The sequence below is a fragment of the Leptodactylus fuscus genome, chromosome 1 (assembly GCF_031893055.1).
Source record: "Leptodactylus fuscus isolate aLepFus1 chromosome 1, aLepFus1.hap2, whole genome shotgun sequence".
NCBI lineage: Eukaryota > Metazoa > Chordata > Amphibia > Anura > Leptodactylidae > Leptodactylus > Leptodactylus fuscus.
This window is the reverse complement of record NC_134265.1, coordinates 37,610,200-37,898,557: the sequence shown is the minus strand read 5'-3', so window position 1 is coordinate 37,898,557 and position 288,358 is coordinate 37,610,200. Positions and strand designations below refer to the sequence as shown.

Genomic DNA, 288,358 nt, shown 5'->3' with positions numbered 1-288,358 from the left:
CACAGGGTGCACAGGAGAGCAGAGATGAGCAGAAGAGCAGAGGGTGCAGAGGAGCGTATAGGGAGAGCAGGAGATCAGAAGGTGAGTAGGAGAGTAGAGGGTGCACAGGAGAGTTTAGGGTGAGCAGGAGAGCACAGGAGAGCAGAGAGTGAGCAGGAGAGCACAGGGTGCACAGAAAAATATAAGTGAGCAGGAGAGCACAGGGTGCACAGAAAAATATAAGTGAGCAGGAGAGCACAGGGTGCACAGGATAGTATAGGTGAGCAGGAGAGCACAGGGTGCACAGGAGAGTGTAAGGTGAGCTGGAGAGCAGAGGGTGCACAGTAGAGTGTAAGGTGAGCTGGAGAGCAGAGGGTGCACAGTAGAGTGTATGGTGAGCAGGAGAGCACAGGGTGCACAGTAGAGTGTAAGGTGAGCTGGAGAGCAGAGGGTGCACAGGAGAGCACAGGAGAGTGAAGTGTGAGCAGGAGAGCAGAGGGTGCACAATAGAGCAATGAGTGATCAGCAGAGCAGAGAGTGATTAAGTGGACAGTAAGTGAACAGGAGAGCAGAGAGTGCGCAGAGGAGCAGAGTCCAGTGGAGAGCAAAGAATAATTATGAGAATGAGCCCTACGAGCTGAGATAGATGAGGTTATCCAGGAATGCTGATATAAAAGACAGTGAAGGAAGGAAATAGAGGAAGGAAAGCAGGAGAGAGAACTAAGCAAGAGCAGGAGAGCCGAGTACACAGGAAAGTGGAAAGTGATCTGTAGAGAAGAGAGTATTAAGGAAAGAGAGTGCTCAGACAGAAAAGAGTAACCTCTGAGAAGAGACTGCTCCAGACACTGCACAGAGTCAGCACCTCCTGATCCCTGTTGAATATATTTGATTTCCATTAACACCTTGAACCTGTCCCATTGCTGTAGATGTGATCTCTGATTCCTGGTGGTCCTTGTCCCTCTAATACCTTGTTCTCAGTTGGATGTCTATTAGTTCAGACCATATAATGGCGGCCTGCCCTGTGTATATCTATTTTAAGAAAACTTCAGTGTTTTGCTCTTTTTTCTGCCCTCCGAGATCGTAACAATCTGTATTTAAGCACCAGGCCGCATCTTCAGTAGATGACACTGACATGCTCTCCCGGATATAAATAGACACTTTTTTGTGAGTCTAGGGAAGCGAACCCAAACATGTGACTGGGGCTAAATGTATCTCTGTGATAAAGCCAGCTTAGAGACAATTAGAATTTCTGCCCGCTTGGAGATCCAGATGGCTTAGCAGGGGGTGTCAGGAAGGGCTTAATCACATATGACAACCCCTGTGCTGCAGGGGAGCAACATGAGATGTTCTGCACAGGAATGCGGACCAATAGACTGCTCAAGAATAGGGTGCAAAGCTCTGCATGAGAGTGGTATACAATACTCTGCCAGTAGATGTCCTGCAGAGTATGCTGCAAAAAACATGGTGCAATGTACTGCAGTGACATACAATGCATTGTCTTCCAAAAATATGGGTGCAATATTCTGCAAGGGGATGGGATTCTATGGGACACCGGGCACTCTATAGTGTGCCGACTGTGTCCATTCATTCCTATGGGTGCGTGCTATTTGAAACGGCCGTTTCGAATAGTACTTGCTCATCTTTATTAGTAATGTAATGAATTCAAAAGGTGACTTAAATTGTATTTTCAAGCTAAAAATATTGATGATCTATCCTATAAGTAAATCATTCATATCAGATCAGTGGAGGTCCCACACACAGAACCCCCAGGAATCAGCTGTTCTTAGTATCTGATACACAGAGAATGGAGCAGGAAGCAGACAGCTCCGTCCTCTGCGTAGTGGTCAGATTGGGTACTGCAGATCAGCTTCCATTCACTTTAATGAGCCTTAAACTGCAGTGACTCAGTTCAGCCACTACACAGAGAATGGAGCTGTCTCCTTCCTGCTCTATTCTCTGCGTATCGGGGTGCGGGTGTCGGATCCTCACCGATCTGACTAACGAACAATGACCTATTTTTAGCCTTGAAAATCCCTTTAAGTATGTATGTAGTATAAGTCTACATTCGATACAAAGTACCATATAGCGTTCACATGATGTATAAGAGGTTTCTAACACAATGGGTGCCTCACCTGCCGTATTTACAATGGTTTTCTTAAGGCGCTCTATGTACTGACCAAAATAAAAGGAACAACATCCCCCACCATGAGTAAACAGTATAAACCTCTCCTCTTCTTATCTGATGTACGTGCTGTTTTTATGTGACATAATACATCAGGCTCAGATAATAGCTGCAGAGAGTAAAGTGGATGGATCAGGTGCAGCGCTCTGTGTGCGGGGCGGACGGGGTCACAATGGAGGCTCTGATCATCTCAATACAGAAATACCCCTGGTGCTCATCTCAGGCAGGATTCACACATGGAGAGGTTCTGCTGTTTTTTCAGACCAAAGTCAGGAGGGGATCCAAAAATTAGAAAGGAAAGCCTGACGCTTACTTTCTTTTATATCCAACACTGGGTTTGGTTTAGAAACTGCCAACAAAGTGACTGTGTGAAAAACATCCAAGTGGTCGTGACAAGAGTCCTGCAGATGTCAGAAGTGGGTTCAAAAGAATAGGGAATAGATTAGTCAGGCGATTACTGGCATGTGATTTCATGTATTTATTCCCCATAATTTTCTATGTGTATATATTGTATGTTTTTATGTGTATATTACAGTTTTTTATATGTTAGGAAATTTATCTGATGCTGTGACACAATATTTTCCGATCAGGGATAAATAAAGTTTTTGATTTATCCATCTACTGTATCTATATACTATATCTACCTATCTACAGTCTATCTATCTATCTATCTATCTATCTATCTATCTATCTATCTATCTATCTATCCTCTATCTATCTATCTATCTATCTATCTATCTATCTATCTATCTGTCTCCTATCTATCTATCTGTCTCCTATCTATCTATCTATCTATCTATCTATCTATCTATCTATCTATCTCCTATCTATCTATCTATCTGTCTCCTATCTATCTATCTATCTATCTATCTATCTATCTATCTATCTATCATTTATACTTCGTCCTCCTGCTGGATCCATGTTTGACTTTGGCTCAATGTTATAAAACAGGAGGAGCTGAGCAGACTGATATGGTGCTAAGTTAAGCCTTATCCCTCGTTCACATCAGCATTTGGATTCCGCATGAGGATCCCCCCCCCCAATGGAATACCAAACGCAAGTGCAAGCACTGGGGCAGTATAAGCACATGGACCCCATAGACTATAATGGGATCCTTGTGCTTGCCGCCAGATCTCCGCTGGGAGTTCACAATCTACTTTCCTGTCCGCATGATTTGTGCGGGAAGCGTGTGGCAAGCACACGGGCCCCATTATAGTCTATGGGGTCCATGTGCTTCTACTGCACATGGACCCCATATACTATCCCCATGCTGACTCCCCCGGACGGAATCCAAACGCTGATGTGAACAAGGGCTTATTCACATGACTGTGTTCACTTCTCAGCCATGATAAATGGACAAACTAGGCAGTTTTTACAGCCATTGTTCATCTCTTTCTCTTTTCACCCAACCCTGTACTCCATGTTTAACATCAAGCCATTTTAATGTCCGTTAAAGGGGATTTCTAGCCACAAATCGCATTTTGTTACTGATGACCACAAGATCGCCCATCAAAAACAGATGAGCGGACACAGAACCGATGCAAAACAGATGTAGAACAATCATTAAAAAGTAGCGATTTCTCCATTTTTTATGGCCAAGAAATGGACACGCTTGTGTGAATATAGCCTTATTATTTTTAAAACAGCTGTGTAATGGATGTTAAAAAAAAAGTTGGTCACTTGACTGTTTGTCACTGTCATTTCAATAAGCCCTTAGGGTCCATGCACATGGCCGAGTGTGCATCTGAGTTGGGGGCCGAGTTTATCACAAAATGCAGTAGCTTCTGGATCAATTCTATTCCGATAATACAGATGCAGCAGGTCCTATCATACTCCATGTTATCGGAACAGATTGGATTGGGAAGCCCCATAGCCATGAATTCATCATGGTAAGCAGTCCGACAGCATTCTCTGATAAACTTGGCCCCCAACTCAGATAAACTTGGTTGTGTGAACGGACCCTTAAACTGAAGATTTGCCAACCCTACTAATATTATAAATGTGATAATTTGTATGTTGGATGTTTGTGTGTTTCTTACTCAATCACGCAAAAATGTCTGAAAGGATTTGTATGAAATCTGGCACATAGATAGTTTGTAACCTTGATTAACACATAGGCTACTGTTATGAATTTATGTTCATATACTATAATACACTGTTCTTGCCAGCAGGCGAATCAGCTAATTGGAGGTTGCTGATAAAGCTAGGTCTGTTATGTCTCTATGTAAACACACAGACAATACAGAGTCCATTTTGTACAAGCATCTGCATATTATCTAATCTGCTCCAGTGCTGAGACACTGACATGAGAAAACACCTTTAATCCAAATTGGAAGTTTCCCAATTTTAAACAAGCCAGGAAAAAGAAAATCTAATTTGTCGCAAAATTCTAAAAGCTACGAAGGAAGCCAGAAGTCACAGAGTTCTCCTCAAGAAGAACTGAGGAGGATTGAACAAGCTAGGCGTCAAGCGACTCTTAGAGCAGCTGAAACGGCCGAGCAGGTGGATCATCGACGCCAACAACACGCTCATTTTATGTCCCAGTGAGCTGTTGAGATGCCTGAACAATCACAGGCACGGCGTAAGGAACAAGTCAAGCAGCAGGACAGCTTGAGAGCTGACGAAACGCTGGAGCAGGTAAACCATCGACGCCAGCAATTTCCTGAATATAGGCAGATCATCTACGCCAACAACACGTAGACGAAATTGCGGCAGAAGCTAGTAAATCTATATATAAATTTGCTCGGCTCCTCCTGCTCTATAACATGCTGCTAGTAGATCGCACTGCATTTTCAGGACAGGACTGGGCCCTTTAAGTTATTCCATCATCTGCATGGAATCTACCTCTCTTATAGCAAATATTGTCGTTGTCTCTGAGGCTTTTTTTCCTTTACTACCAGAAGTTGTAAACGAATCAGTGAGCACTTGCACTGATACGGTATAACAATCCATGTGCTATGGGAGCAGGACCAAGCAGTGGTGTAACTAGGAAAGACCGGGCCTCATGGCAAACTTCTGACTGGGGCCCCCCTGGCCGTCATACAGTTTAACAGCCCCTCTATGACCTCCCACACCATATAAAACCCTGTTTACTGGCTCTCACATTTTATATTGTATGGGGACCACTAAGTTGACGTTATACTGTGTAAGGGCCATTATATTGTATGGGGCCACTTAGTGAAGTAGGAGCTAAATAGGCATCATCATTGTGTGTTATAGGCGTGTTAGGGGACAAGAGTACATGGTAGAAATGGGTAGGAGTCAAAGGGGACATGGGTGGAGTTAGGGACATGGTTTACCACTTTTGAAACTTTTTCACTGGGCCCACCAATATGTTCAATAGGCCATGGTGCAGATATTAACTTAACTTTACCCCTTTAAGAAGTATATAGATATACCAGGATAATACATGGAGAAGGGAAGGGGGTTCCATCATGAACATAGGAAAGGATTCTTTACTAGAGATGAGCGAGTAGTACTCGATCGCGTAGGTATTTGATTGAATACTACGGTATTCGAAATACTCGTACTCGATCGAGTACCACTCGCTATTCGAATGTAAAAGTTTGATGCAGAACCAGCATTGATTGGCCGAATGCTATACAGTCGGCCAATCAACACTGGTTCTTCTCCTACCTTTAGAAGTCTTCTCCGTGCACCTTCCCTGCGGCGTCTTCCGGTACTTCATTCACTCTTTGTAGTGCGGGCATGCCCAGTTGGCTCTGCCCAGGCCCGATGCCTGGCAGAGTGAATTCAGAGCCGGAAGATGCCATGGGGACGCTGCAAGGAGAAGACTTCTCGGAGGATCCAGCCCTCCAGACCCTCACTCGTGGACTTGGTAAGTATAATTTGATCGAACGTTGCCTACCCCTGAAACGAGTATTTCCCCCCCCCCATAGACTATAATAGGGTTCGATATTTGATTCGAGTAGTTGAATATTGAGGGGCTACTCGAAACGAATATCGACCCTCGGACATTTTACTGTTTGCTCATCTCTATTCTTTACACTAAGAGGAGTTAAACTCTAATATCCAAGCAGAAGACATAGTAATGACATGTACAATTACCAAAATTAGAAAAAAGACATTTATCATGACTTATGATATTAGAATAACCATAGAGCTGAGTTATGGGAAATTATCTGACTATCATGTCAGGTCAGGAAGGATTTTTCCCCTCTAAGGACCATATTAGGTGAAATTGGCCAGGAAGCAGCTCGTCCTGAAAAACCCTGATACATATGTTAATAGGACTCCATGAATATTGATAGATATCCCATAGTATCCTATTCATATATGTAAATAGGCTACTTAGGATGAGGGCGGACATGTTTTTTGATCTCTACATTATACAATCAAATTCTGCTTACACTTCAGAGATAAAAGGTTGTGATGGCTCCTATAGTCCGTATGGTAATGATAACTGGGTACGATAACTATGGTGTCATAATGGTCATAGGATGTGTAGAGGGGTCTGGAGTGGATGGAAGGGGGCTGGCTGCTGATTGTGACTATACATTGTACCTGGATTACTCTATTGTTACAGTGTCAGCCCCCAGATTATTGATGTTAAAGTCATAATTATTCTAAAAATTAGGGACAGCGATGGGGTCTGCTTTGTGCCCACATCTTAGACAAGCCTCATATTACTTTGTAGTAGACACAGAATATAAACCAGGGTCAGTAATGTATTGCTTTGTAAAGGGTTAACATCCCCTGACCCAAAGCAAAGCTGATGTGTTCACAATGGGTGTGGGAGATCCGCTGAGCAATTGTCCAATAACTCATGTAAGGCCTGTTTGGACACGGATGTAGAAGTGTCGGTCAGCCATGTTTCATGTAGCAGTGCTGAATTAGTGGTGTTGCGTATAGTGACAAGCTGGACAACTGTGGAGTGCATTTGAGGCTTCCCCTTATACCATCTATACGTCTTTCGGAAGCCTGATCGGTTAAAGGGTTTTGCTTCTATGGCATTCCACATGCAATATAAAGGACATCATTCTCATTTTTCTGGTCAGTCCAGCAATCCAGCGATAACAATTTTTTTTTAGCATTAAAGTTTATTGAAATTTTTCAAGGAACTTATACATAACAAAAAGGGAAAAAAGGGGAGGGGGGGAGGGGAGCAAAGAAAGAAGGGGTGATAACAATTTTTTATAGTTTTGCTGTCTGACCACTTTTGCACAATATTAATGCGTTTTTTTTTTTTTTTAGATTTGTTGCAATCTGAGAGCTGATGGGTGACATAAGACTTTTGGATCATTTTTTATTCAGTTTTTTTGGGGACGGCAGGATGACCAAGAAATAGCAATAATGGTGTAATTTAATTTAATTGTTTTATGGAGTTTATCTATACACAATTGTATAGTCATTATAGATGTGTCACTACCAATTGTATGTGTTTTTTTTTTTTTTAATTTTTGTCCCACTTTACTATGTGATTGCTTGATCTTATCTATAATACAGGGTGGACCATTTATATGGATACACCTAAATAAAATGGGAATGGTTGGTGATATCAACTTCCTGTTTTTTGGCACATTAGCCTATGGGAGGGGGAAAACTTTTCAAGATGAGTGGTGACCATGGCGGCCATTTTGAACTCAGCCATCTTGTATCCAACTTTAGTTTTTTCACTGGGAAGAGGGTCGTGTGATATATCAAACTTACTGAGAATTTCACAAGAAAAACAATGATGTGCTTGGTTTTAATGTATCTTTATTCTTTCATGAGTTATTAACAATTTTCTCTTTGTTTACAGCCATTGACATGTTGCAGAGGTTAACACATAACCATCGTTATTCACTGCAGCATCTAAGGGGGTTAAATGGTCGCGATCAGAGTTAACCACGATCCTGGCCATTGCAGCAGTAGGTCATCTGTTACAAAAACGCAGGAAAATCCTCTGCTTAGTTTGACATCGATTAGAGTTTGCAATGGTAGCGCTATGCGTTGCAAGTCTCTGTGGCCCAGCTTGTCCTTTATTTTTTCTTTTTTTTACCCAAATCGGTACATTGACATTTATGATAGTTGTGGTGCTGACGGGGTTAAGAGTTGTTACAAAAATAATCCGATTTTAATGGCGCTCTGCAGCTGGAGGGGCACTCTGCACATAAGAGCTGGCTCAGGAGGCCACACGAAAGAATACTTCACTTAAAAGCCTTAGTCTGACCTACGTCAGTGACTCTCAGATATAAAGGTCTCCTTTACTATGGCAACCAATGGAGCGCGTAGCACACATCTCTTTCTGTCCTGCTCCTTGGGATTACAACTCATACCTGCCTCCATTACCAGAAGAAAATTCATTGATGGACAGCAAAAAAATAAGTGAAAACTTTTGCCTAATAATGGGGCCGGCTGGACAATGAATGACGTCTCAAGTCGTAACTTTTGTTGGCACCCCATTATTACTACTGCCAAACAATGTACATATTACCATGCCATACAGTGCCGAACCTTTCCCCCCATCCTGACAAATACAATGGCAAAGCCCTCAGGTTCCTGCGCACATGAAGCTACAAGTGGGCAGGAAAATATAAAAAAAAGTTAGGAAAGTTAGGAAATAAAAAATGGTTTTATTGTGCTGCATTATAAATACAAGCATTCCTGTAAGTCTTTTTTATACACCAGGGCAAAAAATAAAACAAAAAAAAGACAAGGAATAAATTGCAGGTTTGTTTTCATCACCAGCCCCCACCCCCAATAAAATGAGCAACACTTAATCCAGTTGGAACTTGCACCTAGAAAGAGCGCCATTGAAAATATGTATCCTATCAGCAAAAAACAAGCCCTCGTCAATGGAAAAATAAAAGTTATGGCTTTTGGAATGCAACAATATCACACAATGCATTAAAAAGTAGAGTAAAGTAAAGAGTAGAATAGAGTAAAGTAAAAATTTATCGAAAATTAAAGGGATCCTACCATTAAAATCACATTTTTTTCTAGTTCACACGTAGGAATATCCTTAAGAAAGGTTACTCTTCTCCTACCTTTAGATGTCTTCTCCGCACCACCGTTCAGTAGAAATCCCAGTTTTGGTTGGTATTCTAATGAGTTCTCTCGCAGCACTAGGGGCATCTCCAAAGCTGCAAGAGAAATCTCTAGCACCGCCTTCATCTTCTTCAGGAACGGCCTCTCTGCTTGTCATCTTCTGGAGCTGGGTTCAAACTTCTAGGCCTCAGGCCGAGCCGACTGCGCATGCTCGCGGCCACAAGAAAAATGGCCGCTTACACAGTAAGTAAGCGGCCATTTTCTTGTGACCTGTGGGCATGCGCAGTCGGCTCGGCCCAGAAGTTTGAACCCAGCTCTGGAAGATGACAAGCAGAGAGGCCTAATGGGCCTAACCGGGAGGGAGTCTTGCGCTGCAGACGCCGCCGCTGAGTCAGTCATGGAATCTGCGGCAAGATAGGGCAGTTCACTTCTTTGTTCCGCTACTAGCTAGCGGAAAAAAGAAGTAAGTGGCTCTCATTGAAGTCAATGGGAGCCGTTTTTGGCAGCGGCTTTTGAGGCAGATTCCATGTCAAAATCTGCTGCCAAAATACTCTGTGTGAACAGACCCTAATCCTTAGAGTGTCCTACATACAGCAGCCAGCCTGGTCTTAAAATGTTCTATAGGAAAGTCAGAGACACAGATATAATAGATTCTGATAACCTATGCACTCATCAGTATCAGATCTTTCGCCCTAAAATAATATAATAAATACCAATAATGAGGAGCTGGGCTCACCTGCAGCTCTCCGTGGCGGTATGCTATAATGACAGATACAGTGTATAAGCGCCTCCTTCACAATGAGGATAAGCTGGCTGATTCTGAACGTGTAAACATTCCGAATCAGGACCAGGCCATTTTTGGTTTTGCATTTTCGTTTTTCCCTCCTCACGTTTTAAGAGCCATAACTTTTTAACTTTTCAGTTCAGTTCGCTAAGGACATTGCTTTCTATGGGAGCCGGCATATGTGCACTCCCCATAGAAATAAATGGAAAAAAGCAGCCCATGCATTTCTATGGGGAGCGCTCCTATAGAAAGCAATGGGATCTGTTTTAAACGCCGCTGATTCGGAACATTTACACGTTCAGAATCAGCCAGCGTATCCTCCGTGTGAAGGGGCCCTAAACCTGTCTTCCTACACTATACTACATAAGTATGCCATGTAACCTGGGACTTATTATCCTCTTCTATTCCAAGACTATGCACACTATTACAGCAAAATTACTTTATAGGGATCGCAAAGGTGGGCATTTTTATTCTGTGTTGAGCCCATCCATACTGTGTTGGTGCATTGTTACTGTCCATTGCTCATAGAATTCAATATTAAAAATTAGAGATGAGCGAGTACTATTCGAAACGGCCGTTTCGAATAGCACGCACCCATAAGAATGAATGGAAGCGTCCATTCGTTCTTATGGGTGCATGCTAATCGAAACAGGAGTTTCGAATAGTACTCGCTCATCTTATTAAAAAATAATGGACGCCTGACGCCCATCATGAATCCGTTTTCTTTAACAGAATGCACACTCTTGGCATTATCTTGATGAGCTTCAAGAGGTAGTCACCTGAAATGGTTTTCACTTCACAGGTGTGCCCTGTCAGGTTTAATAAGTGGGATTTCTTGCCTTATAAATAGGGTTGGGACCATTAGTTGTGTTGTGCAGAAGTCCGGTGGATACACAGCTGATAGTCCTACTGAATAGACTGTTAGAATTTGTATTATGGCAAGAAAAAAGCAGCTTAGTAAAGAAAAACGAGGGGCCATCATTACTTTAAGAAATGAAGGTCAGTCAGTCCGAAAAATTGGGAGAACTTTGAAAGTGTCCCCAAGTGCAGTTGCAAAAACCATCAAGCGCTACAAAGAAACTGTCTGACATGAGGACCGCCCCAGGGAAGGAAGACCAAGAGTCACCTCTGCTGCGGAGGATAAGTTCATCCGAGTCACCAGCCTCAGAAATCGCAGGTTAGCATCAGCTCAGATTAGAGACCAGGTCAATGCCACACAGAGTTCTAGCAGCAGACACATCTCTACAACAACTGCTAAGAGGAGACTTTGTGCAGCCGCAGGCCTTCATGGTAAAATAGCTGCTAGAAAACCACTGCTAAGGACAGGCAACAAGCAGAAGAGATTTGTTTGGGCTAAAGAACACAAGGAATAGACATTAGACCAGTGGAAATTTTTTTTTTTTTTTAATGTAGATTGTGAGCCCCATATGGGATCACAATGTACATTTTTTTTTTCTCATTTAAGTATGTCTTTGTAGAATGGGAGGAAATCCACGCAAACATGGGGAGAACATACAAACTCCTTGCAGATGTTGCTCCTGGTGGGATTTGAACTCAGGACTCAAGCGCTGCAAGGCTGAAGTGCTAACCACTGAGCCACCGTGTTGCCCCTAGACTAGTGGAAATCTGTGCCTTGCTCTGATGAGTCTAAATTTGATTTTTGATTCCAACCACCGTGTCTTTATGTGACGCAGAAAAAGTGAACGGATGGGCTCTACCTGCCTGGTTCCCACCGTGAAGCATGGAGGAGGAGGTGTGATGGTGTGGGGGTGCCAAGCTGGTGACACTGTTGGGGATTTATACTGAACCAGCATGGCTACCACAGCATCTTGCAGCGGCATGCTATTCCATCCGGTTTGCGTTTACTTGGACCATCATTTATTTTTCAACAGGACAATGACTCCAAACACCTCCAGGCTGTGTAAGGGCTATCTGACCAAGAAGGAGAGTGATGGGGTGCTACGCCAGATGACCTGGCCTCCACAGTCACCAGACCTGAACCCAATCCAGATGGTTCGAGGTGAGCTGGACCGCAGAGTGAAGGCAAAAGGGCCAACAAGTGCTAAGCATCTCTGGGAACTCCTTCAAGACTGTTGGAAGACCATTTCAGGTGACTACCTCTTGAAGCTCATCAAGAGAATGCCAAGAGTGTGCAAAGCAGTAATCAAAGCAAAAGGTGGCTACTGTGAAGAACCAAGAATATAAGACAGATTTTCAGTTGTTTCACACTTGTTTGTTAAGTATATAATTCCACGTGTTACTTCTGAGTTTTGATGCCTTCAGTGTGAATCTACAATTGTCATAGTCATGAAAATACAGAAAAATCTTTGAATGAGAAGGTGTGTCCAAACTTCTATAGATTGGTGTAGCACTACCAAAACCTCCTAGAATTCAGTTCACTAGAGCATGCCCTAGGGCAGGGAACGTACGGCTCTCCAGCTGTTGCAAAATTACAATTCCCAGTATGCATACTTGCTCTGCTGTTCTTGGAACTCCCATGGAAGTGAATGGAGCATGGTGGAAGTTGTAGTTTCACAGCAGCTGGAGAGCCGAAGGTTCCCTACCCCTGTTTTAGGGCCTATAAAGACACTGAGCAAGCAGGCAGTCCTGGGATAGCACAGCTCTGAAGCTTGCAGAATTGTGAATGCAGCTTTGAAGTATAATACAGCCAGTAACTTTGGATCATTACATGAGGTATACGCATTATACGAAGAGACTCACCTTTTTGGGTAGACTTAGTTATATAACTGGTAGAGATACAGTTAGGGCTGACTATCGCCTGCTTCATTGTACAGTGATAGAACATATTCGGCCACACAGGTTTTCTTATTATTTGGAAATGTCACAATTTCTTTTTTTTTTTTTTATCATTTGACAATTTCCAATGGCAGGGGCTCATTGTCGTAGAGTGTTCTCCTTCGCTAGCACCTGGTGTCCTGGTTCGCATCAGTTGAACATCCTTTTATTTGGCAGTTTCCGTAGCACAGCGAACGCTTAATTCTCTCCGTCCCGGAGAGCAGAGAATTGAAGTGACAGCTTCTGCTGCTTGGGTAATTAATGTGGACAGGAATCTGCGCAGGAACGTGATGCCTCAGAGAATGGAGATATTAATATAGCAGCCGGTATTAATAGGACTTGCCTGAGACTTGATGCCAGATGTTTTCGACTTGTAGGAACATCTGGAGACAAGGGGCATGGCCGCCCAGTCGCAGTGTTAAGTGTAGCATGTGCGATGTAATAAGGGACCGATATTACATACAGTGTACAGTCTTGGGGTGCATTAACAGCAAAATAACATACATAAAATGGGTGACACCTTTACTTTCCGAGTTTTGGTATTTCTGCTCAGTTCACTTCGCTTGAATGGGACTGAGCTGCAACCAGGCCATGTGAGCAATGAATATAACATCAATGGGCTGTGAAGTGGAAGCGGTGCTCACCCACTGGCACTTCAAACAGCTAATCTGTGGCGGTCACAGGTTTCGGATGCCCGAGATCTGATAATGATGACTTACCCGTTATGCTTTCTAGATACTGGTTCTTTCCCCACAGCTATGCATGTGGTGCTGGGTCAGATAATTCTAGCGGCCAGGTCCATGATAGTGAGGCAGTGGAAGTTTACACCCTGTATGACAATAAATGAGCTGATCCATCATGTGGACTTGGCTTTCACCCTGGAGCGGATGTTGGCCACCAAAAACCATACTTTCTCCAGTTTCTGCTCCAGATGGGCCCTCTGGTCCGCTTTTATGGAAGATAGGAGAAATCCCTGGGCCAAGACTCCCATCTCCACCTCTAGTGCAATTCCATAACGGGTCACGCGCATCGGATCGTTATTGCTAATATTATTGTTGGTACTCCAATTGTTATGGCTGTTTGCACTTCTATTTGTATACTGACCTCCTTATCATTGCCATTCCCATTTGAATTGCACCATTCTGCTCTGAACATGCGGGGTTTCTTTTTTTTTTTGCTCTTAGATACTTATTCACTTTATTATGCCAAATTAGTTTTTACTTCTAACAATGTTTGTTTTGCTCCCTGCCCTATTCTTCCACCGCCTTCCCTGTCCCTCTCTCCCCCCCCCCCCCCTTACCTTGCCCCAGGCCCTGTTCGGAACGTTATTGGCTGCCACTTGAGAACTGATAGGACTACTGTTCATGCTTTTGTAACCATTGTGTATGTTCCTGAGTGTCTATATTGGATAAGAGGTTGTTTGGATTTTTGTACTTCACGCATAGTACTGTACGGCCCGATTTGGCCACAGGTTTTTGTCTTTCCTCCCTTTGGCCAGTTGTTGTTTTGCTTTTATTGTATTTTGAAAAATTTTTCTTCAATAAAAATCTAATTTTAAAATAAAATGATGACTTATCCTAAGGAGAAGTTGATCTATTAAGGACACTTGTTGCCTACCCACAAGATAGGGAATGAGGGTCAGATCTCTGAGAGCCTCCTTGTGAATGGACGGACCTCTGATGGACCAGAACAACGGAGGCGCAGCACTAGTGTGAACAAAGCCTAAGATAAATAATAGGTGGCATAAACTTAAAGGAATCTTATCATTTGATACTATTTTATTCTGACTAACACGTAGGAATACCCTTAAGCAATGGCTATTCTTCTCCTACCTTTAGATGTCTTCTCTGCGCTGCAGTTCGGTAGAAACACGGGTTTTTTTCGGTATGCAAATGAGTTCTCTTGCAGCACTGGAGGCGGTCCTCACCGCTCAAACATCACTGGGGGTGTCCCCAATGCTGCAAGAGAAATCTTCAGCGACGCCTCCATCTTCTTCTCGAACGCCCTCTCCCTTCTATCCTGGGTTTCAATCTTCTAGGCCTCGGGCAGACCCGACTGCACATGCCCGGGCCACAAGAAAATGGCCGCTTACTCAGTAAGCTATGTAAGCGGTCACAAGAAAATGGCCATTTTCTAGTGGCCGCTGGCATGCCATGGCTGAAGGAGTGCCTCACCCCTGGGCCATAGAAAAAAATGGTGTAGGGTATGGTTAATGCAGAAATCAAGTCCAGAATCTACCATTTGATACAGAAGATAATGTATTCTTATAACAAGTGAATTAGCTGCAGAAAGTTTGGAAAATGTCTATTGGTAGGAACAGAGACCAAGCCCCAAATCTGCTTTACACTCACCTGCATTATGAATACATTTGTGGAAAGTCTGGTAAATATCATTATGCTAGGTTCACACTAGCGTCGCCTCTCCGATGTTTTGGCCCGTCAGAGGACCAAAACAATTTATAAGCAAACCGCTAAAATAGCGGTAACACACAGACCCCATTGACTATAATGGGGCCGTTGGGTGTCCATCGTTTTAAAACTGAAACCTCCGTCAAACACTTTTTCCTCCGCCAATTTTCAGGTGGACTCTGTGACTCTGGTGCAGATGTGAACTTAAAAAATAGAGACCAAGCCCAGAGTGCACCAGCTCTCAATGCACGAGACTTGGTTGTAAATACATCTATCTATGGAAAGTCCCGTAAATGCCACATCCATTGCTGAGAACAGAGACCGAGCCTGGATTCAACCGAGTCTTTTGATGCAACACGACTCACTTGTTTTCTGAATACATCCGAGGCTCAGTTTACATGGTGCTTTACGCATTAAGAACTGTAGGCTCTTTTAATTGTAGTCGTGATAAGTAGCAGATCTTATAGCTGGGTTCACACAGTGTGTATGCGTTTTCATGCATTTCTTTTCTGAAAAAAAAAAAAAATTGCACAAATTTTTAAAAACTGTGTGGTTTTCAATTAAAAAAAAACAAACAAACATTTTTTTTAAGCAAATGCACACCATGTGACCACAGCCTTACAATGCATCCAGTTCTTAATTCAAAAAAAGAAAAAATCTGCAGAAAGTCCAGTAAATCCATTGGAAAGAACCGAGGCCAGAATCTGCCTTTTGGTGCAGTGGATCACTCTCCTGTTCTATGAAATTATCTGTTTTTGTTTTTTTTTGTAGATTGTGAACCCTACACATTGGGTTTACAATGTACATTTTTCCCTATCAGTAAGTCTTTGGAGTATGGGATGGAAATCCATGCAAACACGGGGAGAACATACAAACTCTGCACATGGTTTTTTGCCCTTGGCTGGATTCGAGCCGAGGACTCCAGCGCTGCAAGCCACCGTGTGGCCCCGCCAAATTATCTGTTTTTGGATGGTCTGGCAAATATCATATCTGGGAGCAGAGGCCAAGTCCAAAACCTGTCTATTTTTGCGGAAGAGGTCATGCGTTCTTAACATGGTGGTCACTATGTCATTATGGCTACATTGACATAGAACGGTTTTGCTGAAAAATAAAAAAAAAACACAACAAAAGAAGCACCCAACATAATATTCAACGTATGCGCTTTTTTGTAACGTAAGGTCTTTTTTTTGGAAAAATCGCACCATGTGAACGCAGGGTTGTCAGTACTAAAATTGTCACCTCCAGCTGGACTCCATAACACAATGAGAAGCGGCTGTGGAATAGTAATCTGCAGAAACAAGATATAAAATGTATAATAATAACTAAACATTACACAGCACAGTATCACACACATATACAGGTGGAGCAGATTATAATCTTTGTAACTATTTATGTAAAGCTTTGGGAGAAAAGATTCTGAATAACTTTTTCATAATTTTCATCAATGCTTATTCTGGGGACAGAGGTCTAGGGGGTGGCCCATGCCAAAGACTGATAGCTATCTCTATATGCATCTCCTGCTCTATAATGTGCTGTATACAGATCAGACTGTAGATTGATGCCATATGTGCATCCAAATGGGCATGCTTAGCCTTCAGGTAGCTGATAGGCTAAGTTCACACGTGGAGCATATAGGCGGATTTTGGCATTGAGAGTGATGTGGGAAGCCGCATCACTCTCCGGTCCAAACCCGCCTGCCACGACTGTAGCCTGGTGGTCTAAGTAGACCTGCATTGAGGGGGCGGATTATGACGTGGATTAAGCGCCATAATCTGCCGCCTTAGTGCCCGTGTGAGCGAGCCCTTACGCTGTAGTATCTGTCCTCTCTCCTGTGTGGTGTAGTATATAGAGGATGTGTCCTGTGTGGGGTAGTATATAGAGGATGTGTCCTGTGTGGGGTAGTATATAGAGGATGTGCCCTGTGTGGGGTAATATATAGAGGATGTGTCCTGTGTGGGGTAATATATAGAGGATGTGTCCTGTGTGGGGTAGTATATAGAGGATGTGTCCTGTGTGGGGTAGTATATAGAGGATGTGTCCTGTGTGGGGTAGTATATAGAGGATGTGTCCTGTGTGGGGTAGTATATAGAGGATGTGTCCTGTGTGGGGTAGTATATAGAGGATGTGTCCTGTGTGGGGTAGTATATAGAGGATGTGTCCTGTGTGGGGTAGTATATAGAGGATGTGTCCTGTGTGGGGTAGTATATAGAGTATCTGTCCTGTGTGGGGTAGTATATAGAGGATCTGTCCTGTGTGGGGTAGTATATAGAGTATCTGTCCTGTGTGGGGTAATATATAGAGGATGTGTCCTGTGTGGGGTAGTATATAGAGGATGTGTCCTGTGTGGGGTAGTATATAGAGGATGTGTCCTGTGTGGGGTAGTATATAGAGGACGTGTCCTGTGTGGGGTAGTATATAGAGGACCTGTCCTGTGTGGTGTAGTATATAGAAGATGTGTCCTGTGTGGTGTAGTATATAGAGGATGTGTCCTGTGTGGGGTAGTATATAGAGGATCTGTCCTGTGTGGGGTAGTATATAGAGGATCTGTCCTGTGTGGTGTAGTATATAGAGGATCTGTCCTGTGTGGTGTAGTATATTGAGGATCTGTCCTGTGTGGTGTAGTATATAGAGGACCTGTCCTGTGTGGGGTAGTATATAGAGGACCTGTCCTGTGTGGGGTAGTATATAGAGGATCTCTCCTGTGTGGTGTAGTATATAGAGGATCTGTCCTCTCTCCTGTGTGGTGCAGTATATAGAGGATCTGTCCTGTGTGGGGTAGTATATAGAGGACCTGTCCTGTGTGGGGTAGTATATAGAGGACCTGTCCTGTGTGGTGTAGTATATAGAGGATCTCTCCTGTGTGGTGTAGTATATAGAGGATCTCTCCTGTGTGGTGTAGTATATAGAGGACCTGTCCTGTGTGGGGTAGTATATAGAGGACCTGTCCTGTGTGGTGTACTATATAGAGGATCTGTCCTGTGTGGGGTAGTATATAGAGTATCTGTCCTGTGTGGTGCAGTATATAGAGTATCTGTCCTGTGTGGTGCAGTATATAGAGGATCTGTTCTGTGTGGTGCAGTATATAGAGGATCTGTCCTGTGTGGTGTAGTATATAGAGGACCTGTCCTGTGTGGTGTAGTATATAGAGGATCTGTCCTGTGTGGTATAGTATATAGAGGACCTGTCCTGTGTGGTGTAGTATATAGAGGATCTCTCCTGTGTGGTGTAGTATATAGAGGATCTGTCCTGTGTGGCGTAGTATATAGAGGACCTGTCCTGTGTGGTGTAGTATATAGAGGATCTGTCCTGTGTGGTGTAGTATATAGAGGATCTGTCCTGTGTGATATAGTATATAGAGGATCTGTCCTGTGTGGTGTAGTATATAGAGGAACCCTCTATAAGCCAAAGCAGAGAGCATAGGCTTAGATACATTTAGGCTATGTTCACACAGAGGAAAAGGTTACGGAAACCTTTTCCGCCGTGTGAACATGCTGCAGCGCTCGCGGAGACTGAACGCTGATGCAGCAACGCCTTTCCGCCGCGGCAAGATAGGGCATTTCACTTCTTTTTTCCAGAAAAAAAGAAGCGAGTGGCTCCCATTGAAGTCAATGGGGGCCGTTTTTGGCAGAGGATTTTGAGGCAGATTCCGCTCATATCTAGTTCAGGGTTTTTGACAACATGGTTCCTGATGCTTTATTTTTAGTTTTGATATTTCAGGTGAGTTCTCAGATTTTTTTTGCAGGAGGATTTTGAAAATGGAGTCAGTAGCAGTTTTCTCCCCCCCCCCCCCTTCTAGATGATCTTTTTGATCTTTTCAGCAAGAGAATAAAAAAGTGATGACCTATTTTCAGGCGGATGTGCCTTGAAAAACCTATCGAAATCAATGTAAGGTGAAAAAAACGGGGTAAAAACCGCGGCCATGTAATAGAACATTTAAAAAAAAAAAGTTTTACTTATTCCTGAAGCTGATTTTTTTCAGCCTGCAAAAAACTCCATGTAAACATACCCTTACTAGATACAGTAGTAGCTCAGCAGCAGATCACACAGTTAGCTTAGATACACTAGTCAACAGAGAGCTGTATCTAAGGCCAGTGTAATGATACACCTGTTAAGTAGATATTATCACATCTAAGAGGCTTAGATACACACCGGCTCAGGAAAAAGTCTGACATGTAATAGGCTCAGGGTGGGCTCACACCAGCGCCGGATTTCCGTTATGTTGGTCTCCGCCCGTGAGCGTCTTCTGCTCTCCGCGGCAAAATATTTTTTTCTTTTAAGCGGACACAAAGTCCTGCATGTCCAACTGAATATAAATGAATGGGTCTGAAAACTGCCTGCCGGTTTCCATCTCCTGTCCAGTTTCTCGGGCAGGAAACGGAAACCTGCAAAACGGAGATCGGGCACTGGTGTGAACCCGCCCTTACTCTAGGTTCACACCTGCACTTCGGTTTACATTCTTCAGGTCTGCTTGGAAACAGAAACGCAATCTGCTTAAAAAGCATTAACCCATGGAAACCCATGGACACCATAATGCGGTATGCCGTGTTTCTGCCCAAAAAATGCGGAGAGAAAAGTCCAGGACTTTTCTCACTGCATTTTTAGGGCGGATTCAGGGACGGATTACTTGAATGCAAACTACGCACTGGTGTGAATTCAGCCTGACCCCTCGTTCACATCTGCATTGGTATTCCGTCCAGGGGAGTCTGCATGGGGACCCTCCGAATGGAATACCAAACGCAATTGCAAGCGCTGTGCAGTGAAAGCACACAGACCCCATAGACTATAATGGGGTCCGTGTGCTTGCTGCCAGATCTCCGCAGAGAACATGCGGACAGGAAAGTAGTTCACAATCTACTTTCCTGTCCGCATGTTCTCTGCGGAGATCTGGCAGCAAGCACACGGACCCCATTATAGTCTATGGGGTCTGTGTGCTTTCACTGCACAGCGCTTGCAATTGCGTTTGGTATTCCATTCGGAGGGTCCCCATGCAGACTCCCCTGGACAGAATACCAATGCAGATGTGAACCAACCTTTAGATACACACCAGTACAGGAGACCGTATCACATGTAAGAGGCTTAGATACACAACAGTACAGGAGACAGTATCACATGTAATAGGCTGAGATACACACCAGCACAGGAGACAGTATCACATGTAATAGGCTTAGATACGCAACAGCTCAGGAGACAGTATCAAACGTAAAAGGCTTAGATACACACCAGCTCAGGAGACGGTATCACATGTAATAGGCTTAGATACACACGAGCTCAGGAGACGGTATCACACGTAATAGGCTTAGATACACACGAGCTCAGGAGACAGTATCGCACATAATAGGTTTAGATACACACCAGCTCAGGAGCCAGTATCACACATAATAGGCTTAGATACACACCAGCTCAGGAGACAGTATAACACATAATAGGCTTAGATACACACCAGCTCAGGAGCCAGTATCACACATAATAGGCTTAGATACACACCAGCTCAGGAGACAGTATCACACATAATAGGCTTAGATACACACCAGCTCAGGAGACAGTATAACACATAATAGGCTTAGATACACACCAGCTCAGGAGCCAGTATCACACATAATAGGCTTAGATACACACCAGCTCAGGAGACAGTATCACACATAATAGGCTTAGATACACACCAGCTCAGGAGACAGTATAACACATAATAGGCTTAGATACACACCAGCTCAGGAGCCAGTATCACACATAATAGGCTTAGATACACACCAGCTCAGGAGACAGTATCACACATAATAGGCTTAGATACACACCAGCTCAGGAGACAGTATCACACATAATAGGCTTAGATACACACCAGCTCAGGAGACAGTATCACACATAATAGGCTTAGATACACAGCTGTCGCATAGAGTATCACATATAACACTCTTACACCACGTCATTAGGCAGTATTATATTTGATAGACACAAACCGACACAGGAGATTATATCACATATAAGAGTCTTAGATACTCCAGCTCAGGGGACACTATCACACACGGTAAACTTACTCAGCGTACACAAAGTAGTTCCTCAGGTGTACGTATCACTCCCCATATAGCGCTGTCCTATAGACAGGTGTGCTCCGCCCCGCGCACGGACACAACAGTGAACCTCCCCACTATACCACCTCACAACATTACTGTCCGAGAGCCCCGCCCACCTGCCGCATAACCACGCCTCTCTAGTCCGATTGGCTGACATACCAGCTCCACGTCAATCATCTTTGTCACCTGTGCGGTGTCATTCTACTGCCTTTACTCCCCTGTGTGGCTGTGGGATGGGTCAGGCCTTCCCCTGGGGCTGCCGTAGGTGAGCTGAACCATGCAGGGAGGAGAGGGGTGTGTGCTGTGGGTATTGGAATAGGAGGAGCCGGGAGTCAGGATCTTTCTCTTCACACTGACTGTTGTGTCCGCCTGGAGAGCACCTGCTGTCAGCGATTGTCCGCCGAGTGACAGCGGCCAGGACCGGCGCGGAGAGGAAGGTGAGCGGCGACTCCCGGACACCGGGCTCCGTTCTTTTAGAACTTCGCTAGACTTGTCTCCGGTGCTGGCGGCGGCTCCGGCTCTTCTTCTCCCCGCACTTTTACTGCTGCTGCTGCTTTACTCTCTGTCCCTTCATTATCTGCCTCCATCCTAGCTGGTACCAGGAGGTTATATAGAGGAGGAGGACATGAGAGTGGAGTATATAGGGGAGAAGAGAACATTATATAGAGGAGGAGGAGAAGAGAACATTATATAGAGGAGGAGGACATGAGAGTGGATTATATAGGGGAGAAGAGAACATTATATAGAGGAGGGGGAGAAGAGAACATTATATAGAGGAGGGGGAGAAGAGAACATTATATAGAGGAGGAGGACATGAGAGTGGATTATATAGGGGAGAAGAGAACATTATATAGAGGAGGGGGAGAAGAGAACATTATATAGAGGAGGAGGACATGAGAGTGGATTATATAGGGGAGAAGAGAACATTATATAGAGGAGGAGGACATGAGAGTGGATTATATAGGGGAGAAGAGAACATTATATAGAGGAGGGGGACATGAAAGTGGATTATATAGGGGAGAAGAGAACATTATATAGAGGAGGGGGACATGAAAGTGGAGTATATAGGGGAGAAGAGAACATTATATAGAGGAGGGGGACATGAAAGTGGAGTATATAGGGGAGAAGAGAACATTATATAGAGGAGGGGGACATGAAAGTGGAGTATATAGGGGAGAAGAGAACCTTATATAGAGGAGGGGCATGAGAGTGGATTATATATGGGAGAAGAGAACCTTATATAGAGGAGGGGGACATGAGAGTGGATTATATAGGGGAGAAGAGAACCTTATATAGAGGAGGGGGACATGAAAGTGGATTATATATGGGAGAAGAGAACCTTATATAGAGGAGGGGGACATGAAAGTGGAGTATATAGGGGAGAAGAGAACATTATATAGAGGAGGGGGGACATGAGAGTGGATTATATATGAGAGAAGAGAACATTATATAGAGGGGGGGCATGAGAGTGGAGTATATAGGGGAGAAGAGAACATTATATAGAGGGGGGGCATGAGAGTGGAGTATATAGGGGAGAAGAGAACATTATATAGAGAGGGGACATGAGAGTGGATTATATAGGGGATAACAACATTATATAGAGGAGGAGGACATGAGAGTGGAGTATATAGGGGAGAAGAGAACATTATATAGAGGAGGGGGACATGAGAGTGGAGTATATAGGGGAGAAGAGAACATTATATAGAGGAGGGGGACATGAGAGTAGATTATATAGGGGAGAAGAGAACATTATATAGAGGAGGGGGACATGAAAGTGGAGTATATAGAGGAGAGGGACATGAGAGTGGAGTATATAGGGGAGAAGAGAACATTATATAGAGGAGGGGGACATGAGAGTAGATTATATAGGGGAGAAGAGAACATTATATAGAGGAGGGGGACATGAGAGTAGATTATATAGGGGAGAAGAGAACATTATATAGAGGAGGGGGACATGAAAGTGGATTATATAGGGGAGAAGAGAACATTATATAGAGGAGGGGGAGAAGAGAACATTATATAGAGGAGGAGGACATGAGAGTGGATTATATAGGGGAGAAGAGAACATTATATAGAGGAGGGGGACATGAAAGTGGATTATATAGGGGAGAAGAGAACATTATATAGAGGAGGGGCATGAGAGTGGATTATATATGGGAGAAGAGAACCTTATATAGAGGAGGGGGACATGAAAGTGGAGTATATAGGGGAGAAGAGAACATTATATAGAGGAGGGGGACATGAAAGTGGAGTATATAGGGGAGAAGAGAACCTTATATAGAGGAGGGGCATGAGAGTGGATTATATATGGGAGAAGAGAACCTTATATAGAGGAGGGGGACATGAGAGTGGATTATATAGGGGAGAAGAGAACCTTATATAGAGGAGGGGGACATGAGAGTGGAGTATATAGGGGAGAAGAGAACATTATATAGAGGACGGGGACATGAGAGTAGATTATATAGGGGAGAAGAGAACATTATATAGAGGAGGGGGACATGAGAGTAGATTATATAGGGGAGAAGAGAACATTATATAGAGGAGGGGGACATGAGAGTGGAGTATATAGAGGAGGGGGACATGAGAGTGGAGTATATAGGGGAGAAGAGAACATTATATAGAGGAGGGGGACATGAGAGTAGATTATATAGGGGAGAAGAGAACATTATATAGAGGAGGGGGACATGAGAGTAGATTATATAGGGGAGAAGAGAACATTATATAGAGGAGGGGGACATGAGAGTGGAGTATATAGAGGAGGGGGACGTGAGAGTGGAGTATATAGGGGAGAAGAGAACATTATACAGAGGGGAGGGGACATGAGAGTGGATTATATAGGGGAGAAGAGAACATTATATAGAGGAGGGGGACATGAGAGTGGATTATATAGGGGATAACAACATTATATAGAGGAGGGGACATGAGAGTAGATTATATAGGGGATAACAACATTATATAGAGGAGGGGGACATGAGAGTGGAGTATATAGGGGAGAAGAGAACATTATATAGAGGACGGGGACATGAGAGTAGATTATATAGGGGAGAAGAGAACATTATATAGAGGAGGGGGACATGAGAGTAGATTATATAGGGGAGAAGAGAACATTATATAGAGGAGGGGGACATGAGAGTGGAGTATATAGAGGAGGGGGACATGAGAGTGGAGTATATAGGGGAGAAGAGAACATTATATAGAGGAGGGGGACATGAGAGTAGATTATATAGGGGAGAAGAGAACATTATATAGAGGAGGGGGACATGAGAGTGGAGTATATAGAGGAGGGGGACGTGAGAGTGGAGTATATAGGGGAGAAGAGAACATTATACAGAGGGGAGGGGACATGAGAGTGGATTATATAGGGGAGAAGAGAACATTATATAGAGGAGGGGGACATGAGAGTGGATTATATAGGGGAGAAGAGAACATTATATAACGGAGGGGAGTATAACTGTAGATTATATAGAGGAGGTGATGTATAACAGCAGATTATATAGGGGAGGGGGATATAACTGTAGATTATATACAGGATAGGGATATAACAGATTATCTAGGGAATAATAGTATATTATATAGAGGAGGGGGATATAACTGTAGATTTCATAGGGGAGGAAGAATATAAAAACAGTACTATATAATCTACAGTTATATCCCCCTCCTCTATATAAACTGCTGTTTTATTCTCTCTCCTCTATATAATCTGCTGTTATATCCCCCTCCCCTATATAATCTGCTGTTATATCCCCCTCCTCTATATAATCTGCTGTTCTATTCTCTCTCCTCTATATAATCTGCTGTTCTATTCCCCCTCCTCTATATAATCTGCTGTTATATCTCCCCTGTGCTCTGTATATACTCTTATTACTCCTCTTTCCCGTATATATCGCCTTCACCCATTCCTGTGTCCTTTCCTTGCCTGGTCTGCCGTCTCGCACTTCTGTGCCCAGGTGGCATCAGTAATACCCGGCTATTAATACCAATTAATCCTCCTGCAGGATCACCCTGCTCACCTCATGTTCCTTGGAGTGATCCCCACTGACAGAGGCCATGTCTCTCCTGTGTGTACGAGGTGAGTGCTTATGTCTTTCTTGCCCCCTTCACCCCACGGTTAGCCAGATGCCCCTGGTGGTAGTTTTATGGCCCTTGTAGTTTCCAGTCTGATGATGGATTGGCGGCTCTCGGGGCTTGTCGCAGAGATTTGCCGGCTCATTGTTGGCCACATGTCATTATTGTTAGCCTGTAGAGTTAGTGGTTTTCTGGGCACGCTGGCATCTTTACTCTGCAAATCCCAGGATTACAGAGTTTGCAGTGAGTTCCTCTGTGTGCCGCTTAGCCGGGACAGTTCTGATATTGCCCGGACGTCTTCCCCCGTGGTCGCCCTCTTTTATCTTGCTATCTGTATTTGCTCACATTATTTTGTATGATCTCTGCTTGCTGTCGGTGAATAGCGGCGGTCTTGTTTATAGGATGAAGGGGAGCGTTCACTTCTGCGTCCTTGTCTCTGTTCTGTGATCCCTGTAATGATGGACAACAAAGGATCCCGTGGGACCACGCTGGCCATATTGGGGTCCATCGGGTGTCCGTTACTTTGTCTTGACTTAGCCAGATGAAAAATTTAGGTTTTCAGAACTTTTTTTTTTTTCTTCTTAAGATGAAAGTGACGCTTGCAGGATTTTATCATCAGATATTTTAGATGGGCTCTGTGCCATCTGATTGACTGTCTGGGTTAGCAATATATCCCCTTCTAAGCTTTCCCTACACAGTGAACCTCCCGATATCGGGCAGGACCCAGGTCCCAATTCTCAGAAGGTAGCCTGGAGCACCGCGTATTCCTCTATGATAATAGAAGTCCCAGTATGTTTTCAGTATGGAACAGTAGTCCTATGACAAGGCCAGGACTCCTAGCATCATGCTTGACTATAAGCAGGGGCGTAACTTGAGGGGTTGCAGAGGGTGCAGTCATATCGGGGCCCAGGAGCCTTAGAGGGTCCATTAGCACTGGCATCAGTATTGAGATTGCAGCTTCCATCTGGCCAAGGAGACCCATAGATTACCCCTAACCACACTAAGGTGGATTAAACTCCTTAGCCCTCGTAACCATCACTATCAAGTATTCACTAAAGGAATCAGGTAGGGGGCCCGGACAAAAGACTGCATCGGGGCCCACAAGACTTTAGTTATGCCACTGACTATGAGGCTGGGAGTCCTGTGTCATGTGAGCCGTGGTCAGGCTTCGATAAGGGGCCAGTACCCAGACCGTGCTTGTCGGCCTGATCGTGGTCATGGGAATCTAGCCTAAGGTTATGTTCACACTATCATTATTACAGTCCGTTCTCATCCATCATAAGACGAGAGTCACGAACACAGATGTAGCCCCCTCTGTCTGCATCTGTTTCCATTGACTATAATGTATAAAAAAACTTTACAGATACTTTTGTTCGTCAGAAAGAAAAACTTTTTGCTTCCATCAGAAAAGTAAATAAAAACCAGGATGGCTTCTATCATGTTTTTATATGGGGTTGAATGCAGATGGACACCAGATAGAAGGGGGCACCGACTGCACCTCACGTTTAAGGTCCATTGCTCTTATCGTGTGATGGATGAGACCAACGGACATTAAATAGCAGTAATGTGAACCTAACTGATACATTGTTGCAGACTAGAGGAACTTGTTACACAGTGCCATATAGACTGGATACACATAAAACAAACCCTCAGCTCCTAGAAGTATTAGGCTAGGGTGACACCGCGAATTTGGCTGCACAAATTAGAGCTTGCACTGCCTGGCTGCGAAGGCGTGGGTTTCCGTTTGGGGAGTCCACTAACGAAAACCTAATCTGCATAAAAAAGCGGTGATCTAAAGAAACCCGCAGACCCCATAGACTATAATGGGACCTGTGTAATGTCCACAGGAGAAATGCAGAGAGGAAGGTGCAGCTTGCAGGACTCGTCGCCGCATCGTTCATGCAGAAAGGGGAACGGTATGGCCCGAATGCAGATGTGAACCCGGCCTAAATCGCAACTAATGTCATCGCATTGCAACATGCACATTTATGTGACTGTGACCCCCACCCAAATCACATGTCCCTGAGATGGTGGACAAGACTTAGATAGCTGGAGGGAATGGTAACAAGGGAATGTTCACGTGGCAGAATTTGGTGACAATTTTTCGGCGGATTCTGCTTCAGAATCGGTGCTGTATTCCCACCCTGATTCCGTCTCCCATTGTTTTCAATAGGAAACAGAAATCAAAGCAGGAAACAGCACAGTGTATGGAGCTAGAAGTGAATGGTGGCCGTATTGCAACCCAGCTACTACACAGTGTACAGAGCTGTCTGATCTAGCTCCTTACCCTATGCTCCAGACAGCTGATCAGTGGGTTGCCGGCTGTCTGAACCCCATTGATCTCATATTGATCTATCAGTTCACACTCCTGGACAACCCATTAAATCTGTTTGGGTTTTTAGTATCTGGACGGATACAAGAACATTCATTGACTGCAAGCAAGATCTTGGAAATGATGATAAAATAAAAGGTTTCTCCAAGGAGTTTGTGCACACTCTCTTCCTCCGGGGTCCTTAGATGCCGTACATAGGGGTTTCGGGCTGATTCTGACCATGGGTGACATGATCGGAATAAGCAACCAGACCCCCAGTCACTCCACCTCCCTCTTCTCCCGTATTCTCAGGTATTTGGAGAACCCTTAAGTTGTAAAGAAACCCTTTAAAAAGTTGCGTTATGAGATAGTTTAACACATTGGTCCCCGGCTGTTGCGAAACCACATGCTGAGAGTTGTAGTTTTCCATAGCTAGAGAGTTCCAGGTATAATAAAGAGACAACAGTGCACCAGAATTAACAAAATCCCCCCCCCGGCCAGTGCTGTGGTCCCCAATGTTTATAATACAAGCCGCTGACTGGGGTGCATGTATGTTAATGCTGTCCCGAAATACATGTGCATGTGTTATTTACGTGTGTCCATGTATATAGATTTTCAGATCATATCCGTAGTCCCGGTGATGCCAGACTATTGGAATTTTCCCATTTAGCGTCCCTCGCCTGGATCTTCTATAGGACGCCGTATATTCGCAGCACAGGGCGCTGTGACAAGCGGGATGTTGCTTTTCCAGGTGGCTGACGTTGCTTTTGTTGTGATGTAGCATTGTCTGTCTGCTCAGATTTCCTGGCTGATATTATTCATGGCCTGCAGAGAGGAGGTCAATTCCAGCCGTCTGGTACATAGAGCCGAGTGATGGCGTAGGTCATGACCGCTCCTACCCAGAACCCCCAGAAGCGTCTTAATCCTGATCTGTAGTAATGAAAGTGCAGAAATGATGGCAATGATCCTGTTCTCCATACTCACAGATGTAGCGGAAGCTGAGATCTAGACCTCTGTTTGCAGCGTCCCTTTATGGTAGCGGTCTGATTTCTCTGCAGTAAGGAGGATAGGTTATAATGATGATACAGCTACTGGGTTATATCCAATACTATATATGTATGAGCAAGAGAAAGGGGTTTAGCTATCTGTAAAATATACTGTATATACTACACACCCACACTTACATACATGAACCTACCGTATATACTCGAGTATAAGCCGACCCGAATATAAGCCGAGGCCCCTTATTTTACCACTAAAAACTGGGAAAACTTATTGACTCGAGTATAAGTCGATGGGGGGGGGGGAGGAAATGCAGCAGCTACTGGAAAATTTCAAAAATTAAAATGGTCGGAGTTTTTGGGTGCAGTAGTTGTTGGGAAAGGGGAAGGGGGTGTTTTGGTTGTCTGTCTGCCCCTTCCCTGAGCTTGAGGACTGGGTTTGTTTTCCCCCCCACTTGGAATTCAGTCTGGCTGAATATAGGGTATCTGCAGTGCTCCTATTAACCCCTTCCCGACGGAACAGGAGCACTGCAGATCCCCTATATTCAGTAGATCGGGCACTGTCAGACACAGGGATACCTAATGTGTATGTGTTTCACAGTGCTGTGCTGAAAAATTCGGCTTATACTCGAGTATATACAGTAGTTACACACACATACCCTGATCATCCATAACATTAAAAGGGATCTCCAGGAAATACACTTGCGGGTTTTTAGATGTTGCAGCCAGGGTTCTGAGCTGGTTCCGACACTGAATACTGCATACTGGGAACACCCCACACGACCTGTCACTTTGAAGATGCTCTCGTTCAGTTTCTCATGCTTGCCCATTTTTATCTTCCAATTTCCCTATCAATTTTAGGCTAGGGCTACATGGTGACTTTGGCCCCTACCTCTGTCGTGTGACCAAAGATCGCCTTGGTACTTCTTCACCAGTGTATGTGAATGGAGTCACATTGCGGTGTGATGGTGCAACTTGTAGTCTCCCAAAAAAGCAGCGCTTGACCTTTTGCAACTACAGGTTACAGCACCCTTGGAAGTCATTGACGGAGCCGACGCAGGTCGACATGATGCTCTTTGGTCGCCCAATGGAAGTAATTGTGTAATCGTAGTTGTAAGAGCTGACTCTCTACCTATACCGCTGGTGACTGTGTATGAACCCTGCAAACAGCAATACAGATCTCAGCTTTTTTTTTTTTTTTTTTTGTACATTTTGTCTGTTCAGACCCCAGAGTATAATAAGTGGAGGCCCAGGGAAGGTGAGCAAACATAAAAACTCACCTCTCCTGGGCTCTGACATGACTCCCTGCTGTCTTCTGACTGATGTCATGGACCACTGAGGCCTGTGATTGAGTCTCAGTGATCACATGGCATTGTGACACATAGATGCAAGGGTGACTATGCTGTGCAAGCCATGTGACCGCTGAGGTCCAATCACAGGCCTCAGTGGTCCCTGACCGATGTCAGTAAGAAGACTGCAGGGAGTTGCTCCAGAGCCCAGTAGAGGTGAGTAACACTGGTTTGTCACCTCCCTGGGCCTCTGATCATTATACTCTGGGGTTTGTAGAGACCCCAGATTATAACACCAGTTCTGGTTCAGCCCTGTTTGGTCTGAACAAAATCACCCAACACACATTCATACTGTCAAAGGGGTGTGGCTTAAATAATCGCCATTAATTGCAATCAAGTTAAAATTCCCAAATAATCACAATTTTGATTTGGGTCCTAATCGCCCAGCCCTAACAAGGCATATATTTCTCTTTCTCTACTCCCTTGCTGATGCCTCCCCTTAAAGGAGTCCAGTGGGAGGTCTTGTAGTGAATAGGACCGCCCGCTTGACTCTTGAGCCCAGAAAAAATGACAGATTATACTGAATAGTTTCCAATAAAACTATATATCCATCTGCTCGCTCCTCCTGCCCTATAATATGGGGTCTACAGATAGGGCTGACTGCAAGATTAGATGACCGGCTCCCTTTAAATCAAAGAGGATCAGTGTAAAATGCATGTATGTGAATAGGGTTTATACCACTGGTGATTTGTCTGCGGCCGTCGTGTCCTGTGTGTTGACAACAGCGCAGGCAATGTGCGATCTGTCATCTGCACAGGAGAGGATTCCAACACCCATCATCTGCATCTTCCTATTTCTGGCGCTGGATATAGCGCTTCTGTAATGACGGTTTTCCCACATGACTTGTAATGTAAACTGTTAAGGTTTATTATGCAGTGGCGCCTCCACGTGATGGCGAGCTGTCATGTATCACCTGCCTGTCACTGGGAGGAAAGGGAAGACGGGATATAATAATCCGATATCTAGTGATTGGACATTGACGGATTCTCAGTCGCATCACCGGTCGGTTTACTAATCGTAAAAGTTAGGCCATGTAAACTTAGTGAGGCACACGAAATGCGGTGGCTGTGGTGCTGCCATTTCTGCCGGAATCTCAAGGTGTTATAACCCATGGTGGATCGCCAGTATCTGTACTGTGGGGCCCAACACCCATCCCAGCACCAATCCACTAAATTGCCTTGGGTGTGTGATAGTAGCAGAACTGCATTTCTTTGGTACTACCGCTATACAGAGGATGGAGCTGACTGCACACGCTCCCTGTTTACTGCTGTAACTTCCAGCAGCCAAATTGGCAGACCTTTATGGGGTCCGGGTATTAGACACAGCAGGGGTATGGGAGTTGGTAAGGTATCTGATCCACTGTGCTGGTTCGGGTTACCTGCTATATGTATATCACATGTTGTTGTAGCCATAAGGGTACATGTAACATGTAAAGCTTGCAGCAGATCATGCTGCGGATTTGTTGCACATTTCATCGTATACATTGAAATTCTGTAGCATACTTATGTACCAACTACATATATTGTATTGTATGACTGAATCCAAACATGGCAGAATTTTGCCTCAAACACCTGACAAATCTGTGGCAATTCCACATCAAAATGCTGCAAGCGTGAGGCAACACGGTGGCTCAGTGGTTAGCATTGCAGTCTTGCAGCACTGGAGTCCTGGGTTCGAATCCTGCCAGGAACAACATCTGTAAGGAGTTCGTATGTTCTCCCGGTGTTTGTGTGGATTTCCTCCCATACTCCAAAGACCTACTGATAGGGGGATAAAAACAAAATAATGTAGATTGTGATCCCCATATGGGGCTCACAATCTAAAGAGAAAAAAATGCTGCAAGCGTTAAAGAGGTTGTTCGTTTTTTCGTTTTGAGAAGCTTCTGCCGATGCTCTGGTTTCTACCATCACAGTCCAGTCCTGATGTTCCCAGGGTCTTGTTCCGGCAAACGTTCTCGCCCCATGTGACTGCTGAGGCCAATCATCTACCTCAGGAAAGGACAAGGAACGTCACAGGTGACACATATTGCGTACACCGAGGACTTCCGCCAAAAGAAGCAACGGAGTATCGCTGGACCGAATGGGTGGGAGACACCGGAGCACCAAGGACTGATGAGAATGGGTTTTTTTTTGGTGGTGGTGGTGGTGGTGGGGGTCATGTTCCCAAGCCTCCTCACCATCAAAAACGGTTTATTCTGAACAACCTCTTTAACACTTGCAGTATCTTCTTTATTTTCACCTTCTTCGGCCTCCTTGCCAGAAACTGTTTTTCTGGACAACCCTTTTAAGGGAGCCTTCACACGGAGTAAACACACGTCTAATTTTGCAAAATACACGTGTACAAATAAGACTCCCATTGACTTCAATGACATTTTACAGGCGTATTTTTACACGTGTAAAAAATATCATTGAAGTCAATGGGAGTCTTATTTTTACATGTGTATTTTGCAAAAATACACGTGTGTTTACTCCGTGTGAAGGCTCCCTTAGTGTGGATTTTGCAGCAAGTATGTTACAGATACACCCCTGTACACTGAGGAGGTGCAGTTTCTGTGAAAATTTGCAATATGCCGAATATAACTGACATGTATGTTATGTCACTTTTTCTGCTACATGAGCTTTGTGTTGCCTAGAATATGCATTGCAATTATGCCAAGTGTGAACAGAGCCTTAGGAGGCATTGACACAGAGGAAGTTGGCGCTGATTCTGGCGCGATAACTTGTGTCAGAATCTGTGCGGAAATAAAGCCTCCCATTGACTTCAATGGGTTCTGTTTTCCACACGGAACCCATTGGGAATTCAATGGGGGAAAAAAAAGCCTCTCATTGATTTCAATGGGTTTCGCGCTGAAAACGTAACACATTGATGTCAATGGGAGGCTTTATTTCCGCGCTGATTCTAACGCGAGTTATCGAGCCAGAATCAGCACCAACTTCCACCTTGTGAATGCCACTATAGAGTTGCAGCTGTGACAGGAATACAATACGATTATCAGGAATGTGTAAAAAGAGAACTTGCGCTTTTACTAGTTATATGCCATGACAGCGAATTGTTGCCTCACACAGCACATGGTATTTGCCGAATACCTTGCTCCCATAGGAATGCGTGTAAGCGGCTGAACACCAAGGGGTTAAACGCAGTGAATATTTGACGGCCGCTTACACGCATTCCTATGGGAGCGAGGTCTTTGACGAATACTATTTGCTCAACTCTAGCTGCTACCAATTTGATGGCAATATAGTGGCGGATGCTGCGCTATTCTTGTCATCAAAACAGACGGAACCACTTCAGAGATTTACTAATATTCAGTTATTGAGCATATTAGACTAGCAGGTGTATACACTGTGTGTGTAAAGGGAGATGGTTGCAAAATGCTCAAATGGGAGAAACACAAAACCGAAAAAATCCCTTTAATATGCCGTTGTATCCCAGCCTGGGGTCCTGTTGCTGTGTGTGGTCACCCAACATGTCCGTTCTTCGTAGTTTGGATGTCTTTCTGCTTTCCTGGGCAATGTTGCTGTGTGGGTATTTGGAAGTCTCATTTTGAGGATATGTTCACACACTGCAGATCAGGCTGCTTTCACACTTGTGTTGTTTGATCTTCTATTCCGTCGTCGTAGCAGAAGAATTGATGAAACCATAAAGATGGATCTGTTTTATGATAGACAACAGATTCTAAGGGACCCTTTGACTGAAATGAAGTCCATGTACCCATTGTTTCTTCCATCAGTATGTGAATTATGGGGGTCCGACACACAGACCCCACACAGATCAACTCTTCTAGCAGGTGCTGGAAGCTGCTAGTGGACAGGGAGTGCAAGCATCGGCGCTGTCATTCCCTGGTTATACAGTACACAGGGCGCTAAATCCGTCCGGGTTTCCATTCCCCAGCAGCTTCCAATACCCAGAAGCTAATGGAGCTGCGGATCCGTGTGGAGTCCTGGTGTCCGAACCAGACAGATCTCATAATGATGACCTATCTTGTGGACAGGTCATTGGTAGGAAAAATCAGTTTAGGGCCGGAAAACGCCATTAAAAAACTGCAGCAGAAATTAATCAATGCAAAGAAATCTGCAGAAGCAATATCTACAACAAAATTCTCAACACAAAGGCCGTTTGGGATACTTCTACTTTCCTGTCTCTTATGGTAGAATCTGCAGCAGATTCCTCCCAGATCTAGCATGATCTAGCCCCAGATGCCACGGCTGATACAGTCGTGGATTTGGCGTCTCGAGACTCTCTGCTCACGGCCGAGGACAGTGGGGGAAAATGAGGAATTCCTCTTCTTTTTCCTCCGTGTAAATGTACCCTAAGGTTTCACCGCAGAAAATCTGCAGCATTTCGGTCCTGTGGGATCATACTTTTGGGGTCCATGCACATGACCGAGTGTGCATATGAGTTGGGAGCAGAGTTTGTCAGGGATTTCAGTCGGATGACACTTGGAGTGACATCCAAGTGCATTCACCTCTATGAGATGTCCAGATCCATTCCGTTCTGTTAACACAGAGCAGAATACAACCTGCTCTATGATCATCTGTGTTAGTGAGTATCACGTATTGGGTTGTATGTGTAATACAGGACAGGTCAGATCCTCCAGACTGAGACACTCTCTTTACAACCACTATCCAGGCTGTCAAAGAATTGGGGATCCCAGACAGAAATCCATATTGGGAATTCCTAAATAGAGGATTTTTACTAAAGTAGACATCCCCTTTTAAGAATGGCTGAGTGTCTTGGAGTTTCAGATAAGAACGCTAGGCCAGTGCACCAACATTCATAGAGCTTCATCATGATTTTGGCCTCGGGTATGGACCAGCGTTGTGCTGGCCTCCTCCTGCGGGTCCCGCGCGCCGGCCTCCTCCTGCGGGTCCCGCGCGCCAGCCTCCTCCTGCGGGTCCCGCGCGCCGGCCTCCTCCTGCGGGTCCTGCTCTGGCCTCCTCTGCGGTCGTAGGTCATGGGATTTGCTAAAAATGGACAATTCCATTACTGTAGCAGTGGCAAAAATTTAGGTTCCCATTTCCCCTGTAGAGCAAGTATAGAATTCAAAGAGATGCCGCTAACATTTCAGCCTTTTGTCTATTTCTTATAGGTAGAGTTCCCCTGTAAAAGTGATTTATTACCCTTTTTTACATTTTCTGCAAAAATGCATATAATCGATCACGGTCTGTCGTGAGTGGGGGCTGGCTGTAGGTATATACAGTATACAGTCTATTGCTTTGTTAGCTGAGGTTTCAGAGGGATGTTACATGTAGGTGTATATAGGTTTTAGTAGTGTCTCTGCTCCTTTAAGAGGTCGGTATTGACTCCTTCTGGAACACTGGTTTCCAACGACGGGGAAATACTAAAAAAAAAATCTTCTGTTTTATAGGTCAAAGTAGCGACAGATCCCAGTGCCTGCGTTTTATGTTCTGTGTATTAGATCTGTGTGCATCGTCCACCTGCATAGATAAAAGGGTCACATCAATAGGATCGGGGGGCCGCACGTTCATCCACCCCACCCGCTGCTGCATTCTGTCTTCCTCTTATGTCTCTGACAATATAAAGCTATGGATCTTAAGAGTTCTGGCTCTGCTCCCTGGAAGGTCTTAGTCACCAGTTTTCTATATTCCTTCCGCTAAGCTAAGGCGTTAACCCTTTGTGTCCCAGCCGGGGTTGAAAACGTAGTAAGTTGTCGAACTTTCCATTACCGTTTCACTATTTACTGGAATGAAAATGGATCCTGGTTCTTACCTTTACACAGCTGCTGAGCTTGTTACAGTGTGTCAGTGTAGACAATCCAAAGTTTGCAGTTCTGATAATTCGTTACAATTAGTGTTGAGCGAATAGTTGATGCGAATACCTCACTCCCATAGGAATTCGTGTTAGCGACCGGCAAAGATTCACAGTGCTTAACCCCTTGGTGTTCGGCCGCTTACACACATTCCTATGGGAGCGGAGGTATTCGGCGAATAGTTTCGAATACTATTCACTCAACACTAGTTACAATGTTTTAGCGCAGGTCGTATGTGTCGGCCTCAAGTCCAGATTGTTCAGCTGACCGGGGCAGTTGTTGCAAATCTTTAGGTCCTATTCACATCTTTGTGAGGTTCGGCCGAAAGACCCATACTGGTCACATACTGATGGCCTATCTGGTGAATAGGTCGTCCGTATAAAAATTGCCATTGTTAAGTGAAGGTTGTAAAAGTAGACTTTCGCTTCAGTGCGCATGCGCCGGACCTCTGTGCATGTGCAGTGAAGCAAAGGTTTCTTTCCCCACGATTCCACTGAACACCCGTGCTAGAAGAGTAGAACAGCCGTCTGGATATAGGTTTGCTTTTTGGCCAGGTTTTTAGTGTTTCATCAAACACCGCATGCGCATAGACATACAATTTCAAGTATCAAGGCAATGCAATGCTTTGGGTAAGAACCCTTCATCAGGCATCAGTTATAGAGCCATATGGAAACCAACCACTGGGGGAGCGATGTAGGGGGCTGTCTGTTCCTGTAACGCTGCTGTTTGGTGAGGTTCGCCCAATACGTAATCATGCTGTAAATGGGACGTGACATAAATAATCGCCATTGATTGTAAAATGCCCAATTCCTCGGGATTTCGATTCATGCTAGGTTCACGTTAGCCAGGTGCGTAAGTCCCGGAGTAACCACAGCAGCGGCTGCCACAGGACCCGGGACATTAGGGGCCCAGCAAAAGCTGCTACCACTGTGTGGGTTTTAAAAAAAAAAAAAAGGCTGAACTTGCCCTATTTACTTACTGATCCTGGCAGGCCCCCCCCCCCCCCCTCCCCCGAGTATAATGACCGGAGAGGTAAGACACATAAAAAACACTGTTACTTACCTCTCCGGGCTCCAAGCAGGCTTTGCGCCTACTTTTGTGACGTCCCTGACATAACATGACCGGGTCCTGTGTCCCAGGTCATGTGACGTCCCAGATGTCATCGAAGATGGCCGACACCACTGAGGACAGCAGCGGAGCCGGGGATAGGTAAGTAACAGTGTTTTCTATGTTTGTGACCTCCCTGGGTCTCTGATTATTATACTCTGGGGTCCAAAAATTGTTCATGGGTGTCCACAGTGGGGTGTAATACTGTGTGTAGGGGCCACTATGGGGCGTAATACTGTGTGCAGGGGCCACTATGGGGCATAATACTGTTTGCAGGGGCCACTATGGGGCATAATACTGTGTGTAGGGGCCACTATGGGGGATAATACTGTGTGCAGGGGCCACTATGGGGGATAATACTGTGTGCAGGGGCCACTATGGGGGATAATACTGTGTGCAGGGGCCACTATGGGGGATAATACTGTGTGCAGGGGCCACTATGGGGGATAATACTGTGTGCAGGGGCCACTATGGGGGATAATACTGTGTGCAGGGGCCACTATGGGGGATAATACTGTGTGCTGGGGCCACTATGGGGCATAATACTGTGTGCAGGGGCCACTATGGGGCATAATACTGTGTGCAGGGGCCACTATGGGGCATAATACTGTGTGCTGGGGCCACTATGGGGCATAATACTGTGTGCAGGGGCCACTATGGGGGATAATACTGTGTGCTGGGGCCACTATGGGGCATAATACTGTGTGCAGGGGCCACTATGGGGCATAATACTGTGTGCAGGGGTCACTATGGGGGATAATACTGTGTGAAGGAGCCACTATGGGGCATAATACTGTGTGCAGGGGCCACTATGGGGCATAATACTGTGTGCAGGGGCCACTATGGGGGATAATACTGTGTGCAGGGGCCACTATGGGGGATAATACTGTGTGCTGGGGCCACTATGGGGCATAATACTGTGTGCAGGGGCCACTATGGGGCATAATACTGTGTGCAGGGGTCACTATGGGGGATAATACTGTGTGAAGGAGCCACTATGGGGCATAATAGTGCGTGCAGGAATGCGGGGGGGTGGAGGTGGGGCTCGGTCGGGGTCTTCGGTGTCAGTCTGTGTGGGGGTGTATGTCAAAACTACGCCACGGGGCCTCGCCATTCCTAGTTACGCCACTGATGCTAGCGTTTGGGCTTTCGTTCTTCAGGTCTCCAAATGGAAACCCAATCCGCTTAGAAAGCTGTTACCCGCGGACCCCATAGACTATAATGGGGTCTGTGGGGTTTCCACCTGAGAAATGCGGAGAGAAACGTCTTGCTTACAGCATAATGGGTGATGGAATTCCAGAACGGAGACCGAGTGCTAGTGTGAACCTAGCCTTAGGCTACATTAGGGCTGGGTGATTATGACCTATGTATCAGGACACAAGGAACTTTAACTATATGTTCCCCATGTAATGTTTACGTGTTGCTTTAAGGGATTTTCCCATCACCGTCACCTGCCGTGACAGTAAGCTCATCGCCGCAGGTCCAGCTCCCGGCAAGTTGCTGATCTTGCTGGGGGAAGCCGTCCCTGGCCAGACGTTTCCCTTGCAGCCGACTCCTCGGGCTAAATGTAGTATTACATGGCAGCCATTCAGAAGAGGCTTATGGAGCGGCTTTGCGTTCAGGAGGTGTCGTTCCCCCCCAGTGACGTATGCACCATGTCACAGGTCAATAATATAAGAGAACTGGCCAAGATTTTTATTTGTTCCTTTGCAGATGACTTAGCTATAGTTACCATTCCCTCCACGAGACATGGCGGCGTCCTGCACGGAGAGGGAGGGTTATAGTTATTTGCTGCTTCTTATATAAGTTTCTTTTTTCCCTACTATCTATTAATCCACAACAATTGTTTTCTGAAGAGTAAAATCAGTTTTTATGGGGTTTTTTTTTTCCTTTCCATTTAAAGACTGTTAATCCTCTTATCCTGTGGATCCGGCCGCTGAGCTGTGTCTGCTCCCTGTTCAAGGCCTCAGTGCAGGGTGGCGGCTGCAGCTGTCACCTGGGGATCTGCCCTTGCCGTCCGCCATTGCCCTAGGCAGTGGGGACCCTGTTCACCCGTACTTGTAGTGACCGCTCTTCTATCTTGTTTTTCTCACATAGTGATTGTGATTCGTCTTTGCAAACCTGTATAGGCCTAACGCTTTTCAAAGCTGAGAGTTTGTTGCAGTGCTCGGACGAGCTTTGTGGCCTCTTCACTCGATATGAAGCACAGTGGGCGAGTGGGTACAGGGATGGATGGATGGATGGATGGATAGATGGATGGATGGATAGATAGATCATAAGATCAGAATGGAGCGTCAAAGTTTTCCGCTTGGCCATGTGCACGAGGCCTGAAACTCCTATTGAAGTCAGTAGGAGTAGGAAATTTTGCTTGTCCTGCTGCAATATCCACCATGAGATCTTACTGTTCTGTTTTCAGCTACTATGTCTGTTGACTTCTTCAAACTCAGGTCTCCTAAACCGGTATCCATCCTTGCACATACCTGTCGCACAATATGGCGGCTGCCGTGTATTTCACTCTTCTCCCGAGATCTATGTCGTGCCCTTTATACCCGCAGCCTCCTGCGGCGCCGCTTCTATAGCCTTTTCTATTACAATTTTCAGTATTGTGCAATCATTAGTCTCATTCAGTCGATGTTACGCGTTCTCGCCTCGGCGGTTTTATTAACCGTACATCCTGCGCTGTGATGTATTGTTAGGAATAAATCCCCACTGAGAGGTTTTCAATTCCTGAATGTCTTTTATCTGGAGAGGAGAAGAAAAACAATACTCAATCCATATGTCACAGTAGGCGGCGAGATGTGCCGGGACGGTAACGTCTTCACAGCGCTCTCCTCCACTCTTGTCCTGCTCAGGATTTACTTACTGCCTTGTGTTGGCCGCTCGCTGAGGAGTCCTCTGCGGGGAAGGGAAATTCCATTAAGACGACAATAGGGCCGCGCATAACACTCCCCAGATTAATATTGTCTGGTTATTATACGGTTCAGGTCACATGGTGTACGATAATCCACCATTCTTGTGCAGGCCTCTCTAGGGATGGAGGAGGTGGACTGTAGGTTTGTCGCCTGGGTCCTGTCTGTGTATTGCAACATCACTGGCCCGTGTGTACGTGCAGTACACTTTGTATATACTTGCATGCTGTGTATGATACATTAGACTAAAATTTGTGGCTCGAGGCCAGTTTTGCGCTTGTTTGGTTTTTGCGTCCTCTGGTGATATTCGATGACCTGCACATGCGACGACTCAAGGCAATGGCGTAACTATAGGGGTTGCAGTGGTCGCCGTTGAGACCTATTCCTTAATCCAGGGGTCCCATAGGTTTCCATGCCACATCAGGTTTCGGGGGATGGCGCATAAGGTCTTGACACTTGACACAGGTAACGGACACCATGCGGCCTATCTGGTATGGTATACGGAGCAGAAAATCCAAGATTCCTCCCCCCCCTTCCCCAGCACATGACTGTGGTGTTTTCCACGATAACCTCTAGTGAGAAACCGCTTTTCATAGATGGATAGTTCTGGTCAATATATGGATTATTAAATAGTTTCTTATTAAAGATATCTGTGTCCTTCTCCACTGTTCCAGGCAGTTACAGTAATTTCTCTATACCAGTCTACAGAGAGGAGAGGGGATAGAAAAGACAATAATAATGGCTGCTGTTACACTCTGCTATCCTTTGCTGTTTTATACTGCTAGGTTGTAGATAAGAGGCCAGAAGTGCACAGAATTAGGCAATAACTCCATTCAGGCCAGGTTCACACCTGCACTTGTCAGTTCGGGGATTTTGTTACCCATCCTGCTTAAAAAAATGTGTAGAGAAAAGTCTTGCAAGCAGGACTTTTCTCTCCTCACTTTTGGGCAGAAACCTGGTGGATCCCATTCAAGTCTATGAGGTACATGGGTAACTTTTTTAAGCCGATTAGGTTTCCATTTCTGGATATCCCAAGCGGACCTGAGGAATGGAAAACCGAACGCAGGTGTGAACCTAGCATAACCATTCGACAGGAGAATGCTACTCCATCTCTTCCTTCTCCATAAAGCCCAATGCATGAATACAGAGCTGTATATAACGTAGACAAGCATTGAGATAGAAGATAAGGAGCAGGAGAACATCTGCGTTCATCGGTCCTTATTGCAGGTTTCCGTTTCCTGCATAAAACAGATGCAGGAGACGGAAGCCTGCAGGAGACTTTCTCACCCATTCATTTGAATGGGTGAGAAAGCTGTCCGGCCGTGCGCGGCAGTGAGCGTTTTGCGCTCTCCGCCGCGAAACCGGGTTTTATAATCCGGACACAGAGTCGGACATGCACTACTCTGTGTCCGGATAAAAAAAAATCTGGTTTCGCGGCGGAGAGCCTAAAACGCTCACCGCCACTCACGGCCGGACCCATAGTACGGAGACATGAACGCAGGTGTGAACCCAGCGTTAAAGGAAACCGATCTCCTTAATAAGATATATTACAAAGTTTCTTATGGTCACCTGTACTATTGATTTATATAAAGTGGTTTATAACTAGCGGTACGCTTTAATGTTGGTTTGTACTAAACCCATTTGGCAGCTTTTTTTGTTGTGGCGGATGGCTCCTGTAGCTGCGGTCACGACCCCCCTAACTCACACAGTGCTCTATGGCCATAGTTAGAGTGTTGTATAGGTCAGTGCTTGGCTATGTGACACCGGGTGTGCCTGTAGGAGTTGTCACCCAGCTTTCCTCCCACCCAAAATGACCTATAATTCTACATTTTTAAGCAATTACATTCTCCGGCATCTTCTCTCCTATTGTTGTCCCTTTGTGTCAGTCTTTATTGTAATTTTTGGCATTCAGTTCGTGAACCAGGAAGTTACAGTGCTGTACTGAAGAGGCTTACCGAATATTTGTAACCCCTTCACATCAAGTGGCCCTTTTGCTGCCGGGCGGTCAGGACTTGGATTTAGGCTGTTTTTTAACTCAATAAAACCTGAAGAATTATGTAGAATTTCACAGCTTGTAAAAATGATCCAACCAGGTATTCGGAGAATGCAGATTGTAAATATCTTCATTGAAGAGCATCTCCACTCCACAGATCACACCCGGAGCTGCAGCATTGTTACTGGCGACAATCACTGCTTAATCTCCCTCTATTAGAGAATTGTCTTGTCTGTTTTGTTCATGGTTTCGGTGTCTTTTACTATTCTGTCTGGGTGCCCAGTTCATCCTAAGGTTCTTGAATAGAATGCTGGATCTACAGTAAAGACTGACACGTGGATACAGGCCAAGCGGTAGATGAGTATAGGTCATGGGAAAGAATGAATCTTAACAACGGAGATATACTGTATATTGCAACGGCAATTGTTACCTAAGAGCCTCAATGACTCAAAAAAGAGGGAATAACATATTAAGGGGCGACCTTGGGTTTTGTATATGGGTGTAACTAGTAGTAGTAGGTATAACAGGTTCTACCAAGAGGTAGACTGCAGTCAGTGGGCAATACAAGTGACATGGAAAATCGGATGTGGCCAGATTGGATTAACCTTGTACTGTACTATGACATCACTGTGTGTATTATCTCTGTACTGTGACATCACTGTGTGTATTATCCTGTACTGTGACATCACTGTGTGTATTATCCTGTACTGTGACATCACTGTGTGTATTATCCCTGTACTGTGACATCACTGTGTGTATTATCCCTGTACTGTGACATCACTGTGTGTATTATCTCTGTACTGTGACATCACTGTGTATATTATCCCTGTACTGTGACATCACTGTGTGTATTATCCTTTACTTTGACATCACTGTGTGTATTATCCCTATACTGTGGCATCACTGTGTATATTATCTCTGTACTGTGACATCACTGTGTGTATTATCCTGTACTGTGACATCACTGTGTATATTATCCCTGTACTGTGACATCACTGTGTATATTATCTCTGTACTGTGACATCACTGTGTGTATTATCCTGTACTGTGACATCACTGTGTATATTATCCCTGTACTGTGACATCACTGTGTGTATTATCTCTGTACTGTGACATCACTGTGTGTATTATCTCTGTACTGTGACATCACTGTGTGTATTATCCCTGTACTGTGACATCACTGTGTGTATTATCTCTGTACTGTGACATCACTGTGTGTATTATCTCTGTACTGTGACATCACTGTGTGTATTATCTCTGTACTGTGACATCACTGTGTGTATTATCCCTCTACTGTGACATCACTGTGTGTATTATCTCTGTACTGTGACATCACTGTGTGTATTATCCCTGTACTGTGACATCACTGTGTATATTATCCCTGTACTGTGACATCACTGTGTATATTATCCCTGTACTGTGACATCACTATGTGTATTATCTCTGTGTGTATTATCCCTGTACTGTGACATCACTGTGTATATTATCCCTGTACTGTGACATCACTGTGTGTATTATTCTGTACTGTGACATCACTGTGTGTATTATCCTGTACTTTGACATCACTGTGTGTATTATCTCTGTACTGTGACATCACTGTGTGTATTATCCCTGTACTGTGACATCACTGTGTGTATTATCCCTTTACTGTGACATCACTGTGTGTATTATCCCTGTGTATTGAGATTACAGGTGGAGCGGGGCCCCATCCTGTCCTTTGCTCTGGGGCCGTATGGTGAGTAGACTCTGGTCTTACTGTGTAATATTAGATTGGTTCTATAAAATAGTCATTAAGGATTGGAGTCTTGGTGCCACATCGTGACGCCATTAATTCCCTTATTTAATATGGAAAGTCCTAATCTGCAGATACAGCTGGGAGTATTTTATTCTTGAGGCCTGGATTAATCTGCGCAACTTGGATTAGTTATTAGCAAAATTAGGATAACATTTGCATAAAACCTTGTCGGCTCTGGATGCCTTTCTGCGTCTACACTACTTTTATTAAAGTTGCTAGAGCGACAGTGTCGTGGTCTTGTGTTTCGTGGCCTGTGGCCCAGGGCTGCATCTGCCATGAAGTGATGATGCCTCAGGCAGTGCCTTATGGCATGAACTGGAAGGGGGTGGTAGGCATTCTTGGTGGTGGCATCAGAGGCCGGCCTGGACAGGGGTGTGGGTAGGTGAGTAAGTTATCCAGTAGGTAGTAGCCCAACATATCACTATTTGGGGGCTATATACTGGTTGTTGGCCAAAAAAAGTGGGCCTTATATTGGTTGGAGGCCAAAAAAAGGGGTCATAAAATGGGGCTATATTATGAGTTGTGACATCCCTGTGTGTATTATCCCTGTACCGAGACATCCCTGTGTGTATTATCCCTGTACCGAGACATCCCTGTGTGTATTATCTCTGTACTGTGACATCACTGTGTGTATTATCTCTGTACTGTGACATCACTGTGTGTATTATCCCTGTACTGTGACATCACTGTGTGTGACATCACTGTGTGTATTATCCCTGTACTGTGACATCACTGTGTATTATCTCTGTACTGTGACATCACTGTGTGTATTATCTCTGTACTGTGACATCACTGTGTGTATTATCCCTGTACTGTGACATCACTGTGTGTGACATCACTGTGTGTATTATCCCTGTACTGTGACATCACTGTGTGTATTATCTCTGTACTGTGACATCACTGTGTGTATTATCTCTGTACTGTGACATCACTGTGTGTATTATCTCTGTACTGTGACATCACTGTGTGTATTATCTCTGTACTGTGACATCACTGTGTGTATTATCTCTGTACTGTGACATCACTGTGTGTATTATCTCTGTACTGTGACATCACTGTGTGTATTATCTCTGTACTGTGACATCACTGTGTGTATATACAACCACGTCACCATAGTTGACGGAAAGCCAACCCTGCTGGATTTTTGCGTTTCTCTTTAGATGCGACTGGCACTGCAGATGCAATATCAACGTGGAACAATAAGTCGCCATCTAGCCCCGTTTCAAGACAGGGCCTTGATAACCCCACTCCGTGAAGTAGTTGCCGGTCGTAATGCGGCTTATTGTTGTACATGTGCGGTTGTCGGCCGAGGAGCCACGCTCTGGCATGTGATGAGCTCATCTGCTATTTCCACCGTATGGAAAGTCTGACGTAAGGCGCTGAATGTGGCGACTGTTTATATCTCAGAAGCCTCATGGGGGCCACTAGGAACCCTCTCAGGTGCAGTGCAGAGTAATTCCCAAAACGTACACAGACTATCTACATCATTACTGAATTTTCTGCTGACAAGACTTGTGTCCAGGCTGAGCTATGGTGGGGATTTGTATACACCGAGGCATTAAAACTGGGGGAAGGTGAAGTATATATATTAGTCAGCAAGTGAACATCCTGCTGATATGATGGGAGTAGGAAATACGGGCAAGCATGAGGCCCAAATTGTGATGACTACATGATTGGGTCAGAGCAACTCCAAAATGGCAGGTTGCATGTGGTGTTCCTAGTATCCTATGGTACTTACTAAAAGTGGCCCAGAAAAGGATGCCTGCTAAACTGGAGATGGGGTCTTGGATGACCAAAGACTCGTTTTGGAAAGGGGCATCAAAGGCACGCTTGTCTGATGCTTTCCCACCGAAGTGGAGACCCCAGGAGGGCCAGGGTTGAGGTGAAACAAAATAAGAAGCGTTACTTGCCAACCCCTGACCCTCCGTTGGGTGGTTGGGTCCCCTCTTCCATCACCGGTACCCAACATATGACCATTGAGATCAGGCAATGCTGTGGTGGTTACCTGAGCCGCTTCACTTCTATCCCAGGCAGGCACTGGCTGAGCCGAAAGTATAAAGGCTCACGAAACCGCTCTCTGTTCTCAATGGTGACATGTAATGGTGACGTATTAGCAGTGACGTCACCAAGAGGTCAGTGACTGACTACAGTGGCCACTTGAGCCAAGTCTTCCAGGTTATTGACACCTATAGAGGACTCCTGGAGTCCATGCGGCAATGGGTCAAAGCTGTTTTGGTGGTACAAGGGTGCGTCCTATTGTCGAAGGCCGGCCGACCTATCCTCTACCATTTATTGCCTTAGGTTTGCTTGGTTCCTAGACTTTATTGTAGGCTCTCGGCTTTTAGCCAGTCATTGGCTGGTAATATCATGAACTGTTATTGGGTGAAGAATTACTTTTTGGGGTCAGTCATGTGGCTGGCACAGGCATGAAGCCATATTATGTGGTGTATGTAACAGTTGACCATTTTTCATCGTCTTGAGCAGGTCCGCATTATCTGCTCAACGATCAAGTTTTTTTTTTTTTCCATCTCCATTGACCTCTGTGGAGGAACATCGGTATTATACGGCATTGATTGGGAGCCATAATCTGGTTGTGTGCATTAGTCTGCCTTGGTAATAGGTTTCCTTTAAAGTAACAGTACCCCTAGTACGAAGTGATACCAGCTACAAATACAAGGTAATCTTGCACAAAGGGTTTGTTGAATAGCAAGACTTTCTGCATGTTCCTGATAACTCAGGGGTTAAAGGGAATCTCCAACTGTCCAAATTACTTGTAAGCCACTTATACACTGCTGTAGGGCACCATGCATGTACGTAGGCCGGATTTCCTAATCTGATCAGATTTAGAAGACAGGACTCCTTGCATCACAGTGATCTATGGGGCCCTTATCCTATACTATATATACCGTGTTTCCCTGAAAATAAGTCAGTGTCTTATATTAAATTTTGGTCCTAAAGATATGCTATGTCTTATTTTATTTTTGTGTTCTGCTGCCATCACTGCACTACGCTGAGATGTGCTTGCTGCACAAAGAATGTATGAAGAAAAACCTTGCAGCTGGCTGAATGCTGTGTGCGGTGCTCCGTGTGCACAGGTATGCCGGCTTCTGCCGCTGCGGTGATACCGTACGTTGTATCCACTGTTCCTTCTGCTGTGGGATGAGCTGGGAGAGTGGACGCCCCCACCACATACCATGCTTAGTGTATGTACAGCGGGCATCTCCCAGCTCATCCTATAGCAGCAGGACAAGTGGATACAACATATCGCAGCAGCGGCAGAAGCCAGCATATCTGTGTACACAGAACATCGCACAGTGTTCAGCCGGCTGCAATGTTTTTCTTCATACAATCTATGTGCAGAAACATTATTATTGAAGGATGTCTTACTTTCGGGGGTGCCTTAGGTAATTCAACAAAACCTCTGCTATGTTTTACTTTTGGGGTATGACCTATTTTCTGGGAAACAGGGTAGTACAGGACCATGCAGCTGAGCAGAGGCAGGAACCCCATATACCTATATGATACCAGGAGTCCCGCCTCCTGAATTGGTTCAGATTGGAAATTTGTCGGTCCTACAGACTGGATTTTCCAGTCCGGATTGCCCCTTGGACATGGGGCCTTAGTGGTGTATTTACTTTATCATTTTGTGTCAATGTGTAATCTTGCTGACGAGAAAATCCACTTTTAGGACAAGTTCACACATTGCGGAATATGCAACATTTTTGGCGGTTGCATAAACGCAGCGAAAAAAATGCAGCGTCTTACAGTCCCAGCAACGGAAATGAGATTTCATCTGCACACTCACGATGTGCGGCCCTAGCCTGAATCCATAGCTGTTTGGTGCCCCTTGGCCTGGGTGCGTAGGCCAGAACACCCGTTTTCACCTGTGGTTGCTGCCCATTGGAACCTGTCAGTCATTTTGTTAGGGTGGCACCGAGTGATGACTACAGGCGAAAAGCACTGCTCCGGCAGACGTAGCCACTTCCCGGGTGCACCAAACGTCTCATTTGCATATCGAATACATTTTGATTTTATTGGCAGCGAGATGGTATTTTGGCACAAAAAGGTTTGTCCATGAATTGGTCCTACAGCATAATATAAGGGGTTTAGAAGAGATTTTGGTGGTGGTTGTCTCCCCTTATCTTCAGGATAGGGAATAATTTGCAGTTTCAAGACGGGACCCCACCAGAGAACAGGAGAGATTAGTCACCTATTTTGAGTGGAGCAGAGGTCGGGCAGTTCATGGACGCCCCAGGAAGCAAAGTACAAAGTACTCCCATTGCAGTGAACAAAAATGTGGGCGTGCTGCCTCCCCATCCTTAGTGGTCGTACTGCCTCCCCATCCTTAGTGGTCGTACTCCCATTGGTCTACATGTTCTCCCTTATTCTATTGAAGAGTGATAACTTGACAAGATGGGAAACAACTGCACCCATTGACCACCATATCACCCTGCGACTTTGGTCATACCCCAGTGTAGCCCTAGCCGTAATCTGGCGCACACCGAAGCTGGAGTTTATTGGAGTACCTGGAGGAAACGCATGCAAACACGTGGAGAACATACAAACTCCATGCAGATGTTGTCATTGGCTGGATTAGACTCCAGTGCTGCAAGGCATCAGTACTAACGGATAGGGCAGAAAGGGGGGGAGAGGCTCCTGCTGCAGACATTTAGACTCAGGACATTTAGGAGATGGAGCGGAGACATGGCTGATCCCTTGGGGGAATAAAGAGAAAGTTCCTTTATAGGAAGGAAGGTCTCAAGGTTTTTTTTATATGTTCATTGAGACAAATTTGGTAAAGAAGGAAGTTCTTTGATACGTTACGTTTTGTGCATTTTCCAGGTTTATTGTACAGGGGATCAACAGGGATCTAGTGACCTGAATGAGTGTAGCAGGGTGGGGCTGGGGATCTGGGCCTCCTGCCAATGTGAATAGTGTCTATTGTAGATTATTGGGGATTATTGCAAAGCTTTGAGATTTTCAGATTGCTGATGGGTGTGCCTGGAGTTACATACAGTATATACATAGAAATGCAAGTATCCTTCTTCCTTCTCCTCCACCCGTTCCTGTGATGTGACCGCAGGATAACCTATAAATGTGACCTAGTATTTGGGTGTCCCCCTCCCACATCTGCCAGGGGCACCGGCAGGGAGTCCCGTTATCCCCCTGACAGCTGGCTCATGCAGGGCTTGTTGCTCAGCTTTTCCGCAGAGATGAGAGGGCTTTCCTGGCGATATGCAAATCGGTGCCCGAAATAGCAGCAGATTAGGTGAATATTTCAGCACAGCCATTAGGGTCGGTTGCCTCCGCAGCCCATGTCCTGCTCCTCCACCGCCTGCACTGATGTGATAGGTGATAATGATGTGATGTCCTTTTATATCCCAGCAGCCGAGGCTGGATGACAGTCCATCATGGAGCGCGCTATCCCGGTTATTGCTGGTCTCTGCCATTACTGTACTTCTAGGTTGTGTCACCCAGCTCTGCAATAGATCCTGAATAACGTGTGTGTATGTGTGTGTGTGTGTGTGTGTGTGTGTGTGTGTGTGTGTGTAATATATATGTGTGTATATATATATATATATATATATATATATATATATATATATATATATATATATAAAATCGACATCTAGGAGCCACCTAGACAATTTAGGAGCCAAACCAAATCTTTAGTTGCCAATAATAGGGTCCCGTTTATCTTTCTCTCCCCCCCCCTTCACCAATGTAATGCTCTCCTCAGTGGCACCATATTATATATGTTGCTCTTCCCAATGCCCTTGCACAGACTACAAAGTCTCGGTGCCATTTGCAACTTTGTAGTCAAATTGGCAACTATTTCCCATTTTGGTAGCCATCTGGAGCTGTGTGTATATAATATATATATAACTGTGTGTGTATGTATATATAATATTACTGTGCTCCGCATCTGTATAGGTCAGTCTTCACTGTCATCCTAGAATTCCATTGACTCGGGATAGGCCAGGTAGTGCTAGAGTCAGACTGAATTTATATATACACTGGTGTGATCTCAGACGACAGACAAGGTGTTAAAATGGCCCTTTTGACATTTTGTTTTTTCTTTGCACGAAGATGTAGTATACGGGGAAGTCTGGTGCATTTAGTGGTGTGGAGATGGATCCATGATATCAGATAACCCCTGTGATGATCAGTAATGGGGCTATATCTGGGGCTGAGATCTACTGGGATCCTGAAGAGATCTCTAACTAGGTTCACTAATCTAATGTGAAAACTTCCTAGCCGCGGGAGTGAGATGACTGACTTGTCTGTCCAAGGAAAACTTCTTTTTGACGTGCGTGACCTTCTGCTGTGCCTTCCTAGCTGTGTCGTTGTGGCGCCCTCCCACTGTGCCCTTTCCACTGTCAAGAGGCACCCAGCACGCTTTAGCAAATTTTTTGTGTTAAAGAGAACTCTTCATCACCGCCACTCCTTTGCCTCCTTCAGGAGACAACGCACTACTGATTCTGGCACAGTTTTTTTTTTTTTTTTTTTTTCTAGCCCCCACCATTCCTGAGCAACCAGTGCTATTAGATTCCGCATCTGATATGCTAATTATACTGTCAGGTGGGCGGTCCTTGGTTGGAGAAGACACTGGGAATGCCCACCTGACAATAGAGAGGTGAAATTAACTACGATTGCTCGTGAATGTGGGGCAGGGATTTGACCACTCGCTGCCCCACCATTGTATTCAACTCTGTGTCATGGGAAAAGCGGGAAATGCTCCTAAAGGAGAGCACCTACATTCAGAATCCGGAAGGGCTTATGGGGCACTCTACCACCCTACCACTCTCACCCTACAGCTCTGACTATGCCCACTGACAAAAGCCACCATGCCTTTGTGCTACCCAACAAGAGGCGCCATGCTATAGTAGCCCCTTAGCAGGTTCCTCTTGTCTGACGAGCGGTATCCTACGTCTGTATCTGTCCGCAGATCCTGATAAAAACCACTGTGTCTCACCCCATTAATATGCGGTGTCCTTCCACTGTGCTCACCCCCCAACAAGGGGCGGTCAGGGCACGAAACCTGCCCCACAGATTTATGGCGGTAGCAGACCACTTTTTTAATAGGGTCAGGTGTGATCCGGGCGGTCGTCTTCATCTACGTGTTACTTGTTTATAGGGTCTGGTGTGCCGTGTACCTCTACGCGTCACTTTTTTATTCGAAAATTAACTAAATTTCTCTTCATTATTTTATTTTCCTTTTCCATTGCTTCCTAACCATCTTGGGCGCGGAGCGCGTGAGCGCAGATCCTGCTCTTAAGTGAAATGTGTTTTTCCAAGGCTGCCGCCCCACTCGTCCATTTATCCTCAATGATTGTCTTATAGATAAAGCTTTTTGCTTCCCGGGCAACAAATTGGACTGATAGACGGCGGTGAAAGTCTCCAGCAACAATGGCGCACATAATAAACCGCGACGTCAGAAGTGGCCCGGAGGAGGGGAGTGAAAAGCCTCGTAGTTAAACGTTTCTCTAATTAATTAAAATGCTTCTTGGCATCGGGGTGAAGGCGGCGGCGCCCGCTGTGAATGGCGCACGGCCTCCTAATGTTTACACTCAAACCTTCAGGCAGGTGCTGGATTTTGTTGCTTGTTGCTGTGGTGATGCCGTAAATATAGACACAGTCGATTCACGGTTACGTTAATGCCAAAAATCTTGGCACGGTGGAAATGTTATGTTTGGAAACTGAGGGATTGCCCATGACTGGCACCGTGTCTATGCCAACTTTCATGTCATGGGTATTATTTTATTTCTTTCGGTGTAATCCCCAAACTTTCTACAGATGCTAAATGGAAAATGAATATGCATGATTATGCAAATTGACCTGCCTGTGGGTGGTGGTGTCAGTCTAAACTGCAGGTCTGGCATTCTGTTTATGAACCAGGAGTGCTGGATTGTATGACACGGCATGTTGGGTCAATAGATTGGCATTATAAAGGGATCCTATCATTGGGTACCTTTTTTTTCTTCTCCCCAACACATAGGAATAGCTTTAAGAAAGGTTATTCTTCTCCTACCTTTAGATGTCTTCTCTGCTCTGCTGTTCGTTAGAAATCCCGGTTTTTTTTTTTTCGGTATGCAAATGAGTTCTCTCGCAGCACTGGGGGAGGGCCCCAGCACTCAAACAGCACTGGGGCGTCCCCAATGCTGCAAGAGAACTTTCCAGCGACGCCTCCATCTTCTTCTGTAACGCCCTCTCCCTGTGTCTTCCTCTGTCCTGGGTTTCAATCTTCTAGGCCTTGGGCAGAGCCGACTGCGCATGCCTGGGCGATTAAGAAAATGGTCGCTTACACCAGCTTACTGTGTAAGCGGCCACAAGCGACCATTTTCTTGTGGCCCGGGCATGCGCAAGGTCTAGAAGATTGAAACCCAGGACAGAGGAAGACACAGGGATAGGGCGTTCCAGAAGAAGATGGAGGCATCGCTGGAGAGTTCTCTTGCAGCATTGGGGACGCCCCCAGTGCTGTTTGAGTGCTGGGGCCCGCCCCCAGTGCTGCAAGAGAACTCATTTGCATACCGAAGAAAACTTGGATTTCTATCGAACAGCGGCGCAGAGAAGACATCTAAAGGTAGGAGAAGAATAGACTTTCTTAAAGCTATTTCTATGTGTTGGGGAGAAAAAAAAGGTATCCAATGATAGGATCCCTTGAAATCTAGAATTTAGAGATGTTTGCTGCCATCTTCCTTAATTTCATTGACAGTGATATGTAGGATGCCCACCACCTGCCATTGCACTGCTTGTGAGTGACAAGGCCATCTCTGCAAGAGCACGGAAATCCGGAGGCTTCTCCCCGCAGGGTGCAGCCACCGTTGCAGGAGATGCGAAGCGATATTTATAAAAGAGACTTTCAGGTTTGCTTTGTAGCTTAAAGGGCAACTAACCTTTTAAAGGGAGTCTGTCACCAGATCCCAGCATATCCGCCCAGCCCTGCAGATGGATAGGTTAGGGTCACCTGAATCTTAATATTTTTCCCATGTGAAAGGGGGACTCCATTGACAACACATCAGTGTTTTGTCAATATGCAAATGGACTGTTTGGTGCATTGAGGGCGTCGTCATTAAGAGGTCGCCTCACCATGAGAGCTCAAATTCATTATACACTTCATCTAAAATACACAATGTTTACCATTTACGGCCACTGCAAAGTGAGTGGGATCCTAGCAAATCCTATTCTGTTGTCCACCAATGCACGTCCACCTAATGAACTGAATGCTGGTGGTCACACATGCTCAGTTACTCCCCCTACAGCCAAGTCTCTGCATAGTGATCCTCTGTTCACTGCAGGGCAGAGACTGTACAGTATAGATGAGATTTTAGATAACATGGAATTACATAATCGGCTTCCAGAAGGGGAAGAAAACTGATTTTGTCCAGAGTCTTGGCCTCTTCCTAAGGTGTCAATAAAATTAATTTATCTCTAATACACTAAAATGGCTGAAATCAGGGCGCAGTAGATTGTATTTACTTGTACATGTCCCTTTAACACTGGCGGTATATTGCACTTCTTTGTATAGGCCTCATACGAGGAGCCCTTATTTCTGAGAAGTTTCTGTACATCCTTGGAAGACGCTCTGTTTACCTTGAGAATGGCTGTTTCCTCCTTGTCAGGTTTGACAATTGTTATAAGCCATTGAGGAAACGGCAGACAATGTTCTATTGTGCTTAGTCCTGACCTCCTCCTCTGTATATAGTGTGTGTATACACATGTCCAGGTGTGTGCAATATCCTTCTGTCTCTGCAGGTGGACGCTTCTCTCTTTCACTGTTGACCCGGAGTCATACAAGGAATAAAGCCCCTGTCAGTCACGGGCTGCAGCAACCCGGCCGCCCATGACAGCCAGTGTCACCTGTCATCCTAAGGAAGGAGCAGATAATGGAGACTTGTCGTAAGGCTGCAGCTCCAAAAAATGTCCATTATACTGTGTCTGCTCCCTATAGCACTGACTAGGGTTAGGGAACCCCTGTATAATAATTAGGATCATGGTATCCGTAAAAGCGGACTTTTCGCCATCGCTAGTTCTTTGCAACCTCTAATCTGTCACTGAGTCTGGCACTGTTGGAATTTTTTCTCTAGCTCGCACCATTCCTGAGCAATTGGTGTAGGTAGTTTTGGTGCCTGATAGTCTAACTATGCTCCCTAATGTCAAGTGGGTGTTGTCTGGCACAACAAGACAATGGCCATGATTCCACCTCTTGTTGGAGTCACGCCCCCTTGCCTGCTCCTGCCTGACACCACCCACTTGACATTAGAGAGTCTAGTTAGCCTATCTGGCACCAAAACTATTGTCTCTGATTGCTTGCGATGGCGCTGGCTAGAGAAAAAATTGCAACTGCACCGGAATCCGTAGAGAGGTGCCAGTTACAGGAGGCAAACAATAGGAATTGGTGAAGGGTGCCGGTTTTGGGGAAAAGGAGCCCTGCCCTCAGTTAGGGCATAGCTTTTTTACAAGGGAGTTGGGGGGAGGAAGAAATGGGAAGGGGTCTAATTCCCTGCACTCTTGCTTGCTGATTGAAGGGGGTGCTGTGCCCCCTTTATTGTTTGCAAAGCCCATCACCATACTTTTTGTAGTGACTGCCTGGTATCGCAGGCTATTGCAGCGCACTCCTATTTGACTCGAGCGGTAATACCAGGCATAGCCACTACTAAAGGTAGGGTGCTGTAGAGCCTTGTAAACAATGAGCTCTATGGCGTCTTCAATGAGCTGCCATGACTTGGACCCCCCACAAATCTGATAATGGGAATAGGACCAGCACTTGGTCTCATTTTCTGCATCCGTCCCTGTGGGTGCCTTCACCTGTAAGCTCGGGTGATGAATGTGTACTAACATGGCTCCTCTGCGTTCTGCTCGTCATTTGCTTTTAATTGGCAAGTGATTGGAGGTGTTACTTTGCCATCCCCCCACTCATTACCCCTGCTGCTTAGTCACACATTGGTCTCCTGTTCTGTGCCTGTCACATCCCGGGTGGATCCAGGCGCCATTCTCATCTGTCGCTGTCACCTTAAGAGTCTGTGACGTTGGCTTCTTGCCTGTCTTAGCTGGGTTGCCTTGTAGAACCTGCTGTGGAATTGTTGACATATTTTACGTTGCGCTGGCGTCATGCATTGATCTCAGTCTTGGAACGGTTGGATATTTACTGTACTACGCTTAGGTTTATTATGTGACAGCTGGGGCCATAGGCATGAAACGCGCTATAGCCGCCAGCCAGGAAATGGCTTTTTCCAGTCTTAGACTTAACTGTTAGGTCTCAGTTCATCATGGGGTTAAAAAGGGAAAACCGCACAATAAATAAAAACTTAAAAAGTCCTTAAAAAGCTACAGGCTCGTTATTTTAAGGGGTGGATAGCAGGATTTGAGATGGAGATGTTTTCCTGGACTATGATAGTGACTGCTGTGACCTCTTTACTACTTACCAAGCACAACGCCGTACATTTTATAGTGGCTGTGCAGGATATTGCAGATCATCTCCATTTATCCGAATGAGACTGAGCTGCAACATGGCTATGTGACCAATAGATGTGATGTCACTACTCAAAAAGAGAAGGAGCGGTTCGGTGTCCTAGTCCGGAAGACCCCTTTAAATCTGTAGACTACCGGTGACTGAGACATTAACCCCTTGCAGATGCAGATTCTAAAGCTACATTCACACAAGCATGTGAAAAATGGACAAACTGCTGTTTTGCATCCACCAGAGGTGTCCTTGTAAACGGGCAAAAACTGGACGTCGGCCCCATTCACATTCATTGCCGTGTGATGCAAAAACGCCATCACATAGCCCTCATGTGAATATAAGCCAAGCCTGCATTCACATAACCGAATTTCATCTGTGATACTTTGGGCTTGTTTGAGTCTTATTTACCAGCCTGAATGGTACGTCCGAAGCCAGACTCCTAGTGTTATAGTTATCTATGCTGCTAGGAGTCCCTGCACCCCAGTGACATACTGTCCTCTAGTCATTACAGTATGGGGTTGTATATAGCGGTGAGGGAGGGACTGCTAGCCTAGGTTACTATAATGCTAGGAGTGCATGTCCTGATATAGCGTTCATGTCGGTAAATATGGCTAACACGTGAACTGATTTTTGCGGCTGAAAGTAGGCCGAGCCTTTTCACTCCTCTAAACCATCAGAATGTAACTGGGCCATAACATGTAAGATCACCCTAAAAGATGCTGACACTATAGGACACACTAATACAACCTATTGCTCCCTGCTACAATACTAATACATTATATTTATATAACCCCAACATATTCCGCAGCACTTTACAAATTGTAGGGTTCAAGAACCCACAAAATGAGAAATAAAGTAATAGCCATTTCACACAATGGGACTGAGGCCCTATACACAAGAGCTTACAATCTATGAGGTATAGGGAATGACACACGGGGTAGCAGGGATTCTAACTATGGAAGGGTTTAGGTTAGGAATTGTGATAGGCCTGTCTGATAAGATGTGTCTTTAGTTTGCGCTTGAGGCTGTACAAATTGGGAGTTAATCTGATTGTCCGGGGTAGAGCATTCCAGAGAAGTGGTGCAGCTCGGGAGAAGTCTTGTATACGAGCGTGCGAGGTTCTGATAATAGAGGATGTAAGTGTTAGGTCATTGAGTGAGCGGAGAGCACGGGTTGGGCGGTAGACAGAGATGAGGGAAGAAATGTAGGGAGGTGCGGCATTATGGAGAGCCTTGTGGGTGCGGGGGATAACTTTATACTTCTATCATACGACATTAGCCGCTCTACTATTAGAAGATGTCAATTTTAGAGGTACTGGCCCTTTAATAATGGCTTCCCTGAGGGTCGGATAAGTACAGAGAGCTACTGTCTGTATCTTGGTCTTTCCCTGTCCATGAGCGACGTCTTTGTATGATTTTGTGGGGTGCTGTTATTGTCTCTCTTACTCTGCCCCCCCCCCCCCTCCTCCTCCTTCTCTGCGTCATTGCTTCATGGACGCCGTTCATTGTAAATATTATCCTCGGTATAATCTGTTTGTCTTCCGTCTGATGTATCTGGAGCCGTCTTCCTCTTTCAGTAGTGTTAATCCGATGTTTTTGATGTCGTCACGTGTTCATCCAGAATCTTTCCGGTGTCGACTTCTCTATCTATGAAAGAAAAATATAACCAAAACCTGATGTATCTCTCATAAGTCAGTGGGATCTAATAGGAACCGTTATAGGATCTGTTATAGAATGGGATCAGAAATTAACATTAGGGACCTGTTGCAGATTTTGGCACGAATCCAATAAATCTTCCGTATCCAATGCAAGTGAATGAGGATTTTTATAACCCTGTTCACATGCAGTTAAAGAGAAATCTGCTTGGATCAAACATGCTTGTAGTTCTTGCAAATTTTGCATCCATTAGATGTGTCGCTTTATATCTTCTATATATTTTGTGCTAACTTAATTTTATTTTATTTTTTTTGCAGTTAAAAAGGCCAAACTGCAGGGTCCGCCAGGTAAGCCATGTCTTATATCTGCACGTTATATACCATGTTTGAATGATCACCACCACAAAAAGAGGTGAAAAATGACACTTTTATCTACAATTTCCCATCTGGTAGCCCAGAAACCAGTGAAGTTAAGTTTTCTCCTCCAATAAGTGGTGTCAGGTATTATTTGTAACCGTAGTGGTCCAGGTGCTGAAGGCTTCGTTCACACGAGGCACGGGACCGCATATTTTGGTCCTGATTTTGGGCGGGAAACAGGGTCAGAATAGGACCAAAATGCGCCTGCCACGACTGTTGCGGTTTCCGACAGTCACAGCTTCCCGCTTTGGAATGGGCTCAAATGAATGGGCCTAGTCTGGAGGTTGCGGCCGCGAGGCAGACGTCGGGGCTGTGGAATCCGCCTGAAGAAAGGGCAGCTCGCTTATTTTTACCGTGAGCCGGAACATACCGCTCACGGAAAAAAGGAAGCTAGCGGTCTACATAGTCCTCTATTGTGAGGGGGCGGATTCTGATGTGGATTTGGCGTCAGAATCCGCACCCTCTTGCCCCATGTGATCAAGCCCATAAATTTCTTTCCGCTTGTAGAGAAGTTTTGGTCCTTTATGAACTACCTGAGATGTCTCCATGGGGCTTATTCACATGACAGGACAACAAGGTGCTGCAGTCCTGGAGGTCTCTAATAAAGTGGCCCTTTGTGTGGCCGGTGGCTCTCATAAGAGGCTGTGATGGGACATCCCCTTTAAGATTTTAGTCTAAGTTGAAATGGACTTTTCCTCAACAATGAGGTAATCCACTGCGGATATCTGCAATGCTTATACTTTGCTGGATTGAAGTGTAAGCCTCTGTTCAGACTACGAATATGCAAAAACAGCCATGAAATGGGGACCTTTAGCATATGTGGGGTGCCCTTTATCTCAGGTCCCTCTGAAATTGTAATCTATTTAGGGATCCAAATAGTTAAAAACAGGACATGGAACAGCGAAAACGGTCATGTAAAAATCCCCATCCATATGTATTGATTTTACTGTAGCCGTTTGAAGAAAAACAACAAAGTAAAATAAGTGTGTAAAAAAATAAAAATAAAAAAAATAAAAAAATTAGACTGTGTGTGTATGTATATGTGTGTATGTGTATATATATATATATATATATATATATATATATATATATATATAATATATAATCTTATATAGTCAGGGTCTGGGGTTACTAGGTGGGGTGGCATAGACACACAAGTCCAGTTTCTTTAGTCCAAAACAAAGGTAATGTTTATTTTCACTGAAAAAGGTAGTGCAGCAACAAAAGGAAACAATACAAAAATAAATACCTGCCCGGCTAGGCTCTAACTAAACATAGAATAGGTTACCTAGAATAACAGCAATCCAAAGCCAGTAGAATCATTCAGGACACAGCTCCAAAAATATGACCTCTCTGTCAGCTCTCCAGCCAAGCTCTGTCAAAGTGTTGCTGCTGGAACTGACTTCTTAAGCCTCCCTTGATGAGCAGACTCTCTGCAGCTGAGTCGCTGCCGGAACATCCCCAAAGTGTGGACTGGAGGGGGGTGGTATGACAGGTCCCAATACCAACCTACCTGCCATTCCTAAAAATCCAGCCCAGTAACCAGAACGCTGAAATAACCCTCAGCAGACTTTTCCCTCCACCAGTTTCAGTGTAGAACTGGTGGAAAAATGGCGGACCCCATTATAGTCTATTTCCACAAATGACCACTTTTTAAGCAAGTGGCGTCTCCATTTTTTGGGTTCCCATTCGGACTCGAATGATGGCGACCCAAACGCTAGTGTGAACCTCATATAACTCTGCTACATCTATGCAAGTAATATGTATGGCCTAATGTTGTTCATAGCCTTGTGATGGCTGGAGTAGTACAGGTTGGCTCTACTACATCTATACATGTACAGTCCTATGAAAAAGTTTGGGCACCCCTATTAATCTTAATCATTTTTAGTTCTAAATATTTTGGTGTTTGCAGCAGCCATTTCAGTTTGATATATCTAATAACTGATGGACACAGTAATATTTCAGGATTGAAATGAGGTTTATTGTACTAATAGAAAATGTGCAATATGCATTAAACCAAAATTTGACCGGTGCAAAAGTATGGGCACCTCAACAGAAAAGTGACATTAATATTTAGTACATCCTCCTTTTGCAAAGATAACAGCCTCTAGTCGCTTCCTGTAGCTTTTAATCAGTTCCTGGATGAAGGTATTTTGGACAAACAATTCAAGTTCAGTTAAGTTAGATGGTCGCCGAGCATGGACAGCCTGCTTCAAATCATCCCACAGATGTTCAATGATATTCAGGTCTGGGGACTGGGATGGCCATTCCAGAACATTGTAATTGTTCCTCTGCATGAATGCCTGAGTCGATTTGGAGCAGTGTTTTGGATCATTGTCTTGCTGAAATCTCCATCCCCGGCGTAACTTCAACTTCGTCACTGATTCTTGAACATTATTCTCAAGAATCTGCTGATACTGAGTGGAATCCATGCGACCCTCAACTTTAACAAGATTCCCGGTGCCGGCATTGGCCACACAGCCCCAAAGCATGATGGAACCTCCACCAAATTTTACAGTGGGTAGCAAGTGTTTTTCTTGGAATGCTGTTTCTTTTTGGACGCCATGCGTAACGCCTTTTTTTATAACCAAACAACTCAATCTTTGTTTCCAAAATGAAGTTGGCTTCTCCAAATGTGCTTTTTCATACCTCAGGCAACTCTATTTGTGGCGTACGTGCAGAAACGGCTTCTTTCTCATCACTCTCCCATACAGCTTCTCCTTGTGCAAAGTGCGCTGTATTGCTGACTGATGCACAGTGACACCATCTGCAGCAAGATGATACTGCAGCTCTTTGGAGGTGTTTGTGGATTGTCCTTGACTCTTCTCACCATTCTTCTTCTCTGCCTTTCTGATATTTTTCTTGGCCTGCCACTTCTGGGCTTAACAAGAACTGTCCCTGTGGTCTTCCATTTCCTTACTATGTTCCTCACAGTGGAAACTGACAGGTTAAATCTCTGAGACAACTTTTTGTATCCTTCCCCTGAACAACTATATTGAACAATCTTTGTTTTCAGATCATTTGAGAGCGGGCTGTCCATGTTCGGCGACCATCTAACTTAACTGAACTTGAATTGTTTTGTAGAAAGAAATGGTCCAAAATACCTTCATCCAGGATCCAGGAACTGATTAAAAGCTACAGGAAGCGACTAGAGGCTGTTATCTTTGCAAAAGGAGGATGTACTAAATATTAATGTCACTTTTCTGTTGAGGTGCCCATACTTTTGCACCTGTCAAATTTTGGTTTAATGCATATTGCACATTTTCTGTTAGTACAATAAACCTCATTTCAATCCTGAAATATTACTGTGTCCATCAGTTATTAGATATATCAAACTGAAATGGCTGTTGCAAACACCAAAATATTTAGAACTAAAAATGATTAAGATTAATAGGGGTGCCCAAACTTTTTCATAGGACTGTATAATATGGCACAGTATACCACATCAGTTGTATGTCACCACCCCACCCTCCATATTCATGTACAACTGCAAAAACTGAAGTCCCAGTGAGCCCGGCCTGTCACCTGGTCACTACAATTCTGCATTGCTCTTCTCTTTTTGTGTTTGGCTCCTATGTGACTACTGATCTCTTTATATGGAGGTAAGGTGAGATCCCTGAGAGCGCTCCCTGATGCTGTGACCTCGCTGCTGATACATTTCATATACAATAGTCCTATCTCTTTGTTGACACTCCCCCTAGTGGTAGAACATAGCTATACTATATATGGTGCTATAGAGTAATAAATAAGACGACCTCCCGTTATATGCAGATCTGTAGTAGGTCTTAAATAACCCCTTAAAGTGCACTAAACATTACAATCACATCCGGCGACCTCTAGTGGTGACCCCACAAAGTGTAGTGTGTAAGGCTTGGATTTTATAGGATTTGTTCTGTCTGGAGCTTCCTTCATCCTCCTGATAGTGCAGCAATGTTTTTTTGTTCTCTATTCTATTTTGTTTAGCATGTAGATGACGGATATCTGGCTATACGGTCACTGCGGACTGGTGGTCAGGTCTGTAGGGACTCTTGGCTGCCATGTCCAAGGAATTCACAGGATAACACCCTGCTTACTGATGCTCTCCAGAGATCTGTGTCCTCGCTAGTACCATAATCCTCAGCCTTATCCTGCCCCCTCACATGTAACCCTTTCATTGACCATAATTCCACCTCCTTATACCATTGCTCCTCTATCCTGCTACAAATGCATTACATTGTGTCTATTCTACTATCCCTCCCTGAAGCCAAGGTCAGGGATATGGGGTATCACAAATAACTTCCCATGGTATTCCCTAAAAAATAAGTTTCCTGAGTATATCTCTTTTTTCTGTTTGACGCCATATGTGTCAGTCTTCACTGTAGTTCTTGCATTCTGTTCAAGAGCCAGAAAGGTCAGGATGAACAGCTTATAGGTTCTCTCCCAGGGAGGATGAAATTAACATTATCTGTGATATGTGGGGTCTCCTGGAATAAATCTTGTCCTATTCCTACAGTCTTAGATGACATGCATGCTCCTCAGTGCAGTATGATCACATCGCAGAGTAGATCCGATTCATTTCTTATTTTTAAAGGGGTAAACTAGTTATTTTATGGACTACCTGCCATCTGAATGCCCAGCATATACCGTGTCATTGCCCCTGAAGTGGCCGTTACATCTGGTGGCTTCTCCCCTGGTATATAGCCTAGGGAGTTGGTGGCTCTTATATGAAAGAGAGTATACAGTGCCTTCCAGACCATAACAATGCTATGTAAGAGAATAGAGAGACACCAAGCACACTTATAGTGTAGATGGTCTATTATAAATATATAGATGAATTATCTGGTGTTTATGAAAAGAACTCAGGACCTGGTGGCCTCTCACCTGATCGGGTTGTGACTCCGTTCACAACTCCGTTTTAAGCAATATTAGGCTTTGTCAGAGTGGGAGTGGCAGCACGTCTCTATAACACTGGTCAAAAACCAGGAGGATGCACCAATGGAAGAACAAAAGGACGGCGCTCTCAGGTCCAAAGGAATTTATTCAAAAAGAAGATTGCACAACGCAAAAACAGTTGCCGCGTTTCGGGTCGGAACCCTTTATCAAGTGCGTAACTAGTTAAAAACGATAAATATAGTATATGTATAAAAAACATGAATATACAAAGACATAATTTAAAAAACAGATTAGCTTGTCAAAGAAAAAAACAGACCACGACGTTATTAGGCAAGAAAATCATTTACCTATAAACCCAGAACCTATAAACAAATCCAAGGTATATTATATGAATTCTGAATTAAATGCTATGTAAGGGCCTTTAATAGGAGCAGAAACCTACATTTGTGACCACAAACCAATGAAGCAATGCGGAGGTAATCACCTATTTATGGATATGCTTGCAAGTGCTCTGGGGGCGGGGCCTGATTTATCAGATTTGCCTATAGACAGCTGTAAGTGCTATGGCTGTCCTCTGGAATCCGTGCCCAATGTCTTTGCTTTTACCATGAGTTACATTTTCTGCCCCGGTCTGCTTCCTGGCGATCTATAGACAAACCTGGCTCCACCTCCAGTGCACTTCCTGGCTGATTTGCATATCCATAAAAAGATTATATCTGCATTGCCTCTTCAGTTTGTGCCCAGAACGGTGTTTTCTACTCCTATTACTCCCTGCACAACACCATTATTGGTTTTGGGAAACGTATCAGACCTGAGAAATTCTCTTTAAGAAGCTGTCTGTAATACAACATCCCCTTTAAGATTTTAGCTTTAGTTGAAATTGCATTTTCTCCAGCGAGGAGTTAATCTGTTGCTGCCATCTGCAGTGATATGGCGCAGGAAATGAAGTCTTAGGCGGGCCAGACATATTAGATACCTGCGGGCTGAATGCTCATTTGGCCATTTCTTCCAACCTCCCCATGGACATGCAAGCTCAGCTTTGCCAAACCAAGCGCACAGTTGATATATGCATACACCAATATTAATAAGCATGTGGTTTACTGCCTTGAATCGCTTTATGGCAGCTGCTTCGACCTAGGAGAAGACACTGGACAAGGGTCCCAGGAGCAAAAAATTAAATTGGGTTGGTATTTGGCCACTATTTTAGGACATGGGCTCGAAGACATGGGGATTCCTGCTCACATTCCTGGAACAAGGGCAAAACTGAGCAAGGACACCCCAATACAAGATCCTTAGCAGCTGCCTCTATGACCTGTGCACCCCAAATAAAGGAAGCCCTCTGCTGGGTCATGTGAAGGCCAGCCTTGCTCCATGTGAGACGCGGCTCCCAGATGTCACCTCCGCTCCTCGGTAATCACTTTCCACACTGACAAGCTGTTTCTGGGCCATAAATCTGCCTTATTCTTGGCATTCGTTCTGACAGGGTATTTAATTATACATGCAGAAGGGTGAAGTGTGAAATGCAGAGCGTAGCGGTGAAATACCTCGCAGCGTTCATTCACAGGTAGGGGATTGTGGAGGCAATCAAAGGCTCCGCCCACTGCGAACAGAGAAAACGGTACGATGGGGTGCAATACAAATCCTTTCCTCTATCCCAAGCTTGAAGGGGTTAATAGGGGCAGAAGGGACCTGGGCATCTGGTTCTGCAACCTTGGGTGGGGAACCAAACCAAATCCAACATTTTTTTTATTTATAATGAAGGTTTGTCCAGGCCGGATACCCCTGGTCGCGAGGAGTCTTAGTTTTTAGGTCATGAAGTGACAGGTTAAAGGGGTTGTCATATTATATTTACAGATCATAAAACATTAAAGGGATTCCATCACCTCCCCAGGCATATCCACCTGCCCCAACCGTTACAGTGGTAAACAGCATACCCTTGTTATGTTTGTCTCTTCTGTAGATTTGGAGAAAAACAGCTTTGAAGTCTTATATAAATGAGGCATTGGGTGCACTGGGGGCGGGACTTCAGCTCCCAGGAGTAATACTCTTGATGCTCAGACCCTGAATATCTTGTGCCTGTGCCAGTCTTTTCTACGTCATCGCCCATCCTACTTAATCAGTAGGAGCAGTGCTCTCAAGGCTGAAGCCCCGCCCCCAGTGCACCCACTGACTTATTTGCATAAAATTTCAAAGTTGTTTTTCTCCAAATCTATAAAAGAAGCATACAGAACAGAGGTATGATGTGTATCACTGTGATGGGGCGGGGGTGTCTGTTGAATATGCTTGGAGATGGGGGGGAGACTCTCTATAAAGAAGTATCATAGCCAAAAACTTTGGATAGATCATCAGTGCTCGATCGGTGGCGACCCTCACCCGTTGCCAGAATGGAGGGCCCCTGTTTCATGTTACCCTCTCCAGCTGAAGATGGACGGTTTCTGCCAGTGCCATACACTTAACATGGCATGGTGGAGCGCAGGCTTGGCTACCAGTCATGTGGCTAGGGGGAACAAGGGAGCAGGATCCTGATGATCAATGCATGTAGCTGGAATACCTCTTTAACAATGGGGGGCATTTACTATTCCCTCTGGATAACTGTTCTCATTTACATGCTGTTATAAAAAAGACAACTACCCCCCATTCCCCATTACAGTGATCATTTATTGCATTTACTTAGATGGCACCACCTAGTGTTCAGAGTGCATGTCCACCAAATAAACTGAGTGGTAGCGGACACACTTGCTCAGGCACACTAGCTTTAGTTGGGTCTCTTCACAGTGATCCTCTGTTCACTACAGGACAGACAATAAAAATAGCTAGCAGAGACTGTACGGTAGATGGCAGTATAACTGAGAAGGGAGCATAGTATCAGCTGACAGAAGGGGAAGGAGACTGATTCTAGGTAGAACACCAAGGGAAACTTAATTACATGGAATTTAAAAAAAGTAAAAATTTGGAATGATTCTTGTGATAACCCCTTTACTTACTCTAATCCTTCTTTTCCCCATAGATAAATTCAATACTTATGTGACGTTAAAAGTGCAAAATGTGAAGAGCACGACGGTGACGGTGAGAGGAGACCAGCCCTGCTGGGAGCAAGACTTCATGTTGTAAGTGTCGCTGTCAAGGTGGTGGTGACCGTTAAATAATCCATCATTGTGATTTGCTGTAAACTGCCGGATGTTCTTGGGCTCTGCAACGTATGATAACGCTATCACTATCCATAGGTGCACTATCATGGTTCTCTATTGGTTGTCAGTGTCTAATAATAATAATGAATTTTATTTCTATAGCGCCAACATAGTCTGTAGTGCTGTACAATTTGTAGGGTTCAAATACAGACAGATACATAACAAAGAACGTCATTTCACACAATGGGACTGAGGGCCCTGCTCGCAAGAGCTTACAGTCTATGAGGTAGAGAGGATGACACAAGAGGTAGCAGGGGCGGCATTGCTTATACAAAGGTCAGACCCTTTTGTAATAGAGATTACTGACATGATTTTGTAGCTTTGATGGGTCCTTTGCTTAGGACATATAGGACATCTTTAGGTCCATGAAGATAAGCCAATGACTGGCGATCTTGTTGAGGTTGCAGAAGGAAGCTGTGGTAATTTCTGAAGGGAAATGAAATGTACATTGCGATTGCTGAATTACCCTCCTGAGCTGCACTCTTAAAGGGGTATTCCCATAACTCTTGTTCTGCAACCTGCAGGCTGTTGGGCTCTCTTCACTTCCTGGATTTCTCGGCACATTGGTGGGTAGGGTTTCACTTGCTCTGCTATCTGCTATGTTTGTAGTCAGTAATGAGGGATTGGTTGTAAATGCATTACCACAGTGTTACCAAAGCTGATGTGGAAACTGATGTAGCAGAGCTGGATTTGAGTCAGCTTGCATTACATACAGAGGTACCGGACTCCTTATCTCAGCCCTGATCAGCCAAATTCAATTAAACCGGCTGATAAGTGGAAAAGCTGAAGATTGACAGCACAGTAATCCCGGAGCTCTCTCCTCCCCCTTCCCCTATCTGAGGAGCTCTGTTGCTTGTCCGCTTCCCCCCCTGAGAGCAGTCAGCTACATCACTTGGGAAATGAGCATATAAGCCCCGTGCCCATAGAAATGCAGTGTCAACAATGAAGTAAATAAATTAAGATAGCGGCCAAACAAAGCAGTTTTGATGAAGCAATGTATTTAGGAAAAGTCTTAAATCCACATAAACTAGCAGTATAGACAGGATCCTTGTGATGGGACAACCCCTTTAATTCTGCATTTATTTAGGTAATCTCCCATACTCCACTGCAGTGCATTGACCTGAAGCACTATTGTGTATATTTGATGTCCCTGTTCTGTAGCAGGGCCTTGATGTGACCTCTTACAACATGAGGTAACCACTAGGAGAATTGTGACCGTTGTTAAGGGAATGCTTGGCAGACAAAATGAAGAACTCCATATTGGCCCTTGAGGCCCCCAAGCAAACACAGTCTGTAAAATCTGCTCCATATATTCCGGTGACGGGGAGTGCGTTGCGTTCTAGTGCTGTTTAGAGTCTCTGCCTCCTCGCGGCTCTGCTGTCCATACTGTATATGATACAGGGCGGTGAAACTGTGGGCAGGAGCTCTCAGCATTATACATAGCTATGCTGCAATGAGTCCTGGTCGACCGGAAAGTCAGGCCAATGTATAGACTGGATTTTTCAGCCTGGATTCTTCTGTGTGCACAGGGCCTAAAATCACTCCTTGTAATGTATCCAGTAAAGTGGCTTTTCAGACTGTGCAGTGTCCTGGCCATTGTTGGGGTCTTCTCTATTGGTAATAGAGAGGACCCCACATATTAAAACTGTGTCTAATGGAAGAGAGAAGAGTGTTCCAGAGGATAGGGGCAGCTTTGGAGAAGACCTTTATGGAAGAAGGTTATAGGAGCATCTAGGCTAGTGATGGCGAACCTTACAGAGACCGAGTGCCCAAACTACAACCCAAAACCCACTAATTTATCGCAAAGTGCCAACACAGTAATTTAACCTTTAATAATGTGCTGATCCACAATTACAGACCTGCAAAATATGGTCATACGAAAGGGGCTTTATAGAGCTTTCTGCTCCACTGTGGCCCCCACACAATACAATTTGCTCCACGGAGGCCCCCACACAGTATAATCTGCTCCACTGTGACCCTCACACAGTACAATCAGCTCCACAGTGGCCCCCACACAATACAATTTGCTCCACGGAGGCCCCCACACAGTATAATCTGCCCCACTGTGACCCTCACACAGTCCAATCAGCTCCACAGTGGCCCCCACACAATACAATTTGCTCCACAGAGGCCCCCACACAGTATAATCTGCTCCACTGTGACCCTCACACAGTACAATCAGCTCCACAGTGGCCCCCACACAATACAATTTGCTCCACGGAGGCCCCCACACAGTATAATCTGCTCCACTGTGACCCTCACACAGTACAATCAGCTCCACAGTGGCCCCCACACAATACAATTTGCTCCACGGAGGCCCCCACACAGTATAATCTGCTCCACTGTGACCCTCACACAGTACAATCAGCTCCACAGTGGCCCCCACACAATACAATTTGCTCCACAGTGGCCCCCACACAGTACAGTTTGCTCCACGGTTGCCCCCACACAGTATAATCTGCTCCACAGATGGGTGCCCACAGACAGGGCTCTGAGTGCCATCTCTGGCACCAGTGGCATAGGTTCGCCATCACGGATCTAGGCCATGGCATGTCCGCTTTTGTATATCACGCAAAGTAACTCTTGTGCCCATGTCATCAGCTTGCATGCTCTTGCTGTATAACTTGAGTCACTGACTAAGCATACTTGTCATATTTCCCGTGATGTCACCCAGGATCACACCAACATTATAAATATTGGCAGCCGCCCTGAGTGACCTCATGGGTAAATATGGACATATCACCTTATCTGCAGCATTGAATGATATGAAGGGACTTCTCCTGGCCCTCCCAGTTATATGGATGAAGTGATAGTGGGGCCTCCATTCATGTTTTTTTTTTTTTTTTTTTTAAACTTAGCCAAAAGAAACACTTTAGATAATCCTATCCTATAAATCAGAAATCGCGAGTCGACACTTTGAGCACGTCAGTTGCTGAGCCACAATCTGGAGGGCTGTCCAACAAATCCAGCAACCCGGTCTCTACACCCCCTAGCCATCCTGTTGGCCATATCTATTCATGACAGTTTTAGGCATGAAATTCTTGAAAATTGCAGATGTTAAATCGACACCATCCCAGTGTTTGACAGTACCATATGCGCCAAATTTATTAAGCGGCATGTGCCAATGAACAAACCGGGCACACATCACTCCCGCTATCTCATATAGTTTAGTAAATGTCAGCGTCATATTCTATAAGTGATTTTCTGCCATCTAGTGGTCATCTCATTGAACTACATTGTATGCGTAATTTTTTTTTTTTTTTAACTTTTAAACCAGTCTTTATAAAATCAAAAAGTTACGTGATTCAATACTGTCCATCAAGGGATATTGTACTTAAAGGGTATTCCAGGATTTTTATATTGATGGCCTATTGTATGTGTGCATTGTATGCCAGGCACAGCGCCATACATAACGGAGTGGTTGTGCCTGGTACTGCAGCTCAATCTCATTTACTTGAATGGGACCTGCAGACGTATCACATAGAGACTGATGTCAAATCTGTTAGTTAAGTAGAGATCGCCATGTTTGCCTTTGCTGACTGGTGGGGGTGCCTGGACTCTCCCCGACATGATATAAACTTCCTGGAATACCCCTTTAAAGACAGAACAAGCTAAACCTAGGTAATATCTGCCTCCTCTTGTGATCCACACCCGATTCCCCTGTCTACCTTTGTCATGTACTGCCTGACAGTTTAGTTAACCACTTACCATAATCCCTTCCCAACAGAGTAATCCAATAATCTGACAGGGATCCATGTCAAGTATACGGAGCCAGATATATGTAGCAGCTCCAGATATAGTATTCTGTAAGCAAAGAACAGCCGTCACATTAAGGGTTTGTTTTTATCTCATCCTCAGAGCTGTAATCTTACTTTTGTATCGAGTAGATAATGACTTTGCCACCTCTCGCTGGATGAGTGTATCCTCTGTGATACTATACCCTAAACTCTGGATTTACATTGCCCTCTATGTGCCTGTCCGTAACCCCCTTCCCCATTTCAGTGTTCAGTTTTCCATGTAGAATTGATCTACGTGAAAAGCTGTATATGTATTTTATCACTTGTCTCGTATGGATCCTGAATTACAATTTGTACTATACTCCAGAGCTGCATTCAAAATGTCAGAGCTGACATCTCCCAGGATTCCCTAATAGATCTATGCCTGCAGAAGACTTGCCCTGGGGTTATAGTAAGATTGTGGAAAGTTTTCTTTCCACTCTAGGTGTTGTCTGGCTACAAGAGTCCATTGAGCTTCATACAACATGATTCTGGAGCTGCTAGAATTTGTTCTCTAGCCCCCACCATTCCTGAGCAGCTAGTGCTGTTAGTTTCAGCACCTAGCATGCTAATTCGGATGTCTACTACCAGGTGGGTGGTTCTTGGCAGTGGCGGATCCAGGGTTTGCGGGGCCCTGGGCAATTGACTTTGGCGGGGCCCTACTTACTGGGGGTCTCGCACTTCTAACCTGTACTTCCCAACTGTTGAAGACTAGAAAGAGGGAACAAAACGTGCGGCGCGCGCCACAGCAAATTAGGCCCCGCCCACTTTTATTTTCCCCCGCCCACAATTTTCATGTGATTCCACACAGTATAATCCTCCTACAGTCACCCGTAAATTATATCTCCCCCCCATTTTCATATACACCCTTCATCTACCCCTAGTTTCATGTCCCCCCCTCTATCTCTGTCCCCAGTTTCATGCCATTCTCCCCTTTATCTGCCCACAGTTTCATTTCCCCCCCGTCTCTGCCTCAGTGTCATGCCGTTCTCCCCCCTTCATCTGCCCCAGTGTCATGCCGTTCTCCCCCCTTCATCTGCCCCAATGTCATGCCATTCCCCCCTTCATCTGCCCTAGTGTCATGCCGTTCTCCCCCTCCATCTGCCCCAGTGTCATGCTGTTCTCCCCCCCTTCATCTGCCCCAGTGTCATGCCGTTCTCCCCCCTCCATCTACCCCAGTGTCATGCCGTTCTCCCCCCTCCATCTGCCCCAGTGTCATGCCGTTCTCCCCCCTCCATCTGCCCCAGTGTCATGCTGTTCTTACCCCCTTCATCTGCCCCAGTGCCATGCCATTCTCCCCCCTTCATCTGCCCTAGTGTCATGCTGTTCTTCCCCCCTTCATCTGCCCCAGTGTCATACCATTCTCCCCCCTCCATCTGCCCCAGTGTCATGCTGTTCTCTCCCCCTCTTCATCTGCCCCAGTGTCATGCCGTTCTCCCCCTTCATCTGCCCCAATGTCATGCCGTTCTCCCCCTTCATCTGCCCCAGTGTCATGCCGTTCTCCCCCTTCATCTGCCCCAGTGTCATGCTGTTCTCTCCCCCTCTTCATCTGCCCCAGTGTCATGCCGTTCTCCCCCTCCATCTGCTCCAGTGTCATGCCGTTCTCCCCCTTCATCTGCCCCAGTGTCATGCCGTTCTCACGTTCTCTCTCTCTCTCTCTCTCTCTCTCTCTCTCTCTCTCTCTCTCACACTCACTCACTCACTCACTCACTCACTCACTCACTCACTCACTCACTCACTCACTCACTCACACACACACACACACACACACACACACACACACACACACACACACACTCACCATTCCTCGTTCCCTCGCAGCTCTCTCCCTCATACACATATTGTAGCCGCGATGTGATGACGTCATCACATCGCGGCTACAAATGCCGGAGCTCAGCGTTAAAGCAGGAGCTGAGCTGTGACAGCTCCGGCTTTAAACGCCTATGTATTCAGCGCATCGGCGTCCTACCGCCGATGAGCTGAAATACATAGGCGTTTAAAGCAGGAGCTGTGAGCTCAGCTCCTGCTTTAACGCTGAGCTCAGTTGGAGTCGGGACATGCCGACCGGGACCGTTTTGTTAGGTCCCGGCCGTGCCGCGGAGCCCCGCTAAGCGCGGGGCCCTGGGCGGTTGCCCGGCTCGCCCGGCCCTGGATCCGCCCCTGGTTCTTGGCCAGAGCAGATGGTCTGAGCAGATCACCTAGAGAACCTAATTATAGGTCCTGAAACGAACAGCAACGAATACTCAGAATTGGTGGGGGCTACATAAAAAAAAAAATCTTTACAAAGAACCAAAATTTGCGAAGATTGTGAAAGTTCCCCGTTAAAGTGTCATTCAGACTTTTGCGGTAGTTTTATGGTTAAAATTGAAAAATCCACCCCCAAAAAAGCCGTCCTATAAAAGTGTCAAGTAATGTAGGATTTCAAGTGAGACATGGGAGTATGAGAAGACTGAAAGACAGGCTACCATGTAATGAATGAATGGGTGGACTACAATACCCAGAGATCTGATAAAAAGTATTAAAGGTTATTTAGTTTAGATAAAATATTGTAGTGGGGCGACCTAATAGCTATAAATATATCAATGTCTTCATAACCAGACTGCAACTATAACAAAGGGATATCTAGAATAAAAAAGGTTTGTACACAGATCTCAGAGGACCTTACACCAGCTTCACCAATTTCAGTTCTTAGCATCTGTTAATAGGCGTCCCCTGCACTGATTCCACCACAGTTGGCGGTTTTTTCTCTAGACCCGCCTGTTCCTGAGCAATCAGTGCTATTAGTTTTGGAGCTGGGATATACTGTTTTGGCTCTGTACCGTCAGGTGGGAGGTGTCAGGCATGAGGGTGTGACTCTATGCTCGATTCAGCAGTGGACAGTGTTAGAGCAGCAGTTATTGATCAGGAATGGAAAGGGCTAGAGAAAAAATTCCAACTGTGCTGGAAATGATGGGAAAATCTGGATATGGTGGAGGTGATGAAAGGTTCTCTTTAAACGGAATCTGTACCTAGAACAGTCTAAAGCCTTGTTCACATCTGCGTTCGGTATTCCGTCCGGGGGAGTCCGCATGAGGACCTCCCTGAACAGAATACCGAACGCAACTGCAAGCGGTGAAAAGCAGTGAAAGCACACAGACCCCATAGACTATAATGGGGTCCATGTGCTTGCCGCCAGGTCTCCGCAAGGATCATGCACATAAAATTAGTTCACAGTCTACTTTCCTGTCAGCATGATTCATGCGGGCAGTGTGCGTCAAGCGCACGGACCCCATTATAGTCTATGAGGTCTGTGTGCTTTTACAGCACAGCGCTTGCAGTTGTGTTCAGTATTCTGTTCGTGGGGTTTCCAGGACGGAATTCCGAACGCAGATGTGAACGAAGGGTATACGTATAGTCAGGTAATCGTAGATGTTCACGTGAATAAAACGCTTTTTTTCTGCTTCCATTAATGAGATATTAACTTTTTCCTGGTATGATAATGAGCTTCTTGGAACGCTGGTGACGCCATCATTGCACCAAACGGCTCATTAGCATATCAGGAAAAAGCTAATCTCTCCACAACGGAGGCACCGATCAGGAAGCAAAAAAAAGTGTTTTATTCACATGAACTCTGACTATCTGGGGAAGGAATTCCCCCCCAAAGTCTCTCCTGTAAGAGTAGTGAGGTTATGGAGCGCAGCGCCAGGAGAAAGCTGTCCTGGGCACTGGTTATCTTGTGTGATAGATTCCTGGAGATGGTTCTTTGATCCAGGGATTTATTCTGGAGGCTAGATTTGGAATTAGTGAAGGAATTTTATTCCCCCCTCCCCCCACACCCAAGATCACAACAATTGGCTTCTACCTTGTTGAGGTTTTTATCTTCTTCTGGGTCGGGTTTTATTACTTACTGCTCTTTACTTCCCATCCTCAAAAATGAACCATTTTTTTTACTACTAAATGTGTAATGGAAATCTGTAGAAATGTGGGACTCTTTACTCTGGCCATCTGTGCCCGGAAAAGTCATGACTTTGCTCGAGCTGAGCCACCTCCCGTCCTCTGCACTGTGTAGATTTAGCCATACAATGACTGGTAACCGGCCTTAATAAAAAATATTTATTTACCATGGCAACACGGTAGCTCAGTGGTTAGCACTGCAGCTTGCAGCGCTGGAGTCCTGGGTTCGAATCCCGCCAGGAACAACATCTGCAAGGAGCTTGTATGTTCTCCCTGTGTTTGCGTCGATTTCCTCCCATTCTACAAAGACATACTGACAGCGGAAAAAATGTACATTGTGATCCTATATGGGGCTCACAATCTACATATTACCACCAGGATGTATGGTCAATGTACAATAGTGGAGATAGATGAAGTGATCTCCAAGGTGGGTCGTTCACGTCACTTTTCTATACACATGCATGCTTGGCTCAGTTTTCTGAATGCGCATGGTGGAGAAAACCGCCAGATGTTTTTCTTAAGAACAAAAGGATCAGGTGTGTTGAAATCCTATATGGCCAATTTCATCATTTATCACTAGGGGGGGGAGTCATGCCCCATATATGTTACATGGGCAGCCAGTCCTGTCATAATGTTTGGTTGTGGCTGAGCTGCATCTAATGTACCAGCTATATGTAGATTATACCACAAACCTGCATCATGTGAATACGTACAGTGGATCCCTCCTCCGCCACTATATATACTACTGGATATAGTGGTGTTCAAGTGTCAGGGACCTGAAGCTGCGCCCTGAGTTTGGTGACCAGGTTATAGCTATTATCATGTTAATCTATGTAGCGACCCAACTGATTGAGTATAAGGGTAAGTTCACACAGTGACATTTTTTTGCAGCAGAATCTGCCGCAAAATCTCCTCTCCCATTCATTTCATTAGGAGGAAGGCTCTCCTTTTTTTCCACTAACTGAAAAATGTCCTATCATTCAATCACTTTTTTTTTTTTCTAACACGTCGGAATAGCCTTAAGAAAAGCTATTCGTCTCCTGCCTTTCGTTGTCTTCTCCGCGCCACCATTCATCTAAAATCCCAGTTTTTCTCAGTATGTAAATGAGTTCTTTCGCAGCCAATACTATGTAAGCGGCCATTTTTCTTGTGGCCGCGAGCATGCGCTGTTACAAGCCCCCACCGGAAGAAGACGCGGTGAAGACCTCGCTGCAGAAGAAGAGGAGGCGGCGCTGGAGAGAGTTCTCTCGCAGCATTGGGGCCGCCCCCAGTGCTGTCTGTGTGCTGGGGCCCGTCCCCAGTGCTGCGAAAGAACTCATTTACATACCGTGATTTTAGGCGAACGGCGGCGCGGAGAAGACAATGAAAGGTAGGAGACGAATAGCCTTTCTAAAGGCTATTCCAATGTGTTAGTTAGAAAAAAAATTGATTGAGTGATAGGATCCCTTTAAAAAGAAATAATTCTGGACAACCCCTCTACCTGTGCTATGAGGGATGACTTTACTATAGTCACAATCATGTGACCCTGACCGGAACCCCCAGGTCCATTATCTAAAATCTGCCGGATGAATCAAAATAATTTTAATTCCCCAGACACCCCCTTTAATGTGGATGATTGATGGTGTTCTGCTTTACGTATGAGTCTGATCTCTGGACATCTGATGTCATGTTGTGCTGTCAGTATTGACGATGATGTGGCAGGGTGTGCTGGGTCACTGATGGATGACAAGTCTTCTCCGGAGAAGGTCCCGGAGGTCCGTTACCTGTTTATTCTCTGTCGCCATCAGTCATTGTCCTAGTTTGATGTGTTTATATGATTCAGATTGTTAGACCGGATCTGCGGCGGGATTGTGATGGGATACTAATAACCTAATAAAGGGGTTTCTGATATTAGAATATTGATGCCCTGACATCTGGGCCATTTTTACACATTTGTGGGTTCCATTTAAAGGTTTCCTAAATGCCCATCCCCATATAATTCAATGTCTCTTCAAGTGGCCAACACAATATAGTGTCACCTCAAGTAGCCCCACATGATACCCAATCATTGACCATTCCATGAACATATTACATACAAATAAAAAATGTATACTCCTCTACCCCCGATTCCTCGATGTTGTCTTGGCTTGGCCCTTATTGCGCCTCCCTGCCGCAGCATTATCAACTGAAGCCTGAAACGCAGCGAATGGAGTTGGTTTTCGAAGGACGTAGACAGAGAAATCACTACCGGTCACCTGAAAAAGTGAGACGGTACCTGAAATTTGGGAATGTCCTACTCAATCCAGGTTGGTTGAGGACACAATGCACATGCACCATTTGCCCTATGATTAAAACGCCACTTCCTGGGACCCTCACTGATCAGCTGTCTAAAGAGACCACTGAGTGCTGTGGCCTATTTACTACTTACCAAGCATGGCGCCATTCTTTGTATAGTGGCTGCACTTGGTATTGCAGCTCTATTCACTGGAATTGCACCGAGCTGCAAACATGGGTACAATGAATGTGATGTGACTGACCTGTGGCATTCATCCAATCCACTTCGAGTAGCTGATCGGTGGGGATCCATAGTTTTGGATTTCCAATATTCTGATATTGGTGACTTATCCATTTTAAAACAGCCTTGTGCTAAATAATGAAATACTAGATTAAATTGATGTAAATTGTTAATCCAGATTACTATGCGGCTATGACTTTAACAAGTTCCAGCATTAATAACCCAACATACATTATAGAGGCCGGTGTAGGAAGCAGCAGGTGTCTTAAGCAGCTTCCTCCTAGATGACGGGGGCGCCGTTTACCTCTGCAGTGATCAGGACATGAAAGAGCAGAGTAATCCGGAGGAAGCGCTAATACATTGTGAGCGGCAGCAGATTAGGATAATGTGACTGCGCCCTGGAAATACCCCCGACTGTAGCCAGGATATAACTCCGATCAGAACTTTGTGTCCCTTTTTGACTTTCGTGCATTTTTTTTTTAAACCTCCTTATCTGACTTGTCCGCTAGTGTTTCATTGCTTGCACTTCTTGTTTTTAAAGGAATTGTCTATTGTTCTTTGTTTTTCTAAGGAATCAGCAGTATAAATTATTTCTCATAAACTTGATAACTGCTAGCCTTCATTTCTTTAGTACAGAGCCCTATTCCTTAGTTCTCCAACAAAAAGATTTGTAACTGTGTGCAATTGCCTGTTGTTACCACGAGAGGGCATATGGTTGTTTATGATTTCTGTTCAACTTAATAGGAATGGCAGATGCATTGCCCCCAAGTAGTGGAGGAAATAACTGAACGGAGAAACGTTTCTCTCCTTTGGAAAGTAGGGAACCTAAAATAAGCGGAATACCTCTTAATTTTGGATAGGGTTACCTTACAGGGGTTGTGCGAGATTGGAAAACATGGCTGATTTCTTCTCAGGGAAGGGACTGAGCAACAGCATGGCTGTGTGACTAATGGCCGTGATGTCTTTTCCTGAGAAAAAGAAAGCAGCCATGTTGTCCAATCCCGCACAGCCCCTTTAATGGGGGTTGGATTTTCAGGAGGGCACATGGTATGGTGGCTTAGTGGTTAGCCCTGTTGTCTTGCAGTGCCGGGGTCCTCTGCATGGAGTTTGTATGTTTTGTGAGTTTCCTCCGGGTACTCCGCTTTCCTCTGACACTCCAAATATATGGGGATAGTAATTCAGAATTGCCATTGTGAACCGCAGTTAGAAACTGATATGACAGGGAAGCTGGTGTGAGGTATACCCGAAATCTGTAGCATTTCCTAAAATTTTGTTGTATGTGACTATTTCATTTTTTTTTAAATGTTTTGTGTGTATATTAAATAATATAACATAATATATATATATATATATATATATATATATATATATATATAATATTATGTGTGTGTAATAATTATAATATATAAATACATATATTTGTATATGGTTTCTTGCCAAAGGGTGGCATAGATTAAGACTGGTGTACAGAACACCAGTCTTGACTTTCCCACCCACCAACCTATCTAAATAAAGACATTATTATTATTATTATTTATTATTTATTTTTTATTTTTTGCTTATTAGAAGTAATTTCTTTTTCCGTAATATTGCAATGTTTTAGCATTTAAAGAGTGTAAAAGAAATCATTTCTGCATTTTTTGTGTAGGATTCTTAGTCCTTTCTAAAATCGCTGCAATGCCGCCTGAATGCACTAGGGGGCAGTAGAGGCACACTATTGTATTACCGTAATTCTCAGTCTGTGGTTCAGCCATTTACTTGGGCAACACTTCTGAAGCCTGTGATGTAGCGCCTCCTGCAGGCCAGAACTACTAACATATTTAACATTCTTCCTTCAGTCTTCTGTGGATGTTCTGTCAGTCTCGGTTATACAAGCCATAAGCCGGCCATGAAGTGGATTGTGCCAAGTGGCCGAGAACTACATAGAATAATTTGCATGCACTCTTACTGCATATTGGTCTCATTGGTTGTCTCTTATCCATATCATTCATTTTACTTTGGCAGGTATCCTGGCATTTCTAGGCCCCTGTAAGTCACTAAAGCCTTGTTTATCTTGCAGTGAGATCAGTCGGCTGGATCTGGGGCTCATTGTGGAAATGTGGAATAAAGGCCTCATCTGGGATACCATGGTGGGGACCCTTTGGATTCCACTGCAGACAATCCGACAGTCAGATGAGGTGAGGACTGAACATAAAAGACCGTGGGCCATAATTTGGATCAGTGAATAGAGACGTCTAGTCACTGACAGCAAGCAGAGATCTTTGAAATGGTGAGAAATTTCAATATTAGAAAGTTTCACCTTTCTTCCTTTGGGTTTCCTCGGAATGTGATCTGCTGACACCCGCTGAAGGTGACGCATCTTAGAAATCTTAACCATTTTGCAGCGGTCTGGTGACGTGATCGCTTCGTTGTAAAAACCATTAAACCCACCAACCATTGTTTGCCAAAAACCATAAAACATTCCAAACTGTTTGCCATTGTGTGCCGTCACTGATCACGGAGTAGATTAACGAACAAAAATGGTGTAGAGTCAATTGGATCTCGGCATCCAAAATTCATCTGGCACAGTAAAGGTTTAAGGGAATTTGTTAATAGGAAATTACTTTTTTTTTTTTTTTTGTTAAAGAAATGTAAGAATTTTTCTTTTTAGAACTTCTTTAAAATTGGTCATGTCACTATTAATATTTATTAAATAATAACTATTAATAATTATTAAAAAAATACAAAACCTACAAAATTCAGCATTTTTTTCCTCTAGCCACTAAGCCTAATTATAGACTGATATTTGTTAATTCTGTAAGGGTTTCCTTTGCAGCAGTCACCTCATTTTCATCACAATATTACAATAGAAGTTAACACTTGTATAGATAACACCACTGACCCATCCTTCACTCGGAGTGACATCAGAGTGCTTTCCATGATGTGTTCGTATCATATGACTGTATTCCGCTGCAAATTCGGCCCCACATTAGACGCACACATGAGACCTACGGCAATGACGTCACAGTAAAGCGTAGCACTAAATGCTGTTAACAACAAAGAAGTTCAGGCAAAATGGCCGCCACTGTCCATAAAATTTGCCTTTACAGAAAAAAACTTTCATTTTCTTCTGTCTTGGTTGTCGAAGATATTTCTATAAACTCACATGAAAGTCGAATATAAAGCCGGACCTGTGCCCTTGGATACACAGCACCTATCATGTTGTTTCCATCAGGAGGGTCCTGGCGAGTGGGCAGCACTGGAGGCCGAGGTCTTGATGAAGGACGACGAGATCTGCGGCACCCGCAACCCAACTCTACATAAGATCTTACTGGACACCAGGTTCGAGCTGCCTTTTGGTAAGTCTTTGGTATTGGCATGCCATTCATTTTGTCTTAGATACAGGGTCAAGCAATCCAAACACGATAAAGGAAGGCTATAGGGCTAAATACTGACTGTCCATGACTGACTCTTCAAGTCATTCTGCTCCAGTCACATCCAGAGCTGCATTCACAACTCTTCCAAAGCACCTTTCAAATTGGACCTTTGTGTTAAAGCCAGGGCTCACCTAGTCCGACACTGGGTTTGCTTCACTGCACTAAAACACACTGCCATCAAAGCTCTGAATGCAGCTCTGGAGGTGACTAGAGTATAAGAAGTCACTAGATTATACTGAAAGCTACGTTTCTGCATGTATATTGTATCGGACTTTATTACTGGGGAGCAGTTTGTAGGGTTGGAGGTCATGACTGAATTGGGTTGTTCCTATTCTGGAGGAGGCCTTGACGTTGATCATACTGAAGATGTATACAGGAAGACAGGGATCAGCAGGGGTCCTGCCTGTGATTCTGCTGATATTGTCAGAGATCATTTAGCAACTCTTCAGTTCCTGATTGAGGAAGGAAAATTGACAATTATTTTGGGAGGTGAGATTACGGTGATGACATAAGTACCCTGACAACAGAGGTGCTGCATAATGGATGATCCTAGAATAATCTCCAATACACCTGGGCAAAGTAGAAGTATGTTTCAATATAGTATTTTTGTCTTGTTAGGAGTTGAGCTGCAGCGCCAGGTACAACCTGTGAACAGTTGTGGCGCTGTTTCTGGAAGAAAGTCTTGTTTTTAGAGACCTGGACAACCTTTTTAAAGGGGTTGTGTTAATAGATACATATCCTCTAACACAAGGAATAAGTGTCCAATAATAAGGAGGGAGGGTCCAGCGATCAGGAGAGCAGAAGTAAACTTTTCTGTGGGATTGGGTCCGAATGACTAGGCCTCAGTTCCCACACATCTTAGTAATCCTTGTATGCCATGACCTTGTCATTGTTTGTCTTTCCCTTGACCACATGTGGTAGATACTGATTACTGCATACCAGGAATACACCAAAGGAACTGCCATTTTGGAAAGGCCCCTTTAAGCTTCAAAATTTGCCCCTTGATATAGTCCCTCAAATCCTCACACTTGCCCCTTTGTCCAGCTTCCATAACATCAACTGCAAGAATAGACTGTAGACATGCTGCTATATATACATATATATATATATATATATATATATATATATATATATCTTGCTCTTGAAAGGCGCCATAAACTGTTATCCCCTCATTTGTCAGTGGTTTTAATATTCTGGCAGTATGGTGTACATAAGATGTCACTATCTGCACTTTCCCTGTGGACTGTGACAATGTACAGGCCCGTCCTTTGTGCCGGTTTTAGTGGCATTTGTTTGAGTCCTCTCTATGAAATCCTAGAAAATCCCTATAAGAAGGCGGAGGCGCACTTTCCAGTGACTGCACATAGAAGAGTAGGATTGTGTTGGATGTCGGTACGTGATGCTCGCCAGTCGTACATAGACACAGAGCCAGGAGCAGAGCGAGAAAACCAGTGCTGAGGGTTGTGTAACGGGAATCATATGAGCGCACAATGTCTATACACCTCAGTACATCTGTAGGGTCTCTCGTTCCAGTTACCTCACATAGTTATTTATTTCTGGAAGAGAAGGCCCAGCGCCTGTCCAGTACTGCGGTGGTATACTGACCATAGTGCCGGCACTAACTCACCTTATGTTTCCCATGTACTATATATGATAGGTGCAGTATTATAGTTGTTATATCCTTGTACTTGGGGTAATATTATTATAGTAGTTATATTCTTGTACATAGGAGTAGTATTATAGTAGTTATATTCTTGCACATAGGAGGCAGTATTATAGTAGTTATATTCTTGTACATAGGAGTAGTATTATAGTAGTTATATTCTTGCACATAGGAGGCAGTATTATAGTAGTTATATTTTTGTACATGGGGGCAGTATTATAGTAGTTATATTCTTGTACACAGAAGTATTATAATAGTTATATTCTTGTACATAGGAGCAGTATTATAGTAGTTATATTCTTGTACATAGGAGACAGTATTATATTAGTTATATTCTTGTACATGGGGGCAGTATTATAGTAGTTATATTCTTGTACACAGAAGTATTATAATAGTTATATTCTTGTACATAGGAGCAGTATTATAGTAGTTATATTCTTGTACATAGGAGCAGTATTATAGTAGTTATATTCTTGTACATAGGAGGTAGTATTATAGTAGTTATATTCTTGTACATAGGAGGCAGTATTATAGTAGTTATATTCCTGTACATAGAAGCAGTATTATAGTAGTTATATTCTTGTACATAGGAGCAGTATTATAGTAGTTATATTCTCGTACATAGGAGCAGTATTATAGTAGTTATTTTCTTGTACATAGTGGGCAGTATTATAGTAGTTATATTCTTGTACATAGGAGGCAGTATTATAGTAGTTATATTCTTGTACATAGGAGCAGTATTATAGTAGTTATATTCTTGTACATAGTGGGCAGTATTATAGTAGTTATATTCTTGTACATAGGAGCAGTATTATAGTAGTTATATTCTTGTACATAGGAGCAGTATTATAGTAGTTATATTCTTGTACATAGGAGCATTATTATAGTAGTTATATTCTTGTACATAGGAGGCAGTATTATAGTAGTTATATTCTTGTACAAAGGAGTAGTATTATAGTAGTTATATTCTTGTACATGGGGGCAGTATTATAGTAGTTATATTCTTGTACATAGGGGCAGTATTATAGTAGTTATATTCTTGTATATAGGAGCAGTATTATAGTAGTTATATTCTTGTATATAGGAGCAGTATTATAGTAGTTATATTTTTGTACATAGGAGTAGTATTATAGTAGTTATATTCTTGTACATAGGAGCAGTATTATAGTAGTTATAGTCTTGTACATTGGAGCAGTATTATAGTAGTTATATTCTTGTACATAGGAGGCAGTATTATAGTAGTTATATTCTTGTACATAGGAGCAGCATTATCGTAGTTATATTCTTGTATATAGGGGGCAGTATTATAGTAGCTATTTTCTTGTACATAGGAGCAGTATTATAGTAGTTATATTCTTGTACATAGGAGGCAGTATTATAGTAGTTATATTCTCGTACATAGGAATAGTATTATAGTAGTTATATTCTTGTACATAGGAGCAGTATTATAGTAGTTATATTCTTGTACATAGGAGTAGTATTATAGTAGTTATATTCTTCTACATAGGAGTAGTATTATAGTAGTTATATTCTTGTACATAGGGGGCAGTATTATAGTAGTTATATTCTTGTACATAGGAGCAGTATTATAGTAGTTATATTCTTCTACATAGGAACAGTATTATAGTAGTTATATTCTTGTACATAGGAGCAGTATTTATAGTAGTTATATTATTGTACATAGGAGCAGTATTATAGTAGTTATAGTCTTGTACATAGGAGTAGTATTATAGTAGTTATATTCTTGTACATAGGAGGCAATATTACAGTAGTTATATTCTTCTACATAGGAACAGTATTATAGTAGTTATATTCTTCTACATAGGGGAGAGCAATATTATAGTAGTTATATTTTGTACATGGGGCCACTATTATAGCAGTGGTGTAGTCATAGTTTTCAGTTCAGTTTTCCTGATCAGTTGCAGAATGAGCTTGATTAGAGCTTAACACTGTAGGGGGCACTACTGAGCACCAAATAAAGCACCTATGTCTAAGGGTATGAAGTTTTGGCACCATCCTGAAGCATGACAGCAGTGCGGGTTTGACAACCTGGTTATTTACTCTTTCTGTACAGTTTAATAATTTGCAGACAGCTAATATTTTTTGTATATTAGAAATCTGTACGTGATCCTATTGATACGTGATCTATATCTACAGCCCAGAATCCTGATATGAAGCCATTTGAAGCATTTGCTGATATTACAGACATTTACATTTCTATTTCCCCAGGAACCTGAAAAGTGTTATTTTTGCAGAGTGTCCAACCCGGTATTTACAATATAGAGAGAAATTAGGAATTGCTTTGTTCATTGTATATAATTATTAGGTCCGCAATTGCTTTGTAAGTATACAGTATACTACCAGTGGGGTCCATGTGGGTTGGCCTCGACTCCTACTGCACAACCTTGACGCCGGAGACCACAATGTCTCTTCGATCTTTAACTTATGGCTTAAGACTCCTTTATTCTACTGTTGCACTGGTCCATCTTCTCACTCTTTCTCCTACAGGTGGCACTGTTCAGCCTGATTGTTTATCCTATATATAGTGGTATGTTGAGAGTGTGCCGCTTGTTTTGCTGTGATGTGATTTTTATACTCCTTGGATTTGTAGTTGCTTTTTTCAATACAACTTTGTAATGTTGGTGAGATTGGGAGTCCTGGGTTCGAATCCTGCCAAGGACAACATCTGCAAGGAGTTTGTATGTTCTCCCTGTGTTTGCGAGGATTTTCTCCCACACTCCAAAGACATACTGATAGGGAATGTAGAATGTGAGCCCTATATGGGACAGTGACTGTCATTGTCTGTAAAGCGCTGCTGAATATGTTGGCACAATATAAGTAAGGCTATGTTCACATCTGCATCAAAGTCTCCTTTGCAGATTCTGCAGAGAATGCCGGCAGAGGAAAAATGCCTGCACGGATGACTTTTTCCTCCACTGGATTCAGTTTAAAAAAGACAGACACCCTATGAACTCCTTGAAGTCAATGGAGTATACCGCTCTCCATGTGTTGCCGCTCTTTTACCTGTCTGCATCTACCTTGTTCGTTTTCCCCAGTGGATGAGATCAACGGGAATTATTATTATTTATTTATATAGCACCATTAATTCCATGGTGCTTTACATTTGGGGGAATGCAACGCTAGTGTTAACCTAGCGTAAGCAAAATAATTTCAGACACGACCTCGCTCCCATTTCAGTGGGATAGTCGAGTGCTGTATTTCTGCTATCTCTTGCACCCCATTGAATTGAATGGTAGTGGGGAACAACTGCATTCACTACAGCTGCATTCACAGTGGGATATAATATCCCCTGCTCTTCAGATCAGTAGTGACCACCAATGATCTAGCATATATACTGTATACTATGGACAGACGAGACAGAGTTTTAGTGAACTAATTCCTATAAAACAGAAGAACCTTCCATGTTCAGTAGAACCCGACCCCACAGGTTTTCACCAACTCCTTTTATATTGGTTATGTTCCCAGCACCGCCGGCGGTAAGTCCACCTCGAGTACTGTGTGCGGTTGGGTTTTACGTGTGGTTCTAATGAGGTGTGATCCATACTTATGTGCATGACGTGTTCTTATAACCTCCGCGACCCCTCCACCATCCAGGTGTCCACTATTGAAGACCATTTTTCCTGCCCCCACTATATCCGTATTGGTGGGAGAGGATTTGTCCTTGCTCTAGTTTCCCCAGATATATCCCAATGACTGATTTTTCTGTGTCCTTCTCTAGATATCCCAGAGGAGGAGGCAAAATATTGGACAAAGAAGCTGGAGCAGCTCAACACCCTGGGAGAGGCCGGAGAGGTGGGTTTATTTTTAGTTCCTTGTTCTCCGTAGAAATAGAACAAGTCAAGGTCAGAACTGAACGTGCTGCGTCTGCCAGTCATCGAGATCTCCGTATCCATGGAATCTGCTTCCAGTACCCGCGGGGCATCCCTGTTATCAATAGCGTAGAGCGTACTGTCATGTCTGCTTTATAAGGGGTATACAAAGTTTAAATGTAGTTTAGGGTCTGTTCACACCATGTTTATGGCCTCTGTTTGATGTACCGTATATACTCGAGTATAAGCCGAATTTTTCAGCACAGTTTTTGTTTTGTTTTTTTGCGGGGAGGGGGGAGGGGAGTCTATGACCAGCCACAATAGTAATGTATAGAATCTCCTATAAAATGGGGGGGGGGGGGGAGCTTTAAAAAAATATATATAATAATAAAATAAAGTAAATAAAAGTTGTAAATCCCTCCTTTCCCTAGAATACATATAAAAGTAGAAAATGACTGTGACACACAAACACATTAGGTATCCCTGTCTCTGACAGTGCCCGGTCTACTGAATATAGGGGATCTGCAGATCTCCTGTTCCGTCAGGAAGGGGTTAATAGGAGCACTGCAGATACCCTATATTCAGCCAGACTGAATTCCAAGTGGGGAAGAAAAAACCCAGTCCTGAAGCTCAGGGAAGGGACAGACAGACAATCAAAACACCCCCTCCCCTTCCCCAGCACCTACTGCACCCAAAAACTACGACCATTTTAATTTTTTGAAATTTCCCAGTAGCTGCTGCATTTCCCCCCCCCCTCGTCTTATACTCAAGTCAATAAGTTTTCCCAGTTTTTTGTGGTAAAATTAGGGGCCTCGGCTTATACTCAGGTCGGCTTATACTCAAGTATATACGGTATGTGCCTGGATGTTTATACAAAATAAATACTGGTACCTCTGATGTAAACCCGCCAACTTGTAGAAAAGACGCTCCTTCTGCCCACGTCTGGTTAGCCTGACTCTATGGTAAGGATTAGCATTTACACACGAAGCTTTAACGCTAACCATACATCAATGTAATGTGAATCCTGGCTTAGTTAAAGGGGTTTTCCGGCTACTATAATATAAGGTCCTTTAGATCTGTGTGGGTCCAACATTCGGAATCACAGATCACCGGAACTGCTCACTCGCCGTACAAACTGTAACGGAAAGTGTTGGTGCTGCAGTGTTGCCCCATAGAAGTCTATGGAGCAGTGTTGAAGCACCTACAGTTGCCATTCAACCCTGGACCAGCCACGGGCATGTAGTCTTATTCCTTCGGTTCCCTGCTTCTTCAGTGTCTGCACTGAATTTGCTTTGGTGTTGTGTATTTTATAAATGGACCCTATATCATTTCATGTGGGCAGGTTGGGTAATATCTGCCCTGCTCATGGAACTCGACTAAGGTTTTTTAGGTTTCTGTTACAGTTTTGCTGATGCTTTCCCATATCAGTCGTCAGAATTATGAATACAGCTCTGGAGTACCGTACTTCTCTCCCATCTTGAATTCAGCCTCGTATGACTTGTATTGCAGTTTACCACTGCTCTACATCTCGCATTGATATCTGTATTTAGTGAGAGTGGGTCATGTTAGTCGACAGGTTTCCTTTTTGTTGTGACTTGCGATAGATCAAAACCTAAAATCTTCCAAGTAAAGCAGAATTCGTCTTTCCTCCTACCCGGCAATTATCCTCCTACATCTCGCAGCGGATCTCATCACGTACTGCAAATAATAGTAACTCGCCTCTCGCTGTGAAGGCAGCCGCTCGCTGGGCGCTTTATGTGACACCGCACATGTTGGATATCTCCTGTGTACGGCACAATTACAGGGCATGTCACAGCATACTTACAGTTTGTACCCAGCAGACTTCTGTCCCATCCCCCCACAAAGGGTATAGGGGGCGGGGGACACTTGGATCTAAGCTCATCAATGTAAGTTACTGAAAATTACGTAAACAAGCATATCTCTACTTGGTAATATATTGGGCAGGTACTGTGTTTAATGTCATACGAAATTAGAAAACGGCGCCACTTTCATCTATAGGTTGTTTCGGGCATTACAGCTAATCCAATTCAATTGAATAAATCTTCTCATGCACTTTCAGTCGCTGTAAGTCAAAAGACAGGTCTTCCTAACCAACTCCTTACAGACTTGCACACTTGGTTTGGTCAAGTGTTAATGTTTTTTATAGCAATTTGGAAATTCAGCACGCCCCAGCCCCTCCTTCCCTGATAGGCCAAGTATTACATACACAGATTGGTAGATATAGGTGTAGCAGTGGACATAACTAACCCTCCATATAATTTATATATTATATATATAATATACTATATATGTATAACTATGGCATCTATTACATACTAGGAATGGCGGGGCCCCATGGCGAACTTTTGACATCCCCCCCCCCCCAACTGACACCGACGTCGAAGACCTCGACCGGCCCCCTCCTCCGCACTCTATTATGTCCCTTAGTGACCCCTGCACACAGTATTATGCCCCATAGTGGCTCCTGCACACAGTATTATGCCCCATAGTGGCCCCTGCACACAGTATTATCCCCCATAGTGGCCCCTGCACACAGTATTATCCCCCATAGTGGCCCCTGCACACAGTTTTATCCCCCATAGTGGCCCCTGCACACAGTTTTATCCCCCATAGTGGCCCCTGCACACAGTTTTATCCCCCATAGTGGCCCCTACACACAGTATTATGTCCCTTACTGGCCCCTGCACACAGTATTATCCCCCATAGTGACACCCATAAACAATTATTATACTCTGGGGTCTTTTCAGACCCCAGAGTATAATAATCAGAGACCCGGGGGAATAAAAACATTAAAAATTACTGTTTCTTACCTGTCCCCGGCTCCTACGCTGTCTTCTCCGCTGCTGTCCTTCTGAAATGATGTCAGACGTCACATAACTGGGGACGCAGGCCATGTTCATGTGACGTCAGACACGTCAGAAAGGAGGCCTGACCGGATCGTGGAGAGGTAAGTAACACTATTTTTACGTTCCCTTACCTCTCCCGGTCCGCCAATCATTATACTCAGGGGTCTGCAAAGACCCCCGAGTATAATGATAGTATTTGTGGGGCCCGCGGTGTCACTTGCCGATCCGGCGCTGCCAGGATTGGCAAGTAAATAGGGCCCGTAACTGCGTATTAAAAAAAAATAAAAACGCAGCGGTAGCGGCTGTCACCAGGCCCCCTAATGGCCTGGGTCCTGTGGCAGCCGCCTCCGCTGCCTCTACGGTAGTTATGCCCCTGGCTGTATTGACTTGGCATGCATATATGTAATTGATTACATGTGTGGACTGATCAGATATTAGGTCTTGCCACAAGAGGGCGTAAAAGTACTTCCCCTGGTGCCCTATTAAAAAGCTCTCAAAGGCAACTTTTGGGTAGTGTAACTTTCTTTTTAAGGGATCAGGACTGCTAGAAATGTCTCTACAAGTTGACAGACGTTAAAAAGGGGGTGCATAGTTAGACTGAGAGGCAGGATGGTGGATTTTGGTAATTGTCCACCATCTAGGCCCTTCTGATCTTGCTGTTAGGAGGTGTTGGGAGCAGGGGTTACAACACAAGACCATATAGAAGCTGTAAGCCTCCATGACCATATCTCATCCTGTATCCAGGCTAGAGGGCCCACTAACACCTCCTTAAAATTCTACAGGTTTCCCCAATAAATGTCTTCTTTCTGTTTAATATTGTAATTTCTTGCAATATCCTCATTGCATCACACTGAGACAGGTCCATTCATTCCTTCAGCTCCTTCTCGGTATATTCTCTATATCTGTATAGCTCTATATTACGTAGATTTAATATTCCCTCCTGTCTTGTTTGTAGTATTCCTACACAGAAGATGTACAGGATAAGCCGCTGCCCATGGCCGTCTCTCAGTGCTGTAAGTTTTTAGTCTTCATCTGTAACTTTATATTATGTCTATTATTGAGTGATCTCTGTTGCAATATATTGTATAGATTTTTAGAAATGCTTGTTTCTTCCCCTTTATATTGGACTATTAGATGAATGGATTTATCCACTTTGAGGTCACGGCGGCTCCATAGATTTTAGTGGAGAACAATCGATTATTGTTCATTATGTGATTCTTGTTACTGCCGCCACCTGGGTCCATATAGGAAGAGCTTGTCGCTACATCATCCTTGTGGCAAGTCCCTGATGATATTGTACAATTAGGTTAAAGGTGTTGTCTTATCAACTAAACCCTTTATCAAAAAACTCTCATTGGCCTTGGCCTTGCTCCTGGGACACCCAGCAAGTGACTGGGGGAAGCCATGTAGGATGACATAGCTGCCTTGCAGATGAATGGACTTGTACTACAAGAATGACTTGAGTGCTCCAGAATGGGACCTGCGATTCCTGGCCTAGGGTTCTTCTTCCTTCTTGTGCGTATAGGGCAGTGATGGCAAACCTTTTAGAGACCGAGTGCCCAAACTGCAACCCAAACCTCACTAAATTATTGCAAAGTGCCAACAGATCGATTTAACCTTAATACTGTGCGGAACCACAAAATACAGTCGTGTGAATGAGGCTTTACAGAGCTTTCAATTATAGATATAATTTTGTATTGCATTTGGTATTTTAATGTTCACTATTTACATCGCACAGACCTGTTTTATAGTGATCATGCAATGTTATTATGACCTATAATAATATCACGTCTGCTATATAACAAATACTGTGTGATATAAATAGTGAAGAGCCCCCACACAGTCCAATCTGCTCCACAGTGGATTACATACAGTACAATGTGCTCCACAGTGGATTACATACAGTACAATGTGCTCCACAGTGGATTACATACAGTACAATGTGCTCCACAGTGGATTACATACAGTACAATGTGCTCCACAGTGGATTACATACAGTACAATGTGCTCCACAGTGGATTACATACAGTACAATGTGCTCCACAGTGGATTACATACAGTACAAACTGCTCCACAGTGGATTACATACAGTACAATCTGCTCCACAGTGGATTACATACAGTACAATCTGCTCCACAGTGGATTACATACAGTACAATGTGCTCCACAGTGGATTACATACAGTACAATCTGCTCCACAGTGGATTACATACAGTACAATCTGCTCCACAGTGGATTACATACAGTACAATCTGCTCCACAGTGGATTACATACAGTACAATCTACTCCACAGTGGATTACATACAGTACAATGTGCTCCACAGTGGATTACATACAGTACAAACTGCTCCACAGTGGATTACATACAGTACAATCTGCTCCACAGTGGATTACATACAGTACAATCTACTCCACAGTGGATTACATACAGTACAAACTGCTCCACAGTGGATTACATACAGTACAAACTGCTCCACAGTGGATTACATACAGTACAATCTGCTCCACAGTGGATTACATATAGAACAATCTGCTCCACAGTGGCCTCCACATGGTATGATCTGTGCCACAGATGGGTGTCCACAGAGAAGTTTCTGGGCGACCACTCTGGCACCCGTGCCATAGCTTCGCCATCACTGGTATAGGGTATATAGACGAGGGTTGTGTTCACGAGTCGAACCCCTTTAAATAATTGGTGTAAGCTCCATAGTTCTGCATAATGCCAAGTTGTAGTTATTCAAGAGAGACTCAGGTTGGTGGAAAACTTGATCTATTAGGGCTAGTTCACACGGGGGCAAAGAGGCGGATTTTGACAGCGGATTTTGCCTCAAAATCCGCCTCATTACAATAGTGGTCTATGTAGACTGTTAGGTTTTTTTTTTCTGCTAGCAGTTTTTCGACGCTGGCAGAAAAAAGAAGCGACATGACCTTTCTTCAGGCGTTTTCCGCCTGATGAAAGCAATAGAAGTGAATGGGAGGCGAAAAACGCTCGTTTTTTTCTGCATATTTTTTTTGCAAAAAAAGCGCCACTTTTTTTTTTTTTTTTGCATAAACCCGCGCGAAAAAAAAACGCGACACGTTTTTTGCGGCCCATTCACTTTACGGGAGGGGAAAACCGCCTGGCATTTTTTTGAAGCCAAAGCTCCTTCCTAATTAGGAAGCGTTTTTTTTTTCAGTTCCAAAATAAGCCACACGTATTTTACGTGTGAACTAGCCCTTAGTATAGACACCATTATTGTATGTTCACAAGACAGCATTGAGCACGAATTTGAAAACAATGGAAGGCAGAGACTGTTCCAAGATGCAGAAAATCATAAGTGTCCTGCTTGATCTTTTTGCGGCTCGAGACTGACCCACATTCATCTGGACCTAATCACCAACAGAATCGGCGTCCCATCGCGGCTAGACTGTGAACAAATTTCTCTTCATTTTCCACCGTGTGATCATACCCTTAGCATTTGAATGTGACACAACATATGTAGAGTTTACATCCTCCAAGACATCATCAGACGCAATAAGATAAGATTTGCAAGTCTACTAAATTTCAAACAGCAAAAATCTGCAGAGAATCCATACTAAGTGTATGTGAGCATGCCCTTAAAGGGATTCTATCATTAGCGTCCCTCTAAGGCTATTCTTCCCCTACCTTTAGATGTCTTCTCCATATTGCCGTTCCTTACATATCCCGGTTTTCGTCCATATGCTAGTTAGTTTTCTTGCAGCAGTGGGGGTGTCCCCTGTACTGTGAGAGAACTATCCAGCGCCGCCTTCTTCTGTTCGCCACCTCCACCTCTACTTTCCTGTTCAGCTACAGGAAAATGGCCGACTGTGCCCACTGTGCATGTCCGTCTGCCATTTTCTTGTTGGCTCTCCCATTTCACCACAGGAAAATTGCGACGGACATGCGCAGTTGGTGCTTTTTTGAAGAAGACGTGACTTGACAAAGAAGAAGAAGAGGTGGTGAACAAGAAGAAGGCTGCGCTAAATAGTTTTTTCGCAGCATAGGGGATGCCTGCAGTGCTGCGAGAAAACTAATTAGCATATGGACAAAAATGGGATATCTAAGTAACAACGGTGCGGAGAAGACATCTAAAGGTAGGGGAAGAATAGCTTTTCTTAAGGCTATTCCGACATGGGTTTAGATTAAAATGGGATTATAATGATAGAATCACTTTAAAGCGGTAAAAGAGGACCTTTCACCACCTCCACCAACTCTAGTTCTCAGCATCTGTTCATAAGCGCCATTTTTAAATTCATAGGCCATCAATTTTGTGAAGGTGGATAACCCCTTTAAGCTAACCATAAGCCGTTTTTTTTGCCAGATGCCCCTTTGAACTGAAGCTATTCCTCATATCTCCCCATACACTTGCATACTTGGCTCAGCTGAGCGTGCAAGTGTTTTCAGTAGGGAAAGGGAGTAACCCTTCAAGAAGAAAAGGAACGGGCCTGTTGAGATCCAGTTATCCACTTCTTCTTTCACCCAAACATCTGGCTTCAGATGAAATGTCGGGACACCCCATACCCATTAGGTGGTAGACTGGTCCATCAACCTTGGCGAGTTCAGCTGGCAGTCATCTCATGTGTTTCATACCTGTAGGAACAATGCCTGTGGTTATCAGACAGGCCAACGCCCTTGTGCGCCATGTCAGATTGTTGACCAGCACAGTAAAGGTTAAATCATATTTTATTTTTTTTTCCATTTTTCCCCTAATTTCACGACCACGGCTGAATTCTAAGCTTTCCTTTACTTACTTCGCACAACTCCACATAAACTATAAACTTGCTCAGCGGAAGACAGAAAATAAAATGAAACATCTCCCCCCTGCGGATATCGCCTCGGCGGCTACGGTAATAAACAGGTGGCGGATAAGCGGCGGCGGTCACATTACACGCTGTATCCGATTTATGTCGGTTTTGTCTGTTGCAGGATAAAACTTGGGTTGTGAATACATATTTTTCAATTATATTTATTTCACGATTAATAAGAGGCCGGCTTCGGGGGAACGTCTCTGCGCCTCCGCTCCACTCGCTCCCTTTATTCTGCATAATTTAATAAGCCCTTAAAAAGGAGCAGAAATCACTTGTGTGTCAGGGAAGAAGCCTGAAGACGGGAGCGGGCCGCGCGAAGAATAGGCGTAGTATTAACCCTTTCATAGATGTGTGTACATCGCTAGGTGTCGAATAGATGTCCGTTTTCCAGATCATCTGCAGGGAACGAATGGAAACCTATAGGGCCGGGGTTCACAGCATATATATGACCTCTGTTTAATGTATACTCAGCCATACAGCGCCATCCGTCACCAATAAGAGACCATTGTATGGAATAGCCCGCTGCATGTATTTTATTTCGCAGTGTTACGGCCCTGGACCCTTCTCATGCCCTGTATGTGCCTGATGTAGCCCTATAGATACTTCTAGCATCAGAAGAATACATGGTAAACATACATTACGAATTGTCACAGCTGAGGGTTCGTTACAGTATTGTCTGTCACATGCCCTTTTAAGGGTACGTTCACACGATTGTAGTCCATTAGCATTAAAGACAAAGATTCCTTCTATTTCTTGTGCACATGATGCAGATTTTTTTTTTCCTTGAAAAAAATTGACCATGGTGTGGATTTTAAAATCTGTAGTTTTTTTCAATTTTTTTTTCCAGCTTGCATTTCAAAAGCTGCAAGAAAGGCTACATGTACAGGTGTAAATCTACACCAAAATCTACATCAAGATGTATGACTGCATTCTTCAAAATCTGGATGAGTTGATGCTTATTTTCTGTGCAGATTCCTCTTCCATTCCCGCCACCACGACTTCTCAGCAGGGAGTCTGTCGTAATGTCGTGCAGGATACGGATTTACTTCCGCGTCTCAATACAATGGGAGGCAGAATCCGGTTGGAATCTGGTTTTGGAGTGAAATCTGCAGACGATCGGGATTCCAGGTGGATTTTCCATGCAGATTCCAATATGAAATATCTGCACTTAAACATTGCCGTTAGCAGTTAAAGGGATCCCATGATTGAATACCCTTTTTTTCCTAACACGTAGGAATAGCCTTAAGAAAGACTGTTCTTCTCCTACTTTTAGATGTCTTCTCTGTGCCACCGTTCAGTAGAAATCCGGGTTTTCTTTGATATGCAAATGGCTCCCCTCGCAGCACTGGGGGCGTCCCCAGTGCTGCGAGAGAAATTTCCAGCGACGTCTCCATCTTCTTCTGGAGGGCCTTGGGCAGAGCCGACTGCGCATGAACAGGCCACAAGAAAATGGCTGCTTACACAGTAAGCTGGTGTAAGCAGCCATCTTCTTGTGGCCCGAGCATGCGCAGTCAGCTCTGCCGAAAGCCGAGGCCTAGAGGATTGAAACCCAGGACTGAAGAAGACACAGGGAGAGGGCGTTCCAGAAGAAGATGGCGGCAGCGATGGAGATTTCAATTGGGGATGTCCCCAGTGCAGTTTGCGCGCTTAGGGCCACCCCCAGTGCTGCAAGAGAGCTCCTTTGCATACTGAAGAGAACCGGGATTTCTACCGAACGGCGGCGCGGATCAGACATCTAAAGGTAGGAGAAGAATAGCCTTTCTTAAGGCTATTCCTACGTGTTAGTCAGAAAAAAAAGGGTATCCAATGATAGGATCCCTTTAAATTCATTGAGAAATTCTATTTCTCATGCACATGATGCAGATTTTTTTCCTGCACAGACCTATGCACATGTCAATGGTTTTAAAATCTGCATGTCAGAATCTGCCAATGGGTGTATAAAAAGATATGCATCAAAATCTGTGAATTTGTGCAGATTGTCCACATGAGTAATGGGACGTAAATCCTGAATGTGTGCGTGTACCCTAAAGGGGCTGTACACTGTGGGCAAACCCTTTAAAGGAAATGCTATCTTCCCCAAAATGGTGTTACCTGTCCAAAGACACGTCCAGCAGTTGAGCCCCACTCATTTCATTGGTGCTGAGCTGCAATACCAGACACAACCTGGTGCCCTTTTTAGAAACCCTTCTTGTCACCAGGAAAGCTGAGTAATGTTCCAAGTGCGATCATTGGTTCCAAAACCGTGGATGATTTTGGCATCTGGATATAGTTATAACTCATGGAAACCTCTAGAGGGCGCACTTTTGTGTTCAGCTTGGTATACATGACTACCGCTGTATCAGTATCAATTCACGACAAAGTTATTTTTTTTTTCGCCTTTACCTTGACCACAAGTTACGGGTAGCGTCCCCCTGATTCTATATATAAACCGTGAGGGGGCGGCAGGTGTGCACGTCTCTATACTCCCACGTCTCCTGCAGATACTCGAGGTGAATCACACGATAAAAGCTCATTCTTCCAGCGGCTCAGTAGACAAAACCCAATCATCTCATAGAACTTTCCGAGAAGGAAAGACTTTGCTGACTCCTCTAATTTTCATTTAATACATTTCTATAAGTCGCCTTTGATTTTGCGGACATGACAGGGGGCTCCGACTGCTTAGGCGGCTGATTAAAGCGCAAATCGGTTGAACTCCGGGGATGGGCCGATCGCTGCTCAGAGGGGAAGACAGGCCAAGGATTTCCAAACTATGTATTTTGTGACAAACGCGAGAGAACAATCTTCTCCGCCACTTTGTAATTAGGAGAGAGATCTTATAATTGAGGAGGCAGATGGCAGCTACGTCGGGTGACAACACCATATTATTACCAGGGCCGGCATCCTGTTGTCATGGAGAAAATGAACTAGTGCAAGGCTATTTATTACACGTTCTGATCCAACCCAGGAAACGGATGACGGGAAGGGGTTAATTAGAATATAATGAATTGACACGTATACATTTTTATTTTATTTTTTACCGTTGCTTTGAAATGACAAGGGAGAAGATGCAAATGAGGGGAAAAAATGAATTTTTAACTTCAGTTTTTTTTTGCATATGCTTTTATAATAGAATTTGCATAATCCTGGAGCATTTCACATTTGTTTTCTGCTTGACATACATTGTCTCAGTAATGCGAAAGAATCATTCAGTGTGGTCTTGTTAACCCGTCAGCGCTGGGGGTTTGTGGGTTATGTCTCCATGGAGAATCACACGAGCCGATCCCTGGTCCCTTTTTTTCCGGAGGGGTCTGATTTGGTGAATTGAACTCGTTCACACAGACCTATTTTCAGTCCCAGTACCAGAAGTATATTAAAGGTTATTCCGGCCAGAATCATTCCTTACATGTACCTGGATAAGCAAAATGTGCTAATGGAGGTCTAACCACCAAGTGCCAGAATCGAGAACCCTGATCCCTATTCCCTCCAGCTGCAAGACACACCCTGCCGCTCCATTCAGAGTCTATGGTCCATTGAAATCTCTGGTTCTATCAATGTTAGTGCCGTAGACATTGCATGGAGCAGTAGGGTGTATGCTTGACCTACTCTATTAAAACTCCCCCTAGCCACCAGGGCTCTGTATACAAAGCTGGGGCCAGTTTTGGGTAGAGTCAAGAGTCGGAAAAAGTTACTGACTCAGACTTGGCTTCAAACTAAAATAATAATTTGAATTCTATTTTACGATTTATTAATATTGTATAATTATTAGATCTACATATTCACTTTAATTCAGGAAAAAACAGTGATTGACTTTCTCTTAAAGTCGGCCTGTAAAAAAAAAAAAAAAATAGTCAGTGGCTCGGCCTACCGACTCCACAGCCCTGGTAGCTGCAATTTTGGCTGAAATATACCTATAATGCTAACTTTCAAGCTCCTCCTTCTTATAGAGGCTCCTCCTTCATATAGAGGCTCCTCCTTCATATAGAGGCTCCTCCTTCTTCTAGAGGCTCCTCCCTTCCGTCTTCGTGCAGCAATCACCCGATTTTCTTTTTCTTCTCCTCTCATTGGTGGTATACTAGCTTGTAGTTTACAATATCTTTACTCCATATTATTCACATTTTGAGTTCCTGCTGAGCTTATGCTCTTATATAGGAGCCAGTCTGAGCAAGGGGAGTTGCAGTGTAAAGTACAGCAGAAAAAAGGAGCTTTACCCTGAGTCCTGGATGAAATAAAAGGTGGTGGCAGGAATTGGATTTACAACAAATGTGAACTCTGATCAGCTTTGAAGATCATTTAGGAGAAGAGAGACTGGAGACCAAGACGTCAGACAGCCACTCTGACAGATTTTCTGTTGGAATACATGAAGGCTACAGAAGCAAAGTGCTCCAAAATTTTTAATAGACCATTAATTATTTTTGTTTATTTACGTAGCATCATTAATTCCATAGTTCTGTACATTTTGGGGTTCACGTACAGTACATAAAATATACTAATATAATACTAACAATGACCGACTGGCACAGTGGGATAGAGGGCCCTGCCCACGAGGGCTTACATTCTATGAGGGAAGGGGGTAGAGACAGAAGGAGAGGGGGAGACTGTACAGATGGCAGTGCGGTGATAGTGTTATTGGAGGTTGTAGGCCTTCCTGAATAGGTGAGTCTTCAAGGCCTTCTTGAAGCCTGTGATTGTGGGGGTCAGTCTTGTGTCTTGGTAAGGAGTTCCAGAGTATGGGGGATGCACGGGAGAAATCTTGAAGACGGTTGTGTGAGGAGCGGATCAGAGCAGAGCGGAGTAGACCATTAATTATAATATATGCATGTAAATAAAATAAAAAATACAATGGCTCTTGACTATCGCTGGCATTCGCATGGGATTGAATAGAGAGGAACAGACGTCCATCCTTTGCTCCATTCAAGTAGAGAGCTAAAGGACTACCATCTTGGAGATTGGTGTGTATACCAAGGCTGATCTGATGCTTATCGCCTAACCTATGGACAGGTGATAAATGTCAGTAGAGGTACAAGCTTTATAGAGAAGCTTAATTTTCAGGTTTCTCCTGCTTAAAGGGATCCTATCATTGGATACCCGTTTTTTTCTGGCTAACGTAGGAATAGCCTTAATAAAGGCGGTTCTTCTCCTACCTTTAGATGTCTTCTCCACGCCGCCGTTCGTTAGAAATCTGGGTTTTGTTCAGTATGCATATGAGGTCTCTCGCAGCACTGGGGCGGTCCAAGGGCTCAAACAGCACTGGGCGCATCCCTAATGCTACGAGAGAAATCTCCAGCGACGCCTCTTCTTCTGGAATGGCCTCTCCCTGTGTCTTCTTCCGTCCTGGGTTTCAATCTTCTAGGCATGTGCTGTCGGCTCTACCATTGGGCCTCGGGCAGAGCCGACTGCGCATGTCTGCGGCCACAAGGAGATGGCTGCTTACGCAGTAAGCTGTGTTGGCGGCCATTTTCTTGTGGCCGCCTACACAGTAAAGCTGGTGTAAACGGCCATTTTCTTGTGGCCGTGGGCAAGCGCAGTCGGCTCTGCCCGAGGCCCGATGGAAGAAGAATAGGCTATTCCTACATGTTAGTAAGAAAAAACGGTTATCCAATGATCGGATCCCTTTTAAGAAGGATCCTCCAATCTTTCGGCAGTCATATTTTTTGCTCACTCGGTGGTTGTTTAGCTGCCTGTAGTGTTGACGTCCTTGCTCTAAAACTGCAGAACTAAAATTCTCGGTAAACATAAAGTTGCGTCTTTGGGAAAATATGCAAATTTAACATCGCTCTAGAAAATTAAAACTCTGCGGTCAGGGGCACAGAACGACCGATGATGATCCCATTTTATTAAAAAATAAGAAACTCAAATAGTCATTTTCTTCAAATCCTTATTTTCTAATCAACTCCTCTCCTCCGAGTGTGAAAAACAAAGTACATGAGAAAGATCTGGAACTTTTTGTTATCCATTATAATTCAGATAATCCTCAACCCTAGGACCATAAAAAATTATTAAAAATAAGCGGGGGTACATTAACTCATTGAAGAGGAAGGAAGACACATTTTTTGGCAATGTATACAAATTGGCTTATACCAGCCAAAAAGAAGAGACCTATCTATTCTTGATGGGAACTGGCCCGCTCAGGAGGGCGACATAAAATGACTATGTGGGGACATAAATTCACTAGTATGTACTCTGTGGGGCACAGAAATGTCCTCCTCAACTTGGTGTGGATAAACTTGCACCCCCTAAGATACTGGATAACTAATGGATAAAAATATGGGGGAGGTCAAAATGTGCCAAAATTCTAGTGGAACTTGTACCAAATAACCGTGTAACACGTCTTGCGCCACATTTATCAGGTGTTTTTAGACACTTTTCAGGCTCGAATGACTTGTGTGAAAGGGCTCTCGGCTAAGTTTCATCACCATGGCGAATTTTTTGGTGCAAATTTCAGATTAGTTTTTGGCATAACCTAACCACTGAGCCACCATGTGGCCCCGGTGTTATTGAAGTTTGTGATTGTTTGAGACATCCTTCTGGGTCATGGTAGCAAATTCCTGAGGCTGGGGCATGCATAGGAGAAGTCTTGGATGAGTGGATAAGATCAGAGCGGAGTAGGAGGTCTTTAGAGGATCGGAGGTTACATTTGGGCAGTTAGCGGGAGATTAGGTCAGAAATATATGGAGGGGACAGGTTGTGGATACATTTGTATGTCAGTGTTAACATTTTAAACTCTATTCACTGGGCGATGGGTAACCAGTGAAGGAGCAGAGGGGAACAGCGGATGAAAAGCAGGGGATTGGGAGACATAGTTTAGGGTGTACTGGTGTTGGGTGAGAGCATTTGTTGGGAGGCCATGGAGAAGGGTGTAGCCTAAAGGTGAGCTTGAACTAGCACTTTTGTAGTTTCCTGGGTGAGGAAGGAGCAGATTCGATTCTTAAGTGGGAAGTAGCAGGAGGTGTTAAGGGCTTTGAATATTTGGCTTGAAGGATAGGTCAGAATCAAAGGTTATCCCAAGGCAATGGTCCTTTGGGACTGGGTTAAATGTGGTCCCATTAACCTTGAAAGCTAGATTAGGTAGAGGGGCCGTGCGAGGTAGGGCAAAGACGAAGAACGTCTGGGATATGGCCAGGTCAGTTATAACACAGGAATGGGAGAGTTTGTAACAAGAGGGAATTGTTGGCTGAGGACACGACAAGGAAGAAGAGTCCAGAGTAGTACCATTTGGCGTTTGGCAATTAATAGGTCATTTGTGACTTTGGTTAGAGCAGTTTCTGTGGAGTGATGGGGTCAGAAGCCTGACTGTAGTCTGTCAAACAGTAAGTTGGATGAGACATTGGCTAGTTCAAAGTGGACGTGTTATTCAAGAAATTTTGAGGCATGCAGGAGCATTGATATAGGGCGGTAGTTGGATGGAAAGGGTGGGTTGAGCAATGCTTTCTTAAGAATACTACTGTGTTTGTTCCATCCCTAACCTATCACTAACCACTGCCATCTTCCTCTGTCCCTTTAATCACGCAACCATTTGCTTCCAACCTTAACAAGCCACCTCTTGACCCATCCTCTATGTCAAAGTATCACTCCATCTTATTACTTCCTTTCGTCTCAAAATTCCTCGAGCAAAACGTCCACCTTGCGCTATCCTCCAACCTCTTGTCCATCTCATTACATCACCAGTTACAATCTGGCTTCAGACCCCATCTCTCCACTGAAACCACCACTGATGCTCCTCTGTTCTTTCTTCTAGAACGGTCGTCTATCTTTGACACTGTAGCTCACTCCCTTTTTCTAAAAACTCTCTTCTCCCTTGGCACCTCTGACTTTACCCTCTCCTGGACTGTCTGCAGCCCTGGGAAAATGGCTCGTCACTCATACCCCCTACCATTTCTTGCCTGAGCCACCTTGTGCTCTGAAAGTTGGTCTTCCCACTGCTGTAACATCACTACTAGAGCAGCAAGAGCGGTAGCATTGCTCTTAGATAGAAACAGTGCCACCCCTGTGCACAGGTCATAAATGGTATTACAACCTATGCTTATATTTTTATAGTGATGCTCAGCAGCAGTTCCAAATGCAACCAAAGTGTGGCACTCAAGAACAAACCAACTATATTTTTCTTCTTCTTGACTATCCCTTTAATACCAATGTCCTGACTTTCTAAGTACAGAAGTTCTGAGTCCTCCAGATCAAGAGCCGCAAGTGTTTTAGTTGCACGCCCGCTCCTGACATTAGCACTAATAAGGCATAAAGGGGTAAAGTAAGTACAAGGTAGGTCGTAAAGAGCCCCTTCTGTTCCCGTACAGTACAGTAAGTCTTGATAAATTTGCCTTGGAAGTGTGCCCGTTTGCTGCGCTGCCATTAGTTGCCATAGGAACTGACTTAATTGTCTCAACATTTGTTTTATAAGAATCCCTACTTAAATATTTTCTGCTAAAAAGTCCTTTTGAAGTCTGAATCTATAAAAGATAAGTCAGGCGGCGGTGGCGGCGCTGCTGCTAGGTACGGAGCAACCGGTGGTTATCTCCCTGGCCAGTGTATGAAGGAAATGAATGTACGTGTTTGATGGCCGCCGCCAGGGAAGCGTTAATATCTGTGGCGCTCATTTAATGGGTGTTCCAGTTTCTATGGTGATTCATGAAGTTATTTTCATAGGTATCAAGTTGTTTCTTAATGTTTTTCATTTGTTTTTACTCGGCTTCGCTTACTGCAAGTTTTAGGGTATGTTCACACCGTTTTTTGCAGGCTGAAAAAATCTGCTTCAGGAATTAGGAAATGTTTTTTTTACTTTTTTTTAACATGATGTGGTTTTTGTTGCTGTTTTTCACTCAAGCACACTGTGCGGACCCGGAAACTTCCCTTTAAAAAAATAAAAATAAAAAACTAGTGGTTTTTGATGTGTCCCATTGATTGCAACAGGGTTTTTCAAAGTGAAATCTGCCTTAAAGGGGCTCTATCACTGGGAAAAGTCATTTTTAACCTACACATCTTTTCATAGTCTTTAGAAAGGCTATTCCACACCTACCTTTAGTATGTTAATTGCCTTAGTGGTTTTTGCATAAATCTGTTTTTATTCATATTCTAATGAGCTTCCAGCCAGCACAGGAAGTTCCCAGCAGCACTGCTCTCTGCTATTATCTCCTATGTGTGTGTGCAAACAGGAAGCTGAGTCATCATCAGCAGCAGCCTGTGCTGTATACACTTATAGGAAACAATAGCAACGGGGGTGCACGGTGCATCGTGCACCAGTCTAATTAGCATATGAATAAAAACGGACTTATTCAGAAACCACTGAGGCAATTTACATACTAAAGGTAGGTGTGGAATAGACTTTCTAAAGCCTATGCAAGGATGTGACTAGTTAAAAATGACTTTGCCACGGGTCATGGTTCCCCCCCCCCCCCCCCCCCAGCAGAAAGGAAAAAATATCTAAAGGAAAATGTCTGCTATTGACTCCCATTGAAATGAATCCACCTGCAAAAAAAAATCTGTGTGAACATACCCTTAATATTTAAGTGTTTAGAAAGTTTTATCACCTATATAAGACCTATAAATGTGTTCTGGGCAGTTGTCTCTTCCCTAAATCAATACGGTACCCCATAAACCATTTATTATCCAGTAGGGGGTAACGGTGAGCACAAGAATTGGTGTTTTTTTTTTTTTTTTTTTTTTTTTTTTTTTTTTTCTTTTTTGGTAGAGTTGGAAGGGACCTCAAGGGCCATCGGGTCCAACCCCCTGCGAGTGCAGGTTTTCCTAAATCATAGCTGGGATGATTTAGGAAAACCTGCACTCGCAGGGGGTTGGACCCGATGGCCCTTGAGGTCCCTTCCAACTCTACCAAAAAAGAAAAAAAAAAAAGAAAAAAAAACCCTTCCAATTCTTGTGCTCACCGTTACCCCCTACTGGAGAATAAATGGTTTATGGGGTACAGTATTGATTTAGGGAAGAGACAACTGCCCAGAACACATTTATAGGTCTTACATGGAGTCTTTCAGCAGGAAAATTGGTATCAAACTAATGACCGTATCTTATAGGGCGTTTTCTACACTTTCCAAAGATGACTTTCTTATTCTGCATTGCAGCTCTATTTTCATGAAAATCGGCATTTTATTGTTATGCAAATTAAATGAAAAGAGCTTTAATGAGTTTCCTTCTGGGGCTTTATTCTCTCTGATCGCTACTACCCATCGCCACTTGTTGTTTGAGTGACATCTTCCAGTTTGTCACATGTTTGCCAATGCCAAATCCAATGTAGGAGAAATCTGAGGGGTGGCAATGATTTATTTATTTTTTTCTGTGGATGACCCATGAGGTTATACTGCCTGATTTTGTTAGCAACCAGTGCAACCAGCTAAGTGAAGGAGTTACACAGACTGTACCGCAGATAAAGTTACTTAATTTCGGATTTAGTAAGCAAATGAACAATAAAAACCATTTCATGCCAAGAACCTTTTTGTTGTGGGACTTTTATACACACTATGATGACATTTCTCCATATTGATGGTTTGTGAACAGTTGAGGACTGTAGGTAAAAGCCGCCATGAATGTTATTGTTGCAGAATTATACAGAATGTTTTCTCCTTATGCACAATGGCCCCTGCAGCAGCTTGTTCATTGAGATGTCATCACTTGCCGAGACTTGGAGAATATCCCTGTAACTATAAGTCTGTATATTGTTCTTGATGCATTGTATTTCTATTCCTCATTGCTGTCCATTCTGCTTGTGGCTACACCTCTCTCTGCCTTCCCATGGCTCAGCAGGTATCTGTGTCCGCCTGTCATCGCCCACCATGCTGACCGTTCATCACAGTACAATACTCTTCTTGCCTCATTTATGCTGAAATTCTCTTTTTCCCCTTCCTTGCCGCAACTTCCAGGCAGCTGGAAATATTTCGGATGGGGAGAAAGCCAGAGTATGTAACCCTTTCTTGCTGGACCTGTGTCGGCATGCTTCATAATGTGATATACAGTGTGGATATTCATGCATATGGGGTCACTGTGTCACCCCATCAATCCAAAAAGCCTCACTTCTGAACATCTTTGCATATTATTAAGCCCCATGTATTTTCAGTGACATTAAATTAAAGGAAGTGTGTCACTTTTATCAAACAGAGCTTTCCCCTTCTAAATTGTTGCCTCCCTTGCGGAGGTATTGGCGCTTTTGTCGATATGCAGATATGCTATTTGAAGCAATGAAGGTGTTGGCAATTACCTCTTTGGAGCAATGGCCACGCCCTCATTGCTCCAAAGAGCTTATTTGCATAGTGACAAAAAAAGGTGATAACTTAAAGGGGTTTTCCCATCTCACTATTCGTCACACTTCCTGAATTCTCCCCCTCCACCCCCCCCCCCTGCTGAACGGACACTGTAATATCACAATACTGATGTAGATCAGATAATATGCACATGCTTGTAGAGAATGGGCTCGGCTTTATCAGTAAACTGCAATTAGCTGAACTGATTGTCCTGCCGATAGAGCAGTGAGTGATGTCCCTTGTCCTATCACACAGTTCTATGTTTATTGTAATGCTGTGTAAAAAATGAGGCATAAGTTCACATAGCAGGCAAACAAAGCAGCATTTCTTAACCAATAAAAGTCCTTCATTTACGTAAGCTGTGTAGATAGAATCCTTAATATGAGACAACCCCTTTAACAATTTGGGCACCAATTTGTGAGGGAAAGACAAGGTTAGGGTCACCTAAATCAATCTCTCTGTGGTGATGGGTTCTGGAGACACAATAAGAAGACTTTTACTTCATGTTCCTAGAAATCTTCATCGCTATTCTGACACAACCTGAAAACCAAAGCAGAGATATCGTAATTTACTATATTTTGTGAGTTTTTGTGTTTTTACTGAGTTACTATGGTGGTCAGTGATACTTTTAGGCTGCAGGTCCGCTAACATTGTGGTCAGTGGAGCATTCATCAGTCTGATCTATGGTGGTCAGCGTACTTACTGGTGTCCATTGCTACTCTTTTGTAATACCAGTTTCTGATAGGTGCAGGTCCAACCTTATGTGGTGAACACGAGACCGGTATCCTACCCGACCAGTTGGATATTGTGATGCCTTTAGATGGAGAATAGATGGCAAGGTGGCTGCAAATGTGTGCGTCGACTGAGCATAGTGCCATCTGTTGGTTCTCCACCTAGATATGTGCATGAAGTTAAATTTGAGTCTGGGACGTGCACCTATCAGACATTTATAGCATATCCATTGGAGGAGTTGAGCAGGACTCCTCCATAGACCGTTCCATAGTTACTGTCAAAGGAACAAAAAGTTATGAGACCTTTCCCCCCCCTCCCTTTTCCCAAGACTCTGTACCATCTCCATCAGTCTTTGCCTCTCTTCTCGGTTTGTGTGTCCCGTGGTAACAATGTCCCGTATGCATGAATATCCTCCTGTTCACAGGGCCAAGCATGCAGCAGTTTCCAACTAGCCTTACAGTCCTCTAGTCCTTGTGCTGGATCTTTTTGCCGTGTTTCCTGCCCATTTTATACTTTTCTGTTCTGTATATTCAGTCTGGTGCAGTTATTTTTGCCGCTCCCCCCCTCCCCCTCACTGCTGAATTGCCACAATTTTTTTTCTTTCTTTTTGTGTTTTTAATTAATTTTGAGCTGAGTTTCTTTTCGATGCTTTTGTCCGATCTCTTTTCCTGGTCTTGAGCTGCTTCGATACCATGATATAAGTAGGGATGCGCTCAATGTGGTAACAGCAGGTGGACTACTCCAAAAACAATGTTAACAATCCTTTTATTTCGATTCATTGCTTCTTCAAAAGGTTTTGTGAATCTATCATATCAGAAGCATCCCGAAATTGAGTTTCACGGCTTGTAAAGTAGTCACGGCTCGTGATTTTACATATCTGTATCGTAAAGCAAATTCTTGTGAGTCAATGGGACCAGACCTTGTGAAGAAGCTTTTGATATTCCCGGGACAATCACATCTCTCATGTCTCTTAAAGGATATGGATATGGCTCTCCGAGGTCTGTAAATGAGGAGTGTTTGTGCGTTTGTTTCCTTCAGAAATGATAAGATGGTATCCTTATAGTTTTTCGGTATGTACAGCTTTGGCCACCTTTGTTTGGTTTCCCATTGGTGAACGTATTATCACAGCGCTCTGCAGATATTCTCTTCATTCTCGCTCCCTGTTCCCATTGGGGCTTATAATTTAATATCCCTATCTTGGATATAGACGTTTGAGCCAATTTAACAAGAACCAATTAAAGCGGATGTCTCAGTTTATTATGTTGCCTTATGTAAGGGCAGCATATCACAACCACAGGTCCATATTACTAGTAGCAAAAATCACTTAAAAAGTTGTGTCGTTTGGCTGTTCGGAGAGATGTAATTCATCAAACTGATTCCGACTAGAGATGAGTGAACACTGTTTGGATCAGCCGTTCCGAACAGCACGCACCCATAGAAATGAATGGAAGCACCTGGCACTGCGACCGGCCGCTGGCAAAGTGTACGTGCCAGGTGCTTCCATTCATTTCTATGGGAGCGTGCTGCTCGGAAAGGCTGATCCAAACAGTGTTTGCTTATCTCTAATTCCGACATATTCGTAAGGAGACTACTCCCCCTGCCTCCCTCTACAGTGACAGCCAGGCTGACCACAGTCTGTCGGTGGCTGTAGAGAGAGGTGGGAGAGCAACCTGGTGAATTTACTAGACTCATAAATTGTGTCCAATGTATTCTTCCAGCTCTCGTAGTAGCCAAACAGCACTACATTTTTTGTGCCATTTGGCTATGAGAAATATAGACCAGTTGCTGTAAAAAATGGTGCAAATTAAAGGCATTGTCCAAGAATTATAATCCAAAGCATACTCTTCTGTCCCTGGTGTTCCGCACCACTCTCCAGTCCAATGGTGCCTGTGGGCTTGTTCCGGCAGAAGTCCTCGCCACACGTGACTGCCACCGATTGGCCTCAGCGGTCACAGGAAAGGGGTGACATATGTGAGCAACATCTCTTGCCCTTTCCTGTGACCGTTGAGGCAACTGATTGGCCTCAGTGGTCACATGTGGTGAGGACATCCACTGGGACAATGAAGCACTGGGGGACAGGTTTTTTTTTTTTTTTTTACAAAATTTTTTCTTTTTAAATAATTTTTCACCTTCCCCGAACACTTATCAGAGATCCTTAATTCCTGGCCAACCGCTTTAAGATAACAGATCTGCATTACCCTACTTTTTTCAGAATGTGAATGGAAACCTAAAAAATAGAAACCCTATGCAGGTGTTTAAGTTCTGTTGCCAGAACCCAGCAGATCAGCCCAGCCCTGCCAATATAGTTTAGGATCGCTTGAGTCAAATTGTGTTTTCTCATTGTGAATCATTGCCTCGGTTGCCAAGAAGTTACAGTATTTGTCAATATGCAAATGAGCTCTTTGGAGCCACAGATACAGTCATCAGAGCTCTTTAAGGTTTAATCTCAAGAGCCTACAAGGCTTCTTCACTGTAAGGACTGTGAATGTGTGGAATAGCCTACCCAGGAGCTGGTCATGGCTGATAGCGTAAAAAAAGTATTATGGTAGATGCCCTTTTGGAGAAAAATGGCATTGATGCTTATGGTAGTGCATAGAATGTCATGCCCTTTCCCATCACCTGATTGAACTTAATGGTCATATGTTTTTGTTTACTTTCAACCGTAGGGACTATGTAATTAAACCAAAGATCTCATTTGCATATTGACAATACAGGTGATATCTTGGCACTGATTCATAAGGTTAGGACCATCTGAGTCAAGAAATGAATCTCTGGGGCTGGGTGCTGGTGACAGACTCCCTGAATTGGATTTGAACCAAAGGAACCAATTTTGCAAAGTCACAATGCCGGCCATTGTATCGGTTTGCAAACTTAACATTGTGATTTTGCTCCACAAAGAATATTAATATCACTTCTCATTTAAATGACCCTTCCTAAAAAATGTCTATGTTAAACCCTCATCCAGTACACATGCAGAGATCTGATTGTCCATCAAAGGTCCAGCCTTGGTGGTGGCATAGACTGTCTATGACGTGGTGGTGGGTGACCCTCTCCTTGCAGTGCACGTGAATCCTGGTTTCTTTTTCTAGAACTGTGCATTAAAAATGATCTTCCGTTATTGTGTTACATGAAAATGTGAAGAAGAGGAATCTCGAAGTGCGATGTTCGCCGCTTTTTTTGTTGGTACAGGGCACACCTATCTGATCGGTTCCTCCCAAACTTTTTGGAGCTTCTTTTTGCCCGCCGTATAACTAATGTTTGATTACAGTTGACCTGGGAAACTTTGTGTATGGCCTGTAACCTGTCCTCTGTTTCAGCTTTCGAAGACCATGACAGTGCCGTTGATGACCGGGATAGTGACTATCGTAGCGAAACCAGCAACAGCATGCCACCTCCATATCATACAACCTCTCAACCCAATGCCTCCATACACCAGTTCCCTGTGCAGCCTCGACTGCAGCAGCAAGGAGGTTCTCGGGAGTCCTGTGTTGACTCTATGCAGAGTTATGACCTGGACTTCCGGGAGAGGAGGACAATGAGGTAATGTCTGATGTCTTATCGCTTTCTGCATTTTGTAAGTTTTTTTGTATCCCTGAAGACACAAGTAGCCATTCTCACCATTGGCAATCCAAAGGAGAAATCCATCTGTATTCCAGACAGGCATCATGGTACTTCTTTAAACTCCGTATGGGTGTAATGGTTCTAACGTTATTCCTACTTCCATTCCTTACCATGCCATCTGGATTATTTTATCATGGAGTCATCTTCATTATATTTCTTTATAACGTTTCATTTTAGGTATCTAGTAGCAGATACTCCCCACTCCCCTTTGAAAACACATGCACACTAAAGCGACCAAGATCAGGGAATCGGTAGGATGAGCTAGTGGCCAACAGCTGTCTTAGATGGATTTGCACCATTCAGAAATGAGCCAAGTGGCTTCTAAAATGGCTTCTAAAATTTGATTTTTTTTTTTTTCCATTTTTGGATTCAGTAGTTACAACTGAAAAAGGGACGTGGTTAGATTGCACCATAGAATCTTATAGGCAAATGTGGATTTTGGTTGCAGAATCACAGACCACCTCTGAACTGGCATAGGACATATGATCATTAATTGATTGATCATCTTTTTCTATTGCTCTGTGAAACAATAGAACATCAGGCACAATTTTCAAAATTTTTGGCATATTTAAACCTTTAAGCTTAGACTGATTTAGTTTTTTGCCCCTGTGTTTTTTTCCTTGCTCCATGTCATCTGGGTGGGGGGCTTCCTTATGCGATGGTAGGGCTATATTCCGCACTCTACACCAGTCAGAAATACTGTCACTGCTACTCGTTGGGTGGAAGAGCAGAAAACAGTGAGTAACTGCAGCTGCTTATCCCCCCTCCCCCCCAACCACGACTTTGTGTATCACAATTTTTTTTTAAAGTTTTTCACCTTTCACAGAAACCCTACAGGCTACTAACCGGTCAAGAAGATGATACGTTCCTCTAATAACAGATATCACAAAGTTTGGGGTTTATAATAAAACCTCCACTGTTCTATTGCATTTGTCTGTAAACTTGTACCGATTCTCCTTATCTTTGATCTGTCGCTTATTAATGTCACCATTTTTTTTTATTTTTTTTTTACCTCCAGGGATTTGGTTCATTCTCATGTCTATATTTTTACAGTGTTGTCTTTGACTTTCATGACATGACTCTTCCTCTACCGTTTTCCTACTTTGCCTTTTCTTTCCTTTTCAAGGCGATATGATAGCGTAGATTCCAGTGCGAATGGACGTCACGATCTAGAGTCTGCATCAGAATCTAGTCAGCTGACGAGCCGCCATTGTTCCTTAGAAAGCAGGCATTCTCTAGATCTGTCCGATAGGTGGGTCAACCTTCTCTCTGTGCCATGCTGTGTCCTTGGCTTGTACCGTGGTTGTGTCCAGTGTTGTGGTAGCTGCATGTCTTCGGTGTTGCAGTGCACACTGGAGCGTAGTTGGCCGTGATTGTGCTTTTTTTTTTTTTTATTTGTAGTATCGGAGGCTTCATCATTTTGTTGATGGTAAAACGTAAGGATTCTGAAACAGCTTTGAGTATTTTTTTTCATGGCTGATAGTTATGCTTTAATTCGTCCTCCGCATGTTTTAGTTTGTGCTTTGCTTAAACTTTAAGGGTATGTTCACCGTAATTGGTGCTGATTTTGAAGCAGATTCCGCCTATAAATCGGCACCAAATTCCACACTTTTCACTTCCCTACATCTTTTTGCTATGGCATTCACTCAGATGAAATGGGGGTAATCAGCAAATGAAAGGCACAATGGAAAGTGGATGTGAGGTCACTACCTGAAAAGAAAGCAGCCATGTTTACTAATCCAAAACAACCCCTTTAAAGGGATTATCCAGGAATAGAAAACATGACCTCTTTCTCAGGAAGTTACATCACATTCGTTGGTCACATGGCCATCATGCAGCTCAGCCCCATTCATTTGAAGGCATTGCCATGTGACCAATGGACATGATGTTATTTCCTGAGAAGAAGAAAGGAGCCATGTTTTCTAGTTCTGGATAATCCCTTTAAGTAACTGGGGACTCCATAAATGAGCGTGTACTGTGTTCAGTCCCATATGAGGATTAGACAGTTATTCCCTTTGCAAAGGATTAGGTAAATTTATGAAATCCCCTTTTTTTTTCCATGACTTGTAAAGGAGATGGAATAAGGGTAAGATAAGCCCTTTAAGAGGAGGGGAAACCAAAACAAATACGTATTAAAACCATGTTAAAGGAGTTGATTAGGATTTATAAAAATGGATCTTCAAGAAACAGCGCTACACCTGGCTGGGTGCAGTATTGCAGCTCAGTTACATTCACTGTAAAGCAATCCGGTTTGGTTCTGTTTCTGGATGCAAGAAGCCATATTTTTCTAATCCTGGACAACCCCTAATAGTTTACATAACCTAAGCACGTACATTAGATCCATACTGAGCCCACTGAAGCCATGACTTTGGTGGTGATCAAGAAATCCATACTTATGATTGTTGTAAGACTGGAAAACTATATAGACAGCTAAACCTCGATGAATGTTATGTCTATTTACATGCATAATATATGTATGTATTGTAATTTACACAGTTGTTACAACTGTTTGGGCAAAGTTTTTATGTCTTTCATTATGTTTTTCTTTTGTCCACCAATCCTTTTTTCCCCTTTTCTGCCCATTCTTCTCCTTTTGATCTCTATACACATAGTAGAAATCCCTCTGTAGTTAAAGATAAAGTTAGGATCATTCCCGTTGAGACAGGTTCTATGGAAAAGGATTGGGAAGACGAGTGCGAAGAATTAGGCAAGCAGCTCATTGAAGATTTTCTAAAAGAAAGTCAAAAGAACTGGCAGGAAGCAAACCCTTCAAAGAAAAACATGAATGTTGAAATGACTCGGAGAGTAGAAAAGTTGACTTCCGGTCAAGACCTAATTCGGAAATCTGGCTTCGCTCAATACCCGGAGGAATATAATACCATTGATAGGCGAAAACTGAAAAAGAATTCTAGGATTAAAAACAAGGAAAGAATTAGTAATGGCATATGTTCAGAAACAAATGTGCAATCCAAAAAAGATATTTTATGGTCTGACGCACAATTTGACTCTAACAAAGAGCCTGTTCTTTCTTTCTATCCAATTTTACGACCTTATAAAAATGGTTTGCTGGTAAAGAGTGGGCGACGGGAACATGTCAATTGCAAACCCATTAAAGATGTATTGCACATAAAAATCTGTCAGGACCTAGATGAGCAGAAGCCAGCCATTCTTGGACACAGCTCTTCCCTGGATACGCTGGAGGAGTATGACAGTAGTGCTTCTGATGGTCAACCATGTTCACCAGTTTCCGATGATGATTTGGAAGAGCTAGCGTTGACTTCCCAGTCCTGGGCTGGTCCTAGTCTGTTTTATGCCAGTAATGTTGCTCTGAGTCCAATAAATTCTAATTCATTTGGTAATCTAAAACCTCTCCAATACAAAAACTCTTCCAGGGGACCGTTCAGTAAATATAGCTACCCCAACTTTCCATTGTCTCCAGTTGAGGAACCGACTGAGGAATACGTAGATACCATGGATGAGTTACAATGTTTAGTTGAGTCTGTTTCAGAATATCTGGCCGAAAAAGAAGAAGAAATTAATAAATTCCACACTTTACCGATTAGCAAGGTGACTAGCCCCATTATAGCAAGTAAACCTCCTTCAACTGATAAAATAGAGAATTTGGCCAACAATGTTGAGAAACCAAACATAAGCGTTGACGATAAAACTCCTTCAGAGTCTACACCAGAATTGTCTGGTATAAAAACAACGGTCAACTCTTTGTTTAGTTCATTTACGCAGAAGGTCGGCTCAGGGGCCACACTAGTTACAGCATCCGTAGAGAAAATAGTTACGGCCGCTCCTGAGAAACCAGAGCATCCCATTACCGGTGGGATATCAAAAATCTTTAGCAATAAGTTTAAGTTTGGAGGGAATTTTATGAATACAAAAAGTAATGAACAGAAAATGAGTGCTGAGATTGGCCACAAATCCAATATTGAACCTTCAACAAAACCTTCCTGTTCTACCTATCAACAAGAACCCAACAAGACCCAAGAGTGCACCAAGCCACCAACCAAAGGACCTGACCGTCCCTCTACATTTAGTAGTAATCTTCTAAACAACCTTCAACTGAGTAACACTGGATGTTCTTCAGAGGTATTAAAACCAGAATGTCCACCAGAACACAAAGCTGTGGAAGTTGCTCATTCAGTGACTCAACAATCAAGTGAGAACGAAGATGTCCTATCTGAGCAAATTACCAACAAATTAAGTAAGAATGAGTTAAATCTAGAAGCAAGTGAAGAATCGCCGCTTGCAGTCAACAAATTCAATCCCGAACAACCACCAAACATACCGTTAACACATGAAAAGATTGACTCTAGTTTACCAAAATCTACACGTAGCACCAAGGACTTAACGAATTACATTACTCATGGCATTGACTTAAAGCCAGACGGAACTGAGGACTACACAAAGTCTAATAAAGAATTTTTACACCCTTTAAGAAAATCTTTTAGCCAGTTTTTCACCCAAACGCCCAACACTGTGGATAAAAATATTAGCAACATGGAAAGTTCACGAGTCTTTAAATCCGAAACCGACATTAGAGACAACGATCCCTTTGGAATAGGGAAAATTAAAATCCCCTTTTTCAACTCTTTTAGTTTGACAGGAAAGAGGGAAACTGAAAAGAAAAGTGAAATCTCTTTACCTAAGTTTTCACCTGCTGACAATGTGTCCCCTAACAACAAAGTAAGTGAAAAAGACAGAACTGAATTAAAGCTGGAGAATGACAATTTTAAGAACGAAATAGGACCAGGTGCGTCTTTTGACAGAGCTGAAATTAAAAGTCACGAACCTATATTAAAAATGGATTGTTCAAGAATATATGATGAGACTCCGCAGGCAAAATGTGAAGCTACAGAGCACCCACTGAGTCGAAATGTAGAGCGCGTGCAAGAGCAAAAGCAAGACCTTACATTTAGCCAAAAATCATCTGACGGTGGCTTTCCAAAGCCAAATCCGAATCTTGAAAAAGAATCCTCCAAAGGATTTATCTCTAGACTGTTTACTTTTTCTTCAAGTGAACCTGGGTCTCAAGAAAATCTCGTCAAGGAGAGCAAAAGTTTTGAGGATAAAAAAACTACAGGTTTATTTTCAGGGTTGTTTAGGTTTGCATCAAGTGAAAACTTATCAAGTAGCAAAGAAAGTTCCACAAATGTTTTACCTAACCCACTAAAGGAGACTAAAAAGGGCAATACGATTGAGATTTTGGGTGGTCAGAGTGAGGATTCAAGTATGTTTAGCAAACTCAAAAACTTACTACCTGTGCAAAAAGAAAGCGAATTGGTTGTAAAAACATCAGATAAAGGTTCGAGTTTAGACAAGTCACAAAAACATTTGAAAGAGCAAGCTGAAGAACGACATACTGGTCATATGGAAATCTGCTCAAGGGATGTTTCTGTCCAGTTTGATTCGGAAATTGAAGACCCTGGTTTATGTTGGATGGATGATTTTGAAAGCGGCTTCTATCCTGGTCAGAATAGTTTAGGTCGATCAATCACTTGTGAAAACATTGAAGACAACAGGAGCCATTCGAGTTATGAGTGGGACTATGACGTTTCGGATTGGGGTATCACCATGGATGCCAGAGAGCCTATTGCTTGTCGTGTCATGAGCACAACTAGCGATGTGGTAGCTGTAACTGATTTGAATGGTACAGTCATGAACTTGTGCAAGAAGGATGGGAATGCTAACATGGATTGGATATCCTTTTCACACTTGGAAGAAGGATATATACACTCAAAGGATTTCCATGTAGGTAATGCGTTGTATGACCAGGACATTGAGCTTGTCTCAATACAAGCCGATGTCTATAGCTTATATGAAGGAATTCCCCTAGATTTGAGCTTTTCTTCTCAATATGACCACTCCCTTTGGAAATTGGTGGATTATGGTTCTTTAATTCAGAATGAAACGTCCTTGTTTTCTCCTGACGATGAGTATTTAGAATGGTTGGCCTTACTAGAGTTTGGTTTATGGTGGCAATCTGAAGATGGAGACTGTGGATATTATATGTACAGTGATGGTATGTATGTTTACTCCCTTTTAACTGATCCTACTGGGGAGTATGTCTATGTTTGTACACCAGACACAGAACCATACTTTGACTATGAAGATTACTTAGAAACAAGTTATATGTCAGATGAAGCTGTCATCTTGTGTGGATTCAAGGTACCATTAAACAATGGCGTGCTTCCTTGGTTTGATGTAGATGAAGAAATGGATAACCATGCCTTAAATAGCCCCCTTGACTTAGCGTTAAATAGAAATGACCACTTGATGAACTTGGAGACCTTTTCTCACATGTTTGAAGAATCTGTTTACTCCCAGCGAGACCAGCCTTTAGACTTCTCAACATGCAAGCTTAAAAAACTAAAAGTAGATCTTCGACCAGATGGTGAAAATATCTTTTCAGATAATTATTCTGTTGACCTGACTAGATGTCCCCAGTGGCACTCGAAAGTAGAAGTTCTTGATTTGGCACAAACAAAGCCTCCTCCCAAAAAGATTTCTGATCGAAAAGTTACTGAAAGCTCCAAGTTTGCTTCCCGCCCAGTCACCAATCCTGAACCGTCATCAACAACTGAACCGCAGTCCACTGAAAAAAGTGATGTTAAGAAGAGTTTATTTAGCCCCGTGTCCTCCTTATTCTCTTCTCTTGGTGGTCTACTGAGTAAAAGTGAAAACCCAGATCTTCCCGCTACTACTTGTGATGAGAAATCACAGGCAGTCGGGGATCTTGCTGTAAAGGGTGGAGGAACAGCTGCACCTACTGATGACCGTGGAAGGCAGAAATATGTAAAACCAAGGTTTGATGATGATGATTCAGATAATAGAAAGATGCCTCTCAAAATACAAAAACATCCAGAACAAGAAACTCCAGGAGGTCCAAATATAAACACATACGATTATTTGCAGAATCTGACCAAAGAACCTGAAAATAAAGACCCATCTATTCCAAGACCAACCGTTCAGGTAAAGGAAAATATCAGTAAACCAAGCCAACAGCTTGCAGAACGCACTGATAATGCCCCCCCGCAAAGTGAGCCTGAGAAAAATTTATTTAAGAGTGCTCTACAAATTTTTAGCATCGGTGACAGCAGCTCCGACAAAACCAGTACTGATAAAAACACTACTTCTGGCTTCTTGAACTTTTTCAAAACCCAGATCGATTCAGTAACATCAGGTCCAACACCATCACAGGAGAATTTGCATAACCGTTCAATGCCCTCGGAGGAAATTACGAAAAGTAATAAAACATCAGAAGCCGCTCCTGAGCAGAGGGACACCATTGGCATTTCATCTATATTTGGGTCCCTGAGTGATCTCTTTAAAACAGAGTCTGTGTCTTCTAAGCAACCCTGTGAAGCCATGCTCCCGCCAGAGGAGACTGGCCCATCCAATAAGAAGCCATTAGGGTTTAAGACAGATGATGCGAAGACTGGTGCTGATCAAGCACCAAGGCATAAACTACTTAAGAAACAAGAGACTATTCAAGAGAGTGGTGCGAGAACCTCCCTTCCATCTATTCACCGTGCAGATAGTAGTGTGTCTATAAATGTGCCTATACCTAGAGAGCATCAGGAAAAAGAATCCACTCCTGCAGCTTCCCCAAACAAACGTGTATTGCCTGGTATTCCCCCTCAACAATCCTTAAAACCAGAATTCATGTCTAAGGTTCAACCTCCAAAAATGTCAGAAGAAAAGGGTTTTCAAGAACCGAAGTCAGAGCAGCAAACCAGTACACAAATAGGGGACAGTCTTTCACAGACCGCCAGTAGCATTTTTAATTTTTTCAGTAGATCAGTCAAAGCTGAACCGGCTCCTGTAGAAGTACAAAAACCTCAACCCAAAGAAGCTGAACCGCAGAGTCTCTTTAAGATGCCTACTTTTTTCTCTTCGAGTAAACCCAGTGAGAAACCACCAGCCAGCACCAATACGTTTTCTAGCTTGTTTGGTTTTTCTTTGTTTGAAGAAACAAAGACTCCTGATCCTGGAATATTAAAAACCACCAGGGAAGATGGCATTATTAAATCTGTACCAAAACAAAACAGTCCAGAATTTCATCATTCTGTCCAGAAAATGGAATACAGGGAAGATACGATGGCTTCGGAACAACTAGGTTTGAATGTAGAAACTCCTAAATGTGAGTCGCCAGTATGTGAAGATGGTCCTCTGCCAGAGTCTTGTGATAGTACAAAACCAGAGGAACCATATGTTTCTACTGATAGACCAGATTTTGACTCTAGGGAACCAGACACTGGTTCATTGGTAGAAGATTCTGAAATTGATACAACGCCTCAAGTACATGAGTTTCAGAATGATGAAGTTGAGCCAGAGGAGTATGAATACGAAGATGTTAAGATGGTGGAGCCAAGTGAGTATGATGAGGATTATACCAGCGAACAGTTTGACTCTCTTCCTGAAAATGTTAGCCAAGTGATAGGTGTTGAGCATGCAGACAACACGGTAAGTTACATAACAGAACCTTCAATTGAAGAAATAGCCCCAGTTTCCGAAAGTAGTAGCATGAACGATGAAGTATTTGCTGATGTTGCCAAAATTTCAGATGATTCTAGCTCTCTCCTTGGTGAACAAGAATCCTCTTTTATTGAAGCCCCAAGCACTTATGGGTCAGATAAGGAAATCCTCTTAAAATCCCAAGACGATGCTCCTGAATGTGAGACCAGTTCTAGTGACTTATTTTTGCAAAAGGATGAACCAACTACAAAGGAATTTGTTCAGAGTAACCTCGGTCCTTCACAGCCAGCAAAAGAAGATGCACATGTTCTAAAACCTTTAGATCAACCATCCTCCACAAATACATCTAAGGAGCCTGAGCAGGAAAAATCTGTGTTTGACTCTTCAGTTGAAATGTTCTCTAGTTTCATGTCGAAAATCAGTGTGTTCTCTACAACACCCAGTGAGCCCCAGAAAAATACATCCAACTTCTACTTTACCCCTCAACCTTCATCTTCTTCAACGCCCAAGAAAAGCTCATTATTCGGCTTCTCTTCTCCTCAGACAAATACCTTTTCTAGTGACTTCTTTGGTATGTTTAAATCTTCTAGTGAAGTGACCAATAAACCACCTCCAGCAATGGTCCCCCCAAATAGAAATGCTAGTCAATCCAAATCACCTGTTCAGACAAACACAAATTTAATAAGACCAACTGGTTTTGACAAAGGGCCAGCTGACTTATCTAATCTGCTTGCAAATAAAGGGGCCAAGACAGAACAGGAATCTATCTTGACAGCTGAATCTCATAACGTGCCCAAAGATTTTCTTAGAGGTGACATCATTCAAGCTAATGACACCGTAACTTCGAAGGAGGGGGAACCTAATGTTCACCACTTAGAAAAAGCTAGCAGTAAAGAGACACTTCGAACTGATTCATCCTTAGACCTCCTAAAATCATCAGATGAAGTCTCTCTTGACAATAAAATGTTGACTTGTCCTTCAGAACGAAGTCTAGTTATGGATGAATCCTCTGTAGTTATCCCAGACATCAGTAGTTCAATTCCGCCTGTTCCGTTGATCAAGCAACCATCCATTCCAAGGTCCTTTTCACCCGATATAGAATTGACGTCTACAAAGACCCTTTTAATTGAGGACACTAAAGTAGAAAATGTAAACGGTCACTACAACAGCCAGTCCCCCGTGTTCGGGAAAAAGGAATGGTCATTGGCTTTGCAGGTGGATTCCGGGAGAGGTCCTTCTAGCATTGACTTTTCTAACTTGCCTGTCCTCATGAAAACCAGTGCAGAGGACTTATCTTTTCATGAAAGTCAAAACGGTACTACATATTCTGATCAAGCCTCAAAAATAAATGAAGGTGCAATAATTGGGCAACGCCTATTACAAGCCAAAGACACATTGGATGTGTGTTCCCTCCGCTCGGAATCCTCTAGTATTTTAACAAATTTTTCAGATGATCCTCAAAACAAAGACCAAATGATTGACCTGAGTCTGAGTCCTTCACCATGTATGGATATTAGATTAGGAAGTCTGGAAATAATTTCGGCAAGTTCTTTGGATGACGAAGATCAGTCTGAGTCAAAGATCGATGATTTGGCGACAACCTCTAGTGCCGGAGCTGCCCAATGTGCCAAGGAAGGGGCAGAAAAATTGAGTAGAAGGGAATCAAGGCCAGTTATTTGGGCATAATAAATGGTGTCTATCATGCGGCCATTTATAATGCGCCTTTAGAATTAGTGCTGTGTTGCTTGTTCTAACGTAGTGAAGTCACCTGCTAACTTATTGAGTTGCGTTATAGTCTTAGATTTAGTAAGTATTCTAGCTTATATGTTTTAGGTTGTGACTATGGCAATCCCACCCCACATTCTCCTATAGAGACAAAATTGTTTGGTCAGCCCCACTTTTCACTTGTTCTCTGTACCCACTTATACCTCCTGTATCTGACCACCAATAATTGTCTCCATGAAGAGGTTGAAAATTATTGCTGGTCAAGGTCCTAGCCCAGGGACACTCTTGATGACCAATGTAGGAGGACACTCTGCAAGCCCATCACAAATTGATAGGGTCTTAGAAATCTTTTTCTGCTCTGTGTTCAAAGTGCCCTTGCCTAGGAGCCTTTCCTGGTATTTGGTGATGTCTGTTTTATTGAAGCTTCGATGTCTGTGCTTGTCTTGCGAATATACCTAGCTCTTTCTTGAAGAGGGTATTAGGAAAATGATTGTCACCGTTAAAACCAATGAGGTTGAAAATTTCTTGCAAACAACGTCAACTTCTCAATCAATCACATCTTTGTTGATTGTGCTTACGTGAAACTCTTTCTATTCGTCCCGTTCCTTCAGCTGCCAAACATTGACGCCGTACACAGAATTCTGTAAGCTTACAACATCCAACAGGGTGATACCAGTTGGTTCCTTTTGAAACGGTTAACGAAATGAAGGTTCAGGACCACTGATGTCCAGAGATCTTTGAAAGGCCCCATTTTGGTAGAGTTGCTCCAAATGTGGCATCTGAGTAGATCTCTAAAAGATGCTGAACACTGTTCACAATGTAACCTCATTTTCTCGGTGCCCTCTTTAGCATTTTGCTTTCGGTACTAATGGACTATAAAATGTGTAACCGTTATTTTGCAGATCTGTAAATGGTGTAGGGTAAAATATGCAGAACACTGGATAAATGTGCAAATTCTAAGAGTCTGAGCGCTCGGTCTTACAGGGTCATTGGCTGAATTAAGCTATATGTACATGACATTGTTTCTTCCAAAGGTGGGAGGTCTGGTTTTAGGTTTATTTTTCCTGGAGAACTTAATGCTAACTTATTAAAATCTGGACCCCTGGAGAGGCAGCCAACAAATAATGGGCTTCTTCTTTGTATAACCAATCTTTTGCAAACAAAGGAGCAACCATCCCAGGGATCTTCATATGTTTTATGTGATGGAAGGAAGGGATGACCTACAGCTGCCAATCCTAGAGATGGCCATACAAATTAGATGAACATTGGTCGAACCCACCAATTTCTTCACGACTGGCTCTCCATCTATGCAAAAGTTTTTTAGATGGGTGTAAAAAAAAAAAAATGCTGCATAGTAACATTGCGTTCAGAAATAGAAATCCCATCAATATTTGGTGTGAGTACCCTTCGGAGGGGGGGTGGGGTCCTGGAAATGATGATATGCCCCCACATCTCAACATTGTCCAGTCTGTCTGGGATGACATGAAGCGACAGAAGGATTGGAACAAGCCTAAAGCCACAGAAGATTTGTTCTTAGTGCCTCAAGATGGCGGGAATAACATCCATGCTGACTTCTACCAAAAATTGTCGAGAAGCATTGATGGAAGGCAAAAGGCAAAGGTCACAGAAAATATTGATGGGATTTAGATTTCTGTTTTCTTCATTTCGTTAACTGGCAAAATAAACAATTTAACTCTTTTGTTCCTGAAAGCATTCTTAGTTTAAAGCATTTTTTTCCACACCTGCCTAAAACTTGCACGTTACTGTGTATACATGTATATATCTATCTATATACATCTTTACCCCCACCTCACATGTCTGCATGAAGGATATAATCTATCTATAACAATATTATTGTAGTATAATGGTACACGATACTCCTGCCATTCTACCGTTCATATAAGTGTCATCACATGTCCTGTTACGTGATCTAATGGAGAGGCATGTGTCATGTAAATTACATCCATGGCAGATTGCATAACGCCACACTGTCACACGTAAGAACAGACAGGATCCATTATCCCGTGTGTCATGGGAAAAGTAAGACTCGTTCCATTAACTCCGTTTAACTTGTCACGGTAGATTATAGTCAGACTACGTCACACACGGCATGTAGTCTATGTAGATTTCTATGACAGGACTTCATTATATGTTGGTCTGCTGTGTTGCATTGTGGGAGATGTTTTGTATACTGATATATTAAGTAATTTGTCATCATAAATCGGAGTGATCGTGCATTAAACTGAGATGCGCAACATTATGACGGAGAGCATTGTCTCATACTAGTATAAACGCTGGATCTCCCACAATGTATTATAGCAGGGGAATAACACTTCATCCTGCAAGGGTCAGTGTTGAGATGTTGGGCCCTACATACTGAGAGCTAACAGGGAAACAAGCAGAATTCTGAATACAGCTCTTGAGTATAAAAAACATTCATACAGTTGATGATCCAACAGTCTTGATGGTGTTCTGCTGTTTTCTCTACACTGGTGTTTTGGTAGCATTTTGGTAAAGGTTCTCTCTCCCATTCCCTATATAATTGATCTTTGATCCCTCCTTCCCCACAGTCCCGCTGGGAGTAGTCGGTATGGCTCATCCGGTAATGTCAGCCAAGGGAGCTCCCAGCTTAGTGATTCTGACCATTACCACGAGAGCCTACATTCTCTGGACATGGAAGAAGAACGACACGACCCAAATTACTGCTTCGGCGGGTCTGCGAACCAGAGGAAGAGTGACCAAGAATGGTACAATGGTCATGAGCCCAAGAGAACAGGAGAGCCTCAGGGAGGAGAGGCGCAACCCGAAGAAGTCGCCGCCAAATCACCTCAAGAGCTAGAACGAACCAAAGACGTTCAGCTAGAGAAACGGGAGAGGTCAGTTGTATTCTGTGCACAATGGTCATTCTAATGCTCACTTGTATTACTGTTTGTCTGAGACCGTACCCCACATCAGAAGCTTAAATACATCAGTCCAACAGGCAGTATCTTGGGTAAGATCAGAAACAAAAATTCATAGCCTCAGCTCCACAATGTTACACATTAAAGGTTGAAGGTAAATTGACATGGTGGGATTTTTATTATGGAATCCCCCCCCCCCCCTTTCAATAAAAGCTTCGTTTACCAAGCTGAAAAATCCAAAAATAAGCGCCCTGCTCGATATTCAGGTGGATTCTACCCGGACATCCCATTAAAATGATTGGGAGCAGGAAATCTTATCTGTGGCGGATTTTGCATGGATGGTCCCACCACAAGTCCACCATGTGAACTCACCCTTTATTACACATGCCCATGAGTATACTGGCGTATTGAAGAGGTTTACATATGAGAGGCTTAGACAGGTAGTACCGCAACACAACATCAAACCTAAGTTTAGATACGCTGACTCAGCAGACAGGATCTCAATTCATAAGCTTAGAGCAATTCACAAGACTAGTTTGCTCATAATGGGGATAGATATACCAGCTCTTCAGTAAGTAACTCACACTAAAATGAGCTTAAATATAATAAGATGTGTTTATGACTAATTGACCAATAATCCGGGGTAACTGTCGTCGTCCTAATTAATTAGGCTGAGTGCCAGCAGTAAGGAAATGACTCCAGACACACGATGTTGGTATTAGTTCCTCTCTCAACCAAGGAGGAAATACTGACGCACTTTTATTAAAACAAAGTGGGGTTAAATAGTAGCAGAGAAAGTAAGAGAGATAACAGCAACGTAAGTTTTCATATTCATTCCTGATTGGTATGGTACATCTCAATCAAACAGAAAAATTTTAAGCAGTTACATATATAGCCAGCTACTCCCGGTCCTGCGTGGTCACCTTGGGGAGCTGTCTTCTGGCATTTGTTTTTCTTGCACCCATCGTGGATGCAGGCGCCATATTATCCTATAGCATTATACCAGTTTCAAGCATAAACAACTATATCTAGCATTCCGCTTTTAAGGATAACAAGGGTTTTCATACATTACATAATTAGAACCTTCACAAATATATCAGCTGATCAGGCTTTGTGAAACGTATGATATGCAGACAATGCCTCGGTTTGAAATGACATAGTATGGGGGCCTATAAATACAGTACATGTATGTGCCTGATACAATGGTGCCCTGTCCCTGGAGATTATTTTGTATGGAGACGCTATAATTCTAGCATCTGTACTTGAGGCTGGTTCTTGAACAGGTCACTGCACAGCTTGCTTACATATATATAAGAAGCTGATGAGACGTTGGAGGCACAGGGTATAGGAGTGTAGGGACTGACTTATATAAAGACATCAGTATTCCCATGGCGTCTGTAGTAAACACACACCCGCTTGGTGCATTTGCAGAGCAAGATGAAAGCTTTCGCTCCAAGATTGTTCCCAGCATCAAGCTTATAATCTAATAAAGGATGCGTCGGAGAAGCGCGGTACTGCACATTTATTCCTTATCCCGGCTCGGAGCCGCACACAACCTACAATGCCAAGTTATTAAGACAAATTTGTTACAGTATCTGCAGTCGTCTTGTGCCGGTCTCCAGCACTCAAGCTGAGGATTCTGTCCTGTGCTCCGCGCCTCAGGATGTATTTTTTATTCCTTTTATTCTCTTTTAATCTTTATAACATAAGACGCGGCTGATCCTGATTAACACATTTTAGTGCTCAGCCATAATTTTTCTTCCATCCTGCTGGGCACTCTTACTACATGTCATTGTGCGGCGGGGGGTCCGCGTACAGCTGCACTTCCCACACACAGTGGGTGGACAGGACATTTGGCATGATGGAAATCTATGCATTAGATAAAGATCTACGCCCAGCGTCTTCATATTCTGTGAAGTAGGAATGAATTACCTCCATTAAAGTCTCCCTAAAGGCCGCTTTTCATGTCCCTGTTAGCCACTTACTGTATATTTGTATATTCTGCTTAGATGCCTTTAGTGTGACTTCTCATTACAGATCATTGCCCAGTTTAAAGGCATTCGCCGAGCACTGATCAGCTTGATATTTTTAGACAATTACTACTGTTTGTAGGGCCGATTAATCCCCATGTAAAGGAGTCATTATACCTTGGTATAATGGTGAGGCTATTTGTAAAATATATATATATATATATATATATATATATATATATATATACAGTCCTATGAAAAAGTTTGGGCACCCCTATTAATCTTAATCATTTTTTGTTCTAAATATTTTGGTGTTTGCAACAGCCATTTCAGTTTGATATATCTAATAACTGATGGACACAGTAATATTTCAGGATTGAAATGAGGTTTATTGTACTAACAGAAAATGTGCAATATGCATTAAACCAAAATTTGACCGGTGCAAAAGTATGGGCACCCTTATCATTTTATTGATTTGAATTCCCCTAACTACTTTTTACTGACTTACTGAAGCACAAAATTGGTTTTGTAACCTCAGTGAGCTTTGAACTTCATAGCCAGATGTATCCAATCATAAGAAAAGGTATTTAAGGTGGCCAATTGCAAGTTGATCTCCTATTTGAATCTCCTCTGAAGAGTGGCATCATGGGCTACTCAAAACAACTCTCAAATGATCTGAAAACAAAGATTGTTCAACATAGTTGTTCAGGGGAAGGATACAAAAAGTTGTCTCAGAGATTTAACCTGTCAGTTTCCACTGTGAGGAACATAGTAAGGAAATGGAAGACCACAGGGACAGTTCTTGTTAAGCCCAGAAGTGGCAGGCCAAGAAAAATATCAGAAAGGCAGAGAAGAAGAATGGTGAGAACAGTCAAGGACAATCCACAGACCACCTCCAAAGAGCTGCAGCATCATCTTGCTGCAGATGGTGTCACTGTGCATCGGTCAACTATACAGCGCACTTTGCACAAGGAGAAGCTGTATGGGAGAGTGATGAGAAAGAAGCCGTTTCTGCACGTACGCCACAAATAGAGTTGCCTGAGGTATGAAAAAGCACATTTGGACAAGGCAGCTTCATTTTGGAAACAAAAATTGAGTTGTTTGGTTATAAAAAAAAGGCGTTATGCATGGCGTCCAAAAAGAAACAGCATTCCAAGAAAAACACATGCTACCCACTGTAAAATTTGGTGGAGGTTCCATCATGCTTTGGGGCTGTGTGGCCAATGCCGGCATCGGGAATCTTGTTAAAGTTGAGAGTCGCATGGATTCCACTCAGTATCAGCAGATTCTTGAGAATAATGTTCAAGAATCAGTGACGAAGTTGAAGTTACGCCGGGGATGGATATTTCAGCAAGACAATGATCCAAAACACCGCTCCAAATCCTCAGGCATTCATGCAGAGGAACAATTACAATGTTCTGGAATGGCCATCCCAGTCCCCAGACCTGAATATCATTGAACATCTGTGGGATGATTTGAAGCGGGCTGTCCATGCTCGGCGACCATCTAACTTAACTGAACTTGAATTGTTTGTCCAAAATACCTTTATCCAGGATCCAGGAACTGATTAAAAGCTACAGGAAGCGACTAGAGGCTGTTATCTTTGCAAAAGGAGGATCTACTAAATATTAATGTCACTTTTCTGTTGAGGTGCCCATACTTTTGCACCGGTCAAATTTTGGTTTAATGCATATTGCACATTTTCTGTTAGTACAATAAACCTCATTTCAATCCTGAAATATTACTGTGTCCATCAGTTATTAGATATATCAAACTGAAATGGCTGCTGCAAACACCAAAATATTTAGAACTAAAAATGATTAAGATTAATAGGGGTGCCCAAACTTTTTCATAGGACTGTGTATATATATATATATATATATATATATATATATATATATATATACATACACAGATTACATGGATAACACAATAGTGTCCGCTACAATGCTCCCCTAAGTGTATGTCCGCTGCAATGCTCCCGTAAGTGTATGTCCGCTGCAGTTCTCCCATAACCGTATGTCCGTTGCAGTTCTCCCATAACTGTATGTCCGCTGCAGTTCTCCCATAACCGTATGTCCGTTGCAGTTCTCCCATAACTGTATGTCCGCTGCAGTGCTCCCATAACCGTATGTCCGCTGCAGTGCTCTCATAACTGCATGTCTACTGCAGTTCTCCCATAACTGTATGTCCGCTGCTATTCTCCCATAACCATGTGACCGCTGCAGTGCTCCTATAACCGATTGTCCGCTGCATTTCTCCTATAACTGTATGTCTGCTGCAGTTCTCCCATAACTGTATGTCTGCTGCAGTGCTCCTATAATTGTATGCCCGCTACAATGCTCCCATAACTATATGTCCGCTACAATGCTCCCCATACTTGTCCATGACAATGCTCTCTGTAGCTGTGTGCTGCATTGTTCCCCATAGCTGCTCGTCTGTGGCTGCAGCACTCCCCATAGCTGCTTGTCTGCAGCTACAGCACATCCCATAGCTATAGTTCTGCTACAGTGTTCCCAATGGATGTCGGCCAAAGATGCCCCTCAAAAACATAATGGACAAATTGTCCGCATGTTAACATGCCCTGAGGAACAGGAGGTTGCCTTGAGTGGCCAGTCAGCACATGCTTCTCCTTGACCATAGGTATCGGTTTTCTGGATCTTGGGCAGAAGAAATAGCCAATTCGTGTAGGATGGGATACATAGGAACAAATCCTCAGCGATGCTATGTCAGCGCAGGTTTTCAGCCTATGAATATAAACAATGCATTCACTGCTATCAAGTCTAGATCTTGGAAACCATTGAGGAATTGTACAGTAGACCGATCACCTGTACACTAGACTATAACTGTGTGGTTGGAGGGGCCCGACTGCTGGGGCCCCATTATGGACATTAGCCCAATACTCCTAATATACAAGGACAGATTGTCTGAGCCTCACCCCAGTGATAACACTTACCAGTAAACGAGAGCCACTTATAAAGCAGATATTTGTCGCTGTTCACATTTGCTTACAACGTTCTTATATTTTGACTTTCTTCCCCTCTGCAGCTACCACGAAGATGTCGGTCCTCCTCCTTTCTCCCCCGCCAAAGCACGCTGGCTCCGAGCTATTAATAAAGTGCGGGTACAGATAAATGAGGTAGGAACACAGCGGTGTCTTATTGTTTCCTGCTTGTCCTGTCTTCCTCAGACACTGTGCTACAATCTCCTGTCGATGACATGTCACATATATAGCGGTGATACAGGCAGGTGCCATCTGGTAATAACCGCTCAACGTCACCTGAAACTAGAAATATTCTATGTGGAAGTTACAAGGGATTTTCTGGGCTAAAGATATGGCTGACCTATCCTAAGGATATCAGATTGGAGGGGTTCTCACACGTGACTAGGAGATGATCTGCAGTACCTGATCTGGCCACTACACAGAGAACAGTGCTGTCTGCTTCCTGGTCAAGTCTCTGTGTATCCCCTACTAAGAACAATGGATCGGTGGAGGCATTTGGTGTCGGATCTCCTCCAATCTGATTTATCCTCTTGATAAATCAGCAATATTTTTAGGCCGAAAAACCCCTTTAAGTAACTTTACTTCACTCATTTTGTACTGATCCTGACTTACAGCCTGTATTGTACTTCAGAGCTGTATTCATCTTTCCATGCTTCAGAGCTGAAATCGCCTAGCTCTCTGACCAAAAGAGCTGCGTTTCCGCAACATGGAGCTTTAGCATTAAGTGGGGAAATTTCATTTGTGCCCCCTCTTGGCAATCAGACCGATCCCCGGGTCAACATTCTGCCTTAAGGGGAACCTGTTGGAGTAATTTGTTCACTAACCCACTCCTACTCCTTATGGACTGGGGGTTTATTTTCCCAAATAGCCCTGTTTGGTGTAGTCCCCATTCAATGAATCCTGATAGGTACACCCCGGCTTCAGTGCGCATGTGCTGACACTTTGGCGCATGTGCATTGAATCTAGGATTTACTCATCTGAGTTCACTGAAGAACAGCGCAGGTAGAAGGAACACCAAAAATGTCTCATCAGACTCCTCTCTAGGCAAGTAGTTTTATTTTTAATGTGGCTGCGGATTGTGTTACAACACGGCTATTTCGGATACCAAACCCCTATTCCATAAAGACCTGTGGTTGGTTTAGTGCCCTAAATCCCTTCGACAAGTTCCCTTTAAGAACAATAGCCCTGTTTATTGTGGGTGACAACAAGCTTGTTAACCGCTTTTAGTAACAACCAGCAGAATTATTTCAGCTCTGGAGTATAATATATCTATGCGGAATTTCGTCTCTGCCGTGCTAAAAATCATTGTAAAAATTGTAAGCATGCCTGATATTTCAGCAGACTCACCACATTGAATGACAATAGGGTTAACCCTTGTTCAGATCCCGTCTACTATACAACAATAGAGCATTTGCGGCAGAATCCCGAATGTCCGCCTTCTATGGCCCACCTTGTAAAATACAGGTTATATTGTCCATAGGGATACTAAAGGTTGTTGCTCAGCTTCAGTACAATATAGGAAACATTATATATTTAGGAAGTGACTCAACTTTCCCCCCAGCAGGCCGGCAGGTTACATTTCCCCAGATCCTGCTTATAAAGGAATGCTTTCAATAATCTAATATTCTGGAATTGTATGCAGATTTCTATAGATCTGAGCGTCTACTGGTGCCATTATTTATGAGCACTGCGTCTTCTAAGGAGCTTGTTAGATCTAGCTCTGCAGGCTTGAAGGGCTTTTCTAAGAATTGTATTATTTTCCAGCAAAGAGATAATTAAGCCTATTAGGAGCTGCAGCGACGATCAGCTGGAGGAATATTAGGTTTGTTGTACAGCGCCCACTACAGGTGGTTGGGAGTATTGCTGATCATAGACCTAACCGATCCTTTAGATTGTTCCTGTCTGCCCAGAAGGACCTTACTGTATTTGGGCACTTGATGCAACACCTCTAAAATGAAGGATTAGCTAAAAATCTGCGCCATAGCCCTGACGGATGGTGACAGGTCTTCCTATCATGCACAGAGATGTGTTCTTTCTTATCTCTATCCTCTTATCTCAACACAAGTGGCCCATTGTGCCAATTTTGGAAACCAGAACATGATTTTGTGCCACTCTGCTGGGGCATGAGCTGTGTGTGGCCACCTAGTGGTGGTGGTAGGTACTGGAGCTTGTGCAAGCATGTTGAAATTTCAGATTGAATTTGCATTGTAAAGTTGGAGTCCTTCAAGCAGATGCAGTGGACGGAGCCAGTATTCAGGTAATAGGGGTAGAGCAGTAGCGCCATCCACCACCTAGTGGTAGTGCCAGGGAACTGCAGCTCCGCTCTTATTACTTGAATAGGGGGAGAGCTACCTCTGCACCCTCTCCATTGTTACTGCGTTTGATAGCCAAATCAGCGGATCTATATGGGATATATGAAATATACATTTGGGGCTGGACAACTCCCTGCAGAAAGGTAAAGGGGGACACCTCTGTTCTTATTGGAGTGTTCTCCAATATGTTAGGGCCTAATTTTATATTATAATTGGAGTCTTAATGTTTAATAATCTGTCTGGTTATGCCAATGCTAATAAGAAACCTAGCAAGATTCCCTGTATTAGCCACACATGTAGCATACGACCACTGTTTCCTTGTGATTGAAATGGGTGCCCAATACTCCTACACCTTACCTCTGAATAGCTCCGCCATATCTAGCAGTAGTCACCCAGAGACCACCCCTTTAAATACTACATTGATGGTCTTGTCCCGTTACGTCAGACCCTTACCTGGATAAAGCTTTGCCTTGCCCTTACAGGGTTAACCCCCAGCGCTTGTTGCCCACAGTTACACGGACTCCGGCAGCCGGGGAGGCAGATTGCTCATCTTTTTATAAACCCTCCAAAGCTGATTTTCTCTCTGTAAATGTGAAATAATAATTTGCGATTACTCTGTGCCCGTCATTCTGTAAAACTCTACAAACCGCAAAAATAATGAGAAGAGGACGAGTCACGGAATGAGGCGACTAGATGTTACGTGACGAGTGCGGTGTACTGTGCTGCCGTATGTGTGATGTGCGGGGAGAGCGGGGTATGCAGGACATGCTGGAACTTGTAGTACCACACCCTCCGCCTCCACACTAACAAAACGTACTTGGATTGTGAGCTAGGAGCTGGCAAGATGAGAATTTTTTATATATAGGGGTCCATTCACACGGAGTAACGTGGCGCGTGATGTGGCACGTATACGGCGTGCGAGACTTTGCGCGCCGTAAAAGCTCCCATTGATTTCTATGGGAGCCTGGATCGTATACGCTGCGTTATTTTGCAGCCATGATTTTATGGCACACAAAGTCTCACACGCCGTATACGTGCCACATCACGCGGCACGTTACTCTGTGTGAATGGACCCAAGAACAGTTTTTTATTTTCTGCTGTAAATTTGCAGTTTACAACCTACAACTCCCGGCATGCAGGTGACAGTAACTTGTACACACAGTATACATATGGGGGTACACACACGGCAGACTCGTTGCAAAAAATTGGGCACCTCTAAATGGCATTTTATTTTATTTTTTTTGGTCCAGCGTTCCCATAAATTGCTGCATTCAGATGAATTGGGAAATTCGCCAAAATTTCTGCCACAAATATGCTACATGTGAATATTATCGTCTAGATCCACTCCAAGTTGCAGCAGGTTTTATTAAGAAAAAAAATTGTGTTTTTAATTGTTTTGGGGGGGTTTTGTGCCATGTTTTTCTTACTATAATGTAAATATGTAATCCAGGCTTCTATCATTAGATGAGGCCTAGCTTTCTGTTCATCCTGCGCCTTCTGGTTCTTTAATAAAATGGCAATATTTAGGCTGGCCATGGACAATTTTATGGCTCGTTCACACGGGGAGGATTCTGACACCAGATCCACCTCAGAGTCCGCCCCTCACAATAGAGGACTAAGTAGACCGCTAGCTTACTTTTTACCGTGAGCGGTATGTTCCGGCTCACGGTAAAAATAAGCGAGCTGTCCTTTCTTCAGGTGGATTCTGCAGCTGAGTCAGCCCCGGCGTCCGCCTTGTGGCAGCAGCCTCCGGACTAGGCCCATTCATTTGGGCCGACTCCAGAGCGGGAAGCTGTGACTGTCGGAATCCGCAACAGTCGCTGCAGGCGGTTTTTGGTCCTATTCTGATGCATCTTCCTGCATCAAAATCAGGACCAAAATACGCGGTCCCGTGCCCCGTGTGGACTAGCCCATTCAGCCGGCAGCTATTCCTTCTAATTCCCATACACATGCATCCTCGGCTTCTGCTGGCACCTCCTTTGGCAGTTTATGTCGCCGAAAGTAAAATGATTGGGAGTGTTGAAACTCAACTGCCTGATCCTTCTCTCCCCCAACATCTGCCATTGGGCTGGAGTCGGTAGGCCACCATATTTCAATCCCATGACAATTTAGAGTTTTTGGTCAACATTAACCAGCTTTACACAGGCAGAGCAACAGAGAATCTTTCATAACAATGCAGATTGGTTTCAGGGTCTGCGGAAAGCTGGGTGTAAACTTCCCTGACCCTGTATGTGTAGAAAAGATGATTCAGGGACTCCGATTCCTATTCTAATAATTGTCTCCACTTGCAATGACCTCTGTGACTTGTACATTTCTTCGGCCCTCGTGTTACTGATCCCGTCCCTATGATATATACCATTGTCCCCGCTTCTGATGGGCCGCTGTCAGTCCAGTATATTAGCGGGTTTATGATGGCTGGATATTGTGCAGTAACAAGCTCCTCCGCCCCCGCCTAATAAATGTGTGCGCTCACATCGGACAAGGCCAATTGTATTGTTTTCCATCGTCTTGGGGCTACGGGCAAACGAGAAGATGGCCTCATTAATACGATTTTATAGAATCAGTTCAATGAGCACATATACAGTCTGGAAGTAGCATCAGATATGGCGGGGTATGAGGGTCACTGCACAGCGGACAGCAGGATACAAGACTGAATCTGTAATATACAGTCATCAGCTATTTACCCCCTATACACACGGGATAGTACAGGGTTGGAAGTGAATGTCCCCTATTAAAAGGGTTGTGCTCCGAAAAGTATTCTTTATAGATAGAAGTAAATGGAGCAACGGTACTTCATTCACAAGTAGAATACAGAGGGGATTTCATACCCCCGTTGTCCTAATCAATGGGGGATCCAATGGTCGGACCTCTGGCGATTTGACACTTTCCCCCCCCCCCCATCCTGCGGATAAGAGATGTCTGTAATGGGACAACACTTTAACCTGGCAGGATTTTTGGGGGACACTAAACCACTTACAGGTCCGTATGGACTGGGGATTTAGTGTAATATGTACACATTAAAAATAAAAAAAAGTGGAGCTGGAAGAGTAAGGGTAAGTTCACACTGGGTTTTTTGGACTGGAACCTAAGGCGGAGGCCGCCTCTGGTTCCGGTCCAAAATACTGGTAACTGCGACTGGATGCCGGTGCATCCGTTTTGGATTAGGCCCAAATGAATGGGCCTAATCGGGAGGGAGTGCCTTCAGGCGGATGTCGCGAGGTGAAACCGCCTGAAAGAATAAGCATCTCACTTCTTTTTTTTCCGGGAGCCGGAGCAAACGACTCCTGGAAAAAAAGAACTGACTGGCTCCCATTGATTTCAATGGGAGCCGTCTTTTTGGTCAGGATTTTGAGGCGGATGCTGACTCAAAATCCTGACCAAAAAACACTGTGTGAACTTACCCTAAAACTTTGGGTTCAGTTCGCATGCCGCTCTGCAGGAAGTATGTCCTGGCTTCAACACCGATGAGTTGAATACAGTGGTGAAGCAGGAGACCTTTGCTTCCTGCTTCACCATTCAGTCCCTGTGTGCTTCTGGAGCTGTAGGCACCATGTGATGACATCACTCACATCACGCCTGCAGCACCCGGAAGACTACGGGAGCAGAGACTGCTGACAGAGCAGGAAGGGAGCGAGGAGAGGGGACTATCAGTGTTTGTTAAACTGTGAGGGTTGCTGGCTGGGGACAATAAACTGGGGGCAGCTGCAGTGGGACATTGAAGTGGTAGCAATTGGAAGGGGACATTAAGTTGGGGGCTACTGTAGTTGACATTAAGCTGGGGCAACCGGAGAAGGATATGAAACTGTGAGTGCACCAGTAGAGGGACTTTGTACTGTAAGGGGCAGCTGGAGGGGTACATTATAATGTGGGGGCATATAATGTTAGGATAATTGTAGGGGCATTATACTGTGTGGGGGCACGAAGAAAAATTTTGGGCACATCAACGTAGAAGTGAGTGGAGCTAAATTTGCTGAAGCGCGCTATATGTACCCTTCCTATGCCATGGTGAGGGGCATGGGCTCATTTTGCCATGTTTCCTTTGTAACTTTGCTGGACATATAAGACTTTGCCCCAGGACTCTGTGTGGTAATGATATCTGTCCATCTCTGGCTCCTCCAGTCCTCCAGAGGGGTGCAGACAGCTGCCCATAGATTGAGCCGTCACTCAGTCACCCGCCTGCTCATCGGCCCTGGCGTATTTGGGGCAGCACCAGGTTTTTCACGTATTTAATGATATTGATAGTAAAGGAGAAATGTAACAAGCGCCCACGGGAGCTGCTCCCTAGATTAACCCTGTGTCTGCTGGAAACCCTGAAAGTCAAATGAACGTCACCATTTACCGTGTGAGTCACGTATCGGCTTTTGTCGGTGTTTACAAGAGGGAAAGTGAGAAAATGCCACACGGCCATTAACATTCCAAAGGAGGCTTATCAGCCGCCAGTCATCCCGTCCTCCACGCGGGGAGAGCGCAGCGCCGTCGTGTCATTTCCATAATGGATTTGCTGCCATGATTATTATTCATATTTTTTATATCTGCAGTCAGCAACCAGACCCGGGGGTGAAATGTGACATGAGGGGGCCCTAAATAAAGCGACATTGCTATTTTCTAAATGCCAGGAGAAATGTACCCCACGCATCCCTTTGTCCAGCGGAATGGTCAGCTGTCAGTTTATTCATATATATATATATCCAGTAGACAATGAGCTCCGTAGCTGTCAGCCGTGAGCTATTTTGCCCATACACATGCATGCTGGGCTCAGCTGAGCATGCATGTGTCCTGAGATAGGATACGGGATAAAGCCACTGACTGACATCTCAGGACAAGAGGATCGGGCAGATGAAATCCAATATGTGTTGTCTGGCAGGAGTCAGGATTAGATGGTCAGCTGGTCCTGCTAAAACGTAGCCGGTACGGCCAATACAATTATGTATATGCCCAGCGTTACTCCCCTCTCCCTGTTTGGAGAACACATGCACCCTTGGCTGTACTGAATGAGCACACACATGGGAGTGCCTGACTAAATGGGCACAGTTATGACACTGATAATGCTCCCTATCCTGAATAATGCCAGCGCTCGGCTGTGCCCAGATTGTACCAGCGATCATCAGATTTGTCTGTAAAATTAATTACATATTCAGGAGCTGCGGCCACAGCCGTGTACACTACGATGTTCTAATGTGCTTAATCCAGTCCTAATCCCGCAAACTAGAAGAACGACCCCCGACCTCCCTGACTAATCCCGCTTGTAATCCTCCATGTTGTCCTCATTGTAAATCTACAGAAGCTGGACAACTCTGAGCCTCACCTGTATGCCAGGTAGACTACACCAGGACAGGGACGGATTAAACTCAATGTATTATTTCATTGTCGTCCTCTCTATAGCAGCGAAAATAAAAAATGATGACACCAGGCATGGAAAAATAAAAATAAAATGCTGCACCAGATATCACATTGGTTTACGGGTGTGGTCTGATGAGACTCCGGGTCTTGCCACAAGAGGGCTTCTCTATAAAAAGACTTTCAGAGGATACTTTTGGGTAGTGTAACTCTTCGTAACTATTGGCTGCACACTGAACACTGCACATGCCTCTGACCCACTCGAAAACATTTTGCCCAGTTTGACAGACGTGTGAGGGGGCTTCATCGGACTGCAAGAAGCAAGATGGTTGTTTTTGGGAATTGCTTACCATCTAGGCCTTACTGACCGAGGTATTAGGAGCAGGGATTATGTAAGGACATGCACACATTGGGAACAGGCTTCAGGTAATGAACTCCTTCATTACACACTTCATACCTCCCAACTTTTGAAGAACTGAAAGGGGGACAAAATGTGCAACTTTAGCCCCGCCCACTTTTGTGTTGACTCCGCCCACTCGTTAATTTTTCACGTGCCCGCACACAGTATAATCCTCCTACAGTCACCCGTAAATTATATGTCCCCCCCTCTATCTCTCCCCCAGTTTCATATACACCCTTCATCTGCCCCCAGTTTCATGTCCTCCTTCCATCTCTGCCCCCAGATTCATGTCCCCACATCTCTGCCCTCAGTGCCATGCCGTCCTCTCCATCTCTGCCCCCAGATTCATGTCCCCTCCATCTCTGCCCCCAGATTCATGTCCTCTCCATCTCTGCCCCCAGATTCATGTCCCCTCCATCTCTGCCCCCAGATTCATGTCCCCTCCATCTCTGCCCCCAGATTCATGTCCCCTCCATCTCTGCCCCCAGATTCATGTCCCCTCCATCTCTGCCCCCAGATTCATGTCCCCTCTATCTCTGCCCTCAGTGCCATGCCGTCCTCTCCATCTCTGCCCCCAGATTCATGTCCCCTCCATCTCTGCCCCCAGATTCATGCCGTCCTCTCCTTCATCTGCCCCCAGTTTCACGTTCCACCTCCACATTAAACTTACTTTCTCCTCCGCTCCCTCGCCGCTCTCTGCGCACCTCTCTCGCTGACACATATGCGGCTGAAGCGAGGAGCTGACCTGTATCAGCTCCTCGCTTCGCCGCTGCCGCCGGTCTCGCTGATACATATGTGGCTGAAGTGAGGAGCTGACCTGTATCAGCTCCTCGCTTCAGCCGCATGTGTTCAACTCAGATCTGCGTCCTCTGGACGCAGATCTGAGTTGAAATCGGGACATACCTCCCTCCAACCGGGACCGCGGGACATGTCACCCAAATCGTGACTGACCCGCGGAAATCAGGTATGCACACTTTGCTCTGATTTATTTTTTTTTTGAATGCACTCAACAGAAGGAAATTTGGTAACTTGGTGGCATGTTATCAATGATAGGACATGTAATGGGGACCATCTCCTTTGTGTGCAATGGTGTCCTGAGCGAAAAATATGAACTGCTAAGGACTTGTATTGTATTGTCTTTAGCAATGAACCCCAGTTTTGTTTGGGATCTGATGACTGTCGGGTCTGGAGGATGCAGATGAGTTGAAACCAGGACATACCTCCCGCTGACCGGGACTGCGGGACAGGACACCAAATCTGGGAATGTCCCGCAGAATCCAGGACTGTTGGGAGGTATGCATCTTGAATCCAGGCTAGCGGCGGCCCAACAGGGTCCTAACGCCTCCTTACCATTGTACAGTTTTCCCCAATAACTTCACCTTTGGCTCTAATATTGTAATCTCTTCCATATATCATCATTACATTCACACGTAAAAAGTTTCCTTCCATTCCAAGAATTCTTCCTTGGTGCAGGATTTTCTTTCTCCTAAAATCTTATGCACATCTACTCCCCAGACTATCGCCTCCTGGTTCGGTGTCATGGGGGATGGTTGGCGAACGCTCCCCATCGCTCTGCCCCTTCCTGTTCATTCATTCCTCGGCTTCTGTATTTAGCTGAGATCTTTCACTGATGTCAATTGTCTTTGTGTAAGAAGTGAATAGATATTCTGTGAATGGATGGAAATTAACACGCACTTGATGAAATTACAGCTTTCTGTAAAATTATTATGGATTAAAGCTTCTCCACTTTGGATATTGTTGTACAGGGTGAATTGAGCCTTTACTTTATTTTTATAAAATTATATACCAGTGGCATCATGTGTTATACTCCAGCGGTGGCGTAACTAGGAATGGCGGGGCCCCGTGGTGAACCTTTGACATGCCCCCGACCAACCCCCGCCCCCCTGCATTCCTGAGTGCACCATTATGCCCCATAGTTGCCCCTTCACACAGCATTATGCCCCATAGTGTCCCCTTCACTCGGTATTATGCCCCATAGTTGTCCCTGCACACAGCATTATACCCCATAGTGGCCCCTGCACACAGCATTATACCCCATAGTGGCCCCTTCACTCAGTATTATGCCCCATCACCCAGTATTATGCCCCATAGTGGCCCCATCACCCAGTATTATGCTCCATAGTGGCCCCATCACCCAGTATTATGCTCCATAGTGGCCCCATCACCCAGTATTATGCTCCATAGTGGCCCCATCACCCAGTATTATGCTCCATAGTGGCCCCATCACCCAGTATTATGCTCCATTGTGGACACCCATGAACGATTATTATACTCTGGGGTTTGTTAAGACCCCAGAGTATAATAATCGGAGACCGAGGAGGATACAAACATAAACACTGTTACTTACCTATCCCTGCGCTCCTTGCTCTCGGCTATCTTCAATGACGTCAGGGACAGCATGTGACCGGGAGCCTGCGTTGCGATGCATAAAGACGTAGGCCCCGGTCATGTTACGTCTGAGATGTCACACAAGTAGGCCCCGAAGCCTTCGCAGAGTGTGGAGAGGTAAGTAACACTGTTTGTTTTGTTCGCTTACCTCTCCCAGGCCTCCGATCATTATACTCGGGGCCCGCGGTGTCACTTACTGATCCCGGCCCCTGCCAGGATAGGTAAGTAAGTAGGGCCCGTTACCCGTAGGAGCCGGTAACAGCCTATTAAAAAAAACCAAAAAAAAAACACGGCTGTGGCCGGGCCCCCTAATATCCCGGGCCCTGTGGCAGCTGCCTCCGCTGCTTCCCCGGTAGTTACGCCACTGTACTCCAGTCACATCCGGAGCTTCTTTTACAGCCCTGCTGTTACATACAGCCCTACTCGGGTTACATCTAGAACAACATTCACAATTGTGCTGTTACATACTATCCTACTCCAGTTACTTCCAAAGCAGCAGTCACAGTGGTACTGTAATATTCAATTTATATGCAATACTTCATTTATAGAGATGAGCGAACACTAAAATGTTCGAGGTTCGAAATTCGAATCGAACAGCCGCTCACTGTTCGTGTGTTCGAACGGGTTTCGAACCCCATTATAGTCTATGGGGAACAGATACTCGTTAAGGGGGAAACCCAAATCCGTGTCTGGAGGGTCACCAAGTCCACTATGACACCCCAGGAAATGATGCCAACACCTCTGGAATGACACTGGGACAGCAGGGGAAGCATGTCTGGGGGCATCTAACACACCAAAGACCCTCTATTACCCCAACATCACTGCCTAACAACTACACACTTTCCACATTCAAAAAAACCTCTATCAAAGTGGGAAAATACCTGGAAACCTTCTTTACTCCCCAAATGGATGGACACAAACCCCAATTTAAGCTCAACAAACAGTAACAACCACCCCTTTAAATCACGTTCCCCATGACAACCACAAATGGAATAGGCAATGGGAATTCCAAAAGCCCTCACCCTTAACTGTCATTTTGAGTGTGTGTGTGTGTGTGTGTGTGTGTGTGTGTGTGTGTGTGTGTGTGATGTGGTAAGACCTTCCAAAATTCACTTTTCTAGCCCTTAACATGAGCCCTTCCAAACAAAGTTACATGACCTTAAGCTGAGCTACCAGCAGAGATTGAGGCCCTTGGCATGAGTAGAGCCTTGCACCAGCAGTGTTTTTGGCACTTAGGGTGAGTTGAGCCTTGTACCAGCGTGTGTCCCTTAACATCAGGCGGGCCCTAAGTTCTGCGCTTTGCACAAAAGTTCCACATTAACTAGGCTGAATGGTACAAAGATTAGTAGGCCCGAGAACCAGGAACAGGTCTTGCAATGGCTGTCGGATAACGCTTAAAGCACATTGTCCACCAGCCAGTCAGCCTCTACCTCCTCTTACCCAACAGTCTTGACCTCCTTCCACCCAAAATTCCCAATCTTCCCAGAACAATAACCCCAACTGTCCCTGCTCCCCAGAGCTGTTCTCCCTTCCTTTGACTGTACCGCAACCTGCCCCTCCATTTCGCGATTCCACGGACCTAACAGACGAGTATCTGTGTCCAGATGCTCAAACACTAGAGTCTCCTCCATTCCATCTCTGGTCGATTTGGTGGCGGATGACCAGCAACCCACCCTCATCGACGACGATGAGACGCAGTTGCTGTCAGGGCAGCCAGTTGACATGCGCATTGTGCAGGAGGAGGAGGCGAGACAGGAGTTGGAAGAGGAGGTGGTGGACGACGAGGACACCGACCCCACCTGGACAAGGCAGATGTCAAGCTGGGAAAGTAGTGTGGATGTTGAGGCAGGTGCAGCACCAAAAAGGGTAGCTAGAGGCAGAGACATGTCCAGAGGCAGAGGTCAGCTGCTTTGCCGAAGCCAGGCCAGACCCGGAATGTCCGAAGATGTTCCCTTTTGTACCCAGCCCAGAAAAACTCCCCCATCGAGGGCACGTTTCTTGAAGGTGTAGAGTTTTTTCAAGGAATGCGCCGAGGACAGATATAGTGTCGTCTACACAATTTGCCTCTCGAAATCGAGTAGGGGCCCTGAGAAGAGCAACCTGTCCACCACTTCAATGCACCGTCATTTGGAATCCAAGCAATGGAATCAGTGGCAGGCAGCAACGGCAGGACAAACGTCGCCCGCCGTTCATGCCACTGCCTCTGCTCACAGTGCTGGCGATGCACTCCAGAGGACGAGCCAGGACATCACTTCATCTGCCTCCGCCACTTTGTTGACTTCTCCCTCATCCTCCCCTGTTTCTGTCTTATCTCCTTCTCCTGCACCATCAAAGGCACCATCAGGCGCTTCTTTACAACAACCCACCATCTCTCAGACATTGGAGCGCCGGCAGAAATACACCGCTAACCACCCACGCAAGCCTAGAACGCCAACATCGCTAAACTGCTGGCCCAGGAGAGGTTGGCGTTCCGGCTTGTTGAAACTCCCGCCTTCCCGGACCTGATGGCAACTGTGGCACCTCACTATGCCGTCCCTAGCCGTCTCAACTTCTCCCGGTGTGGCGTCCCCGCCTTGCACCAGCACGTGTCACTCAACATCAGGTGGGCCCTTAGTTCCGCGCTTTGCTGCAAGGTCCACTTGACCACCGACACTTGGACAAGCGCCTGTGGTCAGGGATGCTGCAGTGCTTATCTTTAATGACAGGCAGGGTGAATGTGGTGGAGTCTGTTCCCCGGGTGCAAACTGGGGTGGCCTATCTCCTCTCCCAGGCCAAAATTCATGGCAGGAGTAGACTGAAACCCTACGACGCTGCAACCTCCACCACAGCTACTAGCGGCAAACGCTAAAACACTGGTGTGGGGAGACGTCAGCAGGCGGTGCTGAAGCTCATCAGCTTGGGGGACAGACAGCACAGTGCCTCCGAGGTCAGGGATGCCATCCTGGCTGAGATGGCATTTTTTTTTCCCTGCTACACCTGGGGCCTGGCATTTTTACGCCTGTGATAATGGCTGGAACCTGGTAGCGGCTCTGGAGCTTGCCAGCCTCCAACACGTTCCATGTTTGGCCCACGTCTAACCTAGTGGTGCAAAGTTTTTTAAAAACATACCCAAATGTACCGAAGCTACTGTTGAAAATGCGGCGCTTGTGCGCCCACTTTTGCAAGTGCACAGGAGTCGCTGCTAGCCTAAAAACACTCTAGCAAGGCCTACATCTGTCCAAACACAGGCTGTTGTCCGTCATTCACACACGCTGAAACCCTACAATACCATATCTTGAGCAGGGTGTGTGAGCTGCACAGACCTTTGATGGAGTTCCATCTACAAAACCCAAGGGTTCCTCAAAGTCAGCTCCCAAAGTTTCTGCACCATGAGTTTCCAGGGGTGGCAGAGTTATGGCTAGGGGAAGAGGCATGGATAGGGATGATGTCTAGGGGCAAAAGCAGTGTGGATGTGGAGGCAAGCTAAGCAGGAAAAACTGGGGGTACAAGCTAAGGCATGGACTGGGGTGATGTCTAGGGGCAAAAGCAGTGTGGATGTGGAGGCAAGCTAAGCAGGAAAAACTGGGGGTACAAGCTAAGGCATGGACTGGGGTGATGTCTAGGGGCAAAAGCAGTGTGGATGTGGAGGCAAGCAAAGCAGGGAAAATGGTGGCTAGAGACAAAGGGATGTCCATAGGCAGCAAGGGCAAAGATGCAAAACTCTCCCGTTTCAAGAATTTTCCTGACTTGTTTCCCCACAAAACATTCCTGGGAGGAGGGCTGAAACACCACCCTCCTCCTCCTCCGCTGTTAGATTGACCCCAGCTACGAGCTGAAAACGCTGCAACACTGGTGTGGGGAGACGTCAGCAGGCTGGGCTGAAGCTCATCAGCTTGGGAGACGGACAGCACACTGCCTCTGAGGTCAGGGATGCCATCCTGGATGAGATGGCAATTTGTTTATCCTCGCTGCCCCTGGGGCCAGGTTTTTTAGCTTGTTGGAGGGCTCTGGAGCTTGCCAGCCTCCAACACGTTCCATGCCTGGCCCACATGTTCAATGTAGTGGTGCAATGATTTTTAAAAACATACCCCAAATTAGCTGAGCTAAGGGTGAAAGTGCGGCACTTGGACACCCACTTTCCCAAGTCTACAGTACCTGGAGCTAGCCGCAATACACTCCAGCAAGGCCTACATCTGCCTGAAGCACCTACTGTTGTGCGAGGTCACCACACGCTCTAACCCTAGATACCTTATGTTCAGCAGGGTGTGTGAGCAGCAGAGACCTTTGATGGAGTACCAGCTACAAAACCCAAGGGTTCCTCAGAGTCAGCTCCCTCACTTTCTGCACCATGAGTTTCCATGGGTGGCAGACTTATGGCTAGAGGCACAGGCATGGATAGGGGTGATGTGTAGGGGCAAAAGCAGTGTGGATGTGGAGGCAAGCTAAGCAGCAAAAACTGGGGGTACAAGCAGCCGATGACATCATCACTGACAAGCACAGCTGTCTGTCAGCTGACAGGCTGACTTTCACCAAAATGAACAGACAATGGATAGACTCATCATATACATGTCAGTTACATGACAAATTTAGTACAATTTGCAAGTCCAAGATGGTTTGGAGATCTGCGGAGAGGAATCTCACCACCTCTTGTGGGTGCCATCATTTGGAAGGCAAGCCCTGGGCTCAGTGGGTGAGAGCAAGCGCAGGATAATCGTCGTTTGGCCTGGCGGCCACTGCCTCTTCCACTGTTGACAGGGCTGGCGCTGCAGTCCAGACCAGGAGCCAGGACACCTCCACATCTGCCTCTGACACTTTGGGGAGTTCACCCTTATCCTCACCTTTTCCTGCCATTTCTCCTTTTGCCCGCGCCATCATGCGCCTCTTCCCAGCAACTCCCCATCTCCCAAGCCTTTCATTTCATGCTAAAGTACAGCGCAACCCACCCACATGCCCAAGGCTTCAACGGCCTCATCTCAAGAAATCTGGCCCAGGAGATGTTGGAATCCCGGCTGGGGGACACTCTGCTCTTTTTGAGCAGAGTGTCTACTGCGCCACCGCACTGTGCCGTCCACACCAGCACTTTCCCCCAAACATGAGGCGGTCCCTAAATTCAGCGCTTAGCCCTAAAGTTCCATGTGACCAGTTACGAATGGACAAGTGCATGCGGACAGGGACGCTACCTTTCAATTTGGGCACAGTGGTTGAATGTAGTTGAGGCGTGGACCGGGTCGCAAAATGTGGTGGCCTGACTTGTCTCCCCACACAACATTCCTGGGAGGAGGGCTGAAACACCACCCTCCTCCGCTGTTAAATTGACCCCAGCTACGAGCTGGAAACGCTGCAACACTGGTGTGGGGAGACGTCAGCGGGCCGTGCTGAAGCTCATCAGCTTGGGGGCCAGACAGCACACTGCCTACAAAGTGAGTCATGCCATCCTCGATGAGACGGCAATGTGGTTTTTGCCACTGCACCTGGGCCCAGGCATGTTGTCATGTGTGATAATGGCCGTAACCTGGGATTGGCTCTGTAGCTTGGCAGCCTGCAACATATTCCATGCCTGGGCCACGTTTTTAACTCATTGCTGCTAATCTTTTGAAAAAGGTACCCCAATGTTCCTGAGCTACTGGTGAAAGTGTGGCGCTTGTGCGGATAGTTTTTAAAGTGTATAGTTGCCGCTGCTAGCCTCTATGCACTCCTACAACGCCTGTACCTGCTGGAACAACGGCTGTTGTGCGACGTCTCCACACTGCTGGCACTAAACATATCATGTGTTGAGCAGAGTGTGTGAGCAGCACAGACCTTTGATGTAGTTCCAACTCCAAAACCCTCGGGTTCGTCAAAGTCAACTCCCTCAGTTGCTCAACCATGAGTGGCCATGGGTGGCAGACTTATGTGAAATCCCATCCCATCCATTGCACTGGACACGAAACATTAGCATGCGCTCAGCACAACTTCGGATATGGCAGATGCATTAAGCAGGGTGCAGGGTACAACACAGACCAGGCCCGAGCACCAGGAACAGGTGTTAGAAATACTGCAGCATCTGCCATTTCCTTCCAATTTTGGGGTTTTGGACCCGCCACCGACTTGTCTGGACCTAAGTGGGGATCATGAGACACAGTTGCCATCAAGGCAAGCTGTGGTCATGTGCGGTTTGCAGTAAGGGGGCAGTGCGCAATTGGAAGAGGAGTTGGTGGATGACGAGGCCACCGACCCCACATGGACAGGGGTGATGTCTAGGGGCTAAAGCAGTGTAGATGTAGAGGGAAGCTAAATCAACAAAAAACCTGGGTAGAAGCAAAGGCATAAACTGGGGTGATGTTTAGGGGTGAAAGCAGAGTAGATGTGGAGGGAAGCTAAGCAGCAAAAACAGTGGGTAGAAGCAAAGGCATGCAAAACTCTACCCTGTTGGAAGACTTATTCCTAGGTCTGGAACACGTTAATGGCCCCCCTGGACAAATTACTGCCACTCAGGGGCCTAGTGTCACCAGGAGGGACAAGTATAGGCGCATGTTGTGGGAATACCTGGCCGACACCAGCTCTGTCCTCTCCGATCCCTCTGTGCTCTACAGCCTAAACTTATTTTCTCATCTTTTTTCTGAACTGCACATCTCTTGCCTGCTTCCTTTGGGATCTTAGAAATGGTGGTCCACTTCCACAGATGGTAACTTCAATAGACAGTGTAACGGGAGTAGCTGAGGGATCGCTGTCTTAACCACTTTTTGGCACAAAATTAACTTCCAAAGCCAAATATGGTGCAAGTATATGATGCAAGGACACCTACACACCTATCTCTGACACATTGGGGAGTTCACCCTCATGCGCCCTTTTGGCCTGCACCATCATGCGCCTCTTCCCAGCCACTCCACATTTCCCAAGCTTTTCATTGCAGGCAGAAGTACAATACAACCCACCCCCATGCCCAAGCCTGTAACAGCCTCATCGATAAACTGCTGGCCCTGGAGATGTTGGTGTTTGTTTATGCTTCTGGAGACCCAGGCCTTCCGTCAGCAGATGGCAGCTGGGGCACCTCCCTATGCTGGGCCTAGCCGTTACTACTTCTCTTGGTGTGCTGTCTCTGCCTTGCGCCTGCATGTGTCCCATAACATCAGTCGGGCCCAGAGCTCTGCGCTTTGCTGCAAGGTCCACTTGACCACCGACACATGGACAAGCGCCTGTGGTCAGGGATGCTGCAGTGCTTATCTTTAATGACAGGCAGGGTGAATGTGGTGGAGTCTGTTCCCCGGGTGCAAACTGGGGTGGCCTATCTCCTCTCCCAGGCCAAAATTCATGGCAGGAGTAGACTGAAACCCTACGAAGCTGCAACCTCCACCCCAGCTACTAGCGGAAAACACTGTAACACTGGCATGGGGAGATGTCAGTAGGCCGTGCTGAAACTGATCAGCTTGGGGGACAGACAGCACAGTGCCTCCGAGGTCAGGGATGCCATCCTGGCTGAGATGGCATTTTTTTTTCCCTGCTACACCTGGGGCCTGGCATTTTTGCGCCTGTGATAATGGCTGGAACCTGGTAGCAGATCTGGAGCTTGCCAGACTCAAACACGGTCCACGCATGGCCCACGTTTTCCAACTTGTTGGTGCCATGTTTCTTTGAAACCTACACCATTGTGCCTGATATACAGGTCAAAGTGGGGCCATTTTCGTAAGTGAGAACTAGCCTCTGCTAGGCAGAAAACATTCAGAGCACACTCCTCTCATCTTCGCACCGTTGGCTGGCGGAGGAAGACGAGGGGGTTGGAGTGGCATCTGATGTCCCTATCCCACACGAGGCTAGAGGGTGCACTTCAGTGCATCCCATTGCTTCACCACAAATGGTGTGAAGGGGAGTGGAAAATGGAGGAAATGGAGAGTGACCCTTACAGTTGGGGCCAGCAAAGGCATGCCAAGTAACACACTGGCACACATGGCTGACTTCATCTTGGGTTGCTTTTCAACACATATTTCACATCATGAAGAACAAATAATACTGGATTTTTTCAAGCCTCGAACCCCGGTCTAGGTCTAATGTCTGTTCCTTTCTTATATTAGGGGAGAGGGAAAAAAAATTACTTCAGTGATACGTTTAGCGTACATAGACTGACTATTAATGTGTATCCCACTTAGTGTTGTTAGGGTTACACACCGTCACAACCTGGCTAAAGCTTCTATAGCTGTTAATAAAGTCAACATAACTTTACGGTATCCAAAAAGACAGCTGGTACCGACAGAGAGCAAGACAAATGTCACCCAAAGCTGTGAGCTCTGAACACCCACAGTGACTTTGGCGTCATCATCATTATAAGGGAGCGGGTGGTAATAAATAACTTGGCAGTGCCTAAAACCCAAAAAGCTTATACAACTATATTTACATTAAGATACACAAATGAAACTTTTCAGTAGCATGTCATGAGACAAGCTGATAAGCTCTTCCTTTGTGCAGTGCTATTTGAAAGTTAAACGCTGCCTTTATTTTAATTCTGGAGAAGGTGCAGACATTAGATTTAGAACATGTTGTCTTCATTGTCCAAATCCTCTATATAGGTAACGTGTTTTTCGGGCCGAGCTGTCTGGGAACGAGCTGGTGCAGCACTGACAACCTGGGTGAATATGGCAAGAGCCTGAGATGTAGGGTGAATGAATCCCCAAATTATTTGTGGAATTCCCAGTGAGACAATGGCACTGTATACCAGTATTAAAAATTGTGGGTGCACATAACCCCCATATATTCTTTGAATTCCCAGTCAGACAATGGCACTGTATACCAGTAGTAAAAATTGTGGGTGCACATAACCCCAATATATTCTTTGAATTCCCAGTGAGACAATGGCACTGTATACCAGTAGTAAAAATTGTGGGTGCACATAACCCCCATATATTCTTTGAATTCCCAGTCAGACAATGGCACTGTATACCAGTAGTAAAAATTGTGGGTGCACATAACCCCCATATATTCTTTGAATTCCCAGTCAGACAATGGCACTGTATACCAGTAGTAAAAATTGTGGGTGCACATAACCCCAATATATTCTTTGAATTCCCAGTCAGACAATGGCACTGTATACCAGTATTAAAAATTGTGGGTGCACATAACCCCCATATATTCTTTGAATTCCCAGTCAGACAATGGCACTGTATACCAGTAGTAAAAATTGTGGGTGCACATAACCCCAATATATTCTTTGAATTCCCAGTCAGACAATGGCACTGTATACCAGTATTAAAAATTGTGGGTGCACATAACCCCCATATATTCTTTGAATTCCCAGTCAGACAATGGCACTGTATAGCAGTAGCAAAAATTGTGGGTGCACATAACCCCCATATATTCTTTGAATTCCCAGTCAGACAATGGCACTGTATACCAGTAGTAAAAATTGTGGGTGCACATAACCCCCATATATTCTTTGAATTCCCAGTGAGACAATGGAACTGTATAGCAGTAGCAAAAATTGTGGGTGCACGTAACCCCCATATATTCTTTGAATTCCCAGTCAGACAATGGCACTGTATACCAGTAGTAAAAATTGTGGGTGCACATAACCCCAATATATTCTTTGAATTCCCAGTGAGACAATGGCACTGTATACCAGTAGTAAAAATTGTGGGTGCACATAACCCCCATATATTCTTTGAATTCCCAGTCAGACAATGGCACTATATACCAGTAGTAAAAATTGTGGGTGCACATAACCCCCATATATTCTTTGAATTCCCAGTCAGACAATGGCACTGTATACCAGTATTAAAAATTGTGGGTGCACATAACCCCCATATATTCTTTGAATTCCCAGTCAGACAATGGCACTGTATACCAGTATTAAAAATTGTGGGTGCACATAACCCCCATATATTCTTTGAATTCCCAGTGAGACAATGGAACTGTATAGCAGTAGCAAAAATTGTGGGTGCACGTAACCCCCATATATTCTTTGAATTCCCAGTCAGACAATGGCACTATATACCAGTAGTAAAAATTGTGGGTGCACATAACCCCAATATATTCTTTGAATTCCCAGTGAGACAATGGCACTGTATACCAGTAGTAAAAATTGTGGGTGCACATAACCCCAATATATTCTTTGAATTCCCAGTCAGACAATGGCACTGTATACCAGTATTAAAAATTGTGGGTGCACATAACCCCCATATATTCTTTGAATTCCCAGTCAGACAATGGCACTGTATACCAGTAGTAAAAATTGTGGGTGCACATAACCCCAATATATTCTTTGAATTCCCAGTCAGACAATGGCACTGTATACCAGTATTAAAAATTGTGGGTGCACATAACCCCCATATATTCTTTGAATTCCCAGTCAGACAATGGCACTGTATACCAGTAGTAAAAATTGTGGGTGCACATAACCCCAATATATTCTTTGAATTCCCAGTCAGACAATGGCACTGTATACCAGTATTAAAAATTGTGGGTGCACATAACCCCCATATATTCTTTGAATTCCCAGTCAGACAATGGCACTATATACCAGTAGTAAAAATTGTGGGTGCACATAACCCCCATATATTCTTTGAATTCCCAGTCAGACAATGGCACTGTATACCAGTATTAAAAATTGTGGGTGCACGTAACCCCAATATATTCTTTGAATTCCCAGTCAGACAATGGCACTGTATACCAGTAGTAAAAATTGTGGGTGCACGTAACCCCAATATATTCTTTGAATTCCCAGTGAGACAATGGAACTGTATAGCAGTAGCAAAAATTGTGGGTGCACGTAACCCCCATATATTCTTTGAATTCCCAGTCAGACAATGGCACTATATACCAGTAGTAAAAATTGTGGGTGCACATAACCCCAATATATTCTTTGAATTCCCAGTGAGACAATGGCACTGTATACCAGTAGTAAAAATTGTGGGTGCACATAACCCCAATATATTCTTTGAATTCCCAGTCAGACAATGGCACTGTATACCAGTATTAAAAATTGTGGGTGCACATAACCCCCATATATTCTTTGAATTCCCAGTCAGACAATGGCACTGTATACCAGTAGTAAAAATTGTGGGTGCACATAACCCCAATATATTCTTTGAATTCCCAGTCAGACAATGGCACTATATGGCAGTAGCAAGAAATGAGGGTATTTATAACCCCAATATATTCTTTGAATTCCCAGTCAGACAATGGCACTGTATACCAGTATTAAAAATTGTGGGTGCACATAACCCCCATATATTCTTTGAATTCCCAGTCAGACAATGGCACTGTATAGCAGTAGCAAAAATTGTGGGTGCACGTAACCCCAATATATTCTTTGAATTCCCAGTCAGACAATGGCACTGTATACCAGTAGTAAAAATTGTGGGTGCACATAACCCCAATATATTCTTTGAATTCCCAGTGAGACAATGGCACTGTATAGCAGTAGCAAAAATTGTGGGTGCACGTCACCCCAATATATTCTTTGAATTCCCAGTCAGACAATGGCACTATATACCAGTAGCAAAAATTGTGGGTGTATATAGCCAAAATTCTATTGCTAGGGGACTTGCAGGGTATTTCTGAGGTGAAGGTGGGGGGGCACACCGTTGGAACGGGGATTTGGGGTGTATATATGGGGTATACGGGAATACACTGTCAGTGTGTTCCATTCAGGATCCTGGGAAAGCTGGGTTGCGGCGATTGAGCCCGTCAGTGCCACGTTACACTGACAAGCTTCTCCCTGGAATTGAAGTTATATGTAAGCCCAATATATTCTTTGAATTCCCAGTGAGACAATGGCACCATATGGCAGTAGCAAAAATAGTGGGTGTATATAGCCCCAATCCTATTGCTAGGGGACTTGCAGGGTATTTCTGGGGTGAAGGTGGGGGGGCACACCGTTGGAACGGGTATCGGGGGTATATATCGGGTATACGGGAATACACTGACAGTGTATTCCATTCAGGATCCTGGGAAAGCTGGGTTGCGGCGATTGAGCCCGTCAGTGCCACGTTACACTGACAAGCTTCTCCCTGGAATTTAGCTCTTATAAGAGCTGTTGGTTGTCTTCTCCTTCCTATCCTAGCCTGTCCCTGCCTACCCAGAATCTAAGCCCTAGCTAACTGGACGGAAACCTCCGTCCCCGGTGAATTGCAAGCTCAGAATGACGCGAAGCTGGGCGGCGCTGTTCTTTTAAATTAGAGGTCACATGTTTTCGGCAGCCAATGGGTTTTGCCTACTTTTTTCAACGTCACCGGTGTCGTAGTTCCTGTCCCACCTACCCTGCGCTGTTATTGGAGCAAAAAAGGCACCAGGGAAGGTGGGAGGGGAATCGAGTAATGGCGCACTTTACCACGCGGTGTTCGATTCGATTCGAACATGCCGAACAGCCTAATATCCGATCGAACATGAGTTCGATAGAACACTGTTCGCTCATCTCTATTCATTTATACCCTTGCTGTTACATATTACTTCATTGCTTCACTCCAGTTACATTCACCATACTGCTGTTTCATACGGTTATGCACTAGTTACATTCAAAGCTACTTTAAGAATCCTGCTGTTGTATACTCAATTTACATCCAAAGCATTGTGTTGCTCCAGTTACATCCAGAGCTGCATTCACAATTCCTTCTTTTATTAGTTTCTAATACTTCAGTTGCTGTCAGAGCTGCATTCACAATTCTGCTAGATTCCTGTTTGCTATAAGACTCCATGTATCCCCTCTTACTGCTGCCTCCTACTGGTTCTCTATATTAATGCACACCCTACGGGTCAGGGATATGTTGTGAAATATCCATACAGCGGCTTATACTCTATATAGCAAGCCGGCGGCTGGGCATGGGGTCCGAAAAGCACCTGGACTCTGGGGAGGTGTACAGTTGTAAGGTGGACTGTGTGCCCACTACAGGTGAATTGTGGGTCAGAGATGCAGACATGAATGACACCCATATACTAAGTGACAGTCGGAGATCTCCCCCTCCCCCCCGGTGTTCCCTGTCTTGCTCTATTCGGTGGATGACATGATAAATGAGTTTAGCCCAGTTATGTCAGTGAGACATTTCATATCCTCTCTGGACTGTTATAATTTCCTTCTTTCCTCCATAAGTATCATGTAGCTGACAGCGGAGCAGATTTCCATTCTTATACCACACCGTTTACATCCAGTAAGTGTAAGAGCTTGTTCACACAGAAGAATTTGGAGCGGATTTTGAAATCCATTTAGGTTGCATTTTTTTTATTGCAATGTAAATATAAAATTGAGCAAATTTTTTAAATCTTCTTCAGAAAAAAAAGCCTGGTGGTTCGCACGGTCTCCGTTTTCAGGTTTCCTTCTTCTGCCCAAGAAACTGGACAGGAGATGGAAAACGGCAGTCCCTTTTCAAACCCATTCATTTGATTGGGTTTGCAAAGTGTCCACCCATGAGCGTTTTGTGGTCACCACGGCAATTTTTTTTTTTTTTTAACCGGACACAAAGTCGGACATGCAGGACTTTGTGTCCGATTAAAAAGAAACCAAAAAACGGTTTTGCTGCGGAGACCAGGGAATGCTTACGGGCGGACCTGAAAGCAGAGACCGGACGCAGGTGTGAAACCCCCTAGCTTTGTTGTTGCAGAATCTGTGCTAACTCCTTCAACTAGCTGGCTGTGCTGCTGAACCTAACATAGATCTGACACCACACTGCTGTGGTCTCTCTCTGAACTCCACCTGCCTTCTATCAGTATTAGACATGGGAGCAGAGAGGGACAGGAGGTTGTGCATGGCAGATTAGAGAGAGTGTGTGTTTTTATTTTTTTTGGGGGGGGGGCAGATCACAATGGGTAACAGTATCGTAGCCCATACTGGAAGGAATGCGCTTATTAAGTAGTCTGAATGGGGTGAATCACACAGCCTGTGTACAGAGAAAGCACGGGGCAACACGGTGGCTCAGTGGTTAGCACTGTAGCCTTGCAGCGCTGGAGTCCTGGGTTTCCTGCCAGGAACAACATCTGCAAGGAGTTTGTATGTTCTCCCCGTGTTTTCGTGGATTTCCTCCCACTCTACAAAGACATACTGATAGGGAAAAAATGTACATTGTGATGCCCATGTAGGGATCACAATCTACTAAAAAAGAAAGCAGAGCACCCAAAACAGAATGTACAAGGGAAGTAGGGGGAATTGCGCACTCCCCAGCATCAGTGTTTGTCAAATGAGGAGAGGCCCTCATGGATTGTGGTAGAGGGGGAAGCAGTACAAGATGGACACACATGTATTGTTGGAGGGATCATCCACATGAGAAAAATCTGTAAATGGAATCCAGATACAAACTACCTATCAGGAGGTCTGGCTATGAATGGAGGTTGGAGTCTGAAACTAGTGTCCAGGTAGCCTGTAAGATATGTAATAATCATGTTCCCCATCCCAGAGATGTCCATGTGCATGCTATAGTGTAAGGCTTCTCTGGCCTCACCAGTCTTGAACAAATCATTGTGGATTAATTCCACATATAAGAAAAAAAATGTGGATTGTATTTAATATATACCCGTAACTTTTACATACATAACATCCAGACACTAATAAGAATGTCCTTCTATGGTAAAAGAGCGTTCTCTATGGGGTTTAATCTGGTTATAGAATGTGATGCTACTCCCTGGTAGTAATAGTATAGATAGAGTAAAACAACTCACATTGTATAATATATCAACAGGATATAATAAGGCTCCTTTCTTCAGATATATGTATAAGGAGTACATATACAGCCCATAGAGAAGTATTATAAAACCTCAAGTCACATCTCCTACCTCTACGATGCCTCTGTCTCCAGATTATACCATTCAGTCTGAATAAGTGAACTACTCCCGTGTGAAGGACCTGCCCTCAGGGGCGGATCCAGGGCCGGGCGAGCCGGGCAACCGCCCGGGGCCCCGCGCTTAGCGGGGCCCCGCGGCGCGGCCAGGACCTAACAAAATGGTCCCGGTCGGCATGTCCCGACTCCAACTTAGCTCAGCGTTAAAGCAGGAGCTGACTGGACTGTGTATAATGGACAGACTGGTAGTGCCCTCTGATTGCTGTGCTCACTTTTTAGTATTACAAGTACCTGTATATTTTATGTATGTGCTAGGTGATGTTGCTGCTCTATACATGTGTCTTCTGTGTGTGTAACCCAGGCAGGTGGGAAGAGGGGCTTTCAGAAACTTAAATTCTCCTCTGCCCTTTGCAGTTTGCAACCCTGGCAGCTTAATCCCTGGCACCACACCGAGATAATCCCCCTCCTGTACTAAGGAACCTTCCAATATACAGGTCGCATTATACTACTGTAGAAAATTTGATATGACTTCTGGAAATGATACCTGGCCCCACGACTAATCCCTGCGTATTAGGGATGGAGGAAATTTTTTTATAGAATTGTGTTTTTTTCCATTATTTTTATATAGTGTATGTGTGTGTAAATAATATAATGTATATTATATTTCTCATAGTCAGTACAACCCACTCTATATAGAGCTGACCAGTGGCATCCATTGAAGAGAGGGGCCTCATAGCATAAGGTAAAAATTTGGTGGCCCTCTTGGGTCTGTTCCTCACCGCCATATTTGCTGATATTGCAGTTTGCCAGATTAATGTCCCGCTTGCCTCTATAGACCCCATAACAGCTGCTTGTCTTCTACCCTCTGGGGGGCGCTGAGATGGCAGTCTCACCAGGGCCCAGGGGTGGTCTAAATGTCCATTAGAAACAGAGGAACATACCATTGTAATAAATTAGGGGGGATGACCCTGTTACCTATTACAGGTATTGGAGCTCATGCTCTGACTCTATATACAGTACATAATGATTGTGTAACCTCTGCATGGTGGACGTATTCATTTTCTATATGTTTATTGCTACAAAATATTCCCAGCTGTGCAGTTCAGCCTTGCTCCAGCAGTTGGCGCTGTTGTGTTGCAGTTTGGAGACCTGTAGAGGTGTGCGTGTTATTTTTTTGTGGCTTCCTTACAGCATTATGTGCAGTGAATATTCGCTTTTTATCGCTGTTATCGTCTCAGTAGAAATAAATTTAATCAAAAAGCAAAATAACACATAAAACTTTTCATCTTTACCCCCGTTCCTGCCTCCTCCTCCTCCGAATTCCTATAATTCTCATTCAGTAGGAATAAAAAAAACTTACTATGAGGGGAGCCCCGACCCCTCCACCTGTAGAACTTCCTTAAAATCCCTGGTAACAGAACAGACACTGCTGCATATGCGGGTGTACCGAGTTCCACCTTAGTATTAGTATCTGCTATGGTGTGTGAATATGAGGAGGGTGTAGTGGAGGAACTAATAGTAGGGGGTAGGAAAGAAGCAGATATGGGGAGGAGGAACTAATAGTAGGGGGGTAGGGAAGGAGCGGATATGGGGAGTGTGTAGTGGAAGAACTAATAGTAGGGGGGTAGGGAAGGAGCTGATATAGAGAGGGTGTAGTGGAGGAACTAATAGTAGGGGGGTAGGGAAGGAGCCAATATGGGGAGGGGGCTAATGGAGGAACTAATAGTAGGGGGGTAGGGAAGGAGCCAATATGGGGAGGGGGCTAATGGAGGAACTAATAGTAGGGGGGTAGGGAAGGAGCGGATATGGGGAGTGTGTAGTGGAAGAACTAATAGTAGGGGGGTAGGGAAGGAGCTGATATAGAGAGGGTGTAGTGGAGGAACTAATAGTAGGGGGGTAGGGAAGGAGCGGATATGGGGAGTGTGTAGTGGAAGAACTAATAGTAGGGGGTAGGGAAGGAGCCAATATGGGGAGGGGGCTAGTAGAGGAACTAATAGTAGGGGGGTAGGGAAGGAGCGGGTATGGGGAGCGTGTAGTGGAGGAACTAATAGTAGGGGGGTAGGGAAGGAGGCAATGTGGGGAGGGGTCTAATGGAGGAACTAATAGTAGGGGGGTAGGGAAGGAGCCAATATGGGGAGGGGGCTAATGGAGGAACTAATAGTAGGGGGGTAGGGAAGGAGCGGATATGGGGAGCGTGTAGTGGAGGAACTAATAGTAGGGGGGTAGGGAAGGAGCGGATATGGGGAGCGTGTAGTGGAGGAACTAATAGTAGGGGGTAGGGAAGGAGCCAATATGGGGAGGAGGCTAATGGAGGAACTAATAGTAGGGGGGTAGGGAAGGAGCCAATATGGGGAGGGGGCTAATGGAGGAACTGATAGTAGGGGGGTAGGGAAGGAGCCAATATGGGGAGGGGGCTAATGGAGGAACTGATAGTAGGGGGGTAGGGAAGGAGCCAATATGGGGAGGGTGTAGTGGAAGAACTAATAGTAGGGGGTAGGGAAGGAGCCAATATGGGGAAGGGGCTAATGGAGGAACTAATAGTAGGGGGGTAGGGAAGGAGCAGATATGGGAAGCGTGTAGTGGAGGAACTAATAGTAGGGGGGTAGGGAAGGAGCGGATATGAAGGGATGTTGAGAGTAAAGGAGCTCATATGTAGGATTATGATGATGATGAATTTAGTAATTCATATGGAGGATGTTGAGACTGGATAGTGAAAAAGAAGGACATCTTATAGAGGATAGAAGCTGATATGAAGGATGATGAGAGTAAAGAGCTGAATTTGGGGATGTTATGAGTAGATGTAGAAGATGAAGGAGTTAATATGGGGGCAGATGAAAGTGTAGGAGATGATATGGACAATGATAAGTGGATATTGAGCGTGGAGGAGCTCATATGGCGATATTGATTGTGGGGCGTTGAGTGTAAAGGAGCTGACATAGGGGATGTTGAGAGGGAAAGAGCTGATATGGGGGATAAGAGTGTACTACCTGGTATGGGAGATATTGAGAGTTATGAAGTTGGTATGGGAGATGAGAGTGTACTAGATGATATGGGGATGTTGAATGGGGGGTTTAGAGTAAAGGACCTCACATAGGGGATGATGAGAGTGAAGGAGCTAATATGGGAGGTTGTGAAGGGATGCTGGAAGTAAGGGAGTGATATGGGAGATACAAGAGAGGAGGACTTATTATGGAGGTGCTGATAGAGTATAGGATATGCGGGTTGCTAGGTGTATTGTGCAGTTATTATTGGCAGCACTGGATGTGAAGGAGACGATATAGGTGGGAAACTGGGAGTTGTGAAGCTGAAACGGGGGAGGGATACTGGGAGTGAACGCTGATACACTAGAATGATTCATGTAGATAATCTAATATGGGGATATATTGGGAGTAAAACGTCTGGTATTGAACATAATGGAGGTTATTATGTTAGTAAAGAGAGTCGTATTAGGGATACTGAGAGTAATGGAGCTAATGTGGGAGCATCACTGGGAGCTAATGGTCTGATATTAGACTTACTGGGAGTAATGGAGGTGATATAGTGTACACTAGAAGTGGATACCAGTGCTAGTATGGGGGCCTGTAACTGGGGGTTAAGGTTCTGATATTGAACATGTTGGGAGTACCAGTGTTAGTTTGGGGGCATGTAACTGGAGCTGATATTGGAGGTGCACTGGGACTGAAGTATCTGGAGTTGGACTTGCAGGGAGTACCTATACTGGTTTGGGGGGTATAACTAGGAGCCCTGATATTTCACATGCTTGGAATAGTGGAACTTGCATAAAGTCCGGGGTCTTATATTGGGGTTGCTGGGAGTAGTGAAGCTGAAATGGGGCAATTATCTTAGTAAAAGGTCCTAAATTGGGAAGCTGGGAGTAGCGGGGTTAATATGGGAGTTTAGTGTCTGATATTGCACAGACTAGAGAATACTAGAGCTATTATGAAGTAATTCTGTTAGTCTGGGGTCTCATATTGGGGATGCCGAGCGTAGTTCTGATTCCGGGTGCAATGGGAGTGAAGACTATGGTATTGATCATGCTGGGGGGTAGTGATGTTAATATGGGGTTGCGCTGGAAGTGAAAAGTTTTGGACATGATAGGAGTTTTGGAGCTAATATGGGGATACATTTAGAGTAAGGGGTCTTGGACATGCTGGGCATAGTCATGTTGATATTGGGTTTGAACTAGGGGTAAAGGGTCTTGGAGATCCTTCAGGTAGGAGAGCTGATATTGGGGTTCTTGGAGATTCTGGGGGTAGTAATGCCGATATTGGGAGTGGCATGCTAGTAGTGAACAACATGATATAGGTTTTCTGGGTGTATTACTGCTGATTTGGAGGTGCACTGGGAGTGATGAGTCTGGCATTGAGCATGTGAAGGGGTGGGGTGCACTGAGAGTTCAGGGTCTTGGACATGCTAGGGGTAGTGCAGCTGATTTTGGGGATGCACTGAGAGTTCAGGGTCTTGGACATGCTAGGGGTAGTGCAGCTGATTTTGGGGGTGCACTAAGAGTTCAGGGTTTTGGACATGCTAGGGGTAGTGCAGCTGATTTTGGGGGTGCACTGAGAGTTCAGGGTTTTGCACATGCTGGGAGTAGTGAAGCTGATATTGGGAGTGACCTGTTGGAAGTGGGGAATACAATATGGAGATACTGGAGTCGCAGTCCAAATACCAGGGAAGGACAGTTAGTTATGGATCTGATGATCTTGGGGAGGGGACGGCTTCCACAAGCTGGGAAAGCTCCTTGCCTTGCGGCTGTGAGTAGGGGGTGATTGACAGCGCTGGTGACTGTCGAAGTACAGGTTTCTATGAGCCCCTGGTTTCATGTTCAGTCACATTCACACTCCATAAGAAGTAGGTGCTGAGTTCCGGGCTGCAGTAATCTCTCCCTTTGGGGATTTGTTGGTGTAAATTCTGCTCCATCCTCTTCATCCCTGCTTGTTACATGGTGCCGGTGCTATGTATGTGCACATGTGTGCTGGGGAGGAGGGGGATACTGCTCCATCTATAAGTAAGACTGAAGGCAGCAGGCAGCTGGAGAGGAGGAGCGCAGCGGCGCGGGGAGCAGAGGTTTTCTTGCTCTTACATGTACGCTGTTCCCTTTTCGACCATCAACATGCTGCAAGTTCCCCGTCTGGCTCAACAAGAGTTAACCGGATTATTGCCATGGATGATTGGGGATACAAGTGTCGCTCCCGCTGCTTCACTGATGCTTAGCTTGGGTAGCTGCGAGAGGATCCGAGCCCGGGGTAGTAATGTTGGGTGCTAAGTCCATCTGTTTTTGGTTTTCTGGGGTAATCGCATGTCACCCGTCACCTCCTCAGCACATCTAATGTGCAGCCAGGGGGGACATCTGTCACATTCTGCCATTCTGGAGCACCAAAAGTTTTTGGCACCTTGTGTGTTCACTTTGCCAAGTGTGTGGGGCCCGGCGTTGTGGGGAAAGACCAGAAGGTAAGTGTTGGGTTTATTTGGGGGGGAGGCTCACGGATGGAGAAGATTATATGGAACTAGGATAAGTCTTGTGTATGTTCCTGGTCCCTGGAGTTACAGATGTAGCAGAGCTTATGCGGTCGCTTAACTGTTCGAGAGCTGCATCCTACAATAACGCAGTAGGATTCACTGCAGTCCTATGGAAACTGACTGACAAATTCAGCTCTGCTACACCTGTGCAATAATTTCAATGCACTTACCTGAAATGTGACTTTTGGAAGACGGAGAACAGACATTACTACACTACATTAAGACGACTCGGAGGCATATGCCCCTAGGTCCTTGGTTGGAACGTGCGTAGGGGCCACTTGATTGTGGACTTTGTACATTCTCCCCAGGTTCTTGAGGGTTTCCTTCAGATTCGCCAATACGAAATAATATATTAAGTTTCCTATATATTTAGGTTGCATTTTAATGAGATTAGATTGTAAGCTCATGGGAGTTGGGGATGACGTGCGTGATATATTGTCTGTAAGATAGCATTTAAGTTGTAGGATGATGGGAGTGATACTTTACACGTGAAATGGGGAGATCAGATTGTGAGCTCCTGGGGCAGACATGATAGCAGTAATACATTGTTTATGGCACACTAGATTGTGAGCTCTGGGAATGGCAGATGATGGGAGTGATTTATTTTGGATAAGGTTGTGAGATTAGATTGTGAGGTGCTAGGGCTCTAGCTATAGAGGTGATGGGTGTGGTACATTGTACATGGCAAGAGATTTTAGATTGTGAGCTGCTGGTGTCAGGGATGATAGGAGTGATCCATTCTTCATATGTTTGCTGGCCATTGTACATACAGACCTGTCGGCCTCGCTTCCACTTGTTGTGACGCTGATGGTGGTCTCTGCCAGTCGGTGCCACTCGGTAATCTCTTTAGAGTGTTTTCATCTACAGGTTCTTTTGTAATTCAGGCAATTAAAGGATGTTTGAAGGAAATGAAAATTACTGCCCCCTGCAGGTCTGTGCCCGCCTGCTGCTACAAGACTGCCTCTCTTTTCTTCAAACTTTTCTTTACAGATAAAAGACTCGCTAATTTTATTTACTCCCCCCCCCCCCCAGATTGAAACCCCATCGTTGTCACCCCGTGTAGAAACAAACAGCGATAATAGTCTTCTATAGGTTTGATAAGGATGAAGTTTATCTCGCTCGGTCTGGTGATCGGCCCCCGGTCCCTTCTATACCACTGGACTATTCTCTACCATCTGACACACTAGCTGTCTCCTACCATGATCTCTATGCTGGGGGTGCATGTACCGAGCACATATTTATGCTGTATCACGTTTATTATTTCCAGCCCCCAATAAGGAAGCTAACGTTTTTGGGAACACAATTTGGTGCTCCTATAGAGACAGTACTAATTGCCTAATAAGGATCTAAGGACCCCCAATCTGGATGACTGACTGTAACACAGGATGTAAGGACACCCCCCGCAAACTAAATGCCTATGACACAGGATGTAAGGACACCCCCAACTGAATGCGTATAATGCACGATTTAAGGACACCCCCTCAAATAAATGCCTATAACACAGTAAAACGGGATGTAAATACCCCCCCCCCCGCAAACTAAATGCCTATGACACAGGATGTAAGGACCCTCCAACTCGATGTCTATGACAGAGGGTATAAAGACACCCAGCCAACTCAATGCTTATGACAGAGGATATAACCGCACATGTGCGCCGAGATATCCATTATTCTGATCCATTAGAGGGCTAAAAAAAGACAGCGGACCACTAAAATAACGGATGCATATGGCGCCTAATGGATCCCATTGACTATAAATTGAAATCAGCGGATGAAAAAGTTGTGGGTCCAGGACTTTTCATCTGAAGTTTTTGGGCAGACCCTGCAATAGTCTCCTCTGGAGACTGACAGGGTTGTGAACTTAGCCTAAACCTTCAATGCTTGCTTGTAAATGGTGAATGTCTTGTTCATTGATAGGAAGTAGAGATCTTAGAAATGGTGAGGACAAGAAGGAGACCACAGCTCTGTATAGCAGAGAGGTAATGTCTGGGCCGGAGAGATACAAGGGAGTGGTATTGAAAGCCATGGGATTTTATGAGGTGTTGTACGTCCAGGGTATCGAAGGAGAATAGTTGGGGTCCTAGGACAGGGGAGAGAGGGCGAGGGGAAGAGGTGAGGTCAGCCATAGACACTAAATGTGCGATTGGGGAAGTATTAGGTGATTGAGCCGAGGACCAAATCCGGGATTCCAAGGGACAAGAGTGTTCTTATCAGGAGGGAACAGATGATTGCAACAAAGACAGAAGACCGTTCTAGAAGGAAGAGAATGGAGTAATGTTGGTCAATATACAGACGTAATAGAAAATAATTGGAGTACTTGTGCTTGTCCATGTTGCATAATAAATTATCGGTGCTATATCTTTGCCGAAGGCTACAGCCTAGTGTGTATACTGCTTAGTCCATGTAGTGTTCCCTGGAGGGCCTGGGTCCAGGGGGCTGATATTTTATAGCGCAGTATAACCAATAATGTACAACCATCCCTCCCTCTTTCATAGAGTAGAGCCTGGTACCACCTTCACCTCCTCCTCCCTATGGTTGACGTTTCGGTGAGTGCAGCGTAGGGGGCGCACGTTCTGCTCAAATGATTAAACTCATCAGACTAAATTCCCGTAATGTCGCTGCTCGCGGGCAGCCGCGTCTCTTCTCACATTTAACACAAGTGACAAATGAAGGCAGAAGTGTTACAGTGCGGCCTCTGGGCAGAGAATATGACCTCAGCAGCTCCAAGATGGCACACCAAGACAAGTCTACGATATTAGGAAACTTAGAATTCTTCTTATACGAGGATTAAAAACCTCTAAGATTGATTAATATACTTTGTATACCAGATCTTTATCATTTACAACGCTGCTTGCTTATAGCGAACGGAACTATTCTTATTCCCATGAACAAAACTTATACCTTACCCCGTCTGATCTCTGGGGGTCCCACCACATAACTCTACTATCTCCAGTGGTCCCATAGGATACATTCATATCTGCACCATGGTCTGTTGCAGGACCAGAAGAATGGAAAAATGGTCAGTAATGATTGACAGTAATGGATCCCAAGGGACCCCATTGACTATAATAGGGTCAGTTGGCTGCCAAAAAAGTTGGGGCTTACAGGACTTTGTTTGGTCTTGGGTTTCTACTAGATTATAACCCCATAAATGAATAAGGGCCCAAACATTGAGACCTCTAGTGCTTTATTCATTGGAAAACTTAATTTACTGATCAGGTTTCTACAGTTGCAGCTAAAGCAACCTGCAGAGGTGAAGGCAGCGATAGGTCAGATGTGATACAGAGACTGGGGCTCAGGTTGCTCCCTGTCTTTTATAGAATAGATTCTGGGTTTCCATAGCAATAGAATCTAAAGTCTTAACGTTCTTGCTGGTTGTATTTGCACAGTTGCAGAGATCGTTACTATGTATCAGAGAACTCTTGTGCAAGACCCAGTTAAAGAGGTTTTCTAAGAGGTTAATATTGATAACCTATGTTTAGGGTAGGTCATCAATATCTAATTGGTAGGGGGTCTGATATCCGGGGCCCCCACAGGAGTTCTGCTTCATTGAGTACCACTTACGCTTCACATGCCATTTGACTTCACATTAATTCATCAAGTGGCCTGCAGCTCGGTCCCACTCAAGCGCATAGGCCGAGCTGCAATGAAAATTCACTATTCAATATACATCTCTGTGCATTCACCCAAACATTGTGGTCTCTTCAAACAGCTGATCTGTGGCGGTCCCAGGAGTCCTAAGGATAGGCCTTCAATATTTAAAACGTGCCTACAGTTATAATAGCTTCTCATATATGTAAATTCATGAATAGTATAAATGAATATAAGAAACTTTGTAATATTTCTTATTAAGGAGATCTGTTTCCTTCTCTAATCTGTTCTCCTGCTCCTTATCTTCAATCTAACCGACTGTTTACATTAGAGTCCTCTCTGGATTCTGCTTCACAGATTGAGCTCAATGGAGAAGGGAGGGAGTGAGTAAAATTCTCCCTTCAACTAGTTAATTGATTTATTGGCTTATTCTGTGCACTTGTAGCCTCTTATCTACGACCTATCAGTTTTAAAATAGCACAGAATAGGCAGATTGTAGAATTATCTATTACTAGAGTGTCTTTTCTGCCCTCCCTTTTTTATAGACTAATATGTAGGAAGTATCTGAGTTATAAGTGGAGAAGAAAACCTATTTCTTTAATAATTTGGTTATATTAACCTGAACTATTCATTTAGGGAAAGTTGTTCAAAACTAGAGTTGTGCTTTAACTCTAAGAAAATCCATTTAATTCTTTTAGGTTGTCGCACTCCTTGTAAACATGCCATTGAATTTACGTCAGGGAAATTTAGCAGAGTGGTGTCTGGCAAGCTGCCGGAGGAGTAAATGCCCAAAATCAAGTATTTGGGAATCAATCCAGAATCTGCATAAAATCCTGCTAATAAAACCACCTCCCATTGAAATCAATGGGAGCCGCCCTTTCTTCAGGCAGATTCCGCGGCGGATTCAGCCGTGGACGTCCGCTTCGCAACACCACCCTCCGGACTAGGCCTAATCCGGAGCGGAAAGCCGCGACAAGATGTGTATACGCGGAACCCCATGTGAACTAGCCCTTACAGGGAACTTTTTCCAAATAATTATTTCTTTGATAAGACCATCCCCATATCCAAACCAAATTTCCTGCAATGGATTTCTAGGTCTCTCATTCGTTTGGTATATCTTCTTTGAGGAGACCACTTTCCAACACTATTTTAGGAAGTTGTCTCAAAGAGTTGACACTGGAAACAAACTAAATGTCCAATTCTGTTTTATTGGTTATCTATACACGGTGGCAGGGGTCTGTACAACCACTCGACACCCAAGCACGTGAGACTATAAAGGGGGGATTTTGCTACCACACTCATCTATCACAGTAGGCTACAAAGCAGTGAAGCAACCCTACATCCACACAAATGGCTGCCACCAACTACCTCTTACGGTAGATGAGTCTAATCTACCCAAACCACTCACACTTGCGCCCCCCAGCATCACATAGTAAGCCACTAGCATACATTGGCACACAAACGGTAACACAGCTATGTTGTATTTTCTCCCTTTGGGATTGTAGGGACATTTTGAGCCAAGACAGTCTTATTAAATTTTTAGAAATAGTATACACATTTCATATAAAGTACAGTGCTTACAGACAAAAGATGTAATAAAACACCACAAGCAAACCATGTACAAGTTAAAAAGAAATATAATAAAGAGCAACCCTGTTAGAAACCTGGCTGTGGAGCTTGAATAAAGAATTGGCAAAACTTCAGGCTGGGCCGCATCCCCAAGTATCTGACCAAGGGTGCAGGTTCTGTCCATCAACCCTCTTTGATGGACCCCTAACCATTTCCTGATCCTATATTGGGAATATGCCAAACCCATAGGTGGGTACCTCCTATATATATGATATGCCTGGCAGATGAAGCCAAATGTTTTTACAAGTCCAGGCATACCAAACTTGAAGGTTATCATACTCCCTTCCACTGATATGTAATCTGGGGTGGTTATCAACATTAATTCTCCTCATGTTCATTATCAGAGATTTTCGGGTTTACAACCATATTTCTGCAGTCAGATAGTGGTGAAACATGAATTATGACACCCATGTCTTCGATGTCATAGTTTCCCTTTGTTCATTATTCAGGGTTTTTGCTTGACATTTTTCCTAACTGAAAAGGTATCCAAGGTGTCTTGGCCTATAAGTTACACCTTGGGCTCTTTGCATTGACCTGTTAATTAGTCTGCTATTTTCAATGTAATTAACATCCTAGCTTAATTAATGACCTACATCCTGGCCTATCGAATTAACAAAGTCATTAAACACACAATAAGACTTAACCACTACAATTAATGCAAACCAGAAGCAGAACAAACTACCCAGTACAATACATACGCAATTCATCACGCTCAGGATAGTCCATCAATAAAAAATCAGTGGGGGCCCAACATCCGGACCCCTGCTGATCAGATGTTTAAAGGGACTCCTTTGCTGTCCACTGTATAGGAGCTGTGTAGGAGTACTGTAGTTCTGCTTAAATTGAGGAACAGGTAGGAATAGTCTCAAGTAAGGCTATTCTTTGCCTACCTTTAGATGTCTTCTCCACGCCGCTGTTTGGTACAAATTCGGGTTTTCTTCGGTATGCAAATGAGTTATCTTGCAGCACTGGGGGCGGTCCCCAGCGCTCAAACAGCACTAGGGGCGTCCCCAGTGCTGCGAGAGAACTCTCCAGCAACGCCTCCATCTTCGTCTGGAACAGCCTCTCTCCGCGTCTTCTTCCGGCGCATGCCATCGGGCCTCGAGCAGAGCCAAATGCACATGCCCGTGGCCACTAAGGGCCTATGTACATGACTATGTGCTATTTGGGTTCTATGGGTCCATGCACACGACTGTGTTTTCCACGGTTCCTTGTGCGGGCTAATAGTTAGTGCCACCAAACTTAGGACTGGTCCTATTCCTGTATGGTTGAGCAACCGTGCCGCAGAATGGCTGGCGCATGGGTGACACACATGACATCTGTGTGATGTCTGTGCCATTCAGTGTCGGCCAGCGTCACACACATGGTCGTGTGTATAACGCCTAAGGTTGGCTCAGACAATACCTTGAATATAAAAGTCCTGCAAGCACAACTTCTTTGTCCAATAATTTCAGCTAAACAGAAGGGACACGTGACCGATTCCATTACAGTCAAAAGGCTCAGTTGGTGTCTATTTTGTGTCTGTTGTTCTGGTCTGCCGACAGACGAGAACAACAAACACTCCAACACTATTGTGAACCTAGTGCGAAAGAAGAAAGAATTACTTGACTGGTCGTCTATAACATAACAGGAAACATATTTTGCTTGTGGATATAAAGTTGCAGCAGGATTTTGTTTTGACTAATTGATTAAAAAAACACTTAAGTCTACTGGCACAACACGATGGCACCGTGCCAGCTTTAATATTCTGCTCCAGAGACTGTAAATATTTCACTGCGTAGACTTAAAGTGAGCGGTCTGCTGGCAGCAGGCAGGATCCGGGCTCTGATGTTCTTGGAGATGCAGCAATTATTCAACATGAATATTATGGTGGTTTTATTAATTTTTATTTAAAGTGACCATGTCGGATGATTTTTGCTGACATGTTCGAGAGCAAAATGTGAGCTCTGCGATATATAGATTCATAGCATTATCAAGATGAGTTACTTGATACATAGGTTTGTACTATAGAGGAGAGAAGCTGGGACAGAGGGAGAGAAGCTGAGCTCTGTGATATATAGGCTTATACTGTATACCCCTATATATCACAGAGCTCAGCTTTTCTCTTCTATCATATAACCCTATATATCACAGAGCTCAGGTTTCTCCTCTATCATATAACCCTATATATCACTGCTCAGCTTCTCTCCTCTATCATATAACCCTATATATCACAGAGCTCAGCTTCTCTCCTCTATCATATAACCCTATATATCACAGAGCTCAGCTTCTCTCTTCTTTCATGTAATTTTATATATCACAGAGTTCAGATTGAAACACAAGTAGACTTCAAAACAGGTAACACAATACAGAGATGGATCTAAATGGGTGCCCATCACAAAGCCTATGAACATTAGAGATTAATAAAGCATTAACCAGGAGAACAGAGTAACATCAAGGTTTCTTTATACCAATGGGATAAAACATCAACGTTTGACAAAAGGGCAAGGAGAGATTAGTAGAATTATGTTAGACGGAAGAAGGTAAGAGGGAGGAGAAGACTGAGAGTAGGCTTGAAGAGGTAACTGGTAGGTAAAGAGGAAAATAAAGAAAAATCATCTGCGAAAAGGGACTGGTTCAGGCACAGAAATCCAGTCAGGGTTGCCATGTTTGCTGGAATTTGTTGTGGGTTCTATTTTGCCAATTCGAAAGTTCTTGAAATCGGATGGCTTGGGACACTTTTGCAATCCCAGACTGTTTGGTAGGAGCGTCTGTCTGGAGCCAGAGTTGGGAAATGAGAATTTTGGCTGCAGATAGCGAGTGAATGATTCAGTTTACTTTGGAGGGCTTGTATTGAGGCGATGGCAAAGATAAACTATTTCTGGAGTGATAGAGAAGGGTGTTTTTGTCATCTTTTGAATGGTATCTTGAACGTCTTTCCAAAAATTCTGGATGATGGGGCAGTACCACCAGACGTGCGATAGAGTTCCTTCATGGGACTTACACGCCAGCAGGAGTTGGAAGAGCCAGGAAGGGGAGCGATACCACCTAGTTAATAATTTGTATTGGTTTTATTGGATATGGACGCACTGTGAGTGTCCACGCGCAGAGAGGAGGATTGACTCAACATCTTTTCAGATAGTTTGATGTCCAATCCAGATTCCGAAGAGGAGAAGAAGGATAGTTTAAAAGATTTAGTCAGGGGTAATATCTGTCCAGGATATAGGAGATCTTCCATGTATATAGGGTATTTACTGGAAGTGTTTCTTCAAAGGGGACAAACTGTCTCTGGAATCCTTTCATTTTGAGTAGAGTCTGAAATATATGTTCAAAATGATTCCGGTGAAGGAAAGAAAGATGAATGTCTTCCTCAAGAAGGGCCATTGCATGTGTTTTCTAAGTGTAGGTGCTCAAGACCCCCGAGTTATTTTGCCGTAGTTCTGATTGATCAGGGAGAAGTTTACGAGCTCAGGAGACATACAGATTGACATCAGGGTATCATGTTCAGCATACTTCAGTTTATTAAAGCAAAAAGGACAGGTTTATATAGCATACGTGATTATACTACAGTCACACGATACCATATCCAAGTATGGTTACACAGTTCCGCTAACACATACATTCTAGTTCAACTGGCTTGTTGCGAAAACATCTTATGACAGAATACAAGAATGTTTCAGGAACCAAAATGTGCTAGTGTCAGCACTTTCTGAACATATTGTTAACCCTTACATAAGTTAGGGCCATTTTGAATTAGAGCATCCCAGATAGTGGAGGATCCAATTTTTTTCCAGAGGTCATTGTAGGTGGTGAGGCGAGAAGCTATGAGAGTAGCTAATAGGAGTGAGGGCATTAACAAAGATGGAGCCGGTGCCAATGTATGTATCAGATCACGCCAAGTCTCGCAGGCTCCACGTAGAAGCTGGGCCAGTCCACTAGGATGACAACCTTTAGAACCATAAAACCATAGCCATTCGGCGGGAGAAGAACCATAGGTGCAAGTAGATAAGCTGTAGAGTGATTTGTTATAACCTAATCCCTGCAATTTCTCACCGTCCTATCCTGCTGTTAGGCCAGCGCAAATCACCAGACAGATTTTTCTTTACTTTTGAGCGTTTTTATGACCACGTTATTATTGTGCAGCTTTATAAATCCGCTTAGTGTTGTATAGCATCCTTCTCCATCTTATAAAAGTCACATGTCAGTAAATATATGCTTTTTATTTAGGGAAGAAATGTTCACTTACAGCAGATGTCTACAAATGGTTTTGAATGTCATGTAAATCAATATATTTTGTTCATGTCTAATTTTAGCTTATTGTCTATTGCAGTCTGGGGGTGGTTTATAAACCACGTTCTGCCTCATGTTGCTGTTGTTTCCCTTTTCTAGCTTTACACTACAGCTCTGCTTCATTAGGGCACACCCTTGATCTGTGAATCCAGGTCAGCTATTTTCTCTATTGGCATTTGAGAGTCTGAAATACGCCTCTTGTAATATCAGAGACTCGGGCTGCAGCATCGCCCTTCCCCAATGTGTAATTCTGCAGCTCTGCCTCTTCAGATTGGCTGCTGAGTAAGAGCCCAAGCCCAGCAGGAAGCCACTACATGCTGCGGTTTCCTTTGCAGACTTTCTGCTTCCATTATACCTATAGGGAAACCGCAGGTGTAATTGATATGCTGCTGCTTCCAAAACCGCAGCAGGATTTTTGATTCACAAGAACCCCATCCACCCTGAAGCAACTGTGAAACGCAGCAGCCAAACCGCAACGTTTATGCCCCATGGAGCCCCAGCCTAACTTAGGTTTATTCCCCATAGGATATAATGTATCGGGCTATGTACCTGTTGCTATATTCCGATTTATAGAAGCTGCAGGCAGATCAGGTGCGATGCAAAAGCTGGGACTCGAGTCCTCCCTTTTGCTTTTTTTAAAAAAAATTTTTTTATTAAGAGTATAGATTTTTGAGTTTCCATAGCAATAAGATCTTAAGTCGTCACCCAAACATGGGATAATGTAAGTCTGCAAGAGCACAAAATGCCTTCTGTCACTAGTTGGCACAGAACAGAATATGCCCTGACATGACATGTCCACTACGAATGTATTATGACTTTAGAGGAGGCAAAAATTGTTACCGGTAATCAGAAATGTCTAAAATGAAATGCAGCCATGTTTTTATGGAATGGCTGAATTTTTTTCCCGTGTTAAATTTATAGTGAATTACTTCTACAAGACCCATTACCACCTCCCATCTCTCATCTCCCTTACATTGCGGAGTTGCCCAAGCACCCCTAGGTCATTGCAGATTTTTTTGCAGATGTGGTTTGGCTCCATTATTTGTAGACCAAAAATGAACTTGTGTTCTCAATGCTTCATGTACTAAGTAGATATAACATGGTTGCAAATGCTGCCCTTCTATTGGAGCCCCATAAGTAACTTTGTTGGGGAGCAAGGTAAATTTACTCGTTTCATCATATAACGTTTTCCTTCCAATGTACTAGTTCCATCATGAAGACTCCTTTACCGCTCATTGTACCCAAGAGGCTGCATGTACCATAACTTTAGTATTGATGCATAACGCTATGAGAAGGAGCAGGTGTTACAGTCGATGATGTTTGCCAGAAGCAAGTTGAAAAAGAGAGAAAATTGTTCCACTCTCCAGCACAGAAAATTTCCGCTTAAAATCTTGTCGATAAAGCCTTCGAAAAGGCAAAAAATTGCTCTGTGTCTGAGAGAGAAAATGAAGAGGCTGTTGCAAGGGCCCATCGAGAAGCTGTCGACAAACCAAAACGGGCAAAATTCCCCTGTGGAAATTGATACCGACTTGTTCGTTTGCGGAATAAAACGTAAGACAAGCAACATGGACGTCCAACCCACCTGTGACCTCATAGAGGGGAGTGGGGACACCAAGACGGCAAGTGATTATCGTGCCAAGGAGACCGATTTGAGTTGGAGCCCAAGTGTACAATTTTGTCTCAACTCAGAAGAGAATGACGGTCAGAATACAGAAGAGCAGAGTTCTTCTGACGAACAAAGTTCAGAAGTGATGTCACCTAGTCAAAGTAATGGACACTTGACTGACCAGCAGGATCTATCCACTATTAGTATTACCATGAGCTGGAAGGAGATCACCGAAAATAATGAACTTCTCTGCCAAAACAATCCATCAGAGTACAGCTCTGGAGGAAGTAGTGACCGGTCTGGCGATGTGGTGGAGTACATCTTAAAAGAACTACAAGGCATCAGTCGAATTCAGGCTGAGATAGCAGAGCTCCGTCAACACTTGAGTTTGATCAAGGGGTCCGTAGAAGAAGTGTCCACATGTGTGGATTCTGTCCTAAATGAGATTGAGGGTTTACAATTGGGAACTTCCCTCAAAACTCCAATGCTTTCACCAAGTGGAGAGGGGAGCAGGGATACTTTTGCTGATGAGACTGTGCTATATTTTTACGGGATCTCTGAGCATGAAGATGAGAACACTTTGGAGAGGATTCACTGTTTCTTATGTGACCACCATTGCTTTAATGGTATCCAAAGTAGAGAATATATAAAGGAGGCGTACAGAGTTGACTCTGGATCCAATGCCTTGTTAGGGCCAAGACCAACCGTAGTTAAACTTTCTCATCCCGATCACAAGGACCTTATACTTCAAAAACTGGAATACTTCAGAAGTGCTGGAGTAAAAATTGTTCCATTCGAAGAGCACAATTTACAAAGTAGAATAAGAGCAAATTCTCTCTCGGTGCTTCAGCAGGGTCTACGAGAAAATCGTTGGAGCTCCCTCAGTCTAGATAAGGAGGTAGTGAGGACAGATGAGACTGCGCTTGAGCGTAAAACCGAGTCGTTTAGAATAAGATATCAGAACAAGAGCACCGAGGCTCCATGTGGTGGAGAGGAATTCCTTTTTGCACAAAAATGCACTTTGGCAAAGAAATGCAGCGTATCAGATGGGGAAGCGGTCAGAGGAGATGGGAAAGAGACCTGTGAGCAATGCATGGAAAAAAGTGTAAGTCATCTTTGTATTCGTCTTGACTCCCAAGAATCCCAGAAAAACCTTCATTTCACCAACTTGCCTTCCTCTGGTGAGAAAGCCTCCTGTCGATGCTCAAGACTTCTAACCCGTTCCAACCATTTGAATGCATCTTCAGAGGCAGAGGAGGCCGAAATAGCAATACACCGATGCTGTTCAATTGTAGATGACCACGATGGGATGTTTAAAGGAGAAGGAGACCTGGTTTCATGTGACTCCCGAGTACAATTTCGCAGCACAGAAAAAATTAACGTAATTATTAAAGACCCTTCAGGTAGTTTTACCTCTTTAAGCTTTGATGACACCGTAGATAAGTGTTCTGCTGGTACCGTGGCAGAAACCCTTAAAGAAGTAGTCCACATAGACTTAGATGGTCCAGATAAGAGTGGTCACGTCTTAAGAGATTTCCTTGATCAACCTAATGAAAATATAGATATAGTTGATATAAAGTTTTATGCAAACAAATTAGGAAAAGCACTTAACCATTTCCGATCAGCTTTGAAAGTAGTCTTTAATAAACTCGAAAGTCCAGATGCCTTTATGGAAAATAAAGATCCCGGGTTTCCAGTTCCTGACTATGAAACTTTGCAAAGACTGAACAGTCTTGAAAGTGGCCACTTCAATGACAGCATCCCCACACATTCGAGCATGAGCAACAGCTACAGCTCGAGCTCTAATCTAAAAGAAGATGCCTATTTTGTGCTCAACAGAGTCCCTTCTCTACCTCACGAGTCTTCCATTCCCTCACTGATCCTGTCTCCCGATGTAGACCTTCATGGCCCCCAAGCAATAGTCTCTCCCGAGCAGGCACTGGAAAGCGGTGAAATGTTGGATGAAGTCAAAGAGAACAAACCCCTACGACTTGACCAAGTATGTGTAGAGACCATCTACCTGAACAAGTGCATCAATAACTTCAAAAATGTCTTACGGGAGAAAAAGAAGATGCAGAGGAAGCTCCTGAAAGACATTGTTCAAGAAACTTTTTGGGTGTCTGGTGAAGAAGCGAATGCAGGTACATTGTGTCTTGGTTTTCATCAGGAGTCGAGTTTCATGCTCCTACGTATACAGCGTATATTTGTTGGATATAATGTTTTGTTCTGTGTTGTGGTGGACTCCATTGTCTATGTGATGAAACGTGTTGTGCTCATGGTGAGAGGTCAAGAACTTCCCGAGTTATCGTAAAATTTTTGAGCTTCTTCCAAATCTGTACCCACTAATACTGGGTTGATCTTAGCAAACCTACATCTAAAATGGTTATGGTTTTAGATCAGCAATGTTATGAGGTTTCTTGTGGTTGTTGTCTCTTTTGGAAAAGGAAGATGGCCACCACTGGCAACTACTGAACGTTATAGGGTAGAACATTATGTACTTCGCAGACTTGACAATGGGGTTTCCCATTCCAGTCATCATTGATGTGAGTGTTGTGTGATGTGAGTTTGTGATTTCTGAGATGGTGCATGAGTGAAGAAGACCTCTCTGCCGTTTTTTCCCCAAAATTACATCGGTTTTACTCTCACCTAGAAGTTCAAAATATATAAAAATTAATGGTTCTCTATGGAATGGATCTGCCAGACCTTGAACTATTCTGACACCATGGGGGACCTCCCTATGTGACTCCAAAATGCCCCACATGAGCAATGTTGACAGAGCTTGTCTTTGCGAGACAACCCATTCAAGGGGTGTCCCCTAAATTTATGGTTCTATGAATAATATTACCGTTTCTGCCCTCATATTATTGCGACTTGTGCCGAGACAGACTGATTGCTAAAGACCTGCTGCCTGGCAACCCTGTATAATAGGTTATATGAGGAATTGTCTTGGCAACTGGTCTCAAAGGTGTCTCGGTCTCGTATTATCATTTTTTTTTATGGAAAAATATTTTTAGGTGGGGGGTTGTCCTGGACCATCATAGCTGTGACCTCTTCACTGCTAAGTGGTGCACCATACATTATGAAGTGGTTGTGCTTGGTATTGCAGCTCTATCCCATTCATATGAACCTGACTCTGCTGCAGCATGGTTATGTGACTAACGTATGTGTTCCCATTGGTCTAAAAAGAGCACGCTCTATGTCATGGTCCCGGTCAACTCTCAGAAGAAGGTTGTCCACTTCTTCTCAAAAGAAAGCTGGTGTCATGCAATCAACTGTGATTGTGTCAGTCATGGAATATACATTCAGCACATTCATCTGCAGCGCCCCTGCAGGGACTATGATGCATTACACAATGACCATTCAAGTCAATGGATTGTGAATATAATGTATGGAAATGCTGGGTCCTCAAGAACAGGACTCTTTCTTTATAACCGCTTTATTGGTCTGCTTAAAGGGATTGTCCGATTTGGTTAACTTACCTGAATTCTTCTGGGGGTTTCAGTCTGGTTCTGAAACTGGGTCTCGTGATAGAAACCCACCACCTTCGTCCTCTCCTGATTTCATATGTAATTTCCTATGTTAGATAGGCTGACTTTACTACAATGACCCAGAATGAGAACTCCCAGGTTCAGCATGAGGACACCTCTGGAAGAAATTGGGTAAGTCTAACACCCGCTAATGGAAAACCCAGTCATTCATATTGGATGGAAAGTGGTAAGTACTGCGTAATAGTAATTGGGGGATGGAGAATTTATCGCCTATCCTATCACAGGACAAAACCATTAAATGCATGTTCACTTTTATTTCTAATACACAACTCTCCTTGTGTCCAGTTGACCATTCCGCCCTGTCATTACGGCTCATATGTGGTCTTTCCTGGCGGTGAATTTCCATCTACTCATTCGCAGCAGAGCTTCAGCCTAATTTGTCCATTTCTGAAACTTTCCTCTTCGGCTCTGAGAGCGTTTTTATATTTCCTGTAGATTAATATGATCACGTTGTTCTATAAATGACAGGTTAGCAGCGTTTCATTAAATGTACTTATCGGCCCACGACTGCCAGAGTCCACTGCTGTGACCTGAATGGAAGCCGTGACTGCGTGTAGGTTCCCTATTGTATCGTGTCAGCCAGTTACTCCCCCAGAATGAGCCGTTCGTCAGCCATCGGGCCCTGTGATGTTCAGAAGGAATGTATGGGTTATTCTGCTAGTCTTGTCCCATTTACCTAATATCCCTTGGGGTTAACACTTTCAGTTCAGCTCTTCTCCTACTTCCATTGCAGGGTATTTTCCATAAAATGTAAAAAAAAATACCTTGCAATATCAGCTGCTAGGTTCTCCTCTTGTGTGTAGTGTTATACGGTTCCGTTCTGTTGTTGATGTGACAGATCCAGGCAACCAATATGGCTTATCAGTCAATTTTCCATAGACCTGAGTGGCAGATAAATTGAATGAGTTTCCCTCCTGCTACCAATCCCTGTCTTTTTCTTGCCATGTTTCAGTCTTCACTGTACTTGCATTCTATTTATGAAACGTGGAGTCTGCATTGGAGTCTTTGTAGAAGATGCAGACCATGGCATTACATTACCAATGGTCTATTTATATCTTTTTAAAGGGAACCTGTCGAGGTTATTTAGGACAATAAACCATGCAGAAATCCTTAGGCTAAGTTCACATGGCGGATTTTGGTCCGGAATTTGAGGCAGTATGCTGCCTCAGATTCCAGACCAAAAAACGGCTATCCGCGACTGGATGCCGGTGCAGTGCATACAGTGCAGCAACATCCAGTTGCGGAATGCCTCTCCAGATTAGGCCCAAATGAATGGGCCTAGTCCAGAGGGAGTGACTTGCCGTGGTCTCCAGCGGCTGATTCCACCGCGGAAGATAGGGCACGTCACTTCTTTTTTTGCGCGAGCAGAACAAATCCACTTGCGGAAAAACGAAATACACGGCTCCTATTGAATTCAATGAGAGACAGTATTTTAATCTGGAAGTTGGCGCCGTGTGAACTTGGCCTTATAGACAAAGGATTTAGTGTCCTAAATCAACTTGTTGTAAAGCCATCTGTGCCCGCACTGAGGGTAAGTTCACATGGAGTTTTTCAGTCAGGGTTTTGAGGTCGTATTCTCCTCAAACCCCTGACCAAAAAGACGACTCCCATTGAAATCAATGGGAGCCGCTCAGGTCTTTTTTCCAGGAGCCGTTTCTTCTGGCTCCCGGAAAAAAAGAAGTGAGGTGCTCATTCTTCAGACCGAGTCGCCTCACGATTCGGCCTAAAGACACACCCTCTTTCGGACTAGGCCCATTCATTTGGCCTAATCTGTAGCAGAGTGCGCGGCTAGATGCCGGTGCAGTGCACCGGCTTTCAGCCACAGCTAACCGGTTTTTGGATCGGAATTTAAGGTGGCCTCCGCCTCAGGTTCTGATCCAAAAATCGGCGTGCGAACTTACCCTAAAAATTTTAGCACAATTCGTATGTGAAGCCAGAGGAGTACACCTTGGCTTCAGTGCGCATGCGCCAGACCTCAGGTGCATGCGCAATGGAGCGCCATGGTGTATAGATCACTGGCTTCACTGAAGAAGCATTGGCGATGAGTCTGATGATACACCTCGGGCTCATCTTTAGGAAAGTATAAAGCTTTATTTACAACAGGACAATTTGGGATGCTAAATCCCCAGTTCTTAAGGACCTGTGGGTGGTTTAGTGGCTTAATGCGACCTGACAACCCAATCCAAAATCAAATATCCTGTCACTTCCTATCTTAAACTCTTATTTTCCCTGTGCTGCCTCAGTTAAAACTGAGAAATATAGAGAAACCTTTTATCATAATCTCAGTCATTTGTCCGTCTTCCTCCTCCGTGCCCTATGACTGGCTGCAGTAGGACTCCAGTAGCCTCCCCGCTGTGCTCTGTCTGCAGGAGGACAAGAGCCATTTAAGCCCTTTCTTCTTCAGCAGGCCACAAGTCTAAGTTGGAGCTGATTAAGACGATACTAACCCTGTGATCTCTGCCGGGTATCTACAGGACCGGCCTTCCTACTATAGAAGTCTATGGATCTTGCTGTGTATATAGCTTTTATAGTTGTAGCCTACATAGGGTTTATATAGAGGGTGATGTTCTTCAAGCAGCATTCAGTGTAGGGAGCTGGCCGGGCCTCACGGGGTTAAGCTGTATTCATTACAATAAGGATTGCATTTCCCCAGCTTGTGGAGCTTAGGGGCATATTGGATTAAAGCTTCCTCTTATGAAAACCAATGTTTTGCAGCTTAGCATAGAGATGGGCACTTCAGACGTGAGGCTGTTGGTGGGAGGACAAGCATATAATATGTATTTATAAGGTGCATGGATGGGCTGTATTATTATCCTTCTCTGGGGCCCCGCTGCAGTATATAGATGGGATCTCTGCTGCTCGGACGTGCGAAATACTATGCAGCACGCTTTGGTATAACCATAGTACATCGAGATTATAGAAGTGAAAATTATATATACGCAGTGATATGGACCGTGCAGGTATAACCTGGGTATCTCCTGTATATAATTCTATATGTACACCCAGTATAAGCTAGAATTCTTATTATATAGCGAGCTTGCTGGTATAACCTGGGTATGTTTTGTATATACTGTAACATAAATCTACAGCTGGTATAAGCTATACATATTCTTGCATATAGTGTTTATAGACCACTAGCCCCTCTCCACGACTTTATCTGCGTGTTGTTGGTATTGATGACCCGCCTATATTCAGCAAATTGCTGCCATCAATGGTTTGCCTGTTCTGGCGTTTCAGCAGCTCGTAAGCTGGCCTGCCGCTGAACTTGTTCCTCGCACTGTGTCCGTGATTGTTCTGGAATCTGAGCAGCTTGCTGGGACGCAATATCATGAGCGTGTTGTTGTTGTGCCAAATTTCATTCAAATCCGTTCAGCTGTTTTTGCGTGATCGGGGAACAAACATCCAAACACACAAACATCCAAGCTTTCACATTTATAATATTACCGTATGTACTCGAGTATAAGCCGAATTTTTCAGCACAGATTTTGTGCTGAAAAAGCCCCCTCGGCTTATACTCGAGTCAAGCAAAAAAAAAAAAAAAATAAAAGTTCTAAATCCCTTCTTTTCCTAGAATACATATAAAAGTAGAAAATGACTGTGACACACAAACACATTAGGTATCCCTGTGTCTGACAGTGCCCGGGCTACTGAATATAGGGGATCTGCAGTGCTCCTGTTCTTTCGGGAAGGGGTTAATAGGAGCACTGCAGATACCCTATATTCAGCCAGACTGAATTTCAAATGGGGGGGGGGGACAGTCCTCAAGTTTAGGGAAGGGGCAGACAGACACCAAAACACCCCCTCCCCTTCCCCAGCACCTACTGCACCCAAAAACTCTGACCATTTTAATTTTTGAAATTTTCCAGTAGCTGCTGCATTCCCCCCCCCCCCCCCTCGGCTTATACTCGAGTCAATAAGTTTCCCAGTTTTTTGTGGTAAAATTAGGGGCCTTGGCTTATATTCGGGTCGGCTTATACTCGAGTATATACGGTAGTAGGATACTGGTATATACAGTAGATACCCAGGTTATAATTATATATGTACAGCTGATATAAGTATATACATCTTCTTGTATATGGTGAAGTGGACCATGCCGGTATAACCTGGGTGCTTCCTATCTATAATTCTATATGTACATCCGGTATCAGTGTATACATAGTCTACACAGAGGTGGTAGAGTATGATACAAGGACACGCTGTATTTTCTCCCACCTCTCTGTACAGTATCCTCCTCCTTAGAGGTAATGCTTCTCGTGTAGATTAATCTTTAGGTTTTGGTTATTTGCTGGGAACATGGAGTGCTCAGGTTACATTTACGTCTCTGGGGTCAGAGCGGTATTCTTGCGGCGGCGGAGTATAATCCGATAATCAGCGGGTTATTATTTGCCGGCGGCTTGATAATAGATGTATTTTAAAACATATGTGGAATTCTTTCCCTCCCTGTCACTTCACAGAATCTGTCCTGAGGCGACGTAATTGCTAATTACTAATCATTTGTTGCTAGATTAACGAGAGCCCACTCCTTCCCGGGGTGTCTGGATGGCGGTCCCCACCACGGTCATCCACCGTCTCTTCTGACGTGCCGTTCATACAACAGCCTGTCCATTCATCTGCCTTTACATTATGTAATTACGGACTTATCCTAAACTTCACTTAGTGTTTTTGCTGTGGGTTTTGAAAGGGAAAGGGCCTAGAAGTGGCCTCCGTGTTCTCATTATTCCTATTGGAGATTTAATCCGACCGTGTAGTGAATAAGGGCGGCTTTATGTAACGGTAATGAGTCGAGATTCTTGGCCGCCTTCTGATCTGAAGTCAAGCTGCAGGAAAATCCAATTGAAATCTACTGGTATGTGACTATGCGTTATAGGATCCACTGCTTATCCTTTATATAAAGGGGGATTTACCCAAGTCTACAAGAGTTCTGAAGAAATTGCATTACAAACAAAGGGCATTTATTCCCTTAATGTGCCTATACCCCTTCAGTCTGACGGGCAGCAATTCCATCTCGCCACCCCATACACATGCTTTCCCTATACCGCCTAACTTTAAAGAAAACAGAAAGAGGGACTCCCCACCCACTTCTACTTTGATTCCACTCATTCCCATCCATTTCTCTTGCACCCCTACACAATATAATGCCCCTACAGTCACCCCCATATTATAATGTCATCCTCCTAGTGCTCCCACAGTTTACTCTCCCCCTCCATCTGCCCCAGTTTAATGTTCCTCTTCATCTGATACCCCCTCCCAGTTTAATGTTTTCCTCAACTGACCCCCCCCCCCTCAGTTCAATGTCCTTCTTTATCTGCCTCACAGTTTACTATCCCCCTTTATCTTCCCCCACACTTTAATGTGCCCCTTTATCTTCCTTCAGTTTAATGTCCCCCTCATCTGGCCCACAGTTTACTATCCCCTTTTATCTTCAAGTGATAAGTGAGCTTTTGCCCTTCTGCCCCATGGGAGGTTTCTGTCCTCCCTGAGCTCGCCTTAGGACACCTGTGTTACGGTTTGACAGGTGTACCAACCCAGTCAAATTCCCCACCTGCCAATGTCCCCGGAGTGGGTCACGCCCGACCGGTGGAGCTGGGGCACTTGTAGCCAAAAGTGTGAGCCCCCCCACCTCACTGGGTAATTGAAAATATAAGAGTAGTGGCTACCCCTTTTATTTTCCCCCACACTTTAACATGCCCCTTTATCTTCCCTCAGTTTAATGTCACTGTCATCTGCCCCCACAGTTTAATGTCCCCCTTTTATCTTCTGTCTGTCTAATGTTTCCCTCATCTGGCCCTACAATTTAAGGTCTTTCTACTGGTAACAAACAAAAAAAGCCCCCACTGATACCTCGCTCTGAGTTCTCGTCTCCCGGCGTCTTCTCTCACATCGTGCTTTCCAAGGGCTAGAGGGCTTATTTTTTGTGGGAAGACTTGATGGTTTTTATTGACATCCTTTTGGGGAGCATAACACTTTTTATCATTTTTATTTCCTGGTCAACAGACTAACAGCAATTCTAGTTTTGTTTTGTTTTTTGGGCTTTTATTTATTTATTTTTTACAACATTTATTATTTACAACATTTATTATTTACAACATGCTTGGGTCATTATTAATACTGCAATACTCAATATGTGCTTTTTAATTTTATTTGTATTACGCATTTTGGGATGGGTGGGATTTATGTGTGGGATTATTATTTTACTGTGTTTTAAAGAGGTTTTCTAGAACTTATTACAGTGTTCTGAGCCAGAAGCAGATGACTCGCTATACTGTATAACAGCCATGTCTCACTATTACAGCTCTGATAGCATTCACTTGAATAGCCACTATACAGTCTCCGGTTCTGTCAACGGTTTTGTGCGTCAAAAGCCATCAATGCCTCCCCTTGAAGAACTACTTTAACCTCGTGTATTGGCAACTGTATTAACTCTACAGTTTAGGATACGTGATCAACCTTTGACCTTTGTGTCTATCCAGTTGCTCCAAACTTCATTGGCTTATTACACTTTCTTCCATTGCAGTGCTTCAAATTGAGGTTGTTCTTAGCCAAGAATATATAGATATACACAGTCCAGTCATATTAATGTGACCCCTTGTCAAAATCCAGAATAACCACCTTTGGCAGAGCGGACCGCTTCAAGACATGGAGGATGAGATGGGATGTTGTGATGATTGTCACTGGGATGTTGAGCCATGCCAACTGCAATGCCGCGGCCAGCTGTGCTAGGTTACACGGTTGAGCATCCATGGCGCGAATAACCCGATCGAGGTGGTCCCACAGATTCTCGATTGGGTTCAAGTCCAGGGAATTTGCTGGCCAAGGGAGTACGGTAAACTCATCCTGGTGCTCCTTGAACCACACACGTACACTGCGAGCTTTATGACATGTCGCATTGTCCTGCTGGTAGATGCCATCATCCTGAGGAAAAACAATTCGCATGTAGGGGTGAACACGGTCCGCAAGGATAGACGCATACTTGTGTAGATCCATCGTACCTTCCACAATGATGAGTGCACCCAGATGGCTGATAACACGTGCCTTCTGCCATTGGTTATTTAACGTTGACGTCAAAAGTAGGCGGTGGTCACATTAATAGGACTGGACTGTGTATGTAATAAGAAAAGTAAGTGCAGCTTTGGATGTGATTGGAGTATAACATGAATACACTCAAGGTGCAGAGCAGTAGTGATAGACGTATATGGCCCATGATACATATATGGTGCACTGGGCAACAAACCTGTTCGTCACCAGATCTTTTCACCAAATGAGCAGCTGTAACCCATAGTACATGTTACATGGCCAATCCTTGGGGACTACAAACTGCATCAAATATTGCATGTTTTATGGGTCATTCAGACTGTTCACACCATGTCAATAATATAATCCAGGAAAAGCTTACTTCATACCTGCTACATGTATTCCTAGGTTTCTGCTCACCTTGGGGGGTCAAAACAGATTATTTATTGAATAAATCATGGATTTTCCTTCGCCCATTGCTTGCGGCGTTATCTTATTTACCGGCAGCTCACTTCGTATCCAGCGCTCTGCAGCTTTTTCACGATTTCCACTTTTATTCCTTGTTCTGATACTGTCATTGTTATAATGCTGGAGATGCTACACTAATAAGCGGGGGAGGGGGTCCCAGCGTCGCCCACTCAGTTCACGGTCTCTACCTAATAAGCCCCTGGAACGCGTCTGTTGTGTGGGAACTCGGAGGGTGAAACGTATTAATTATCTGCCGCCTGACTGATCCAGCGAGGAACACGTGGTGTCAGCTACATGCCTCTGGTGTGCCGAACGTTTAATTATATGTATATTAGGAGCTCATGTACAAAAAAAAAAAAAAATTGATATTAACATACCAAAGAATTGCTACCTGCGAGCGGAGGAAAACTGCTGACAGTGCGGGTGCCGCGGAACTGAACGCCAACTCACCTCACTTAATCCGGGCAGTATAGATATATATTTACTCCCCCTCCTAATATAATGCACAGCGACATGTACTAGATACAGTATCTGTGCTAGGGTAATGGCGAGCGCAGCTCTGGATTTGACTAGTGCAGGGGTTGGCACTTTTTTATATTTATTTCTTCATAAACCTATAGGGCAAGTGGAGGGAATAAACTTTGCAATACAGTTCACAAATAAAAAAAAGTTGCCCATATCAACCCATCATTGGTTGTTTTAAGACCGTTTCAATAAATTTTTCAGAGTGCCTTTTACTTATTACATCTGTCTTTACATATCATCTGAGTGATTATGGTCTGTACTCTGTACACATGCAGTGTCAGCTTACAAGGCAGTCTATAGAGAGGGTAGGGGGGAGGAGGAGAAGGAGTTGGAGAGTGATACAGCATTAAATGAGTCACCAGCCTTCTCTGGACAGGAATAATTCCTGATAATCCTGCTGTGGTGTGAAAGAGAACTGTCTCTCTACAGTGCAGATGTCTCTCTGCTCTTCATTCCCTCTCCATAGACTTCTATTATACAGATTTCATCAGTAGCCAAAATATAAAACTAACTCCAGGATATATATCTGATGATGTCACCGCCGATCAGAATGGTTTACGCAAGGATGACTTTCTCAATATGAGCGGCTCAGACGTCCTCTGCGTTGCACGTGTGTTACTGCGCGGCTGGGGTGTATGGATGCGTATACATACAGTGCACAGTGTATCATAGTGCTGTTATAACTTCACTCCTAGATATAGGTGGTTTAGCGTAAAAGTAAAAGAATTCTCAAACCCCCAGAATCTGGAGGTAGATAAAATACGTACAATGTATCCTCCAAGTTCTTGACCTCTTACTTGCGTTTCCCCCTGCATGACCTGTGTCGTGTCGCAGTATAGCGCTGAGTGTCTCAGAAAGTTGTATGATCAGGTTGTATCTGTCCTGCTTGCTTATATCATGCCTGGTGTCAATATGACGTGTATATTACACATAGTGCTGATATGTCGTTCTCATACACCAGACCTGGAGAGTGCCCGGTCTTCACTGTGTACCATATCTACATGTCCGCTGTTCTCACTATAAAACTTGTTAGCGCTTTTTTTTCTATATGTGCCTTATACACATGGTGCAGCCTGTACTATACACCATATCACCGTTGTCTTCCCCTACACCGTCCGAAATATTAATACTGTGCACAGTGCAAATATGTTCCTATATAACATCCTTTCACTGTGCACAACGGTCACTATACTTCAATACTGTCACTATATATTGTATCCTATCTGTACGATTGTTACTATACATGACATCTGTACTGTGCATGATTGTAACTATACATCGTACCTTTGCTGGGCACTATTGTCACTACACAAGTATATCCTTTTTGCACTGCGCATGATCACTACTATGCCTCAGATCTGCACAGTTCACGACTGTCACTGTATGTTGTATCTGCACTGTGCATGATTGTCAACATATATTGCACCTGTACTGTGCACGATTGTCACTATACAGTACATCACACCTGCACTGTGCATTATTGTCACTATACATCAGATCTGCACGATTGCCACTAGATATCATTTTTGTGCTGTACATTATCATCACTATATATTGTATCTGCACTGGGTACAATTGTCACTATGCATCATATTTTGCTGTGCACGATTGTCACTATATATCATTTTTGCGCTGTGCATGATCACCACTATACATCAGATTTCTGTCAATGTATATTGTATCTGCACTGTGCACCGTTGTCACTATATTTCATATCAGCACCACGCATGGTCTTCACTGTATTGGCACGATTTTCACTACACAACACATAGGCACACTGCGTGGTCTTCGCTGCACCATATTCATTATCTGCATGTCACACAGTGATAAGGAATGATATAAATCTAGCACATTAAATTGATATTGGTTTCAGCAGGAAGCAGTTAGCAAAATTTAATTATTGTGAGATATACACTCACCGGCCACTTTATTAGGTACACCATGCTAGTAACGGGTTGGACCCCCTTTTGCCTTCAGAACTGCCTCAATTCTTCGTGGCATAGATTCAACAAGGTGCTGGAAGCATTCCTCAGAGATTTTGGTCCATATTGACATGATGGCATCACACAGTTGCCGCAGATTTGTCGGCTGCACATCCATGATGCGAATCTCCCGTTCCACCACATCCCAAAGATGCTCTATTGGATTGAGATCTGGTGACTGTGGAGGCCATTGGAGTACAGTGAACTCATTGTCATGTTCAAGAAACCAGTCTGAGATGATTCCAGCTTTATGACATGGCATTGCATTATCCTGCTGAAAGTAGCCATCAGATGTTGGGTACATTGTGGTCATAAAGGGATGGACATGGTCAGCAACAATACTCAGGTAGGCTTTGGCGTTGCAACGATGCTCAATTGGTACCAAGGGGCCCAAAGAGTGCCAAGAAAATATTCCCCACACCATGACACCACCACCACCAGCCTGAACCGTTGATACAAGGCAGGATGGATCCATGCTTTCATGTTGTTGACGCCAAATTCTGACCCTACCATCCGAATGTCGCAGCAGAAATCGAGACTCATCAGACCAGGCAACGTTTTTCCAATCTTCAATTGTCCAATTTCGATGAGCTTGTGCAAATTGTAGCCTCAGTTTCCTGTTCTTAGCTGAAAGGAGTGGCACCCGGTGTGGTCTTCTGCTGCTGTAGCCCATCTGCCTCAAAGTTCGACGTACTGTGCGTTCAGAGATGCTCTTCTGGCTACCTTGGTTGTAACGGGTGGCTATTTGAGTCACTGTTGCCTTTCTATCAGCTCGAACCAGTCTGGCCATTCTCCTCTGACCTCTGGCATCAACAACGAATTTCCGCCCACAGAACTGCCGCTCACTGGATGTTTTTTCTTTTTCGGACCATTCTCTGAAAACCCTAGAGATGGTTGTGCGTGAAAATCCCAGTAGATCAGCAGTTTCTGAAATACTCAGACCAGCCCTTCTGGCACCAACAACCATGCCACGTTCAAAGGCACTCAAATCACCTTTCTTCCCCATACTGATGCTCGGTTTGAACTGCAGGAGATTGTCTTGACCATGTCTACATGCCTAAATGCACTGAGTTGCCGCAATGTGATTGGCTGATTAGAAATTAAGTGTTAACGAGCAGTTGGACAGGTGTACCTAATAAAGTGGCCGGTGAGTGTGTATATATATATATATATATATATATATATATATATATATAACAATTGTGATATGGGGTATAGTAACCTTTATACATGGATGGCCTATCCCCCATGTGACATGATCATGAGACTGTCTATCTGTCATTTGCACGGTCACATGAATTAACACACGACATACAATCTTTATTTCATGGCTAGCATACAATGAAAGATAAACCGTATACAATGCAGTATACTAAAACACAAACACACAATGGACAATATACAATCAATATTTAATAGACCTCTGGAATAAAAAAAACCCCAGAAATTCCCTTTTCTCCGGCTTCTTTTCCCATAATGACCGGACTGATTCACTCTGTAAAGGGTTTTGTATCCTTAAAAATGCCGCTAAATAGATTGTAAGTGGAAAATTCTCACATTTTTTTATGCACGCTGAACTTTATTTTTTCTGACTACTGTGGCAACATGATGTTGTGCTTACTCTGGGGTTGCCATGGTGATGTGAAGAGTTGCGGTTACAGCCTGACACTAAGTTCACATTAGCACCGGCTGTCCATTGTTCTGGTCCATTGGACGACCAGAAGAACAGATAGGTGCTCCGGTAAAATAACGTCTAAGTGTCGAGCTTCACCATGAGACAAATATTTGACGCAAAACATGTAGACAAAATACTTTACTGGCAATGCTGTAAGGAACAAATATTTGGCGCACACATCAATCACCCTACAATTTTTGCAAAAATAAGCAGAAACAAATATGAGAAAATTTTTGTAAATCTATAAATTTACACCATTGTAAACTTGCTCTACTTTCAACAAGAAAATCTGCGCCATAGTCGTTCTTTTCTGTTTCATAAATGGGCCATAAAGTGAGACACTTCTAAACCTCGCCCATTTGGGGCACATTTTTCAAAAACGTCGAGCCGACCATGTTTTCTCTCCTTTCTTGACATACACTGTTCAGAAATATGTTGTCAATGCCGTGGACCATGCACAAATGTAGACAGAAAAGTGTCAGACTTGTATTGATCTATATGTCCCAATATCTGTATCATGGCGAAAGTCAGACGATAACGCAAGATGTCTATATTAATGAGGTATAGATGCCATGTAAGCGGCCATAGATGCATGGATAGATAACTCTTCCTGTAGGTAATCCCTTAAGTCACAGTACCAAGATACAAAATTCTGACTCAACCTTTTACTCGACATTTTTTGAACACGCTTTCTTCCTGTCACTGTCCTTGTATCAATGGAGAATATGAAATTTGTTTCATATTCGTGAGGGCTGTGACCGGAGCGCCCTTCCACAGATCACATCTCCATTTACAGTGTGAGCAGTCTGTTCATGAAAAATACAGTTTCAGGTGTAAGTCTGTGCATGTGTATCTGGCTTTATTGCTGGTGAATGCTTTGGTGTCGTTACCATGTAATTGTGTCCCACTCAGTGTGCAGTCGGACCGGTCATGGTCCCTACTAATCTTCACTTTCTCTCCTGCTCTTTCTTTCCTGCACAGAGGGGCATAAAGCTGAATATCAGGTTAATTTTTTTTTTTTTTTTTTTTTTTTTTTTTAAATCTAATTCTGCATGGTGCCCCTTATGGTGGTACCCCAAGTCTTGGTGTGGACTGTAACCCATTTGTTGCCAGACAGACTGGAGCTGTGCCACATAAGAGCCTGTTCAGAGCGTGTACTCATATTAATGTGGTCGTATTATGGAGAACCCTGCTTCTCCTGATGGCTGACCCCTTATTGTCTTTATGGGATTTTTTTTATTTATTTATTTTTTTTATACAGGCCCAGAATGTTTCAGTTGTCTATTAAACAAGTTGATCGGCACAATGTAAACTGTTTCGGCTATGACAATCGTTCATCTATCTATCTATCTATCTATCTATCTATCTATCTATCTATCTATCTATCTATCTATCTATCTATCTATCTATCTAACTGTAACCATCTTAGTGGTGACAGTGTTTTCTTGATCGGTTACCAATGGATACGTCCATGATTTCCTTATTACGGACATGTTATTGGGCAGGGACATGGCGTGTATGAGAAGATAACCCGGCCACAATAAGGACATCATGGCTGGGTTTCTGGCAAGTCCCGGACCATAGGATGTTCCTGCATTCATGGCCAAATCTGATCAAGACAAATTACTGTCACTACTAAGGATGGGTTCACATCTGCGCCCGCTTTCCGCTTTAGCCAGTCTCTGGTGGGTTTCCATGTTCTGCCCGAGAAACTGGAGAGGGGACAGAAACCCTGAGATCTGTTTTCAAAGCCATTCACTTGAATGAGTTTGCAAAGTGACCGCCCGTGTGCATCTTCTTTTTTTTAACCGGACACAAAGTTCTGCATGTCTCACTTTGTGTCCGGCTTAAAAAAATGGTTTCCGGTAAGGATGGGTACACGTATACATTATTTGATGTCCGTTGCTCTCATCTGTCACAGGATGAGGCAATGGACATTAAACAACAATGCAGACAGAGCCCCCCCATCAGGAGTCCGTCTGCAATCGCCCCCATGTAAAAAACATGACTGTTTTTTCCAATCTTTTCTTTCTTCCGTCATGTGTTTTTTTTTTTTTTTTTTTTTACTTTTCTGCACTACTTTGTCCTTTCATTAAATAAGTAAACAGACTTGATGACAGAAGAAAGCAGATAAATAGAAGAATGCGTCTGCCATGTTTTTTTTTTTTTTTTTTACATTAGTAATATAAATTAGTCAATGGGAATGGACAAAGGACATCTGCGTCAATTTCTCTGATACGGTTAATGTCCGTTGCTCTCATCCTATGATTGAGTGCAATGGACTGTGGTTACAGTAATGTGAACGTACCCTGACGGATACCCAGGTGACTGGTTTCCATAAGACCCTAGATGTTAGTGGGGTCCATCAGGCAGCATTGGTGTCTGTCATGGCGCTGATCCTTTACAATGTAACTGGATGGCGCAGTGCCTTACCTGCCGCTTTTACATTGTAGCAAGCTATCAGGGCAGAAGTAAGATTTGTGCTGCTGAGGATTGTCTAGATTGTTTGTAGCCTCTAAAGGCGAGCAGAGTCTCCGGCAACACAAAGTATATTAGAACTTATCATTATACTATTAAGTTTTGTGTAGCGGAAAACCATCTCCCAGTCTACTTGGCCTTATTGTTGTTGGACCATGTAAGACTTTTCATCGCTTTAAGAGATGATGGCGGTGAGATCCCGGCGGTACCATTTCACTTGTGAATGGCATGCTTCAGAGAGCTTGAAGTTTTTGGAAACTGAAAAAGACCTGATGCAGAAACTCTGAGTCTTTTGACAAGTTTTTTTCTTCAAATCAAGCGGACTTTTATATGTTTTTTGGCGTGGCTTTTTAGTCATATAGGGATTATCAGTGCGTGGCCTCCCCTTGGGGTTTGTGGTTTTCGATGAGCCAACTCTCTATGATAATGCAAGATACTGACGTCTATTGACAACAATGAGACGTAAAATGCGGCAAAATCCATCTCAAAATGCTCTATGTGAACAAGGATTACTATTTGCAGCTTTCATGGTACTGTATGTGGCCACTAAGGGGGCATTGTACTGTGTGGGGGCACTAATGGGATATTTAACCATGTATGTAGGTACTAAGGAGTCTTTCTATTGTATGGGGGCACCAGTGGGACATTATACCATGTGGAGGCCACTGAGGTGGCATTATAGGGGCAGTAAGGAGTCTTAATTATAAAGAGGAAGGCACTATTACTATATGGGGGCACAAAGGGATTGGGTGGGGGGAAAAAAGGCATGGGTGGTACTAGGAGGGGTTATATTTTCACCTGATGGCAGACCCAGGTCAGTTAACCTTTACTAAAAGTAGTTACGTTCACCTGATATAGGATGTGCTAGTGACCACCCGGATTAGATCCGTCTCTAGGCGGACGTCCAATTGTAAAAATTGGTTTTGGATTATTATGCCTCTGGCCCGAGATCTCAAACAAGGGACTCACACTCTGAACAGGCTCCTTATGTGGTCCAAAGTGAAAGAGGAGTATGTGAATGCAATGTGTATAAAGAGTCAGTGAGTGCGGTGTGTATGAGGGGTGTGTGACTGGTGTGAGTGCAGTGTGTATGACTGGTGTGTGACTGGTGTGAGTGCGGTGTGTGTGACTGGTGTGAGTGCGGTGTGTATGACTGGTGTGAGTGCGGTGTGTGTGACTGGTGTGAGTGCGGTGTGTGTGACTGGTGTGAGTGCGGTGTGTATGAGGGGTGTGTGACTGGTGTGAGTGCGGTGTGTATGACTGGCGTGAGTGCGGTGTGTATGACTGGTGTGAGTGCGGTGTGTATGACTGGTGTGAGTGCGGTGTGTGTGACTGGTGTGAGTGCGGTGTGTGTGACTGGTGTGAGTGCGGTGTGTATGAGGGGTGTGTGACTGGTGTGAGTGCGGTGTGTATGACTGGCGTGAGTGCGGTGTGTATGACTGGTGTGAGTGCGGTGTGTATGACTGGTGTGAGTGCGGTGTGTGTGACTGGTGTGAGTGCGGTGTGTATGAGGGGTGTGTGACTGGTGTGAGTGCGGTGTGTATGACTGGTGTGAGTGCGGTGTGTATGAGGGATGTGTGACTGGTGTGAGTGCGGTGTGTATGACTGGTGTGAGTGCGGTGTGTATGAGGGGTGTGTATGACTGGTGTGAGTGCGGTGTGTATGACTGGTGTGAGTGCGGTGTGTATGAGGGGTGTGTGACTGGTGTGAGTGTGGTGTGTATGACTGGTGTGAGTGCGGTGTGTATGAGGGGTGTGTGACTGGTGTGAGTGCGGTGTGTATGACTGGTGTGAGTGCGGTGTGTATGAGGGGTGTGTATGACTGGTGTGTATGACTGGTGTGAGTGCGGTGTGTATGACTGGTGTGAGTGCGGTGTGTATGACTGGTGTGAGTGCGGTGTGTATGAGGGGTGTGTGACTGGTGTGAGTGCGGTGTGTATGACTGGTGTGAGTGCGGTGTGTATGAGGGGTGTATGACTGGTGTGAGTGCAGTGTGTATGACTGGTGTGAGTGCGGTGTGTATGAGGGGTGTGTGACTGGTGTGAGTGCGGTGTGTATGACTGGTGTGAGTGCGGTGTGTATGAGGGGTGTGTATGACTGGTGTGAGTGCGGTGTGTATGACTGGTGTGAGTGCGGTGTGTATGAGGGGTGTATGACTGGTGTGAGTGCGGTATGTATGACTGGTGTGAGTGCGGTGTGTATGAGGGGTGTGAGTGCGGTGTGTATGACTGGTGTGAGTGTGGTGTGTATGAGGGGTGTGTGACTGGTGTGAGTGCGGTGTGTATGACTGGTGTGAGTGCGGTGTGTATGACTGGTGTGAGTGTGGTGTGTATGAGGGGTGTGTGACTGGTGTGAGTGCGGTGTGTATGACTGGTGTGAGTGCGGTGTGTATGAGGGGTGTATGACTGGTGTGAGTGCGGTATGTATGACTGGTGTGAGTGCGGTGTGTATGAGGGGTGTGTGAGTGCGGTGTGTATGACTGGTGTGAGTGTGGTGTGTATGAGGGGTGTGTGACTGGTGTGAGTGCGGTGTGTATGACTGGTGTGAGTGCGGTGTGTATGACTGGTGTGAGTGTGGTGTGTATGAGGGGTGTGTGACTGGTGTGAGTGCGGTGTGTATGACTGGTGTGAGTGCGGTGTGTATGAGGGGTGTGTATGACTGGTGTGAGTGCGGTGTGTATGACTGGTGTGAGTGCGGTGTGTATGAGGGGTGTATGACTGGTGTGAGTGCAGTGTGTATGACTGGTGTGAGTGCGGTGTGTATGACTGGTGTGAGTGTGGTGTGTATGACTGGTGTGAGTGCAGTGTGTATGACTGGTGTGAGTGCGGTGTGTATGACTGGTGTGAGTGCGGTGTGTATGACTGGTGTGAGTGCGGTGTGTATGACTGGTGTGAGTGTGGTGTGTATGAGGGGTGTGTGACTGGTGTGAGTGCGGTGTGTATGACTGGTGTGAGTGCAGTGTGTATGACTGGTGTGAGTGTGGTGTGTATGAGGGGTGTGTGACTGGTGTGAGTGCGGTGTGTATGACTGGTGTGAGTGCGGTGTGTATGAGGGGTGTGTGACTGGTGTGAGTGCAGTGTGTATGACTGGTGTGAGTGCAGTGTGTATGACTGGTGTGAGTGTGGTGTGTATGAGGGGTGTGTGACTGGTGTGAGTGCGGTGTGTATGACTGGTGTGAGTGCGGTGTGTATGAGGGGTGTGTGACTGGTGTGAGTGTGGTGTGTATGAGGGGTGTGTGACTGGTGTGAGTGCGGTGTGTATGACTGGTGTGAGTGCGGTGTGTATGAGGGGTGTGTGACTGGTGTGAGTGCGGTGTGTATGACTGGTGTGAGTGCGGTGTGTATGACTGGTGTGAGTGCGGTGTGTATGACTGGTGTGAGTGCGGTGTGTATGAGGGGTGTATGACTGGTGTGAGTGCGGTGTGTATGACTGGTGTGAGTGCGGTGTGTATGACTGGTGTGAGTGCGGTGTGTATGAGGGGTGTATGACTGGTGTGAGTGCGGTGTGTATGAGGGGTGTATGACTGGTGTGAGTGCAGTGTGTATGACTGGTGTGAGTGCAGTGTGTATGACTGGTGTGAGTGCAGTGTGTATGACTGGTGTGAGTGCAGTGTGTATGACTGGTGTGAGTGCGGTGTGTATGAGGGGTGTGTGACTGGTGTGAGTGCGGTGTGTATGACTGGTGTCAGTGCGGTGTGTATGAGGTGTGTATGACTGGTGTGAGTGTGGTGTGTATGACTGGTGTGAGTGCAGTGTGTATGACTGGTGTGAGTGCAGTGTGTATGACTGGTGTGAGTGCGGTGTGTATGACTGGTGTCAGTGCGGTGTGTATGAGGTGTGTATGACTGGTGTGAGTGCGGTGTGTATGACTGGTGTGAGTGTGGTGTGTATGACTGGTGTGAGTGCAGTGTGTATGACTGGTGTGAGTGCGGTGTGTATGACTGGTGTGAGTGCGGTGTGTATGACTGGTGTGAGTGCGGTGTGTATGACTGGTGTGAGTGTGGTGTGTATGACTGGTGTGAGTGTGGTGTGTATGACTGGTGTGAGTGCAGTGTGTATGACTGGTGTGAGTGCGGTGTGTATGACTGGTGTGAGTGCGGTGTGTATGACTGGTGTGAGTGCGGTGTGTATGACTGGTGTGAGTGCGGTGTGTATGACTGGTGTGAGTGCGGTGTGTATGACTGGTGTGAGTGTGGTGTGTATGACTGGTGTGAGTGTGGTGTGTATGACTGGTGTGAGTGCAGTGTGTATGACTGGTGTGAGTGCGGTGTGTATGACTGGTGTGAGTGCGGTGTGTATGACTGGTGTGAGTGCGGTGTGTATGACTGGTGTGAGTGCGGTGTGTATGACTGGTGTGAGTGCGGTGTGTATGACTGGTGTGAGTGCGGTGTGTATGAGGGGTGTATGACTGGTGTGAGTGCAGTGTGTATGACTGGTGTGAGTGCAGTGTGTATGACTGGTGTGAGTGCAGTGTGTATGACTGGTGTGAGTGCAGTGTGTATGACTGGTGTGAGTGTGGTGTGTATGACTGGTGTGAGTGCAGTGTGTATGATTGGTGTGAGTGCGGTGTACATGCACACAATGTATATGCGCAAACCCTGTAATGTAGATACTGTAGGAGTGTGCGTATAAATACAGTATAAGAAATTGTTCAAAACTGGTGCTAAGGAAAGTGGAGCTGTTGCCCATAGCAACCAGATTTCACCTTTCGTCCCCCCGCGGCCTGGTCGGTTGCTATGGGCAACTACTCCAGTTATTGTTTGCACCAGTTTTGATAATTCCTGGAGACTGTAGGCCTAGTCGGTGTATACAGTCCCATGTACTCTGGAGACACGAGGGGGTTGTATACAGTATATAGACCATCTGTGTACTCTGAAGACAGCAGGGATGTGTGTATACAGACGGTCCATGACCTGTTTAGATAGGAGGGGTGTCTCTATATACACTGGATACAGGAGAGAGAGGTACGTATAGGAGTATACATAGTGATATATAAATAAACATATAGCTCAGCTATAATCTTGCCTGGGCGTTGATGTACTCTTGAGACAGTACTTGTGAGTTGGATGTATGTTTTGTACACCGATAGCATGTACACCTACTGTGTGCACCAGAGACCGGATCTTTGTGCCTAGTTGTATATGCTTCTGCTATAACATCCATTGGTATATTGATCATGACCTGTATTTCTGTTTCTCCATCAGACACAAGATGACGGGGACCCATCAAAGCCACCGTGGTTTAAAGGCGGCGGGTGAGCTTTCTTCTTTTTTTTATTATTCTGTTTGTACTGTTTGCAGCCGCTTTATATCTCCTCTGATCAGTCAGAATAATTGATTTATTACACAATGGAGTACAGAGGAGACGCTCTGCACATCACAGTGTGGCCCAGAGTCCATTGAATACTAGGAGCGACGATGAGATGGTTGGTGAATGTAGGTTGCCATTCGAGTTCAGGTTTTATACTCTATTGTAATGTGTATCAATGACAGTGCTTCCATACAAGGACATTAGATAAGTGACTCACGAGAGCTGGAGGCGTCAGACGGAGTTATTTTTATTCACCAAGTCTGATTTCGAAGAGTTTTATTCTTCATGACTGGAGACTGGGAGCCCTGCAATCTCTTTGTTGTTTTTAGGGTCCTCTGAAGTCATGGTTGGCCTCCTGATGGGGATGCCTGCCATCTCTAAATGGTTGTCTGATGTCTTTGGGTCACATTTGAGGACTTCTGATGTTAACACACCTCTTAAAAAGATCTTTCTGATGGCTTATTAAGCCTAATGTCTTTAATGTCCTTCTTTGTGGCCTACGACATCATAAAGGCCACCAATTAGAAAGTTTGGGACCTCTTTATTGACTTTTGTTGTCTTTAAACCACTGAGCTAGTGAAGGACTCCGATATCTTGAGTGTTCTGTGATGGCATCCAGTATCTTATGTGAATATTCATGGGCTCTCTTACGTCTAAGGCGCTTCTAAATGGGAGTCGAGATGTTGATGGGTCATCTTGTGGAGTATCATGTTATCTGCTTCTGGGCCACCAAGGTCTTTTGGCCTTCTGGGTCCACCTCCAGCCTTATGATCGCCTCCAACCTCATGGGACGCCAACAATTCCACGTGGCCTTTAGGCAGCTAAAAATTAAGTTGGCAAATTTTCTAATCAAATCTTTGTCATTCCAAGAATCACCTGCTTTGGTGTCCTTTGGTCCAAGGATTGGAGCTGGTGTACACCGCTGTTTCATGATCTTCACCAATGCATTCTTCAATCCAGCCATCTAAATTTACCAATGAAGTATGATAGAGGATGTCCTCATCCTCAGCCGCCTGATATTAGGATGGTAGCTTATCCTCGGCATCTGAATCCTTCTCAGATGAATACTCTATAAATTTGGGAGAAATTGATTTGCTGCCATCTGATGGTGCTTGAATATTAATACAATTTCATATCCAGTGTTGTCAGTAAGAAATTCACTCAGTGGTCAAAAGTCACGGGAAGACGTGTCCCAGTGCCGTTTGTGTCGGATATGACGCTCAAACAGTGTGACGCGATGCGGCCTATGGCGCTAATGTTGCCAGGATATCTGAGCAGTCTGATGCAGACAGGTGTTTCGTGAACATGGCAGCACGTCGTGAGTTAAGTGACTTTGAACGTGGGATGATAATCGGTGCAAGATGCATGGGGCATAGCATTTTGGAAATGACCCAGGAATCTGTGTTTCTGAGGTCAACAGTGTCTTGGGTGGACCTTCAATATCGCAGAGACAACGTTTGCAGCTGCGTAAACCGGCGCACTGGTCGGCCACGAGTGTTTGATGAACAGACGTCACATTGTACGGGGCTCTCGATGGTCTACTGTGGGTCAAATTGCCGCTGATTTGAATGTGTTGTGCCAGGACCCAATTTCCACCAGGACTGTACGCTGAGAACTGCACTGCATAGGCTTCAACCTTCGACACCTGACCCATGTCCCTTTGCTGACGCCAAAACACAGAGTTCAAAGACTGGCATGGGCCCGCGACCATCGTCATTGGACCATGGAACAGTGGTGGTATGTGGCATGCTCTTATGAATCACAGTTCCAGTTGTACAGAGCCGATGGGCATGTGAGAGTGTAGCGTATGCCCCATGAAGCCATGGATCTGGCATGCCAACAGGGACGTATCCAGGTGGGAGGTGTCTGGGGCCATGTTCACATGGTTGCAATTGGGCCATATTGTCTGCCTGCAAGGATCAATAACCAGTTCTCAATACGTGCAACATATGGCAGACCATCTGCACCCCTTTCTGGTGTTGGAGTTCCCTGATGGGGATACTGTGTACCAACAGGACAATGCAACATGTCATCTCTCATTGGTGGCACAGGACTGACTTAATGAACACACCAGTGACCTCATGATCCTCGATTGGCCTGCCCGCTTGCCCGACCTCAACCTCATAGAGCATTTATAGGATGCTGTGGATACCAGTGTCTGCTCCTTGGACCCAGCGCCAACTACACAGGACCAGTTGTGGGCTGCAGTGCAGACTGCATGGATCAATATCCCTCCAGAACTCTTCCAACACCTTGCAGAGGGGTGACCCGCTATTAATGGCGCATCCGGTACCTTCCCATGACTTTTGGCCACTCAGTGTAGATGGCGGCACATCCTTAGAAATATTGAATTGTACCTTCCCTTCAGCCAAGTACCCCATCAAATCTGTAGATGTTAGCTGGCGGTCTTCCATTGGTGATTCACATTCTTCCATTAGAAAATAGTCTCCATTGGTCTGATCCATGGTGTCCATATAACTGGACTCCCTATTAATCATCCTGAGACCCCTGTTCCTTCCAGTTGCACAGCAGCAATGAGGTAGAGTTGAGTGAATGACACAGTGGTCAAGTGCGCACCCTACTGCTCCATTCATTGTCTGAGACAGCCAAGTGCTGTACACAGTTGTCTCATCAGTCCTATAGACTTGAATTGAGTGGCACCACACTCTTTCGACTAATCTACTCACTGCAGACTAGGGGGCCTTTAGAAATTGCATGGATAGGTAAAATAAAATGGGTTGTGATCATAACCCAATAATATCCTCACTATAAAGGAACGCAGATAAGAGAATCCTTGCCAGTGGTTGCTCCAGTAAAAGAATTCTCGAGTATAAAAGATTAATGGAAATGGATCAAAGTTGGAAAAAAACATGAAAGAATGTGTAAGAGGAGAACAGTCCACTAATAGTATTCACAGGGAAGAGATCAATGGAAGAATGGGATTAGAAAGTAATAGGATATATGACATAATATGGAGTCAAGAGAAATCCAATCTGCTTATCGCCATTCTAATGGAGAAATGATTCCCTTTGTCAGGCTTCTCAGATGCTGTGGGCACTGTTGTATTATGGGGTAAACAGCAAAGATCAGAAGTTGCTATTATCTGAGCCATTACAGATGTACCCTGGGTGCAATTGAAAAGGTTGTTTACATTGGCGCAGGGCCAAATATATATATATATATATATATATATATATATATATATATATATATATATATATATATATATTAGCAGGAGGACCCGGCTTCACACGGGTATATTACATTTTATGTTTGTGTAGTGGTCCCATAAGAATTGTCCAGTTTTGCACTGATGTATTTTGTATGTTGTTTGTGTGTATGTCCATAAGCATCATATGATTATGTATATCTCATTTTGGATATCAGTGAAAAACCTGTGATCAGTTGTTATGGATACCTGGAGTAAAGCTGTAGCTAATCCTTCCCTGTGTAGTACTGTGTTTAGATGCAAGTATCTAATCCTTGTTGGTGTGGTACTGTGTGCAGATGCACATATCTAATCCTCCGGCGTGTGGTACTGTGTGCAGATGCACGTATCTAATCCTCCCCCATGTGGTATTGTGTGAAGAAGCGCGTATCTAATCCTCCGGCAAGTGAAACTGTGTGCAGACGTGCGTATCTAATCTTATGGCATGTGATACTGTGTGCAGACACGCGTATCTAATCCTCTGGTGTGTGGAACTGTGTGCTGAGATGTGTATGTAATTCTTTGGCATGTGGTGTTGTATGCAGAGGCATGTATTTAATCCTGCCCCATGTGGTACTGTGTGCAGACGCGTGTATCTAATACTCACCTATGTGGTATTGTGTGCAGTGGCGTGTATCTAATCATCCGGCATATGGTATTGTATGCAGAGGCGCATATCTAATCCTCTGGCATGTGGTACTGGGTGAAGAGGCACATATCTAATCCTCCCCCGTGTGGTATTGTGTGCAGTGGCGTGTATCTAATCCTCTGGTGTGTGGTATTGTGTGAAGACGCATGTATGTAATCCTATGGCGTGTGGTACTGTGTGCAGATGCACGTATCTAATCCTCCCCTGTGTGGTACTGTGTGCTGAGACGCGTATCTAATGCTCTGGCATGTGGTACTGTGTGCAGAGGGATGTATCTAATCCTCCAAAGTGTGGTATTGTGTGCAGACGCACGTATCTAATCCTCCCCTGTGTGGTATTGTGTGAAAAGGCGCGTGTGGAACTGTGTGTAGACGCGCGTATCTAATCCTACAGCATGTGGTACTGTGTGCAGACGCGTGTATCTAATCCTATGGCGTGTGGAACCGTGTGCAGATGCACGTATCTAATCCTTCAGTGTGTGGAACTGTGTGCAGAAGCGCGTATTTAATCCTCTGGTGTGTGGGACTGTGTGTTGATCTGTGTATCTAATCCTCTGATGCGTGTATCTCAGTTTGGATATCAGTGTTGGGTTGTGCATGTGGAGTGACTGTGTGTATTGCAGTTGGAATATGAGTGAAAGACTTGCAGGTTTGTATTGGCTAAGGGGGGGGGGGTATTGTGCTTGGAATGCTGTATCTCAGCAACGGTACGTCGAGCGAGTTGGAGTCTCGTATCAAACCTTCCTGGATACCTGAAGTATCTTTGTACCAAATTTGGTGAAGATCGGTCCAGTCGTTGGTTTGCATTAGAGAACAGACAGACAGACAAGAATTCATTTTTATAATTTAGAGAGATTGTACTCGGTGCGCTTTGCATAGAATTCTGTATATTTAGCTGACCTTTTGGGTAACATGGAAATTACTAAGATTTCAGAAAATATCTTTTGCATCATTCACAGGGAAACAGTACTATCTGTGCCTATTATTACTTACAGTAAGGACAGTACTATCTGTGCCAATATCATTTAAAGGGAAAAATAGCGAGTGCTGTCTGTATCATGTACAGGTAGAGACAAGCAGACAGCACTATCTGTGCCTACATCATTTACAGGGAAGCAGTACTACCTGTGCCTTTTATTACTTACAGGAACGGCAGTACTATCTGTGCCAATATCATTTAAAGGGAAAAAAATAGAGAGTGCTGTCTGTATCATGTACAGGTAGAGACAAGCAGACAGCACTATCTGTGCCTACATCATTTACAGGGAAACAGCACTATCTGTGCCTTTTATTACTTACAGGAAGGGCAGTACTATCTGTGCCAATATCATTTAAAGGGAAAAAATAGTGAGTGCTGTCTGTATCATGTTCAGGTAGAGACAAGCAGACAGCACTATCTGTGCCTATATCATGTTTATTTAGCTCTTCTTCAACCACATGCAGCAGTATTCAGGTGTATGGACGTACATTTTATACATCGAGTTTTTATGTTTAATTCATAATGGATGGTTTTTAGCTCTGTCTTTTTTTCTATCCTTACTAAACCCAATTTTGACTGTGTGTGTTTGTCCTAGAAAATCCTGACTAGACTGTCTGAATTGGAATGGTGTGTCTTTGTCGGGTGGGCGGGGGGCAATAGTTCTGTAGGCTAAGCTTGACACTTTTTTCCTTCCCTATGAAATCCTTGCAGGCTCCAGTATTAGGTCTTTGAGTTTATGGTGTAATATTGTATTGTCAGACCTGAATACCTGTACAGATAAGGGAACGTTCCCCTTTGTTAGGTGTCTCATTTGACAAGTGTTCTGCTCTTTCATCTATTGTGTGTCTGACCTGATAACCGTGTTGGGTACGTTCTGATCACTTAGCGTTTTGTTGCTCCGCTTTCTATTATGTTAGAACTTCGTAGTTATATCGTTCTTTTGTGCCAGTGTATAATCTAGCTTTCACTATATGTCTTCCTCAAGGCCTGCCGGCGGCTTGTATGGGATCGACAGCATGCCTGACCTTCGCAAGAAGAAGCCTATTCCTTTGGTTAGCGATTTGGTAAGTCTGAGATGACGGAGCCCGATTAATTGTATTATATTGTATACGCGGGTAAATTTACTGACTGGTTGTAGTCCGCGTGGGGTGAAGTAATTCCCATCTTCTTTCTAAACACTCTACTCAAACTTCTTAAGAGGAAGGTAATCGTCCCCTCCACCACGTACCAAACTAAGAATAGTATGGCCACTCACCTTAAGACTAGGGGGTAGGTAAGGGCATCATAAGGGCCTTCTTTTTTAATGGAAGAGCACCTGTTAGCATTGCATTTACACAATTCTAGAGAATTTTGTTATCTATCTGTTATGCTGTTCCTCTGTTATCCTTCCTGGAAATGTGAGAAAAGTGACAGTAGGACTTTACTATTACCCTAGTCACCATAATGGGGTATAAGGTGATATTACACAACCTGACGCTGATGCATTTCTTTGCATTGGCCCCGTACACAGGCCGATGCACAGTGCATACAGTTTACATTATAACAAACACGGATTTACTTGGATATTATCGACCGGCGCTTGTTGCAGCCAGTGTTAATGAGGTTGTTAAAGAATCTCAGGAGGAACCCTTTAATATTAGGAAACCAGAACAGTGCCCTGCTGTAATCCACAGGTATCAATCCTTGCCAAATTCTCAATCTCCTTTTTTAATCCCGCACTTGTTGAGCACTAGGTACCCCCACATTAAATGTTAACCCTACTTCTCCCACTGATATTCTACCTGAATTAACCTTTCACAATTCTTTTATATGCTGCTGTCCCTCCTATTCTACAGGCGATGGTAAGTAGCTTCTCTCCACAGTAAGCGGCCAGCCTTGGATCCCTTGCATTAGTAGCGTTTCATCCTCCTTCTGCTACGTGACTTATTATAAATTCTTTGTTTTGCTGGCAGCGTTCCCTACATCACTGACATAATGGACCCTGATAGCTAGACTGCTTTATTCCCACTAATGGACCATTTATTCACTTTTATGGACTGCTTGGCTACAGATGCAGTTTGTGTCCTCATAGAAATTACTCTACTGAAAACCTTCACGGATAGACACCCAGTAGGGTTAAATGTATGTCTTGTGATACCGGAAAGAAGAGAAAATTGGCCTTGGTTGCCTTGCCCAATGTAGGTGACTGTAATCTGGCAAACTAGATGCAGTGTTTTGAAATTCATTGACCACCTTTTGACATCTTGTGGATGCTAAGGGGGGTGTTTCAGCCCTAAATCAATACCTATCCACAGAACCCCCACAGATCACACCCTGATGACCTATCCACGGGATAGATTATCAGGGTGTGATCTGTGGGGGTCCGACACCAGACCCATACGGATCAGCTATTATTGTAAACTGCTAGTGGACAGGCAGCATATGCATCATCAATCCTATTCAAGTAATAGGAGCGACACTGCAAGTCCTACCTTTATGCAGTGGATGGGGCTGCTGCGCCGCCTCTTTGAGTAAAAGCTGCTTCAGAAATCTTAGGGCTTGAAAGTGGAGTGGAATTTTGAGGCAGAACTCAACCTCAATTTCCTCTTTACTTTCTTGTGAATGGCTCCTTGGCTCAAAATATGAGACCTGCTTTAAAACAAAACCTCCCCAAAAAAGTAACAGTTTTTGCGATACTCTGTCATAAGATGTCTGTCCTATATGTGTCCATGTGCTGCCACCCAATGGTCGTTTTGTAAATTGCAGCCTGTCAAGGATTTTGCTCAGAATATTGTATTCGTTAAGCTAAGGGTTGACACATCTGTATGAGAATCTGGTTCATGTTCATGATACGGGCTTGGACTGGCAATGATATGTTCATCTTTGTCGTATAGTTTCACTACCCTCTGCCTATTGGGTATCTCCAAAAGGTGGACCTATCCTTTTTAAGACGAATGTACAAGATATGAGGGTTGGTTGGAATTTTTACATTAAATAGCTGCAAATTGTATCCGCCATGGGTGACTATTAAGCGCCATGACCAAGATCTGCCCTGGGTAGATCTCTCCATACCAAATGTAAAGCACCATGGAATTAATGGTGCTATATAAATAAACAATAATAATAATAACTGCATTAGCTTTATTGGTTCTGGTCCTACACTACCAGGTTCATTACACTCAGTGATGGGCACTGAATGGGCAGGGTCCCCTTACATTTCTCCCTAGACCCCATTCAGTAGTATCTGCCATCCAATACATACATGCCACGGTGCTCCTATAAAGCACTCCGCTCTGAGCATGTATGCATTACCCTCTATGGTTTTTCCTCCTTGTAATATTTTCTTTTCACGTAGCAGTGTCTTCCGTAGAATTTCTTTATTTTAATGCTTAACTTATGATTTGCTTTTTCCTGGATGAAAATCAGAGAAGAAACCGGATACAGGGGGGTGATCTGCGGATGGTAAACCTCATCAGAACGCCCTCTCCATGAGTTATGTTACATGGACTTGGCGGTATTGTGCCAGCAGGTCCAATGCAGATCTAGGTGACATTTGACCTCCAGATCTTATGTCTGGCGCAGTACACCCCCTGCAAGTCACTTTCCTGAATCCTAAATTGATTTTATTAATATCCTGGGAACAATCAAAGTCATCTGTAATACAATTCATTGCTGACTAATCCTTCTTTTTCTCACAGTCCCTGGTACAATCCAGGAAGGCCGGTATTACCTCAGCTATGGCCACGAGAACGTCTCTCAAGGATGAAGATCTGGTAGGTATCATTCTGTCACAAGCAAAATAGCTGGGCACAGATTAAAAATTGCAGCAGGGAGATGCAGAGTCTCCCAAACCAAACACTACATCCTTCGTGACTTGATCTGCACGTGAGTGTAGTATTCAACATGTATCCATATGAAATCATAGAGCGCCTTGCAGATGCTGCAGCATCTCGCCTCTCTGTTACTACAGGCCAGTTAGCCAGTATGATATACTAACACACTATAGTCACCATAGCACACACTGAAGCTGCCACCGAACCTCATAATGCACACCAGCTGCTGCAGAACCTCATAATAGGAGAACAAAGAAACAGAGACAGCACCGAGCTGCACATAGTGAGGTACCGTAAGTTCACGGAAATGTACGTAATAAGAGAGCTTCTCACCTTTAATGGTTGTATATCACAACCAATTAATAAACTTGTAAATCACTTATGGAGGGGGGATTTTACCCCAGTTCTTAAAGCTGCGAGATCCGTACTACTCTTGGTGTCAGCAAAATTAGATAAGGACCGAAGTACAAATAAGAATCACCACGCTCGACCAATTGTTCGGACAATGCTTTAATTCAAAAAGATGGAGCACAACGCGTTTCGGGCTTATGCCCTTTTTCAAGTGCAACAACTGACTACTGTCATTCACTCCATGGACTTAGTGGAGATTTTAGTCAAAGTGTGAGGCTCACACTTTGACTAAAATCTCCACTAAGTCCATGGAGTGAATGACAGTAGTCAGTTGTTGCACTTGAAAAAGGGCATAAGCCCGAAACGCGTTGTGCTCCATCTTTTTGAATTAAAGCATTGTCCGAACAATTGGTCGAGCGCGGTGATTCTTATTTGTACTTCGGTCCTTATCTAATCATAATAGGAGAGGGTCTGGTAAGTAAAGTGTGCCTGTTTGAGACTAAGCTTTGACACTCCTGAAAAGGGGGTTGTAACATGGAAAAATATCTATCTTCACTGGATGAATGGTCCAAAAAATAGAAACTACAGTTCTATGTTTCCAAATGTAAGATCAGCCAGGACTTCAGAAAAGAAGAATTTAGTGGTCCTGATATCTGAAAACCTAAAAATGAGCGCACAGTGCAACTAAGCAGTGGAGAAAGCAAGTAGGATGTGCAGCTGTATAGCTAGAGGTATAACCTGTAGGATGCTCAGTGGTATAGATAGAGGTACAACCAGTAGGATGCCGGGCTGTATAGCTAGAGGTATAATCGGTAAGATGCTCTGCTGTATAACTAGAGATATAACCAGTAGATTCATTGGTGGTATAGCTTAGAAGAATAACCAGTAGGATGCTCAGCTGTATAGGTATAACAAGTAGGGTGCTATACTGTACAGTTGGAGATATTAACCGTAAGATGCTAGCTGTATAGGTAGAGGCATAACCAGTAGAGATGAGCAAACAGCATTCGATTGAATAGCTATGCCATCGAATATCAGGCTGTTCGAGATATTCGATTCCAATCGAATACCACGCGGCACACGCACTAAAAATTTGTTTCCCCTCCCACCTTCCCTGGCGCTTTTTTTTACACCAATAACTGTGCAGGGGAGGAGGGATAGGAAGTAGGAAAACGTAGGCATCGAAAAAAAAATCGGAAAAAGTATTTGGCTGGCTAAATCAGGTGACCTCCACTTTATACGAATAATGGATTTCAGATTCAGTTCATATGAGACTGTGAACTATGTGACTGTGAGACAGGGATAGAGGTACTGGCAGGGTTAGCTAGGGATTAGCTTTATTTAGGTAAGAATCTTACTCAAACAGGTCTTTGGGGCTCTATATACCTTGACTTCCAAGTGCTGTGACCTTGCCAGCCCGAGATACATGCAAGAGTATGGTCAATGCATTCCTATGGGAAAAAGTCAGCTCCCGCATACCGCAAGTTGCCAGCAATTCCGACTAGCATATGGATCGCTGCTTTAAAACAAAACATCCCCAAAAAACTAACAGTTTTTGGGATACTCTGTCATAAGATGTCTATCCTGTATATGTGTCTTTGTGCTGCCACCCAAAGGTCGTTTTGTAAATTGCAGCCTGTCAAGGATTTTGCTCAGAATATTGTATTTGTTAAGCTAAGGGTTGGCACATCTGTATGAGCATCTGTTCATGATACGGGCTTGGACTGGCATTGATATATTTACATTGAACTTACTCTCGCATTTAGCTCGGGCTGGCAAGGTCTCATCACTTTCAAACTTCACCTGCAAGCACATCTCGTGGCAGCCCATTATATGCTAGTCGGGATCCCTGGCCGCTTGCGTTATGCGGGAGCTGCCTTTTTCTCATAGGAATGCATTGACCAGCGTTGATTGGCAGAATGTTATACAGTGTATAGCATTGGCCAATCAATGCTGGTTCTGCCGGAGGCTCGTCTGTGAGGAGGCGGAGTCTAAGATCGGTCCACAGCAGTCTCCATTCTGGTCCGATCCCAGGTATAGCAGAGTTGAGTGCACAGCTCTGCTACATCTCAGGTGTAGTAGAGCTGTACGCTCAACTCTGCTACATCTGATATGTAATGTAATATATAATGTATATAATATATTATATAATACTGCTCCTATGTACAAGAATATAACTATTTTATAATACTGCCCCTATGTACAAGAATATAGGATAACTGCTATAGTATCCACGTATACCATGTACATGGTACATTTGTTATTTTGCCTCTTTTCCAGAAATCACATGTGTATAAGAAGACTCTACAAGCCTTAATCTACCCCATTTCCTGCACTACCCCTCACAACTTTGAGGTATGGACTGCCACGACTCCCACCTACTGCTATGAATGTGAAGGCCTGCTGTGGGGAATAGCCAGGCAAGGAATGCGCTGCAGCGAATGTGGCGTCAAGTGTCATGAGAAGTGCCAAGATTTATTGAACGCCGATTGCCTGCAACGTAAGTGACTCCCCAACTGCACCCTGTAAGAGCACCTGCTTATTACTGCCCACATTTGCTGTATTTGCAGTGACCTACCCAGCCTCTTGTCTCTATTCCGGACCCGCTGACCATACCCAGCCCTTGGGTACAGCGCGTGGCCTTGTTTAACCTTTTGCTGCCAGCTGTGTACATGTTTCAGATTGCAGAATTTTGCACCACTGAGTCACCTGTAAAAGTTGTCAGACTGTTCTCTTGTGTCTGCCACCTGCCTTGCACTTGTAAAAGTGACACTAGAGACTATAATTTCGCTTCCAGTCGGACGTCTCACCCCTTTTGAGTTAATCACCACTCTGTGTTTGATGCACTCCCGCCATGACATTTGCTTCTGTTTATCTTCAGCCTGAAATTACAGAATCGGCCCATTGTACTTTTATCTCTTGCTCTGTGATGTTTTATTTAAGGTGGACCGTCACAATTGGTTTATTTTACCCTTAAAGGGGTTTTCTGGCCCCAAAAAATAGCTCATAGAGAGCGGACTTAAAGGGGTTTACTGTCCCCAAAAAATAGTTTATAGAGAGCGGACTTAAAGGGGTTTTCCGGACCGAAATTATTATTTCATATTGATGACTTATTCACAAGATAGGTCACCACTATGAGATGTGTCAGTGTCAGATACCAAGACCCCACACAGATCAGCTGACAGATCACATGCTGATGAATTTTACTGTGGATAGGTTAACAGTAGGAAAAATGTTGGCATGGAAAATCCCACTAAATCCTCTTTGCTGGGCTCTGCTTGTGGTGGTCCTGGTGACCACTGCGGCCATTTTCTGGCATCAACAGTCATGCGTGGTAGTCGGGTACATCTCCGCTTCAACAGCTTCTCTGCGCCAGGTCCTGGTGTTGGTTTGACGTAGTGTGTGCCAGATTCAGGAGCAGTACAGGTCCGATGAATCCTAAGAGTGGTAAGTATGGAGAAGCATTGTTTCTGCTGTATAGGGGCTGGGGGCATTATACTGTACGGAAGATAATGAGGGGGCATTATAATGTGTAGGGACACTTAGGGAGCAGTATAGTGTTTGGGAGTGATTATAAGGCTTTATACTGCCTATGCCCTAGCTTTGTAAGGCCTCGTTTACACGGGGCACAGGACCACGTATTTTGGTCCTGATTCTGATGCGGGAAGTCGCGTCTGAATAGGACCAAAATGCGCTTGCCGCGACAGTCGCGGCTTCCCGCTCCGGAGTAGGCTCAAATGAATGGGCCTAGTCCGGAGGGTGCTGTCGCGAGGCGGACGCCGGGGCTGACTCAGCCGCAGAATCCGCCTAAAGAAAGGACAGCTCGCTTATTTTTACCGTGAGCCGGAACATACCGCTCGCGGTAAAAAGTAAGCTAGCGGTCTACATAGACCTTTATTGTGAGGGGGCGGACTCTGAGGCGAATTCGGCGTCAGAATCTGCCCCCTCTTGCCCCGTGTGAACGAGCCCTAAGGCTTTGTACTACCCCTGTCGCTAATCTTTTTCATAAAGGGGAAGCAAAGGGATCAGACGGCTCAAATCCATCCTGTTGGGCCTTTGCTAGGGGTCTCCCTCATGGTACAGACTCGAATTAGATCCTGCCAAAATTAGCTAAAAATAAATATATCCGAGGAGTAAGAGCGGTCGGGTCCATGTCAGAAATCTGATGTGTACCCATGGCGGTAGATCTGATCAGACGTCATGAACACTGTGTGGTGGCTGGTACGATGGGGCGCTTTATTGGTGTTGCCATAGAGATTGGAGTGACTGCTCCATGATAAGAGGGGCCCTTCAAGATGGTAAAACCGTTTCTATGGCTGCCTACATGATAAAAAGGTTCATGACTCTATACTCTACAGATTGATAAGAAACTGCAGAAGATTGTAAGGAGGGTCCTTGAAGAAATGTATTATTATTATTGTACATCTCTGCTCGAATCCATCTCAGCGAATGTAACACAGATGGGAGGAATGTAAGAAAGAAGGAAGACGCATTTCCTCAAGAGTCACCTCTTATACATGACACTGGGCTATGAATTGAAGATCAGATTAACTCTCTTCTTATATTGTATTCTTCTGTAATGCAGCCAGCAGTGTAAAGTATGGTGGTTTGCTTCAGTAAAGGATATGCCATGGGTAGTGCATGCTCAGCTCAACACTGAACAAACAGGGAGTGACAGTGAAAACGGCCATGGACATTAGATTGATTTCAGCCAAAGCCACTGATATGACTAGCAAATCATCTAATGTCTATGGGGGTATCCGAGGTGTCTCCCAGTGGTCGATGACAGAGGGAAAGAAGGTCCAGCCATATCAATTTCTCTTTTTTTCTTTTGAGAAGACTTGCACGCTTGGTCAAGTGTGCATGTGCATGAGGATGTCAGGAGGACTTTAGATCAGACACGCAAGCGTCTTGCTGACAGTTATCATCTTAAAGGGATCCTAGCATTAAAACTTAACTTTTTCTGCCTACCATGTAGGAATAACCTTAAGAAAGGCTATTCGTCTCCTACCTTTAGAAGTCTTCTCCGCAGCGCCGTTCAATATATAATCCGGTTTTCGACGGTATGTAAATGAGTTCTCTGGCAGCACTGGGGGCGTCCCCAATGCTGCCAGAGAACTCTCCAGCGCCGCCTCCATCTTCTTCAGGAATGGGGTCTTCATGCGTCTTCTTCCGGGGGTTGGCTTCAAACTTCTAGGCCTTGGGACTAGGGCAAAGCCGACTGAGCATGCCCGTTGACCACAAGAAAATGGCCACTTACACAGTATTGTAAGCAGCCATTTTTTGGTGTATGGCAGGCATGCGCAGTCGGCTGCCCGAGGTATAGAAGTTTGAAGCCACTGCCGGAAGAAGACGCGAAGAAGACCTGTTCCTGAAGAAGATGGAGGCGTCGCTGGAGAGTTTTCTCACAGCATTGGGGATGCCCCAAGTGCTGTTTGAGCGCTGGCGCCCGCCCCCAGTGCTGTGAGAGAACTCATTTGCATACCGCAAAATCCAGATCATATACCGAACAGCAGCACGTGAAGACATCTAAAGGTAGGAGAAGAATAGCCTTTCTTAAGGCTATTCCTATATGGTAGGCAGAAAAAATTAAGTTTTAATGATAGGATCCCTTTAAGTGTATGAACAATCTTAGGCCTGGTTCACATCTGTGTTCAGGGAGTCCACTTGTGGACCCCAAACGGAAGCCTATATGCATGAAAAAGCGATTACCTTAAGGAAACCCTGGACCTCATAGACTATAATGAGGTCCATGTTGTTTTCGCACAAAACAGGAGGAGAGAAAAGTGCTGCTTGCAGGACTCTTCTCTCTGCATGTAACATGTGGAAACCACACGGACCCCATTATAGTCTATGGGGTTCGCGGGTTTCCTTTACGTAACTGCTTTTTAATGCGTATAGACTTCTGTTCAGGGGAGTCCCCAAGCGCACTCCCTGAACAGAAACCTGAACGCAGATGTGAACCAAGCCTTAGATCTGAGATCCTGTACCTGATAGATAACTGAGATCTTTAGCTCTGGATCTGACTGGTGTCTAAGATGGTACACCAACAAAATTCTGAATATTGGCACCAAATTTATGTAAACTCTCTTCTTTTAGGTCATAGACTATATCTTGGAATAACTAAAAATGTTTAGGTGTCTAGAAAAGCTGGGTCATAACACCTATGGAACCTATATTGGCATTGGTATAAGTATCTTGACAGAAGAGGTTGACTTAAGGTCTGGAGATGTCTTGAGGTTTGGTGTCCTTCCATACTTCATGCAATCTGGGCATTGATGTCTCTGCAGGTGCAGCAGAGAAGAGCTCCAAGCATGGAGCAGAGGACCGCACCCAGAACATTATCATGGCTATGAAGGATCGAATGAAGATCAGGGAAAGGAACAAACCAGAGATCTTTGAGGTCATCAGAGATGTCTTCAGTGTGAGCAAAGTTGCCCATGCCCAGCAGATGAAGACTGTGAAGCAAAGTGTCCTGGATGGCACATCAAAATGGTCTGCCAAGATCACCATCACAGGTGAGGGTGTTGTGGATGTCTTTGATGTCCATTTTAGATGGGGGTTGTTGAGGTCAGAGGGCCCTATAACAGTAAGTAGTGCTGTATGTAGCGACAAAAGCAGTTTAGATGTGTAGAGAATATTCCACACCGCTGCTTTTTGTCTCCATATACAGAATGTACAGTATAATGCTGCTAGCAAAAGGTCTGTAGTGACAACTGTGACATCATGGCAACTACTCTAAATAGCATCTGTATTCTGGGACAGGTCCAGGGGGAGCCACTGTGGGGAGCAGGAGTGTAACATGTAACCATGGTGCCCCGTAGCAAATTTTGGAATGGGGACCCCACTCCACCATGCCCGCCTTCAGCATCAAGTTCAGAAAAAGAAAACCTTATGATTATTTCGGTCTTCATTAAACCCAGGGATAATTTACACAATGATGTCCTAGTACGATGTAATGTACATAGTGATGTCATAGTCTGTCACAGATGTCACAGTAAAGGGATAATATACACAGTGATGTCACAGTACAGGGATAATGCATATAATGGTGTCACAGTACAGGGATAATACACACACTGATGTCACAGTACAGGGATAATACACACAGTGATGTCACAGTAAAGGGCTAATAAGCACTGTGATGTCACAGTACAGGGATAATGCACATAATGGTGTCACAGTACAGGATGATGTACACAGTGATGTCACAGTACAGGATGAGGTACACAGTGATGTCACAGTACAGGATGATGTACACAGTGATGTCACAGTACAGGGATAATACACACAGTGATGTCACAGTACAGGGATAATAAACACAGTGATGTCACAGTACAGGGGTAATACACACAGTGATGTCACAGTACAGAGATAATGCACACAGTGATGTCACAGTACAGGGATAATACACACAGTGATGTTACAGTACAGGGATAATACACACAGTGATGTCACAGTACAGGGATAATACACACAGTGATGTTACAGTACAGAGATAATACACACAGTGATGTCACAGTACAGGGCTAATATACACAGTGATGTCACAGTACAGGGATAATAAACACTGATGTCACAGTACAGGATAATACACACAGTGAGGTCACAGTACAGGGATAATAAACACAGTGAGGTCACAGTACAGAGATAATACACACAGTGATGTCACAGTACAGGGATAATACACACAGTGATGTCACAGTACAGGGATAATACACACAGTGATGTCACAGTACAGGGATAATACACACAGTGATGTCACAGTACAGGGATAATACACACAGTGATGTCACAGTACAGGGATAATACACACAGTGATGTCACAGTACAGGGATAATACACACAGTGATGTCACAGTACAGGGATAATACACACAGTGATGTTACAGTACAGGGATAATACACACAGTGATGTCACAGTACAGGGATAATACACACAGTGATGTCACAGTACAGGGATAATACACACAGTGATGTCACAGTACAGGGATAATACACACAGTGATGTCACAGTACAGGGATAATACACACAGTGATGTCACAGTACAGGGATAATACACACAGTGATGTCACAGTACAGGGATAATACACACAGTGATGTCACAGTACAGGGATAATACACACAGTGATGTCACAGTACAGGGATAAAACACACAGTGATGTCACAGTACAGGGATAATACACACAGTGATGTTACAGTACAGAGATAATACACACAGTGATGTCACAGTACAGGGCTAATATACACAGTGATGTCACAGTACAGGGGTAATACACACAGTGATGTCACAGTACAGGGATAATAAACACTGATGTCACAGTACAGGGATAATACACACAGTGATGTTACAGTACAGGGATAATAAACACTGATGTTACAGTACAGAGATAATACACACAGTGATGTCACAGTACAGGGCTAATATACACAGTGATGTCACAGTACAGGTATAATACACACAGTGATGTCACAGTACAGGGATAATACACACAGTGATGTCACAGTACAGGGATAATACACACAGTGATGTCACAGTACAGGGATAATACACACAGTGATGTCACAGTACAGAGATAATACACACAGTGATGTCACAGTACAGGGATAATACACACAGTGATGTCACAGTACAGAGATAATATACACAGTGATGTCACAGTACAGGGCTAATACACACAGAGATGTCACAGTAACATAGTACAGGATAATGCACACAGTGATGTCGTGGTACAGGGATAATAAACAGAGTGATGGCACAATGTATGGATATCACACAATTAAAAATCACCATGGAAATTGTGACATCACTGTATCCAAATCAAAATATTTACAGAGTCACTTTCTGCACCAGATATCTGAGCGGACACGAGCTCCAAAGTTGTGTTGGGCTCTGTAGCCGCTGCCATGTCTGCTACCTTTGTAGTCATTCCCATGATGATTGTTGGATTGCCATGAAGATACCATCCATTACATGAAATACTGCAGCTCCTGAACACAGTGCTCCAACTATGGGGGAGAGTTGTACCTCCATAACTGAAAGCAGAAGTCTGTCTTACACAATATTCCTTTCCTTCTAGTTCTCTGCGCTCAGGGCCTTCAAGCCAAGGACAAGACGGGTTCAAGCGATCCCTATGTCACCGTCCAAGTGGGCAAAACCAAGAAGAGAACAAAGACGATCTATGGCAACCTGAACCCCGTGTGGGAGGAGAAGTTCCATTTGTAAGTCTTGCGCATGATGTGTCACAATTCTGCGGCTTTCTAATAGTGTATCAGTCGGGGTCTAGATAGAACTTTCCTTTCCTTACCTGTAAGCTTTTACTTGCACTTGTGCATTGACTTCAGCCTTGTCAGCAAGACTAAGTCAGGTCAGATTGTTAGTACCTTGACATGATTAAGAATATTCCTATTCATTGAGGCAAGCAGAGATACTGACAATGGTGATAGATTGATACATAGCGTATATTAGAAAGTAGGACATTACACAATTCTAGGCTAGTGTGACATGGCAACTCTGGTTGCGACTCCCACTGTGTCGCCGTGTGACTCTCACTAACGTAAGTCAATGCCGTTGCATTAAGATCTAGGACAGGTGATCCCGACTTCAAGACGCAAAGGAATTAAGCAGTGTTCGATTTCTTTGTAAAGGTGAGTTGCAGTCACAACGTCTTTTTGGTTAGTGAAGGAGTCCAAGAGCAGGAACCTTCATACCACAGTGCCTTACTTAGGAGGTTGTCCAGGATTTGAGAAACCGCGCCATACCTGTCCATGGATTGGTATTGCATTTATCTATCGAGATCAGATCTATTCCAGTGAATGGGGCTGAGCTGCAATACCACACACAACCTGTGGACAGCGGTAGTGCTGTATCTGTGACAAAACAACCATGTTTATCTAATCCTGGACAACCCCCTGTGTCACTTTTCAGGGTTCCCATTCCATACTGAAGGTAGTGCCCTCTGTTCCCTGTGTAGGGGGAGCTGCTTTTTGTTTTTGCCCCGCTGATCTGTTTTCATGTACAGATGTTAAGTTACGATACATCCTGCTCCTCCTGTCCTACATGAATGTTTGCAGCAGAGCTGATAATGGTTGTGTCAGGAGTAATCTCTCTTGGTGCAGACCCCGTGCTCCCTAGGGGGCTGTGGCTCTCATAGAAGGATTGTATTATGCGCTGGCAGTGGCCCCCGGGCTCAGAGAAGAACTGCGTGTGTCTTTGCAGCACGTCTTGCTGCGCAGCGTTAGATCACAGAGCAGTTTAATCCCTCATTAAGGCTGGCTGTGCTGTATCGAGAGGCTCGCCTCTGAATCATGGGCCCCGGGCTGAGAACACAACACTTTACAAGCCATTGCTGCCTTCACATTTATTTACTACGTTGTGGCGAGGGAAGAGACAACGACGGCGTTCAGTTTAGTGTCGGTATTACAGTACGATTCTGGTGGATCCTCTTAGTCTATTTCAGGGCGTACTATAATGTCCACCCATCACCCTTCCATACCAACTAACATACAGGGGATCAATATTTTCCTACACATTGAAGTGTACTCTCCTACTGCAGCACAGAGTATCTCAGGAAGGGAACATGCTCGTCTTTTTGGAAGCTTACAATACCAACTAAATACATGAAATCAATATGATTGTAGATAGTTTTCTATATGCAGTAGTATACTCTGTCAAGCCTGAAACCGTGTACTCAGCAGCACAGAGTATTTCAGGAGGGAATATATGCTCGAGCAATAGATTGAGAGTTTAGTAGTAGAAAGAGTGAGGACTTCCAAGCAGCACAGAGTATTTCATGATTGGAATCAGCCGATCTTATGGGAAATAGTCAGAGAAGGACACAGTGGATGGAGTCTATAGCAGCACAAAGTATTTCAGAAGTAAGTAAGTAAGTTGATTTTGCGGGGCCAACCCGGGAAGCATGTAAAAGTAGGGTCTCCAGCAGCACCAAGTATTTCAGGAGGGAAATAAGCTGATCTTTGGGAAAATGGAGAATAACAGTGGAAAGAAAAGGGTCCCAAGCAGCACAGAGTATTTCAGGAGAGGAATGTGTTAATCTTTTTTGGAAGCAAATTACTGAATGTTGTGTAGAAGAAATAACAGAGGGTCTCTGCTGCACCCTAAAAATTTTCTGGGTGGGAACATATTGCTTTTTGGGCAGGTCACAGACTGAGAAGTACTGAGCAGCACAGAGTATGTCAGAAGGGAAATGAACAGATCTCATGGTAGAAAGACCTAACAGTAATACAGCAGCACAGAGGATTTCAGGAGAGCCTGATACCTTGTGGGGTCAGACTCGCAGTATCATGGATGTTCCCTCCGTGGTCTTCCTCCTCTCCGCAGCTCTGTCCTTGCCTCCCATTATTTCTGAGCTTCCTCCTGTGACTCGTTTCGGGGAAGTCATGTCATTGTCCCGCTGATGAGCTGTGATTTTCCTTTGTGCTCTGTTCACACTTTGCTATTTGTGGAGCAACATTAAAGCCACTAATGAATCATTGCGCAAATTACAGCGGCAACTAAAAATGAACCCGAAAGTCTCTCCATAACATTATACAATTATTACGTCTGTCAGAGGACGGCGCAGGGTGCGGATTATACCGCTATTAGGTTCTCTGTGGGGCAGGAGACGCTCGGCGGTGCCATCTAGTGGTCCATATGGCTAATTGGGGGCATCTATTAACCCCTCACTGCCTAAAAGACAGGCGTAAGATTTACTCCTCTTGCGAATGTATGGCTAGAGGTGTTCATAAACAGTAGATGAATGTCGATGGTTCCTGCAAAATTTTGGGAGATGAACTGGCCATCTAATATGTATAACTGTCCTGTGACAGCAGATGTCAGGGCTGTTGAATTTTAATACGCCGATCTTGTTTGCAAGCAGTCAGCCACCCGCAGGGGTTTCTGGCAGTGACTTATTTCTTCCTTCCCATTAAAGAGGTTGGAAAAACATGATTACTTTTTTAAAACAAACAGGGCCACACCTGTGTACAGGTTGTATGTGATATTGCAGCTAAGCTTCATTCACTTCATTAGGGATAAGCTGCAATACCACATATGACCAGTGAACAGCTGTGGCGCTGTTTTGAAAGAAGTCGGCCAACTTTGTTTAATCTCGGGTAACTCCTTTAAGAACATATTCACACTCAGCCAAACCAAGCATGCAAGTAAAAGGAATGGTGGTCGGATATATACCACCTATTATTTACATAGATTTGACTCTACCCCTTCACTCCCCTACAATGTCCAGTTAGTGCTTTCTTTGTCAGCCTTTGACAAGGGGAATGATAACACTCCATTATCCATACACTAGCATTTGCCCGCGACTTCGTCCGCGTGTCGTTTTTGGCGACGATCCGCCGGTGCCGGGATCTCGGCTGTGCTACATTTCTGTATGTGCGCATGTGGGAGCCCCCTTCCCCCCCAAATCTCTCTCCCATGTTCCCCCTTACCTGTTGCCCTTGGCCCACAGCACCCCAAATGCCTCTCCCGCGCCCACCTCTGCCCGTGCGCCCCCCGAACTCTTCTCCTGCCCTTTACTGCTGCACAGACCCGCCCAGACCACCCAAACCACTCTCCTGTACCAGCCCTGCAGCATGCCCCCGACCAGGCACCCAGACCTGAACCGTACAGTTCCCGCAGGGTACTCACCAACCCGGCACACCTGATAGACGTGTTGTGGCCCACACAGCGTGGCCGCATGTCCGCGTCTCCACGGTACTTGCGAGTAGCCACCATGTTCTCCGGCATGCACACTGTCCCTCGGGCAGCCCACACAATGCCGCGAACCTATCGGACAGTGGCTGAAGGACCTTGGATGACGTCATCTTAGGTCTTGAATCATACGCCGCTGCATTTAGCGCCATAGCAAGTAGCCTATGTTTCCTTCCAGGTGACCATCCAGGTATGTATGAAATTTCAGACAAATCCGTTCAGCCGTTTTGGCGTGATTGAGGAACAAACATCCAAACATTCACAATATTAGTAGGATAGGATTTCTAGTAGGAATAATAGAGGAACAATGCACGAATGCTCCATAATTACTGTTTTATAGCATTTGGTAAAACAGAATCTTTCTCTAGACACTGACATTGAAACAAGTTGTTGTCTGGGCTATAATGAATGTCTGTCTGGCTCCATCATTCGCGTCATCTCATGCGATGAGCTGATGTAGTAGCCTTTGTGAAGTGACAGGCCGCGGCTGCCGAGCGTTGGAGCATGTGTTTTAGTTGCCTGACTGCGTCCCTAATCCACATTAGCCGTGTCAGCCTCAGCCTGTGTGTTTTACGGTGACGCTTGCGTTCCAGTGTATGTTGGCATTTAGGTCACAATGTCCCGGCTTCTCCCTCTGCTCTGCACATTGTCGTCACATGTCAGCGCTCTGTCACCTCTTTGCTGGTGAGAATGAGATTACTCCAGTAGCTCCTCCTGTCTGCGCAGACATGGCGGTGATGAAATCCTGGCTATCTATTCCCACTCTCTGATTATTACATTAACCTCTTATAACCTGCAGAAATCTCATAGGGATAGGTATTGATTAAATCTCCCTAGTTTCTGTGTCTGGGCACGGCCTCGTCTCAATAGTCCACTGGCGACGGGCGAAAAATACCGCCAGATATGGATTAACTTTACAGGTGATTATAGATGAGGTGTATCACTTGCAGAATTTTTTGGGCTTGTTCACACGGGGCAAGAGGGGGGCGGATTTTAACATGGAATCCGCCTCAAAATCCGCCTCCTCACAATAGACGTCTATGCAGACCGCTAGCGTTCCTTTTTCCACTAACGTTTTTTTTTCACTAGTGGAAAAAGAAGCGACATGACCTTTCTTCAGGCGGATTCCGCCTCAGGAAGTCAATACAAGTCAGTGGGAGGCGGAAAAACTGCTAGCGCTTTGTGGCGTGGTTTTTGGCAAATAAAAAAAAAACCTCAAAAAACGCCAGGCGATTTTATTTATTTTTTATTTTTTATTTTTATTTTTTTCAAGGTCCATTCACTGTGCTGGAGGAAAAAACCTGAAACAAAAAAACGCTACAAAAAAGGTTCCTAATTCTTGAAGTGGATTTTTCCTGACCAAATTCCTTGACCGCAAAATCACGGCCGCAAAATAGCGCCGCGTATACGATCCACGCTCCCATTGAAATCAATGGGAGCGTGAACGGCCCGCAAAAGCTCACACGGTGTCTACATGCCACATCAAGCGGCACGTTACTCCGTGTGAACTCTCCCTAACACGTGTGAGCTAGCCCTTACAGACTATGGATAGTTTTGTTGGAGTCCAACACCCACATCCCACACAGATCAGCAGTTACAGAAGCCTGCGGGTGCTGGAACCTGCTAGTGATAAAGTGGCGCACACAGTACTGCTGCTATTCAAGTAATTGCAACAATGCAGCAGGCCCATCCTGGTTCCAGTGAAATGCAATGTTGCTTCTATGGCTTGTACTGGAGCAGTACTACATACTTCACCTGCACACTTGGATGCTTCTATAACAGCTGATCTGTACAGGGTCCAGATGTCTGACCCCCACAGATCACATGCTACAGACATGTCCACTCACCCTGAATTCCCTGAGACTCTCTGGGTCACTTGATAATTGATTAGTTTCTTTCACCAAGAAACCAAGTAAGGAGTAAGGTTGTTATTCTACTGACTGAGCCACAAGCTCTATTCATTTCAATAGAGAATTTTTTTTCTTCTACCAAACAGCAAGCTGTATATATAGGCCACTACATTGCAGAATTAAAAATATATTTTTATCTATATATCATACATATGCAGGGAAAGGAAAAGCTTGGAATGAGAGAAAACATATGTAATAAAATAAATTAAGATAAATCTTAGCCAGTTTATGAACATGAATTCATAACAGTAGTGAAGCCATGTCATTTACCGGGATAAAAAATATCCTATGTGTTAATCAAGGTTACAAACTATCTGTATGCCGGATTTCATTCAAATCCGTTCAGCCGTTTTTGCATGATTGAGGAACAAACACACAAACTTTCACATTTATAATATTAGTAGGATCTCAATCTGCTCCTCCTGCTCTATAACATAATGTGGGCAGATGAAACTGCATTGCATTTTCATCATGGCTGCTTCTCTTTAAAGGGATTGTCCAGGTTGTTTAAAAAAAAAAAAAAAGACTGTATACTCACCCAGAAATTCCCATGGTTCCTGCTCATCTTGTTGACCTGCTATACATGTACATAGGACTGTTGCAGCCAACCATTGTCTTCTATGGTCTTGTACCACCATATTTACCGGAATTACTGAGGCCATTGACTGCCTGCAGCTGCCACATGCACGTATATAGCATGTCATCTCTTAAGGACACTATAAATGACTGGTAGCGTATTGCCCACAATGGCTGATGACATCATCATCACTACATACTGTTGTCTGCCCTTCCTGCCATTCTCTCCATCCATCGCGGTGAAAAGAAGATGATTGGACTAGATTGCTGAATCCATATCCAGCGCTGCAGATTACCCTCGATAAGACACCTCAAGGTCCCAGGGACCGACATTGATAACATAATTTGCAGGATGTTCCCCGGTGAGGGCGGCCGATAATCCCTCCTTGATTAGACGGCCTATGTAGAGTGGACATGGAGGACCCTTACAAAGGAAATCTTCCTCCAAGGATGACAAGATGATTATACGATGTGTAACCCAAGAGGGGGGAATATTATAACCTGGATCACCATCATCCTGTGAACAAGAGAAGATGATGGATCGTGATTAATGTCAAGAACCTCGTGTGCGAGATGGGAGATATAAATAATGTAAAAAATTCTGCAAAGCAAGAATACTTTCAGAAATAGAAGTGCCTACTAGTTTATGTTTGTCAGCTAAAAAAAGGAGGCTAAAGAAAAGAGAAATGCAAATCCCATTAATATTTGGTGTGACCTTTGCCCTTTGTCTTTCAACAATTCTTCTTGTTGCACTTGTTTTTGAAGGAACTCAGTAGGAAGTTTGTTCCCGCCATCTTGGAGAACTAAGCACAGATCTTCTTGCTCCAATCCTTCTGTCTCCTCATGTTATCCCAGACAGACTGGATGATGTTTGGATCAGGGCTCTGTGGGGGCCAGCTTACTGTGTAAGCGGCCATTTTTTTGTGGCCCGGGCATGTGCAGTTGGCTCTGCCCGAGGCCTAGAAAATTTAAACTCAGGACAGAAGAAGACACAGGGAGAGGGCGTTCCAGAAGAAGATGGAGCCGTCGCCGGAGAGTTCTATCGCAGCATTGGGGACGCCCCCAGTGCTGCGAGAGTACTCATTTGCATACTGAAGAAAACCCGGATTTCTACCGAACGGTGGCGCAGAGAAGACATCTAAAGATTGGGGAAGAATAGCCTTTCTCAGGGCTATTCCTACGTGTTAGTCAGAAAAATAGGGTATCCAATGATAGGATCACTTTAACCCTTTTTTTTTTTTTTTTTTTGCTGCCTCCCACTGCCCTTGTTTGTTCATTTTACATCTATAATGCATATTGGCATCTATCTGTTGTGGCACCGTGGCCATCAATGTGGCCTCAGTCTCCCCTCTGAAGAATCCATATACTATAACAATAACTGTATGTATATAGCGCCAGCATATTCCATGGCGGTTTACAAATCAGAGGGGACATGAACAGACAATACAATGTGACAATGCATTAACATATCAAATAATAGAATTGAAGGCCTTGCACACAAGAGCTTACAATCTTGGGAGACGCGAGAGGTCAGACGGCTTGTTTGCTACACTGGTCTGGCCATCTTTTAATAAATAAGGCCATAGAACTGATGCTGTATGAGCCGTCACCTGCCGGTATCTGTGAATATAGACGCTAAGTGCATGGAGCACACCCCAGTGCTCGGACGCTCTACCTGTGGCAAATCTATTAGATTATAAGTCTTATTGGTGCAGGGGCAGCAGATGAGAATGAATGTCATCTGTAAATGGCTCCCTCATATGCTGAAACCAGATCAAGACTTCCAGTATCTAATGAAGACGAATAGGAATGTGGACACCGGAGGATGACAATGTTAGTGTCATGTACAATGATGGCTTGAAAAATTGTTCCTGTCTTCTGTAGACATAGCATAGAAGAGCTCATATATCTGTCCGAGGTGATCATTGATCAGTATTTTGTTGGACTCGGGGGTAACGATAACTTCTTCCGCTTCTATGACATTGTAGATAGGATGGTAGATGATAGTCATTGTCTATAAAGCTGCATCAGGATGACTTGTGTGCGGTAGATAGGTAGGATAACATGAGAATTGGTTCTGTCTATTCTGGACTAGGTTAGATGACCATAGGGTCCTGTATGTTGTGATGGCATGACCATGTCGATGAATAGGAGAACATTCTATATAGAACAATCCTATCCTATCCTCCTAATATTATAAATGTGAATGTTTGTGGGTTTGTTCCTCGATCACGCAAAACCGGCTGAACGGATTTGGATGATATTTGGCACATAGATAGTTTGTAACCTCAATTAACACATAGGCTACTTTTTATCCTGGTAAATGTCATGGCTTCATGGCTGTTATGAATTTATGTTCATATACTATATTAAACTGCTGTTGCCTGCAGCTTATCTCAGCTAATTGCAGATCTGTTATCTCTCTATGTAACCACATTGATAACACTGTGTTCATTGTGTACATGCATTTGCATATTATCTGATCTGCTCCAGTGCTGAGACACTGACATGGGAAAACCCCTTTAATCCAAATTGGCAGTTTGCCAATTTTAAACATGCAGGGAAAAACAAAGTTTAATTTGTCACAAAACTCTAAAACATCAAAAGATATGAAGGTAGTCAGAAGTGAACAGACTTCTCCTCAAGCCGAGCTCAGGGGGATTGAGCAAGCTAGGCATCAAGCGGCTCTTACAGCAGGCAAATCATCAACGCCAGCAACCCGCTCATTATATGGCGTCCCATCAAGCTGCTGAGATGCCGGAATAATCACAGGCATGGCTTGAGGAACAAGTTCAGTGGCAGGCCAGCTTGAGAGCTGCCAAAACGCCGGAGCAGGCGAACCATCCACAGTAGCAATTTGCTGAATATAGGCGGATCATCGATGCCAACAACACGCAGACGAAGTCGCGGGCAGAGGCAAGTATATATTTATAGATATTCCATTTTGTATTAGAATTGATAACTATTAGATATTGCATATAGTGATGTAATTATAACGTGATGAGATGACCATTGATAGCCATTACTCGTTGTATATAGTGAGGAGATGACCATTGATAGCCATTACACGTTGTATATAGTGAGGAGATGACCATTGATAACTCTTTCGTGTTATATATGGATTTGCTTTTACAAAAATTGATAACCATTGTCTCTTGTTGGTGGGTATAATAACAAAACAATTGATCCTGTGTATAGTGGATGAGAATTGATCTCTATTGGGCCTTGCACACAGCAATGAGATGACTATTGGTTATGTAAGTAGGGGTGAAGAGGTGACTATTGATAATCATTGGGTATTGTGTCTAGCGATGAGGAGATAACTGGTAACCATTTTTTTTGCAGATATTAGAATTGTAATAGATAACAATTGATCCAGCATGTAATATATGTCAATGGATGACCTTTGGCTCCGGGACACAGTGATGAGATGACAATAGATAATAGATTTTGGAAGTATTAATGGAGAGGTTACAATTGATCCGGCATGTTATGTATGTCTATTGATAACCTTTTGGCTTCTGATTACAGTGATAAGATGTGAATAGATTATGGAAGGATTGGTGGAGAGGTGGTAATCAATCCTACATGTAATAGATGACAATTGATGACCTTTGGCTCCTGGATAGTTAATTCCTTAATGCTCCTGGAGGATATGCTGCTCCCGGCACCCCATAAAGCTCCATTTAGTTTTTTCACCCCTCTATTGCTCATTATTTCTTTTTCTGTAAGATCCTCCACATAATCCTGTCCTCCATCCTACTCCAGTGCAGTATGTGTAATGGGATCACGTATGGGTAAGACCACGCATATATAGAAGAGGTGCTGACCTTCGCGGGCTGTAATGAATCACTCTGAATACGTCTATTCACATAATCCGCAGCTGATAACTGCAATGTCTGAGCGGTGTAATACCCCGTCCTCACCGTTACATCCACCGCTACCGTATACGTTGCTCAGCAACAGATGGCAAAGTTATCTGTGGATGGGGAGAAGTAACCTGACGCAAATGTGTCCTGACAGAGCCGGCAGAAGCAGGACACAGGGAATGATTAGAACTTCGTCCCTCGACTTGTCGGATTGACGTTTCATTTCTTTCCTTGTGTTAGACTTTGGTGTCGCAGTTTGATGGCATGTCATATATTCATCGGGGAAGATCTGTCATTAGTATTATACTATCCGTGAATGTACGAGACATTGGACTCTTCTAGGTATGTTCTACATATTCACTTGGTAAGATAAAGATATTTAAAGGGGTTTTATGAGACTTTATTAATTGATGACCTATTGTAAGGATGGATAATCAGTTTATAAGTCCCGAATAGCCCCTTTAAGTTTCCCCTTCCCTTACTGCCCTTGCTCACTTTTGGGTGGTGGTAATGTAAGCCACATCCATACTGGCCAACTCAAGCAGTGCCCCAAAAAGTCGCAATAGAGTAGTCCCAGCACAGCAGGCATGTCTGGGCTCAGTAAACTGCTCCTGGATCTATGGGGCTGTCGTTGCTGTCCTGCTGCTGAACTTGTTCCCCAGCCTGTTCCGGCATCTCAGCAGCTCGTTGGGACGCCATATAATGAGCGTGTTGTTGGCGTTGATGATCCGCATGCTCCAGTGTTTCTGTAGCTCTCAAGCTGGCCTGCCATCGTACTCGTTCCTTGCGCTGTGCCTGTGATTGTTCCGGCATCTCAGCAGCTCGCTGGGAAGCTATATAATGAGCGTGTTGTTGGCGTTGATGATCCACATGCTCCGGCATTTCAGTAGCTCTCAAACTGGCCTGCCACTGAACTCGTTCCTTGCACTGTGTCTGTGATTGTTTTGGCATCTCAGCAGCTCGCTGGGACGCCATATAATGAGTGTGTTGTTGGCGTCGATAATCTGCATGCTCCGGTGTTTCGGCAGCTCTCAAGCTGGTTTGCCGCTGAACTTGTTCCTCGCACCGTGCCTGTGATTGTTCCGGCATTTCAGCAGCTCGCTGGGACACCATATAATAAGCGTGGTGTTGACTCCTCTAAATTTGAGACCCTCTGGCGGCCGTGGATCATATTTCAGGATTCGTCTGAGTTCTCTTCACTTTTTCCTTAAACTCTTTTCGGCTTGTCCCTTCTTGGGGTTTTTCTTTCACTCTTTTTCTTTGTTTTATATCGTTTGTCTTTCTACGTCCATGTCTCTTGATGTTGTCTTTCTTCCCTTTTGTTTCCTGTCTGTGTGGCGTATTGTCCTACCTCGGCTCTGTGTCTTGTTGGTCCCGCTACTGGGGCCGTGTTGAGTCTGTGGATGCGCCTCCTGTGTTTCCTGGGGTTGTTTGCTCTTGGCGCATGTTCATCCTATTTGACCCACTTCAGGTGGTGTTCTGTTGTTTCCAGAATATTGGACGTGCCCGTAGTTGGCTTTCTTTTAATACCCTGTATTTTTCTTTGTTTGATTGTTTGTCCCTTGTTATTTTTCTCTTTCTTTGAAAATTCAATAAAATTCAGTTTACACATAATAAGCGTGGTGTTGGCTCCGATGATCCCAGTCAAGGCCACTTGAGGAGAACTCTGTGACTTCTGGCTCCTTCATAGTTCTCGTTGTTTTAAAATTTTGCAACAAATTAGATTTTCTTTTTCCCGGCATGTTTAAAAGTAGCAGACTGACAATTTGGATTAAAGGTGTTTTCCCATCCAGTGTGTAAGCATTGCCTGGAACAGATTATATAATATGCAAATGCTTGTACAGAATGGACAGATGGTTAGCTGTGTGTCTACATAGAGAGATAACAAACCTGGCTTTATCAGAACCTGAGATAAGCTGCTACAAGAGCAGTGTAATATAGTACGTGAACATAAATTCATAACAGTCGTGAATCTGTGTCATTTACCGGGATAAAAAGTAGCCGGTGTGTTAATCCAGGTTAAAAACTCTCTCTATTTTTATCTATTTTTGGTGCACAGTTTTACATATTAAACTCCGCTCCCTTTTCAATATGTTAGACAAGGTACAAAAACTGCTAAAAAGTGTCTAAAACACACAGGAAAGGGTGTAGTGGTGTAAAACATGTACTCTAGTATTCTGGTGTGTATTTCTTAGTTTATCGGTCCCAATGTCTCTTTATACAGCACAAACTAAATGCAAAAGCAGAAAGGACTGGTGATGAAGAAGAAAATGTCTACATAGTTATCAGCTGTGGATATATCGTATGGATATGTGAGCGGAAAGTTTGCAACGGCATACAGTGATATCAGTTTAACAAATCTCATCCACATGCAGCAGAAAAATATTGGCACCTACGATGACATGCGGTGTGGATTAAATCCATGGCATGTCTGTTCTTTCTGTAGATTTTCGCAGTAGATTTACAAGGGTTAAAATCCATGACAAAATTAGCATTTAAAGCATATGAATGTGGACGCAGATTCATTGCAGAATTTGCATCGAAATCCACTATGGATTTCCCAGAACACGTGGAACGATGACGTTTTACCGCAGTAAACATGTAAAAGTCACATGACTCCATACGTCACGAGTTGTGCACAGTCCATACTGGCCTTGGAGGGTCACGTACACAGATATACCTTAATGCGGGGAGAAGGGCCTCTTTAATTAATGGCCTTGTATCTGAGCGCTACATGAAGATATTAGTGCGGTCGTACCGGAGCTGGAATTCCATTTGCATATTTTATTTCTTCGCCTCTGTGTGTGTTGTCGGCTTTAGATGTATTTTGACGAGTTATTGCCCCCCGGGACGCCGGGCTTCTAAATGCGTCTGATCATCTTGGCTCTGTCAGAGTCTGGGTTATTTCTTACCAGAGAGATCCCATGCCAGGACTGTAAATACAGATACCGCTGGGAAGAGCTTGTCTTTAATTAACACTGTGCGGGGTGGATGAGTTTTGTATGTGGCTGCAGGGTGGGCTCAATAACCCCCATGTAGAGAAGGTATCAAGCTATTGTGATGGACTGGATGTCAGATACTACAGTATGTATCCACACTTAAGAATATACCTCTGGTTCTGGATAGGTACTATAGGATTACATTTTTCGAGCACTGTGAAAACCATCAGCAAGTAGCTAAGCACACACATCGCTGTATACTTCAATAATCATAAGTCTCTGAGATCCACAGTGTCCAGACGCATGCCTGGTGTTTTAACACGTTAATGTGAACATGACCGTTTCTGCGCACCTATTCTAGCTGTGTGATATATAGAATAATATGATAATTGAGAGAAGCTGAACTCTGTGATATATAGGTTTACTGTATGTGAATGGATGACCATTCATTTGTGTCCAGTTTTTGCAGGGTGATCTGAATGGAGCCTAACTCACCTCTCCTGGGCTTCGGCGCGACTCCTTGTTCTCTTCAGGTCTTCTGACTGATATCTGGGACCACTGAGACCTATAATTGGGCACATGATAGCTGACGTCTCAGCAGTCCCTGACATCAGTCTGAATGCCCAAAGAAAACATGGCGTCTGAAGGTATAATAGCAGTTTTGCTTTGGACGTTTTGGGTCCAAATGAAATTGTCCATGCAGGAGATTTGATCTGTGTATCTTAGATCCAACCAGTAAGATCCATTAAGTAAATAACGCAAACGGGATTGTAAACCCACTTAGATGAAAGCAAACCCTGAACGCTGTTATTTTATTGGAAGTGGCCACAGAAATATAGACCTGCTGACTTGGAATGCTGCATTGACCTGTGTGACTACGTCACTTCATTTGGCTTGGTGTAAGCTTGTTTTACAGTCCAGATATCAGTCAGGTCTATAAGAATCAAAGCCCAGGAGATCAATAGAGACTTTATCCCAAATGGAAATTGATCACTGGGATGTCAAGTAACCCTTGTTTTACATTGTACTTGATAACGTAATTTTACCTTCTGTTTTTTTTGTTTTTTTGTTCCAGCGAGTGCCACAATTCTTCAGATCGGATCAAGGTTCGTGTCTGGGATGAGGATGATGATATCAAATCCCGTGTTAAGCAGAGGCTGAAGAGAGAGTCAGATGATTTCTTAGGACAGACCATCATTGAAGTCCGGACGTTGAGTGGGGAGATGGACGTCTGGTATAACCTAGGTGAGTCTATAGTTATATGGGCCTATAAGTCATCCAGTGATCCCATATATACTATACAATAACTCTGTATGCCTGTATGTGCATGACCCAAGATGCAGTTGTATGACCCTTCCCTTCCTAAGAGTAGGACATCGGTACTACGATGGTGAATTGAGTGCGGTATATACTGTATCATATACTCACATGAAAGGTGAAAGGGAGCAGCTGTAATAAATGATCATATACACACCTGGCATAACGTGGGCGAGCAATTATAACATAACCAAGCGTATAATGATAATTGTGTATGTCATCTATACCGTAGGTATGTAGCCATTATGTATAATTGTATACACATCTTTTATACCCTGTATGAGCAGCAGTTACACATTGTATATACGTCTGGTATAACCATGCTAATTGGTGGTGATATATATAATTGTATTAACATATGGTCCAACCTGAATGAACAGCGAAGATCTACAGTCATCTCTCCATCTGTCTAACGTGGGTGAACAGTGGTTATGTATAATAATACATATATGGTATAACTTGGGTGTGCTATGATTATATATAATTGTATATACATCTGGTATAACGTGGGTAAGCGGTGGCTATATATATAATCATACAAATATCTGGTATTACCTGGGTTTGCTATGATTATATATAATTTTATATACATCTGGTATAACATGGGTGAGCAGTGGCTATATGTAATTGTATATATGGTATAAGCTGGTCGTGCTATGATTGTATATAATTGTATATACATCTGGTAAAACATAGGTAAGCAGTGGCGATAGATAGATAGATAGATAGATAGATAGATAGATAGATAGAGAGACGGTATACGGCAGCAGCTGAACCCCGTTCGCTAGGGATATCGTAGAACAGCAAAAAAGGGATATCCTCAAGGTATGACCCAGTAGGAATGGAGGGATATGGGGTAGGTGCGCACAACCGAATGCTTCTGGACTGTTCTTCAACAGTTTATTACGCAGTGCACCAGGTTAGATTACCACTCGGTTTGTATTGCACTTGAAAAAGGGCTCTGCCCGAAACGCGTTGTGTGTAATAAATTGTTGAATAATTGTCCAGAGGTGTTCGGTTGTGCGCGACTACCCCATATCCCTCCCCCATATACCTCCATTCCTACCTGGTCATACCTTGAGGATATCCCTCATTTAGTGCTATTGATATTGAAAGGTCAGGGAGAGCATTGAAAAGATAGATGGGGTGATGGTCATGCAGGCCGCATTCATGCAAAATCTGTATCTGATACCTGGTACTGTGAATGTAGCAGTGCTGCACTTGCTCTGCTACCTCTTCATTGACTTCTATGGGACAGAGATCCCATAGAAGTGAATGGAATGGAGGCCTCACTTCTCCATTCACATAGGCACTTGTGGACCCCCATTGCCCTAAAGACTAGGAGTCCTAGTATTTGGACATTTAATAACTTCTGATATGATGACGATAAGGGCCTATTGTGGGACATCCCCTTGAAGACTGATACTAGGTTCACACTATCATCCAACTCTCCATCGTTTGGGTCCATATGACGACCCGAAAGACAGAGAGCCCATCTGCTAAAAAAGCGGTTACCCGCGGATCCCATAGACTATAATGGAGTCTGCCGGGTGCCCATTGGGTTTCTTCCATGCAGGACTCCTTTCTAGACAGAATCCGTAGCGGAGACTCCATTGCAGATGTGGACCTAGCCTTACATGGGCAAAACCATAAAACTCGCCTATAACCTATGGAGGATACCTGAAAAATCTTCCAGTTTGGCAGCGTTTTTTCGTCCTCCACCTTTTTGCATGTAGCAGGTGACCCCGCAGTTAATTACTCGGATTCGCCGTGCCCCTGCATGAGACATCACTGGGGAAATCGTACTCGCTCCATCTTTGTACTCAGCAAAGAGCGATTCATCTGCTCATTAGGAAGTTGTGGGATCTCATTGTGTTGTCATCCGCATGCAGACACCCAGAATCCTCTGTTCCCGTGTCTGACAGACACAGCGTGAGCACCATTAAAATGTGCTTCCCCTTTACCTAATGAGATGTTTGGCTTCAGATATCATTTTGGGGCAGTGGACGAATGTAAAATGGGATTACTCAGATTCACTTTATCTCTCGGGCTCGGTGTATAAATATGAGGTGCGGAGCTTCATAAGAGTTAATTGGAAGTCGCGGCGGAAGGTTACACGTATCATAAGACCTAATTAGGTATCTTACTGTCTGGAGATGAAATACTGGATGATAAGAGGAAGGTTATCAGTGGTATTGGCCGTGGTGGTGGGTGGGGGAGCCATGTGGAGATACCTGCTCCAAATTCTTAATAAGATTTCGGAGACTTTGATTTAAAAGGAAATTCTTCGTTTTGAGGTAAAACTTCACTTAAAATCAACAGAAAAATCTCAGTCAAGATGTAAATACCTTTTTTAACTTTTACTGGTTTTGACGGTGTGTTATCTGCTGACTGCCTCCATGACAGTGTGTTGGTTGCTGACATCCTCTATTGCAACAAGTCGCCTACCGATGGACCCCCTAGTATTGTGTTGACTGCCAGTGGTACTTGTAGTGATGTGTTGGCCACCACTGGCCCCCCTGACAGTGTTGTTGGCCACCACCTCCCCCAACAGTGTTGTTGGCCCCACTGAACCCTCCCATCAGTGTTATTTGCCACCACTGCCCCCCCCCCCCCCAATAGTGTTGCCGGCCACCACTGTCCCCCTATTAACAGTGTTGTTGCCCCCCACTGTCCTCCTACTAACAGTGTTGTCTGCCACCACTGTCCCCCCTACTAACAGTGTTATTTGCCACCACTGCCCCCCCAACAGTGTTGTCGCCCCCCACTGTCCTCCTACTAACAGTGTTGTTGCCCCCTACTGTCCTACTAACAGTGTTGTTGCCCCCTACTGTCCTCCTACTAACAGTGTTGTTGCCCCCCACTGTCCTCCTACTAACAGTGTTGTTGCCCCCTACTGTTCTCCTACTAACAGAGTTGTCGCCCCCCACTGTCCTCCTACTAACAGTGTTGTTGCCCCCCACTGTCCTCCTACTAACTGTTGTCGGCCACCACTGTCCCCTCTACTAACAGTGTTGTCAGCCACCACTGTCCCCCTACTAACAGTGTTCTCGCCCCCCACTGTCCTCCTACTAACAGTGTTGTTGCCCCCCACTGTCCTCCTACTAACAGTGTTGTTGCCCCCCACTGTCCTCCTTCTAACAGTGTTGTCGGCCACCACTGCCCCCCTATTAACAGTGTTGTCGCCCCCCCACTGTCCTCCTACTAACAGTGTTGTCGGCCACCACCTAACTCCCCCAACAGTGTTGTTGGCCACTACCAGTCCCCAATAACAGTATGTCGGCCACAGATGTCCCCATAGGCTTACTCAGTTGTAGGCCTGAATTCAATGTGGATGCATTTATTTGGATTGTATAATATATTTTAGGTTTAGTCTCGCTTGGTAATATTTGGATTTATGGTTTTTTTCAGAGAAGAGAACAGACAAGTCGGCCGTCTCTGGTGCTATTCGTCTACAGATTAACGTTGAAATTAAGGGCGAGGAGAAAGTAGCGCCATACCATGTCCAGTACACATGTTTACATGAGGTGAGTGATTCATATCTCTACTGGCCACGGCAAATTGAGTACAGAGTTTGAAGGGGTTGTGCAGGATTAGAAAACATGTCAGATTTCTTCTTTTGTAGGAAGTGACCTCATGTCTGCTGGTCACATGGTAATGTTACGGCTCAGTCCCATTAAAATGAATGAGCCTGAACTGCAACATGGCCATGTGACAAACAGACGCCATGTTTTCTAATACTGCACAATCCCTTTAGCTACCAGAACACACATTTCTAGTGTTTACTTCCCTTTCCATGACCCTTGGACCAGTTTCTTAGCCTTTTTTTTGCTTACAGTGCAGTTCCTCTGGAGCAAGGATCCCTATATTTTAGTAAAGGGAAGGGATCAACCAGGACTCTCCAGAAGTGGCTGTCCACATTAGTCAGCCAATCTATTGCTGATGGCGATGATCGCGTTTGTATGGTGGCTTTGTGTTTTCAGTCAACAGCTATCTAATGTGTAGTATCCTTAGGTTATGTTCACACAATAGACATTGCTTTTGAGGCGGTTTCTGCCTCAAAATCATAGCCAAATTCCACCATGGATCTGCTTACCAGACGTTGAAGTAGAACACTGGAAAATTGAGTAAAAGCTGCGATGGAAATGGAAGAAGAATTTGAGGTGGACTTCCCCTCTTCCATATGTACCTTGTGAACATAGCCTTAAACTACAGACGTTCGTCAATTACTCCACAGCCTTAAAGGGAGTCTGTCAGCAGGAAAATTGCTCTAAATACCCGCCCCTAACCGCCACCTAGCTCCTCCCCCAATTGCATGAGTGACAGATGCTACTTTGTCACACTTTGTCCGTACTTAGGGGCGGTTATCTGGAGCAGGGAGCAAAGTCCCAGCAGGTGAACAAATGCCCCTTAAAACTCGCTTCAGCTACTGTATATACTCGAGTATAAGCCAAATTTTTCAGCACAGTTTTTGTGCTGAAAAAGCCCCCCTCGGCTTATACTCGAGTCAAGCAAAAAAAAAAAAATTATGACCAGCCGCAATAATAATGTATAGAATCTCCCATAAAATAGTGGGAAAAAAAGAAGCTTTAAAAAAAATATAATAAAAAAATAAAGTAAATAAAAGTTGTAAATCCCTCCTTTCCCTAAAATACATATAAAAGTAGAAAGTTACTGTGACACACATACACATTAGGTATCCCTGTGTCCGACAGTGCCCGGTCTACTGAATATAGGGGATCTGCAGTGCTCCTGTTCCGTCGGGAAGGGGTTAATAGGAGCACTGCAGATCCCCTATATTCAGCCAGGCTGAACTCCAAGTGGAGGAAAAAAAAAACAGTAGTCAAGCTCAGGGAAGGGGCAGACAGACAACCAAAACACCCCCTCCCCTTCCCCAGCAACTACTGCACCCAAAAACTCTGACCATTTTCATTTTTGAAATTTTCCAGCAGCTGCTGCATTTCCCTCCTCGGCTTATACTCGAGTCAATACGTTTTCCCAGTTTTTTTGTGGTAAAATTAGGGGCCTCGGCTTATATTCGGGTCGGCTTACACTCGAGTATATACGGTAATTTGCATAAGAATAAAACGCTGATTTTCATGATAATGGAGATACCGTCACTAGTTTGATACTCATTGTCCTGCTGACAGACTCCCTTTTAAACATTCTGATACCCGGGAGCATTAGATTGCATTTATTATATCCTAATGGAGAGCGGAATGAATGCTAATGGAGCGTACATCCAATTGGGGGTGCAGTCCTATAACACGAGCTACGAGTCTGCCTCATAAATTGTGCAGCAAAAGGAGCTCAAAGTGTACAGAACATATTAGATCCAGGGCACTAGACTTAATAAGGCAAGCAGGATTTAATGAGGTTATTGCCCTTTAATTCTCGTAAATCTCTCCCCTCCGCCGGCGCATACACGATGCCTTTCTTAGCAATGTACTGCGGCAATTGTAATTGTAAGCGAAAGGCCTGACGTACTTGTATGTAGAGTAATTGCAGAATAATTGCAGTATATAAGAACGTTCTATATATCAGGACACATAATACATCCAGTCAGTGGTGAGTATACATTGTGAAGGTCATCCATTACTATAGCGCACCGGAGCCCTGTAGACAAGCTTAGCGCTGACTGCCAGACCCGCGCTCACATGATATTCAGCAAACAAAGTGTTTTTACTGCCAGCAGGATTAAATAAATGATAATGCCCTTGAGACGCCAATTACATGGAAATTATTGTATTGTCACGTACTGGACAAAAGATTACTGACTTCAGCGGCGGCAGGTTTTTCGAAATGCCATCACAAAGGTCCCTACTGAGCACGGTGCTGTCACAAGTAGCTTCTACAGAAATGTCATTGTCCTTCATCATTATTAAGTTAGTGGGATTTACCAGGATTAGGAAACATGGTCGCTCGTTTCAGAAATCACACAAGTGTCTACAGATGGTGCGTGATATTGCAGCTCAGCCACATGCACTTAAAGTGATTCTATCAATGGATACCCTTTTTCTGGTTAACATGTAGGAATAGCCTTAAGAAAGGCTATTCTTCTCCTACCTTTAGATGTCTTCTCCGTCTTGCTGTTCATTGGAAATTGGTTTTCTTCATTATGCAAATGAGTTCTCTCACAGCACTAGGGGCGTCCCCAATGCTGCGAGAGAATTCTCCAGTGCCGCCTCCATCTTCTTCTGGAACACCTTCTCCCTGTGTCTTCTTCCGTCTTGGATTTCAATCTTTTAGATCTCAGGCAGAGCCGACTGCGCATGCCCGGGCCACAAGAAAATGGCCGCTTACACAGTAAGCTGGTGTAAGTGGCCTTTTTCTTGTGGCTACTTACATAGTAAGCTGGGATAAGTGGCCATTTTCTTGTGGCCCCGCCATGCGCATCCGGCTCTGCCCAAGGCCTAGAAGATTGAGACCCAGGATGGAAGAAGACACAGGGAGAGGGCGTTCCTGAAGAAGATTGAGGCGTCGCTGGAGAGTTCTCTCGCAGCATTGGGCCCGCCTCCAGTGCTGTGAGACAACTCATTTGCATACAGACGAAAACCCGGATTTTTACTGAACGGCGGCACGGAGAAGACATCTAAAGGTAGGAGAAGAATAGCCTTTCTTTAAGCTATTCCTATGTGTTAGTCAGAAAAAAAGGGTATCCAGTGATAGGATCACTTTAATGGAGAGTGCAATACCATACTCAACCTGTGGACAAGTGTGGCACTGTTGATACAGAATAGCCTCGGTTTTTTTTGTTTGTGGAGAACCCCTTGTTTTAGACTTCCCACAATTCTATTACGGCTCACTTCATTCATGTCTATTAGAGCTATGTTGCCGTACAGGAGGTACAGCATCAGGCAGGATTGGGGTTGGGAGACCCCTGTTCTTAACATACCCTGTTTCCCCAAAAATAAGACACACACCCCCTTCACCTTCTGGATCACATACAACCGGCAGTCATGCCGGAACTCCGCTAATTGTTCCCCGCTTCGTTTGCCGATTGTTCCTCGCTCCAGCCGCTGCATAAAACATCCCCCGAAAATAAGAAAGGTCATATATTTCGTTAGCTAATTAATTATAAGAACATGTCTTATTTTCGGGGAAACAGGGTAGGTACCAGTCTCAGAGGTAAGATGGGAATAACTCTTTAATGGATTTTCCTTTTCTCTCCAGAATCTGTTCCATCATCTCACAGACATACAGGGTAGCGGTGTGGTGAAGATCCCAGAAGCAAAGGGCGACGATGCCTGGAAAGTTTACTTTGATGAGACGGCCCAGGAAATAGTGGATGAGTTTGCCATGCGTTACGGGATTGAATCCATTTACCAAGCCATGACGTGAGTATGAGCAGATCGTAATAATGACTCTCTAAAGCTGAATTCACACTGGGTTTCATGAATCGGATTTTGATGCGGAGGCCGCCTCAGAATCCGGTCCAAAAAACGGCTAGCCATGACTGGATGCCGGTGCAGTCTTGCTAACCTTCAAGAGGGTGTAAGAGCACGTGGCGCAGCTTTCTTACTTCTCACATCTATTAACTGCGTCCTATTCATACTTTTTAGCAACATTTACAATTCCCTTTCCATCTGGGCCCGGACCACCAAGAAGACTTGTTCACAACATACATGTCTTGTCATCATTCTCATGTGTAGGAATTAATGCATCTACCGAGTATGCCGGCTGTGGTTCTGCAGAGGGGTCTCCAATACTCAATATGACTCCTATTCTGCTCTGTGACATCAGAATGTAACCTCCACCATTGGAATCAGCATGGGGAGGGGTGACCGAAGGCCCCCCCCCCCCTTCCTTGGCCTGGACACTTCTCGTATGCATAACACCTTACCTTGTGCTTCCCCTAGTGGTGACTGCAGGAAACTGCAGTAGATAAATCTCTGGAAACAAGAATTGTTGTTCCCGGATGAGGCCCCTTTCCCACCAGAGTAGATGCGTGATCTTTCTACACAATAGACACGTCATTGGTATCTAGTGTTTCTGGGGGGGTTTATGTGCTGTGCAGTGCAGTGTGCTATTTGGTTGGCACTGCTGAGGGTTTTGTGTGATTTTGTTTGGTGCTCCGTATTTTTATATTTCAGCCCCAATTTTAAGGGGGAAAAACAAAAAAGCTATACTAATGTATAGTAGCCTGATACACGCCTATAGCAAACTTTTTTTTTTTTTTTTTTTTGCTTTCCTTGAGTTAATAGGGGCATAGGGATGTATTTGATGCACTGGCAAGTACAGTCCTATGAAAAAGTTTGGGCACCCCTATTAATTGTAATAATTTTTAGTTCTAAATATTTTGGTGTTTGCAGCAGCCATTTCAGTTTGATATATCTAATAACTGATGGACACAGTAATATTTCAGGATTGAAATGAGGTTTATTGTACTAACAGAAAATGTGCAATATGCATTAAACCAAAATTTGACCAGTGCAAAAGTATGGGCACCTCAACAGAAAAGTGACATTAATATTTAGTAGATCCTCCTTTTGCACAGATAACAGCCTCTAGTCGCTTCCTGTAGCTTTTAATCAGTTCCTGGATCCTGGATGAAGGTATTTTGGACCATTCCTCTTTACAAAACAATTCAAGTTCAGTTAAGTTAGATGGTCGCCGAGCATGGACAGCCCGCTCTCAAATGATCTGAAAACAAAGATTGTTCAACATAGTTGTTCAGGGGAAGGATACAAAAAGTTGTCTCAGAGATTTAACCTGTCAGTTTCCACTGTGAGGAACATAGTAAGGAAATGGAAGACCACAGGGACAGTTCTTGTTAAGCCCAGAAGTGGCAGGCCAAGAAAAATATCAGAAAGGCAGAGAAGAAGAATGGTGAGAACAGTCAAGGACAATCCACAGACCACCTCCAAAGAGCTGCAGCATCATCTTGCTGCAGATGGTGTCACTGTGCATCAGTCAGCAATACAGCGCACTTTGCACAAGGAGAAGCTGTATCAGAGAGTGATGAGAAAGAAGCCGTTTCTGCAAGCACGCCACAAACAGAGTCGCCTGATGTATGCAAAAGCACATTTGGATAAGCCAGCTTCATTTTGGAAGAAGGTCCTGTGGACTGATGAAACAAAGATTGAGTTGTTTGGTCATACAAAAATGTGTTATGCATGGTGTCCAAAAAAAAGCATTCCAAGAAAAACACTTGCTACCCACTGTAAAATTTGGTGGAGGTTCCATCATGCTTTGGGGCTGTGTGGCCAATGCCGGCATCGGGAATCTTGTTAAAGTTGAGGGTCGCATGGATTCCACTCAGTATCAGCAGATTCTTGAGAATAATGTTCAAGAATCAGTGACGAAGTTGAAGTTACGCCGGGGATGGATATTTCAGCAAGACAATGATCCAAAACACCGCTCCAAATCCTCAGGCATTCATGCAGAGGAACAATTACAATGTTCTGGAATGGCCATCCCAGTCCCCAGACCTGAATATCATTGAACATCTGTGGGATGATTTGAAGCGGGCTGTCCATGCTCAGCGACCATCAAACTTAACTGAACTTGAATTGTTTTGTAAAGAGGAATGGTCCAAAATACCTTCATCCAGGATCCAGGAACTGATTAAAAGCTACAGGAAGCGACTAGAGGCAAAAGGAGGAGCTACTAAATATTAATGTCACTTTTCTGTTGAGGTGCCCATACTTTTGCACCGGTCAAATTTTGATTTAATGCATATTGCACATTTTCTGTTAGTACAATAAACCTCATTTCAATCCTGAAATATTACTGTGTCCATCAGTTATTAGATATATCAAACTGAAATGGCTGCTGCAAACACCAAAATATTTAGAACTAAAAATGATTAAGATTAATAGGGGTGCCCAAACTTTTTCATAGGACTGTATGTCAAACATACACACAGTGTGAATGTTCCCTAATATTCATGAATCCACAGTGTTCCCTCCATGTCACAGCGCTACATGGAGTGCTTTACAGGTGAGCACTCTACAAACAGCTCCCCATATCTCAGCGTCCCTGTGTGACATGGGGCATAACAACAGTGACAGGTGAGGCTTTTGGCTTTTACAGTGTTGGCCAAAAGTATTGGCACCCCTGCAATTCTGTCAGATAATACTTGTGTTCTTCCAGAAAATGATTGCAAGCACAAACTCTTTGGTATTAATATCTTCATTTATTTTGCTTGCAATGAAAAAACACAAAAGAGAATGGAAAAAAACGTCAAATCATTGATCTTTTTACACAAAACTCCAAAAATGGGCAGGACAAAAGTACTGGCCCCCTCAGCCTAATATTTGGCAGCACAACCTTTAGACAAAATAACTGCAAACAACCGCTTCCGGTAACCAGCAATGAGTTTCTTACAAGGCTCTGCTGGAATCTTAGACCATTCTTCTTTGGCAAACTGCTCCAGGTCCCCCCTGAGATGTGAAGGGGGCCTTCTCCAAACTGCCATCAAGAGATCTCTCCTCCCCCACAGGTTTTCTATGGGATTCAGGGCTGGACTCATTGCTGCCACTTTACAAGTCTCCAGTGCTTTCTCTCAAACCATTTTCTAGTGCTGACCTGAAGTGTGTTTTGGGTCATTGTCCTGCTGGAAGACCCATGACCTCTGAGGGAGACCCAGCTTTCTCACACTGGGCCCTACGTTATGCTGCAAAATGTGTTGCTCGTCTTCAGACTTCATAATGCCATGCACACGCTCAAGCTGTCCAGTGCCAGAGGCAGCAAAGCAACCCCAAAACATCAGGGAACCTCCGCCATGTTTGACTGTAGGGACCGTGTTCTTTTCTTTGAAGGCCTCTTCTTTTTTCCTGTAAACTCTATGTTGATGCCTTTTCCTACTTTTGTCTCATCTGACCAGAGAACATTCTTCCAAAACGTTTTTGGCTTTCTCAGGTAAGTTTTGGCAAACTCCAGCCTGGCTTTTTTATGTCTCTGGGTAAGAAGTGGGGTCTTCCTGGGTCTCCTACCATACAGTCCCTTCTCATTCAGACGCCGACGGATAGTACGGGGTGACACTGTTGTACCCTCGGACTGCAGGGCAGCTTGAACTTGTTTGGATGTTAGTCGAGGTTCTTTATCCACCATCCGCACAATCTTGCGTTGAAATCTCTCGTCGATTTTTCTTTTCCATCCACATCTAGGGAGGTTAGCCACAGTGCCATGGGCTTTAAACTTCTTGATGACACTGCGCACGGTAGACACAGGAACATTCAGGTCTTTGGAGATGGACTTGTAGCCTTGAGATTGCTCATGCTCCCTCACAGTTTTGCTTCTCAAGTCCTCAGACAGTTCTTTGGTCTTCTTTCTTTTCTCCATGCTCAATGTGGTACACATAAGGACACAGGACAGAGGTTGAGTCAACTTTAATCCATTTCAACTGGCTGAAAGTGTGATTTAGTTATTGCCACCACCTGTTAGGTGCCTCAGGTAAGTAACAGGTGCTGTTAATTACACAAATTAGAGAAGCATCACATGATTTTTAAAACAGTGCCAATACTTTTGTCCACCCCCTTTTTTATGTTTGGTATGGAATTATATCCAATTTGGCTTTTTGACAATTCTTTTTGTGGTTTTCCATTGAAGACCAATTAAATGAAGATATTAATACCAAAGAGTTTGTGCTTGTAATCATTTTCTGGAAGAAAATGAGTATTATCTGACAGAATTGCAGGGGTTCCAATACTTTTGGCCAACACTGTATTTGCTCCTGGATATATAACATGACATTTCCATTTTGCTTTTTATAGCACAGTTCTCTTTACTAAGGGAAGGAAGCTGCTCTTTAGTGTCACCATATATCAGTACATAAAAGCAGCGTTCTTAGAGCCCTATCCATCGCGTGCTGACAGGTGTAATAAGGGGAGTGCATCGTCCCAGTGCACAGAGTGCACTTCTGTTCCACAACACTGCCTGCATTGCTTGCAGAGTTCTTGTGGGATAAGAGGAATAATCCCGGTCCTAGCCATGCACATGCTTTCGTATCTTTGCGCTTCCGTAATTAATGCTAGCTCAGAGTGGCGGTATTAAGCAGAGAAGACCCTAAGCGGCTCTGTCTTATCTGCAAGCTGCACCGTACTAGACTGTAGACAAATATCACATATTCACAGGTGAGTTCACTGTCAATGTCACATTGCAGAGAACAAGTCATTAATCCCGCTCATTACAGGCAGACGACTCCTCGTATCGCTCCCTCCATGGTGCGCCTTGAACAGCGGTATCGTCTTCCTCTCTTCTGTTGGGAAATGATAAGTTTTCACCTCTCGTGAAGTGCAGGCGGTGATGAATCACAACCCTCAATATCCAGTCCCAGTCAAGGGAACCTGCCTTTTATATATAATACTATGTACACACTCACAGAAGTATAAATGACAGCTGTCACAGGACGTATCCCTTACAGGAGAGCCATACAAATAATGCCTGTAGTAAAGTTTAGGCTTGCAGAATAATGACAGCCATGTCCCTTAACAACCAGGTATAAATTAGAGCTTTGGATTTCTTTACATACTGTAAAATATCATTATAAAGAGGAATTCCGTCTAAATATATGGTGGCCCATTACTTTATGGTTTTATTCTTAGTGATATTCCGTAGTTAGAGCATGACCCGAATGTATAGGTGGTGGCATAATGAAGATAAGACTTGGGGTCACTATCTAAAGGAAACATCTGTCTCGGCCCCTCTGCCTTCGGTGCAGACCTGTAATATTGCTGGCTTCGTTCTTTCACAGCGGAGATGTCAAAATCACCTCCTGTGAAATAACTGCAGTAATCTGCCGATCCCAAATGAAAAGAAACCTCTCAGTGTTTCTTTCAGAAGCTAAAGTTGTATATTAAATCTAGAGCAGACAAAAATGTTGACTGTGCTGCATATAGAGAAGTGGTTATTCTATTGTGTAATGGTGACCACTCCAGCTCTGCCGCCATTATAGGCTATAGCTTTGCCGCCATTATAGGGTATAGCTCTGCTGCCATTACAGGGTATGGCTCTGCCACCATTACAGGTTATAGCTCTCCTGCCATTATATTCTATAGCTCTGCCAACATAACAGGGTTTAGCTCTGCTGCCATTACAGGGTATAACTCTGCCACCATTACAGGGTATAGCTCTGCCACCATTATAGGCTGTAGCTCTGCCGCAATTACAGGCCAAAGCTCTGCCGCCATTACAGGGTATAACTCTTCCACCATTATAGCATTATAGGCTGTAGCTCTGCGGCCATTACAGGCTATGGCTCTGCCACCATTACAGGGTATAACTCTTCCACCATTATAGGCTGTAGCTCTACTGCCATTGTAGGTTATAGCTCTGCTCCATGTTTTCCTCTCTGTTTCCCTACTTTCCTCTTCGTTTCCCTTTTACTGTTTCACTTTTCTCTTTCCCAGTGCCCCCTTTCTTCCCAACATCCTCTTCCCTTAATCTCTCCCATCATCTTCTTCCTTTCCCTTGCCATTCTCTTCCCTTTCCCAACATCCTTTTTCCTTCCTTGCTATTCCCTTCCCTTCTTCTCTGCTGTCCTTTCCCTTCTCTGCTGTCCTCTTCCCTTCTCTGCTGTCCTCTTCCCTTCTCTGCTGTCCTTTCCCTTTTCTGCTGTCCTCTTCCCTTCTCCGCTGTCCTCTGCCCTTCTCTGCTGTCCTCTGCCCTTCTCCGCTGTCCTCTCCCTTCTCCGCTGTCCTCTCTCTTCTCTTCTGTCCTCTGCCCTTCTCTGCTGTCCTCTGCCCTTCTCCGCTGTCCTCTGCCCTTCTCCGCTGTCCTCTCCCTTCTCCGCTGTCCTCTCCCTTCTCCGCTGTCCTCTCCCTTCTCCGCTGTCCTCTCCCTTCTCTGCTGTCCTCTCCCTTCTCTGCAGTCCTCTCCCTTCTCTGCAGTCCTCTCCCTCTCCCTTCTCCGCTGTCCTCTCCCTTCTCCGCTGTCCTCTCCCTTCTCCGCTGTCCTCTCCCTTCTCCGCTGTCCTCTCCCTTCTCCGCTGTCCTCTCCCTTCTCCGCTGTCCTCTCCCTCTCCCTTCTCTGCTGTCCTCTCCCTTCTCTGCTGTTCTCTCCCTTCTCCGTTGTCCTCTGCCCTTCTCCGCTGTCCTCCCTTCTCCGCTGTCCTCTCCCTTCTCCGCTGTCCTCTCCCTTCTCCGCTGTCCTCTCCCTTCTCTGCTGTCCTCTCCCTTCTCTGCAGTCCTCTCCCTTCTCTGCTGTCCTCTCCCTCTCCCTTCTCCGCTGTCCTCTCCCTTCTCCGCTGTCCTCTCCCTTCTCTGCTGTCCTCTCCCTTCTCTGCTGTCCTCTCCCTTCTCTGCTGTCCTCTCCCTTCTCCGCTGTCCTCTCCCTTCTCCGCTGTCCTCTCCCTTCTCCGCTGTCCTCACCCCGCTGTCCTCTCCCTTCTCCGCTGTCCTCTCCCTTCTCCGCTGTCCTCTCCCTTCTCCGCTGTCCTCTCCCTTCTCTGCTGTCCTCTCCCTCTCCCTTCTCCGCTGTCCTCTCCCTTCTCCGCTGTCCTCTCCCTTCTCTGCTGTCCTCTCCCTTCTCTGCTGTCCTCTCCCTTCTCTGCTGTCCTCTCCCTTCTCCGCTGTCCTCTCCCTCTCCCTTCTCTGCTGTCCTCTCCCTTCTCCGCTGTCCTCTGCCCCTCCCCGCTGTCCTCTGCCCCTCCCCGCTGTCCTCTTCCCTTCTCCGCAGTCCTCTGCCCTTCTCCGCTGTCCTCTCCCTTCTCCGCTGTCCTCTTCCCTTCTCCGCTGTCCTCTTCCCTTCTCCGCTGTCCTCTTCCCTTCTCCGCTGTCCTCTGCCCTTCTCCGCTGTCCTCTGCCCTCTTCCCTTCTCCGCTGTCCTCTTCCCTTCTCCGCTGTCCTCTGCCCTTCTCCGCTGTCCTCTGCCCTTCTCCGCTGTCCTCTGCCCTTCTCCGCTGTCCTCTTCCTTCTCCGCTGTCATGACATTGGGTAGAGGGCAAGTTCTCGTGTCTACATCTGAAGTATGTGATAGGGGGAAACTCAACAAGAGTTTATCAAAGTCTGGGAGAAGACTAAAACCGCTTTCTTCATCTTTTCTCCATTTATGCTTTTTTTCTCTCTTGACATAGTGGAGAATCCCTTTAATACGCCCACAGTGAATAATTAGCAGTGGCAGCGACACATTGTTTGGTGTGAACGGTGTTTAAAACTGGATGACTCCTGTCATTAAACCATGAAAATCATCTCATTGTTAATATATTACCTACAAGCCATATGTCAGGGCTGCCACATACCGATCTTTCCCCTACAACATGGTGCTTGCACCTCAACTTCCCCGTATGGACCCCAGAAATGATAATGTTCATTTACATTCCGGTCCTACATTGCACTCATTAGCTTGGTTGACATTTCTCTGTAAATGTTCCTATTAGCAAATGAATGCTGCAGAGCCTCCACTTAACCTTTGCCGCAGGATGAGCTGGAGGTCTAGAACGCTGCCGGGATCTCGCACCTCCATGTCGCTGTCTGAGTTGTGAGATAAGGTGCTAGGGAAAAAAATCTCTCCATTTTCCTTTTTTTTTTTTTTTTTTTGGCTCAGGAATTGGAAGACACAATATACTGTGCCGTAGATCAGCATAGTGCGGGCTGCTATATACTGAGAGTATAGCCCATAATCTGCAGACTGCTTGTAATGGGAGCCATTGTAAAAATTAGAGCTAGTTGGTTATAGGTTCTGAGAGGTGAGGGGCAGCTGCTGCTCCGACACATCGGGAATTTGTGGTGCTGCAGATTTCCAATTCCCTTAACCATAAGCCGCAGAAAAGTACGGACCAGCCTCCTTGCAGGATTCGGCCAAATTAGAAACAGCGCTCACCCGATGATGATGATAAACACTCCTTTATTGATACACAACGCGTTTCTGTCTAAGAAGCGTTTAAATTTTCTTCAATAAAACACATAAAACATCTCAATCAGAAAATCAAGCAATAAATTGCATGAAAAAGCAAGTAAAACACGGACAAAACTGTGATCAATCAAATCTCAACCTCATCAGGCATTGCGAATCCTGTGAGGAGGCTGGTCCGTACTTTTCTGCATCTACACGTCTGAGTGACGCCTACAGCGGCTGCCTTGGGCCCTTATACATAGGGCGTTACAAGCTTCTTGAGTGTTGTGGCATTACACAACCTCATCAGGTGAGGGGGTATTTGTCCCAACCAGAATTAGCCCATTGTTGTAATTTAATACACGAGGATCCGCTCGGTGCGGTTTTCTTTTCTTGTCTCTAACCATAAGCCGATCTTGGTGCTGGGAAGTTCAATGATCAGTTGTAGTCTATGATCGAGCTCAGTAACAAATGTTCATTTTCTCTGCAGCACCACCACAGGAGAAGTGAAGTATTACACAGACTTTATCACAACTTTTGGGCTGTCTGTATAATATATGGCAATGCTGGGTCCTCCAGAAAGAGATAATCCCTTGTTGCTGCCCTGCTTTCTACCTAATAGATCTATTGATTTAGGATTCCCATCTCATTGGTCTGTATATAATTTTTTTTTAACCGTGAACTGTCTTCTCTTTCCAGACATTTTGCTTGTCTGTCTTCAAAATATATGTGTCCTGGAGTTCCAGCTGTCATGAGCACGCTACTTGCCAACATCAATGCCTACTACGCCCACACCACAGCCTCCACCAACGTGTCCGCATCGGACCGCTTCTCAGCCTCCAACTTCGGGGTGAGTGCTCTCTAGTCTATATTTTGCAAGGCCTGACAAATTTTCCTAGGAAACTTCATTTTTCGTATACCGTATATACTCGAGTATAAGCCAAATTTTTCAGCACAGTTTTTGTGCTGAAAAAGCTCCCCTCGGCTTATACTTGAGTCAAGCAAAAAAAAAAATACATAATTTTTTTGTTTGGGAGGAGGGGTCCAGCTGCAATAGTAATTTATAGAATATCCCATAAAATAGTGAAAAAAGGAGCTTAAAAAAAAAATATAATAAAAAAATAAAAGTTGTAAATCCCTCCTTTCCCTAGAATACATATAAAAGTAGAAAATGACTGTGAACACATACACATTAGGTATCCCTGTGTCTGAAAGTGCCCGGTCTACTGAATATAGGGGATCTGCAGTGCTCCTGTTCCGTCAGGAAGGGGTTAATAGGAGCACTGCAGATACCCTATATTCAGCCAGGCTGAATTCTAAGTGGGGGGAAAAAAAAAACTCAGTCCTCAAGCTCAGGGAAGAGGCAGACAGACAACCAAAACACCCCCTCCCCTTCCCCAGCACCCAGCAACTACTGCACCCAAAAACTCCGACCATTTTAATTTTGGAAATTTTCCAGTAGCTGCTGCATTTCCCCCTAGGCTTATACTCGAGTCAATAAGTTTTCCGAGTTTTTTGTGGTAAAATTAGGGGCCTCGGCTTATATTCGGGTCGGCTTATACTCGAGTATATACTCTTAGATTTATTATGAAATGTAAGTAAATTTCATGTGAAGCCCAAGGCTCTTCCAAGGGGGGTACCAATGTTCCATTCCATTCTGATATTGATAGAGCGGGTTCTATCCTACTCCATGAAAACAGATTGGTCTGGGCCCCCGATTGAAATAAAAGAGGACGGAAGACATTGGGATGACATGAGAACCAACCAAGTGTCATCTGAGTGCCCGATTTTGTCAAAGCTGGAAAGTGTAATAAGTATTTTTGCCAAAAAATGTGGCACTTTTACCATAGAAAACTAGCATTTTAGTTCCGTAAATTGGAGCCACTCGCCCTCTTGTATGACCAATTCTATAGAAGACCGTTTTTCACTGCAATTTTCGATGTTCGCCTTAAGCCTATAATATATGTTTTTTTTTCTCCTGTGCAGAAAGAACGTTTTGTGAAGCTCCTGGACCAGTTGCACAATTCCCTGCGCATCGATCTCTCCATGTACAGGGTAAGCTCCATAATAACAGAACACAAAAGCCATGATTGTAGAGCGCGAGGACCTGCAGAAGAATTGCTCCTTAACTCCGCCGTGTAATTACCCCAGGAAAAGAATGGTGTTAGCAGAACGTGTCATTAGTAGGGTTTGTCTTTAAGATGAATGAGCAGGATGCAGCTTTACTAGAGATCCTGTGACAGGGGGGCCATTATCTAAAGTCACTTGCTATCTCCGTCCCGGTAGACCTGTAATATTGTTGTCTTCTTTTTTCCGGAGCAGAAACGAGTTCTTCGCTTTTCAAGGAAGAAGGGGACCTTTGGGACAGGGGAGGGGCAATGTAATAACTGTAGATTCTGATATATAGTCAGAGCAGGAAAGACATTCAAGTCCAACAAAACACAACTCACAGCCAATGTACAATCCTAGACTAGCAGGCGTAGTCCAGAGCAATGTAGAAGGAAGGGACCTTTTAAAGGGTTAATCCCAATCTAGTTACAAAACATTGCAAACCAGAAGAGAATCGGCAGTTTAGATACATGCTGACAGATGGCGGTAGGAATCCTGAAAATCTATTACGTTCAGTGCAGGGATCGATCCGTACGTCTGAAATGCTCTGTAGAGGCGATAACCGTGACTGATCTGGGGCTCTGCTGCTGTTTTCAGTATAGGGGATGACACTGGTTTATTTAGGACTCCGCTGTTTTCAATATAGGGAGTGACTCTGGTTTTCTAGGACACTGCTGTTTTTGGTATAGGGGATGACACTGGTTATCTGAAACTCTGTTTGCAAAGGATAGGGGGTAAGTGTCACATCACTGGGAGTGCCATTGGTTGAACCTCAGCAATCTGACACTTATCCCAAGGAGAACAGAGGACTCAAAGTTGCCCTGAAAGTGGAACTTTGCGTCACTGCCTCTCTATTCCCGGCAGCCCCATAACAGTGGCTTCCAGAGATTGCAGTCCCGGCAGCCCCATAGAAGTGAATGGAGCATCGGCCATGCAATATCACTGGCACTTCATCAATGCAGGGTGACTTTCAGTCCCTCATGCTTCTGATCACAGGGAGCCCAGTGGTCAGACCCCCAGCAATGTGACTTTTACCCCCAGTGATGTGACCCTTATTCATAGGATAGGAGATCTGTAAAGGGACAGTCCCTTTCAAACTAGATGTACAAAATTTATCACATGGTGAAAGTGGATCCAGCCAATACCGGAGTAAATAAAACGTAGCTTTTATTCTTCTATATCATGGTAAAATTACAAAACACTGTCGGGCTGACGCGTTTCGGTTAAGACTGAAACGTGTCAGCCCGACAGTGTTTTGTAATTTTAACATGATATAGAAGACTAAAAGCCACGTTTTATTTACTCCTGTATTGGCTGGATCCACTTTCACTTTGGAATTGTACCGTCACCTCAAACCGGGGAGGTTTCGTATCCGTGCCGGATAGAGAGGACTGGGAGTGGAGCATGGACATAATAGGAGATTCCTTTGGGAGTGGCTGAGTAGCACCTTTTTTTTTCCCTTTTCCTTGTTGCATAATAAAATTTATCACATGGACTTGTCCTGGATTATCACGTTTGCCGATTTTATTCCATCTTTTGGCTTACTGTAAACCAGGTTTTCGCACCACAAAGCTGCCACAACTTGGTTCCTTCAAGATATACCCCTTTGTGCCAAGTCAAGCCCCTTTCCTGCTAAGTCAGGCAACCTGTTTAAATAGTCCTTCCCCCTTGAGTACGTCGTGGTCATAGGATCCCCTAGCTTTTTAATGAACTAGAAGATCCTTATTTCTTCTGTCTGGCCATTACTGTCAGCCATTTATGAAGGAATTGGAGTCAGAGTAGGAGTCGGAGACAGGCAGTGGAAAATTATAAGATCGGTGGTTTGGCCTGTCGACTCCACAGCCCTGGTTAGTTTGGCCTCATTGCCATGTCACTGGTCACTCCATGACCTAAGGAAGAGGGTCATTGAGTGACCAGTGACATGCCATACACCCATATAGAAGTCAGCAATGGACTTTATAGCTCAAGCCTGCAACCAATATAAGTAGTGCTGGCAGTAGTCAAACCCTGCCATTCAGCATCTGAGAAGTAGACTGGACTTTCATATTGTGTCTATGAAAGTTCAGAGTCTCTCTGGAGACAAAGGAGGTGACCACAAGTGCACGCTGTCTCCTTTGAAATAAACAGGCGTTCCTTTTTGTTTGTTTGTCTGCCATACATTATATAAGACTTTTTTGCGGCCCCCAGGATGAGGGTATAGCACCTAGGTTGCCTCATTTACAGGATCGCACTCCATGGGCTGGTGTTTGCAGCAGACACTTCTAATTCACAGCGTCATCGGTGGAGCTCCACAGATCTGATGTTATAACATGGGAGTCCCAGAGGAGCTAATGATACGGGGGCGTAAAAGATAGTGTAACCGAAAACATACAGAGCAATTACTGAATGTTACCTTGTAAGAGGCACAGTATTAAGGAGTCGTTCAGGCAGTGCCAATACATGTGAAGTGGGGTCTGCGGCAATAACAGTGTGTTGGGTTTTTTAGGACTTGTATGCCAGGCTATACGTTTATTGAATAGCGGAGACATTGGCTGCTTAGTCCCTTACTGATGTCACTGCTACCCTGCCCAGCATCCCTTGTTTGAGTTTTGGTTCTGTCATTGAACCTCAAGATGGCCAAACATCTTACAGCTGTATTCCTCCCGACACTCCCGTTCAAGCACGTACATGGCAACGTAATTTGGCCAAGCGTGCAAGTGTTCTTAATGGAAAACGGGGCATCTTCTCTGCATTAAGAACAAAGTACTGAGAGTGTTAAAAGTCAACATGCCAATCCTTCCTTTATCCTGACATCTGAATAAAGATGTAATACTAAAGAATTGGTCAGTTGAACCAAAATCTGCAGGTCCAGACAATCTTGGTGAAATGTATATTCTTGTTTTTAAGAAGAGGATTCTTCAGGTGGCAGAAACACAGTAGTTGTTAGAGCTAATATGGTAAAATATGTGTGGCCACCTTTATAAAGAACATCAGGCTGCTTTCCTGCCCCTACCTTCAATAATAGAACATACACAGTCCAGACATATTAATGTGACCGCCGCCTACTTTTGGGGGTGGACCTTCTCACTCGAGGGGAGAACAGAAGAACCGCGCTCGCCCGGGTAAATCAACAAACTTTATTTGCACAATGCGTTTCGAGCCTATCTTGCTCTTTCTCAAGTGCATACAGATAACCTTCCCACAGTGGATGATCCCAGACGTATATCCAGCTGCCACCCACGTTTACCTGTGCCATCCATTCCTAAGATACACTATAGAGGTGGTTGTGTCTCACACAACCCCACCAGGTGAGTGGCCATTTGTTTCTGCCTACCCTGACTTTTTGATTCAAAAAATACTACACCAAGGTCGGCTCGCTGCCTCTCTTCTTTTTTGCACCGCCTACTTTTGACGTCAACGTTAAATAACCAATCGCAGAAGACACGTGTCATCAGCCATCTGGGTACACTGATCATTGTGGAAGACACGATAGATCAACACAAGTATGCATCTATCCTTGCGGACCATGTTCACCCCTACATGTGAAATGTTTTTCCTCAGGATAATGGCATCTACCAGCAGGACAATACGACATGTCACAAAGCTTGCAGTGTACGTGCGTGGTTCGAGGAGCACCAGGATGAGTTTACCGTACCCCCTTGGCCAGCAAATTCCCCCGGACTTGAACCCAATTGAGAATCTGTGGGACCACCTCGTTCAGGTTGTTCGCGCCATGGATGCTCAACCACGTAACCTAGCGCAGCTGGCCACTGCACTGGTGTCGGCATGGCTCAACATCCCAGTGACATCATCACAACATCCCCTCTCTCCCTGCACATCTCGCAGCGGTCCGCTCTGCCAAAGGTGGTTATTCTGGATTTTGACAGGTGGTCACATTAATGTGACTGGACTGTGTAGAACTCATGTCCAGATAACAGATGTTATCCAGGCTGCTGGACACAGAATGAGAAATGCTCACCATGATAAGTCACTTTGTGAATGGAAAGCCTGAGAAATGGAGATTGAGAAATCCTTTTTCTTTAGTATAAAGTTTCTTATCTTTACTTATACTGTTTTTATGCTTAGTTGTTGTTTTATTGGAGTTACATGACAACTCTTACTTGTTTGGGGAATTTTATGTTTTCATTATTGCTTTTATTATTACTAATTACCCATTGAACAAGTAGGTTTACTGGGGAAGATACAGTATATGACTAATGCCAGTCTTCATTACCCCATCGCTGGTGGAAGGTGCGCTTCATACATGAGGGGGCACACGTTTCTTCATAAATGAGGCGCAGCCTTCACCGAGCCTTGTGCTTGGAAGGATTTCCAGCATCATTTACAGCAGATTTCTAATGTAAATGATAAATCGGATGGGACTGTAAGCCCTCATGTTCAGCCTGGCATTGATGCCACCTCTGCCCTCCATCCTCTATTTATAGCCAATTTGGGCCGAGTTTTGCAATTGAAGGGTTGCACAGATCACATCTCCTCCTGTCTCATTCATTGGATACGTGATGTGCGCTGGAATTTCTCACCGTCTATTCCTCTGACGGTTTACACACATCCTGTAGCACCATCTCTACAGCTGGTCCTGCTGAAGGCAGAATGTTGTCAGCGGGTGGCGCTTTTCCGTGTCCTACTTGGCTTCTGTGTCCCTGCTCTCTGCGTTTCCAGTGCCCATGCCGGGCATTTAGTATGCCAGATAAATCTTGGCGCTGGGTGGACTCGCCACTTGTACCAAGCTGTCTGGGTGTTAAATAATGAAACATTCGCCATCTGTTCTTTCTACATTTCCAGAAAACCTCAGGTTTCATTTTCAGCACCAGTAAGAGATGAGTAACTTCTAAAATTGCCGATCCTATTATATGCATGATATACATGGAATGAGGACAGCGCCCTCTACAGGGAGGTGTCAGAGACCATTGAGTAATAGTTATTACCTGTCAATAGTCAGAGATTAGGATTCCCACCGGTAATAATAATCCTGTAGGTTTATGCAGTAGCTGCAGCCCTGGGTAATGGAGGCCGTGCCAGTAAATATCCTCTGCTTACTCACTTTTATCTGGGTTATGTCAATGTTGACTGATCAGTGGCTGTTTAAAGGGGTTTTTGCATGAAGCATTGACATAGCGCTGCATCCCCTTCACTATTATTTCATGCATAGAGGTGCCCCTGGCATTCGCTGTGCTGCGTACTGCAGTTCCCTGTACAGTCAGATGGATTGGAACGTTACCATGCAAGGAAAGATCACTGCCAATGCCAGAGGTCATCAGTTCAACAAGTCATAGAATCACTTAAAGCGGTTTTCCAGGAAATATGTATTGATGACCTACTCTTAGGGGGCCCCATTGACGATAATATTGTTTTGTCCCTTACTAAAATGGACAAAAATGTCATTTTAGACCAACTCTGCGCCTGAGGCTCTGAGCAGAGACTCCGATGCAGATGTTTACATAGCCTTGACAGGATGGTGACGGGGTTAGAGGGGTTTTCCTAAACTTTTTTGAAGCTCTATGGGAGTCTGACAGATCATCAATTATTAAGTCCAGAAGAACCCCCCCTTAATCGTTGTGGCCAAAACCAGGAAAGTATGTTTCTATAATTCTCTTTTATTCCATTCGTTGCCCCATTTTTCTAATGGACAGCTCTCAATGTCCTGCTTCCCTTCATTTGGCTATAGAATTCTGACCACTAGGGGGAGCCTCATGTATACATATGTGTCCGGAGTAGGAAATTCTAGTGTTGCATTAGTCAAGAAGAAAAATGAGTGATAATAAAATAGAATATTAAGATTTGGTGGTTGGTGACACCGCATAGGGGATATTTTATCAGGACCATTGTGTAAGGTATCAGATACTTTCTGGCTTTGGCTTGGGGTACCCTCACGCTTTGATGTGGATGTTATAATCTCTCCTAATCTTCCCATAGAATAACTTCCCGGCCAGCAGCCCCGACAGACTGCAGGATTTGAAGTCTACGGTGGATTTACTTACCAGCATCACTTTCTTCCGCATGAAGGTGAGTGGTCAGTGGGTTTAATTGTACTTTGATGGCGTTTTCCAGGCAAATAATATTGATGACCTGGGATAGGCCCAGGAACCTAAAGCTTAGAGAATGCCGAAACAAGATAAATACACCAACTCCAACTGATCAGAAGAATGGCATAGGCCAAACTATCTATTACCGAACATGCATATTGAATTCATAATTGGTGATTTAACCATTAAATCCTAACATTACATCCACATCATCTACAATATTCAAGTTTTTTGCAATTAGTATCATCAAATATATAAGAAGCACTGTGCACATACATTACATTACTTATCCTGTACTCATCCTGTATTATACTCCAGAGCTGCACTCACTATTCTGCTGGTACAGTCACTGTGTACATACATTATATTACTTATCCTGTACTGATCCTGAGTTACATCCTGTAGTATACTCCAGAGCTGCACTCACTATTCTGCTGGTGCAGTCATTATGTACGTACATTACATTACTTATCCTGTACTGATCCTGAGTTACATCCTGTATTATACTCCAGAGCTGCACTCACTATTCTGCTGGTGCAGTCATTATGTACGTACATTACATTACTTATCCTGTACTGATCCTGAGTTACATCCTGTATTATACTCCAGAGCTGCAATCACTATTCTGCTGGTGCAGTCACTGTGTACATACATTACATTACTTATCCTGTACTGATCCTGAGTTACATCCTGTATTATACTCCAGAGCTGCACTCACTATTCTGCTGGTGCAGTCATTATGTACGTACATTACATTACTTATCCTGTACTGATCCTGAGTTACATCCTGTATTATACTCCAGAGCTGTGCTCACTATTCTGCTGGTGCAGTCATTATGTACGTACATTACATTACTTATCCTGTACTGATCCTGAGTTACATCCTGTATTATACTCCAGAGCTGCACTCACTATTCTGCTGGTACAGTCACTGTGTACATACATGACATTATTTATCCTGTATTGATCCTGAGTTACATCCTGTATTATACTCCAGAGCTGCACTCACTATTCTGCTGGTGCAGTCACTGTGTACATACATTACATTACTTATCCTGTACTGATCCTGAGTTGCATCCTGTAGTATACTCCAGAGCTGCACTCACTATTCTGCTGGTGCAGTCTTTATGTACGTACATTACATTACTTATCCTGTACTGATCCTGAGTTACATCCTGTATTATACTCCAGAGCTGCGCTCACTATTCTGCTGGTACAGTCACTGTGTACATACATTACATTACTTATCCTGTACTGATCCTGAGTTATATCCTGTATTATACTCCAGAGCTGCATTCTCCCTTTGTTGTATGATGCTTCCTTGTACCCTCCTACCAGGTGCTTCCTTGTGCCCTCCTGCCAGGTGCTTCCTTGTACCCTCCTTCGAGGTGCTTCCTTGTACCCTCCTGCCAGGTGCTTCCTTGTACCCTCCTTCGAGGTGCTTCCTTGTACCCTCCTGCCAGGTGCTTCCTTGTACCCTCCTGCCAGGTGCTTCCTTGTACTGTCCTGCCAGGTGCTTCCTTGTACCCTCCTTCGAGGTGCTTCCTTGTACCCTCCTGCCAGGTGCTTCCTTGTACCGTCCTGCCAGGTGCTTCACCTTCCATTCTGCTTGGTGCTTTCTGTCACCCCCTGCCTGGTGTTTCTCCACAGCTGATAACTAGGGCAGCATGGTTACAAGCGATCAGGGCTGTCAGTTTAGGACACTAAGCAGGATGTGACAAGCAGAGCAGCGAGGGAGCAGGAATCGGATTGCATCTGTCTGACAACACTGGATATGTCACCCAGCATTTAGCTTAGAGCTGGCATACAGGACTGGCACTGCGCTTCCCTTTCCTGTCTATATTTACTGGAATAACAGGCTCTGGCTCTGGAGTAATGAAGATAACAGATTGGTGATATTTAACAAGTGGGAATTTTAAGAATGCAAATCGTTCCGTCTCCTCCTGTGCTGCGATACTGTGCACGACATTACAGTGAACATGACTGAACATTTCTGCATGTAGTTGGGGACCATAGGGGCGAATGGCAGTGTCTGCTATTGGGCCCATTGTTTTGGCATTGGGGTGCAATTCCTGCACCAACCTTGCAATGGCTGTAAGTCAGTGACAGCCATAGCTGACCTCTATCTATTTTTCTGCCAGGTACAAGAGCTGCAGAGCCCCCCACGTGCCAGCCAGGTGGTCAGAGACTGTGTAAAGGCATGTCTGAACTCCACCTACGAATACATCTTCAACAACTGCCATGAGCTGTACAGCCGCGAGTACCAGACGGATCCGGTACGTATAGCAGCTAAGGTTGCCACAAAAACTCATCTCTCAACAAAGTGGCGGAATAATAGAAATACACCCAAATCTTTTTTCGGTAAGACATGCTAGTCCAAGCGTGGATATTATCGACAGCCTTGGGTTTATGAACGGCAATGACTTCTGCAGACATTGTAATAGGAAATATCAGGTACCGCCCTGCCAGGATCTTTCTCCTTAATGGCACTGCCTCGGGTTCCCCTTTCCTTAGTGGGGCTGCACAATTGTTACTGAGGCCAAGAAGAAGCTGCGAGATGTGTCAAGAGTCTGGTAGGCTGAGATGGAGACGGGAAAACCAGACTGTAACCCTATGAGATAAGAGGTTTAGTAAATCATTCTGTAATGAACACACATTGACATATCTGGAGGAAGAACAGTATTTTCCTACAAAGTTCAGCCAAGTTCACATACAGTCTATGCATATTCCCAACCTCCAGGACAGTCCCAGATTCGGGGTGCTGGTCACTCATCCTAAGGAGGACATTATACAGTGTCAGCCATAATAAGCAGAATATTATACTTTAGGAACCATAGTAATGGCAACATTACCGTTTTAAGGAGGACATTTCAATTTGGCCATATTATGTGGGATGTACTGAGGGGGCCACGTTAAAGGGAACATCATAACGTTGGGCCATATTAAGTGGTACATTATATTCTGAGGGCCGCATTAAAGGAACATTATAACGTTGGGCCATATTAAGTGGTACATTATATTCTGAGGGCCGCATTAAAGGAACATTATAACGTTGGGCCATATTAAGTGGTACATTATATTCTGAGGGCCGCATTAAAGGAACATTATACTGTGAGGGACATATTAAAGGGAACAATATACTGTGGGAGCCATAGTAAGTGGGGCAATACACTATGGGGGCAACATTAAGGGGGTTATTATACTATGTGGATGCTATTAAGGGGGATGTTATAAGAAGGAGGCCACAATAAGGGGGCGTTATAGTGTGGGAGATACAATGGGACATTACATTGATGATGCTTTGTTTGGGCCACTGTGTAAGAATGGGAATATGTGGGGCCAAATCAGACATCAGGGGCTGGAGGGTGGTGTTTACAACATCTAAATTCACCTTGCGATGCAGAATTTTGTCCCTCTGTCAGTCTTTTGAAAGTTGATAGGTATGACAGGGTGTTTTTAGGGGCATTTTTAGGTGCCCATCATAGATCGCCACTACAGTATATATATGTTCCCTGTTCATACCTTGGTTCATATTCTCATTGTGCTTGGGTCTCTTCCCTCAGAGCAAGAAGCAGGACTTGCCTCCTGAGGAACAAGGACCTTGTATTAAGAATCTGGACTTCTGGCCGAAGCTGATCACCCTGATCGTATCAATCATTGAGGAGGATAAGAACGCCTACACCCCTGTACTTAACCAGTAAGCAGCCCTCTCCCCTCCAGCCGTCCCGCTGCTGTGCGTCTGCTTATTGTTCTATTTCTAATCCTTCTGTGCTTTGTAGAGATGTCATCTCCTGTCAGTCTGTCTCCCTGTCTGCTCTGTCTCTTGTTGTATAAGTGACTCTGACGTCGGCTGAGGTGCCAGCTCTTACTTAAAGGCATCCTGACACGGGGTGAGTGAGGCAGTGCTCTGCTCGTATATATGCCTGCCACCTGACTGCCGTAGATTTTTGCATGCTCATCACAAAGGTTACCCCATAGGAAGTCCGTGCGATGTATAAGGTGCAGCCTGGCAATATATAGAAATCTATTACTGCCAAAATGTAAGCCCTTCTAGCTGTAGTAAGGGTAATGGCTGTATTTTATATATGGCTTCTGTTGTTTTCCAGGGTTTAGTGCAGGTTCTTGTGCATGTTCATTCCCTCCAATCTGGGTACTCAGGCTGTAGGTCAGCACCTGAAATACTCTTTGTTGCTTCTTCTTGTCCCCTGTTCACATCATCACACTGCGCTGATCACATGCAACTGTGTCTTCACTAACATATAAGGGGACAGGTTACACTTTAATACACATTTGTCTTCTGAAATACTAGGTGCTGCTGGGTATTCTGTTCTTATAACTATGTAGCCTTGTCTGTAACAACTGTTCCCTTTAAGGTGTATGGCAGCATGACCTTAGAAACCTTAGAAACTCCGTCAGTCAGAGTTTTTCTTAATGATCAGGCAGAATGCTCTTTAGTACAGGTTTTCCCAACCATAGAGAGAACTCTTCAGCTGTTCAGTAGTTGCACAATCCTCTCTGTCCCTCAGTGCATTCATCTCTATGACCAATACTGGGAGGATACAGAAGACTAAATAATAAATGGTAAGCAATCTGCAATGGAGGAACTGGAAAGTAGTGTGAAAGAGTGGAGCATAGGGAGAAGTCTGCGTGGAAGGGGAGAGCAGTCTGTGAGAGGAGGAACAAGGTAGAACCATAGAAGCAGTCTGTGAGCGTATAACATGGGGAAGCTCCTGGAGTGAGGGGGTGATCATGAAGAGTAGTCTGTAGGAGATAAGGGGTCCATGGGGAGCAGTCTGTGCGAGTGGGGGGCCATTGGGAGCAGTCTGTGCGAGTGGGGGGTCTATGGGGAGTAGTTTGTGAAAGAGGAGGAGGCTATGGGGAGCAGTCTGTGCAAGTGGGGGGCCATTGGGAGCAGTCTGTGCGAGTGGGGGGTCTATGGGGAGTAGTTTGTGAAAGAGGGGATAAGTGGGAGCAGTTTGTGTAAGAGGGTGATCATTGGGAGCAGTCTGTAAGAGAGGAGGGGGCCATTGGCAGCAGTCTGTATGAAAAGGTAGGCCATAGGGGGGACAATTGGGACATTTTGAGAGATGGGGTATCCGTTTTTGTAACAGAGTAGGTTACGAGGAATAATCTGAGAGATGGAGCATAGAGAACAATCTATATAAGAGAGGGGTGAAAGAAACAAGCAGGGTTTGGAGATAGATCTGGACATGAGAGATTTCCTGCTCCATAGACACCGCAGGAGCCTGGAGCAGTGAGTAACCCACTGGACACCAGGTAAGTAGCATTACCATTTCTTTGTCCTAGACCACCAAGCTTGACCTAGACCAGCAGGGTTGCAGACATTTAGATGTTGCTATATCCTAGTGAAATATAGCAAATGCCCTCCTTTGGATCACAAAATATAGAAGGAATGGCGCCAGGTCCCTAACTGTTGTACTCCCCTCCTACAAAGAGAACATTGTAACTCACACAATAGGCACAATCTCCTCCTGTAATACTTTGTACTCCTGTGCCCCCCGCTCTTGTATTACTCTCCAACTGAGAGCTAATTTTTTCCCCTGAAATACTCTGTGCAGCTTACAGCAATGCAGCCACACCCTGGGTAATTTCCTTTCTAAAGATGATCAGAAGATGGAGGTTGATATTGATAACATGGTCATTCTCACTAATCTAGTACATGTATGTCATAGTCATGACTGACGTCTGGCCATTATATGGACTGCACCTTATTCATGTGAGATATATCCAGGTGCCATTACTCCAGTCTGTCATTAGGGGGTGCCCTATTACCATTCTCTTTGGATGATAACAGAGACTCCTATAGAGTGTATCGCTTGTTGTGCCCCCTGTCTAAGTGTATAATACAGACCGGGTAGTGCATGCGGAGTGCCGCCTGTTGCATGCTTCCTCTTACAAGCGTTTCTTCCGTTTACAGGGACAGGTAAGTATTAAGGAAATACTTAAGGTTTTAAGATTATCTTTGGCTATTGAAGTGTCTGCATCGTATAATAGGATTTCTCAATGAAGCCGCAAGCCTCTTATCTCCCACCACCATTATCATGATGGTTATGTGGTGGCCACTGGACTCCCCGCTATGGTCAGCTGGGTACTTGGACCTGAATGTTGGGCCAGGTTTACTGTAAGCTTTCCTTCTATATCCGTGATCTCAGGTCCAAGAACTAATACCAGTCTCTGCTTTCTTTCATGAAGATTCCCTCAAGAGCTGAGCGTGGGGAAGGTCAGCGCGGAGGTCATGTGGAACCTCTTCTCCCAGGACATGAAGTACGCCATGGAAGGTAAGAGGAGGCCTTGGCAATGGCCACTTGCTTATTGAATTTCTGGTGGCTATGGACATTACACTCGACAGCCATGGATGTATGGAGGACGCCATGTTAGTTTTCTTTTGGTTGCTGCGATTATATCGCTGGCTCATAGGGAATCTGTTTGTAGTTATATGCCAGAAGGCATTGAGGATGTCATGGAAGAAAATCCCGCCCTGTGTTCGGCTGGCTGGCCTTAGCTCCCCAGTTGGCAGGAGTCAGAGAAACTAGACCCATAGTGATTATCTGAATGTACTGGGGTACGGGGGGTCATTAAACAAAGGGTCTGTCCAATTGGTAACAGTAAGGGGCTTAAATACCCAATTTAGTCAATGTTTCCCACCAGCATGGATACTCAGCCTGTAGTATTGCTCCAACTAGTAGATTTCTGCTTGGAAGATGAATTACAGAGACAAATACATGGTGATATAGGATTATAAGCATTGGAGTCTGCCACTATCTTTGTTATAGGAGTGATCTTGGGGGGTCTCATCGTTTATGGTGGATCCTCCAGTGATGGAAATCTAGTAGCCATTGTGGCCATTGTACTGGCTTGTTTTGGCACCACTTAATGTATGTCCATTGCTTTCCGTGCAAGAACTGATGCCCCAAGCCCCATTCAGCACACTGACTCCATGTTTATGTATACCATAGACAGCTAGGGGAGGCTAAAAACCAGGATAAACCAAGTTAAATTAGAGTGTCTGTAGGGAGCTGATGTGACACCCCCTCCCCCCGCCACAATCTAGTGCTAGTCAACATCATCCTTCCATGTTATCCTATCATTAAACCTATAGGAAATTAATATCCTGACATATAGGCACCATTGCATTGCCTCTTGGACAGAGGCTTGGTGGATAAGAGCTCCGCTGTTTTGTCGGGCTCAGTTTGATGCTCTAATTCCTAGAGACAGTCAGATTTCCTATATAATATATTGGGCTGTGTTAGATCTTCTCTTGTCTGTATGGCTCCAGGTCTGCATAACCATTGACCAGATGAGATGAACTTTCTACAATGAGAATAATAAACTGAACGCTGAAGGTTTTGTCGCATTTCCACTGCCTTTTTTTTTTTTTAAGTGACCTCTGGAGCCTTGGCATTCTGCCGGGGTCAATCTACCTCCGCAGACGGCTTGTCTTCTCCTTTTCATTTTCAATACATTCCCCGCGACCTACATATGAGTCAGCCGCAGGTCACACAACAGGGCAGAGGATTGTACCGTAATTGTCTGATTAAATTTCACTGCGGCACGACGCGGACATCTTTCTATTTCTTAGGAAACGGGCATGATCTCCTGTGGCTGCCATGTCTAACCACTGATGTCAGCACTACACCTGGAATAGTGGAGTATTAGTAGTAAATGAGGTCTGCAAATGTAGCAGAGCTAAATTTGACATACGTCTGCAATCCTGTGTAATACCACAAAATACAGGGACGACTTTTAGTATAGATAATGCAGGTCCCCTTCTTCTGAGGTGTGGGTACAACCAGACTGTGGAGCAGCAGACCAGGTGGAAGTGTGTCCCTAAACCTTTGTGAGGTCTAACCTTTGCAAAGCCTTTGGGCTCCATAGGTTAGGGGAAAGTTTATGGAACACGGGCGACATTATATATAAGGAAAACGACATAAAGAATCCTCCTGCCTGATCCTTGGGCTTTCGGTTTCCACTTGAACCTCCCATTAAAGTAAATGCAGGAAGATTTCTATGTGCGATTTTGCATGGCGGATCCCTCTAAGTGTAAAGTTAAAGTGGCCAGCCCCTTGTAGGTGTGTAGGACCATGACAATAAGTAGCACTGTATAGCGTGTCATGGTTGGGAGTTGACTGCACCTTGGCCTCAATATTACCACTCGGAAGACCCTCCTCGTTACTTCACTTCCTCATGATCACCAGCTTGGTGCAATGGTCAAGTCAAACATATGGCCCCGGGCAAATCCATCCCCTGACCATCAGCGATATATGGTGATCCATGACTATAGAGGATCTTTATATCCGTTTACATCCAGAGGATGAAAGCCAGGGCAAAACTAAAAAAATCTACAGCAGAATGTTACAGGTGTATCAGGGCAGACAGTCCTGCACCATCATAACTGCTGCCGGAGAGTTTGCTACAATGGATCAGGCTCTTTAGCTTATAGGGGCTTTTTTAGGTTGGATACAGTGGTAATATACCCTGGTGGTAAGTTCAGAGGACCAGAACGATAATAGGCAGACCACTAAAATAGCGGTTACCCACTGAGCCCAATGGAATCCCATTAACTATGGACTAGTCCACCAATTTCAGGCGAACATTGCAGTGGAGTCTCCAATGGATCTATGTATCGTCTGCTTAAGCCTTGTGCCCTGCTAAAATGTCTGCCTTATCTGCCAGGACGTAGCTAAACTTTCACCTCTGTATAACGCCCTCCCTGTAACGCTGCCTTATGTGCCAGGGGTTAGGGAAGTAGTTCAACTTGCTCCTTTACATCACAGCCATACTTCTAGTGCTTTGTTATATGCTAGGGCATAGAGACCTCACCCCTGCTTATACTGCTGCCCTATCATCCAGAAATCCTTCAGGTGCCCCATGGCACAGAAAACTTACTTTCTTTTGCCCCCATAGCTGGTGATCCTATTGTAATAATGTAATCTCTTCTTCCTCACCTTCAAGTCTTGGATAAAATAAGTTGTCTTCACTGGCTGAGTGGTAAGTGTGCCCGGCTGCCTCTGCCCTGAGGGTAGTTTGATGCCAGTAGTAGTCCTGCCCTGCTTAGGATGGCAGTCGCATCTTCTCTTCTTGGGGACAGGGTAGCTGCATAAATATAGGGGTAGATTGTAGTATTATTATTCTTATTTTCTAATAAGTTATACCTCAATATTTACCCCTCCATACATACCTTAGTGACCGATTGGTATGGGTTATTGCACGTTTGGTGGCAACTTGTTACTCAATATTTTGTATCTTGAAAAGAGCAGAGTTTTCGAAGGTGCATAGTGTATATTCTAGTGCTAGTATATAGCCATCCATATATTGGACAGTCTTCTCTTCACCAATATCTGACCAAGCATTATGACGGCTCGGGGGGGGCTGTTTGTACCAATGGGGACATGGTAGAGGGAGCACAATTGGTCAACAAGCCTATAAATCTCATGGTCTTATTACAAGGCCCTAGACAGATGAGGTGTCCTTTGCATACGTGACGTGTGCCAGAAACTGAAAATTTAGTGCATTGTTGTGTCACAAGGAAGCAATGATGAGACCCGTAAGTACCCGGCTATCCCACTCCCATGTTATGTAGTCAGATACCACAGCAATGTCCAGATGGTGATAATATATTTATGGTCATTGCATAGTGTGTGACCCCCTACGTGTCTAACTATGTGAGGTCCTTGAGATAGGGAATGGCACCGTATGACCACTGCCAGGCTTCTCCTCTTCTCCTGCCTCAGTCCTGAGATTTAGCATAGTCCAATTGCTAGGAATACACTGCCTAAGAACCAATCCTATATAACGTAAAATCCGAGGTAAGGAAAAGGGACAAGGAGACCTGGCAGGACCTATAGATGAGTAACGGGTAATATCTCAGGTTGTATAGTTGGCTTCATGACTGACAACCTCCCCCTTGTCCTCCATTCTCCTGCTATAACCTCTATGGCTGGGGGCGCTCTTATTATCCTCTTATCATTGACTTATATCTGTCTCTCCTCTATCACAAGCCCCGGCTGTCTTTCGAATACGAATGATTCATTTTTTTGGTGGTAAGAACGTAGATTGTGTAGATATGGAGAGATCTCTTCTTCCGACCCTCCTCCAAGTAGATCCAGCCAAAAGACGGTAGTACCTTACAGCCATATACTCAGCGCTGCGTGCTCAGGATTCGGGACGCCTTGCCAATGACCTCTCTTCCCGTTATTTTTTTGTGTGTAAGCCATTTTGGTATAGAATATGAGGAGTCGTCTAGAACTTACAGTTCTCCTGATTGTTATGTCCCAGCTCCCAGCATGCCATGACACCGTGCAGGTACGTTGTCAGTTATGGAGTTGTATTCTTGTAATTCTGTCCATTAGGCCAAAGAGGACACTGGTGCAGCTGCGTGAGCAGGACTAGTGCAAGAGACGTTCCAATTCACAAGCAGAACTATTCAAAAGTGAAAGATACTTTGCCTTATAGGTTAAAATTTGGAATAGGATGAAAGTGGCCCCCAAATTTTTACTGTCAGGGTTGTCCGCCTTGGTCATCATGGTCGTATTACCTAAATCTAAAAAAACATCTTGCCGTCCCCATTTCTATATTTCTAATGGCGGCGTCCTGGGCACAGCGATGAGTATATTGGTATTCCCTAACCATATTATAATATCTGGTTCTGGTCCCATAGTCTCCTCCCCTACATTGGTTGTAGCTATGAGCAAGATTAGCCTATACATTCTATATGGCTCTAGTTACTGAGCTTTATATTATTATGTGCTTTAATCTCCAGTCCTTCTTCCATTGTAAGGTATATTCTGTGACCATTGCTTGTAGCGGAGGCGCTGCAGGCAACAAAATGGAATCCATATGATTTGCTGGAATTGCTAGGTCATGGGTTGTCGGATATGGGGACCTCTTTCTTGTAACAAGCTGCGCCACTGTGTGAGTAGGACTGCATCAGTGTAGGGACTGTTCACACACAGGAATTTGCAACTGATTTTGTGTAGGATTCGGTCTCAAAATCGGCTCCAAATTCTGGCTGGAATCTGCCTACCACGGGAGGCAGTGATGGGCGCTTCTTTATTTCTGGACACTGAACAGAGAAGAATCCGGTTTGTTCTTCCCATGGATTCTACGGTTGACCTAGCCATCAAAGCCACAGCATGAGACCACCATTGGTTCTGAGGCTAATCAACATGCAAACCCATGGCGCGAGTTATGCAGGGACTGACTATGGAGAGGAATCCGAGATGGAAGACCACCTAAAATTCAGAAGGATTTTCTCATACAGTAAAAGCAAACCTATACATTAAACATCAAGATATGATAAAGGGGTTATCTGTTTTCTAACATTATTACATCTGTGGGGGGTCCCTCGTAGTCCACTGGTACCAAGGCCATGCAGCTCCATAGTGTGGGTACTGCAGTGCGGCTCCATAGTGTGGGTACAGCAGTGCGGCTCCATAGTGTGGGTACTGCAGTGCGGCTCCATAGTGTGGGTACTGCAGTGCGGCTCCATAGTGTGGGTATTGCAGTGCGGCTCCATAGTGTGGGTACTGCAGTGCGGCTCCATAGTGTGGGTACTGCAGTGCGGCTCCATAGTGTGGGTATTGCAGTGCGGCTCCATAGTGTGAGTACTGCAGTGCGGCTCCATAGTGTGGGTACTGCAGTGCGGCTCCATAGTGTGGGTATTGCAGTGCGGCTCCATAGTGTGGGTACTGCAGTGCGGCTCCATAGTGTGGGTACTGCAGTGCGGCTCCATAGTGTGGGTACTGCAGTGCGGCTCCATAGTGTGAGTACTGCAGTACGGCTTCATAGTGTGGGTACCGCAGTGCGGCTCCATAGTGTGGGTACTGCAGTGCGGCTCCATAGTGTGGGTACCGCAGTGCGGCTCCATAGTGTGGGTACCGCAGTGCGGCTCCATAGTGTGGGTACCGCAGTGCGGCTCCATAGTGTGGGTACCGCAGTGCGGCTCCATAGTGTGGGTACTGCAGTGCGGCTCCATAGTGTGGGTACCGCAGTGCGGCTCCATAGTGTGGGTACCGCAGTGCGACTCCATAGTGTGGGTACCGCAGTGCGGCTCCATAGTGTGGGTACCGCAGTGCGGCTCCATAGTGTGGGTATTGCAGTGCGGCTCCATAGTGTGGGTAGTGCAGTGCGGCTCCATAGTGTGGGTACTGCAGTGCGGCTCCATAGTGTGGGTAGTGCAGTGCGGCTCCATAGTGTGGGTAGTGCAGTGCGGCTCCATAGTGTGGGTAGTGCAGTGCGGCTCCATAGTGTGGGTACTGCAGTGCGGCTCCATAGTGTGGGTATTGCAGTGCGGCTCCATAGTGTGGGTACTGCAGTGCGGCTCCATAGTGTGGGTACTGCAGTGCGGCTCCATAGATTCCCATATAAACAATACCGCAAGCTGCGCTGTCTCAGTACCGATGATCTTTGGAGGTCCTGGATGTCGGACCCTCGCAGATCTAATATTGATGGCCTATTATCAGGATAGTCCATCAGTATTCCAAACCCGATCACCCCTTTAAGGCTACGTTCACCTCTGTGTCTGGTGTCAGTCTATTGCAGATCCATCAGAAATCACTGAACAAAAAAAGTGCTGCAAACCCATCTTTTTCATCTTGTGATTTTAGTAAATAAAAAAAAAAGGCCACTTATTGGGGCCCCATATTAGAGTCCATTAGGTCCCTTGGGGTCCATTTTTTCATTCACAAACAAAGTTGAGTGTTTGGAGCCTAAAACATAAAGTACATGAGAAAGTTGCAGAGCCCAAAACCCTTTTCATTTCTGACTTTATCCTACATGGTCATTGATTTTTCTGCCCCCCTTTCTCTCCATTCCTCTTGTATTTTTCAAGAAATCCGTTTAATGGAATGACTGTAATACTGGTTGATGGGTGACCGGAACGGCGACCTCCGTGTGGCTCATAAAAGGTCGAGGCGTACAGTAGCGGTGTGTCGTGTGACCTTTGCACCGCTGTCCCTGGTATAAATGAAGGCTCTGTCCCCGTCCGGCAGCGCGGCTGTAATGAGCAGAGAGCGGCGCAGACTTTATTGTGTCACAGACGGGGCTGTAATTGGACGTGCGGCCACTGTCTGGCGGTTGTCACAAACCGGCTCAATTCAGGGTAATGAGGTGACATGAGAACCTGCCCGGCTCCTGTGTCACATCACATAACACTAGATCATTACGTTATCGGCAAAATACAGACTAAGTCCTTTCATCCGCAGTCCAGTAGTACAAAGTTTTTTTACAGAAAAGACAGAACCCCCCCCCCAAAAAAAACTTTGGGGTAAATTAATGAAACAGTCATAGTAACCAATCACATCACAGCTTTCTTGTCCTGTAGTGTAGTGGTCCTGGAAAATGTGATCGGCTGTTAAGGGCTCTCAATGTGCCCAATATGGGGGGGGATTTATTAAGACTAGCATTCTATATGCCAGTCTTTAATGAAGTCCCTGCACTGCCATATAATGCACAACAGGTTTTTTGTTTGTTTGTCTTTTTTCTCTTAAAGGGATCCTACCATTCAAATGCTATTTTTTCTTATTCTTCTCCTACCTTTCGCTTGAAATCCCGTTTTTTGTCGGTATGCAAAAATGAGTTCTCTCGCAGCACTGGGGGCAGGCTCCAGCGCTCAAACAGAACTGGGGGCGTCCCCAATGCTGCGAGAGAACTCTCCAGCGACGCCTCCATCTTCTTCAGCAACGTCCTCTTCATGCGTCTTCTTTCGGTGCAGGCGTCAGACTTTTAGGCCTAGGGCAAAGCTGACTGCGCATGCCCCTTGTTGCAAGAAAAATGGCCGCTTACACAGTATTGTAAGCAGCCATTTCTCGTGGCCGGCAGGCTTTTGCGGTCAGCTTTGCCCTAGGCCTAGAAGTCTGAAGCCTGCACCAAAAGAAGACGCGTGAAGAGGACATTGCTGAAGAAGATGGAGGCGTTGCTGGAGATTTCTTTTGCGGCATTGGGAATGCCCCCAGTGCTGTTTGAGCGCTGGGGCCCACCCTCAGTGCTACGAGAGAACTCATTTGCATACCGACGAAAACCGTATTATATACCAAACGGCGGCGCGGAGAAGACATCTAAAGGTAGGAGAAGAATAGCCTTTCTTAAGGCTATTCCTTCGTGTTAATGAATAAAAATTGTGTTTGAATAATAGGATCCCTTTAAATGTCTTAAATGTAGATTGTGAGCCCCATATTGGGATCACAATGTACATTTTTTTTTTCGTATCAGTATATCTTTTGTAGAATGGGAGGAAATCCATGCAAACATGGGGAGAATATCCAAACTTCTTGCAGATGATATTCCTGGCGGGATTCGAACCCAGGACTGCAGCACTGCTAGGCTGTAGTGATAACCAATGAGCCACCTTGTTGCCCGCACATTAGTTTTCTGGTGCAAGTTATAGTAAATTTATGGGGCCGAGAAGACGCCGGTCTCCACCCCCAGTTGTAAATGGTTGTTAGCAGGGCACAGGAAGTGGGAAGTGCACCAAGAATACATCACAACTCTTCCCATCTGGCCCAGTTTTCTGGCCTAAATGTTCATTCATATGGTGGTGGTGATAGTCCCACTACCCGCAGACCCTCGCCATATTACCTTTTTGGAAAATGGCAAGGGATGCATAAAAATGTCACCACAAAATCAGGTCTCATTTCATCACATCTTCTCCATCATAGCTCGGCTTCTCATGCCAGGTCACAGATCTGGATTCTTATTGGTAATATTATGTGGGGTCCTTTAAAAAAATATTTTTTTTTCCATTTTTTTATGACCTAAATGATTCTATTTATTCCCTGATGAATATGCTTCTCAGTCAGTATAATACATGCATCCTCCTGTCCATATACTCTATGCTCCCATTCACACTCTACCTATCTCTACCATTGAGCAGAACACGAGAAGCACAGGCTATGTAAGAGCGCCGACTACATGAACCTGCACTTCAAGGTGAAGTGGCTATACAACGAGTATGTGAAGGACCTGCCGGCCATGAAGGATAAAGTGCCTGAGTATCCAGCGTATGTAACCCCCTTCACCCCGCTATCTAATACGTCTTAGGACAGACCACAGTATATACCTGGTAACACATTATGTCTTGTGCAGGTGGTTCGAGCAGTTTGTCATGCAGTGGCTGGATGAGAATGAGGAAGTGTCCCTGGAATTCCTACACGGAGCCCTGGAACGGGATAAGAAGGACGGGGTAAGACTGCACTCATAGGTACATAGTGGACGAGGTGGATGAAGACACAGATATAGATTCTATATAGAATTATATATGTGTGCATAGATATATACTGGAGGATCTGGATAAAAATGAGGCAGCACTCAAAATACATGCAAAAATAGTAAATGGGGAATTTATTATATTGATTTATTGCCTACATTTATGGCTTTTGCATATATATTGAGTGCTTCCTCATTTTTATTTTTATGGATTGTGGATTACAGAGCTATATCCTGGAGGCCGTGCGCCTTTCCCTGGAGAGAGATTGTACGGTGCTGCTTTTTATAGTGTCTATCTATTCCATAATCTATCTATTGCAATTGAAGAAATCACAGAATTGCGGCGCTCTTCCGTTAGTGTTTGATCATAGCAGGTTTACAATAGGTAGCACCACCAGGGATTGGTTACTACATATTGTAAACCTGCTGTGGGCGAACAATAAAGGAAGATTGGTTTCAGCAAACCGAGAGTGCCGCAAGTCTGTGATTTCTTCTTCAGTTGCATTATATTTTGGGACTGTGGATATTTTTTTTACTGCAGAGTAGAGATGAGCGAACAGTGAAATGTTTGAAGTTCGATTCGAGTAGCCGCTCAATACTCGACTGTTCAATCGAACATCGACCCCCATTATAGTCTATGGGGAAAAAATACTCATTTAGGGGGAAACCACTATTTGACTCAGGAGGGTCACCAAGTCCACTATGAAACCCGAGGAAATGATGCCAACACCCTGGAATGCAACTGGGACAGAAGGTGAAGCATTCCTGGGGGCATCTAACATGCCCAAGTACCTGTATTACGTCGGGTTCTCTGTCAGCTTGCGATATGCAGGAGCTGACTTTTTCCCATAGGAATGCATTGACCAGCGTTGATTGGCCGAATGCCATACAGAGTACAGCATTCGGCCAATCAATGCTGGTTCTGCCGGAGGAGGCAGAATCTAAGATCGGTCCACAGCAGTCTCCGTTATGGTCCGATCTTATACTCCGCCTCCTCACAGACGAGCCTCTGGCAGAACTAGCGTTGATTGGCCGAATGCTGTACTCTGTATAGCATTCGGCCAATCAACGCTGGTAAATGCATTCCTATGGGAAAAAGTCAGCTCCTGCATATCGCAAGCTGACAGGGATCCCGACCAGATTGAGCCCCAAAGAGCTGGGTGAGTGACATTCCCACCTAAATAAAGATAATCCCTAGCTAACCCTGCCAGTACATCTATCCCTGTCTCACAGTCACATAGTTCACAGTCTCATATGAACCGGATATTAAATCCACTATTCGTATGAAGTGGAGGTCACCTGATTTAGCCAGCCAATTACTTTTTCCGATTTTTTTCGATGCTTCCGTTGTCGTAGTTCCTGTCCCACCTCCCCTGTGCAGCTATTGGTGCAAAAAAAGCGCCAGGGAAGGTGGGAGGGGATACAAATTTTTAGTGAGTTTGCCACGTGGTGTTCGACTCGAATCGAACATCTCGAACAGCCTGATATCAAAAGTACTCAGTGGAACGCTGTTCGCTCATCTCCACTGCAGAGCACCCTGGTATTGAAATAATAGCAGTCACCTGTCCTTTTTCCACTGCTTAAAGGTTTTATATGAGGAGATATTGAAGACTATATCTATGTTGCCTCTTAATAAATATATATATATATATATATATATATATATATATATACAGTATGAAGAGCTGGTATAAGTTCTATATCTTCTTGTATAAAGTGACGAGGCTGATGTTGGTATATCCTGGCACCTCCTGTATATCGCAGCAGAATATGTAGTGTAAATTGTCCATTAAATCCACTGATTGGATGCAAATTGCTAATAAAAAGTGTGTAATGATGACAGCATATTAAGCAGGCAGATTCTTGGCAGCGGTGAGTGAGCGGCGCTCAGCAGGGATTTAATTAATGGATTATGAAAAAACAGAATTACTAAATGCTGCTTTTGCCCCAAGAATTTTGACGCTGGTTAACCCCCTCCTGTGTCCTGAAAATCACATTTTATTCCCTGGTTCTTGGGTGAAGAAGCGGTCATGTGTGTGCAGGGGTCTTCAGGTGACTTCCTACTAGCTCAATCTTAGGTTACTGATTGTTGACCTGTAACGATACCTTTGTACCTATGATGCTAGAATGGATCCCATGGTGTTTTATGGCATCCCGCACCTCAGTTGTTGTGATGGACACACTTGCTCAGATATAGAGACAGTCTTCTGTGGCAGGCCTAATCTTCTGCTGGACTTCTGAGGACCCAATAGTAGACCTCAGTTACGTGTTATATGTAGTAACACGCTGTTCTCCCTTTCTCTTTGCAGTTCCAGCAGACATCGGAGCACGCCCTGTTTTCCTGTTCCGTGGTTGACGTATTCACCCAACTTAACCAAAGCTTTGAGATCATCAAAAAGCTTGAGTGTCCTGACCCGGTCATCGTGGCGCACTATATGCGAAGATTCGCCAAGGTCCGCATTCAGAGCCCTTTTTGTTTATTGTTGGGGAATTTGGAGATTAAGCCCCCCCTGCAGTGATAAGACATTAATAGTCTATCCTAAGGACAGGTCATCCATGGTTTAGCCCTGAAAAATTACTGTAAATTTTGACACCTTTCTGATATGCTATTTGTTTCCATTTCTTATCATTGTGAAGATCTCTGCTTGCTGTCAGTAAATGGAAATATTTTTGATGCTAGGTTTTACAGTATGTGAGTACAGGACATGGGGGAAATTTCCACTACTGCTATGCTTGCTGCTATAGAGCAAGCGAGATACCCCCAATGGCGAAAGAGTTCCAACGGAATAACCCCGAAGTAGTGATCTCTTATAAATGACATAACAGTTATGTAATGGCCCCCACAGTGCTCTCATTTGGAACATAATGGCCTCCACAGTGCCCCACACCCAGTGATGTCTATATCACATGCTGCACTGCCTATGACAGATGTCCATGCATGAGTTTGGGCACCGTCCTTGCAATGAAGGCTTCCACCAGTACTGACGGAGGCGCTCAATGCATGTACTGGCACCCTGGGAGGAAGTAGAGGGTTTCAACCATTTCTCACCATTCTGCTCCATGCTACCTGTCTGATCCGAGGCCTGCTGTATATCAGCATATGGCCCCAGGAGTCGAGAGGAATTGGGGAGCTGAGTGGTGAGTGATAAATGCAGTTTGCCCCCCACTTCCAGAACAGCGCTCTGCAGTGACCTCCATCAGTCCTGGTGGAAGCGCTCATTGTACTTCTAAGGTAAGGCTATAGTATGTAATATAGACCAGTGGTTTGTAGCTGTGGCGCCTTACACCCCCCCCCCCTCCCCTCCAAGGCTGCTGGTTGTACTCCCTTGGCGGTACAAGTACCACAGATTGAGAATCACCGCTATACGATTATTTATACCGGACACAGTTGTAACAAACCCTCAGCTGTGTGAGATGTTTAGCTTGTAAACAGTGGATGGTGCCATTCCCTGAGAGCAGGCAGCAGTGGCGAGTTAGATAAACCATAGGCCCTGGGCTGTGTCCTAAACTCTCCTTCTCTGGTAGCCTCTGCATTGCTTGCCCCTCTGGCTTGAGGATTTGTACCGATATGGCTAAGTGACATTAAGCCAGCATGCACACAACCATGTCATTAGTCAGTGTGCTAGCCATGCTTTTAATGGCTAGCACACTGACCCCTTATTTTTTTTATGACTGTATACACACGACTATGTGTTATCATGGGTCCATGTAGGAGGTTGTGTCTTCGGACTGACCCATACATACACACATTTACGTGCATGTAGCCAAACTCTGTGGATCCACATAGACCTTCACACATACGGTGGTGACTATATTTCTGTAGGTCTTTGAACAGTAATAGGACCTTTCTTATACATGGTCATGTGACTTCAGGTCCTGCCCTCATCTGTACTAGGGATCAAGTGCTGTAGGAAGCAAACGTTGTGATAAAATAGCAATGTACATCTACTCTTTGGACACTCTGTGGGAATGAGAACAATAATGTCCGTCATGTTAAAGGGACGGGCATGATAATATGTTAAAGTCTAAGATCTACGTGTGATGCCTTGTGTTCTCTCTTTAGACCATCAGTAAGGTGCTGCTCCAGTATGCTGATATCCTATCCAAGTCCTTCCAATCCTATTGCTTTAAAGAAAAACTGGTGAGTGATGGCGCCCCCTAGAGTCAGTCGTGGCATAAACTGCATGTAAAAACGTAGCAGAGTTAACACGAACGTCTGCTGCAGAAGACAACAAGAAACAATGAAAAGTCATTGAAGAATGTTTTTGCAGTGAAGTCCTTGTGCGTTCCGTGTAACGTTGATCATTGTCTTTTACAGCCGTGCATCCTTATGAACAATGTGCAGCAGCTTCGGGTGCAACTAGAGAAGATGTTTGAAGCCATGGGTGGAAAAGAGGTTACTAGTAATCTTCTTGTCATTCTCCATGTCACACCGAGCCCGTGCCTTGGGCTTATTCGGCATCATATAGGAAAGTGACAGAGCCGGGCGATTTCCCGTCCACGCTGTGTGATTTCTGTCACAACACAATTTTCATCCTTTTTAGCTGTGGGATTCACCACAGGAGTCCTCCGACCTCTACCGAGCGTCGCTGCAGTCTGAGGCGCCGAGCAATCAATGTTATCCGAAGCATCAATTAATGTCTTATTAATCCCCTGCCACTTCTTATCTCCTGGGGTGGACGGAGAAGGATTGATTTCCTGACACCGCAGAGTCTATTAGGCTTCCATGTTTTCTATGAGATTTCCATGAGGTATAATTGATCTACAGGGATCGCTGGCCATAACCTGACAAAAAATATTAAATGTTACTTGTCGTTATTAATTACACATGCTTCAGGGCCGTATTGAGTTACATTTTAATAGGCTTGAGTGGTCCTTAAGGATCTTTTACATGATCAGATGAATGAAAGTCGCTGTAGACAGTCCACCGATCAGCCATCAAATGGACAAATGCGGATTTTTTTTGCGAATCGTATTGTCTCTCTGGGCCTAAACATGCTCATTTGTTGGCAACGTATCTGGTGTGAACAGGAATCTGCTGCCAACATAATGTAAAGTAGACGAGAGGAGGTGCGGGACGAATGGTGGCAGTTTTTGGATTCATTGGCCAGGCAGGGTTAGGCTTGTCCGTTCAATGGCTGGGTGTTGTAATAGACTGTAAATAATGTGGGTCAGAGCAGTAGAGGTGCATTATGGGAGGGGGTCAGATCAGGAGAGGTGCATTATGGGAGGGGGTCAGAGCAGGAGAGGTGCATTATGGGAGGGAGTCAGAGCAGGAGAGGTGCATTATGGGAGGGGGTCAGAGCAGGAGAGGTGCATTATGGGAGGGGGTCAGAGCAGGAGAGGTGCATTATGGGAGGGGGTCAGAGCAGGAGAGGTGCATTATGGGAGGGGGTCAGAGCAGGAGAGGTGCATTATGGGAGGGGGTCAGAGCAGGAGAGGTGCATTATGGGAGGGGGTCAGAGCAGGAGAGGTGCATTATGGGAGGGGGTCAGAGCAGGAGAGGTGCATTATGGGAGGGGGTCAGAGCAGGAGAGGTGCATTATGGGAGGGGGTCAGAGCAGGAGAGGCGCATTATGGGAGGGGGTCAGAGCAGGAGAGGTGCATTATGGGGGTGGTTTAGGGTAGAAGAAGTGCATTATGGGAGTGGTTTAGAGTAGAAGAAGTGCATTATGGGAGTGGTTTAGAGTAGAAGTGCATTATGGGAGTGGTTTAGAGTAGAGGAAGTGTATTATGGGAGTGGTTTAGAGTAGAAGTGCATTATGGGAGTGGTTTAGAGTAGAAGTGCATTATGGGAGTGGTTTGGAGAGGTGAATTATGGGAGTGGGTCAGAGCAGGAGTCATACATTGTGGGAGTGGGTCAGAGCTGGAGAAGTGCAATATGGGGGAGGGACAGAGCAGGAGAGGTGCATTATGGGAGTGGTTTAGAGAGGTATATTATTGGGAGTGGGTCTGAGCAGGAGAGGTGCATTATGGGAGGGGGTCAGAGCAGGAGAAGTATATTATGGGAATGGGTCCTAGCACCAATGGTATATGATGAAGGCAGTGCGACACTGGATGGAGTGGTGTAACGCATAGAGATGCATTATGGGAGTAGTTGTACATGTGCACTATTGGAGAGGTTCTGAACTTCAGCATTGCATTGCAGGATTAGTTTGGAGAAGGAGAAGTGCATTAGGATCTGCTATGAATCCTAGATGTGTGAACAGTCACTTATAGAAATGGTTTAGAGCAGATGAGACAGATCAGAGGTGGAAGTTATAAAAGCCTAGACCGCAGCAGGAGAAAGTCTGTTTCCAAATATTTTTTAGATGGATGATAGGGGGCAATAAAGTGAATTCTTTGCTGCCTCAGGATGCTGTCGTTCTGAAGGATCTATTTGGAGCTTAGCGCCCCTGTGTGGTTGTGTAGCCTATAACTGTGAATCCAGGCTGGCTGCTATTTTTGGGGGTCCCCAGTGGGTGCTCTCTGGCCATGTCCTATTCATCTCAGCAGTGGATACAGATCACGCTATAGGCAGCCTGGGCTCCTTTGATGCGAGCAGTCGTGATGTCTCTGGCAGGGAGAGTCTGTGAGAACATCCTCCCGCTCCTCTAACTAGCTTGTTAAATCCTTCACAATACCCAGGCCGTGTCTGCAGCTGAGAGCCCGGGTCACGTTCTACATCTGGAGCCCAGGGGATCTCATCTAAGACAAAGCACAACATGGGGCTTTACAGCTCAGCTTTATGGTACTCGAATAATGTCCATAGCTCTAGATTTTGGCTTTTTTCTTCCATTTTAGCTGGATCCTGAGGCCAGTGACACCCTGAAGGAGCTCCAGGTGAAGCTGAATAACGTCTTGGATGAACTGAGCGCTGTGTTCGGAAATAGGTGGGATTAGGCCACTTTCTTACTTCTTACTTTTCAAGATGTCTGTTGGCTTTCAGAAAATTCTTGTTTCTATCCTGTGTAGAGATAAGGATATAATTTGGGCCACCCACAAATTATACTCTGGGGTTTCTTCAGACCATAGAGGCCCAGGAGAGGTGCAGAAATATCTCTTATACTTCTCTCATCTCTCCTGGGCTCCTTCATGGCGTCTGATACTTTGTCAGGGTCCTCTTCCGGCCTCCTGGGTGACATTAGGGGCCCCAAAGAATTGCTGAGGCCTGTGATTGGGTCTCAGCAGTCACGCGGTTCACTAATCTCATGTACGTTACATCATGACCCATGGGCCAAAGAAGACCCCAAGGGAGCTCAGAAGAAGAGTGTAAGCCTTCACTTAGATGTTGAGTCTGAACGGACCCAGAGTAAAAAAAAAAAAAAAAAAAAAAAAAAATAGCCCTTTCATTTGTTCAGCCGAAAACAACATAAGTGGATGGACCCATGAATATTTGTGAAACGAGTTCTGTGACATACACCTCTATCTAATCCTATGGTTGGAAATTCACCCCGGTCTAGTCCTGCTCACTCAGCTGCATGTTGTATATACCTGGAGTCCAAAACAGGAAAGTCATACGTCGTCAAATTGATGATCTATCCGATTGGGTCTGACACCCAATACCCCCACCAATCAGCTGATTCCCAGAGAATGGAGCAGGAAGCAGATAGTGCTGTTCTGTGTATAGTGGCCAGACCAGGTACTGCAGATCAGCTCCTATTATGGCACCTAAGCTGCAGTGACTCATTTCCACCACTACGCAGAAACAGTGCTGTCTGCTTCTTGTTCCATTCTTAGAGTATCAGGTGTTAAAACAGGTAATAAATGGAGGTGGTGAGCGTCAGAACCCCACAGATCTAGTATTAGTGACCTAACTTTAGATCAGCATTATTTTTAGCTCAGAAATTCCCTTTAATAGTGAGGACAGTTTGCATTAGTCTTAGACCGAATCACAAGTCTCTGTGTCTGCTTTACTTTCACTTGGCGCTGCACCCTGTGGCGTCTGTGTGATTTTAATCCTGGAGGACGTGCTATATTTATGGCTGTGTTAACCCATGTGGATAGTTAAGAACAAGGCTGACACCAAGGTTTAATGAGGACATTTGCGGCTTCTGCTTTGGGTCAGGGATAAACGCCATAAATGATCCCAGCAAAGAGAGAGAAATAAGCTGAACACTCGGGTGACTGATCGTCCACTGGGCCATCCAGCATCATGTGCCTATGTAACTAGCGCCTTGTTATCCCTGTGTGAGTGGATAACAGGGTGCAGGCGGCTTCCCTGTCCTACATCTTGTTTTTGTCATGTTTCCTCAGTTTCCAGTTCAGGATCGATGAATGTATTAAGCAGATGTCAGAGATCCTCGGCCATGTAAAGGGCACCGGAAACGTATCTGCCAACGCTAGAAACACAGTGGCGCAGGACGCAGACAATGTACTACGCCCCCTGATGGACTTCTTGGATGGAAAGTAAGTGAGATGTAATTCCTGTGTTCAGTCACTTTATCCTTTAAAGTACCGTATGTAAAACTGTGCAAGGAAAGGACAAGACCACAAAGAAGATCCATTGAATGATGGAAGTATTACCAGTATTACCAGCGGGGCAAATGTCACATCTATTCAGTGTAATATTTGCCTGCAGTGTTAAAAAATGTGCAGTATAGGGCTACGCTGGTCTTCTCAAAAACATGGAGATCCAGGGTGGTCACCTCTGATGGAGAAGCCTATTGGTAGACAACCACTCACAGGAGTACATACTGAATAGTGAATAAATCACAATGAGAAACTCTTTATTTTTTTCCTTTAAGGAGGATTTTTCACCACCTCCGCCATCTTTTATTAGACTAATCTCCACTGATTCTGGCAAAGTAGGAATTTTTTTCTCTAACCCTCACCATTCCTGAGCAATCAGTGCCATGCTACTGTAACTACTCTGTCTGTCACGTGGGCAGGGTCAAGCAGGAGTAGACAAGGGGGCGTGACTGCTGCTTGCCTGCTTCTGCGTGATGCCATCCACTTGACATTAGGGAGTCTAGTTAGCCTAACAAGTATCAAAACTAACTGCACAGATTGCTCAGGTAAGGTGGGGGTGTGAGAAAAAAATTTCAACTGTTCCGGAATCGATGGAGCGGAGCCTAATAGAGGTTGAAAAGAGTTCGCAGAAGCGGTGAAAGGTCCTCTTTAAGGTTACGTTCACATCAGCATTGAAGTCTCCATTGCTGTATGGGTCCGTAATCGCTGGATGGAAAAGTCCTGCAAGTCTGACTCTATTTCATCTAGTGGTTTCAGCTTAAAAGACCGGACACCCATTGTAGTGGTCCGCCTATCCGTTGTTCTGATCCTCCGATAGGCCGACACTAGTGTGAACCTACTGTAGTAAATATAGTCACCTCTATGGTGATAAAGCAGCTCCCATTGTCTCAGGGCACCTGCGTATACTGATTGGGTGTTTTGCTGTCTGCAGTCTGACCTTATTCGCCACCGTGTGTGAGAAGACTGTCCTGAAGCGGGTCCTGAAAGAGCTCTGGAGGGTGGTGATGAACACAATGGAGAAGATGATCGTCTTGCCTCCGCTCACAGACCAGTCGGTGAGTGTCAGGATCGTAAATAAAGCTGCAGCAGGACATGGGGTGCAGAGGTTACACCCAAGCTGTGTTGCCCGATACCAGTCCAGGTAAAGATTTTACATTAAACCCAGGAGGTCTGAACAACAGCACATGAGGGGTTACTGTTAGCCCAGCTGTTCATGACATATCTCATCCAGCCTCCTGGAAAATGCTCCAGCACAGCTGACATGTTCTCCCCACTGACTGTTTCCATCACCGAAACTGCTGGATAGTGAGAAGCACAGCTGCCCCCTGCGATCATATACGATGCGCTTCAGCCCACATTGTCTGACGGTGTCTCATAAGAGAGCGCTACACTCTTATGATTTGCTCTAAAATCCATTGGTACATTGATAGACATGCTGAACCCGAAAATTCAGCTGTGACTGCAATGAACCCCAATATCCTGCGGGACACACATCAAGGGTCTAGGAAGCTGAGATATGTTTGCAGGTTCATATATTACACAGGGCCACAGCTCTAAATAGTATATAGGGATGAGAGGTACATGGGCCGACACCTGTATCGTAACCCAGAACCAATCATAGTCAGATTTTAAGGTGTATCCCTCCCCACACACACTTCCTTGGAGGTAAGACAATTCTCCGCTTCTCTAATTGATTTTTATTTTCCCATTTCCTTCTGGGGGACTTCTTTTGTCATCAGACGGTAAGTTTGGGAGGACCCTTGCCCTCCTCACCCCCATCTTTGTGCAGTAGGCACGAGTTTACCCCAGAAGACCTTGTGTCTAACCCTTTATGTGACACATCTCATACCACCACACATGAAAATCCCTTTGGATTGCCCTGGTTACACGCATTCACCTGTGTCAACCAGAACTTCATTACCCTTGGCTCTGCACCCCCTCTCACCTGGTCACTGTCTGACCTGTGTCCGGCTGATGCAGTATTACATGGAGTATAATGGAAAGTAAGTGTGATTGGACACAAGCGGAGTATGCATGTCCTACAGTAATTCGAGCCTAAGGTAGGGAATCAGTGATCGATCTCTGGGGATCCAACCACTGGTTCCCCTAATCATGAGACCGGAGGAGGCAATAGTGACTGACACTCCATTCACTGCTATGGAGTTATAGGGATAATTGGTGGATAGGGATAATTAGGTTCCATTCACATCATGTTTTCGCTTCCATACAATGGATACAAGCGGATGGCCATCCGTTCACATGGCATGGTCTTTTACCTACTTTACCCCCCCCCCCCCCTTTTTTTTTTCAGTGCCCTGTCATGTCTATGGCCTAACGTGCTTTTCCAAACTTTTTTGATGAAGGAAATCCTATGTAAATAATCCATTTTCTCTCCTTTCTCTCCTCCCTGCCGCTTCAGGGAACTCAGTTGATTTTCAGTGCAGCCAAGGAGCTGGGCCAGTTATCAAAGCTTAAGGTACGGTGCGATGCCCTGGACGTCTCGTAGCTTTGCTTCTGCCATGTCCCTGCCTCCTGCATGCTGCTTATTGATACAGACTGCATAGCGGTTGTCCCACATTGCACTGTGGATAGTCGCACCGTCTCTTCGTTTTTGCACAGTCACATGGTATAGGTCTACGTGTTTACTCTCACCCATGTGTATGTATGGTATACTACTAAATACACTGACATATATACACGGTGTGGGTATCTATATACATATATATAAATTTATTTGTAATAATTTTTTAAAAATATGTATAATTATTAAAAAATGTATAATATATACACACACACATATGGTATAGGGTACAGTGGTCTCTGACACCCTCTTGTGGCCAGGAAGGTTTCTGCATGCTGAGTCAGGTCTGCACCACTGAAGCCTGTGCACTTACAGCTTTTGGCTCCTGGCTTGTGTTGTCGATGTATATTATTATCACGGTCATCAGTATGAAGTGAAAGAAAATGAGATTGACACATGCAGAGAAATAAGAAGTTCACTTGTCCTTACAGGACCATATGGTGAGAGAAGAGACCCGAAGTCTAACCCCAAAACAGTGCGCTGTGATGGACCTGGCTCTGGATACCATCAAGGTATGATCACTCCGTCCTCACATAGACGCTATGTATTTGCAGTTTACACTATGGATCCTCAGTCTCAGATGTATTAGTATTTTGGTTTGGCATCCACTCTGTTTCAGGATACAATGTGTCTATTAAGCATCTCCTCTTCCTACTTTCCAGCAATACTTCCATGCAGGAGGAAACGGCCTTAAGAAGACATTCCTGGAGAAAAGCCCAGACTTACAGTCTCTGCGCTACGCCTTGTCTCTGTATACTCAGACCACAGATACACTCATCAAAACATTTGTGCAGACCCAGACAGCGCAAGGTATTGTATCTGGGAATCTAAGATCTGCTGCATAGCTGCGCCCTCTGCTGGTCAGTGGAGGGGATCACTTGATCTACACTGAAGTCAAGGCTTAGACCCCATGCACATTACTAAGTGTGCATCTGAGTAGGGGTTGATATTTCAGCAGGATGCCCTTAGAGTGTATTCTGTCTGGCACTTACCTCTATGGGGTCTTCCAAACCGTTCTGAGCACAATAGGACCTGCTCTATTGTCATCAGTACAGAAGAGATCTTTGGATGTCCTGCTCAGATGACAAACTCAGACGTGTGCATAGTCTTAGTGGGAGGAAAGCCGAGTATTTGAAATGAGGACTTGGTGGTGTTAGAACCTGATGACATGATGTCAATACTTGGTCATTGCATTCGTAGTGACCTCATAGTAAATTATGTCCTATATGATGGAGGTTTTTCTTTTGTGAGAATTTATGTTTTTCTTAGACAACCTCTTTCTTTTTGAAGATGTCAGGTTTAAAGGGGTTGTCCAGGCAAAAATGTACATCCCCTTTAACTATTAAATCAGCCGGGGGCTTTGAAAAAACAAATAAAACAATTCATACTCTCCTGTCCTCAATGATCCGGTGTCCTCCCGGAACGCTCTGGTCCTTCTGCTCCGCCGGGTCTCTTCCTGAGTTCCACTGAAGCTGCTGATTGGCCTCAGTGGTCACATGACTGCTGAGGCCAATCAGGGAATGTTATGCGATGTCACTTCCTGAGGTCGCTGATTGGTCTCACTGGTCACGTGACTACTCAGGCCCATCAGGGAATGCTATGTGATGTCACTTCCTGTGACATCACGGTTCTCTTCCTGAGGTCACTGATTGGCCTCACTGGTCACGTGACTGCTGAGGCCAATCGGCAACTTCAGTGCAACGCCAGAAGAGTCCCGTTCAGCAGAAGGACCGCAGCGTTCCAGGAGGACACCAGAGCAACGGGGAAAGGAGAGCTTGATTTTATTTTTTTTTTCACTGCCCCCTGTTCTCCAGTTTTACCTGGGCAAGCCCTTTAAACATTGAGCTATTTACAGCTAACATCTTTATATTGGCACTCTGAAAGCAAACTACCACTCTGGAGTGTGGGAAAACTGAGTGACATAACATAGTATAATAGCAGTCGTATTGGTTGTCATTCAGCTTTACCAAAATCAGATAGAAATAAGAAACTGTTTCCAGCACTTTTCAGAAGATGATGTCTCTCCATAGATTTGTGGATCCGGTTGTGTCTGCTGTTGAGGACAGTCAGTCTCTGTAAAGCATGTTGTTGTCTTCTCCTGTTAATCTCCCATGCTTTGTCTCTGTATAACTCTCTCTCCCTCTTCTCTCACCTGCTGTCTCTTGCGTTCATGTCTCAGTGCATAATGGGAAGGGTATTAGGTATACGGCTAATGAGGACATTCGCCCCGAGAAGGGTATGTGTGTCAGTATCTCTGTATGTGCTGTAGAAAGATCAACCAAATCCTCCATAGGCTCCTCTCCACCTGTATACTAGAGACACCCTCCTCATCACCCCTCATGCTGATACTTAAAGGGCTCTAAATGTGTCTTTAAGAGATAGTCCCATCTCATAAAATGATGGCGTATCTCTAGGATATGCCATTACCTTTTGATCAGTGGTGGGTTCTGATCTCTTGGACCCCAACTGTATTCATCAGGCTGCAAAAATAAAAGGGAAGGGGATGCAGTGCTAAATCAGCAGGTCAAATCCCCCTCCCGATCAGAAAGTGATGGGATGTCCTAGTGTTATACTATCACACTGAGATGGGAAATGCTGACATTTAAAGGATATGTCCACCAGTAAACATATTAGTATAAATATCTGAGTAACTTCGGAAATCTGTTACAATTATCCTGTACTGATCCTGAGTTACATCCTGTATTATACTCCAGAGCTGCGCTCACTATTCTGCTGGTACAGTCACTGTATACATACATTACATTACTTATCCTGTACTGATCCTGAGTTACATTCTGTATTATACTCCAGAGCTGCGCTCACTATTCTGCTGGTGCAGTCACTGTGTACATACATTACATTACTTATCCTGTACTGATCCTGAGTTACATCCTGTATTATACTCCAGAGCTGCACTCACTATTCTGCTGGTGCAGTCACTGTGTACATACATTACATTACTTATCCTGTACTGATCCTGAGTTACATCCTGTATTATACTCCAGAGCTGCACTCACTATTCTGCTGGTGCAGTCACTGTGTACATACATTACATTACTTATCCTGTACTGATCCTGAGTTACATCCTGTATTATACTCCAGAGCTGCGCTCACTATTCTGCTGGTACAGTCACTGTGTACATACATTACTTATCCTGTACTGATCCTGAGTTACATCCTGTATTATACTCCAGAGCTGCGCTCACTATTCTGCTGGTACAGTCACTGTGTACATACATTACATTACTTATCCTGTACTGATCCTGAGTTACATCCTGTATTATACTCCAGAGCTGCACTCACTATTCTGCTGGTGCAGTCACTGTGTACATACATTACATTACTTATCCTGTACTGATCCTGAGTTACATCCTGTATTATACTCCAGAGCTGCGCTCACTATTCTGCTGGTACAGTCACTGTGTACATACATTACATTACTTATCCTGTACTGATCCTGAGTTACATCCTGTATTATACTCCAGAGCTGCACTCACTATTCTGCTGGTGCAGTCACTGTGTACATACATTACTTATGTGCAGGATGGTCAGTCCGGTTTCATCCATGTGGACGCGGCGCCCCAGCAGACACCAGCACACACAGCCGTTCTTGTCAGCAATGTTCTGCAGCTGAAACACTGCTATTCCTAACACATTCGTAACACTCCGGTCCGTCCTCATTACCCAGAATACTACAGGGAGGGAGATGAGAATTAATCCCATAAATATGTTCTCACAAGGGCGGGCACTATACAGCATGACAATATGGAAGCGCTGCCAATGAATGAATAGCTACATTCTCGGTGATGACATCGGTCTCTAATGCCATCATTGTTGTTCCCCCAATAACCTGATATTGATGACCATCATTAGGATTAGTCATCAATATATTTAGCCTAGAACACCCCATATAGGTCTGTGGCCTAGGTATGCCGGGAGAGCTAGTTCCTTAGTCTTACTAGTTCCTTAGTGTCTGTAGGTCCAGTAATCTGTGTCTCCTGCTGTGCGTTTCTTGTGTGTCCACCATTGGAATCCTTTGGTAGAATCACGTGTGTATAAATGATTGTAGACGTCGTCTTATGTTCTCATGTCCCATGGCCCTTCACGGTACTCTGTGTCTGATTTGTCTTCAATAAGAAGCCAGAGATAAGGGGCCGCCTCCTGCTGAGGACTATGTGGGGCCACTGCTGTACTTCTGAGTAGCATACTACACATTTAATGTACTTAAAGGGGTTAGGCCAAAAACAATATGTATCAGCTATCCGCATACTAATATCTGGGCTGTATTAAATTGTATTAAAGGGGTGGTCACGGATTAGGAAAACATGGCAATCTTCTCTCAAAAATCTCACCATGCCTGTCCACAAATTGCCTATGGGGTGGCAACTCCACCCCATTCACTTAATCGGAACTGAATTGCAATACCAGGCAGCGCCAGCGCTCATCACGTATAGATAGCAACACTATACATGAGGTTTACATGACAGAGTTACAGGGACATAAGTCCGGGTGTATCGACTCCCTAGCAGACGGCAGCGGCTCCAGGTCTCTCTTACTATATACACTTCTATCTCTTTTAGGCTCTGGTGTAGATGATCCTGTGGGGGAGGTGTCCATACAGATAGACCTATTCACACACCCAGGGACCGGAGAACAGAAGGTGACGGTAAAAGGTAGGCGATACTACTTATCATTGCCAGCACTGTGCGGTGTATACAAAGCAGAGCGGCATCTGCTCATACTGACACTGTGCGCACTGTCATAGTCCGCTATATCCAGGGGGAAATGCTGAGAGTATCTGCTGTGGTCGCCTGAAGTCTATCAAGATGAGCACCAAAGATATGGACTGTAATGGAAACCCGTCTGTCGTCGTTGTTCAGCTCAATAAGCTCTGCCTAGTTTTCTGAAAGTTGCCGTCTCATTATTTATACCTATGATAGACTGTTTTATAAGGCTGGTCATACACATTAAATACCTCATTGATACGTCTGTCACCCTGTACGGTATTATTAAACTAGCGTCTGCTTTTCCTACAGTGGTGGCAGCAAATGACCTAAAATGGCAGACGACTGGAATGTTCCGACCGTTTGTGGAGGTCACCATGATCGGTCCGCACCAGAGCGATAAGAAGCGGAAGTTTACCACTAAATCAAAGAGCAACAACTGGGCCCCCAAGTACAACGAAACATTTCACTTGTGAGTACGATGATGTCATCAGTGAGAAGTGACATCACAGAGAATGCAGCCTATCCATTCCCTTCATACCCATCTATCTATTCATTAGAAACTGATAATACCACCAGGTCTGGGGGAGTCACTGGACCAAACCAATGGCCAACCCACTCTGACTACTACTTCTCCTACAACTCCTTTATAATTGTCTAACAGTCGTGGTCAGTCAGAAGCAGTAACGCTCCTCGTATTTATTTACCCCTCCCCCCCAAAAAACAAAAAACAAAAAACAGTGATAGTAAATATGTAACGAACCAATTATTATACAATATTAAAGGGATTCTAGCATTAGAATCCTTTTTTTTTCAGACCTTAAAGGCTATTCTCCTACCTTTGGATGTCTTCTGTCGCGCCACTGTTCCGGTGATATTCACAGTTTTCACCGTATGCAAATGAGCTTCCAGACAGCACTGGGGGCGGTCTCCCTGCACTCAAACAGCTTTTGGGGCAGCATCCATTTTCCTCTGGCCTCTTATGCAATTATCCATTTGGCCACAGGAAAATGGCAGCCACACATGCGCAGTCTGGGCTTTTGTTTGAAGACGCAGAGAAGAAGATGGAGGGCGTCGCTGGAGAGTCTGCAGGCAGCACAGGAGACGCCCCAAAAGCTGTTTGAGTGCAGGGAGACCGCCCCCAGTGCTGTCTGGAGACTCATTTGGACACAGTGAAAACCATGAATATCAACGGGACGGCGGCGCGGAGAAGATATCTAAAGGTAGGGGAAGAATAGCCTTTCTTAAGACTATTCTGACGTGGTAGGCCTGAAAATCAGAATTCTAATGATAGAGTCCCTTTAAAAATTATAAAATATAATATAAAATTTCATTTTGTAACCAGAGTCAGTAACTTTTTTTTCCAACCCAAAACTGGTCTAAATTCTGATTCCATGACGCTGACTCCCTCTCCACAGCCCTGGATATCACCAAAAATGTAGCTGGGTAAAAAATCTGCAAATCTGTTCTCCAGGATGTAATTAGGAGAACAGTGCCTCTGTATGCTGCCCTCTAGGGGCAGCCCCCTTAACATCATGCAGGACTCAGTTAATAAGCCTACTGACATGATACGGGGTTTATTGCCAAACTAGTATTTCTTTTCCAAAAGGAACATATTCCCAGCTATGGACAGCGCTGTTTCGGTCTTTTGGACCTCGTCAGCATAGCGTAGGGATACTAGTTTGGCAGAGTGAGAGACTATAGACCAGGGTCAGGGAATAATCATACACATTAGGGAGAGTGTGCGCCTACACAAGCGTACGGAGACTTACAAGTCATTCCTGCTCTGCTAGGGATTCTGGGTAAAAAATATGCAAATCTATTCTCCAGGATGAAATTAGGAGAACAGTGCCTCTGTATGCTGCCCTCTAGGGGCAGCCCCCCAAAAATGTAGCCTAATAGTTCATGATAGAGATGACATCACTAAGAATGCTGTCTTTCATTAGAGACCAATGACATCACTGAGCATGCAGCCTACCGATTCACTAGAGACTGATGACATCACTGAGAATGTAGCGGGTCATTAGAGACTGATGACATCACTGAGAATGTAGATGTACATTAGAGACTGATGACATCACTGAGTACGTAGCTGTTCAATAGAGACTGGTGGACATCACTGATAATGAAGTTTATTTGTTCTTCAGGGCACAATGTCTTGATTGTAGCATTGAATTCCTAGGCAGCGCTTCCATATTGTCATGCTGTATAGTGCCCGCCCCTGTGACTACATATTTCTGTGATTAATTCTTGTCTCCCTCCCTGTAGTATTCTGGGTAATGAGGATGGACCGGAGTGTTACGAGCTTCAGGTTTGCGTGAAGGATTATTGCTTTGCCCGTGAAGACCATGTGTTGGGAATTGCAGTGGTTCAGTTGCGGGACATTGCTGACAAGGGCAGCTGTGCGTGCTGGTGTCCGCTGGGGCGCCGCGTCCACATGGATGAAACCGGACTAACCATCCTGCGCATACTTTCCCAAAGGACCAATGACGAGGTTGCCCGGGAGTTTGTCAAGCTGAAATCTGAGACCCGCTCTACAGAGGAGGGCAGCTGAACCCCGGCCGGGTCCTCTCCTATGTGCCAATTCTTTCAGCTCTTGCTGCCTCCGAGTTCCCTGTCCTGTAAGTCGCACAAGCGGACAGGAGCGGACGGCGAAGCTGTGCAGATTATTTATTTTTGTGTATTGCCTGACGCCGCAGGAAACCTTCAGTGAGCCGGAGGCGTCTGGTGTCCTGTACATAAGATATTTATATGAAGTGACTCTTATACTGCCCCCTGAGGCGAGACGGGGTCTGGACCTCCTGAAAAGGTTGCTAGCACCTGCTGTTCTATATAAGTGACTGTTAAGGTAATAAGTCGCCACCGGCCGTGGTGCAGGACTGTGCTGCTCGCAGACATGGAGTCCAGTCCTCCTTAAAGGCGCATTGACGTGGAGCGGCCACAGACAATTGTGAGACATACTGTATGGCATCCCCGGCCTCGTCCGCCATCTTTCTACCACCTTGCAATATACTATGTTTGTCTTCTTTTTTTACGTAACCTATTTATAGATCACATTTAAGGTCACATCATTTTATCATCTTAAAGGCGCTGCATTGTATTTTTCCGAGTCTAGGCTGCCATTTTGTTTTTAATCAGGGTTCATTTAGCATAGTTAGGCTGTAGTGTAGCTTAGTCTGTATTATTGTATTACTACAGTCCGGAGAATGCACCTTTAAGGAAGTGTTACAATAACCTTCTACCTATCTAATGTGCCATATATCGCTTAGCTGGTGCTCCGCAACCAACGCCGGGTTTCTTAAAGGACGGAGGATAGTTTTTTTTCATATTTGTTATATTTTGCACTAATTTTGGGGATGAGGTGTCTGCATTCAGCGCTATGGGTGAGAAGAACAAGACGCGATGAGGATGGAGAGCGTTCCTTCTGTCGTATTATACTTTGTATTTACTCCCTGTGCGGCTGCTGAGTTGCGTTCGACAAGACGTCCCTCTCCTCATCTACATTGTACAGATATAAGAAGCCCCTCGTTCCCTCCACCCCAGAGCATGTAGTGGTCACTGCTGCTCCTGCCAAGACCGCAACAGCTGCCATGTGGGCGCAAGTGTACAGTGAGTGTAAAGGATGAGAATATAATGTAGACTTGTTATCGTACGTGCCACTGTCACCGACCACATAGCTCAGCCCTCAATAAAGATCATTACTGCAGCATCCTGTGTCCTCTGTTATTACCCTGGGCACTGCCAGGGAGAGTCAAAGGGTTAGTTCACATGGGGGCAAGGAAGCGGATTTCGCATCAAAATCTTCCTCCATACAATGGTGTTCTATGGAGACTACTAGCGTTCTTTTTCTGATAGTGGCATGTCGCCGCGAGCTGCCCTTTCTTCAGGCAGATTCCAAGACTCGCTGGCGGCAGCAATCTCCGGAGTCAGCCTATTCACTTGAGCCGACTCCAGAGGGGGAAGCCACGACCGTGACAGTCGTGGCAGGCGGGTTTTGGCCCAAAAGTGACACGGCTCCCCGCGTCACTCTTGGTGCCAAAATCCGCCCCACCACCCCCCGTGTGAACGTGCCCTAAGTATCTGCTGTCACCAGTCTCTCAATACACACACATCACATAACATCTTCATCTCGCTACAAGTCTGCACGTCATGGAGGGGCCATCTATACCGCTCATAGGGTAACATAACACAGCGGATTTTGCAGCAGGGCCTGCCATGCAAAATCTGCTGTGGAAATGTTACTACTGGTGGCAGAAAGATTTCCCATTCACATTCCATTACAGTGTTCGGTCATCATGTACACACATGGTGGTACGTGTCCCGGTGAGGGGTGTAATGCTAGTTATGATATGAGCAAGCATGCCATTGTGATTGAAGCGAGTCCTACCTGTACAATACGGATGTACCACCTATCCTGTAGACAGAAGACAAGCTACGATTGTAGGAGCATCCCTTTAAAGGGGCTCTATCAGCAAAATCATGCTGATAGAGCCCCACATATGCGTGAATCGCCTTTAAAAAGGCTATTCAGGCAACTACCCCCCCACCCCCGTTTTAAAATAATAACCTAAAAAAGAATGTGCTCTACTTACGGATCGTGGATCGTGCACGCTGGGCGGGCATTCAGGGTGTGTCATCTTCATCCCGCCTCTTCTTTCTCCGATGTCCTCCGGTCCGGTCCTGTCCTCCTCTGGCACTCTCGGACACTGATTTAAAAAAAAAAATAGCTTGGGCACATGCGCAGTAGCATGCGGCTTCTACTACGGCTACTGCGCATGCGCCCAGGCTATTTTTTTATCAGTGTCCGCGAGCGAGCGCCGGAGGACGGGACCTGAAGATATCGGAAGAAGAGGAGGCGTGGATGAAGAAGACACACCCTGAATGCCGGCCCACAGTGCACGTTCGGTAAGTAGATCACATTCTTTTTTAGGGTTTTATTTTAAAACGGGGGGGGGGGGGGGGGGTAGTTTAATATAACTTTAGCAGTGCCTGAATAGCCTTTTTAAAGGCATGATTTTGCTGATAGAGCCCCTTTAATATTCAGGCTAATCTGACAACTCTGCATAATGATCACTTTCATTCAATGAATAGGAGCCGCAAAATCAGACGGGAATAGGACCTGTTGCATATTTTGTGGCCTGGACTTTTGGCCCACACGCATCAACAAGTCATTCATGGTCATGTGTATAGGCCCATAGAAATGAATGGGTCAGTGTGCTATCCTGGAAAAACCCAGATGACACACTGAACGATCATACAGTCGTCTGCAAAGGGGCTAAAGAGGAGTTTGGGTCAGTGCTGCAACCTCTTCCCTGAACACCTAACACAGCGCTATACGTTGCACAGGGGCGCTGCTTGGGATTGCAGCTCAGCTTCTTTGAGTTGCTGCTGTACCATGTGACCAATAAACATGACATCATTGCTACAGAAGAGGTCACAGCACTCGAGACTGGCATAACCTCTTCAAAAAGGGTCTCTGGGTGTTGGATCTCCACTGACCACATATTGATGACCTATCCTGAGGACTAGTTATTAAAGGGGCTCTATCATTGGGAAAAGTCATTTTTAGCTAATCACATCCTTGCATAGGCTTTAGAAAGGCTATTCCACACTTACCTTTTGTATGTAGATTGCCTCAGTGGTTTCTGAAGAAGTCTGTTTTTATTCATATGCTAATTAGACTGGTGCACGATGCATCATGCACACCTCTCCTATTGTTTTCTATGGGTGTATACAGCATATGCTGCTGCTGATGACTCAGCTTCCTGCACACACACATAGGAGATAATAGAAGAGACAAGTGCTGCTGGGAACTTCCTGTGCTGGCTGGAAGCTCATTAGCATATGAATAAAAACAGACTTATTCAGAAACCACTGAGGCAATCTACATACTAAAGGTAGGTGTGGAATAGACTTTCTAAAGCAAGGATGTGATTAGTTAAAAATGACTTTTCCCAATGATAGAGCCCCTTTAATATCTAAGACCCAGAAAAAATACCGCCTTTTACAGGAACAGCCAAGTGAATGCGTTTAAGCTGCAGAATCGCAGACGTTTTCTCTATAAAGTCAGTAGGGGAAGAAAAATCACTCAAAAAAACGTAGTAGAAAAAAAATCCAATGTTCTGTGTTTCACTATGTAGTGTCTCACCTTTATCACATGAGAGGGTCAGAATGTAACGTCAATTATTTTCAATAGTAAACGGCCCCTAATGGGATAAAAAATAAGTAATCATTAGAATTTATGGTGATAAAAATTATAAAAATATAGTACAAAAATAAATACACTAATACAAAATTTAGACAGACTTTCATGCAACTGTATACAGTATAATCTAAACATAACCTGCAATGGTATGATACCTAAAATATGTACGACTGGTCTTGCAAAAAACAAGGCCTCATATCATTACATCATTTAAAAAAAAAAAAATTATGACAATACTATAAAAAAAAAAAAAAAAAAAGTTCTAGAATTAAAGCAGAAGATGGTGGTAAGTAGAGATGAGCGAGTACTATTCGAAACTCCAGTTTTGAATGGCACGCACCCATAGGAATGAATGGATGCAGGGGGTTAAGCGGCCGGCCGCCGGCAAAGTCTGTGTGCCGGCCGCTTCCATTCCTTCCTATGGGTGCGTGCTATTCGAAACAGCCGTTTTGAAAAGTACTCGCTCATCTCTAGTGGTAAGTAGTAGAGGCACTAAACTGGGCAGCGGGGGGGCTGGGTGGTTAGTGCTGTGGCCCTGCAGTGCTGGAGTTCTAGGTTTCAATCAGTGTTGGTGAGGGTTCCGTCCCACAATCCAAAGACCTACTGATAGGGAATGTAGATTGTCATACCTCCCAACCGTCCCGATTTCCGCGGGACAGTCACGATTTGGGTGACATGTCCCGCGGTCCCGGTTGGAGGGAGGTATGTCCCGATTTCAACTTAGATCTGCGTCCAGAGGACGCAGATCTGAGTTGAACACATATGCGGCTGAAGCAAGGAGCTGACACAGGTCAGCTCCTCGCTTCACCGCTGCGCGCCTCTCTCCCTGACACATATGCGGCTGAAGCGAGGACCTGACCTGTGTCAGCTCCTCGCTTCAGCCGCAGATGCGTCAGCGAGAGAGGCGCGCAGAGAGCGGCGAGGGAGCGGAGGAGTAGGTAAGTTTAATGTGGAGGTGGAACGTGAAACTGGGGGCAGATGAAGGAGAGGACAGCATGACACTGGGGGGCAGATGAAGGAGGGGATGGCATGACACTGGTGGGCAGATGAAGGAGGGGATGGCATGACACTGGGGGCAGAGGTGGAGAGGACGGCATGACACTGGGGGCAGAGATGTGGGGACATGAATCTGGGGACAGAGATGGAAGGGGGACATGAAACTGGGGGCAGATGAAGGGTGTATATGAAACTGGGGGAGAAAAAGAGGGGGGACATATAATTTACGGGTGACTGTAGGAGGATTATACTGTGTGCGGGCACATGAAAAATTAATGAGTGGGCGGAGTCAACACAAAAGTGGGTGGGGCTAAATTTTCCGCAGTGCGCTACGCGCGCCGCACAATTTGTCCCTCTTTCAGTTCTTCAAAAGTTGGGAGGTATGGATTGTGAGCCCTATAGGGGGCAGTGACTGACAATGTCTGTAAAGCGCCGCGGAATATGATGGTGCTATATAAGTAACAGAAATGGGATGGAAAGAAAATCACAACCCTGAAAGCAGAAGAAGCATCGCAGGGATAAAGTCACAAATGTGACTGTAGAAGTCATCGAGAAATATCATGTACCAGCCTGGTGTAAGGGAGGAGGACGGGCTACAATAAATAATGGTCAAGGGTTGGGAGTCAAATTGCTCTTCAAATTTCACTGTGTGAACCTAGCCTAAGGCTTTCACAGGGCTGGTTCACATCTGCGCCCCCGTCTCCGTTATGCAGGTTTCTATTACCTGCCCGAAACTGGATAGGAGACGGAAACCTGCAGGCATTTTTCAAACTCATTCAAATGAATTGGAAAGTGTCCGGCCGTGAGCACCGGTGAGCGTTTTGTGCTCTCCGCGGCGAAACCGTTTTTTTTTTTTTAACCGGACACAAAGTCGGACATGCAGGACTTTGTGTCCGGTTTAAAAAAAAACCAAAAACTGTTTTGCCGCAGAGCGCTCAGTGGTTAGCACTGCAGCTTTGCAGCGCTGGAGTCCTGGGTGTTCGAATCCTGCCAGGAACAACATCTACAAGGAGTTTGTATGTTCTCCCCGTGTTTGCATGGGTTTCCTCCCATTGTACAAAAAAAACATACTTAAAAAAAAAAAATGTACATTGTGATCCCTATATGGGGCTCACAATCTACATTTAAAAAAAAACAAACAAAAAACGCTTACTGGCACTCACAGCCAGACACGGTCTGTCAGGCTTCCGTCTTCTGTCGGCAGAAGACGGAAATTGAAAGGGGAGACCGGGGAGCAGATGTGAACCCAGCGACACTTGTGCTTGTTCTCCGGTTTGTGCATTCCACTGGTTTTCTGTTTTCAGCCCCGGCGAAACTGGACAGGGGACGGAAATCTGGTGGTCAGTTTTAAAATCCATTCACTTTGAATGGGTTTGTAAAAGTGTCCTCCCGGCACATAGGTGGGCGGGGTTTCACTTGAATTACCACAGTGTGAAGCTGATGTGGCAGAGCTAGATTTGAGTCAGTTTGCATTACATACAGAGGTAACGACTCCCTATCTCAGCCCTTATCAGCCAAATTCAATTAAACCAGCTGATAAGAGCTCTCACCTCCCCTATCTGTGTCATTTAAGTAGCAGAGCTTCTCAAACAGCTCTGAACTTCTCCCAGCCCCTCCCTCTCCCCCTGAGAGCAGGCAGCTACATCACTTGACAAATGAGCAGATAAGCCCAGTGGCCATAGAAACGGAGTGTCAACAATGAAGTGAATAAATTAAGATAGCGGCCAGACAAAGCAGTTTTGATAAAGCAATGTATTTAGGAAAAGTCTTAAAGGGGCTCTATCAGCAAAATCATGCTGATAGAGCCCCACATATGCGTGAGGCTATTCAGGCACGTAAAAGTTATATTAAACTACCCCCCCCCCCCCCCGTTTTAAAATAAAGCCCTAAAACAGAATGTGATCTACTTACCGAACGTGCACGCTGGGCGAGCATTAAGGGTGTGTCGTCTTCTTCATCCACGCCTCCTCTTCCTCCGATGTCCTCGGGTCCCGTCCTCCTCTGGCTCTCGCGAACTGACTTTGCTTAAAAAAAATGGCCTGGGCGCATGTGCAGTAGCCGTAGTAGAAGCCGCATGCGCCCAGGCCATTTTTTTAAGCAATGTCAGTTCGCGAGCGCCGGAGGAGGACGGGACCGGAGGACGTCGGAGGAAGAAGAGGCGGGGATGAAGAAGAAGACACACCCAGAATGCCCGCCCAGCGTGCACGTTCGGTAAGTAGATCACATTCTGTTTTAGGTTATTATTTTAAAACGGGGGGGGGGGGGGGGGGGTAGTTTAATATAACATTTACGGTGCCTGAAAATGAACGGTGCCCGGACTGTGATTTTGCTGATACAGCCCCTTTAAGCCTGTGAGCTGTCCTGTTCAGTCCGGTCATGTGACCTCTAGATCATGTGACCTGCACACCTTCAGACCGCCAGCTCTTCTCTTCTCGCCATAGCCCTGTCTTTAGTCTCTCTCCGGCCTCTGCCGTGTCCTTCAGTCTCCTTCCCTCCCCTCAGTCCGCCTTCAGCTTCTTCACAGCTTTACAACCATAACACTGTCTATTACAGGCAGCCATCGCAGTGCATGTCGGGGCTTGTAGTCCACACCTCGGCGATTAACTACAACTCCCGGCTCCCCCTGCGGTAGCTGCGTCCAGCCAATAGGAGAACCGGAGGGAATGTTGTCCTGGAAGTGGCGGCTGCAGCAGCAGAGAGGGATGTCTCCTCATAGAGACTGCAGGTACCGGGGGGACAACATGGAGGACAGGAGTGAACTGTAGAGTAAGGGCCAAATAATGTCACGTCTGTGCATCCTATTCACCCCCACCTGCCTGATATTATGGCTGGGGCTACATGGGGACTGTGGCTGCGACTTCTGCACAACCAGACATCATCGCCCTGAACTCCATTACTGAGGTATAATTAGGCCGTGTTCACACCACACAAAAAAAAGCACTGCAAATCCAACTTTTACATCCAGCCAGCGCACGTTACAATTGTAAAAAAACAAAAATACGCCTGACAGATCCCAGCATAGACTGTGGTGCCCATTGGTCTCTGCTGTTCTTGGGTTGTGTTTTCTGGTCCTCTGATACACCAGAGGAATAGATTTCCCAGTTGTTAAAGGGGCTCTATCATCAAAACGATGCCCTATGAGCCCCACATATTCCTGAAGACTATTCAGGCACCGCTAATGGTATTTTATAAGCGCCCCCCCCCCCCCCCCCCGTTTTAAACGAATACCCTAAATACCAATATGCAAATGATACTTACCGTGCACGGTGGGCGGTTCGTGCACTGGTGGACGCCATCTTCAGTCCCGCCTTCCTCTGGTGTCTTTTTCCAGCGACGTCTTCCTGGGCTCTTTCTTCCGCACCTTCATCTTCTTTTCTTCCTGCGGGTTGTGTTTAAATCTCGCGTGTGCGCAGTAGCGCTCCCTCAGACACCATTTTTGTCGTAACTCTAAGGGGAACCAAGTATGCTCAATTCCCCTTAGAACTATACGAGTGTACTGCGCATGCGCAGTACGGTCATGAACTTCCATTGACAAAAGGAAGAAAAGAAGATGAAGGCATGGAAAAAAGAGCCCAGGAGGACGTCGCTGGAAGAAGACCCCAGAGGAAGGCGGGACCGAAGATGACGTCCA

The 288,358-nt window shown here is 44.6% G+C and overlaps 3 protein-coding genes across 6 annotated transcripts in view; all 3 read left to right on the top strand.

The window, feature by feature from the left end:
• Window positions 1–112,426: 112,426 nt before the first annotated feature.
• Window positions 112,427–280,493, top strand: LOC142198676 (uncharacterized). 4 transcript variants are annotated; one of them, XM_075269708.1, is made up of 35 exons: window positions 112,427–117,614; window positions 120,243–120,548; window positions 125,591–125,681; window positions 190,219–190,268; window positions 196,145–196,223; window positions 198,837–198,911; window positions 201,603–201,822; window positions 205,613–205,840; window positions 208,403–208,544; window positions 222,401–222,570; window positions 226,054–226,169; window positions 229,816–229,979; window positions 239,116–239,266; window positions 240,403–240,471; window positions 246,439–246,528; window positions 248,690–248,824; window positions 250,112–250,245; window positions 252,762–252,847; window positions 255,522–255,557; window positions 256,568–256,609; window positions 261,439–261,565; window positions 261,651–261,747; window positions 264,080–264,223; window positions 265,834–265,911; window positions 266,089–266,166; window positions 268,554–268,642; window positions 270,006–270,158; window positions 271,153–271,276; window positions 272,641–272,697; window positions 273,234–273,314; window positions 273,465–273,612; window positions 274,982–275,038; window positions 277,383–277,475; window positions 277,839–277,998; window positions 279,795–280,493. In XM_075269708.1, exons 1-35 carry the CDS (start codon window positions 112,702–112,704, stop codon window positions 280,078–280,080), a joined length of 9,069 nt encoding a protein of 3,022 aa, XP_075125809.1. In that variant the 5' UTR covers window positions 112,427–112,701; the 3' UTR covers window positions 280,081–280,493. The 4 variants fall into 4 exon arrangements, with proteins under 4 accessions (XP_075125809.1, XP_075125816.1, XP_075125818.1 ...); XM_075269715.1 differs by lacking the exon at window positions 274,982–275,038; XM_075269717.1 differs by lacking the exons at window positions 255,522–255,557; window positions 256,568–256,609.
• Window positions 155,684–169,648, top strand: LOC142198859 (uncharacterized). Its single transcript, XM_075269732.1, has 2 exons — window positions 155,684–156,166; window positions 166,930–169,648. The coding sequence occupies exon 2, from the start codon at window positions 167,037–167,039 to the stop codon at window positions 169,638–169,640; it is 2,604 nt and encodes an 867-aa protein (XP_075125833.1). The 5' UTR covers window positions 155,684–156,166; window positions 166,930–167,036; the 3' UTR covers window positions 169,641–169,648.
• A 6,880-nt stretch (window positions 280,494–287,373) lies between the features above and the next one.
• Window positions 287,374–288,358, top strand: part of FANCG (FA complementation group G) — a 24,844-nt gene continuing 23,859 nt past the window's right edge. The window contains exon 1 of the mRNA XM_075262397.1: window positions 287,374–287,452. The gene's annotated coding sequence lies outside the window, so the exon portion shown is untranslated. The remainder of the gene's footprint in view (window positions 287,453–288,358) is intronic.

What these genes read in the sequence shown, in the direction of transcription:
- LOC142198676 (XM_075269708.1), top strand. Translation starts at nt 112,702, where the DNA reads ATGTTTAGCAAACTCAAAAACTTACTACCTGTGCAAAAAGAAAGCGAA. An exon ending in TCCATTTACCAAGCCATGAC is followed by an intron (nt 229,980 to 239,115) that starts GTGAGTATGAGC and finishes TTCTCTTTCCAG; the next exon opens with ACATTTTGCTTGTCTGTCTT. An exon ending in AACGGGATAAGAAGGACGGG is followed by an intron (nt 261,748 to 264,079) that starts GTAAGACTGCAC and finishes TTCTCTTTGCAG; the next exon opens with TTCCAGCAGACATCGGAGCA.
- LOC142198859 (XM_075269732.1), top strand. Translation starts at nt 167,037, where the DNA reads ATGATGTTTGCCAGAAGCAAGTTGAAAAAGAGAGAAAATTGTTCCACT.